The 288,358-nt window shown below is 38.5% G+C and overlaps 3 protein-coding genes and 1 long non-coding RNA gene across 16 annotated transcripts; 2 read left to right on the top strand and 2 right to left on the bottom strand.

The window, feature by feature from the left end:
• Positions 1-52,446: 52,446 nt before the first annotated feature.
• LOC131686774 (uncharacterized) lies at positions 52,447-76,904 on the top strand. Of its 10 annotated transcripts, none has more exons than XM_058970766.1 (6): positions 52,602-52,829; positions 53,527-53,629; positions 53,846-54,016; positions 75,317-75,392; positions 75,458-75,936; positions 76,691-76,904. In XM_058970766.1, the coding sequence occupies exons 3-6, from the start codon at positions 53,849-53,851 to the stop codon at positions 76,799-76,801; spliced, it is 834 nt and encodes a 277-aa protein (XP_058826749.1). In that variant the 5' UTR covers positions 52,602-52,829; positions 53,527-53,629; positions 53,846-53,848; the 3' UTR covers positions 76,802-76,904. The 10 variants fall into 10 exon arrangements, with proteins under 10 accessions (XP_058826743.1, XP_058826752.1, XP_058826742.1 ...); XM_058970765.1 differs by having other exon boundaries at positions 52,603-52,829; positions 53,527-53,746; XM_058970760.1 differs by lacking the exons at positions 52,602-52,829; positions 53,527-53,629 and adding an exon at positions 52,447-52,584.
• A 14,449-nt stretch (positions 76,905-91,353) lies between these two features.
• LOC131692849 (uncharacterized) lies at positions 91,354-92,051 on the bottom strand. Its single transcript, XR_009306079.1, has 2 exons — positions 91,968-92,051; positions 91,354-91,900 (listed from the first exon to the last, which is right to left on the bottom strand). It is a non-coding gene; the product is annotated as an uncharacterized LOC131692849 (long non-coding RNA).
• An 11,880-nt stretch (positions 92,052-103,931) lies between these two features.
• On the top strand, positions 103,932-115,016 carry LOC131689315 (uncharacterized). The gene is made up of 6 exons (XM_058974316.1): positions 103,932-104,410; positions 104,479-104,650; positions 104,723-105,035; positions 105,099-105,337; positions 105,403-105,804; positions 114,597-115,016. The coding sequence occupies exons 1-6, from the start codon at positions 104,225-104,227 to the stop codon at positions 114,800-114,802; spliced, it is 1,518 nt and encodes a 505-aa protein (XP_058830299.1). The 5' UTR covers positions 103,932-104,224; the 3' UTR covers positions 114,803-115,016.
• A 20-nt stretch (positions 115,017-115,036) lies between these two features.
• On the bottom strand, positions 115,037-288,131 carry LOC131689314 (loricrin). Of its 4 annotated transcripts, none has more exons than XM_058974312.1 (7): positions 288,042-288,131; positions 287,312-287,600; positions 199,252-199,682; positions 198,946-199,187; positions 198,770-198,878; positions 178,647-179,321; positions 115,037-115,352 (listed from the first exon to the last, which is right to left on the bottom strand). In XM_058974312.1, the coding sequence occupies exons 2-7, from the start codon at positions 287,336-287,338 to the stop codon at positions 115,145-115,147; spliced, it is 1,692 nt and encodes a 563-aa protein (XP_058830295.1). In that variant the 5' UTR covers positions 287,339-287,600; positions 288,042-288,131; the 3' UTR covers positions 115,037-115,144. The 4 variants fall into 4 exon arrangements, with proteins under 4 accessions (XP_058830295.1, XP_058830296.1, XP_058830294.1 ...); XM_058974313.1 differs by having other exon boundaries at positions 287,861-288,119; XM_058974311.1 differs by lacking the exon at positions 288,042-288,131 and adding an exon at positions 287,678-287,853.
• Between the last annotated feature and the right edge of the window lie 227 nt (positions 288,132-288,358).

The following is a 288,358-nucleotide window of genomic DNA, read 5'->3' as shown; positions in this document are numbered from 1 at the left end:
CGTTGATCAAGTATGATGAATTACCAAAGAATAGTAAAGCAATGTAACTTTGACAGTTCGATGCCAGTTACCAAAACATTCTTATCTAACTATATCATGAAAGCGGAATTCTATTTTAAGACTTTGTGCAATATTGCACGGGCATGAATGGTGAATGAAGACCATTGAATCAAGAACTGGTTTTATCCAACAATAATAGTTTTAGTTTGGTGATACAGTTAATTTACCAATATCATTATTTTGGGAAGTAATTGACAACTACCAAAACAAAACTAGATGATGATCATGTCGCCTAATCGAATCGCTACCAATTTCATAAATTTATGAATAAAACCACGAATAAAAATTTTATTAACGAATAATATTAGTAGCAAGTTAACAAGTAGCTTTCAAAGTTTGAGCACAGTAAAATTTTCAAAAACTTACGGCCAGTTTCCCAGTTGAAAGGGTGTCTCTGAAATGTCCGTTTTCAAAGATTTACTTTTAACAGTTGAACGGGAAATGCTGTCAAACAAACTAAAAACTCAAACTGTGTTCAGTTATTTTATTCAAAATTACATTGAAAAAGTGTCCATTCTAACCTGAGCCAAAACATTTCATAAAGGGTATTTAAATTCTAAAATTATTGATTTATGTTTTATGTCCTAAGAACCAGAACCGCGATTCAGTGCTACAGTTATTAAAAAAATCAACCAAAGCTCGATGCGCATCGCAAGCATTGTCAATCTTACCCCCTTAAACCGGTACCCAACCAACAGATACGCCTATCCGTCATCGGATTTATTCCGTTCCACACGGACAGTTTTTTCCCATGAAACTGGTCTTCCAAGATCCAGATTCTTAACCGTAATCACCCAACCCCACCCGGTCCCTTACTGTCAGCTGCATAATTTAATTGGAACGATTCGATTCAAAGGCTCTGGCACAACAATAGCCCAACGAGAAAAACGTCCCCCTCGGAACCGGTACCACCGATCCGGTAACGAACTGTATGTGTAATGCAATTCGTCCTTCGAAAAGAGCGCGCGCGCGACCCTACTTCGACTCAACGTCTTCCGAGATTCCTTTAGAATCATCATCCTTATTCTTTACCCTTCTCGGGGCTATGCGTAATCTGGTACGGGGCCGATAACAAAAGAACCAACTACACGGTAATGTTTAGAAGCAGAGGGAGAAAACGGATCGAACAAAAGAAAGTCACCAACACTGCTATGCAGGCTGATTCCCCCTAAGCATATCCTTGCCGGTGCCCGGTGGTGATCATTTTCCCACCATGCCTAGGCCAGTATAAAAGCGTCGCGCGCAGCTCACAAACCATTCATAGTTCAGTGAGTGCTGCCAGAGTGAAGAACGATCGCAGGTAGGCTCCCTCTCAGGGAGCCATCGAAAGTGATAACTAAGCAAATAAGTGTTGGCATGCGACACAGTGGCTCTTTAATAGAAAAGACTTCTTCGTTTCGGTTTAAAAAAGTGATTGTTTGTGATTTGAGTGAGTTTACTCAGCCCAATCGGGATCGTGGCAGGAATAGTAGTAGGCCTTTAACAAGGTGCTTGTTGTAACCGCCATAAGCGAGGTCTTATATCGGCTAGCTGAGTTGATGGTGGAAGAGGGGACGCTTCGGAAGGAGAACCTTTTCAATGTGAGGGATCATCCGTTGCAGGAACTATCGAAGGTAGGTTATTTTCAAAATTTTTCGCTGAAATTCAAATGATTTTAATCAGTACATGTTGCCTAACTATAAAAGTGCCTTAATTTTGATTTGGGAAACACTGATGAAATGTTTGTGGAATGTGTTCCCGAGTGGGAATGCCTCGTCATACGGACCGGTTTGCTTAAATGGAACGCGCAGCAAATTCGCTGATGGAGAGGGGGGGATCCTTTGTGAGGGGTGCGTTTCGTTTTTCTCGGGGTGAAGGGGCGCAAAAGTTAAGATAGTTTTATGTGTTTGTTATTACTAGGTTATTTTTTTTTTGTCTATTTGAGTCACATTTAAGTTTGTAAAAATTAGAATTTCCCATTTTTTGGTGTTTTGGCACACAATCAAAGTTTTTTTTGCGTTATAGTAATTTTTACTAAATTTATTTTTCATTAGGCTTATGTTAATATAAATTATCAATTAGTTTGTTTAAAAAAGTTTTTAGTTGGGGGTGGGCGTAGCGTATTGGTAAATCGATTGCCTTGTACGCAGCGCACCTGGGTTCGAGTCCCGACCCCGCACATAGGGTTAGAAATTTTTCTAACCCGAAGAGGCGAATGACCTTAAGGTTAAAACCTCTATAATTGAAATAAAAAAAAAGTTTTTAGTTCTGAACTTTTGCGCCACCCGGTAGACGTTAAAAATTTGTTCCCGAAATATTTTCTTTTTTTAGAAACAAAAAGTACCTTTCTACGGTTTTAAATCAGACTTAAACTATCTTTATAGATCGTAATAATATTACATTACTATTATTCAATAATAATAATTGATGATAATATTTATGGGAGCAAGTTTTCAACCATATCCTTTTTGCTACAGTAGATATTCAGAATCGGTGTAATAAATTGATCAGGAAGCTGCAATTGTTTGTGAATCCAAATAACATCCATCTTCAATTAATTTAGAAGCGGGTAAAGATGCGCGATTGATAATCATGTGTGTTCAGAAAACCTTACGTGTCAGAGCTTCTCCAGCTAATTAGAGCTCTTTAATAGTAGCCGAATGAACGGGCAGTGCTCCGGAGCACTGTACGAGTATGTTTTCCCTAGATTTCTTTCACTTTTGCTGTTCAAAAATAATTGTTTCAAGCAATTTTATTCCAAATTGGGGAGAGCTTTCAGTAGATAACAGGAGCTATTTTTTGGTCCGAGAAGTAAAAGGTAAACGCTGAAACGAACTACATGTTTGTCAAAGTTAGATAGAATAAATGGATCATTAGCCATATCTGAATTTTTTTTTTCAAAATTAGCATTTTAATATACCTGAATTAGACTAAGAAATATTAATTTTTTAAATGAAATCTTTTTGTATTCCATAGATAGAAGCTCGGTTTTCTGAATTTTCAAATCGAAAGACCAAAATCTTAGTTTCATTTTTTCGAGCAGACGAGTACAGTTTCCCTATGTTGTATTTTTACGTTTCTTTAGGAAAATGTAGTTCCGATTCAGATATAAGAAAGCATAGCTCATTCTGACGTATAAGAAATTCAAATGTAATCGCTTATCAGACACATTACTATTCAACAGCAAAAAAACTATCTAGACCTTGAAAAACACCCTCACACGAACAGAAACATGAGTCAAAGACAAAATTACAGTTCAGACACCAAAAAAAAACAAAGCCATAAAAGAAGCTAGCAGAAATAAAAAAATCTCAATTGAAACTGCGCTTGAACTGAATAAATCCTGGAAATCGACAAACCAAAAACTGGCAGTTTATCAAAAGTACAAAATTTTCGTGCTTCGAACAATTATTCAAGAATTGCCTGATGTATGGACTTTCAATTAAAAAATCAAAACAATTACGAACAAAACTCCGTACAGCTCTCAAGTAACAAATAAAGTTATATTTCAGACATTAGCTAGAGCAATCCTTCCCTGTGTAAACATTTACATGAAAATACGTTCAAAATCACCATCGCCTACAGGTTCGCATGCATGAATCACCGTTGTATCCAAGTTTGCACGCAATGCCCGTATAGCGTTTGTTGGTCGATCGTAGCGCCGGCTAGTGACAAGTCGCTACTTGCTAGTAGCATTTCAAAACGGCAATTTTATTTCTTACACTCATTGAAAACCTTACCTGTATGTCAATTCTCAGTGCTAGAGCTATAACGTACTATTTAAAAGAGTGAATTTAACTTGTTTCAAAAACTGCAAAATTGTTATCGGCTTTTTACGTGCAGATTGGAGATTAGAAAAATGGAAAAATTATAAACCTTTTATTTTGGTTTATTAACAAAAAAACCATTATCACTGGAAATACATAAATCATAAAATAACCTCGAAAACGAAGTGCAAAATTATAGAAGAAATCACCCACATATTGTTTATAAATAAAATCGTTCAGAAACATATTCTTTGGCTTATGTGAGCTTTGATCAATATTGCCAGTGCAGCGACTTCAGTTAACGAAATAATTAAACTTAGATATAACAATAGTGTATCGAGAGATTTATAAAGACTGATAACTTTTAGCTTCGGAAGAAAAATTGGCAGGTTTTAGCATTGATACACCGGTTCTAACCATGACCACAGAAAATCGGCTTCAACGTTCGAAAAATTAAGCTCAGCTTGAGTTCTACAAGATGATGATACGAATGAACCGATAACGGATGAAGTTCATGTTTGATTCTCGGTGGTTTGTTTACTTCGTCAGTTGCGTGAGTTGGAGTGCAACGGATGTTCATCTGTTGCATTCGAACTCACATAGCTCCCATGTAAACCAAGCCACCGAGAATTGTTAAACGAAGTTCATTCGGTTTGTTTTATGAGGTTATGTCAGTTGGTGTAAAACCGAATATTTGTACGACTACCCGTTAAACAGTGTTGGGAAACGAATGCGAAGTACATTAAGGACATTATACATGCGAGCCACAATATAGCTCCTACGCATTCACACACCCCTCTCCCCTGCCTAACCATGTATCTGACATGAGCAAATGTAAACCTTGCTGGTGTGCCACGAAACTGCTACTTAAGGAAGCTAGAATATTTTCCTATGCAATCAATCCGAGTTTTCGACGGAATGCCATCTGTAGCTCCTATTTTGCGCGAAAATATCACCCCTCTTCATTTGGGGTTTCTTTTCGAAACACTCTTCTCGTTTTCATTGCACTTTTTCAAATGCACTTTTTTCACAAACCACTGAAAAAACACTCGCGAAACTTTAATCGTTTACTAACAAAACTTCTAATTTAAATAAAATCGTTCAGAAACATACCAAAGGAAAATGTTCGGAAACTCTCATTTGTGCGTTTGAATTTTCACTTCAGATTTCAGTTTTTACTAATGTAAACAAGCGAGTCGGTGCCTAGCAACGTGGCTTCCACATATCTTCACCTTAAGCCCCATTCGTTCCCCGTCGTGTAGGAATAGCATACCTAGCGTTCTTCCTCGTTCGCGCTCGGATTAAACAAAATCTCGAGCGGGAATGCTCGCGAGAAATCCAAATTGTCATCTAGTATGCAGAGCAATTCGAGGAAACTTTTCCCACAAACGCTCGTGTGCTATGTTACCTCGCAAGCGAGAAATACCTTGAAGAGCACAGACGAAGAGCGTGGGCTACTAAGAGTATCTTCACTAGTGCACGTGAAGTAGAGAAGCTTTCGACGCGTCAACGGACGAGAAAAGCATCACTGCCGTTGAAACACTAGGGCCTCCGTATTTGTGTCACTATGTCGGCTATTTTCAAATCTCTGTGTATCCAGTGGTGAAAACTCAGTAGCGCAACTGGCGACCTTTGATTAGTCAGTTACTTACTATGAAACTTAAACACTCGGGATAGCCATCTGTTCTCTATGCTAGTAATGACCACAGAACGCGTCATCAAATTCAAGTCCATTTTGTTTATAAACAACGTTTAGAAACAGTTACGCACACTTAATCTCTCGCGTGTTTTTTTTTAGAAAAGGGCCACTAAGCACACTATTAAAACTCACTTTGAGAGAGGGTTCCGTAATTCAACGCCAACGATTGTTAACATTTCATGAAAGAGATTTTCTTCTCTTTCGTTTACTGCTTTTATTTTGACATTAATTTTTGACATTAATTTTTTATAAATTCTATATGAAAAATGTATTAATTGAAACATAAAAACACGAACCCTTTAATAATCGATTGTATTGTCTAATTGTGATACACACTCAATTCGGCTCGGCAATTTCCTAATAGCCGTGTAATCAGCAAATTTAGGAACTGATATCTCAGTGAAGTTAGATTTGTTAACTGATTTTCGGTGAAATATTTTCCGAGTATCAGTTATGAAACACTTTTACTGAGATCTCAACCAAAAAATTGTTTACCGAGATTTCAGCTGTTGAGATTTCGGCGAGACGAAAAAAGCTAAAATTCGGCAGAAAAAATTAAGTGTGTACGTATAAGTTTTTATAAAAATCCAAATCTTTAATCAATTTCTGAAAATCTTTGCCATTACTCAGTACTATACTTGCCATTTGGACAGCGCTGCAGTCACAGTCACAGTTGTTTGGAAAGGTCACTCTTCTCATGAAACCGTGCTGCTGGATCAATTCTGGATACTACTTGAATAAAAATAGTAAAGGTTTTTTTTAACCTAGGAAGGCATACTTTTGCCCGCAACATACAATATCAAAATTGTTTCCTAAAAAATGTACTCTATGACGTTTACGTCACTTTTTCTTAAAATTGTATTTTCTCACAGAACCTGTTCAGTATTCGAAAATAAATTCTAAACCGGTTGAGCTCAGCGCACACCAGCAAGTACAATTTTTTCAATTAAATCTCAATTTGTTTTTTCGACACTAAATCATTCATCTTTTCTGAAACTAATAGGACTGTTTTGGCTCGTCTCATGTAAAAATAGTACCACGAGCTTGCTGAACAGTTATACAGAACATCTGCTGATTTATAGGACATTGCATGACCATGTTTCATCTTATCTTTTTTGAAAGTTCGGAAATAAAAATAAATAAAAACTTCAGTTGCATATCATAGTACAGGAGACTGGGTTCAAGTTAAGGGGTGAGACGCTTAGCTCTTTAATTTTGACTTATAGATACGCTCGCTCAACTGTCATTTTTTAAGTGATGGCCTCATCATGTAAATGCAGTATTCTCTTACAATGTTGACAGCAGCTAACGGATTTGAAATGCTATCATAATTCTAGTTTTCTTTAAAAAACAGATTAAAAACAATCCCATAATATATTAGTTCGGCTGTTTTGATAAAAATATTCGATAGTTTATGAAATTGGACGGATGATCTATTGAAATTAAGATCTAGTTTATTTGCACTTTTTTGTTAAATTATTGGCAGAATTCAGGCCCGGTCAATTAAATGTTGAGAGATTCCGTTTTTAATTTGTCCCTCGTTTAAATTTTGTTTAAATATTTATTATTTCGTTATCCAAGTTCACTGTTGTTTTGAAGTTACACAATCTGATATCTTCCAGGCTAACAAGAAACTCTATGCCAAATTCCACCACAAATTCACTGAAAAATCAACGATATCTATAATAATCAAAAATGATTCGGGTCGTTTAAACTTGATTAGGGGTTTCAGTTTTGCCGAATTTTCATTTTATTTTTTGACTTACTTCAGGCTCTTTGGAATAACATAATTTGCTTCACTTCGGATCAAACTAAAAATAAGAAGCTATATTTTGTTTTTTTTATTATTATTTTTGTTAGAACGCGGTATAAAACATCTGTCTCGGATAGAATTATTATTTTCAAAGCAATCTTGTTTAAATCGTGGGTCGAAATTTAATTTAAAGCTTTTATAGATTTTTTCGCTTTTATCAATTGGTTTTGTTTCAACGAAAAATGCCTGTATCTTTCAGATTCCTAAACATTGCGATAAAATTCGGTCCACTTGCTTCTTGACAAAATGTCAAGGAAATCTCTCGATTATATTCAGATTAGCATCCATCAACCATACCAACCTAGTGAAGAAACTTAACAGTCTATGATTATGTTTTTTTTAGTCCGTTTAGGATTAATATAATTATAATAGATGCATTCCAACCGATTTAACGAGTATTTTAGTAGAATCACAATAGTTCAATAGTATGTATGTATGTATGTCAAGTTCTGCTTTTGCTTTCAATCTGAATATTCCCCACTCGTTATTTCCTGAATACGCCATATTTGCTAACGATTAGCGATTGTAACATTTGGTCTCAGCCTTCGCGCATCTCTATACAAGCAGCATCTCTGAGCGCACTCTGCCAAAATACTAGTTTCCTCTATGCTCATCACTGGCTCTTTTTTCTGCTAGTTTATATTAAGTAGTTTGGCTACTGTGATCAGAAGTGTAGTCGCAAGTAAATCCAGGTCGAATCTATAATTCATGTGCGACGGTTAGAATAGGTGAAGCGTGGATATTCAAGGTTGTATAACAGCCATATCCAATTTTTTACAGGAGGACAGAAAATTACTTATATTTTTTCATTTTTAATATTAAAAAAATCTCACGATTGTTTGTTCATTATAAAGTCATACAACACTTATTAAATTTCGAAAGGATTTCGATTTAAATTGAGGAAAATACGACGACGTGAAATTTGAATACGTATAAGTCGAGGGAGCCTGATAGTTCAAAGTCGTATATCAATCATTAGCGTTACGAAGTGAAAGTCAGATCTGGGTTAGCTAGTAAACCACATTTCAATGCGCGGAAGGTCTACGCTGAATTCTGACACACACACTTTTTTTGGACCATACTACTCGAAAAGCCCCGTTTGGACCTGTGAGAACACGAAATTAACATAAGGCTCTTTCTATTGGTTATTATACAACTTTGAATTTTCAATATGTCACCACTTATCAAAATACAATTTTTAAAAAATTCTCACAATAAAACTGTTACTCTTCTCGCTAAAATGAAGACGTCGGCTACAAGTTTCATAAATACAAAAAGTGAATTTTGAAAAATTAACGGTTATAAGACTTTGAATATCCACCTTTCATGTATACAGGATACTACCGATTATTAAAAAGATTTAGAAAAAATTGAAGATTTGCCTAAATTTGTATAAGTCTTAGGCTTTCAAAAATCTGTGACTTGCAGATAAAATCTGTGGCTAAAAATTGGTTAAAAAATATATGTGAATGGACACCCACATTAGCTTTCTTGATTCAAAATTTAATAGCAACACACAAATGCGATTTTAGGATCCTATACAGATGCATCTTAACGAAACCGTTTCCCAACCTTCAATCAAACTGCTTGTGTTCTACGTCGTACAGTCGAACGGATATGGTTTGTCCATAAATTACAATCGTTATGGTGTTCGCGAACTAATAAAACAAGACGAGATAACTGTTAGACTTGATGGCTATTAATCAGTGTTGCTGGTTTTTATGCATGTGCATGGATTTCAAAATTATTGTTTTTTTAGCATTTATATTATCTATGTCGAGAGCATTTCTGGTGTCATTACAATGGTTTGTGGCGAATTTCCTTAAGTCAAATGCAGTAATAATGTAAAGACAGCCATTTGTTTGCAATAAGATCCTCAAACTTAGTTTGTAAAATTAAAATTTAATTTTAACCATTCTAACAAACCAAACATTTGGTATTTTTTACATTGGCATCTTTAACATTTTCGAGCCTAAGTGGATTGCGTAATCTATATCTTGTGCACTTTTGCTCAATAATCTCTCCCACTCCTTCTGAAACCGAACATATGCGAACGTAAATGCGAACTACGAGGGAATCGAAGCAAACATTTCATTCATCGCGGCGGACATGAGCTTGAAAGAGAAATGACAGTTTCAAGCTCACGCGGGGATGTCAAATTTTCTAAGCTATGGTCCAAGCGGTGAAAATACTACGAAAAGCGCATATGTCGTTTTCATGGCTGCCATATAGTTCTGCTATACCTCACAACTCGCTTTTTTAGTTTTGTGTTCATTTGCTAGGGGTACATGTTGCTCCGAGTGCTTTCTAGTAAAATTTGTATGTCAATTAGCTGGATTTTTAGTGGAAAAATATTAGCATAAAAACAAATATTGACTTCGTATGCACTTGCTTCGCAAAAAATCGAAAAGAAATGGATGGTCCGAATTAAATCAGGGTTAAAGTGATTTGGATGTTTTGATACACAATATGGTGAGAGATCAGAAAAAGAGCGTCAGAAAAAAATGCGCGTAATTGATCAGACTTTCTAAAAAGCTGTTTTCAAGCTACTTAACAGTAACATGTATCAGATCTATGGCTCATAAATACACACTTGGCCTGAAGTGGTCCAGGTTCCCTTATAGATGAGAATTCGTGAAGGCGCCTTAGAGTACCCTAAATAAATGAATGTCACAATGTACAAACGGGGAACGAGCAAATCGAGCCATTTTATTTTGATTTCTCCTAATAACGAAACTGTAATTCAAATGCTTCCAAAAACACAAAAACACGATTTCGGAAAGAACGACTCAATAAAATGTACTCCCATCTTCGTACAAAAAATATTTTCGCGTCTAATTCGAAAATAGTAACCTACCATTTCTAACAGAATATTTTTCTAGATGTGACGCACAACACTGAACCGAATATAAAACTTTGGCAATGTGCTAACTGAAGTAAAGTCCCGAACCAAAATTTCGAATAAAAAACACGATTTTGACCTCCAAACACAAACCACGAAAAGGCTCCGTTTCGAATAACGAAATTCCGACAGAAACTGTCGAAACAAATCATTAAAAATAAACTCCAAAAAAATGGCAACACTGCCTGTGTCAAACGCCGATGAAATAACAAATCTATTAACCGTCACTTAAAAATTATGGAATTAGCCTGCTGCTGTTAGGGAGACATCTATGTGGTCACCATCATCTGTGTTGTATACATTAGTAGCTCGAACAAACAAAATCGCCCTTCACTTCTTACTTTGATATCCAACTAAAGATAGTTAAAATCATACGTCATCGAAAAAGGTTCAAACCGTGAGACACAGTGAGTATAAAATGAATCACCACATTTTTCTTGGAAAACTGGTGGCATGACATTAAAAAACTGTCATTTTCTAAACACAACCACACAAATCTGATTCCGTCCAATCGATAACAAGTTTCCGCCGCTTCCAAAAGCCACATTTAAATTTGTGTTTCAAGCAAAAAATCTTTTTACCGTCTGTAATGTCTAGAATTGAGAAAAATATCAGTAAAATACTGCGCGAAAAAAAAAAATTAAAAAAAAAGAGAAGAATTCAAATATTTATAAAAATTTATAGAAATTTGCGAAGCTTTCAACAAAATGCCAAATATCAGTCATCTGTGCAAAGAAACTCTATCACGAAAAGCTTAAATGCATCTGTGACCAGTTCAACACATACCCGCCGCCCTGAAGGAAATATTTCAGTTGTTTACTTCGTCCTTCATTCATTCGGTGCAGCGTATTCATTCAGTTATTTTCAGTTTAAATTCAGCTTCGGTTGCCAACTAAATTTTGTTGGGTATCCTGAAACTTCAGTAGCTTGGGAAATTAATTAACGGGGGAGGAGTTGTAACTGAATGCTGGTTTTAGTAAATGCACACAGAAATGGGCAACTGAAATTGAGATTTTGTACCACTGTCGGTGACATGAGAGAAAAATCTGTAGATGTGGCACCCCTGTCCATAAGGGAGCAGCGTTGACATATCTCACGAACTAAAATTTTCGCACCCGCTCTGCCAATCGATGCAAAATTGGCAACACCAGCTGAGACGATGGTAAAATTGAAAAGAAACACACAGAGAGAATATCTGGTTGCACAGTTAACTAAGTTGTTTTGTGTGCAAAGTTTGGTAGCCAAGAACATTAGGTAAACTACGTGTGACTTTGAGTATTTGGCTTACAACTGTTGGACGCAGTATTTCGTGTTATTTCAAAACCTTAAATTTTCATGTCTGTCAAGTGAGTTTCTCAGTGAATATTGCCTAGATCGTCAATAATTAGTGTCACCTGCTGATGGAAAATCTTCTCGTACATAATTTGATTGAAGAAAGCGACAAGCGTTTCTAATTGATATTTTACTGAAACGACCTTTTCCAACTTACCAACAAATCACAAGCAATCGTGCCAACTTGCCCAACGTCTTGAACGAGCAGTAACGTCGGATGACGAGAAAAAAGCTAACAAATTCAGTAACATTACAAAATATAATAACTCTTTGAAATCGAAAATCAGAAAAATCAGAAACACGACAATTGGCAACACTTCGACAAAAACTGGCATCTACCGTCTCGAATCTAAGAAGCAATCGAATTGCCAGCAAAACTTTCAGAGCAGATTCAGCACACTGTTCAAGTAAATAAAATTGTTTTATACTTCAAAATCCCAAAAATTCTTATCAGATAAAGATAGTCTGTATGAAACTGATAGTCCAAAAAATACCAAAACTATCCTTTGGTTGTTTATTTACTAGATCTGCTTGACAAAATCAACTTCTGCTTCAAATTTCCATACTCAGTTACGGTTCAGCAAAATTACACATCATAAGATATAGAAAAAAAAACAGTTTAACAAATTTAAAATTAATCATAAAACATTACTCGAAAAGTCGATCATTTATGACTACTACAAACGACTGCTAAACAAATTCCAAATACTGTAAAGATGTGGGTATGCGGTGTCATTCCAATCCTAATGGAATCAGCGTCAGCATTTTTCTTGGATCATAAATTTTACGCGCGCTGCAAACCGAAATAAAACTGGCAACACCAGCGACGAGTGCGGTTCTCAACACAGTTTACAAAGAACGGTTAGACAAACAGTAATGTCCAAGACAAGACGAGACAACTGTCTTCTTATGTTTTCTGTTTTGAAATATTTTTGACATTTCGAAAGCTAGATTAGCAGTGTAGCTGTTTTTGTGTATTGTAAATAATGCATTTTGATTTTAAGTAATTGCGATCAAGCGCATACATTTCATAATTATTGTTTTCGACATTCATATTATTTATTTCAAGAACATTTTTTGTTTTGTTTATTTGCGTTGTTGTAAAATCCTTCAAAATCTATGCAATGAAAATGTAAAAGCAACAATTTGTTACCTGGCTTGAACTACTTGAAGCTAACTAAGTTTATTAAAAATTAAGTCAAAACTTTAATTTTATCGTTCTAACAGACAAAATGATTCTAAAATACTTTTATTTTATATAAAATATCGCTGCTCATAGTGCCTACACTGCGAAATAGCCTTGTGGTAAATAACCCAGTAGCGCACCAGTTAGATTCGAAGACATCTATTTGGCTCTGAGGTGGCTCCCAAAATCGTATTATTAGTTGTCATAATCATAGAGAAGAAACATCCATCTCAGGCTACAAATTTTGTAAAAATCAACTGTCTTTTTAAAGGTTATTGAAATATCTTTGAGTTTGATTGAATTGACAGTTGATCATATACTAAAATCCAAAATGGTCGGCGTGGTTATAACTTTAGTTGGGATATGCTGGTGTGATGGATCAAACGATTTATTGGTTATTCGGTAAAATATATGTGGTCTTTTAAACTTGCTTGTTCAAACATGGATATCTGCTCCCTATACTTTTATGTTGGCGACATTTTTAGATGAGTTTTCTACTAAATTTCGAAACTATTTGTTCCACCGGTTAGTTATAAAAAAAATAGTTTTCCGTAAAACAATTTATGAAATTTCGTTAAAAAAATCTATCAAACAAATTTGACAAATCTGCAGTGCTGCCAAAGAGCATGTTGTGAGCAAACGATAAATAGTTTCACTCTATAAAACAGTTTAAAAATTGGATACGTACCGGTCAAGCCAGTTGGAATTTCTTTCGAAATTCTGGCAACTCAGTTTACAGTTTCGTAAATCTGGCAAAGATTTACGAACCAAATTGCGGCTCGGTTTGACTAAGATAGTATCTAATGGTACAGCAAAAGTTGGCAACACTGACAGTGGTGCGGTTGCTCACAATATAGCCTGTGTTTTGCCAAAGAGAATCAAGCGTCCTTTTGAGATACGTGCCCAATGCAGCGTTATCAGATGGTTTCATATAATATCGGCATAATTTTAAATTAAAAATCGGTATGAACTTTATTCTTGCAAACCATTGATTATAGTTATTTTTGAAAATGTGCATTAGAAATTTTTAGGTTCAATCGTAATCGCTTGTTAAACTAGTATTTTGACTGAAACCAGACAGAATTCAAATCAAATGATGAAACATAATGGCACTTTTCAAAAAAGAAACACTCTACCAGCTTGTTAACCATATCTCATATTAGGAAGTTTAATTATATACAAAATCGGTGCGTATCGGCACAACAACGAAAAAAACAGTATTTTTAGAGACGTTATCGGTATATCGGGATTAAGTGTAAAAATCAGTTGATCTGGCAACGCTGATCCAATGTAGCACTAGAGACATTCACATCAATGTATGGTTGAGGACCAAAATAATAATCGAAAGCAGATATCAGAAAAACTATGGCACTCAAGTCGTTTTGGTTTAGACATGAAACTAGCAGTAATGGCTTCAATTGTAGTTAATCACTTCCCGCCGTTCACTTGCAGTAAACGGAGCATAAAAACAGACTTATAAAAGTACAATTAGATTAGTTTCGTGAAAGAATAACGCCAAACTAGCTGCTGTGGAAAAATCTTCTTGTACAAAATGTGAAAAAAACTGCACAAAAATCCTTTCGGATTGAAATTTTTTAACTTAAAGGAACTAAAAAGCTGACGCTAGAAAAATAACTGATTATCGATTACGCTACGACAATAAACCGACCAACAAAACATAATCTATCTTGCCAACTTACACCAGGCCTCAAGTAAACCGAAACGTCGAATAAAAAAAAACATAAGTTTGGTCCTTTCAATACAAAATTAATGCAAGTCTCCGATTGAAATCATAAAATTCCAACTGGCAACAATCTAACGTTTACGACAATGACAACTAGTGGAATTAGAAAATTGGAAAATGAAAACTAGCAACACTTCGCTAAAAATTGACGCCTCCTGTCTCGAACACACGGTAGAAGAAATGGTATCGATCGTCAGTGAAAATATATGAAACCATCGAATAGTCACAAAACTCAGATTCAGCCGACAGTCTAAGTGAAGAAAATTATTGTTTTATCTCAAAACACTTTTCCAAATCCTAGAAATGTACAAACTATCCTTAGACAGTTTATTTTCATGTTGCCAAAATCAACTTTCGATTCTACCTTCGCTATTCAGCTTTGAACTACGCATGATTGGATAAAGTAGGAAAAACCGCTCAACGAATATAGAACTAATCATAAAATATCACTCGAAAAATTGACAAAATTATGACCACTACAAAAGTCTGCTAAACAAGTGTAAATCAGAACTGGCGTCATCAGTATCCGCAGGAAGCTAGCGACCCAACGGTCTATATCTTTGAACACGCTGCAAAACGTAGAAAAACTGGCAACACTAGCACTGAATGCGACTCTCAACAAGCTTCAAATTTACCCACCGAATAACGCACCTCAAAATGGCTGCGTTCAACCAAATCCATCACATCGCGCTTTCAAATTTGTATTGCAACTCGAAAAAAAAAACGGACTGCTTTGATGATTGCTTTCCCTGAACTTCTTTGAATCTACACAAGGCAAAAGATTCCCTGTGACATGTGCCGTTTTTGGTCGTTTCCGATGCGTTTGATGGTAAAGATGTGTACATTTTGCTGTTCCTAAAATGTTAATGGAGATTTTTTGAAATTGAATTTAAGGAGAAACATCTTTCATTGAACCATTTCGACCTGGCCCTTTTTACGGTGTCAAATATCGATTATGTCAGAGCCAAAACTAGTGTCAAGTACGGCCAATAGTGTCAAACAATAATTTGTTTACTTTTCCGCAGAAAATCAAAATCAATCAATCTCTGTAACTTAGGTTAGCTTCCACAAATGTATATCTCGAACCAAATTGTTAGGCAAAACTCTTCAAATTCCTTTGAAATCCAATCAAAATCAAATCGCGCAACTTATCGCCGCAATCTGTCAAAGTTTCAGCGACAAAATCCAGATGATATCAAGCAATTGCGGCAACAACCAGAACATCCGTTGTCATCCCGAGGGTTAGAAGAGGGATAACCGGATATAACTATCGGGGAAAAAATTGTCCAAATTTGTACCAAAAACATAGAAAACAACATTCCACAAACATTTCTCAACCCCAGAAAATCGCAACACAGTCAGCAACACAAAAAACCATTTGAATCAGATATTGTTTAAATTTGATTTTATCCTATTTTCTGCATGAACTCATAAAGTCATTTTTACACAATGTACCCTCAATGAAACATAACCTTAAAACAAAAGTGAGAAAGATTAAAAAGCACAATTTCCACGCTAGGTCTTTTGACGAGAAAAAAAAAATAGTAAACGGAACGAAATGCTCAAAATTCGCTCGCCTACTAAACCAACAATGCACCGCCAACACATCTCCCTATGCATACACATTCACACAAAAAGATAAAGAAAAACAAAGCGCCCCAGCAGCGCCCTTTCTCCCCCTTTCGGTGCCAAAGACCTACTTGAACTAACGCGTCCATTTCGGCTTTTCCATTTCGTTCCAGGATGATTGACTTGAGTGACATCTTCTGTCGCTTCACAGAAACCTCGGTTCTCCGTGGGAGCAACTCCATCCGTCGTCTTTCGCCAGTCTGGAGGCCCCCAACAGCACTTCTCTAGACCACGTGTAGCCAAGCCAAGGGAAGGCCTACCGTACGTCCACAGCTGCTGCTGCTGCAGAATATCAGGCAGCTCCCGCCCCGTGTGCCATTGGACAGTCTTGGAACGCTCTGTCCTCACCGCCGCCGCCGCCGGGGAGCTGTGGCAACGACGATGACGATCCCGAAAAGGGCTCGGGCTACTAATCTCACTGTCACGGCGTCAGCAATTGTACTACTACACAGTCAGCCGCCAACCACGCCCGGAGCACGGGCACGACGATAGATCAAACATTGTCTCGGACAAAAAGCTTAATCTGCTCGGACGTTTTGCGCCGTTTTGGGGGTAGCTTTGTCGAACAATTTCTTCCGTGGAAGAAGTACACGCAGCGACAGGAAAAAAAACCTGCTTCGTAATCGTTTTCGATTTTGTCTGTTCGATTGCGCTTGCACTCGCTGCAGGCAACAATGGACAAAAGATACCCCCATCACCAGAAAAAAAAAACCAGGAAGAATACGTGAGATGTCAGCAACAGTTCAATTTACTGCCGTTGGAGGATCCTGCCTGTGCCAAAAACTGCAGCACGCTGCAGAAAATTCTAACTTTTAAAAAAACCAGGAAAATCGAACAACGAAATCTCATATTTCATTGCGATTTTTTTTATCGGAGGAGGAGCATGCAGGAGCAACCTGGACGGCGGAGCCGGTAGGAAGGAACAAACGCTCGTACGTGTTTTGCTGAACCTGAATGGAGGATCTTCTATGCTATGAACTAGCCTCGGATTCAGTGGCAGAGCGATTTTCAATTTCCAACCATTAATATGTCACTTTTTTCCGATTCATTACGGCAAGTCGCTTTTCGGTATGGATCTGCGTTTTCACGCTGTCGGTTTGTTTGTTTTGGTGTGTTCGTTTTTTTAATTGATTTTGGCTTTTCACTTCTACGGTAGGATTAAATTTTAATTAACTTCTATTGCTATGCTAAGGTTTGCTTACCATTTTCACTAGGTTAAGATTTTCTATCAAGAGTGCCTTTTACGTTTACTTTTGTTGGTTTGTTTCGTTTTGTTTTTTCTCGCCTGCTGCGAGTTCGCGACACTTCTCACCACTGACAGCTGCAGCGTTCACTTCGATTCTGTTCTCGTTATGGCTGTTACCCGTTACTTTGTTATTGTTGTTGGCTTGTTTTGTTTTCGTTTGCTGTTGTTGTTGCTATGCTACATACACACACGTTCAATTGTTTTGTTTGTTATTGTTTCTGTTGGCTAACCTTAAAATTGCTTCGGCATTCGTTGAAATAGTCTCTCGATTGTTCTCTGTTATTTGTTACTGCTATTTCAACGAATGACAAACCGATTTTAAACTGTTAAAACGAATACGTTTGTAGCCTACGTTGTTGTGTTTTTCGTTTATGTGTTACTCAATTTGTTTTTGTTGGAGTCACGTCGTTACTAGTTTCGAGCATTTTGCGGTGACTTTTTCTCCCGAAAAAGATAGCTGCTAATTGTTCGAAGTTGAATTGTTTCCGTTATTTTTGTTACTTGTTACTTGTTTGAATCATGTTAAAGTCGATTGTTTACTGTTCGGACTTTTTTGGCATGTTTAAGTTGTTTTTTGTTAATCTGTTAATCGATTTGGCTTGTTTGTTTTTCAAAATTACCACAGGGTAGCTTGTTTTGTTTCACTATTATGTTTGCGTTTAAGTTTTCCGTTAAGTTTTGACTGTTTTCGTTTGTTAAACGAGGTAAACCTGACAACTGTCAGGAGAAGTTGTCTGTATCGTACCGCATGCTAGGCGACCCCATTGCTGTTTTGAGTGTCTAGGCTAGTATTTTAATGTATATGTAATGTAACCTTTTATACGTAAAATTTCGCTTCGGTGACGTTGACAATAATTTCGCTCTAGTTTGTAGGTTAGATACTTTAATCTGTCAAAATTTATATCCACCAGCAGCGTTAGGAAAAATGCAACCATACTGAAAATGCCACTGTTTGCTATGACGGCCTGCAAAAAAAAACATCTTCACGTAGAACTTTCCCCATTTAACTTTCGAATCCGAACACGGTTCGAAGTAGTGATCCCAAAAAGAAAAAAGACTCTGACATTGCAAAACCAAAACTAAGATTAAACTTAGATTAAGCTACCGTGCTCGAACCGCAACTGGTGTTAGCGCAATTTGCTGAACGAACGCGATTATCGCGAAACCTAACCACAAAAAAACACACACACATGCTGAGCAAGAGGAAACTTTTACACTGAATGTCAAGCCAGCACCTACCATATATCGTTTCGATTCGAAACGAGATACAATGCAACTCAATCACGAGAAAATTGTTATTTGTTGTTACTGTTACTGTTCACGTTGTTACACTGTTACTGCCTGTTTTGTTATCTAGTTTGTACAGAGAGAGAGACACGCGAAAAGTTGTTAACTAGTTTGTCTAAGTGTTACAGATTATTTTATCCCACCCTTAGAATGGTTTCGTAGTTTCCCCTCGAAATAGGGTACGGAAAGACACCGAATGAGTGGAGGCGCGTGTTTTGTTGTTTGTTGTTATATTTGTTACCATTTGACGACAAATGAAATAAAAGTGTTAAGGTTATGTTTATATTATGAAAAGTTGTTGAAGCCCCGTTCGTTACCCGTACAAGTTTACTGTTCTGTTTTTGTTTTGCATCCTATTTGTTAGCAAATCAGTTCATTGGTGTTTGTTAATCAGTTTCACTCATTTTGTTAAGTTTAATTTGGATTTGTCATGCAACACGGACGAATTTCACAATCATCCATTCATCGATCGAGAAAAATAGCAACCATCTTCTTTACATAAGTTTTTTTTTCATAAGATCGTAATATGATCGTAATAAATCGTAATCATTTATCAAAAAATCATTAACCATTCCAATAGTGTTAGGTTCAACAATTACATTTTCTAATAATTATAATCTCGTTTGGATTTTAGTCTAGCCAGGTTAAAAATTTTAATATTGTGTTAGTTAAGCCAGAACAATTTTATAAGAACTAAATTTATTTTCAATTAGAATATGTAAGCTTTTCATTGTATAAGGTAATCTTAAAACACAAAAAAATATATTGTAACATTATAGCAACTAAGTTTGGGTGTGTAATCGAGTGATCGAGTTAAATTGAATAAAACTTCACAAAAACCCTTAACTGCATGAAGTTTGAAGATCTAATCCGAAATACATCCTTTTACGGATTGCAAAGAAATTCAAAAAATATCACAGATTTGGTTCACGGTTGTTTCGTTCAAAGACCATTTTGGAAACGATTTTTGTTTCGAAAAGAAAACGTAGAGTAGAAAACGTAGAATTACGGAGTTTTACACTGGACGCTTCTTCCCAGGTGGTTTGTATTCAGAACTTTAATTGTGGTGGTCATTTAAATGAGTCCTTTCGACGATACTAGAAAAATGGGATTTTTTGAAAGCATTCATCATCTGCATCATTATTGCTCCATAATATTCGACCGGCGTGTGTTCATCTTATTGCATTGATAGTTCCGCCCATTTGAACGACTATGAACGGTGGCTCTCATAAAGCAGATTGAAAATTTCTTATTTCATGTTTTGTTGTTTTTTTTAGACCATTACCAGTCTAGCAGTTCGAAATAATGTCTTCTGACTATCAAACCACTTACAAATACGTGAGTTGCTCCGTATGCTTCCATAATAGGTATGGGTATACAAACTTTTAAAATATTCCATTTATGATTAGTTACCTGTGTAGATGTTGTCCATCAATTTTGAGGCACCACGATCGCGCTTCTTGAGTTTCTTTCTAACACCAATTGAACCGAGGTCGTGAGCGAGTAAAGGCACTATAACCTAGGCACATTAGCCAGGACAGGGTTAAATACCTCTGCCCTATCCCCGGAAAGGACCATAGGACATAACCCTCTTAACCAAGTCACTCCCAACGATTTTTAAACCCCTATCAAATTGAAACGGTCGGTACGGTTGACCGGGTTTCTTCCTTATTCAAGGTTCAAAATAATTCGTTGATTAAATTCTACATTGAATAAATAATTTGATTGCCGTATAATTTTGAATCATATTTATTTTGTATAAGCTGCATAGCCGTTTTAATGATTGTGTCACATACCGTATGTGCCACTAACATTAATATTGACAAGAAAAATTGTAGACGAACGTCTGCAGTTGTCCAGGATTCCTGCATGTATTGGCTGTGTATATGTGGACTAGACTAGACACCAATTGACCCGAGGTCGCGAGTATATTATCTCATTAATGTTTTCTAATTAGATATGTGCACCGATGGAAAATACGATCCAATGTTGCAGTCCTTTGAAATTTCTTTTATTCGGTGTAGTTTTTGTGAAATGGTATATTTTCTAAAGGCGAAGATGGAGCTTAGACTTACGGAAGTTGCCTATCTTCAGTACCATAATTTGAACAATGCAGTATTGTATCATTCAAGACGTTAAGCCAGGTAGAAAGATTCGTTTTGCAGAACAATTTAAAACAGGTTGTTGAAAGTGGCAGCGTAGGAATTAAGGTTCTCGTGTACATGAGAAATGACAATACGGAGGCTACACCGCGTAACCCTTCTAAGCTAATTGCAAAATGCATGGTGTAATGCAAAAAATCTATTACACTTGATACTTGGAGAAGACCTATTCTATCCTCCTTGTTTATGTATACAATTCAAAACTAACGGACCTATTATTAAACAAACCACGTTATGCACCCATGAGGAGCAAACTTCAACGTGCAAGTACTGTAATCATTGATCACACCATGCAGAACCTTGCGCGGAAAATACATAAGAAAAATAATTTCAGCTAACAACAAACCAGTTCAAAGCAGAGTTTTCCATACCAATACCTGAACTACAAACGGTTCTCACAAGCTTTTACGTGAAAGACACGAGAGAAGTAAATGAGCCGCAAGGTGAAGTAGGCGAGCTGACAAATGCTTACCTTAGAAAGTTACGTGCACGAGATGCAACGGATAATCAGTGAAAAATTAATTTATATGTTTTACATATCATAAATATTTTTTATATTATAATGCCGTTTCGCAAGCTAACGCGAATGATGTAATGGACCAGCTGGACATAACAAACATTGAGGAAACCCCCGAGCCTCCCGATCCAGAAGAGCCCTCGGCTAGTATCCGTATCTAATACCAAAACGTACGCGGCCTAAGAACCAAAATAGACGCATTTTTCTTTGCTGTTTCGGAAGCTGAGTACGACATAATCGTCCTAACGGAAATCTAGCTAAATGACCAAATATTTTCCGCACAACTGTTTGGACATCAATACACCGTTTTTAGGAATGAGCGGTCCCCCTTGAACAGCCGCAAGACTCGCGGCGGGGGTGTTTTAATAGCTGTATCGACTGAACTAAACGCTTACATGGATCCCGCAACCATTTCCAATCGAAGGTCTGCCTCAATGGGAAGAAGAGTGTATTCGCATAAGAATAAGAAGAGTCGCAGATTTGACAGACGCAAAACAGATTCAAGATAATCTGCATAAGGTGTATGCATGTGTGTACAATAATATTATTGGTGGCAAAAACCTTGAGAACCTCAAAAAGGCTGAAAGCACTAGTTTCTATATTCAAAACTTTGTTTGAATTAATTTCGTTTTTAATAATTGCTTTTTTGGAAAATGGAGTAGTATTTACGCAATGTCGATCTTGCCAATCGTAAAACCAAAACTCTCGCTTTTCACGTTTGACGTTTTCACGTCATTTGCAGTTTGACAACACTAAAATTGACAAGACCATAATTTGATGTTGGAACGGTCCAGAATGATTATAGGAAGGGCAATCCCTCGTTTCCAATGCGCTCGAACAGTTGTGGGTCGTTGTTGACATATCGCAAAACGCACTGAGTTTTGGCGTTACATACTATAATGAGTTGTACTGATAATTGTCATTACGTACTTCAAAATTTACAGTGTGCTACTAATCTTTTGTGGCCAGTTTTTTTACGCGGTTTTTTGCGCGGTTTTTTACGAGGTTTTTTTACGCGGATTTTCCAATTAACGCGCTTTTTTGCGCGGATTTCGCAATTAACACGATTTTTGCAAAAAATATTCTAAGTCCTTTTGAATGCAAAAGACTTAAAAGATTTTCGGAACGATGGAAGAGACGGGTCTGGAAGACTCCTTATGGCCCGCACCCCAACTCCTTATGGCCCGCACCCCAACAACAAGTAGGTGCCAGAAATTGATTTTTGACCCCATTTTGAAATCAAAGATGGCAACTTCCGGTTGAGTGAAATCGCTATAACCCAATCAATAGGGGAAGATGGGGTAAAACGCACCCCCTAAGGAAATATGATCATAACTCAGCTATAGAACATTAATTGGGAGAATTGAATTAATGATATCGTTTAGCCAACATTTTTCTCTGTAATCACAATCATAACACTTGGCAAAATTAAAAAAAAATATGAAGCATATTCAATTTTGTAAAATCATTCAAAATTACCTTTTGAAAATTAAGCGGGGCAAAATGCACCTGTGCGGGGGTAAAATGCACCACAAAAACGGGACAGAATGCTCGGTGAACAAGCAAATAGTTTTGTTTTCTGACGGGCTTTCACAAAAGTGTGCCATTAAATAGCTTTAGGTTATGCAAGTAGAAGGTTTTCAGAATGATTTTTCTATTTTCGATTAAAAAGTCAGCAAAATAAAAGAGTAGGGCATTTTGCCCCCGATGGAGCAGAGATATAAATTTAGCATAAAAAGAATTATTCAGTAGATTTTTTTATATATAGTGTAACAGAATAATGAGCTGCGGTATAAATAGAACTGAATTGCACTGATAAAATAGTAAAACAGCAATTATATGAGCTCCCAAGTAATAATTTTGGTTATATTGAAGTTTTATAGCGTTTAATAAAACTAATATTTAAAACCTCCCATGCTAACTTTATGGTCTTATGTACTTCCTGGAGGCTGCTATAAACCCATGTTATGACAAATTGGCCCAGTTTTATTGTAATCAGTAGAACTTGTTATGCAAACTATCATAGGAGTAATAGTTTTATTAAAGTTCTATTCTACTCTTTAGATGTGATATTAAACCAACAGCATAAAACCTTCTCCTGACCTAGCAGCGTGGAAAACCACTATATGAGCGCTATTTAACCATCATAAAACTGTAAAGTCTTCCTGAAGAAGTCCATAAAACTTCGTATGCTATCCATGTTAGAACATTCAGTTTTAAACTGAATTTTTACACTGATTAGATGTATTCAATAAAATTTAATCGTGGTTTTATCCCTTAACATCGCATGATGCCAATCATCGAACAAAATGCCATATTGTAAGGTATACATTTTTTTTTTTTTCAGAATAGTGATTAAAAGAATTTTATTATTGTTCATAACACACCCATGCGTGTTTGAAGGCATGCCGTTGGTGAAACATCATGAAAGAGCAACGCAAAATAAATGCGCCCCATGAATTCTACTAAAAAGAGCATTCGGTAATATTTTTCTGCAAATATTGAAACAACACTTAACCAAGTTTTAGTAAAAAATGTTAAATGTTTTGTTAAAAAGTGCAGATTCTTTCAAAAAAATGTCTCAAAACGTTTGATTCCACCCTTCATATCCCAAGCAACACGGTATGTTGATAAGCTGTTTTTACAACACCAATGTCAAACATTAATTTGTGAAAATATTACTGCAGCAAGCGTTATTCAACTGTTATGCAATTAAAAAAGCGCAAGAGGCGGAGCTTATAGGCAACATGTTCATTCGTTCCGAATGATGTACCAAGAATCATAATAACAACAAAGATTATTGCAATAATGCTAGCGATTGCTTTGAAACAACTTTGTCGAAATGAAACTTAATGTTTTTCATGAAATTGTTATGCAAACAAAGTATAATTATTATGTTCACATTCAAATATGACAATATCATTAATGTGGGTGAAAATGTTTAACCAACAAAATTGAATCGAGTAATTTTTGAAAATACTTTGATATTTTTAAAGGGCCTTAAAACAACGTTGATATAAACTCAAAAAATTTTGTACTTATTTTGTGAATTATTTATCGTACGCAAAGAACTGTGCTCAAATATGCTTTTTTCGAGAGTAATCAAAAATTTGAAGCAAATGATGAAAATTTTGGGTTCCGATCAAAAAATCTATGCATATTAACTGATCGTCAGCAACTTTTATCGAGAAAGAATTCATTCCATCAATAAATATGGCGGTTGTTTTTATTTCTACTATGTTACAAACTGAAGTTGAGTAAAAGTTTTATAAGTGTATCCGGAATCAAATTTGCTGACAAGTTGAATAATAATGTCATCTCCAGTTTACGCGATGATGCTTGCAACAAAATTGTTTTAGCTGTGCAGTAGAGTCACAAATACGTTGCAAAAAACATCAATAATATGTGTCAAAGTTGATTGTTTCAGAAAACATAAGCACCACAGATAAATAACTAAGATGTAACGGGCAGCAGCTGTGTTTCACACATGCAACAGTCATTTTGCAATTCTGTTGTCATTGTAATGCAACATATAACTGTTGTTGTTTTGCCTTTCTCAATAGAAAGGTATTGCAATTGCTCTGAAAACCGACTTTTTAACGGAGGCCCGGAGGGCCGAGTGACATATACCATTCGATTCAGTTCGTCGAGTTCGGCAAATGTCTGTGTGTGTATGTATGTGTGTATGTATGTGTGTGTATGTGCGTCTGTGTGTGTACGCGAACACAATCTCACTCACTTTTCTCAGAGATGGATGAACCGATTTTTACAAACTTAGTGAAAGGTGCAACGTTCCCATAGGCTGCTATTGAATTTCTAATGGATCCGACTTCCGGTTCCGGAATTACAGGGTGATGAGTACGATCACGCAGAAAATGTCGATTTTAAGAAATTCTGCAATGAATGTATAATGGTGAAAATTTCTCCAAAATGTGACCACAACTGCTTCGATTTGTATTACTAGGTCATTAACAGCCATTCAAAGTCTCTTTGGTCACATTGGCCACCATCATCGGTTCCGGAAGCCCCGGCGGAAGTATCCAAATTCAGACTAACAGTCACATCGGTTTCTCGGAGGTGGCTAGACCGAATCAACCAAACTTAGTCTCAAATGAAAGATGTTGCGTCCCCGTAAATGGCTATTAAATTTTATCCCCAACCGACCTCCGGTTCCTGAGTTACGGGTTGTGGCGTGCGATCACATAGCAAATTGTGATTCAAACCGATACTCCGATGGAAGCAAAAAAGGTAAAAATTTCGCTAAAATGTCTCTCAAATAACTTTACTTTACAGTTCTAGGTCACCGACGGCCAAACAAACTTTCGTTGACTACATTGACCACCATAGACGGTTCCGGAAGTGCCCGGCAAAAGCGGCCATCTTTCAAAATTTACGAACTCACATCAGTTTCCCGGAAATGGTTGGGCCGATTTTTACAAACTTAGTCCCAAATGATAGCTATAATATCCCCATAGATGTCTATAAAATTTTGTACGGATCGCTTATATGGGTCCGGAAATATAGACTACATCGTCCGGTAACATATGAAATTCTCATATTAGTCGGAACTCTAATTTTTTTTCACCCCATGAAATTTCAGAAATCGAATTCGTATTTTTGATGCCAAACATCATTAAAATGCATGAAACGTCGAGATTTTATGTTATCTAGAAATTTTTTTTTATAAAAATCGACTTTTTTGGGACTTTGCCGATTTCGCACCTTTTTTTTCAGTTCAATATTACCGTGGCTGTTTTTTCTTTTTCAAAATTTTAGAACTCGAATAATGATTTATTTTCCTGTACATAGTTGTCATGTGATGTATAATAATAAAATGTAATATATGCATTTAAAAGTTTTTAATGAATATAAACAACGCACACATTCTCGTGATTCATGATTGAGAAAGGCACAAATGCACTGCTAGGTGGATTAAAATAGGTTTTTCTAGAACATGTTGCAAGTGCTGCTTGGGTACGAACAAGAAGGCGTATATTTGAGAAATTTTACTTCGCAATTTGCTATTTTTGCTTCAAGGCGACATTTTTTTTAATAAAACTTGGTATACTTGAATAATTCTTTCATAAGACAATTCCTCCTAAAACGGCCATAACTGAGCAATTCATATAGCAAGCGTGTTTATCATGGCACTTCTGCATCTATGTTGAGAGTGACAAGTTTTATGCTGGACTAAACCACAGCTTGCTGGTTTTGATTATTTTGACAGTGACTTTGTCCAAGATGGTAAATGGAAGGTGGGGGTTTTTACTATGTAACGGTGCGGTTGTCAAGTTTGAGTAGCACAATAGATTAAAATACACACACTGAATACTCGCCATCTCTATAGTGTGTTCACCATTTACTGTCAGTGTCATTCCAATCGAGCACGAGATTTGTCAATAGTCCTCGTTCGATAAAGATTCGCAGATATTTTCTTTAAATTATGTTCCGAAATCTAGGGAAAGATCTTGAGATGCATTTTTAAAAATCAACGAAATTAAACATTTACTTTCCATCGAAATAGGAATTTGAAGAGCATTTTGCGTTGCGTGTAAGACGTCAAAGCACTGCCACCAACTAATTCTACTCCAACAAAGTTTCGAACGAAGTAGATCAGCGTAAGACGCTTGTTGAACAAATGTTTCGGCAAAAGAGTGAAAGTTGATGCAATAATGGAAATGAAATGCGTTTTTTCAAATTGGATTCAAATTTGTTATGCATTTCTAGACCGAAATGCATTTGTATGAGCTTATTGTTTATAGTACTAAACGCAGTCGGGCTTCCTTTTTTGTAATATAATGTGAGAAGTGGTTCTTAAAATTGTTGCAACGGCTGTTTTTGTCGGCAAAGTCAATTTTTGTAAACAGCCAAAAAACAAATCATTGCAACCCTCTCGTGATTGACAACTGCAACAGCACGCACAAAAAAGCTCTCACCTTTATTTACCATCTTGATAATCATCCTGAAAAAACGAGAAAAACAAACCAATCCTCCTGTCAGCGGTTGTTCAGAAATTCTTATTAACCTGCAAAGACTAAATAATCCTGACTTGGTTCGTCTTCTGCTTTGGGTCAAAAGAAATTGAGGAAGAATTCCATTTCCAAATGGACTTTTCGAACTAACTTAGTTGCACTAGATTCAAAATTAACATTCATTGACCATTACAACACAATCATCAATAGAGCAAATAACATGCTTGGATTTATAAAGCGTTTTAGTTACAATTTTAATGATCCATATACAATTAAAACATTATACATCTCGTATGTAAGGTCAATACTGGAATATTGTAGCATAGTTTGGTCACCTTTCTCAATCACACATGAAGAAAGAATAGAATCAGTACAAAGGCAATTTTTATTGTTTGCACTTCGCAAAATAGGTTGGACACGATTTCCTCTCCCATCTTATAAAGCTCGCTGTATGCTCATTAACATCCAAACACTAAAAGAGCGCCGAGAATATGCAATGGTTTCATTTCTAAACGATATAATTTCGTGTCGTATTGATTCAGTCGAACTTCTATCTAAACTTAATTTTTATATACCTTCCCGGCAGTTACGAATCCGAAATACATTTATAACAAACAATTATCGTACAAATTATGCCAAGTTTGGACCATTAAATCAGATGATGGCAACTTACAACAAGCACTGCGAAGCTATTGACTTAACAATGACAAAAAGCAAATTAAAAAAATATTTCAATTCTATTCGCTTATAAAGAACATCCTAAAGTAGTGCTATGTAAACCAGATAGTGTTTAGTTTAGTTATTAGTATTATATGTTTTAAGTGTATACTATATTTTACCGTTGTAACAAAACGGTCTACTCTTGTTTGGCGACAATAAATAAATAAATAAACTACAGTTACTATATTACATGCAAGTAAACAATAAGATTCGAGCTTCTGATGACAATTTTATAACTCCTTAGTATAGCTCATGTCTTTCATAAGAGTAATTATTTTAAAGAGGTTTTAATATAGACATTCCAAAACCTGAATACGTGCAATAATCTCCGATAAAACTTTCTTATAACTTAATTTCTTGTTGTGTGTTAGTGTTATTCCAATTTTAACAAAGTATATAGAACCGTTTCACAACCACTATATAAACTTGTAACCTAAAGCTTTATCGTGGAAGTCATAACATAGTTTTATAGTGAAATTTAGGAACAAATGAAATGACAGCTGCATAAAACCATAATAAAATCACCGGTTTCAAGGATTCCTTCATAAAACCAGGATAAAACAATGATAAATCCCCGAGGCATTTTAATTGTTACTTGGGCTGAAAATCCATACTGCTCAAGCCACAACAATTACATGAGAAGAGCACGTTATTGTTTATTGTTTATTTCTTGAGCTGATAATGATGTACGGTTATCAAATTTTGGCAGTGTATGTTTACTATGGCGGACTTCCGACTGGTGTTACCATTTTCTAGAAATTTTCAGCAGTTTTCGATATAAACAAGGGGTGCATTTTGCCCCGGGGGTACGTTTTACCCTATCTTCCCCTATGGGTATTTTCGGAATGGTCTTGAAGAATATCTGCCAGAAATTGATTTTTTGCGCCTGGTGTACTTCACTTTTACTTTGTCTTCTCTACAGTTATTACCCATCTTTAAAGTGGATTTTTACCTTTCTCATAAGGAAAGGTTATGTGCCTTTAACGCAGCTCACCTGGGTTCGATTCCCATCCCTGCACATAGGGTTAGAGATTTTTCCAAAAGAAATTTCTCCAACACGAAAAGAGGCAAATGACCCTAAGGTTAAAACTTCTATTATAAAACAAAGTTATGCGATCACTTCAAACATCGACTTATATACTATTCGGCTCAGTTCGACAAAATCGGAAAATGTTTGTGCGTTGTAACAAAATATTTGGCTTCACCCAAAACGGACAGAGAATGTCTAATAATCCCAAAACATATATATTTAATGGCAAGGGCTAATAAGGGGAGGTGAGAATTAATAGTGTGCAGGCTTACCCGATAATGCTGAGGTCATCAGAGACCGCGGTCGATCTCCACTGAGGCTGTCGTGGTTGTGTGTAGCTGCCGAACTGGATCATCGCCAAGGCCCGGTTGTCGACGGTACGTTTTGAGCGTCTTTAGTGGTTCCGAGTTTGTGCTGGGTATTCCAGTTTCCGGATCCACGTTGATGAAGATGCACCTCGTACACGGCTTCAGATTCCGATAGATCGTTTCGCCTATCTTAATCCACTTCCAATTGTCCTCCTCGTATGCGGCCGGTCCTTTCACAACAAAGTTTGGCCGGTATTGCAAAGCCGTCACCGGTTTTTCCAACCTTGAATTCACGTCCGCCACAGACGCCTCCGACAGAAGCATGAAACTAGTCGAATCGTGAAGAGCACCCGAATCGGTCGAGGTCAAATTAACGAAAAAACGATTTTTCTCCCGCACCTCCCGGCTAGAGCAATTAAACGGATCGAAAACCAGACGCAATCCAAAGTCCTCACTTAGAATATCGGGAAACCACCGACCGTACTCGGTCAACCTCTTTTTTATTTTTAACTCTACAGCGGGGAGAAACACCACCGCTCTCGACCGTGCTCGGTCAACTATTTTCTCCGACTAAACTTTTTTTCTGCGGGAGTCGCCGACCGCCACCGACCGTGCTCGGTCAACCTCTTTTATCAGACTATCCATTTTTATTTTGGCACCCGTTCTTCCGGGGATTTGTTTTCAAGCAAATTGTGCAGCGATCTTTTGTTTTCAAGCGGGCTGTCAAATGCCCACCTCTTGCAGTACACACTAATCTCTTATTCCTCCCTTTTGACATTTAAATTACACATTTTACTGTAACACAACATTGCCGTCACAGAAAAATTTCTCATGAATCGGCAATGGCTCGATTCATGAGAAATTTATGAGCCATACTCCTTTAAGGAGTCTCCCGGAGACTAATTAAATCGCTAATTGAATGCGATGCTCGATGTATCGACATTCTTCTACATGCTCCAGCTAGCTACGGAACAACTAATCTCAAAAAACAAATCACAAAACTACATAATACCGCCAGCGAATCCTGGCTAAACATTGCGAATCCGCCAACTAAAGTATGGCTATAAGTCTCCGGGTAAGTCCTTGTCTCAAACTCAAAACCATCGTTTGCAACGGCAAAACATTCAATAAACTCTTAACCTATTATTAGGGCTAAATAGGTTAGAATTAACACTTAAGACTAATACTGAAACTAAGGACTTATAATGTGGTAGATTATTTGGTTTGTTAAGACTGACAGCTGCGTAGGAAAGGAGGTATTTAGTCTCCCAAATCGATATGAGTCCAGTGCTAGGGTTTTACCGCGCCCAGAATCGCGTTTCTTTTGGTTGATTTCACATCGACCCCCACTACAACTGTCTGATGGATCCGATTTACGGATCGCGACTGTGCTGGATCTAACAGGCTGTCGACACCAATCCAGGATTACTTATCTTTCGTTTCACGTCTTTGTTCTGTGCTTGTAGCTGGTGTTGCTCATAGCTTACTTACTTATCCGAATCTATGTTCCGTCCGCGTCTGGATTCTTACTGTATCAGTTTCTCTCGCTCTGACAAACGGCTGGCCTTCTGAGGCTTGCGTGTCGTGGACTCTCGTGCTTCGATTTCTCCCGTATCGAGAACGGCAAACGCTGGAACGTTGTGTAAGCAGCTGGAGTTGGCAGGTTGTGAGGAGGGTTGGGTGCTTGGCTTCGTCCTACTTGAATCCCCCGCTCTGAGCGGTGTATGTCCGTTGGTGATTCCGCTTCGCCACGGTCTGCTGTGCTCAATTGTTGTCCTGGTATGCTCTGCTCCATCCACTGCATGGTTTTGCTTGCTCCGAATACGGCTCGTGCGCTTGCGCCAGTGACTGAGGTCTATCTAGGTTTGATGTGTCACCATGAAGCAGCTTACCTATGAGATTGACTTTTGCTATGTCTGCGGAGTCCAGAGGGGTCCGCCTTCGTCGACCTGCACCCCTGTGCAACGGCTCAAGGTTTTCCCGAGACTCGCTCCGAAAGTTCCGTCTCTAGTTTGCGGTTGCCTGCTTTCCTTCCTGTTGCGCTCGTGTGCTCGCTGGTCGATTTCTCTCGTTCCGAAAAGGCGCGCCTGTTTTAGGCTTCTGCTTTCTTGACATGCGTTTTCTCTCGAATCGCTAACGGCTTGCCTGCTGAAGGCTTTTGCTTCTCGACGTGCGTTTTCTCCCGATTCGCTAACGGCTTGCCTGCTGAAGGCTTCTGCTTCTCGAAACACGTTTTCTCCCGAATCGCTAACGGCTTGCCTGCTGAAGGCTTTTGCTTCTCGACGTGCGTTTTCTCCCGATTCGCTAACGGCTTGCCTGCTGAAGGCTTCTGTCCTCGTTGATGGAAGTCCTGTCCCGTCCCTCGCGTCACGACAGCTCCTTGCTGCGACTGCGAGTTGTCATGGGCCTTCCTAGACCGCTCTTTGAATCCAAATGACGCTGGCTGGTGTGCCATGATGGGGAGGTAGTTTGAAAAGTTATTGCTCGCCACACTATGACAGGGCACGATTTGTCCCGATCGGCTAACGGTATTTTTGGAGCATGATGCTCGTGGTTAGCAGGTTGGAGCCTACCGACATAGCTGAGTAAATTTTCTCTAATCCGCCTTAATGTCCTTTGCGTGAAACCTGCCTCTCTTTCCCGTGGCTACGTCTTCTAGAGTGTACAGGTTGACGCCCAGGACGTCTTTGACTATCGCTGGAACGAACTTGGGATCAAGTTTGCAGTTCACGTGGTTTGCTTTCGACGACTGACCGAAGGTTCTACGCCATACCAAATCTCCCGGTTTGAATGCTACTGTTCGTGTTCGAAGATTGTATCTCTGCTTCGCCTTTTCGTGATTGTTCCTGATGCGTCGCAGTACGAATTCCTGTACCCGCCGAACCGTTGACAGTCGCATATCCTGTGCTACCTTGGCGTCGTCTGGGGTGTTGAGACTTTGTTGCACGTAGAGATCTGTGTGAAGTATTAGGTCCCTTCCAAAGTTGGCGAAATGCGGACTTACTCCGGTCGCATCATGTTTCGCACCGTTGATGGCCGCCGTGATTGCTGGAAGCTGTGAATCCCACTCTCGATGATCTCCTTCTAGCAATGCTCGAATGCAGGTGATTAGTACTCTGTTGACCCGCTCTGCATTGTTTACCATTGGGCAGTAGTAAGCCGTCTTCATATGCACGATGTTGTGCCGAGCTAGCAATGACTTGAACACCGTCGACTCGAACTGTTTTCCATTGTCCGATAAAACTATTCTGGGACGTGAAAACTTCAAGAAGACTTCCTGCTCCAGAAACTGAACCATCTTTGAAGCGTCCGCGTTTTTCATTGGATGTGCGACGACGTATTTCGTGATCCAATCTACGACTACTAGCATGACTGTGTTTCCCTGCTTCGAGCGTGTGAACGGACCAACGAAGTCCATTGATATTAACTCCCAGGGCATTTTGGCTGGCTTCAAGTTTCCCATCTGTGGCATCATCCTTGTGTTTGGTGCTTTACTTGCCTTGCAGGTTTGACAGCTCTTGACGTAGTTGCTTACCTCCTCCCGCATCTTCGGCCAGTGAAAATGGGCTTGAAGTTTCTGAAGAGTTCTGTGGAAACCCAAGTGTGCTGCTGTAGGTGAGTCATGGAACTTGCCTATTAACCCGCGTCGCTCTTCGAATGGTACCACCTTTTTCCACAAGTGGATCGGATTTCCATCTTCGTCCTTGCTTAAACAGTTCTTGTACAGCTCGTCGTTCGCTAACCTGAAGTCCGGGAAACGATCGCCTTCCTTCTGTACTTTATCCTTTAGCTGCATGTACCACGAATCAGTGGAGTTCGCACCGTCGAAGGACACCGATGCCACTATCCGTGATAGTGCGTCCGGCACTATGTTGATGCTTCCCTTCCGGTACTTGATCTCAAAGTCGAATGCGTTTAAACGTAACAACCACCGGCTCATGAGGGCTGTCGGATTCTTCATCGATCGCAGGTAGCTGAGTGCGGCATGGTCGCAAAAAACTGTAAACTTCACTCCTTCTATGTACCCTCGGAACTTCTCGATGGCGCGGATGACCGCCAGACATTCCCGTTCCGTTACCGAATACTTCCGTTCCGAAGATGATAGCTTCTGTGAAAAGTAGCAAATCGGGTGTTCTTCTCCGTCGGTCTCCTGCGTCAGTACGGCTCCAATCGCGACATCGCTGGCATCGCAGGCAATAGCGAATGGCATTGTATAGTCCGGCATTGCCAACACCGGGGCTGATACCAACGCTGCTTTGAGCTTTAGGAATGCTTCGTCTGCTTGCGTATTCCATCGAAACTTATTCCTTGTCTTCGTCAGTTCCGTTATTGGTACTGCCACTCGAGAGAAATCTGCTATAAAACGTCGGTACCAATTGCACATGCCGAGAAACCGTTGCACCTCCTTCCGATTCGTTGGAGCTGGGAATTTCACGATGCTCTCGATCTTTTCTTCATCGACTTTCCATCCGCTCTCATTCAAAATGTACCCCAGATATCTGATTTCTCGACGACAGAACTTGGATTTCTCTGGCGATATCGTCAAGTTTGCTCTTCGTAGACGCCTCGCTACTTCTTCCAACAGCTTGATGTGTTCGTCGAACGTTTTAGAGCAGATTACGATGTCGTCCAGGTAGTGAAATACGTATGGTTCCATGTCTGCGAACAAGTGTGTCATTAGTCGCGCGAGGGCTTGACTCGCTGTACAAAGTCCGAAGGGAACTACCTTGAACTGGAAGTGTCCTCGTGATGGAACCGTAAATGCTGTCAACGGTCTAGATGCCTCCTGCAACGGTAACTGCCAAAACGCATCCTTGAGATCGATTGACGAAATGTACTCGCAGCCGCCGAGATTGTTGATGATCGACGAGATTTGCGGAAAAGGGTACCCTTCGTTCACCATCACCGAGTTTAAGTGGCGGGCGTCCAGACAGACCCGGTACTTCCCAGTTTTCTTCTTAACCGCTACCAGTGGGTTGTTCCACGGAGAAAATAGCGCTTCTTCTATCACATCCAGAGCGAGCATCCTGTCGATCTCGCGGTTCACTTCTTCTAGCACATACGGAGACATTGGATAGTGTCGCTGCTTGCGTGGTGGTGCGTCTCCGATGTCTATTCGGTGCTCATATAATGTTGTCCTGCCCAGCCTTCCTTCCGCTGTTGGGAACTTCGCCAGCGTTTCCTTAAGCTGTCTGTGTTGTGTTGCGTTCAGGACTTTCATTGGCTCATCCTCGTTCAGCTCCGTCTCCTCCAGCTCTGTTTCCACACTGCAGCATGTTGCTTTGACTCCGAACTTGTCCCAAAAGTTCATGCCCAGGATCAGGCAATCCGGAATTGTCGGAGCCAACAGCAATGGGATGGTCTCGTTCCGGTTGTTAAAAACTATCGGCACTCGAACGAAGTGTGAAATTTTATGTTGCGTGCCGTCCGCTGTTTTGATGCCTCCAATCACGTTTCCTTTGCGCAGACTTAGCTGTTCGACGATCTTTACATTGTTGCCACCTAGCAGTGAGAAGTTCGCCCCGCTATCCAGCAGCGCTGTCATTTCTTTGCCCAGTATACTAATGATTGCATGTGGGCGATTGTCTAGTCCGGGATTAATGATAATTGTATTTAGTAATCCTAGTTCGGTGGTATCGGAGGGGTTTTCTATTGATTGCGGAGATTCCTTACCCTCTATTGCAGATTCCCCGCGGTGGCGTTTCCCGCATCTGTCCGACACGTGATGCAGCTGCGTAGAGAGTATCCCTTTCGTCCACAACGATAGCAGAAAAGAATTGCCTGTGGCTTTGCACAATCCATAAAACGATGTCCTTCCTCATCGCAGTTCCAGCAGACCATACCCGTACGTCTCTGGTCTATCGGATCTGTTCTGTGTTCCCCAGCTCTGTCTTGCTCTCCTCGTACTGAGTTCTGCGGAGCTTGCAACTCCCGAGAGTGGTGCTGCGCAGGCGGAGGTTGCTGTCTCTGTACCTGGTTGTTGTACTGACGCTGTGTCTGCTGCGTGAGTGGTTGTGACGCGTATTGTCTGTGCTGCTGTGCGACGTTCGCCTTCTCCAAATTATGTGCTGATGTAAACGTTGGTCTAACGTTCCTCGTCGTCAACTGCATCTTCAGCGCGCTGACTTGCTCCGTGAGCTGGTCTATCTTCAGCTGCCAGTATCCGTCATCATGTTGCGAGTATGCTCCTTCTTCATCGAGCGAGGAATTTTGCCCGTCGACCAATCCGCCTGCCGAGTTTTCCTCCAGCCGAAAAGTGTCCTTACTGTGCGGAGAGTCTGCATGATATCTCGGCATGTCCCGCGTACAAACTACGCGGGGATAAACTGAAACGTTCCCTTGCGGGACGATCCAAACATTCTTTCGCAGAAATGTTAAAGAATGCTACGCCACCATCCTCAGCAAACATCTATACTCACTTGCCTCCTGACGAGGGCGAGGCTGGTAACCCACAAGAGGGAACATCTACTAGGGTGCCTAGAATTTATAGGAAGAGGAGGAACACTTCCTCTCGTAAAGTTCCTTGTAAAGGCCAGAAGGTGTCCCTTGAGGGGGCTCCGAAAGTCACATCTATTGGAAGTGTTGCAACCAAACCGAAGCAATTAGCTCCTGGTCTCGGAGGATTAAGCTCAGAGAAGGAGTTCCCAGCACTTCCAGGAACATCAAAAATCCCAAGTGTTCCTTTGTTTCAGTTCGAGAGTAATCACAGCACTGGAATTATAAAACTCTCGGACATAGTGGAGTGGATAATAAAAACTTTCAATATTACTGATCCTATTAAAAGTCTTATGTTAGCTTTTCTCCCTACAGTGAGAACATTTTTGAAGCAGTTGACTGCTAAATGGCCCCTCCTCTCAGCGATTGTATCCTTCGATGGCTAACTCATCGAACGAGGTCACGGATTTGATCACTGTTCTACAGTGGAATTGCAGAAGTATCATCCCGAAAATCGATTCCTTCAAAATTTTAATAAATAATTTGAGTTGCGATGCATTTGCATTATGTGAAACTTGGTTAACTTCCGACATAGATCTCAACTTCCACGACTTTAATATTATTCGCCTGGATCGAGACACCCCCTATGGAGGAGTGCTTTTGGGGATCAAAAAGTGCTATTCCTTCTACAGAATTAACCTTCCCTCGATAACAGGTATTGAAGTTGTCGCTTGTCAAGTAACAACCTAAGGCAAAAGCCTTTGCATAGCTTCCATATATATTCCCGCCAACACCGCGGTTGGGCACCGACGGCTACAAGACATCTTAGAATCCCTGCCAGCACCGCGACTAGTTTTAGGAGACTTTAACTCTCACGGTACAGCATGGGGTTGCCTCTATGATGATAACCGGTCTTCCTTAATTCAGGATCTTTGCGATAACTTCAATTTGACAATTTTAAACACGGGTGAAATGACACGGATTCCTGCTCCTCCAGCGCGCCCGAGCGCCTTAGACTTGTCCCTTTGCTCAACATCGCTGCGGTTAAATTGCACGTGGAAGGTAATTCCTGATCCCCACGGCAGCGACCATCTGCCGATTGTAGTCTCAATCAATAACGGTTCAAGGCCATTGAAATCAATCAATATTTCGTATGACCTCACACGAAATATTGATTGGAAGAGCTATGCTGCCGCGATATCCGACAACATCGAATCTACCCAAGAACTTCCTCCGGAGGAAGAGTACAGCTTTTTGGCTGGCTTGATTCTCGACAGCGCGAATCAAGCTCAGACTAGGCCAGTACCCGGCGCGAACATACAAAAACGTTCTCCCAATCCCTGGTGGGATAGAGTGCTCAGACGTGTACGCAGAGAAGGCCGCCGCGTTTAAGACCTTCCGGAACGACGGGTTACCCGCCAGTTTTCGACAGTACGCGACGTTAGACAAGCGAATGAAGAGTTTGATGAAAGCCAAAAAACGCGATTATTGGCGCCGGTTCGTCGACGGATTAACGAGAGAAACATCGATGAGCACTCTTTGGGGAACAGCCCGACGTATGCGAAATCGAAACAGTATTAATGAGAGCGTGGAATATTCAAACCGTTGGATATTCGATTTCGCCAAGAAGGTTTGTCCGGATTCCGCCCCGGCACAGAAGATTTACCGCGCCGCGTCTCCTCACGATAGCGCGAACGAAACACCTTTTTCGATGGTGGAGTTCTCACTTGCTCTCTTGTCGTGTAACAATAAAGCTCCAGGGCCAGACAGAATCAAATTCAACTTGTTGAAGAATCTGCCTGACTCTGCCAAGAGACGCTTGTTGAACTTATTTAATAAGTTTCTCGAGGCTAACATTGTCCCACTCGATTGGAGACAAGTGAAGGTCATCGCCATCCAAAAACCAGGAAAACCAGCCTCCGACCACAATTCGTACCGTCCGATCGCAATGCTATCCTGTATCCGGAAGTTGTTCGAGAAAATGATCCTATCCCGCCTCGACAATTGGGTCGAAGCAAATGGCTTACATTCAGATACACAATTTGGCTTTCGCAAAGGCAAAGGGACGAACGATTGTCTTGCGTTGCTCTCAACTGAAATTCAAATGGCCTATGCTAGCAAAGAGCAGATGGCATCAGTGTTCCTAGATATTAAGGGGGCTTTTGATTCAGTTTCGATCAACATTCTTTCAGAGAAGCTGCACCAGCATGGTCTTTCAGCGACTTTAAACAACTTTTTACTAAACTTGTTGTCGGAAAAGCACATGCATTTTTCGCATGGTGACTTATCGACATCACGATTTAGCTACATGGGCCTTCCCCAGGGCTCATGTCTAAGCCCCCTGTTATACAATTTCTACGTCAACGACATTGATGAATGTCTTGACAATTCCTGCACGTTAAGACAACTTGCAGACGATGGCGTGGTGTCTGTTACGGGACCCAAAGCTGTTGATCTACAAGGACCATTACAGAATACCCTGGACAATTTGTCTGCTTGGGCTATTAAGCTGGGTATCGAATTCTCCACGGAGAAAACTGAGCTAGTTGTATTAGCGTGAACCAGCACAACTACAGCTTCTATTAATGGGTCAAACTATCGCTCAGGTCTTCACAGTAAAATATCTAGGGGTCTGGTTCGACTCGAAAGGTACTTGGGGATGCCATATTCGGTATCTGAAACAGAAATGCCAACAAAGGATCAACTTTCTTCGTACAATAACCGGAACATGGTAGGGTGCCCACCCAGGAGACCTAATTAGGTTGTATCAAACAACGATACTGTCGGTAATGGAATACGGATGCTTCTGCTTTCGCTCCGCCGCGAACATACATTTCATCAAACTCGAAAGAATTCAGTATCGTTGTTTGCGTATCGCCTTAGGGTGCATGCAGTCGACCCATACGATGAGTCTCGAAGTGCTGTCGGGCGTTCTCCCGTTGAAAAATCGATTTTGGGAACTCTCATATCGATTGCTCATTCGATGCGATATCTTGAACCCGGTCGTGATTGAAAATTTCGAAAGGCTTGTTGAGCTCAATTCTCAGACCCGTTTCATGTCCCTGTACTTTGACTACATGGCGCAGAATATTAATCCTTCTTCTTACAATCCCAACCGTGTGCATTTCATAAATACTTCTGAATCTACTGTTTTCTTCGACACATCCATGAAAGACGAGATTAGTGGAATTCCGGACCACATACGCCCACAAGTGGTTCCAAACATTTTTTATAATAAATTCCGAGAAGTCGACTGTTCTAAGATGTTTTATACTGACGGATCAAACCTCGAAGGATCCACTGGCTTCGGTATTTTCAATCAAAAGTTCACCGCCTCCTACAAACTCAGTGACCCTGCTTCAGTTTACGCCGCAGAACTAGCTGCCATTCAGTATACCCTTGGAGTCATTGAAACATTACCCGCAGACCATTACTTCATCATTTCGGATAGCCTCAGTTCCATTGACGCTATTCGCTCGATGAAACAAGGCAAGCACTCCTCGTATTTTTTGGGGAAAATACGGGAGCTACTGAGTGCTTTATCTGACAACTCTTTCCAGATTACCTTGGTATGGGTCCCTTCTCATTGCTCCATTCCGGGCAATGAGAAGGCAGACTCCTTAGCTAAGGTGGGTGCCTTAGAAGGAGACGTTTACGAAAGACCAATTTGCTTCAGCGAATTTTTCAGTATTACTCATCAGAGAACCCTCGAAAGTTGGCAAACTTCGTGGAGCAGTGGAGTGCTGGGAAGGTGGCTACATTCGATAATCCCTAAGGTATCGACGAAACCTTGGTTCAAGGGGATGGATGTGGGTCGTGACTTCATTCGTGTGATGTCCCGACTCATGGCAAACCATTACACGCTGGATGCACATCTCCGGCGTATTGGGCTCGTGGATAGTGGTATCTGCGCTTGTGGCGACGGCTATCACGACATCGAGCACATTGTCTGGGCGTGCACCGAGTACAGTTCCGCTAGGTCTCGGCTAATGGATACCCTGCGGGCCCGAGGAAGACCAACCAACGTCCCGGTTCGAGATGTGCTGGCAAGCCGCGATGTCCTCTATATGTCCCTTATATACACCTTTGTGAAAACCATCAATATACAAGTCTAACTGCCCCTTGTTATCTCCTTATCATTCTCAGAACGCTCTTCCACCTGTATCAAACCATCTGTATCGAATGAGCCAACAAACACGGGACCTACGGCACGAACATAACACGCTTAACTCGAAATGTAGCCGATCCACATCTGAGCCGTACTACGAAATCGTCTGGAAAAACCCCTGCCATCTTGAGGAGGACCACCCGGCGTCCCAGTACATGATTCCCCTGATGAAGGCCACCCGAGTTTGTAATCCATCCGTTGATCTCACGATGCCTGAAACTGAAATAATTTTCTCTCCCTGCCATCTTTGTCTACCCTCCCTCCCCTGACTCTTATACCCAGAAGTAACACCCCAACCCCCCCCCCCCCCAATATCATCACGAAGCATTTAGCTCTTCTTTACTTTTTAACTATTATATTATATAATCTCGTTGAAATTGCCCAACTCTACTACCCACAAAAATAACTATAATTACGAATCTTTACAAAATTCAATCATGCCCTCTAGTTATGCCTAGTTTTAAGTTAGTCGTAAAAAATTGTCCCCCTTAATTAAACATTATTTGCTCCAATAATCTCACTGATAAAAATGTCAAACCATATTGCCACAAAAACTAAATGACCCCCCTAATCTTACGAAAACAATATTATCCCCTTGTGTAGATATATAAGATAGCTATAAAATCGCATTAGTTTCATTTAAAAAAAAATCAATATGTAATCCCCTAGTTTTAAGCAATTTAAAATGTAAAACAAAACAAAATTGGCACCTTTAAGCTAACGCAACGTGCCTTATCAAATAAACGATTTGAATAAAAAAAAATAAAATGCTGCGATATCCCTATAATATTTCGAAAATGCCTCGTTGGGTCCTTGGAATCGGAAGCAAGCCTCAATGCGCAAAATCTGTGCATATCCACTGGGTAGGAATTCCTTCCGTATCTCCCGTTTGAATGCCTCCCAGGAAAGTAATGTGTGCTGCGCCATGGCTCGTGCGTACCAATCCAAAGCATCTTCCTGTAACAGATGTTTGATCGATGCCAATAAGGTGTCGTCGTTCATCCCTTCCGATCTAGCGAATGTTTCAACTCGGTCCAAGAATATGTTTAGCGACGTTGTGTCCTTCTCTCCCCGAAACTTGAATGGCCAGTTGTGTACTGCTTTCGTTGTGCGCCTGTCGTCGCCCCGATCGCTCGCCGTTCTGGTGTCTCGCCGCAGTAGGTGATGCAGTAAATCATCGCGCAGCTGGTCGTACTCTTCCCATACGTTCCTGTTTCCTCTCGTGCCGCTGGCTGTTCCTGCTCGGTCGTTTCGTTCCGACCTGCGTTGGTTATCGATCGAATTCCAGCCGGCTCTCTCCTCTTCTTGCTGATCCGCTAAGCGCGAATTGTCCCACCGCTCGTGATTGTGAACACTCCTGGGAGTCGGTGGAATGTCCAGTGGTGGCGGCGTGTAATGTGACTCTGTGGTAATCCGTCCGTGATCGCTATAGAAACGTCTGCCGGAGAAGTCCAATTCGAGAGCACCTTGCCCTCGGCTCGCGGATAGTAACGAGCTGGATGCCGGAAGCGTTGTATGTTGACTGCTTCTTCTGCTATGCTCTGTCGACGCGTCCGGTCCAGTCGCCCTGGCGCCGTTATCGTCTTGCGTTGGATTGTTCTCGTCCGCTAGCAGCTGCCGATTGGTTTTTGGCACTGCCCCTCCTGCACTTCCATAACCTGCCACACTCACTGGATTGGTTAGAGCACTGTTCACGTCACTGATTAACACTCTGACAAGCGCGTCGAGCGATCTGTGCGCGTCTGCTAGGAAACCCGGCGGCTTGAGACATGCCAACCTGTTCCTATAATGTAGGAGTCGCGACCGTAATTGACTTAAATTTTGCTTGTCGGTGCTCTGAAGAGCAGGTCCGACAGCTTTCTGTAGCTCATAAATGGCTACCTGACAGGATTCTATATTAACAGTTGGACTCATAACGTGATCCGAACTGTTGTGAAAAATGTTTCGGGTCCGGTCATCTTGGACAGCGGCCCTCAACTTTTGAACTTTGACTCTATGAGTCATAGAACCTAGATTAACCATGTGACGTAAGGCCAACTCGTAGTTGATCTCTTCGTCATTTAGATGGGTGAAGTCCATCCTAAAAGTTTCTTAATGGATCGCAAACCAAATAAACTTAATTACTACCACAAATCTTTAATGTTACACTAATCTACTAATTGGCTCAAATAAACATGTGGGATTTTATGTTGGGCGCCATTGTAACAAAATATTTGGCTTCACCCAAAACGGACAGAGAATGTCTAATAATCCCAAAACATATATATTTAATGGCAAGGGCTAATAAGGGGAGGTGAGAATTAATAGTGTGCAGGCTTACCCGATAATGCTGAGGTCATCAGAGACCGCGGTCGATCTCCACTGAGGCTGTCGTGGTTGTGTGTAGCTGCCGAACTGGATCATCGCCAAGGCCCGGTTGTCGACGGTACGTTTTGAGCGTCTTTAGTGGTTCCGAGTTTGTGCCGGGTATTCCAGTTTCCGGATCCACGTTGATGAAGATGCACCTCGTACACGGCTTCAGATTCCGATAGATCGTTTCGCCTATCTTAATCCACTTCCAATTGTCCTCCTCGTATGCGGCCGGTCCTTTCACAACAAAGTTTGGCCGGTATTGCAAAGCCGTCACCGGTTTTTCCAACCTTGAATTCACGTCCGCCACAGACGCCTCCGACAGAAGCATGAAACTAGTCGAATCGTGAAGAGCACCCGAATCGGTCGAGGTCAAATTAACGAAAAAACGATTTTTCTCCCGCACCTCCCGGCTAGAGCAATTAAACGGATCGAAAACCAGACGCAATCCAAAGTCCTCACTTAGAATATCGGGAAACCACCGACCGTACTCGGTCAACCTCTTTTTTATTTTTAACTCTACAGCGGGGAGAAACACCACCGCTCTCGACCGTGCTCGGTCAACTATTTTCTCCGACTAAACTTTTTTTCTGCGGGAGTCGCCGACCGCCACCGACCGTGCTCGGTCAACCTCTTTTATCAGACTATCCATTTTTATTTTGGCACCCGTTCTTCCGGGGATTTGTTTTCAAGCAAATTGTGCAGCGATCTTTTGTTTTCAAGCGGGCTGTCAAATGCCCACCTCTTGCAGTACACACTAATCTCTTATTCCTCCCTTTTGACATTTAAATTACACATTTTACTGTAACAGCGTATGTATGTATGTGGCAAATAATGTCACCTCTGTTTCTCAGAGATGACCAGGGCCGGCGGAACGCGTGGGTAGTATGGGTAGTACTACCCACTCGACAATTACCGAGAGGGGAATTACCCACTCGAAAATTTGGAACAAACCAAAACCTGAGATTAGAATTCTCGATTTGCAACAATTTCATATTTTTATTCAGATACAATTTCTTTGCTTTACAATTTAATTTTCTTGAAAATATGGGATAATAATTAGGATATGCTTGGAATTTAAAGTTACTTTTTATATTTATGTTAAGGGGAATACATTTTGACAAATCTACATTTTAAAACAATCGATATACAAAAAATAATTATGCAATTTTATTCAAACTAAAGTTAGAAATATTAATTGATTAACCATGAAAATATTTATTGATTAACCATATAAATAAAGAGAAATACTAGTAGGTTTTTATAAGGAAGATAAAAGACGTACACAAGAAGGATTGATTCCAACAGCAGTAGCAGAGACCGTATCCGGGAAAGTGAAAAGATGGCGGACAACAATGACAAGGAAACAAAATTAAACTTGCCCGACGTTTCGGCCACTGGTTATGGTCTTTTTCAAGGGAAACTGTAATTTATTCACCGTTACAAATAACATGTTTAAAAACAGAAATACAATTTGTTAGTCACTACGTTATCGTTCTTCGTTTGAGCATCGTTTGCCGACGATTGGAGTTTTTTTTAAATAAACTTCAAATATGCCGTTACTAAGCAGGTGCATGAAAGTTTGTGGGTTGAAATTGAAATAAATGAATATTATTTTGCTAAACTTACTGCCCAGCAAACCAGTAATCGTATATAAAAGTTTACAATAAATTACAAATAATGACAGACTAAATCAAAATTACAAATAGTGCAAGCAAAAATTATGTTTTGTTGTAAAAAGTTCACATAAAATGCAAATCTGTGATCGAAATACAATGTTGACTTGAAGTTATTTATTAGTCCACTACAACTTAAAATAAAATTGTACAGGCGGAATAATAAAGACAATTTTAAAATATTGTATAGAAATTAATTTGCAATTGGATTAGGTTGCAAAATCGTTTAAAAAAATAGTCACCTCCTTATAGCACTTCGCAAATTCTCCACCAGACTAGTTCAATATTTGAACAAAAAACAATAGGTTGTGATTTGACAGGTGTAGAAGGTATCATTGGAGTGCCATATTTAGGTTGGATTATGGTATTTTTAGATCGTAATCACAAAGTGATAAAAATGATCAAATATAATCGTTGTTTGACAGTGTATAAATAGATGAGTACATATCGGCTATGCTGGGAATACGAAGATCTCAGGTTCGAAACTGGAAGTAAATCGTAGCAGGTAATTTTAATAATTGATGTTCCAGTAACTCCAACCTCACCCATGAAAAACCTATCTACCAGTGTGGGCAGAACTGTGTCTTATAACAGAATTATGGAAATTTCATGTTTTTTATTTTTATAATATTAGTTTTAAAAAAATATTTCTTGTTACCACATTGGGGACCTTAAGCTGCATAAACCTTCATGTGTGATTGTAAAGTTGATCATATATAAACTCAAAATGATACGCTAGATGATTGTATAATGCTTCTGATGAGATCAAAATTCATCGTAAATCACATAGTTCTACTATACCGATTTGTTGTACGTATATGGCCTCCACTTTTATTCACATAGAAGAGATCTGTGCATTTTATACAATCAATTGATATCGTTGAAGAGTACAGTTAATCAAATTGCAACTTATTAAAGTGAATCAAAATGTTGGCTGGGTGGTGTGTAGAATTGTTCAGTTTTCCTATCAGTCTTTTTTAACCACTGTGCACGACTCAAAGACACTTTAGAAGATGGTTGGGGCAATATGAGATGGTAATGAGTGTGAGATCAATTTTGGCTGAGCACGTTTAGGAGTAAGCTTTGAGATGACGGCTTCTAATTAATCAGACCGCAAAAGCCGAAAGTCCTATAAATATTCATCCTGTCGTCTCCCCAAGTAAAAATTAAACTTGCAACTGTTTTGGCAAAAAGAATATCACTAAGGACATCATGAACTGGATCGCCGACTGGTCTCCTTGGATCCGCTGGAAACTCATGGGATCAGATTTCCAGGTAGCTGTTAACATACCAACCAAAAGAGAAGAGATAACTCAATTTGGGCATCAATCATGTTTAAAAATGTGTGTATGAGAGACTTAGAGGAGAGATCGAGGATAGTTAGCACATCTCGGACTGGAACGAGGCCGAAGGGAATCGTTTAACGGAGACAACATGTTTAATGTTGCGATAACCGTCACCACAAGCGCTGAAACCGTTCTCCACAACCCCAATACGCCGAAAATGCACATTCAAAGTATTTTTATTTGATACAATTATTGGCCATGACCCCCAGTCATGAAGTCACGACCTTTAACCAATGTTTGTTGATACCTTTGGGATTCCTAAACTTCCATTGTCCCACCAAATTTGCCAATTTTCGAGCGTCATCTGACAAGAAATACTGAAACATTTGTTGAAGCTACGTGCTCTTTGATAAATATCCTTTCAAACGTCTAAGTGTCTATCTTCTCACTACCATTCTAATCTAAGTGTTCCTTTTCTCATTACCCTGGACATATTTGTATCTGCTTATATGGTACGATTTTTCAAATAATGCAATCATATTTTTCTCAGGTAAAAAACAAGGAGTGCTTTCCATGCTCGATCAAACGAAGAGCCTCACTAGAGCTGTAACGATGTGGGAATGGCCGTTGATAGGAAAATATAAAACCATAAGTTTTTTGGGGAGAATGTTTGCAGCACAGCCTCTTTTATGATCGCCCTCATCACTACTGTCGTAATAACTAGCATAGACGCTATGCAAAGCTCTCATCATCTTACGAACATTACGGTGGCGCCCACCACGTTGTGGGAAACCGTCCATGGTTGTTCGCACCGGGCACTCTTTTCGTCTGACCTTCTATCGCAGTGTAGAGAATCAAACCAGTTAAAACGTTGTACGCTTTCACCGGAGGAATTTCTTGTTTTGATCGATTGTTTCGGATATAGCCCTCTATGGCACTTCTTCTCGGAGCGGTCCTCAAAAGAATGCTTCAGTTTTTCTCCGTATAATTTATATGCTGAATATGTCGACAGTTCATGTGGAGTCTCTCCACAAAAGGAAAACTTTTCATGATTCTCTCCGGGTTTGCCACACCGTGCCTTGTTTCTAGATGGATAACGCGGCACAAAAAGGCGAACATCTAGACGAGCCCCATTCAAATATCCCAAAAAGTCGATGGCTACATCTGTCCAAGGTGTATCTGGCAATTTCCTTCTCTCCATGGGCTCTGGGCGATCTGGCTGGCTTACCAGACGGCAACCTGTACATGAATCTACGGTGCGAGCTACATCCTCATCCATTCCTGGCCACCTACATGTGTATCTCAATCGTTGCTGCATTTTAGTACGACCAGGATGTCCCTCATGTCCCAACTGCAACATCCGTTGTCTAAGACCCCCGGTATTAACAGTCTCGAACCTCTGACTACTATATCTCCCACTTTACCAAGTTCATTTCGAAATGCCTGATATGGCTTGATTACATCAGATGTATAGTTCCACACTCCTCGATTCAGCCACTCCCGCAGTTCAACAAGCTCGTGGTCACCGGTTGAAACCGTTTCTAGTTCATTCATTCCGAATGTAAACGTCTGAGTCCGGATCAAATGCTTCTGATTCTGATGACTGCGAAAGCCGTGACAAAGGATCCGCTATGTTGGTTTTACCCTTACGATAGACTACGTCGTAACTGAATGATTGGAGTCTTAACACCCAGCGTTCAATACGCAGGCATGGTGATGAATCTGGAGAGAATATTGCTGCTAGCGGCTTATGATCCGTTTCGAGTTCAAAACGTATACCAATTAGGTATATTCGAAACCTTTCGACTGCCCAAACTAAAGCCAAAGCCTCTTTCTCGGTTTGAGCATAACGTCTTTCGGTGTCAGTTAGACTTTTGCTGGCGTAAGAAACAACTCTCGGTTCTCCTTCGTGAAAACTGGAGAAGAACTGCTCCCAACCCAACCGGGGAAGCATCAGTAACAACTCGCGTTTTCAGTTTGGGATCAAAATGAGACAAACTGTCGACTTGTCCAATTCTTTTTATAAGATGATCAAATGCTGCCTGTTCTTTAACATCCCATTTAAATACTGTATTGTTCTTGGTAAGCTCATGCAACGGGAAGCAACTTGTGGCTAGATCTGGAATAAAAGCTCCAACGTAGTTGACCAAGCCCAAAAAGGTGCGTACTGCTTCGGAAGTTACTGGCGTTCTGAAAGTTCTTATCGCTTGAACTTTGTCCTGCGAAGGAAACATTCAGTTTTTGTCGAAATGGTGACAAGAAAATCAATTTCGGACAGTTTGAAACCACATTTCGACTGGTTCAAGAGAACGCCGTATGAACGAAGTTTATCTAAAACGCTCTGAAGGGCAGCGTCGTGCTCACATTCGGTCTTTCCTACTACACCGATATCATCAATGAAATTAATAGAATTCCCACAATCTGATAGAATTTGCTCAACGACCTTTTGAAACATCTCGGGAGCGCATGAGATTCCAAATACGAGCCTTTTGTATATATGAAAAATAAATTAAAGTTTATATTTTACAACCAATCGTTTGGATGGATAATATAATGATCACTTGATTTGTATTTACATCCTTATAAAGTACGTAAAGCACATAACATTGTTATCATACAATCAAATTGGTCGAAACTTACCTTTGTGTGTAATAAAAGTCGTCAGTGGTTTGCTCTCATCGTCCAACTCAAGCTGGTAGAAAGCATCCTTGATATCTAATCGCGAAAAGAATAACGCGCCATTTAACTTCCAACGGATGTCTTCAATCGTGGGAAGAGGATGAGTCTCGCGAAGGATGGCCTTGTTGACTTGTCTCATATCGATGCAGAATCGAATATCACCACTGTCTTTGACAACGACCACCATCGGCGAAACCCATCTACTAGGCTCGGAAACCCTTTCAATGATGTCCTTTGCAAGCAATTCTTTTAGTTTTTCGTCAACGCGTTCTAGTGTAGCAAAGGGCAACCGTCGAAATCGTTGAGCAACAGGCTCCACTGATTTGTCAATTAAAATATGAATCTTGACGCCACGAATACTAGGAAATGGCCTTAAAATTTCTATAAGTCGAATTGGCTCTTGCTGGCTAGGAAGCCCAACAATTAGTACACCCAGATGTTTCGCCGTGATCTTTCCTAAAAGAGGTTGAGGACCGTCTTTCACCACATAGAAACGCGCAACAGTTTTCAGTTGCTTTGGTCCATCTCGTATAGAGATTTCCGCATCAAACATGGTGCATACTACCAGGCAATCTTTCTGCGCGTATGCTTTGAACTTTCGATCTGACTGTTGATTGCCCCCTATAGTCTGCACACCGTTGCTAATCATCGCAATCCATGTTTTATCGTCAATAATATTTGATTGCACTCCTGAATCTATTTGCATCTCTATTAGTACTCCTCCAACATTCGCCCATATCAACTCCTCCGAATCATACACTGATGATACCATTTCAACTAGCTCTACGGTGTCGACTTCAGATTCAGCGTCAATTGCATGTAACCGTCGTGTGAAGTTGACTCTCTTATGTACTGACTTACTGCTTGAGTTTCCAAGCGGAGCAAAAGCTTGAATACGGGTTCTCTTTGATGGTAATTGGGCGTTCGATGGCAGTGCAGCCCCTCTTGAGCTGTTATCAGTGCGACTAAAGCAAACTACGCGAAAGTGTCGCTTCCCACAATATGAGCATGTCTTGTTCCAAGCTGGACATTGCTGATCTAAACCGTGAGATTGGCCACAATATTTGCAACTGGCTCGAATGCTTTGCATAGTTTCACTCACTTTGGGCATCTGCTGCAAAATGCTCTGATCACTGATTTTATCGCTGGCCGAACGTGATGTTTCATAAGCATTCACTTGCTTGATCATTTCATCAATCTCCAAATTCGAATCCTGGAGAAGTTTTTCTCGCAATGACACTGGAACAAATTGCAGCATTTTGTCGATAACCGCAATTCCTAGGCTTTCCGTTGCCGTCTTGCCAAAGTTACATTTGCTAGCGTGAACCTGGGCTCTCATCAAAAAAATTTCAAGGCCTTCTCCCGGGTCGGGTTTCATACCCCAGAAGAGATATCGCTCATGTGCTTCATGGCGTTGGGGAGCAAAGTAACTATCCAATTTATCAATGGCTACTTTGTACGAATCAATGCCGTTTTCTTTGTTCTCTTCGACATCCGCTCCGGGAATGTTGAAGAATATTTCTTGTAGTCCAAATCCGCCTTGCGTAAGCAGCAAGTCTTTCTTCTCACTAGCATCTGTGACCTTGCAAGCGCGAAGGCAAATTTCAAATCCTCTCTTCCAAACATACCACTTACTGCGGCGTTCTGTTAAAGGAACATCTGCGTACGAAAACGGCGGAAGGTTCGAAAATCCTTTGATTTTATCCATCCTGTGTGTACGAATTGAAACGTTAGCTTATCACGTTTATTTCCTTACTGTAAAACTAAACTCACCCGCTGTCTTGCCGCAAATCTCAACGTTCACTTGTCACGGCAGCCTTGCTGTCAAGTCGCAAATCATCCCAGGCAACATGCGCCCATCTCCCTTACTCGTGGTAGGGGTTGTTTTTTCCGGTGCTCTCGCATTGAGCAGTAACTGTTCTCTTTTACTCGCTTGCAAATCGCGATATCAATCTATCGCCCTCCCTCTTCAATGCACCGTTCTCGTGGCGGACGCTATGAAAAAGACATTTATTCACTACCAAAACTTCTAACATTTTCTACGATGTTTTACTTACCAACGCCGGTACAGAATTCGCACAAATAAGCGATAAAACACTCAATCTTCATCCCATCCTCGTCGCCAATTTGTGATATATTCAAGAACTCAATTGCCGGTCCGCTTGACTTGACAATTCTTTATTTGTGTGCTGCCTCACCTTGACAACCTTTTTCATCTCACAGACATAACAGATATAACACTCCGTCTTTCAGATGTCACAGACATAATGGATATATCACCACACAGGTATTATTTATTGACCGTTGCTAGTGTCGTCGCTGCATGCATTTGTTGTTTACATGCAAAAATGTTTCCGTTTTTCATCTACGCAACGACACTTTCTAGCCTTTCAACCACAGACCAGTTTATTATTGTTCGGGGATTTCATGACTAATCGCAGTTTGTATGCAATCAAATTGCTGAAACTATAAGTGCGGTTGTGCCCAAGAAGTTTTTAACAACACAAAGTTCGAAAAAGAATATGTACCATAGCGTCCGAGGCGTTTCGGTGCACGAAAGATGTACCATAAATGCCCAGACAGATTAGCGTCGTAAGATTTCCCACAACTTCGTTTTTGGATCTTATTTCTTGTAATGTTTCAGCCACTGTGTTGTTTTCTCTCCCGGGTGTAATGTCAAGCCACTGTTGTTTGAAAACTATGAAACCTTTGCGTGTTTTGCATATTGTTTTAAAATATTTTGGAAAACAAAAATTGTTCAGAATGCATCAACCTATACTTAGGGATGGTTCTGGAAAAGTTAACTGAAAATCGTTTGTGGGGTGAGTTAATTTTTTCACTGTTTCGTAAACAACAGATAGCCTAGCAGGAAAAATAAAAACACATAGCAAAGAAAAGCAAAGCATCCTCGATGATCAACGCATTTTCTGTTTGACATTTCGAGGGACCGTCTAGTACTACCTGAGTTAGTACCTCTTGAGCCACGGAAAACTCGTGAGTCCGCCGTCTCAATTAGTCTCTGGTATCAGTAATCAACAAACACATTTTCGCTGAGCCGTCGGTCACACAGCTGGTTAACAAAAGGTGTTTCCAAATAGCCACCACCTATTATCAGGGAATTTTATTTTCACTTACACACGCCATGTCTAAACTTTCGTCAGTACGGGTGGAAATCACTCCGAATATTACTACCCACTCGGGAAAAAAGTGTTCCGCTGGCCATGGAGATGACTGGACCGATTTGCATAAACTTGATCTCAAACGAAAGGTACAACCATCGGCTACTATTGAATTTTGTGTCGATCGGAATTCCGGTTGCGGAGTTACGGGTTAAAGAGCCACGCAGCTATTTTCCATATCAACTGGTACCACTATGATATCAAAATGATGCGAAACTTGGGAAAAGGGGTGCAAAATTACTTGGATTTGCCAGTCTAGATCACTAGTGACACATTGGCCTCCTTTGACGGTTCTTGATTGAATATAATCGAATTTATAATTTGAGCCCACATGTCTATAAAATGTATGAAACTTCGAAATTTGGTGCAACCTCGACACAAAAAATGACGAATAATGACTATTTTGGACTCGATTGATTTGGCACATATTTGCCTCTCGTATAGAAAGGTTTTCCCATTATCCTGAAAATCGTCAAACTAATCCTGGTAATTTTTTTTTATTTAAATAGATATTCTGGATTTTAACAAGGGTGTGTGGCGGGGGTTACTTATCCCACACATCGCACAATCAACCTCTCATCCCCATAATTGAACTAATGCTGATTAAACTATTTAAGTATGATATATTTTTTGTGTCAAGTGTTTCAGCATTGACACGTAGCTCATCAAGTTCGTGGACGGCGAGCCATTGTATATAGGTGCAAGAAGTACTAAGAATGTAATAGACATTTCCACAATTAAATCGAACATAACCAGACATGGAATCATAGTTTGGAGAAATGAGAATGGTACAGCTGCTCCACTAGATGGATTAAAAGAGGTTTTTGATTTATGATATTTTTTGAATAATCAAAATAAACGTTTCAAACCAATACTTTCCCAATCCTGAGATACAGGGCTTTCCTCTACTGTGTTCGATTTTGTTAGAATGCAGCATTGGAATCGTGATGTCATCTGAGCTCTACCGAATTTTTTTCCATAGAAATGCAATAAATAAACTTCATTTTCACTATAGAAACATTTTTTGCAACCTATCAATCCCGAGTCGCCTGACGACCTGTGGCTGTTTTTCCCACTATTGACTTTTCTCGGTGAACTCACTACCACCCCCACCACTTTGTTACCTACTACTATGTGCGCTATATATATTTAATATATTTTGTTTATTTTTCCAGCTAAATAACTAGTGTGGAAATGTCAGAGCATTTGCGGGACTTCAGTCAGGGATTACATCACAAAAACTAGGTTACCCCCACAGACAAGTAGATGCAGTACTCAAACCAGAGCCAGTGCCGGTTCCGTGTGTTTTAGTTTTTTCTCCAGTAACAGCCACATTTTATTTACGTTGTACACGAAACAAATAAAAAACAACAAATCAATCGACACCCGGATGGGAAACACATCTAAAAGTCAAATAAGTATTTCCGTACCATACCTACATTCATCGTCTCATCGACAGGTTGTTCCATGTTTATTTTTCGTATATCGATGCGTTCTGTTTCGCTTCTTTTTTTTTATTCATTTCCCGTCAACTCGTCAGTTATTCAGTCAGTCACTCGTCAGGAACGCGATTTCCCAGTTCGTATATAGTGCAATTTTGATTACATTTTTTGTCGCGTAAGGCTACTAGATTTAATTGGTGCGTGTAGGGGTGATTTTATCACATTTTTTCGGTTGGCAATACCCCCAGGGCTTGCGAAAAAGGTGATTGTGTTGACAGTGCAGATTGTTTTGAAACAACTGGCGGCGACCTGTCGACACGGGTACGCCCCGTTGCATACGTTTTCCACGCGAATCTGTTTTGATATTGAAATCTAGAATGATTCCGGATAAGAACTCATGCATTAACAAAGCTAAATGATATAGTGCACGAATGGTATTTCTTTTACCGGTTTTTTTTTTCAGAAATGAAGCGAAATGTTTTGAACTGCGTAAAGAAAGTATGCTTAGCAAAAAGGCTTCATTTGTTGCATTATTTCCTCGGAAAACCGTGCCAAATTGTGGTCGTAATTCTGCTCGAGACAACGGAACTCGGTACCACTGAAAGTTTAAATCAGTACTTTAGATCTTTCACGAAAGATATGGACTCATGATTGGGTACTACTTTCGTTTTATTACAGTTACGGAACAGCGTTTTATGAGTTAGCGAAATTGCAGACACATTTTATGTGCGTAATATATTTTATACATGATAAGCGTCTCTCCTAATGACATGAGATCCACGCTTGGATGAGCAATGCTGATAATATGCCTATTTTCTGGTAACAATATTTTCACTCTTTGGAAACTCGACATACCTGTTATGTCTGGTTTTACTGCATCCGATACCCAAAATATTTATCAAACGTGTCAATTGACAAGTATAAAAATGCCATAATCATAGCGACTTTTATTAGTACAGCCTACTTTGGACTACCCTCTGCACAGTGAGGTGCATGTTCGGTTGAATGTAGGTAGCAGTGTTTTTCCGGGCAACGAATGACTCGTAAAACGGGAACCGAAAGGTGATCAAACATCCGGACGAAAAGAAAAGTCGCAAATCATGCAATCCTATAAAATACCCAAAACAGAACCCAACCGATCAAATCACGCCGGCTTACAGCGATAGCGCCCTGACTCTGGTACTTAAATCCATCCAAATTCCTCCTGCTTGCATGGTGTTAACCCGCCGGAACAAATAAATTTCACGCCATTTTAAAACATTGTTTGCATTGTTTCAGAAAATGACCTTAAAACTACCGTTCCTGATTACTTCCACGCTGCTGTGGCTCTACTGGATGAAGGTACCGGACGTGGCCACTTCGTACTGCTCGGTCACGTGTCACCGGTTTCAGCGAACCGAGAGGACCGCTTTGTACGAGTTCGTGACCTACAGTGAAACGGTGGACAAGGTTGGTGGTGGCTGTACAGTAGGGTGTCCCAAAATGACATCATGTTAAAAAAGTCATCGGGCTCATTTCTTAAATGAAAGGTTAGGGTATTGGGACAACTTTCTTCTTCGGAATGAGTTTGCTAAAACGCTTCGTACTGGTGGCGACTTTTGATTTTTTGAAAAATTGGCCGATTTTGGATAAAATTTCAAATTTATGCCTGTTGAAGTGGTCCTGAACTGTCTTAGATTTTTTTCAGCATTTTTAATTTTTCTGGAGATCCAAACGGAGAAGTTTGGTTAGTTAGTTTGTACAAATTTGGAATTATAAGAGCGGCAGGGCCATTAGAACTTAGTAAAAAGTGAAATTTTTGGTGTTTTTCAGTATTTTTTCTTCAAAACTGGGTATCTACAAAATTTTAAAAGTACAGAAAACACTTTATATAGTTGAGCCGAATTCATGGGCGTAATTTTGCTGAAGAAAGTGTATAGCTATGGCTAATGGGGTATGAGTTATTTAAGTTTTTGTTAGATAACCTTTTACATTTTTAGCAATTTATCAAAAATAATGCTGTTCCAAAAAGTAAATCAGTTCAAATGTGCTTTGACCACACATTGTTTTTCGAAAAATAGAAGAAAAATCATGAAAAATGACGTTTTCTGTACGTCTTTAGTATGTCAGGACGAGGTTTAATGAGCATCTGATGATTTTTTTTGTAACTTAAATTATAAAAATAATAACTTTGCTAATGACGCCAAGTCTCTAGTTATTTTTTGAAGAGTTAATTCTCCATAATTACTTCTAGGAGGCATCTTCAACAAAACGATTGTGTCAGAAGATGCGCTGTATTCTGTTGTAAAACTTTTTCGAGGATAATTGCCCCAAATTTGACTATTTCGGAATTATGTGATCTAAACAGTAAATATCAGTTTTTCAACACTCACCTCACTCTTCTGCATTTTTCTCCACTTCAAAGTTCCTAACATGAAAATAATACTTTATGTACAAAATGTAAGTACGTTAATCAATTCAACCTTCAAATATACGCCATAACTTATCACTAACTCGACATATTTGTTTAATTTTTAGTGATTTTCAAACCCGCTAGGTGGCTATTAGTATAGAAAATATTTTTTTAAAAAATCGTCAAATGCTCATAAAAATCGATTCTGATGTACTAGAGACTAGCGAAAAACGCCATTTTTCATCATTTTCCTTCTATTTTCCGAAAAATAATATGCGGACTAAGCCCACTTAAGTTGTTTTATTTTGCAGAACAGTGTTATTTTTTATGAATATCATAAAATGTCAAAAGGTTATTTAACAAAAACGTAAATAACTTATACCCCATTGGCCGTAGCTATACACTTTCTTCAGCAAAATTACGCCCCTGAATTTGGCTCAACTATATAAAGTGGTTTCTGTACTTTTAAAATTTTGTAGATACCCAGTTTTGAAGAAAAAATACTGAAAAACACCAAAAATTTCACTTTTTACTAAGTTTTAACGGCCCTGCCGCTCTTATAATTCCAAATTTGTACAAACTAACTAACCAAGCTTCTCCGTTTGGATCTCCAGAAAAATTAAAAATGCTGAAAAAAATCTAAGACAGTTCAGGACCACTTCAACAGGCATAAATTTGAAATTTCATCCAAAATCGGCCCATTTTTCAAAAAATCAAAAGTCGTCACCAGTAGGAAGCGTTTTAGCAAACTCACTCCGAAGAAGAAAGTGGTCCCAATACCCTACCCTTTCATTTAAGAAGTGAGCCCGATGACTTTTTTAACATGATGTCATTTTGGGACACCCTACTGTACAGTGTAGGTGTCTAGCGTACGTGTCATATCCTGAGGTGGGGACCATTTTTATTACGTTACGTTACACACGGCTCCGGCCTGGTTTTTATAGCATTCACAAACCGGTGATTCACGGGGTGAAAGGTGGGGTGTGCAAATTGGATAGGACTGTTACCGTAAACATGGTGAATTGGAATAGTAAAACTAAAGTTTACTGCTGGGAAAATTTGTTATTTTATAGTTATGCTTGTTTGTACATTCATTAATTTCTCATTCTTTGCTCTTCTAATTAAAAATTTTATTCGTTGCACTTTCTTTCACTTTGAGCTATTTACACTCTACTTCTCACTCTTTGGTTCTTGGAATGAAATCGAATGAACTTATTATTTCGTATTTTGAGTGCAAGATTGGAATTAGAATTGTTTTGGAATGAATTTGCATTTCCATCAAACATTGAGAATGGTTGAGGGAATGGTGTGGAATGCATGTGATAAAAAATAGAATTTCTCGAACGTTATACAGTGACCGCTCAGTTAACTCACTTCATTTGCTAGCATCTTGTAGAGATCATCGGCTTTCATTGGTTCGGTGTAGCGCATTCATTCAGTTATTTTTGGTTCAAATCCAATTTTAGTCGCAAATTCTCCCCCCTAGACTGAATTGACGGTATTACAAACATCCTCAAGCAATATTACTTGGATCATGTATATTATGCGTAAATCTCCATTTTAAATATCAACTAGAAAAATAGCCTTTCATATTCTATTGAACATAATTGTAGCTGTTCATGTTGATCTCTAACAGAAAGCTGGTTTAAGGTGTTGGTTTCAATACTGCATCGAGGAGGTCTGGAGGACCTTTTTTGTGTTTTGCTTGATTTTTCCAACTATAACCTGCCCGAACTCATTTTCAGCCATTAGTTAGTGTTTGTAATATTTGTATTTTTCATTTTTGTCTTCCTCAACTTTCATCTTAATTATTTTTGACCATTCTGTGCATGACAGTCACAATATCTAATGTGTTTCTTTAATGTATATTAGTGTGCTTCATCTTATCTTTACTAAATGTGTTGTTTCTTCTTTTGCTGATTCTGTCTCGGCGACACTCAAGAATAGACGAGAATATGCAAACATCCATACGGTTATGGAAACGCATTAGTAATGCGAAATTAGAAATGTGCTAGCATACACAACATGCAAATTCCCACACAATATAAAGAATGAGCACAATAGCATACAAACGCTCGAGCCTTTCGCGATAATACGAATCCGGTCACAAATACGATCATACACGCATACCCAGGGATGTAATGCACCTCAGAGTAAACAAAAGAGAAGAATAAAAAACACTCTGCACTTTTCATGCGAACTACCGCTCTTCTCTTTTACAATAAACCTCTTCACTCCGATGTGTGTCGCTCCCATACGTGCATTCTACTCCATGGCAGCACACCTCAAAGCGTAGAAATAAAGAGGCTCTTTAGTATTAATTTTGGTCCCACGTGCACAGGAGCAGAGAAGGCAACCAAAAAACATTTTAAAAACGTTCTTCCGATCAAACTTTGTCTGAATTGTAGTTTGATTCGCCTTCCTCACCTGCATGCCAGTGAGGGGAGGCATAAATTGTGCAGCTCTTGGTGCACAGATCTTTCTCTTTTTCGTTTTCAAGTTTCTCTTTGTACGGTCGTTCTGCACAGCGTAGTGTCTTTGTGCTGCTCTATTTTTCATCGGTGTATTACGCTCTTTGTGGCAAATAACAAGCCTGCGCATACCTACGCCCACCATCTCGCAAACTTATAAACTTTCAGGTTATTAAGTCAAAGTGGTTGACTTTTTGAAAATTTTAGACGTAGAGAAATGAACGATGAAATTGAAAGACGGATAGGTATTCTAGAGCGAATCAATTATATACTTAGAACGGAAAACAGGGGCTTAAAACTTATTGTATAAATGGTGACTTGAGCCAAAGGAAACTGAAAGTACGTTTGAAAAGTTTTTATTGAAAACAGTTCCAAAACTAAGGCAATACACAATTTATCTGATATAGGAAAGGCTATAGTGCATTGACAAATTATTGTTATGGAAATTGAATTTTATTATAAATTTACAAGTTACAATTTTCACCGTTGGAATTTTCAAACGGCGTCTGGTGGGTGCTCCTATCATGAAACTTGGAGCCGGATAATTGAAGCTACCCAAAGCAGATTCATACGATATGCGTTACGCCTATGCCTTAGAACGATCAGTGGAACCTGCTACCATACGAAGACCGTTGTCGATTATTAGGACTGCACTTTAGAAGAACGTATAGACACGCGTCGCAAGCCACCTTCGTATCTAAGCTTCTTCTGGCTGCTTCAGCGATTATAGCGACATCTTCGACTACGTCATAGTTTCGTAACCGTTTGTTGACACTTTGGGTCATTTCTTTTTAGTTTAGTTCATTAAAACTAAGTGACAGTTGGCCTTCAATTATTTAAATACAAATACCAGAGAATGTCGAAATTCGGTAAAAATCTCCGGATCATGCAGGCGATTTGTAGATGTGGAGAAACGGTTGAACTCCTATTTAACTCGAGTTTATAATATTTTCAATTTAAATGATAGTAGGGTAAGGTGGGGCAAATCCCACCTAGTAAATGGTTTTGGTTGTAAAATTTCTCATTTTACATCGGATCAAGTCGTTTTATATACCAAATTAAAGGTTAGACTCCTGGGCAACTTTCTGTATATAGCATTTTATTTAGATCTTCGGAGTATCTTGAGATATGAGCGTTTTACGAAAATGTTCATTTTTGCTGTTTTCAAAAATGGTGGGGTAAGCCCGACCCCCTATGTTTTTGGTTGATTTAGTGCAGATATTACTCAAATTTTATGGTTTTTCAATGATAAATAAATGAATGTTGTGTTATTGAATTGTAACATGAAGAAAATGGAGTTCAATATTAATCTTGGAATGCTAAAATCACGAACAGTAGCACGTAATGATATTCCCATTTGCATCGGAGCAATTGCTCGACGAATACTATAATCATCACGGTTTTGTGTCTTTCGTTTGCAATTATGAACCATTTCATAAAAATAATAAATAATAACAATAAAAATTCTTAGCAAAAAAGCGGTCGGATTTACCCCAACATTTTGAGGTCGGATTTGCCCCACCGCGTCATTTTTCATTACGATGCAATTAAAAAATATATGAAAAAGGTTAAACTAAATTCATCTATGCACATTGTAGGACTTAAATCAAAGAATTTAAATCCACTTACATTTATTATGCAATCACTTTAACAATCAGAAATATCCTGTAGTCAATGATGCACAAAAGTCAAATCAAAAATTGTTAAAACACACTTTTTGTCGTATGAGCATCTTAATGTAGACTAATAAAATGCTGTCATACCACCATTATGATTATTTTCGATGCTCTACACGACAACATTGATATTAGTTCGCGTAATGCTTCTGATTTTCGGTAACAGAGGGGGGTCGGGTTTACCCAACGGTCGGATTTGCCCCACCTTACCCTACATTAAACATTATTTTCAGAAATATTACCAGACAAGTGAGAACAACTAATTATTTATCTTTTTAGGTATTCACATATTTTCACAGATCCTATTTTTTATGAAATCGATGCTTTTTAAATCATTAGACAGGCTGATTTTTCTAGTTAATTCTTCTACTAGATCTTTGAACCTGTGGCAAAAACCAAACTAGTAATTTCGCTTGTTAACATGTAAAGTGTCTGCTAAAAAAATCTCTACGAACCATAAATATTAACTTGCAATCTTGCAAAACCGTTGGGACTCGATAGGATTACCAAGATTAAGCAAATATTAAATTTGAGCACACGCAGCTTATAGGTTTAGTTTCCGAATTCATGGATTTTTGAACAATATAAAAAATATGTTTCTATGAATTAATCTACCAAACTCACCCGAATTTTATCTATTAAAGGACTGTACTCTTAGCACTGATAACTGTTATCTCCTAATTTACGTAAATTTTGTTAAATGTAACATTGATGACCCCACCAAAATAACTAGAAACTATAAATATGGGTGCGCTCATTAATTTTAGCATCACAATGGCTTCCGATAAATCAAAGAGAACACATCACACCTGCTTCTCCTGTGCCGAAGAAACTTTGTTTTAGGTTTCTCTTTTTTTAAAGTACGATTCATTTGTAAGCGGATGTGACACTAATCTGTTCAGTTATTGGTTCGTTTTCATTATCAATATTGGAAGAGATACATGACTTCTTGAAGAAATCTGTAATGCTTTTCGATTACAGGTTTGTTTTACTAAACTTTGGGGAAAATTTCAGTTAATACTACGTTCACACTAGTGTATACAAAAGATAGAAGAGATGCTCTTTATGTGTCTTAGATTAGCTGATTCTTTTTTCCCTTCACCGTGATTTCTGATCATCTATCTCATTTTATTCCAAAACGAACCAAAAACGTACAAAGAGTCTGTCATATACTGAGGACACGAAATCGAAATGATTGGACTTATAGATTCAACCAGTCACAACATTTTAGTCGCAACAATGTTTTAATACGGAACGAATTTCTCGCATGAAAATGAAATTAAGTGCCAATGAAAATGATATTGCGTTAAAATGACGCGAAAACAAAAACTGTCGTCTCGGCTATATCGTCCTCAGTAATTTCTTTTTTTCCCAAATTTTTTTTGTTAACGGTCTTTGAGTCAAGTTGTCAACTTTATTAGCACTTAATTAGCATATATATTTTTCAATATTAAGAGCCATAGTACTCAAGGGAGAGCAAGGAGTTGAAGAAAGAAAGTTTAGAACAGCGTGGAAAGGGTCATATGAGCAATCTTAGAGTTTCCCGGCGACATAACCCTTTGTCTGATACCGCAGGAGTCAGGATCTTTTGGCATTAGAAATGCGAATCATCTGAGTCTGCGGCATATCCGTGCGAGCGTAAATAATAGCTCTGTACTTCATGCTGTCGGTACCGACAAAAAGTTAAGTCACGGAAAACTTCCACACTAACCCTTCATTTGAGTACTAACAGTTACAAGGATCAGCTCTAGAACTGAAGTTATTGCATATTTATTATGCGAGTTTCGGCAAAGCAGTCAATAAAACAGCAAAAACGATTTGTTGTTTCAATGTCCGACAGTTTCGGTGAATGTATTTCACCTTTTTCAAGGATTAGAAAAAAAAATTGAAATACATTCACCGAAACTGTCGGACATTGAAACAACAAATCGTTTTTGCTGTTTTATTGACTGCTTTGCCGAAACTCGCATAATAAGTATATACCCACAGTCGTTAAACATACACCTAGAAGTTATTGCAGTTAGTCTGATTAGATTCCAATGGAGCAGTGCTGCCAGGGACAGTTTAAGTTGACGACGTAAAATATTTTTTTCACGTATCTTCGTTATGTTACAATATTATTGAAAACTCATAAAACTTATCAATTTAGAGTGCCTTTGGCTACGTTTTGCATGCAAATTGGCTATTGTTAATATTGTAGGAGAATTGCATTGAGCGCTGGAAGGTAAAAATTGAGCAGCTTCTAGCACTGCGATGGAAGCACCTATCTTTATGAAAAATGGCTTTTCCTGTTTCTTGACACAACGGTTTTCGTAACCCTAAATCTACAAACTGGGACCTCTTTTTGGAAAACTTGGTGACTAAATTTCATGGATATTTTCCAACAATTAGTCAACTAGACGACTTAGACGACGTCGTGGATACGACAAACTCATTCATATTAGCATCCTACGAAGAAGCTTGTCCACTTCGTACTGTTAAATCGACTAGGGGAACCCCTTGGTGGAGGGCTGAGCTTGAAAGAATGAAGAAAGTTATGAGAAGAGCTTGGAACCGGCGTCAGCGTGATGACTCCAGGGCTTTCAGGTCAGCTCGTAGTGCATATAAGAAATGTCTTAGATCTGCAGAACGGGCTGGCTGGCAAAGCCTATGAACTAATGTCTCCAGTCTGAACGAGGCTAGCAAATTAAATAAAATTCTCTCCAAATCGAATGATTTTCAGATGAACTCCTTAAAAACCAGAGATGGTGTTTATGTGACGGACGTAAAAGATGTTCTTAATTGTCTCTTCGACACACACTTTCCAGATTGTATCGATCCGGAGTTGAACAATGTTCACAGATCTCATTCTGGTGATTCGGACTCGTGGGCGTTAGCATGCACATTGGTTTCCACTGAATCGGTCAAGTGGGCAGTTGACAGCTTTGCAAATCACCCGGAAAAGATGGAATACTTCCCGTGCTACTGCAAAAGGGATTTGATATTCTTAAACATGTCTTGAAAAAGATTTTGCTTTCCAGTCTTGCTACCGGATATATCCCGAAAGCATGACGAGAAATGACTGTTAGATTTATTCACAAAGGGGGGGGGGGGCGCTCAAGCTATGAAGAAGCCAAGAGTTTTAGGCCTATCAGCTTAAGTTTTTTTCTTCTGAAAGCTTTGGAACGGATAATCGATCATCACATCAGGAACGCTAGTTTAGTTGAATATCCACTGCACAAAATGCAACATGCATATCAGTGTGGGAAATCCACGATCACTCTGCTTCATGATGTTGTTTACAACATTGAGAAAGCTTTCTCGCTCAAGCAATCTGGCTTGGGTGTATTCCTAGATATTGAGGGTGCTTTTGACAATGTGTCCTTCCAGTCTATTCTGGAAGCGGCGCGTGGTCATGGGATACCTGCATGTATCTCGGATTGGATAAACGCAATGCTTAGTAACCGCATGCTTTGCTCGTCACTGCGACAGGCTGAGATACGGAAGTTGAGTATTTGCGGTTGTCCTCAGGGCGGCGTTCTGTCACCTTTGTTATGGAACTTGGTAGCCGACGGCTTGTTGAAGAAACTCAATGAGCTTGGATTTCCAACCTACGGGTTTGATGACGATTACCAAATACTAATTACTGGATTTTGCATAGGAACAATCTTTGACTTAATGCAACAGGCATTAAGAGCTGTCGAACAGTGGTGTCGACAAGTTGAACTATCAGTTAACAGTTAACAGTTCTTTTCACGAAGAAGCGAATAACAACCGGGATTCGTCCCTAGCAGTTCTTTGATTCTGAGCTACTGTGTGCAGATCAAGTCAAATACGTTGGAGTCATATTGGATTCCAAACAGAATTGGTCTGCTCACGTTGAGTTCAGAGTGAAGAAAGCGTGCATGGCCTTCGGGCAGTGCAGACGAACTTTTGGAAAGACCTGGGGTCTCAAACCTAAATACATCTATTGTATTTACACGACAATTGTACGTCCAATACTGTCATACGGATGCCTTGTGTGGTGGCACAGGGGAGAGGTGATGACAGTCCAGTCAAAGCTAAACCATCTGCAAAGAATGGCGCTCATGGCGTTGACTGGTGCTTTCACCACGACTCCGACTGCTGCTCTTGAGGCACTTCTAAATATCAAACCATTACACATACACCTCAAACAAGAAGCACTATCATGTGCATACAGATTGCAGGTTACTGGGCTTTGGAACAGTAATCATGTTGATCTTGCTACCAATCATACACGATTGTGGTCACAAATGGTTACATGGGGTGATGATATTCTTGCTCCCAGCGCTATTACACTCACATGTAGTTTTCCTTACAGGACATTCCATGTGAAGATTCCCTCTCGAGAGGAATGGTTGTCTGGCTTTATGGAAAGACAACAACAAACGCAAGTGGTCTGTTACACTGACGGTTCTCTGATGGAAGGACGGGCTGGTACTGGTGCCTACTGTCGTAAAATGAGATTGGAACAAGCTCACTCACTAGGTAAATACTGTACTGTATTCCAAGCAGAAATCTTTGCGATTATGTGCGGGGTACAAACGGCCCTTCAACTGAGTTTGTCCGGCATAGTTATAAACGTCTGCTCCGATAGTCGATAGAGAAATGACGGCAGTGATTGCGTGCCGAACCCAAATCGAAGAACTAAGCATTGACGACACTATCTACCTTGTCTGGGTGCCCGGACATTGCGGTATTACTGGAAATGAATGGGCTGACGAATTGGCCAGGGCAGGTTCAGCGATTGACTTCGTTGGTCCTGAGCCCGCGCTGCCAATTTCGACAAGTTGGATAAAGGAAAAAATACGGTCCTGGGCTTCGTCCGAGCACCGCAATTATTGAAGAAATCTACAAACGTGTCACCAAACAAAGGCGTTTCTAGAACAATCATGCCCAGTGGTTTCGAAAAATCTCTTACATTTTTCGAAGCTCCACTGCGGTATGCTGACCAGGGCTTTAACCGGCCACTGCAAACTCAATTATCACATGGTAACTGTTCAGCGCGCTGAGTCTTTTTCATGTGATCTTTGTGAATCCGACTACTGAACCTCATATCATCTGATATGCAACTATCCAGCGGTAGCGCAATTGCGATTTCGAGTTTTCAGCCGTCCTTATATAGACGAAACCATGTTTGGACGACTGAAACTCAGAGACATACTAAAGTTTCTTATCCAATGTGGTAAAGAGCTTTAGGCATATTCGCAGGCAAGTTGAACTACTTGTGAGTTTAACTTACCTGTTGTTTATTTTTGTTTTGTGCTGTTATTTTTCCCACCCTTCCAATTCTACTTCTCCACACCTCCTTGTCCTTTCCTTCCGCTCAGGAAATGATGAAAACACACGGTAAGGCACAAATCCCCGACTATATAAGCGAAACGTGCTATTCAAGCTAATATATTTTGATTCCTGATTGTAACTTCCGTAGTCTGGGCGGTGGTCAGCTACTTTCGTCCGTGTCCCTTATCACCTATTTTTATTAAGAGATTAATCATCAATGCAAAAGACACGAAGTGTATTTCTTCCAAAAAATAATTCTCCATGATAACTTCTAGAAGAATTCATTACTCAAATTATTATTTCAGAAGATGTGCGGCTTATGTTGGAAAACCTCTTCAAAGTTGTAAAACTTCAAAGATGACAGTTTCGGAATTATGTCTGTTTGAGACTAACTTCGACTTTGACCAAACCAACTTTCTGGCTACGCCACTGATTTCGAGTAAGTGGAAATAAAGCCTTTCTACATTTGTTCACAAGAAACTTCTTCGAATACTGCCTATCTATTATAATGCTTATTATTCACCTTGTCATTAATAGGTATATTTCATTATTGGTACATTTAAGGGTTCATCAATGTTGGGAATCGAAAAAGTTCAGGAATTTTGATCATGGTCTCTTTTCAATATTACGTGCACCCAGTGCACTAACGCGAATGACGGAAGATTAGCGAAGAGTTTCACGAAAAAAAAACTGTTCTTGCTATGATAATTTTTCCTAACGAGTTTTGAAAGTTTTTTAATTTGTTTTTTTTTTTAGAATTGGGATTAGCAATAATGGTTTAAATCAAAGATAGTACCTGGAAGTTTCAGATCGATTGGTTCAACGGTATTCGAAATATGTTGCTCATTGTCAGGTCGCTTTTCGAAAAAGTCGATATCGAAATAAAGTTTGGAGTATTCACGCATGTACTGCAGAGGTAGCGTGTTATCAAGAGCTGCAATTTCAGTTCGAAGTTCTCAAATGCTTTGAAAATTTTAGTAAACGCTATTGGGAGTATGTTCTTCAAGTAAACGCAATAATTTTATTTCTCGGCCCTGAAATAACATATATAGCCCCTTTAGGAAAATTTAGTTTCTTCTCATTTCACTATTAGGTTTATTAAAATCCTTTTTTAATAAAAAATCGATTGATTTGGTTTTTGATTTTGCTGCGATTCCCCGTTTTTTTCTCAGTGAGCAGGGGTTAACGGTTCCATAACCACTGCACACACTTTGCAATGGCTGTGCCTAGTACCCCCAAATTAACAGCGAGAATCATGAGCGAAAAAGCAAACGACTAAAAAATGAATACACAATCATAACTCGTAAGCATTGGAAGCAAAAAAGAACATCAGAGAGCGATGATGACATAGGCGAAAGAGGTTTTAATTACCAACGCAGCAAGTAATTGTCTGTCGATAAAATGGATCAAATTGAAAACTTTTCAATTTGGCCATTAATTAATTTATTGACGTTGAAGGAAATTTCGCAATTTGGCTAAATCTCATATCGACATTGATTAATTCTTCCTAATTAGAGATACCGCTTTCAGGTCCAGTTTCAGGTCGAAAATACCGGGTTTTCTGCATCTGTTTCAAAGAGTAGTGTACCATAAGTGCGTAACACGCCAATGTATGTGAATTGCTTATTTTCAATACAATTTTTCTACGGACAAAACTGGTGATGATATACATACATATCTTGTGAAATTTACAATTTCTGTCAAAAATATGCAATAATACCCCTTGAACGCGATAACTTGTTGCATTAAAGTGGATAGGGGAAGTTGCGGTAAAACGCACCCGGGGGCAAAATGAACCCCTTGCTTATATCGAAAACTGCTGAAAATTTCTAGAAAAGAGTAACACCAGTCGGAAGTCCACCATAGTAAACATACACTGGCAAAGTTTGATAACCGTACATCAATAGCAGCTCGAGAAATAAACAATAAACAATAACGTGCTCTTCTCATGTAATTGTTGTGGCTCGTGCAACAAGGATTTCCAGCGCTTATAAATACTGTTTTACTATTATATCTGTACATTCCAGTTCTTTTTTACCGTTCTTCATTATTCTGTCGCACTATATACGAAAAATCTACTAAATAGTTACTTTTGGCTAATTTTAGATCTTTGCTCCATCGGGGGCAAAATACCCTATGCTTGTATTATACTGATTTTTTAATCAAAAACAGAAAAATCGTTCTGAAAACCTACTAATTGCATACCCTAAGGCTATTTAATGGCACACTTTGGTGAAATCCCGTCAGAAAACAAAACTACTTGCTTGTTCACCGAGCATTCTGCCCCGTTGTTGCGGTTCATTCTGCCCCGTTGTTCTGGTGCATTTTACCCCCGCACAGGTGCATTTTTCAAAGAGTAATTTTAAATGATTTTGAAAAATTGAATATTTTTCATGTTTTTGAATATTTTGCAAATCGTTATGGAAAATGTTGGCTAAACGATATCATTAATTAAATTCTCCCAATTGATGTTCTATAGCTAAGTTATCATCATATTTCCTTAGAGGGTGCGTTTTACCCCATTTTCCCCTATATAGGATACGTACGAAAATGCGTATGCGTCGCAACCTCACATGATGTACCATAACTTGTTTACGATTTCGGAACACGATATACGATTACATATATAGATCATCGATAAAGAAGGTCAAAATATAAGCCCAGCACATAAGCACATCAAACACATATAACTGTGCAAAAAAACGGAGGACGGATATGAAGAGTCCATTTCATCGTCGTGCCACAGAGTGCGTTTGAAACCGCTTGTGCAGAGAGCCTGCCAAACCAGATCTTTCTTAGCTAACTTTGACAGTTTCACATGCTTGAAAATGTCTTCCCTTTCGGTTGTCGTACAAAACTCTACCCAGGAAGCTGTTGGAAATCTGTCTTGATATAGTTTTCGTCGTTCATAAAGCATAGTAATGGCTCGATTATACGACGAGTGGGCTTATGAAACTAGCGCCTTACCAGATGAAACGACTTACAAGAGGCGGCTACGCTGCCTTTGTATGCAAAAGTGACGTAAGCGCCATTTTGGTCAAATTTCATTTTTTTAATATTTCTGAGTTCTCCACAAAAATCCACGGCTTTCAGTGTAATTGTCTTTAAAAAAATTATGCAAAATGGCCTTTTAAAACGAGAAAAACAAAGTGACGTAGACGCCATTTTTTTTACCAAAGTGACGTACCGGTGCAATATAGTATTGAAGGTACAGTAGGATTCCGTTTTTGGCAACAATTTTATTTTTTTCAGTTGCCAAAACCGGAACCGTGCCAAAAATGGAACCTTATTTTTAAAGTTTGGATTTTCAATTTACGACTTCAAAAATGTTTCAAGAATTTTTAATCATATGTGAAGTGTAATGAGATGAAAGAAAAAATAATTAAATTCAATTTTATTCATGATTTTATCAAATTCAGACGTCGTACAGTGGCCCGAATAGAAATGTACAGTAACAAAACCATGATTTTCACTGTGACAGTACAGTAATTTTACAATAATTTACAGTAAGTTTTAGTGTTATGCTACAATACAAAAACATTAAACTTTAACGTTTTTACTGTAAATTTCAATGTAAAATAGACTTTTACAGTGAAAAAGGGGGGTGGTTATGTATCTTAACATTAAAAAAATCAATTTTTCTCCATACATTTTTTTCTCGAAAACAGTAAAATTTAATGTGAATGCACTGTATCAGTTTTTTGCTGAACAGTGAAATTTATTGTTAAATGAAATTTTATTGTAAATCTACTGTGAGAACTTGGCATCGAACAATGTTGAAACTGTAATAACTATAATCTTTATTGTTTTATGATTGTTTGTAGGGTAAATGCTATTGTAAAATTCTATCCGGGGGGGCAAGCTTTCGACGCTCAAAACCACTACCGCCCTGGGTATATATCCTGGAGGATTAGTGTCTTTAGCAAAGTATCTTAGATGGAAATGATCATTATTTTGACAACTTTGGTTTTGATCTAGACAAGTAGAAACTGATCTAGATCAGTTCTATCTTTTGATAGAGGTGTTCTATCAAAAAAAATTCTTTGGCAAAGTTATTTGTTTTGATATTTCTAACACATGTACTGAAGACATTTATACTTTATAACCTATGTAGATGGCGCTACATAACATTTAAAAAATACTCTAGAAATTGAATTTTAACATTTGCTTATGAAAAATATATCTAGAAATAAATATTTTATTCCTAAATTTTCAAAAATATACAATAATAAAAATGCTTCAAAGTGTGATAAATGTTATCATGACATTTTAAGGTTGTTTTCATCAAAATCGTTGAAAAAATATGTTCCAAAAAATAACCCATGAAGCGGCAGACGGCGGCAGCTGAAATTTTGTTTGTGACTAGTAGAAACCTTTAACTTCATAACCACGAAGAGAAAAAAGTGGGGCAAGGTGGGCCTTTTGCAGACAAACGAAATGAAGAAAAAAATATAATTCAAGTGAAATACTTCGCTAGAGAATTTTTGAGTAAACTAATATATATGCAAATATTTACTTCAAGTATAATATTTCGAACTAAGAAAAAATTTATCGAGTAATTTATAAGGGATCATCCATAAATGACGTAGCATTATATGGGGGAGGGGGGAGTTTTGTATTTTGTGATGATGTGTGACGACAGGGGGGGTAGGGGGTCATGTCATGCTACGTAGCTTTTTTAAAGGAGAATAGAAAAGAATTTTTAAAAAAATTTACGGTGACAAGGGGGGGCAGGGCCACCGTCAAGCTACGTAATTACCAGGGGGGGGGGGGGGGGGTATTTAGAGGTTTGTGACGAAATGCTACGATGGGGGAGGGGGGTGTTAAAAATCACTCAAAAAATGCTACGTCATTTATGGATGATCCCTAAAGTAATCTGATTCAAATGACTGCTGTGTTTAGCCTCTCTGCAGTTTTCTAAATTGTAGTTAACTCATAAGGCTGTGCTTATTCTTTGCAAGAAATGTTTATCAGTCAGTTGTCAAAATAATGCTCATTTTCATCCAATATATTTTTCCGAAGACACAAATCTTTCAGGATACATACCCAGGGCACTAGAGGATTTGAGCGTCGAAAGTAGCATTCTGCTCACTGTGCCGTCCTGTAGAATTCTCATAATCTTCGCACACTTTTCGAGTGCAATTCCCCTCATTACGAATATGTAAAATAGCATTTAATTCGAATCGCTTTTCTTCGGCCACTGACCTTAAAACTTGAACAATTCACTGAATGGTAGTGTTGATTTCGCTCCTGGGGCTGTTATGTCTTCTTTCTGAAAATTATTGAACAATTTGTTTAAAAAACACAGCTCTTTTAAAAAAATAAATAAATTTATTGCCTCTCCATAACTAATCAATCATTGATCTTTCAAATGGAATTGATAGATTGAAAATCGAACTGCAATGCTTGAAGATATTTAGGTTTGAACAAAACCATTCTTGCCTTTCTCATATAAAGAAAGGCTATGCAATCACTGTAAAAATCGACTTTTTAACCGAGGCCCGGAGGGCCGAGTATCATACACCATTCGATTCAGTTCGTCGAGATCGGCAAATGTCTGTGTGTGTGTATGTGTGTGTGTGTGTATGTGTGTGTGTATCATTTAAACTCACACAATTTTCTCAGAGATGGCTGAACCGATTTTCGCAAACTTAGTTTCATCTGAAAGGTATAACGTTCCCATAAGCTGCTATTGAATTTTTAGTTGATCCGACTTCCGGTTCCGGAGTTACGGGTTGAAGAGTGCGGTCACACAGCAAATTCCCATATAAACTGGTACCACCATGATGTTCAAATGATGTAAAACATATTAAAATTGATGTAACATTACTCTAGTTTGCGGGTCTGGATCACTAATGATCAATCAAAGCAGCTTTGACCACATTGGCCACCTATGACGGTTCATGACGCCCTCGGGGAACCCGCCAAGTTCCTAAGCTAATATCACACCCATTCCACAACGAATTATCTACCGATTTTTACGAACTTAATTTCAAATGAAAGATACAGTAATGCCATTGACTGCTGCTGAATTTCATTCGGTTCTGACTCTTGCTTCCGGAGTTACAGGGGTGTTAGTAAGGATACACTGGAATTTCCCATATAAATCGGTACAATCGTAATACCTCAGAGGCTAAAAACTATTGAAATGGTCACCAAATTACTTCTAATCGTAGATCTAGATCACTGATTGCCAATCAAACATTCTTTGAATATATTGTCCACTATCGACGATTCCGGAAGTCCGGAATTCCGGGCATATTCCACAATTAAAGTCACATCGGTTCATCGGTGATGACTGAACCGATTTTCTCAAACCAAGTCTCAAATGGAAGGCAAAATATGCAGTTGAGTATTGCGTAGCCGCCCCTTCCCCCCCTCCCCACCTTGCCCTTACACCTCCCTTCTTCATCACTCCCCTCTTCTTGGATCACCCTCACGCCCAGATTTGCTTCATCCACCCCGTATACCGAAATAAGATGAAGGATTTCTGACGCATCCTCCACACCCACTCTACTAAACCCCCATTCCCTACACGTTCAAACGCATTCCACCAACCTTTGCAAATAATAATCACATGAATATAACATTGAACTCATGCTTATTAAGCTAATTAAATATTATTCTTTTGCCTTTTTTATATAGAAAGGTTATGCAATTGCTCCAAAAACCGACTTTCTAACCGAGGCCCGGAGGGCCGAGTCCCATATAACATTCGACTCAGTTCGCCGAGATCGCAAAATATCTGTGTGTATGTATGTGTGTATGTGTGTATGTGTATGTGTGTATGTATGTGTGTGTATGTGCGGATTTGTTAACAAAATGTCCCCATCGGTTACTCGGAGATGGCTGAACCGATTTTTACAAACTAAGATTCAAATGAAAGGTATAATATTCCCATAGGTTGCTATTGAATTTCATTTTCAACCGACATCTTGTTCCGAATTACGAGTTGAAGAGTATGTTTACAAAACAAAATTTGTTGATTTGTCCACATCGGTTTCTCGGAATTTTCTGAACCGATTTTGACAAACTTGATTTTAAATGAAAGGTCCATCAGCTGCTGTTGAATTTTGTGTGGATCCGAGTTCTGGTTCCTGAATTACAGGGTGATACGTACGATCACGCAGCAAATTCCGATTGTAACGAATTTTGCGATGAATGTAAAAAGGTGATTTTTTTCCAAAATGTGCACAACTGTTGAATTTGTAGATCTAGGTCCCCAACAGTCATTCAAAGTCTCTTTGGCCACACTGGCCACCATCGACGGATCCGGAAGCATCCAAAGTCAGAATAACGGTTATATTGGTTTCTCGAAAATGGCTAGATTTGCTCAACTTAGTCTCAAATGAAAGGTGTTGCGTCCCCAGAAACTGATATTAAATTCCATCTCCATCCGACTTCCAGCACCGGAGTTACGGGTTGTGGAGGTCGATCACATAGAAAACTCCGATTCAAACCGATACCGTGATGAATGCAAAAAGGTGCTCTTATATATACTTACCAAGTGTAATAAGAATGAAAGACATTTCCATAAAGTTATATTGTACGAACCAGCTATTAAATCATAATTTGGAGAAATGAGAAAGGCACAATTGCACCTCTAGGTGGATTAAAACAGGTTTTGTTATAAAAATCACTTGCAACTTGTCCATGTTATACATAAATAATGCATCTCTACACTTATTGTAATGATAAAAAACAACACGTATAGTGTAGAATATAGGTAACCCTTAAATGCATAACACTATTTTAACACAACATTGCGAAAAACATCTCAAAATTATCACAGTAATGTATTGAAGCTGAGTCAATTTTCACAATTTTTTAAAAAATGATTAGCGTCTTTGAGGGTTAATATGACTCCCATGTTTGGAAATGAAGTCAAATGTGATATCAATTGATACAAAAAAATATCTATTGCACATTTCTAAAAGACTTATTATGACAAACTAAAATGTTGCCAAAATCGGAGTGTGCCAAAAAGGGAGCATGCCAAAAACGGAATCTTACTGTATATTTAACAAAGTAAAACAATTTATTCTTAAGCTGTTGTATCATAAGTAATGTCGGAAGCGAGACAAGCACCATTTTGTGATGTAAATGGATAGGGTGGTGTTATAATTAGGCTAGGGTGGTATTCAAATTAGATTTTTAGCACGATAAATTTTTTTAACCATTTATATTTTATAAAGAAGTCTCCTGTGCAAGCTCGAATGCTTATTTAAAGCAACAAGCTTAGTCTTTTTCAACATGGATTTTTCATACCACAAGAATGTACGAATGTATCTTGGTGAAAACTTTTGTTCAAAACCTTGACCGCTGTTGTTTTATATTTCATCATTTTTTCGCCATTGGTACCCAACCAATTAATTTCAAAACCAATTCCAACCAAAACACCGTCAAATGAAATGGAATTTATTCAAGTCTCATAAACCGTGAGTTGAACTGTTCACATATCCGGCTCCAAATTTATACGAAAATTTCATGGGGTCAGTCCGAGGCAATGTTGAGCCAGTTTCATTAATTTTTCAAAGTATAGCATGAAAACTTGTATTAATATAACATGAACATTAATAAATTGTATATATAAAGGCTCTAAATTAATTATGAAACCATCTGAGAGACTTTGTGGATTTAAAATGAATAACCCATACTTGTGAAACGTTTGTACCTGAATGCACCTGTTATTCGACACGCTTGATCTACTAAAAATGCAATCAGATTAAGACCAACTCCAGAATAACCGTGTACTAGGAAGACTTCAAATGTGCTTGAATAGTTTATAGACAACCTATATGATGTATTTTGATGTGCCGTGTAACAGGAATATTCACTAAAATAATTACCAAAGAAGCCGGAAACCGGAATTACCAGGACCAGTCGTTAAGTGGAACACTGTATCCAAATGTCTTCAAATATGATTGTATCACAGATCACAGAATTTGATGTGCCGCATGACAGAAATAATTGTTTGGTCCGAACTTCCATATTCCAGAAATGTTAATAAAGTGTCCCTATTTGACATTGAATTTGTATTGTCCATAAATTATAGGGTTGATATTATTTGATATGTCGCATGACAGAAATGTTTAACAGAAACGTTTCATCCCGGATGACTTTACATGTGATAGCATTGTTCGTAGAAAACCGAGCTGGTGCACCTTGATGTGCCGCGTGACAGGAATATTCACTTAAAAATTCGTCCTTTGAAAAGAAATCTGGAATCACCGAATGTGTTGTAAAGTTTCTCCGTGTTTCCGGATGTCTTTACATGCCATCGTTAATGTGCCGCATGGCAGGTATCTTCAAGTATAAATGTTTCACAAACATGGGTAGCGCATTCCGAATTCACTAGGACTTCCAACCCAGAACCGCTTCCACGTTGCCTGACAAAGGCCTACATGATACCAAAATGAAGTCATAGTGTTCAAATGTAGGATAAAATATACAACACATTTTATAATAAAGCCTGACTTGCACGGAACATCCAAAACTGACCATCTGACCAGACAACCACATATAGTCGGAAACTTGAATGAATTCATAATCATTTGCAGATAATTCAGTTGAAACGGTTGATAATATACAACACGTTTTACCCGGTACTATTGGTTTGCATACGTACGTCAAATTGCATAAAAAGAGTTAAACGAAATCGCTATTTTTTGCAAAAGTGACGTTAGCTAAATTTACAAGGTTTTTGCAAAAAAGTGAAAATTTAAGCAATTGGCTATTATCTACGATGGATTGTACACATTTTGTACAGAACAGATAGTTGAAACATTATTCGTGCTTTTGAAAACATCACGAAACACAAAAATTGGTTTCCTGAAAAATATTTCTATTGGCGCTAACGTCAGAATTGCATAAAAGGGCAGTAACGGTGGACTGGCCATATTGTCAGAATTCCGAACGATAACACGATATAATGTATCTCGAATTAAGTGAGTGTTTCGAACTTATCTCAAAATATTTTTCTTACAAGTTGTTTCAACAAAAAATACTACTTTGGCACCTTCAGAATCTGTCCTGTTTAGGTCACGGACCTACCATATCCGTAGAAAGTCAAGGAAGTGCATTTCGAATTTGTCTCTTTAGTAACTAGCAGATCGACTTTGCACAAAAAAAAACACGCTAAAGCCAAAACTAAAGATCACATTTGTTCACAACCAAAAAGTTGCTCGCGGGTGAAGAAATTCTAATTGCTAATGAGAGACACGTGTCGATACTACTATGATCCAAGTCGGCCTACCAAGCACTGATGAGACGTCAAACGCAAATGCTTAACTTAGTAAAGTTTCATGTATTGTGTTCATTATTCACATATGCGTTTAAATCATTTTTTTAGGAATTTATTTTGAAAAATACAATAACTGAGTCCAGAATCTTCAACGCCAGATTCATCAAAAATTTACTATATACTATTTAACTCTTCACTCTAAAGTTTTTCGTTCATCTACATTCTACTATACTTTGCTCTCGATTATTTACTATACTACTCAAATCTCCTATTTCTGCTGTACAACAGGTATTTAATGTTAGTTTAAAAATGGAGTCACGCAACATATGATGGAATTCCAAAATTGTACCAGTAAAGTTATTCATTAGTAATAACTCTTAATTCTCACGAGAAGGCACAATACAATTACAACTCTTCACACCTTATCTCTTCCTTATAATGTATCAAATTAACATGAGCTTCTCTTCCGATGAAGAATATTTTCAACTATTCATGTCGACATTCGATAACCGTTTGACTTTGATAATTTCAACATGGCCTGCTTTCCAATCGCACAAACGGACGCTCGTATCGAATTCCAACCACACAACCCAATTGACCTAATTGTGGTGGATTGGCTCGCTCCTATGCTGTGGTCTATATGTGTGTCCGACCGTCACCAAAACGGCAATGCGACATCCAAAGTGGCTAAGTTTGGCATCATTTGTGGCCACCGACCAGCGACCGATAGGGATCGGAAAAACGTACAAAGTTATTATGGGTAAGTGGCTTGTTATCGTACTGTCGATTGACGCTATAGAATATTGGTTTTTATTACCATTACAGACCAAACAATTCTTCACTTCAATATAACGGACCACATCGCAGGCGAACATATCGCACTGGAAGCACCAAAGAATGTCCTCCACCCGCGGTTAGAATTATGGTTCTTCACCAATTCGCCAACCATTTGTGACCGAACCTCAGCCACCGATGACGGTAGTGGAAGTTTAAGGGTTACAGCACCACGACAATCACCGCTGTCGTCTTCATCATCATCATCATCATCGTCATGCGGTGTGGTTGAATTACAACCGCAAACCAATCATGATTACGGTACCCGGCAGGATCCGGTCGGATGGTGTGGAACAGCGACTGCAGACCGGACCGCAAATGTCATTAGTGGTGGTGTGAAACACCATCGACATCGTCGTCATCAGCATCATCATCATCATCATCATCATCGTGAACTCCGACAGCGGTCCCGGCATCGCAGCAGTCTGGAATTGAGGTTTTATTTCAAACATAATTCATTTTTATTTCAGGTGATTATGAAACCTTTCAGCAGGCGACGCTTCTTTCAGCCTTATTTCCGTAGAAGATAGTGTATATAGGTACTAAGCAGTAGGCTACGGAGTGTCTGTTAGCTTATTCGAAAAGGGTTTTGCTGGTCGGTAAATGGAGTGTTCCTCCGGTATAGGACTGTACTAATAATTATGAAGCATACTTACACAAAAATGTGGAACTTTTCAACTAAATGCTTACCGCGGTAAATCCAATTTAATACTATTTCGCATAGACCTAATCAGTTTTATCAGCTACGATGTTGAATTTGTCGCATCGATTGTCGAGTCACTTTGTCAGAAAGCGCCAGCTCCTGTGATCGAAGCAATGTTCAGCGTGCTGCTAATACTGTCCGTGGCTGAGACGATGGTGACTTCAACTAACCTAGGAGACCGTCCTCTGAGCGAGATCTGTTCCCCGCAGTGTTTGCCAAGTTGCTTCGAAGAAATCGCTCATTGCTACTTCTGGGCCTGTCCGGATGTTTGCTGTACTCGAGCAGTTCAATGTAACAGGCGTAAATTCTGGGGAGCCATAGTTTGATGTTTCTTGAAAGATTTCCTCTAATTTTGGGAGATCTTACAGACAAGTTGTTGAAAGTTACATCTTGGTGGAAATGTTTGAAATAAATTGTGATACATAGATGTAGTGCTAGCGTTTATAAAAACCTTTCCTCAATGTGCCTAGTAGTAGATATTATGACAGACCCTCTCGTTTAAAATCATTAAACAATTTCAGCGCACTCTTGGATCGCTGATGCGTCATGTTCTGCAGCGACAGTTTCGAAGGTCACTTCGACATTTGGAGCTCATTTTGAACAACATGAATGGATACCGAATTGGCGAATAGAATAGTTTTTTTTTGCAGGAACAACTACAGTATGTATCTATATTTTTGTTATTTAATACTATCAGAAACCAATAAAAAATTGACACATTTTTGAAAGTTTCAACCATGTAGTTTGAGTTTATTTTCAATAAAAAATGTTGAACATTTTTGACAACAGTTCTCAAGAATGAGTTGAACAAATTTAAGACTGGCTTGGCATTGGGGCGTAAAGAAAACTATGAAAATTCACTTTGAACAGAAATTCTAGACGAACTGTTGCTCTTCAAGAACAGATGTTGATAGTAAACAATGGATACAAATTTTATTTTTCGTTTACAACTGAGAACTGTTTGTCCGGATTTTCCTCTGAAAATGAAATTTGACTTCCCTCCAAAGTCAATTTTGACGCCAAAATCCTAAGTTATTTAAGAATTATTACACTCAAATGTCACACACCAGCTAAATTTAAAGATTTAGGAACTGATGCACGATTACCCAGAATTCAATGAGAGATGCATCAAAATCACCCTGCACCTTCCTCAAAGTACGATTACACGTACTTGTGAAAACCTTGTAATGCAAATCGAATAAAAACTATGAGGAACGTTCACCACAACACAGTCATACTCGTATCTAATGCTGTAGAAAATCCACATTTACTTTATTTGCCACAGGAATGTTCGGCTTTAAATCACTGATAAATAAGCCCGTTAGAAGCAACACCTCTAAGTATCGGGATCAACAGTCTAACTACCGTTTCGGAAGGATGAACTTTACAAACCGAATACTGCTTCTAGTGCGAGTATTCGTACTAAGAATTATTATTCTCACGACGCCACCCAGCTGCGCTTTGTCTTCTAAGGAACTGCGACGACTTTGTGACCCTGAGTGCCGACCACCCTGTTTCTTAAATCTAACCCAATGCTTTGGTAGTACCTGTCCTATACTGTGCTGTGAACACTCGAAGGAGTGCAGAGATTATCATCCGTGATGAGTGCGAGTTAATGTATGCAATTTTGCTGGAAATAAAAATTTATAATTGGCACGTGGGAATTTGAGTTTCATAGTTATGTACTGTTGTTTGAGAATGAATGATTCTTTGGATAAGAGGTATGTTAGCAGGCATTGCACACATATTCAGCGTTCCATCTCCATTATCCAGACCAAGGAAGTATATTTGTTATTCGAGATTTCTCAAATACTTACTATTTTAAGCCACCTAATTACAAACTTCGTTGATGGATGGACAAACATTACTACTCTAGAAGACAATTGTCGAAGTAAGAATTGCTTCTCTCGATCGCCACAAGATGTTCGAATTATTTTTTTGACTGTTTTTCGTTGTTCTTTCGTTTGTTTTATTTTGGCGAAGCTAATCGGAATAGAAATTATTTGCGACGAAAAAAATTTACTGAAGGTAGAAACGGAGCTTAGGCTTCCAGAAGTCGCATTAATGCAGTTTCATCATATAAGGCACTCAGTACTGGTAATATTTTTACAGACTAGCCCTGCAAAAACAATAAGACGAGGAAGCAAAAACATTCATGTCGCAATAAACGATCTCTGAGTTCTATAGGGTACGCTTTATACAAGAGACAATTGCGCGTATAAAGGCAATGTATGTTTGCATAAATTACTGTAGTTTTTCAATCATCGGAAATTAAAAAAAAATGCTTATATTCTTTAACGATCCCCTAGTTAAATTATTACTGTTTTTGTCCTATATTCTGTTTAAAATAGCCAATATCAGCTCTGAAGCAACACCGTGGCACTTAATTTCAAGTTTTGTCATATCAATTCATCAGGTCAAGAGGCGCAACAAGTATTGAAGGTGAAATTGGAGCCTATGCTGGCTTTATTCCGTTATATCACACTTTTATCGTTGAAGTGTTTGACTAAGACAGAATTATCACCCTGAACAGGTTTGAGATCGCTTGATACTAGAAAAAGCATCTTCCCAGATGTTCTCAACAGTGCTAGCGTGATAACAAAGTGACAGGCTCGACTAATTCTTTCCTATTGGATTCCAGGAACTCATCACTAGCATTACTCAGACCACGCTGTGTGTACCAAATTTTTGTGCAATTTACTTGTCAACTTCATTCCTTCGTGATTGTATATAGAAAATTCGCTCAATCTGAAATCGCCATTTTGAAATTTTAAATGGCTTCAGGTACTGATTTCCGTCATCTACTCGTCAGTTTCATTCCAAAAATATCTACGATGCTGAAGCCATCGAAAATTTTGACCAACCGGAAGATACCATCTTAACTTTTAGAATGGCGACAAACATCGGTTTTCATCATCTACTCTTCAACCCAATTTCTAAAAATATATTATGTTAGGGTTATAGAGCATTTCACTCAACCGGAAGTCGCCATATTGGATTTTGAAATGGCGTCAGACTTAGATTTTTGTCATCTCGTCAACCAGGTTTAAAAAATACCCATATTATTTGGGTTGTAACGAATGTTTCCCAATCGGAAGTCGCCATTTTTTGTTTAAATGTTATCACTGACATCGAATCTTCTTTAACCTTATTTTATTATATTGTTCAAGTAATAGAGCATTTTGCTCAATAGATAACCACCATCTTTAAATTTTAAAGCTCGTCCTGACAATGATTTCCTTCATTTGCTCTGTCAACCCCGTGAGGATCTATGTCCAAACACGTTCTTCGGTTACCTAAGACACCAATTGAACCCCATACTATGTTGAACTAATTGCTATGAACCTCGTGGAGTATGCAGAGAAGAAAAACCTCAAACATATGATCTTTAACGCTTGTAGACCACAAGGGTTGTACTTAGACTTAGACATTACTTATACCCAATACCTTCTGAATGGATGTATCCCATTAGGCATAGGCAGGCATAAACTATCATGTTGAAGGAGCTCATTTTCGGCGGTGATGGCCTCGGGCAATGGATGTCCCACAACAAATTGCATCACGGAAAAACACTGTAGAAAATTACCTAGAGGTCCATTCCTTTTCAAAATTTCTGACAATAGAATATAAGCCATTAGTATGCTTTTGGCATCGATTTATTTCATTCAACTTCAATACCATAACCTTACGCTTAACTCCGCTCATTAGGTTCTGTACAACATCTGGCTGCAACTTCTTCTGTAAGCAAACCCACTTTTTCTCAGATTTGATCACCTTGGGATGCTTCCGTAGTGCTTGCTTCATAATTGCCCAGTATTTTTCGATGGGCCTTAGTTCTGGTGCGTTGAGACGGTTTATGTCCTAGGGTACGAAAGTGACCCTGTTAGCTCCAGGACAACATTTGAATAGTGGCACGAAGCTAGATCCGGCCAGAAGATCGTAGGGCCCTTGTGTTGCAACAGAACAACAGAAGAAGCAGACGCTTCTGTAGACACTTCCCGACACTGTTTACAGTCCCGGTAGTTACGAATGGCGCACTCTATTTGCCACATGAGCAGTTCGCTTGCCAAATCATGTACTTATAGGCAAACTTTGAAAGTTTCTGCTTCCTTACTTCCTCCGGAATATCAAACTTGTGCTGGGCGGGCCGGAAGTCCGCCTTGACGTAAGTCTCAGCATCCATGATGAGACAATGAGGCTTCGTCAGCATATGAGGGCACAGTTTCCGGGCCCGTGATTTTCCTACAGTATTTTGCCGTTCGTCACGATTTGAAGCCTTCTGCACTTTGTAGGTATCTAATCCATCCCGGTCCTTGGCTCTCTGAAGTAAAGACTTGGAAAGATTCAATTTTTTGGCCACATCCCAGACCGAAGCATTGGGATTCCGCTTAAACGCTTTCACTACACGCTTATGATCCTGATCACTAATGGAACATCCATTCTGACTGCATTTCTCCTTCCGTTCGTTAGAGTTTGATAGTAACGTTTAATCACACGACTCACCGTTGACTGGACGCTTCCGAGTTGTTTTCCGATGTCCCGATGAGAGAGTTGATGATTTTCCAGGTGCTTGCGCAGAATCAATTCGCAATGTTGCGTTCCGGGTGACGCTATTTTTTTCAATTTTCGAAAAACTGAAAACAATAAAAATACAGTGCAAACAATACACTCTAAACTACTCCTACCCAATTTTTTTAGGAAAAAATACTCAATGGGTTATTTTCTACAGCGTTTTTTCTGTGATGCAATTTGATGATGTATTTTTGTAATGGTATAAACTTCTATGACAAATTATGCACCAAGGTCCAAAAATATCCATAAATGAATCACAATTAGTAGAGTAGCAGTAAATACTTCTGTGCACTTTCACTTGAGTGCTCCGTATCCTACAAATAAATTGGCGAAGATTACAATCAGAGTTTATGCATCGCACAGATAGTTGTCCTGATTACATTTTTGCCATGAACATTATCGTGTAGCTACAAATTACACTGATTTATACTGAAAATCCCAAGGTACCATCTGTAGTGTCGCTCTAAGATTAAGCACACCTTTTTATACCAACCTTGAATGTACCACCCCTGAAATCAATACACCTTGGCTAGTTGTACCTATCGCATGAGAAACGTTGACAAATAAAAATATATGATTTGTATTTCCATTCACCAACTCATGCATTATCTAGTTTTGCATCAAATGATGCTACGAGAAGAATCAATCTAGCAAGTGAAAAAAAAAGGTTGATTAGCAGGGATTGTAATTCTCTCTCACTCACGCGAGAAGTAGCTTATCCGATGTCCAACTTTTCCGGGATAAGATGAGTCGCAAAATTCTCCGTCTCCACAAATAGCGTGAGAATGATTTTCCGGATAAAATTTATTTGACTTTTTCCTTCTCACCGGATAAGGTGATAAAATTTTAATTTCGTGGAAATCAATAAAAACTTCAAAAAATACACTTAATTACAAAGAAAAGCGGCAAAGAAGTATGATAGACTTGTTTTATCGTGTTTTGGAATAACGACAGCAAAGCAGGGAACGCAAAAAGGATACCGCGATAAACTCATTCACTCATTCTCCGGCTGTTTTATTTATCCGGAGAAATAACACGTTGTATTTATCCGGAGAAGTTGTGTGAGTGCCAATAACTTTTCGTGTGAAAATGTGAGTTTTTATTGTCGCAGTAGCAAACTATCCGGGCGCATTTACTCATATGAGCGATAAATGCAATGCCTGTTGATTAGTTGTCGTAAATAGTGAAAGCGCTAAAAGATTTGGTATTCTGAAAAGTCGAACGAAAAAGAAATATCAAAATGGCGTTGTTCTGACGAAAACCAAGCGTGAAATTGCACCGGAAGTTGAACTTATTGAAAGAAGAGAAAATCAAAATGGCTGATGCATTTATGTCGAGGAACAGCGGAACAGATTTAGGTTGTGGATGTAGGATCATGACGGGTTGCATACTGTCGCTGATTAGTGAAGTTACATTGGAAGAATATTGAATGTGAATTGGGACAAAATTGATATGGAAAGAATTTAACGTTTAAAGAGTATATGTGCAAAAAGAATAGAATAGAACGGAAGTTATAGCAGTTGAATTATTTGGATGCGTACTTATTCTGCAAGTATTAGTGACATGTGTTGATTCTAAAGGTAAAATTGATTTTGTATTGATGTCATATTGTTGCATACACGAAAAAACCATCTTTAGAATGAGTGCTATCCGACAACAGACGAACAGGTTGGAATTAATTTGTAACTGATTGAACAGTGGTGCATTAATAAAATGCACTAAATGCATAGATGCATAACCGTAAGTAGGAAAACGAATGCAAGGTCACATTGAGAGGTATGGTAAGTCTATAAAATCAATCCTTACTCATTAAATTCTATCGCATCTTGTTATGTTGAGAAAAAGAACAATAATCTTCAGATTCGCATACATTAGAAAGAACTGATTCTCTGTGTTCGCATTTTTGTGATAATGCTTGTAGAGGTGAAATGGGACGAGCTCCGGATTTGCCTGTTATGACAGTATGAATTAACTGAGTTTAAAGTAAATTTTCTGAGTCAAGGACCGAGAGTCGGATTCTCAGTTGATATCTATCCATGAAAGATGTTGAAGGTGAAGAGGCCGCGTTCCGGATTCACCGGGGATGGACATTTGTTATTTGTTTTATTATTTTATAACAGGAACAAGTTGGAATAATTTTGATAAAGCAAAACAAAAAAATGGGTTGCTAACAAGTAAAAATAAGATTGGACTGTAAACAAAGGATAGCATATGGGTGACGATTTCTTTTGGCATAGCAACGATTGCATCATGGGTTGGTTAGATTCGCACTTTTGCATTACTTGGATACTGGATGACATGAGTGATGTGATCATTAATTGAAAAATATGGATTAGAAACATACTGAATTGGTCACAAAGAGAAAGTCGTTGAATTAAAAAAAAAAACAAAATAGTAACGGATAATGGTTTAGTTTGCGGGTATGAGTTTCAGCGTAAGCGTAGAGTGATATGCGTTATTAAGGAAAAAGTTCAAATTTATTTATAATGAAAATTAAATAGGTTGAAATCAAGGGTAGTATGATTTTTTTTTGGTTTTCAACGTTTTGATGTAAAAATATTATATTGGTTGCCGCAATGCGTACAGCGTGAAATATTGGTAAATAAATAAAATGGTTGACATCGTAAATTAATAAATAATTATTCAAAGTATCAACGGACATTATTATCGGTTAGGGGCCATGCACAAATGACGTAGCTTTTTTTTGGCAATTTTCAAACCCCCCCTCCCCCCTCGTAGCATTTGGTCACAAAATTCGAATCCCCCCTTGTAAATAACGTAGCTTTTCTATACACCCCCCCCCCCTCCACACGCAAAAATGTTTTTTATATATTTTTTTCAAGTTTTTATCGTATAATACGGATAAGCATTTATTAATGTACATCTTCTTCCCATACATTCTCTAAGTGCTCTGTTATTGTGATTACACCTATCATCCTGTCATCTCTGTGTGTTCACGTGGGTGCATAGAAATATCAATATCTGAAACTGCATTCACATCCATCCACATGGCTTCGTCGTCAGAAACAACGAGAACTTCTTCTTCTCTTTTAGCAGCAATGCGCTTCGGTCGAACCTTAATATCAATCGTAGTAGACTTGTGAATTTTTGAATGTTGCTTCAGCATGACGTTTGATGCAAAATATATTTTGCAAGTTTTACACGTTCGTTCTTTGAGACGCCTTTGAACCGAAGGACAGTAAGTATCAAAAGCCAGCTCTGTATTCCATGGAATTGATTTCGGCAATATTTCAGACATTTTCATTGAACTGATCACAAACAATGAAGCAAAATGGTTACCATCCGCATTACTTTGGTTAGGTGCCATAAGTCCAAACTCCGTTTGATGTAGTGGAACCGGTGGAGGCAGGAATCTATTTCGCAGTAAAGTAAACAAGCTGCTCCGAGGCCTAGTGCAACAGCTTTCATCAAAGCACTTCACAATTTGAAGGCAATACTGGCTGCTCCTGACATGGTGGGAGAACCAGAGAGTGTCCTTTCCTTCTAGTTCGCCCTCCTTAAGATCTGCTTCATCAGGATCAATGTATTCAGAGTACACAGGATAACCATCAAATTTAACAGAGTTCCACACAGAAGCAAGAGTGCTGCCAGCAAAACTAAAGTTTTTTTTCTCGAGCTGCTCGTCTGTCGTTCTTAGCTGACTGTCGAGGTGAGATCCATAGTGATCATGCTGCAGTATTAACCCAGCCAGTTCTTTGCTGAGTGGTGCCATACGACGTTCGACCCGATTATAGGCACTCCGACCGGGGGCGTTAGTAGCTATGAAAATTGCATCTAGGTCATGTGCAACGAAATGATGAATTGCTACTTTGATTACGTTTTGGTATCGAGGATTCTCATCCGGCCCACCGTCAGAAATAATTACGTGCACTGGTTTGATTATTCCTTCAATTTTAGTCAAGTCTTCAAATTCAGGAAGCTGGAGCAGCCGTGTGTAGTCCTGGCCGTGTGAAAACGCTGTCGAGCTGCTATGTTTTCCTGAGCGGATAGCTATATACGTTGGACCAGTATATCCTACAGCTTCTTTGGCACCCATGCCATCTGGTTTGATAACTATTCCGGCGTACACCGATGGAATTAGTTTATGCCTATTTGCAACGACCCAATCGTGATCGGGCAGCGATATTTTGTATTCCATGTGCATGATCATAGGAGCCTGTTTGTTTGCAGCCGTTAAACCAATTGCAATGCGTGCTTTGTCGTCTTGGCTTACAAAGAAAACTTCTCGGGGACCAAGCAACGAAGACATTTGTTCCAACATATTAATCGTAGCTGTACAGAAATAACCATCAACGTGCTGCGAGTGTTTATCATTTTGAGCTTTCGTGAGTTTCACAGGTACAGTTTTAACATGTCTCAAACCTTCAATCGAGTTTACCCGACGAGGTAGTAGCCGCAGATATGTAGCAGTTCTGCTGATCTGAAGACCTTGACGATTTAAAGCATCAACCAACTCATCAAGCGTTTTCACACTACGGAAGCTTTCATCTTGCCGCCGATCGTGGGCTGCTGAGCCATGAATAGCGATATCGATTATTGCTTTGAGAAGCTCTGGTTGATTGTCTTCAACGCGAGGTCTTCCTGCTACTGGGCGAAGTTTTAGTATGGCATTTGCTTCCGGTACCTTCTCTTTAAGCTCATTCAATGAGATTTTAATATCATCACGGCGCTTTTTGGAACGTTCTTGGTCACTAATCTTCTTTTTCATTTCTTTTTCCAGTTTGCTTTTTTCCACTTTAAGGTGATTCAAGCGTTTTTGATCCTCGTCAGTCAGGAGTCCACGATCGTTTCTGCCTGCTAGCATTAATATTTCCTGAGCAACATCAGCAAGGTTATTACGAATTTTTTCCTGCGATGGTGCAGGCCGTTTTGATAATTTGAATGGTGCTCCAGACGGACCCGGCGAAGGATTTGAAAAAATATCATCTGACATTCCCTGTTTTTTCGAAATCTTGTTATTTTCATCCGCATTTTCTACTTTTGATGGTTCTGCAGTTTTTGGAGCTTTCCCTTTTTGTGCAGTAGTTACCCAAAACTGCATAAGGTTTGCCTTGCTCCTGTTTATTTTGTTGTTAGCAGTTTCAATTGCTTCAACGACAATTTTGTCGAAAACATCTGGTGTGGTCTTTGCATTCTTCCAGATCTCATTGACCTCGCGCTGAATTTGATATTTTTGCTTGCAAGGATTTGCCTTTGTATATGCTGAGTACAGCTGTTTGTAAAGCTCACCTCGGTCCATCGAACTGAAAAAGGAATATTAATATTATATGCATAACTTAAGATCATTTAATACATACGATTGATTCCAAACTTTCCGATTCTTTTGAATGCAATGAATACTGATTTTTTTCTGTTTATGGTAGAAACATGAATGATATATATGTGAACGCGTTCACTGCTGTCATTGACACTTTGGTACTACACGTTAATCTAAAAAAACCATTTTGTTCCTCTTTTCGATCCTGAACGGTATCGTTCATATAGCTACCAAAATGGGTTGGTTTTTATGTTATTTTAAATTCATAAAAAAAATTAATGGCCTTGATTTCGAAGCTACGTCGCATCACTTTTGGACCTCCCTCCCCCCTCGTCACACTTCGTCACAAACACAGTATACCCCCCCTACCCCCCAAAATGCTACGTCATTTGTGCATGGCCCCTAAAACAATTTGATACAAAAGTTGATCAGTCGCAATTGGCTACGGAATGGAGAAAGTGGAAGCGCAGTTTAGAGTATTATTTGGCTGCCAGCGGCGTTACAGGCCAAAGTGAGAAGCGGAATCAACTTCTGCATCTGGGAGGACCTGATCTTCAGGATATTTTTGATAATTTGCCAGGAGTTCATGATGTGCCTAATGTTGCTCCTGATCCACCTTTTTATGATGTTGCTATTCAACAACTGGACTCACATTTTCAACCATGTCGTAGACGCACGTACGAAAGACATGTTTTCCGTCAAATTTCACAACAAGTAGGGGAACGTTTCAGCGATTTTGTTATGAAGCTACGCGTTCAAGCAAGTCGCTGTGATTTTGACCATGATGGAAGTTCAGTTATGAAGAGCATGATCATTGATCAAATAGCAGAGAAATGTCTTTCGTCTGCCCTTCGCAAGAAAATTCTAGAGAAGGATAGGCCGCTTGATGAGGTTGTAGCTATAGGCAAGACAATAGAAGATGTAGAGCAACAATGTAAGGAATTAGTCCAAAAGGGAGGTGATGATAAATTCTTAGCAGCAGTGAATAGGTTGAACCAACAAACACCGCCGCCTTGGAAAGCAACCTTTCCATATGCAGGAAATCGATCGTTTCAACCGCAAAGAAATTTCAGACGTCAGAATTCGCATGATCAATCGCGAATCAGAACGGATCCCAAAAGGAATTGGACTATGCCAGTAAACCAACAAATGTTCGAACAATCTGGAAGTCGTCAACCAAACAATGATAGCAGAGTTTGTTTTGGTTGTGGGCGTCGTGGACATCTCAGAGGTAGTTCGTATTGCATTGCTCGGGAAGCACAGTGTCTTAAGTGTAGAACTATGGGACACTTTGCTAAATGGTGTACAAAAAGGGCAATGGAAGATGCCGGTCAATTCACAACCCCATCGAAACAGGTCAAGGCAGTGGTTGAATCTGATGATAAGCAATTAAGATGTGAGAAGCAGGATCTTTCCGGAAAAGCTCAAGAGATTTGTTTCGTTATGGGCGACAACGTATTTCGTTTCAAAGTGGGAGGTATCGAAATCGTTATGACAATCGATTCCGGAGCCGCAGCAAACATCATCGACTTTCGTACATGGCAAACGCTTCAACGACTCGGAGCAAAACTTGAATTTAGTCGCAAAGTTGATCGCTCGTTCAAAGCTTATGGCTCGTCAGTTCCCCTAGAGATTACCGGGATGTTCAAAGCAGAAATAGAAGCAGCCAACATAAAGTCAGAAGCTATATTCTACATCGCCAGAAACGGAATGCAAAGCCTTCTAGGAGACGAGACGGCCAAGAAACTCAATGTACTAAAGATTGGATACAACATTGGATCGGTTCAGGAAATGCCTGTTTCAGCTCCGCCAACATTTCCGAAGATAAAAGGCGTTCTGGTGGAAATTCCCGTGGATCCTGATGTAAAGCCCATACAACAACCGTACCGACGTGCACCGTTCGCATTGGAAGATAAGATTTCAGAGAAACTTCAATATCTTCTGAATCAAGACATTATTGAGCGTGTTCATCAACCGTCGACTTGGGTGTCGCCTATTGTCCCTATAATAAAAGACAACGGAGAGATTCGCATATGTGTTGATATGCGCAGAGCTAATCAAGCTGTCATCAGGGAAACGCACCCACTGCCAATAATTGAGGAGATTTTCGGTGGTATTAACGGGGCCGTCCGATTCTCAAAGCTGGATATACGAGAGGCGTATCACCAAGTTGAAATTTCTGAGCGATCAAGAGAAATCACAACTTTCATCACAAAACAAGGACTTTATAGGTAAATGCGTTCACAAACCCAATAACTCAAATGTTAATAAAATACTGCTGTTTATGAAATACTTGAAGATTTGTTTTTTTACTTAAGAATATGTTTTTTTTGATAGATTTAAAAGGTTAATGTTTGGAATTAGCTGCGCCCCAGAGTTGTTCCAAAAGGTGATGGAGTCAATCGTTGCTGGATTGGATGGAGTGGTCGTTTATTTAGACGACATATTGGTCATGGGAAGATCTCAAACAGAACATGACAACAGATTAAAAGCTCTTCTGTCTCGTCTGCAAAACTATGGAATTCTGCTGAATGAATCCAAATGTGTTCTTGATGTTACTCAAATAGAATTCTTGAGTCACGAATTATCCAGTGCAGGTATTCGACCGACAGAGAATCGAATTGCAGCTGTAAAATCATTTAGAGCCCCAGGAAATGTTTCAGAGCTGCGTAGTTTTCTGGGTTTAATAACGTATGTTGGACGATTTATACCATCTTTGGCAGACAAAACGGAACCGCTTAGAAGCTTACTTCGCCCCGGCGAAAAATTTGATTGGCAAGCAAAACATTCACGTGTGTTTGAAGAAATTAAGGATTCGATAAATGAAACTAACGTTCTTGGCTATTATGACCCAAAAGATCTGTGCATCGTAATAGCCGATGCGAGTCCAACTGGACTAGGCGCAGTATTACTTCAGCAAGATGTTCGCGGAAACAGTAGGGTTATATCTTTCGCTAGCAAAGCTCTAACAGATGTCGAGAGAAAGTATTTTCAAACTGAGAAAGAGGCATTGGCACTCGTTTGGGCCGTCGATAGATTCCAACTATATCTGCTAGGAAAACGATTCAAGCTGGTAACCGACTGCAAACCACTGCATTTCTTGTTCAAAGAACGCTCGAAACCCTGTGCCAGAATAGAACGTTGGGTTTTGCGTTTACAGACGTATAGTTTTGATGTGGTTTACGAAGCAGGGGCAAATAATTTGGCTGATGTGCTATCCAGATTGTCGGTGTCCAAACCAGTAGCTTTTGACACATCTGATGAAGGCTGCATCTTACAATTGGCACTAGTGGGATTTCCTAGTGCTGTATCGGTTCAGGAAGTCTGAGAAATGTCCTTAAAAGACAATGTTCTACAAAACGTTCTAAAAAGTTTGGAAACAGGAATATGGAATGAAATTACTAAGGAATTTAAACCGTTTAGTTCAGAATTGTGTAGTGTTCAGAACTTTTTGATGAGAGGTGACAGACTCGTCATTCCGGAACAATTGAGACCACGAATATTGAAAATTGCTCACGAATCGCATCCGGGAATGGTAGCCATGAAACAGAGACTTCGTCAAAAGGTATGGTGGCCACAGATGAATAAGCAAGTTGAAGCATACGTGAAAAAGTGTAAAAATTGCACTCTTGTTTCTACGCCGCACCCACCCGAACCGTTGTGTCGAACCGAACTACCGGAAAAAGCATGGGCGGACCTTGCAATCGACTTCGTTGGGCCACTACCAACTGGACATAACTTACTGGTGATTGTCGACTACTTCAGCCGTTTCACGGAAGTGATCATCATGAGGCAAATTACTGCAAATATGACTGTAAAGGCACTTCACGAAACGTTTTGCCGTTTCGGAATGCCGGAATCTATTAAAACCGATAATGGTTCCCAATTTATTAGTAGCGAACTACATAATTTTTGCAAAGAATTTAACATTGAACACAGGAAAACAACTACGTATTGGCCTCGAGCCAATGGGGAAGTTGAGCGAATCAACCGATGCATCGGAAAAAGATTGAAAATCAGGCATGAGACAACTGGAGCAGATTGGCAATGGGATCTCAGATCGTTCGTGCTCATGCATAACTCAACACCACATTCTACGACAGGCGTCGCTCCATCAATCCTGATGTTCGGTAGGAAACTTAAGGACAAACTACCAGGACTGTTGATGAAAAATTCTAGTATTCTGGAAGAAATTCAAGACCGCGATCACGTACAGAAAATGAAAGGGGCGGAATATGCCGATAAGAGGCGCATGGCAAAATTGAACGATACATCTCAAGGGGATACGGTAGTAACGAAACGGATTCAAAGGGAGAATAAACTTTCAACTACGTTTGACCCGGAAGAATACATTGTTATCACCCGTAGAGGTTCAGACGTAACTCTGAAATCCATGGAAACCGGTAAGATTATTCATCGAAATGTGGCTCAACTAAAGAAACTTGCCACAGGAAACAATAGCGAGACTAAACACAATACAGAGAGCCACACAACATCCGTTCAATCCAATACGCAACAATCATTTCCAAACGAAGTTGACACAAACCAATCAGTCATGGAAAAGGCTAACCGCAATGAACAGGTACCATCTGACGTTTCCAGCACCAGTAATGGATCGAAGCTTCGCGCTAGGCGAGAAAGTAAACATCCATCATATTTAAAAGATTATAAAGTTAATAGTTTAATCAATTAGAAAAAGGGAGGAATGTAGTGTCGCTCTAAGATTAAGCACACCTTTTTATACCAACCTTGAATGTACCACCCCTGAAATCAATACACCTTGGCTAGTTGTACCTATCGCATGAGAAACGTTGACAAATAAAAATATATGATTTGTATTTCCATTCACCAACGAGGCGAGTCGTGCGTTCTTATTATTTCCGAAACGACCAGACTCTACACCATTCATGACCAATTTCACTGAAAATATATTTATTTACAAAAAATTAAAACTTGCAATTTCGAGAATGTTTATGTCTCAAAAGTAATGACATTTTCAATGGCCACTTATTTTTCCAAGAATTTAAATGCTTATTCTGTTATAGTTATAGTTGTAGTTGTGGTTGTAGTTGTAGTTGTAGTTGTAGTTGTAGTTGTAGTTGTAGTTGTAGTTGTAGTTGTAGTTGTAGTTGTAGTTGTAGTTGTAGTTGTAGTTGTAGTTGTAGTTATATAGTTTGAACCATTTTGCATTGATTTGTACGGAACTCGTTAATCCATATCTCCGGTACGAAGATTCCAAACGAGACCATTCGCAAGCTACAAGGATAAGAGACTGCATTGTAATCGACTGAATGCACGGCTTTTGTTCTATCAACAATAAAATAACAGTCAACATAGCTTAAACACTCCACACTGCCTTCTGTTTATTTCTTTGCAAATTTGAGATAACTACCTGCTTCACTCGCGAATTGCATTCTCTCTCTATGTCGCTCTCTGTTTAAGGGGCTTGAAAGCACATGTGACCTTACCTCAGTCCACTATTTCCAATTTCGTGTTAAAATATCCAAAATGTTGGGAATTGTGGCTAAATGTACAAAATAAAGTTTTTGATCTTATCTTTTGCGCACCTTTTGTTTGTTTTTTAAGTTTGATGGATAACTTCTACAGCATGTTCTACCAGAAAACCTTCCAACAATCAATAAATGGAAATTAATAGATGGAGTAGTTAGATGGCTTACCGTCATATATACAATACTCGAAACAATTTCCGAGCAACATAGGTTATGGTCGAATTGGCATCCGGGTTAATTTTTTTATGAAATGCCTTTTACTGAACTTAAAAGATCCATTCCGCCAGTGGGTTCTCGGTTGGTTTTTGGAACTTTTGCAGAATCGGAGCCGCCGTCACGTTGAACAACTGCTGCAGTAGGTCGGTTCCGGACTAAAAATAAATTATTGTTTGTATTGTTTTTCGCCTATTTTTTTGCTTTTTCGAGAGTTGATCAAACCTTGACAATATTCTTGAACGTTTCAACAATTGAATCCATTCTGAACTATTGAAAACTAGAAACGTTATAGTTGTTAAACTGCAGTACGCTTACTAACGAGTAGGCTGTGGAATACCAACTCAAAGGCTGATTGCGATAGTCATTAGTTCCACTCGGTCGGTATTCAAACAAACATTTATTTTTTTATTTAATTTGCGCTTAAATTACACAATAGATCTAGCAGCAGAATAATGACTCTGATATTTAAACGGTGGTTAAAATATTTGTCGAAAAAACTCAAGCAAACTTGAGTTTGGCCAAAATTTGCAATTGTGCACTAGAAATTGTCTCTGGAGATACATATTTTAAATACAAAAATTGATACTAATTCTAACTTTCTCGAATGATTTTTGTGTAACACTATTCCAAAGGAAACCTCTAAAATTGTGCGAACAAATCATCTTGTGACGATCGAGTTGAGTTATTTAGCGCCAATGAAGCGCACACTGATGTTCCTTTTCCAACGCCGTTGCTGTTACCGTGGAATAGGCACCGTAAACCAGGGTAACTTTGCAACTTTTGAATGTAATCATTACTTATTTTTGGACACGACACATTTTTTTCCAAATTTAATATTTTAAACCATGTACCGATAAGCGAAGAACAAGATTGGATGGTTTTACCTGAAATTGCCTGCTTACTAATATTAATTGCCAAAAACGATTTCAATTCAAAGTACGTTTTCGTATTCCTTCAATAGAATAAATAAATCTGAAAACATTTTAACTACTAAATTAGTTTTATTTCAGTAGTTTATCAATTAATTAAGAGTCTAATCCATGTTAACACGTTTAAGTATTGAACATTAAAAGATTATTAAATTAAAAATAAATTTGGCGCATCCGACCCTAAAGGAAAATAAATAATCGCTTGAAATTTCTTTGTTTTACTGAAATTTAAACCCATTCGACGAGAATTTCAAAACATGATCACACAAAGATTACATTGAAGTCATGCTGATTAAGCTAATTAAATATTAAACTTGTTACCGGTTATCTGGTACGGCTCTCTTAGCCCTCGAGGTTTGTTCTCCGAGACCCGGAAGGGGAATCAGTCTAAACCCCAAGCTACTGGTCAGACCAACGGTAGCCGGCGGGGCGGGCGCGAAGCGCCTCTTTTGGGTCCTCGAGTCCCAGGGTCGTTAAAGAGGTGGTGGGGAGGCGTTCGGACTTTGTTAATAACGAGATTCGGGGGTTAGTTTTAAACGTTCTATTACTCACTCTCAAACACACGATAACGACGGTTTTATGGTTGCTGGATGAGCACGGCGGTGGCTGTGACAGTAGTGAGACGGGTCGATGGGAACGGAGCAGGATGCGTAGCGGAACAGTCACAGACGGTTGGCGGTTGAGTGACTTTAGTCCCTGCAGCGATGGCAACTTGCTGCAGACGGCGGTCTACCTTCACTGTAGCACGCGGCGGTGTAATGCACGAACCTACGTTGGGCAGTGGATGGTTCCCTCACGGTCTTGAAAATCCCGACCACGAGGCGTTTGGGTTTCTCCAGAGGTACAATCACTTGGTAAGTTGACTCGCTGGACACAATCTAGCGCGGTCCGCAGACCGCCTCGTCCTTGGTGATTAGCAGATGGAAGTCATGGCGGAATTTACACCGGGATCTGCGACGATTTCCTTTACTTATTAGCCGTTCCGACAAAGGGCACGATAACGGCGAGTCTCTTTGTCCGGTCTTGGCTAAACTCCACGTTTCCAGTGAAGTGACCGGGGCATTCAGCCTACCTAGCCGTCCTTATTAAACACTTAGCGCTAAACTTTGAATTTTTGGTAAAACGATGCGTTCACTTCCACGGTCTAGGTATAAGAGAGGTATAAGAGCTTTCGATCCTCTCCTTTCAGTCCTGTTCCCCAACCAGCATCCGGTCCACTCGTCTAATTTTCCTCTCATATCATCTCACTCCCCGAAAGCCACCTGTTGGGGTTTTTAATTTTGCTTCCCACTGGTTTGCATCGCCGCGAGCAAATAGGGTTCTAAAACCTCATCCCTACTCCCGCGCATACCAAAGCGTTGAAAATTGCTATTTTGTTTTCTTGCAATAATTTTGGTAAATTGTAACACTTCATGGTTACAAACTTTTTTATTTAAAGTGAGTCAGCATCGAGTTTCGTGGTAGTCATGGTATACGTGCTAAGCGTAATAAGAATGTAATAGACATTTCCACAAATATATTGAACATAATCAGCTAATGAATCATAGTTTGAAGAAATCAGAAAGGCACAAACAATCGCACCACTAGGAGGAATAAAACAAGTTTTTCTTTTTAATTCACTAATCCCGAAAAATGAAAAAAAAATCTCGGAATTCTCGAAAACTCGTTTCCCCGCTTGGGAGTTTCAAATCCAACTCTTCAATAGTCGGAAGAGACAAAAACAAGTTCTCATTTGCATTTAAGTTCTTTTCAAAAATTGTTTATTGATATTACTTAGGGTGACCATTAGAGTGGCTCGAAAATGACATTTTTCAGCACAGCACTTTTTGAGTTCCTTTTGTAGTCCCAAATGCCTGTGCAAAGTTTGTGAGCGGTCGGTTGCTTCCCGGGTTTGCGCATTGCGTTCAAAGTTTGTATGGGATTTTATATGGGGAAATGAATTATTTTGCATTTACGTTAATAAAGATCGCTATTTCACTCAATATGAAAAACCAGCTTTATAAAACGATAATTCAAACCTTGGTTAACAACTTTGTCGAAGACAGTAACTAGCTACGAGTCTTCAAAAAATAGTTATAACGATTTTAAAACTTATGGTTCAATCCAAATGCAGCAATTCATTATTTCTTCCAACACTGTCAGTACACCACGACACCGATACTTTAAGGACATTATACATGCGAGCCACAACATAGCTCCTATGCCACACACACCCCTCTCCCCTGCCTAACCATGTATCTGACATAAGCAAATATAAAAATACGTTTTTCAACACACTAACCTTGCTGGTGTGCCACGAAACTGCTACTTAAGGAAGCTAGAACATTTTCCTATACAATCAATCCGAGTTTATGACGGAATGCCATCTGTAGCTCCTATTTTGTGCGAAAATATCACCCCTCTTCACTTGGGGTTTCTCTTCAAAACACTCTTATTTTTCTTCTTCTCGTTTTCATTGCGCTTTTTCAAATGCACTTTATTCACACACCACTGCAAAAACACTCGCGAAACTTTAATCGTTTACTAACAAAACTTCAAATTTTCAGCCAATGTGCAGATGACCAAAGGAAAATGTTTGGAAACTCTCATTTGTGCGTTTGAATTTTCACTTCAGATTTCAGTTTTTCTCAATGTAAACAAGCGAGCCGGTGCCTAGCAACGTGGCTTCCACATATCTTCACCTTAAGCTTAAATTAATGAGAATATAGTCATCGCAGAGACTTGGTACCTTTGGATGAAATGTTGAGAATGAATTGCTGAATAACATAGACGTAGTCAGAAAATGAAAAGAAGAGGGGGTGTGGTTTGTGTACTCCCCAGTTCCCTGTTTAGATAGTTTAATATAACATAAGGAGCACATCTTCAACGCAGTTATATACCGCCGAATTAAAAATTAATCTTACGTGTTTGAGTGCTACTATTTAAGGGATCTCTTGTTATCTCATTTAAAATGGTACAGCGGTTTATAAGTTTTACATATTTTATAACCCTATTTCTTGGCCGTTCAGAGTCAAAATTTAAAAAAATGCATATTTTTAGATTTCTTGAAGTCTCGGAACTGTTTCTATTGACGTTTTCGTTTGAGAATCTAAGAACGATACCAGGATAGTTATTTCAAACAAGCGTTATTTGATGAAATTGAGTTAAGTTGTTCACGCAAAACAGAGGTGATGATGGCGAACCAGAAATATACTTCAGGTTAGAACCCAACGCGATTTCCAGACCTGAGTTAGTTTTTGCCCCAAGCAAAAACAATACATAAATTTGTAGGTGTAAATTCTAAATATTGTAAATTGTTATTTCCCACAACCAAGATTGTAGTATAATTCATATTTGGGTCTATCAAAATATTAAGAAATTTCAGTCGTTGACATTTTCAAGGAAGTAATGATTCTTTGTCTTATACAAAACAATCAAAAAAGGGACTGGGGAGTACACATGCCCCCCCCTCTTCTTTTCATTTTCTGACTACGTCTATGATATTAAGAAATTCATTCTGAACATTTCATTCGAAGGTACCAAGTCTCTGCGATGAATATCTTCTCATTTATTTAAGTTTTTAATATCGATGTCGGTGGTGCACCGGCAGTGTTGGAAAAAGTAATCAGTTTCTGCATTTGAATTTTACCATAAGTTTTAAAATCGTATAACTATTTTTTGAAAACTCGTAGCTAGTTACGGTTTTTCGACAAAGTTGTTAACCAAGGTTTGAACTATCGTTTTATAGAGCTGGTTTTTCATATTCAGTTAAATAGCGATCTTTATTAACGTAAATGCAAAATAATTGATTTCCCCATATAAAATCCCATGCAAACTTTGAACGCAATGCGCAAACCCGCGAAGCAACCAATCGCTACCAAATTTTGCACAGGCATTTGGGACCACAAAAGGAACTCAAAAAGTGCTGTGCCCGCTAGTTTAAATCATTTTGAAGTTTTCCCATACAACCGCGAGCCACTCTAGTGACCATGCGTACTGGTTTCTCTGGACATGTCCTGGTTTTGAACTGACTGTCCTGGTGTTCTGGGATGTCGAGGAAAATGTTGGAATTGTTCTGGTTTTTATCCTCCAAGTCTAACATTTTCATATGTAACCCGTCAGGGAATAACTTAACTGAGCGCTGTATAGAGCGAGAGATTATGGGACCACTTCAGACACAAACCTGCCATTCAAATATCCTACATAACAAGTATTATGGAACGTTACGCTCAAACTGATATTACTTACATCCACCCATCTGTCGTTTTTGATAGAGTGAATCACGATATGACAATTACTAAAATGGATAAATTTGGCAATTGGAGAGGGAATGGTGGAGATTTCCAGACTTTACTCTTACATCAGGAATAGCTCAGGGAGACTACTTGGATCGGTTGATGTTTCTGCTTTACTTCAATGACGAGTATTTAGTGCTAAAGATGGCCCTTCGCAGACAATTTAAAATATTTCATCTCATCCGCTCGCTCAATTGAGAATTGCAGATGTCTCCAATAATAGCTTGAAATCTTCACTTCTTGTGGTATTACAAGAATCGTTTGTGTGTATAAATTCGAAGAAGTTCCCGGTTATATTCATTATTACATTCAATTCTTGCAAAAGACATTCTGGCAGAGTATCACCAAACACGTTCGAGCGAGACGTAACGGAGAGGGCGGCTCACTTTTAGATTGTCCCGGGGTTTCACTCGCCTGATATGGTCACCCTGAATTACTCAACGTCTTTACATCGGAGAGACTACTGTTTTTTTTTATCTTACAGCCAGAAGCAGTCTTCCCAAATGAACATCTTACACAATGTTCGCTCTGGTTCTGTGCTCATATTGAACCCACATTTTGTGTACGAACTCGAACACGCTATTTCGTACGTAAACACGTGCACATGTTCCCCTGCTCAATCGAATCCTCTGTCCAAGTAACAATTGAAGTTTTATAGCACGCTACAAATGCAATATAAGTTTTATGAGTGGCTATAAAACTACCATTAATCCTCCATTGTTACTAAGGAGGTGCGTGGTTCTCACTCTTATCATCACAAGCGTTAACTCTTTGTGCCTTGTGCGAATCGTTCTCGTATACGCACCCGGTGTACGTACACGGGTGTTTGAACTAGACTTTGTACATCGTTTGCTTGAGTTTGATGTTCGAGGTGAACCTGTGCATCGCAATGAAGCAAGTTTGAGGTTGAACGCGTGCACGAAAGTTTGTACAGGTACAAACTTGATGGTGTACATGGGAAGTCTGGCTAGCACCATCTTTGTCATTATCGGTACCAGCTGAACGAGATAGTCTTTTAGTACCATGGTCCAAATCCTTCGCTTGAACATCCCTTTACTTTGTTCTTCTGTACTAGTACGACTGTATTTAGCAATACTGGAACCGATTGAACGCACTGCTCTACTCGTTGTAGCAATCCATTTCGATTATGGTTCACACAGTTGTTGCTTATTTATCCGAGGCTTGGCAAGTTTTTCCCTTTTTTCGGCTGGTTCATCTTTGAAGGGATTGTCCTTGTTTGGTTTCGCTGCATATTTGAAAGCGTACCATGGTTTAAATATCAATAACAGGTCTATTCAATATCACGGTGTGTCTAAAACCATTATTAACTAAAAAAAATACCATAAATTTGGCATACGGCATTCGAAAGATATGGTATCCAAGCATCTTCTCAGTGAATTTCAAAATGATCCATCCAGAGATTCGAGAGAAATGGTGATTTGAAGTTTTATGACACGTTTCATAAAGCTACCAGTAAACACTCACGGGTTTGGTCCTAACTTTATAAACAAAAAGATATTTGTCTACTTATTTGGTACTTGGCATTCGAAAGATATAGTAATCAAGTATATCCGCTGCAAGTTTGAAAATATTTCATTGACGGAATCGAGAGTTATAACGATTTGAATGCGGTATGCGGTCATAGATGGGTTTTCTACCAGATTTCAAGCATGAAGCCATGTTTGTCCATTGACTATTTAAATCGTTTATACGTGTCGCTGTTTTTTTTAAAAAAAAACCCTTACCATTTGATTATACAAAAATAATTCCCAAAAGGTGTTATTTATATGCTGCGATGAAAAAATATGAAAATAGGGTTGTCTATCTAATGTTAACTATAAAGTTTAAATTGAAAAAAAAAAAATGAATAAAAGTTGGAACGTTTACTTACAAAGGCCATATTTCAGTAGTTTGTCGACTGACTCTATTTGTTTTTTCATTACTTAACTGGCAGACGTTTTATCAACTATTTTCCATCAGAAGAATATAAAATAGAGTTGTCTACCTCAAATAATAGACAATATAAATGATCTCAACTATACGTATTATCATTATTTAGTCAATATTTTTTTATTAAAAACGATGACATATCGATTTCTATACATTGGTTCAATGCAGCGAACACAAACTAAAAACCATGGAAAATAAAATCATAAATTCAATAGATAGATATAAAAAAAATGAAGGTATTTGCTGATTCTGATCAATTTATGTTATGGTACGGTTTTTGTTGAAAATTTTGTACATTCGTGATTTGCTTGTTGGGTTGACCGATGTTAAAAACTGGTCAAAGGGGATGTTATTAATACAAATGCATCTGTTCACATCTCTAACTATTGTCAGTTTTATTGTCTAAATGAATTTAACAAGAGAATTTGACATTCAGATGCTTTTTAGTTCGACAATGGACAAACTAGCGGAGGTCCAACTAAAAAGCGTTAAAAATTATCCAACTAGCGAATCACGACTGTGTGAGTTTCAACATTTCATATATCCACAATTTGTAGTATACAGCAATTGCAATCAACTAGTGAATAAAAATGGACATGCCGTCATTTTTAATACAAAAATATTCACTGAATAATGATAATATACATAGTTCAATTATATTGTCTATTATTTGAGGTAGACAACTCTATTTTATATTCTTCTGAAGGAAAATTGTTGATAAAACGTCTACTAGTTATGTAATTAAAAAACAATTAGAGTCAGTCAACAAACTACTGAAATATGGCCTTTGTAAGTGAACGTTCCAACTTTTATTCATTTTTACATTTCTTATAAAAGAAATGTATAGAATTCGCTCAAACTTTCAAGATTTTTTCCGAGGCCCGGAGGGCCGAGTCTTATATACCAATCGGCTCAGCTCGACGATTTGGGACAATGTCTGTGTGTGTGTGTGTGTGTGTGTGTGGCTCTGTGTGTGTGTGTGTATGTAACGGACAAATTCTCATTCGTGTTTCTCAGCAATGGCTGAACCGATCTTATCCAAACCAATTTTAAATGAAAGAACTAAAAAACAGTATGAACGCTATTAATTTGTTTTTGATTCTGATGTTTAGTTTTTAAGATATGAATATTTGAATGCGTAAAAATGGCACTTTTGGCAGTTTTTTTAAATTATCTGCCGAAATTGACAATATAGATTAACAATTTATATGTTTTTAGACAGCTTAAAGGAATACCTTTCGAACAAGCTATAGATTGTTGAAATCGGACTATTATCAAAAGAGATATTTAATATTAAATGCGGACGAAAGATTTCTATCATTTCCCATTGCCAGAAATATGACCAAAAACATGTAATCTATTATTAACGCCAAAACGGCCTATTTTAGGTCAATAGTATCTTCGGAGAATTTAATAGAGGTAATATGCTCTTTCTTTTGGTATTGTGCTTTTGCTGATTAATCCCTCTATGAGTGAGATATTTTTACAAATTTTCTTGGAAGTGATTATAACGAAATGATGCCTTCAGCAAATTTGTAGCTCTTACTTTTGCGAATAACTTTACTGAAGACTTCAAATATCTATTTTGAATACTTTAAAAGTTATGGCTTGTTGTTTGTGGATTACTCTTCGTCGCCTATTTATTGTTCAATATAGTAATAATCCATTGAAATAAGCCAAACATTATTTCGATAAATCGAATTTTGTATTTCATTTTTCTATCTACAACCGCTAGAAATAATCACCGAACACTTCCAAGTTGTCTGGAAGGAACTTGATAACTTATCAGTGCAAAAATGTTCATTTGTGCGAACCTTCTGACTGCAATTTTTCTAACTTATGACCATCAGATTGATCTGAAACTTTTTGGAAAATGAAAAGCGAAATAAATAACTCCAAGCAACGGCGTAGCCAAGAGAAGGTTTTAACACCATACAGCCCCCCCCCCCACCACACAAAAAAAAAATTGGATTGGAGTTGAAAATTTATTGATGCAAACTGATTTAATTCAATATTACTATAACATTATCTGATCCGTAGATTGATAACCTGTTGTTGTAAACATCATGAGGACTTTTGATAAATTGTCGGAATGGGTTCCTGATATGTAACTGATCTATTGGTCTTGATTTCACAGTTGTCTAAATTAGACAACTGTGAAATCAAGACTATTATTAAATAGCATCAATATCAAATTCATGCCTGAAAACATTCCAATAGAAAATTCCAGAGTTCTGTAATCAATCATAATCCTCAGATTTCTTTTCAAATTTTCAGCTTTTTTCCTACACAATATTAGGAAAGCTTATTACACAATTTTTCCTAATAGGTTTGTGAAAATTATAAACTATTTGAAATTTTTTATAGTTTTATTTTTTATTTAACCGTGATTTTTTAATAAATAGTGATCATCGCTTCACAACGTAGTCTATTTTTCATGGTTTGCGGTGAGCACGAACTCTCGAATTGCTGAACTGAAAATTATGGAATAGAAATTAATTTTTAGTATTCTTTACAGACCCGCTGGTGCCCTAAGACGATTTCGCTAGAGTTTTAGAGCACTGTGCACCCAGTGCATTAACGCAAGTGACGGAAGGTTATCGAAAAGTTTCGTGAAAATGAAAGTTCCAGTAATGATGATGATTTTCCCAAACGATTCGTTTTCGTGAGGTTTTTATTTATTCTTTGGCATTAGGATTAGCGATAATAATTCAAATCAAGAATACTACTGGGAAGTCACCTTTAGAAAAAGTCGATGTAGAAGTAAAATTTGAAACTATGCACGCATGTACTTCAGAGATAGCGTGATATCAGGAGCTGCGATTTCATTTCAACGCTTTTTTTGTGAAAAGGGCGATACTTACAAATGTAAACATAGGGCTTTTTTCTTACATGCGAATGAGGGCTTTGAAACGCAACAAATTAACCTAAAAATTTTGATTCTACGATATTGCTTTCTTAAACTACAGCAAAAAATACAACGGGCGAAACTGTATTTTTGTTTGTTTATTTAAAGTTTCGCCCTCCACGCTCCATGCAAGCAAACAGGGCGATACTTTTTTTGCTAGCAGTTTAGAGGCGAAACTGTTATTTTCGTATTTTTTTAGGATTATCAGACTGATACCAGCTGTAAATAGTAACAATGATCTCTATTGAAAAAAAACCCGGACGAAATCGGTGGTGTAAAACGGTAGTTATTGTAAAAAAACGTAAGGGCGATACTTCAATGCTGATAGATGGGACCGAAAAAGTAAACAATCGCCAAAGGGGCGATACTATCATTTTGTCAATTTCAATAGCGTAAACAAATTTTAATTTAATAATTTCAAATACTTTATGAAGTTTTGTGTTTCGATCACTGAATCATGCAAGCTAGGATGTCAAAAAACACAATAGTTCTTAAATAGGAAATAAAACCAAGTCTGGAAATATTCACTGTTGATTTTCTTTGAATGGTATCACTGCTAGTATCGCCCTTTTCAAGAAAAAGCGTTGATTTCTTAGTTCTCAGTCGCGATGGAAATTTGAGTAAAATATAAACTTCAATTCGATTAAAAAAAATCGTTTTTTTTTTGTTTCAGTACAATATATAACCCCTTTAGGAAAATTCAGTTTTCCCACCACAATATAGATATTTTATTAACAGAGCATTAACAATAATTCGTTGGTATGTCTATATGTCTATTTTATGGGCCATTTTTTCGCTTTTCCATTGATTTTGTTTGAGATTTCTAGCACTGATGTTGTCCTATGCTGATTTGAGCGATTCTCTGGGTCCTGCCACTATCCCATGTAGTATGTGTTATCAAAAACATCGCGAAGCATCAAGTTCTAAATGCTCTCAAACGATATATTATCCGAAGAGAGTGATAAGAGTTATAAGAAATGTCTCATCACACTGTTAGGTGGATTAAACACGTTTTTTAAATTTAAACTTTATAGTTAACATTAGGTAGACAACCCTATTTTCATATTTTTTCATCGCAGCATATAAATAACACCTTTTGGGCATTTTATTAGTATAATCAAATGGTAAGGGTTTTTTTTTTTAAAAAAAAACAGCGACACGTACACAGCTAGAAAGAATCGTGTAAATTTACGTGTCCTGACCATGACATATTCAAGCATCAAAAATGACTTAGTTTTACGTTTGATTTTAGTTTTAAATGTTGTTGAATTTTGCAAGTCATGTAATTTTACTCTACATATTGCGTTTGTTTAAAATGTTGAAGCGTGTAATTTTATGGCACTGTGCATGAAAAGTACATCTTTCATGTAAAATTAGACAGAACACGGTTATATTTCGTCATTTCGTCAATTACGGTTTGTTAGATTGTGGCAAGTTTGGAATTACGTCGACGATAAAATTCAGATTTTTTTGGTGTATATAAACGATTTAAATAGTCAATGGACAAACATGGCTTCATGCTTGAAATCTGGTAGAAAACCCATCTATGACCGCATACCGCATTCAAATCGTTATAACTCTCGATTCCGTCAATGAAATATTTTCAAACTTGCAGCGGATATACTTGATTACTATATCTTTCGAATGCCAAGTACCAAATAGGTAGACCAATATTTTTTTTGTTTATAAAGTTAGGACCAAACCCGTGAGTGTTTACTGGTAGCCTTATGAAACGTGTCATAAAACTTCAAATCACCATTTCTCTCGAATCTCTGGATGGATCATTTTGAAATTCACTGAGAAGATGCTTGGATACTATATCTTTCGAATGCCGTATGCCAAATTTATGGTCATTTTTTTTAGTTAATAATGGTTTTCGACACACCGTGTATATATTTAATACATTTACTTCGATAAGCTTTATCGGTTCTTAGGGGCGATAAAGTTAACCGTTGGCAAATTTTTAAAATTAATTCTGGTCCACCTAATGATTAACTATAACATTATTAAATGATTAATAAAATAAATCACTATTTCTTCTACAATTCAAACAGAAGGCGACTGTGCCAAAAACATGTTAGGCATTATATTCATGCCCTTGCGTGATCCATTTTATTTATCAAAGAGAAATTCCATATAAACAGTTATCGTTCACATTCGACGTTTTATCGACATCCCTATTCGTTTGTTTATAACCCTCAAGCTATTGAAAACGTTGGCAAATCACTCTACTCCAAACCAAGCCCCAAATGACACACAGCTCCCTATCTTATCAGATGCAATCGTTATCTGACCGACCGACGACGACGCTTTCGAATCCCAAAACGCGTTCGATATTGTTTGAATGAATCAATATACACTTTAGTGGCCTACTCAGTCTGTAGGCTGAATGGCTTACCAACCCTATCTGCTGGTGAAATGAGCGTTAACGAACGGGCCGAAGAGATGCGCGACCACATCCGATACACCTCCCTCAAATCAAGGTCAAAAGTTACCATTTTGGCTCATTCGCTGTATTCCACAACGTTCATCAGAAAATATGGTATCTTGTGCGTAATTTTGCTACTGGGATTGGGTTATCTATTCTATCAAAGGGTGCTGTACGTAAGTATCGATTCGATGAGCAAGCCAACTGTTGTCAATAGAAGATAATCGTTCGTGTTTGTTTTCAGCAAAAATACATTTATCACACACTTCCGGCCTATCAGCGTAGCGTCAATTTTAAACTAAACTCCAAGGTATCGCGGGATCACTATCAACCGGACCGATGGCAACCGATCGGGGACCCGGCCAAGCGGTTTCAAATCTATTCGGCCTACTTTGATTCAAGGCTGGAAATTGTCGGTGAGTTTTGACAGTTAACGAAATTAGATGCCTTTTCCTGTTACTATAGGCCTACTATTTATTTTTCCGTAGAGAGCATACCTGTGCCCCGAGGCGTTCTCCCCTTCGGAAGTGTTCGGATAATCGCGATCTTACCGTTGAATATTCGTCGAGCGGATGTCTTCTGCAACTTTCGGTATGAAAATTATCCCGATGTTAGGCGATTCCGGGCGGATCAGGTGGAGCCGATACACGAAAACTTCGACTTACCGTTTTCGGCATTATTTATCGTGTGTAAACTGGTTGGAAGTGAGGATTCCACGGAGATCACCCTTCCGAATGAGGTCGGCTTAAGTTACGACGCGGAGGCTAGCATGATTAATGCTACCACTTTCGTGGGGATTCAGTGAGTAATTTTTAATTTGAGTTCGGAAATGAGACAAAGATTGTTTATTCTGACCTATGGTAGCTATCACAAATGGAACCTATTGCCACAGGGTCAGCTCAACAACCAATTAGCTGTCTGCGTCGGTCCACTCCACAACTACACCAACGCCGCAAGGATCGTTGAATTCGTGGAATACTGGAAGCTGCTGGGTGCCGAACGGATTTACCTTTACAATAAATCCAGCAGCACAGATGTGGGTAAGGTGTTACGCTACTATAGTGAACGAGGGGAAGCCGAAGTGCACGACTGGAATCTGGAAGGTATGGATCCTTATTCGGTTCCCTGTCAAACTTATTGATTTATCTGTTTTCCTGTCTCATAACAGGTTACGAATTCGAGCAGGATCTTCGCTATGAGGGCATTTTCGCGGCACTGAACGATTGTCTATACCGGGCTACGGTGCTGGGTGAGTACACGTACACGGCATTGGTCGATCTGGATGAGTTCCTGCTACCGGCGGGATCCCCGGGCGGATTAATCCACTTCCTAACCGAGCGGGATCGGTACGATGTGCATTCGTTCAACTTCCGGGCGGTTTTCTTCTACAGTTTCTATGAGGAGGATTTTTCGAGGAAACCGCCGTGGACCAACAACAGTTATCTGTACACCCAAGTGCGGAACCTGAGAACCAGTAGTCCGCTGATGCACCACAATCGGAGCAAGTACATTGCGAAGGGGCGGAGCGTCATCGAGGCTGGGAATCATTTTGTGTGGAGCGCTTTGAGGGGTGAGTAGAAAGAAAGTAGGCGATGATTCTTCGTTTTGTTTCGTTCGATGGTAGATATTTATTTGACAGGAGCCAACGTTACTGCGACCCGTAGTCTGTGGGAATACAAAATATGAAAAACATTGACAGTTCAAAGCTTTTAGCCATATCGCCGTTTTTTCATTTTGTTTATTTGCCATTTACACATTTCATTACCTTCTTACATTTTAATCTTTATTGTTTTCTTTTTATCTTTTCCCTTTTGCATTTGTCCCTTTGGCCTTCTTTTGGTCTTTTGGCTCTTTTTGGCCCTTTGGTTCTTTTTGGTCCTTTGGCCCTTTTTGGATCCTTTTGGCATTTTTTGGCCCTTTGGCTCCTTTTGACCCTTCTGCCCTTTTTGACCCTTCATCCCTTTTTGGCCCTTGTTGGCCTTTTTGGCCCTTTGGCTCCTTTTGGGCCTTTTGGCCATTTTAGGCCTTTTTTGGCTCTTTTTGGCCCTTTTTGGTCTTTTTTGGCCCTTTGGCTCTTCGGCCCTTTTGGGGCATTTTGGCCCTTCGGCCCTTTTTGGCCCTTGTTGTTTGTTTGCCTTTTGGAGCTTTTTGGCCCTTTGGCTCCCTTTGGCCCATTTTGGGCCCATTTGCAATTTTTGGCACATTTTTACTCTTTTTGGCATTTTGTCCTGTTTTGACCTTTTCGCTCTTTTTGGCCCTATGGCCTTTTTTTACGCTTTGTCCCTTTTCCCCTTTTTCCCTCCTTTTACCTTTTCCATTTGGCCCTTTGGTCCTTTTTGGCACTTTTTTGGCCCTTTGGCTCCTTTTAGCCCTTCGGCCCCTCTTGACTCTTCTTGGCCATTTGGCGCTTTCTGGCCCTCTTTGGCGCTTTGGCCCTTTTTTGGCCCTTTCGCCCTTTTTGGCCCTATGGTCCTTTTGTACCCTTTGTCCTTTTTTTCTTTTTTCTCTTTTCTCCTTTTTTGCCTTTTTTCATTTTTTCCTTTTTCGATTTTTTCTGTTTTCGCATTTTGTCCCTTTTTAATTTTTTTCCCTTTTTCCATTTTTTTCACTCTCCTTTTACCTTTTTCTTTTGGCATTTTAACCCTTTTTGGCTTTTTTTAGTCCTTTGACCCTTTATTCCTTTTTTAAGCTTTTCTTTTTTTCCCTTTATCCTCTTTTTCTCTTTTGTTTTTTGGTTTCCTTTTTTCTTTTTTCCATTTTTTCCCTTTTCTCGTTTTTCATTTTTTCCTTTTCAATTTTTTTGCTTTACCCTCCTTTCTTTTTTCCGCTTTCTCCTTTTTTCCTTTTTCCTCTTTTTTTTCATTTTTTCCCTTTTACCTTTTTTCTCTTTTTTCCCTTTTGTCCCTCCTTTTACCGTTTTCCCTTTTGTCCCTTTTTTCCCTCTTTCCATTTTTCCCTTTTTTCCCATTTTCCCTTCTCTCTCTTTTTTCCCTTTTCCTTTTTGCCTTTCTCATATAGAAAGGTTATGCAATCACTCTGAAAAACGTCAACCTAATCCCGGCCCGGAGGGCCGAGTGTCATATCCCATTCGACTCAGTTCGTCGAGATCGGAAAAAGTCTGTATGTGTGTGTGTATGTGTGTATGTATGTGTGTGTGTGTATGTATGTGTGTGTGTATGTATGTGCGTATGTGTCAAATAATGTCACTCATTTTTCTCAGAGATGGCTGGACCGATTTGCCCAAACTTAAATGAATGGTGCAACCTTCCCATCGGCTGCTATTGAATTTTGGATCGATCGGAATTCTGGTTCCGGAATTACGGGTTTCAGAGTGCGGCCACACAGAAATTTCGCATAAAAACTATAGGAAAAATTAAAAATAGAATTTTTATTTTTGATGCTAAATGTATTCAAGGTGCATAAAACGTCGAGATTTGATGCAAACACGAAAAAAATTTGACGAAGATTCACTTTTTTGGATTTTGCACATTTTTGCCTTTCTCATATAGAAAGGTTATGCAATCACTCTGAAAAACGTCAACCTAAATCCTAATAAATTTTTTTTTCGACTCGCGTAAGGTTTCTGGATTTTAACAGGGGCGTAGTTGATGGTTTACGGAGAGGGGTTACACCCCCCCCCCCCTCTACTGTTCACTCCCCTCCTTTAAAAATCTCCTTAAATCACCCCTCAGACCACCACCTCATACCCCTCCCTTTCAACCCCATCATCTTTAAACTACCACTATATTACAAAGCATACCAACTTAAGCTGGGGAGTCGTTCGTTCATGGGACTTTCGCCCTCCTCACATACCCATCCCCGCATGACAAAATGAGTTAGCAAGCAGATAACATTGATCTAATGCTGATTAGGCTAATGGAGTATGATATTTTTTTGTTTCAAGTGTTTCACCGTCGACACGTAGCTCATCAAGTTCGTGGCTGGCATGCCATTGTGTATAAGTTCAAAGTGTACTAAGAATGTAAAGGACATTTCCACAATTATGCTGAACATAAAAAGCCTCCGTGCCATAGTTTAGAGAAATGAGAAAGGCACAATTGCACCGCTAGGTGGATTAAAACAGGTTTTTCAGTTTTTTTTCGCGCTTTTCCCTTTTTGTTCATTTTTTTCCTATTTTGTTCCTTTTTTTTTTTCTTTTTTCCCTTATGTCCTTTTTTTCTTTTTTTTTTGTCTATTTTGTCCCTTTTGTCACATTCGCTCATTTTCTTCTGTTTCTTCCTTTTTCTCTTTGTTCCATTTTTGCCTTTTTTTCTCATTTTGCATTTTTTTTACTTTTATCTTTTTCCTTTTCCCCTTTTTTCTCTTGTTTCTCTTTTCCCTTTTTTTCATTTTTTTTCCCTGTTTTCCATTTTTTTCCCTTTTCTTTTTCCCCTTTTTCCACCTTTCTAGTTCTTTCCCTTTCTCCTTTTTGTCTGTTTTTTCCATTATTTCCCTTTTTTTCTTTTTTTGCCTTTTTTTCTGTTCTTTCTAATTTTTCCCTTTCCTTTTTTCTCGCTTTTTTGCATTGTTTCTCTTTTCTCTGTTTCTCTTATTTCCCTTTGCCCATTTTTCCCCTTTGTTTTTTTTCTCCCGTTTTTCCTTTTTTTCTGATTTTCTTTTTTCTTCTTTTTTTGCTCTTCGCCAATTTTTTTCCTTTTTTCCCTTTTTTCCCTTTTATCCCTTTTGTCTATTTTGTACCTTTTCTAAATTTTTCCCTTTTCCTCTTTTTACTTTCTTTTCCCTATTCTCTTTTCTCTTTTCCCTTTTCTCGTTTGGCTATTTTTTCCCTTTTTCCATTTGTTCCCTATTTTCTTTTTTTTAGTTTTTTCCCTCTACCTCTTCTTTTTCCTTTTTCCCTTTTCCCCTTTTTTCATCATTTTCTGTTGTTTCACTTTTTACCTTTTTTCTTTTTTCCCTTTGCCCATTTTTTCACTTTTGTCTGGTTTTTCCTTTTTTCCTCTTTACTTTTTTCCCCATTTTTTCCTTTTTTCCCTTTTGTCCCTTTTGTACCCTTTCTATTTTTTCCCCCTTTTTGCTCCTTTTACCTTCTTTTCCCTTTTCTCTTTTCCCTGTTCTTTTTTCCCATTTCTCGTTTTCCTTTCTCGTTTCCCGTTTCTCGTCTCCCGTTTCCCGTTTCCCTTTTCCTTTTTCCTTTTTCTCTTTTCCTTTTTTCTTCTTTCTTATTTCTTTTATTCCTTTTTTTCTTGTTCCATTTTCTCGTTTTTTCTTTTTTATTCATATTCCTTTTTTCTTCTTTCCTTTTTCTATTTTATTCCTTTATCCCTTTGTTCCTTTGAGCTTTCTTCCCTTTTTACTTTTTGGTCTGCCATTTTTTCCTTTGTTCAGTTTTTATTTGTTATTTTTCCCTTCTTTTTGCTTTTCTTCCCTTATTTTCTTTCTTTCTTTTTTTTTCTTTTTTTTGTTATCTTTTCCTTTTTTTTTGTTTTTTTTTTCCTTTTTCTATTTTTTTCAAATTTTAATTTTTTCCTTTTTCCATTATATACGTTTTTCCTTTTTTTATTTTGGTGAGAGTGGTTTTATCCTTAAGGTCATTCGCATCTAACCCTATTAGAGAAATATCTTTTGGAAAAATCTCCAACTTTATGTGCGGGGTTGGGAACTACGCTATATCCGTCCTCTTTTTTCCGTTTTTTCCTTCTTTTTTTTTTTCTTTTTGCCTTTATTTTTTTATTCTTTTTTCCTCGTTTCCGTATCCGTTTCTTTTTTTCTTTTTTTTCTCCCGTTTTCTATTTTTTATCTTTTTTTCCTTTTTTCCTGTATTCCTATATTCATTTTCCCTCTTTTCTTTTTCCCCTTTTTTCTTTTTTCCCTTTTTTCTTTATTTCCTTTTTTTCCTTTTTACTTTTTCTCCTTTTTCCCTTTTCTCTTTTTTTTTTTCCTTTTTCCATTTTCTCCAATTTTTCTATTTTCATTTTTTCTTTTTTTATTTTATTCTTTTATTTCTTTGTTCTTTTATGGTTTTTTCCCTTTTTCGTATTTTTCTTTATTCCTTTATTCTACTTATCGTTGCTTACTTTGCTTTTTTTTTCTTTTTCCTTTTTTCTATTTTGCTTTTTAGCTTCTTTTTTTCTCCTATTTCTTCCATCATTCCTTTATTCCTTTTTACTTTTTTTTCCTTTTCTTCTTTTTTCTTTTATTCTATTTTTCCTTGTTTTTTTCCTTTCTTTCTTTTTCCTTCTTTCTTTTTTTTCTTTTTTCTTCATTCCTTTTTAATTTTTTCTTTTATCTTTTTCCTTCTTGTTATTTTTCATTTTTTCATTTTTCCATTTTTCTGTATTTTGTTCTTTTCCTTTGTTCCTTGTTGTCTTTTTATCTCTTTTTCTTTTTTCCTTTCTTCTTTTCGTCCTTTTTTCCTTTTTTACCTTTTTACCTGTTTACCTTTTTACCTCTTTTACCTTTTTACCTTTTTACCTTTTTACCTTTTTACCTTTTTACCTTTTTACCTTTTTACCTTTTTACCTTTTTACCTTTTTACCTTTTTACCTTTTTACCTTTTTACCTTTTTACCTTTTTACCTTTTTACCTTTTTACCTTTTTACCTTTTTACCTTTTTACCTTTTTACCTTTTTACCTTTTTACCTTTTTACCTTTTTACCTTTTTACCTTTTTACCTTTTTACCTTTTTACCTTTTTACCTTTTTACCTTTTTACCTTTTTACCTTTTTACCTTTTTACCTTTTTACCTTTTTACCTTTTTACCTTTTTACCTTTTTACCTTTTTACCTTTTTACCTTTTTACCTTTTTACCTTTTTACCTTTTTACCTTTTTACCTTTTTACCTTTTTACCTTTTTACCTTTTTACCTTTTTACCTTTTTACCTTTTTACCTTTTTACCTTTTTACCTTTTTACCTTTTTACCTTTTTACCTTTTTACCTTTTTACCTTTTTACCTTTTTACCTTTTTACCTTTTTACCTTTTTACCTTTTTACCTTTTTACCTTTTTACCTTTTTACCTTTTTACCTTTTTACCTTTTTACCTTTTTACCTTTTTACCTTTTTACCTTTTTACCTTTTTACCTTTTTACCTTTTTACCTTTTTACCTTTTTACCTTTTTACCTTTTTACCTTTTTACCTTTTTACCTTTTTACCTTTTTACCTTTTTACCTTTTTACCTTTTTACCTTTTTACCTTTTTACCTTTTTACCTTTTTACCTTTTTACCTTTTTACCTTTTTACCTTTTTACCTTTTTACCTTTTTACCTTTTTACCTTTTTACCTTTTTACCTTTTTACCTTTTTACCTTTTTACCTTTTTACCTTTTTACCTTTTTACCTTTTTACCTTTTTACCTTTTTACCTTTTTACCTTTTTACCTTTTTACCTTTTTACCTTTTTACCTTTTTACCTTTTTACCTTTTTACCTTTTTACCTTTTTACCTTTTTACCTTTTACCTTTTTACCTTTTTACCTTTTTACCTTTTAACCTTTTAACCTTTTTACCTTTTTACCTTTTTACCTTTTTACCTTTTTACCTTTTTACCTTTTTACCTTTTTACCTTTTTACCTTTTTACCTTTTTACCTTTTTACCTTTTTACCTTTTTACCTTTTTACCTTTTTACCTTTTTACCTTTTTACCTTTTTACCTTTTTACCTTTTTACCTTTTTACCTTTTTACCTTTTTACCTTTTTATCTTTTTACCTTTTTACCTTTTTACCTTTTTACCTTTTTACCTTTTTACCTTTTTACCTTTTTAACTTTTTTACCTTTTTACCTTTTTACCTTTTTACCTTTTTACCTTTTTACCTTTTTACCTTTTTACCTTTTTACCTTTTACCTTTTTACCTTTTTACCTTTTTACCTTTTTACCTTTTTACCTTTTTACCTTTTTACCTTTTTACCTTTTTACCTTTTTACCTTTTTACCTTTTTACCTTTTTACCTTTTTACCTTTTTACCTTTTTACCTTTTTACCTTTTTACCTTTTTACCTTTTTACCTTTTACCTTTTTACCTTTTTACCTTTTTACCTTTTTACCTTTTTACCTTTTTACCTTTTTACCTTTTTACCTTTTTACCTTTTTACCTTTTTACCTTTTTACCTTTTTACCTTTTTACCTTTTTACCTTTTTACCTTTTTACCTTTTTACCTTTTTACCTTTTTACCTTTTTACCTTTTTACCTTTTTACCTTTTTACCTTTTTACCTTTTTACCTTTTTACCTTTTTACCTTTTTACCTTTTTACCTTTTTACCTTTTTACCTTTTTACCTTTTTACCTTTTTACCTTTTTACCTTTTTACCTTTTTACCTTTTTACCTTTTTACCTTTTTACCTTTTTACCTTTTTACCTTTTTACCTTTTTACCTTTTTACCTTTTTACCTTTTTACCTTTTTACCTTTTTACCTTTTTACCTTTTTACCTTTTTACCTTTTTACCTTTTTACCTTTTTACCTTTTTACCTTTTTACCTTTTTACCTTTTTACCTTTTTACCTTTTTACCTTTTTACCTTTTTACCTTTTTACCTTTTTACCTTTTTACCTTTTTACCTTTTTACCTTTTTACCTTTTTACCTTTTTACCTTTTTACCTTTTTACCTTTTTACCTTTTTACCTTTTTACCTTTTTACCTTTTTACCTTTTTACCTTTTTACCTTTTTACCTTTTTACCTTTTTACCTTTTTACCTTTTTACCTTTTTACCTTTTTACCTTTTTACCTTTTTACCTTTTTACCTTTTTACCTTTTTACCTTTTTACCTTTTTACCTTTTTACCTTTTTACCTTTTTACCTTTTTACCTTTTTACCTTTTTACCTTTTTACCTTTTTACCTTTTTACCTTTTTACCTTTTTACCTTTTTACCTTTTTACCTTTTTACCTTTTTACCTTTTTACCTTTTTACCTTTTTACCTTTTTACCTTTTTACCTTTTTACCTTTTTACCTTTTTACCTTTTTACCTTTTTACCTTTTTACCTTTTTACCTTTTTACCTTTTTACCTTTTTACCTTTTTACCTTTTTACCTTTTTACCTTTTTACCTTTTTACCTGTTTACCTTTTTACCTCTTTTACCTTTTTACCTTTTTACCTTTTTACCTTTTTACCTTTTTACCTTTTTACCTTTTTAACTTTTTAACCTTTTTACCTTTTTACCTTTTTACCTTTTTACCTTTTTACCTTTTTACCTTTTTACCTTTTTACCTTTTTACCTTTTTACCTTTTTACCTTTTTACCTTTTTACCTTTTTACCTTTTTACCTTTTTACCTTTTTACCTTTTTACCTTTTTACCTTTTTACCTTTTTACCTTTTTACCTTTTTACCTTTTTACCTTTTTACCGTTTTACCTTTTTACCTTTTTACCTTTTTACCGTTTTACCGTTTTACCTTTTTACCTTTTTACCTTTTTACCTTTTTACCTTTTTACCTTTTTACCTTTTTACCTTTTTACCTTTTTACCTTTTTACCTTTTTACCTTTTTACCTTTTTACCTTTTTACCTTTTTACCTTTTTACCTTTTTACCTTTTTACCTTTTTACCTTTTTACCTTTTTACCTTTTTACCTTTTTACCTTTTTACCTTTTTACCTTTTTACCTTTTTACCTTTTTACCTTTTTACCTTTTTACCTTTTTACCTTTTTACCTTTTTACCTTTTTACCTTTTTACCTTTTTACCTTTTTACCTTTTTACCTTTTTACCTTTTTACCTTTTTACCTTTTTACCTTTTTACCTTTTTACCTTTTTACCTTTTTACCTTTTTACCTTTTTACCTTTTTACCTTTTTACCTTTTTACCTTTTTACCTTTTTACCTTTTTACCTTTTTACCTTTTTACCTTTTTACCTTTTTACCTTTTTACCTTTTTACCTTTTTACCTTTTTACCTTTTTACCTTTTTACCTTTTTACCTTTTTACCTTTTTACCTTTTTACCTTTTTACCTTTTTACCTTTTTACCTTTTTACCTTTTTACCTTTTTACCTTTTTACCTTTTTACCTTTTTACCTTTTTACCTTTTTACCTTTTTACCTTTTTACCTTTTTACCTTTTTACCTTTTTACCTTTTTACCTTTTTACCTTTTTACCTTTTTACCTTTTTACCTTTTTACCTTTTTACCTTTTTACCTTTTTACCTTTTTACCTTTTTACCTTTTTACCTTTTTACCTTTTTACCTTTTTACCTTTTTACCTTTTTACCTTTTTACCTTTTTACCTTTTTACCTTTTTACCTTTTTACCTTTTTACCTTTTTACCTTTTTACCTTTTTACCTTTTTACCTTTTTACCTTTTTACCTTTTTACCTTTTTACCTTTTTACCTTTTTACCTTTTTACCTTTTTCATAGCACACAGGTTACCAGATTTCAAATAATTATCTTACCCACCGATCAACCTCTCTTCCATTGCAGACACCAAGGAGTACCGCGTCCCGGAAGACGAAGGCCTACTGTTCCACTACCGGGACAACTGTGTCGGATATGGTTGCGAAGCCTACATCGAAGATAACCGTGCCCGTCGCTATGAAAACCGAATTTGGCCAGCCGTCGATACCGTGTGCCGTACCATCTTTCCCGCGTACGGAGGTGTTTGTCCACTGGGGGATGGCGGTGATTAACTATCGAATAATGAATCCCAGCCCATCGTTTCTTCTCTGTTAGGTTTATTATTGCTATCATCACTTAGGTTAATGTTGGCTTATGTACTAATCTTTGAAATAATTTTCAAGAGACACAAACACAATGGTATACATTTTAGAAGATGAAAAACACTTTTCATGGTCCTGTCTTCTGTTTCGGTGCCCTATGCAAAAAATGTCATCTCTTCTTAAATTTATTCGAGTTTTATTTTATTTTTCGTCCACTAGCCTAATCATGTTCCTTTTTCTCACCAAGTCCATTGTTCGTTCCGCTGGGATTTAAATTCCATTAGTCAACTGTGTCCGTCTGAGAAGAAATCATTATCTTTCCGAAGGTTTTTCATCGCCTGCTTTTCCTGCGCTGTTGCTATTGTTGTTCTGGTCATTGGATGAATTTGAATCACTGTCATTAAGTTGATCGTTTGTCGCTGCGGCCTGAAGTTCACTGGCGATGGCACCACTGTCTCGATCCAGGAGGTAGCTGGTGGATCCTAGGCTGGACGGGCGGGGACGTGGACTATAGGCAGTGCTAGAAGGGGCGAGAGAAGTAAGGTTCTGATTTTAATGGTTAGGAATATTTTCGATCCGTGGCAGAAAACGGGGGGGTTAGAGTAAGCGAAAAAAGCAAAAGTTAATTTATCGTTTAAACGTGTGAGAATCCGTCATCGGCAACTGAAAGGAAAATAAATGGCAGTTTATGGGGAAATTTGTCCATTTCACAGAGCCCTTGAAGGAAACAATTGTGCGGAAAAGTTTCACGAGATTACAAATTAGCCGGAAAGTTTATCGCCAGTGGCGGACACTGAGGAACGATAAAATGATATAAAATTGTGTAGCTGTGCTAACACAACTGCTGCGGAATGGGAAGCCGAATCCAGTTGATTCTAGGAGTCATTCCATGCGGTACCACAGTCGGAATAATTCCAATAACAAGCAGTTAGCACTAATTTATAACTTGGTGCTAGAAGGGAAAACTTTTGCTCTTGTACTACTGTTTCGGAACTTTGCTCCGTTCCTTCGGCATCCAGAAATATTTTCTTTGACATGGTTTTCAGCAAATAAATACAGTCTGCGAAGAAAATGTTCTACTATTTGTTTGAAAATAGTTATTCTCGTCATCTGTTGGGATGTTTTTAGGTGACTGAACACAATGGTTTAATAGAAATTACTTTACTCCTTGTTGGTAATATCGTGATAAGGCTCTAATCTAACGAACTATTCGTCTTGAGATCGAGCCCCAATCTAGAAAAAAAATTAGTTAAAGTAAGATTGTTTTGCCAGTCCTGTAATTGTTCCGAATAGTGTAACTTTACTGTGACGTTGATCATAATATAAGACCATGTTCCGTTACGGCATGTAGTACCAAGATTTTACTTAGCCGAATTTTGAATCTCGCAAGAGTGAAGCACAAAGCCGACACTAAATTTATTACGAATAACAAAAAAAAACAATTTCGCGCTCACAAATAAAACAGGCAAATTAATTAAACGCAGATTGGAGCTTTCTGGCTTCTCGGTTGGATTGGAAAGCCCGCATCGGTTTTCACTTTGTTCGAACGGGATGGAAACTTTTCGAACAGATGTTATTCCATTTCTCAAACGGAGTCTACGTGGATGATGCTGCTCGTAGGGTGGCTCATTCAATATTAAATCTGTACATTCTGTTCAGTGTGAATCAATTCTCGACTAACCTAGAATGAAAGCGTAAATGTCAACTATTTGGTGATCTTTGGACAAACCATATTTGAGCAAGCACAAATAATTCTCATTTTTTTTTATTGTTAATAGATGTCCTTGATGGGTCGTCCACATTTTTCCCTCAAAATAAAGTTCGATGGTTGGTTAAAGTGCCCTTATCCTGTGTTAGTCGAGAATTCTATTTTGAAAGTCATCAAACAGGCACATTTTGTGGAACACAATTCCAGTTATAATTCTTAAAATTAAATTGTTATCGTGCAAAACTTCCCAAATGGTAAAATTTTGTTGGGCAAGACCAAATTTTTTTCTTGTGCATTGGGACATAATACACAACATAAAAGTGTGTTTTTAGTGATTCGGATTCTCCTCGTCAGTAACTTACACCCACGAGTTACTGGTGCCAATTTGGTACTGGTTTAGACTTATCTAACTAGCATTAAGTTGGTGTTAGTTACTGATGAAGAGAATTCCAAAATTAAAATTATGAATCCTGGTAAGGATCCGCCTCTGGGTAAGGTAAGGGTACCTTTCTTTTGATCCATCACCCTAATACTACTATTACATATGACCGTCCGGAGGAACGAAAAAAAAACAACTACACAGTGGAGGTAGTAAAACAATTAAAAGTTCCTCTGGGCAGAATTGGATTCGAATTTGCTAGCTGTCCTGGGTCGTGATTCGGAACGTAGTGACATAACTTCCATATCCAATAACCGTATGTTTAGTAGTAGTATTCGATTTGGAATGGGATCTGAATCGAAGTTATCTGCTTTAGAGGTAAGGATTGCTATCGATCGGGAAAGAGGGGGGCACGGACCCAGCGTGGCTTGAGTGGGATGCTTGCAGATATTTTTTTGTGATGGGAAATAAACGCGGAAATCAATCAGCGAACTCCGCAGACTATCGAATTACCAGTGGTAGGAAGTGATTTGTTTGTATTCGAGCGGAATAAGACGTTACAAAGTTACAAGTTACGTTACGGTCTGGGCATAGAGAATCGATTTGAAGTACTTAAACGATATATGTGATATAGTTTTTGCGCAATCATTCGATTCGAATTCAGAAAGGCGGTGTTCAGTTATTTTCGTCCGCGTCCCTTATCACCTATTTTTATAAAGTGATTCATCAGCAGTGCTATCTTTGAAAATGAACCACCTTAATTATGCAACTAATTTTTCCGATCTTTTTTTAATGCAAATAATTAAGCAGTATTCGTTTCGTTATATTCTGAATTGCACATATTTTGTCGGACGTAATTTTAAATGTTCTTTGATTTGATGACATTGTAAGGGAACACGTATCCGCTGGTTAATGCCAATCGAGCTGACTAATTTATTTGTTTGTTTAGAGTTTACTTGACCAACTATGTAGGAAACAAATCCATTGGTTCTTTAACGCGCGTGGGAAATACGCATGGTCTTATCTGAGTGAATGATGACTTTTGAATTAAGTATGAGGGTTGAGATTTGACTATTCAAAACCAATTACCAATTTGCGGCAATCATTTCAGCACGAAAAGCAAATGTTTTATTGTCATATTTAATGGTTTACTTTTAGTTCATTAAATGATCAGTTAATTATACTGAGCTAAGAATAAGAACGTACTATTTGGAAACGGGGTGTGTTTGATTCGTGCATGATATTAATATCGTTTAGGACCGCAGCATCGATATTTTTTTCTGTTTCGCGTCTTCATTGTAATATCGCAACGTTTACTCGTGCGAGGTGTAAAATTTCAAATTACGGGATCCCATTTATAAATTTTGCCGCGCTGTTAGCTTTGACAAATAGTGACATAAATGAGATGGGTAGCACGTTATGTGATTTGACACAATCGTCCATTGGCGGAGTTCAAGTTGTTTTCGATGAAACAAACTCTCGATAAATGGTTACCAAGAGTTTAAACTTCTTAAGATCTACAACATTTACGTATGCTACAGTCAATAATCTATTTAAAATTTTTAATGTAGAATACATTTTTGCTTTCAATATAGGGGTTCCGTTTCAAAATATCGGCTGTAGCTGCCGCGTCAGATTTTGAACGTTAATAACTTCCATTATACTTAACAGAATGATTTAATGTTTAGGCCATTTTGTCGAAAATATGTTCAGCAATGCTGTATTAAAATTTGGAGTAGGTATAACATACATTAATAACGAAAAAATGTGCTTTGAAAAATCTGTCGAAAAGCACTCGGAAATGGTGAAAATTTTCAACGCATCTCGATCAGAGCCGTCAATATGGTGCACCTACCGAACACTTAAATAATGAAAAGTTTTAGATATAGTTTTGTTACAGATTTATTTCTTTTAAGGAATAATTTGTGAACTGTACGTGGTTGGTGGATGTACCAGTTTGGGTCGTTACGTGGAAGATTGCGATTTTAAATCATCTCGTTCGTAATTGGTTCATGCACCGAACCGAAAGCCTTCAGGAAGAATTGATTGGAATGGTCGGTTTCTATTAGTTAGACCGGCTCTGTGAACTGACTGTAAATTTGTGCTAGTAACGAGGACCAATTGGAACAAAAATATCCCACCCAGAGAAGCTTTTCTTTGGCAAACTTTGCCCTTATCAGCGCTATAAAACCATCAACCAAGAATTAAATTTGAACATCATTTCCTTCACCAACTAATATTTTTATTTCCGACGGGTCGAAATTCTTGATTGGTTCCCGCAAATTTTGAACAGTTTTTGTTCGTTGCTCCTCCTCTTTCTCGATGCAAGTGAACTGATTTCATTCGATGGCCTGCCCATTTAGCTTCGAACGCAGACTGAACCGAATCACAAACACACTGTTTGTAAGGGCGAGGAACGCGAGCGTTGATTTTCTTTCCTTTCGATGGCCAGCCCCTTTGGCTTCGAACGCAAGTACAAAACCGGGGGTCGTGTGCGAGTGCGGCATCATTCGTGTGTTATACTCGGACTGGCAACATATACTCGTCTGGTCGTGATATAGGAGGAAAGGTAAGGGGAAAAGTAAAAATTCCGTTTGGATCGTACCGGTCTCGTTTGCTGAGAAAGGGTCACTACACCGAGCGTGTCGGTGACGGAGTACTCGTCTACCGGGCAGCAGTGAATATCTTGCCATCGTATTGGTATTAGAGCTGGCAGGAAATGCTGCCCGTGATAACAAAAAGATCAAAAGAAAGCCTGTGCAACTTGAAAAGCAATCTTTCGGGTCCATGGTGCGCATAATTCTTCGCTACTGCTGCTGATGCTGGCAGGTAATAGGTTTGTTCCAGTACACGAAAGTTGCTCCGGAGCAAACAGGAGCGAAATCTACTTGCTCGTTTTCATTCCGGTTAGCTACCAGAAGAAAAAAAGAAGCGAATACAGGAACGGGTTTTCTATCTGTTTGCTCCGGAATACTTCGAGTTTCTCCTCGTACTGGAGCAAACCAAGTGCGACAGGCAAACGAATAATGAGAGAATTTAACGCTCATTTTCTTTTCCATTTCTTTCTACTGCTAATGCTAGCATAACCACCAACCAAAACGAATATGCGTCTTTCTCCCACCATCCATCCAGTGACCAGGGTTGCCGCACGTATTTTAAACTTTTCATCAATAACATTGAAACAAGGGGGTGGGCGTAGCGTAGTTGCTAAATCGATTGCCTTATACGCAGCGCACCTGGGTTCGATTCCCGACCCCCGCACATAGGGTTAGAAATTTTTCTTAAGAGATTTTTCTAACCCGAAGAGGCGAATGACCTTAAGGTTAAAACCTCTACAATCAAAATATAAAAAAACATTATTTTGCACTATCTGATTGAAAAACAATGTTGTTAAACTAATTCTGTAGAATGTACAGTTTATGAGAATAACGGAAATAATGGATTTTAAGAACGCAGTTATTATCTGCAAGCCAGACTTTTCGTTCTAGGCCTCTTTGCCGATGGAAGTAAAGAGTTTTTCGATCGCCGGTATATTTTGCGTTGAACGTAAGCTGAATCCAGCACAGAACATACAAGCGGGCAAGGAGTAGTGTTCGAGGGACGCTAATCGTCTGATCCATCAAAAGCAACTACACTTGGAGGCACATGTATTGATCAAGTGTTTGTCAAAAACGTCAATGTAGAGGCCCAAAGATATATTTTGTGCTTTTCATAACACTGACCAATACTTTCTGTAATTGATTCAGTGATTTAATTTGTAATGTAAAATATACAACGCTTAGTAAAATTATATCCGGTTGATAACCTATACCCACACCAATCATGTTAGAATCGTATCCAGGACAACAGCTATGCCACCACCATCAGTTTTATTGTCTTTTGAAATATTTCTCGCCCAAGTCACTTTTTATCCGAAAATTCCGATGAGTATCAGCATATTTGATGTACGTGCTCCTTATGTATTCTACATCTCTCCGGTTATGTCGCAGACATGACCCACCCATCTTTTATGCACGAAAATATATTCTCAGTCGCATCACTTGCTTGTGGCGAATCCTGACTAACAACCAACCCACTACTCAATCCGTGGTACTTATGACAGTGTCACGGAGTCGGGGCCTTCCGTTAAGTAAGTACCACATCAACTATTCCTTTCTCATGTCCCAAGTTACGGTAAAGATGGCCATGGCCCGCAGTTGTGGTTCTTAGGGAAAATTCTCTTTTAGACTGGATCAATTGTTATTCCCAAACAACGCTCCTCAAGTAGGCTGGCTGGAAATGAGAGTCATCAGTCTGCAATCTACGAAATATATCGTGCTTACGCAACGCAACGCAACTATCGGTTTTTTACTCGGAGTATCGTGACAAGGTGAACTGGACCATAAAAGTGTTCGCGGGATCTTATTCTGTAAACTATATTACGAACACGATTTGAGGCGCTCAGCACAGTTTTCGTTTTCTATCCAGACATCACACTGAACCGCATCGAATGAATAACGATAAAGGTCCCAATATTTTTTTTATATTTACAGCTCGTATCGATTCTTGGTCGCTGTCAGCTGGATATTTTATGAAAAAGTGCACGGAACAAGAATGATTCCACGACTACTACTCCACATTTTGAGAAATTAGCTCACATGAAAATTTCATTACCATGTTCCATGAAATTGTATATGATTAGGGCTATCTTCACGCAAAATAGATCGTGACTAATATATTAGGAATCATGAGCCTGTTTACGTTTACATGAATAATGTTTGATGGCTTCGTGAACTATTTCACAAGCACGAATGGTAACTTGTGATTACTATACTAGTTAAAATGAACCAGTTCACGATATGAATAACATTTTATAATTTTGTGATTTATTTCGCGGGTCCGCATGGTCAGTCGTGACTATTATACTAGAAATCATGAATGAGTTCACGAGTACATTAATAATATTTCATGATTTTGGGAGCTATTTCAGGAACACGAATGGAAAGTTGTGTTTAATATATAATCATGAATTAGTTCACGAAGATCGAAAGGATTCATGAATAAAATTCCGAGTATCGTGAAATAGAGCACGAGAGAATATCCACAATGTTTTGATTTTGCGAACTATCCATGAATAACATCAGGAGTCAACTGAGAGTAATGACCATAAAGTTGTGAACTAGTTCACGTACAAAAAATCGTTTTGGTAATGACAAGAAAATCGTGATTGAATTTCACAACACAAAAATTAATATTTCCACTAATAAAAGCGTTATGAGGGCGTTACTGAAGCGAAATTGAAGATAATTATAAAACACATGATTTTTGTTCATAGTCCTGTTTTCGTAATGACAAAATGTGAATATTCTATAATTCATGATACTCTATGCAAGATTTTAGGAACAATGTTTTTCAGTGTAACAATGGCCCCGGATGGATGAGGATGGCAAGATACAAGAGGTTTAAGTATAGTCAGTAAGATTAATTACTTCAAACCAATCCGACACTACCACCAACCAATTCCATTCCTTCTTGATAATAGACATTTACCCAATTTGTGGAGCTGAGTCGATTGGTACACAATACTCGGCCCTCCAGGTCTCATAATAGGTCTGGGCATAGAGAAGAGATGTGTAGAACATAAACAATATATATGATATAGTTTTTGTGCAATAATTAGATTCGAATTCAGAAATTCATGGAATTATTTCAACGCTTACAACTTAGTGGTACTTTTTTATTGAACAGAAATTAACCAAATTATGCATAGTTTCTCTTCGAAGTAAGTCATTTACATCTTCTGAATTTCAAAGTTGTGTGTTTTGTTCATACGAATATGGCAAGTGCGTCAATTGAACACGCGAGATATCTCCAGGAGAGTTTGAAAAAGCAACGCAATGTTTTGGTTGGTTGCCTCGTCTTTCATTCGTCGGGAGCAGCACATTCATTCAGTTATTGTTGGTTCAAAATTGAGTGGCATTATCGAGCAAAAATGCACCAAACATACATTACGCAGTTCATTTACGTTCTAAAATCCAAATTCGATTCTCATAATGAAACCGAGGTTTCTGTTTGCCTGTGCTATGATGTACGAATAGTAATCTCTAAAAGACAATTGAAAATACAGTTGAACACCAGGGTCTCTGACAACCAACGCTTTCTCGAGCGATTCTCCATTTATCCCATAAAATTGTTTTTTTTCCTACGTGTGAAAGAAATTACAGAGTATTTGGAAACACAGAAGCCATCTAGTTGTTTCTGCAGCTCTATACAGTCGGCCATGGATCGTATAATGGAAAACAGCTTCAGGCCGTCAGCATAGACAAGTTTACAACTCTCCGGGAAACAAAGCAGGCGTCATTAAAACATGGAATGAACAACAAGGTTGGTCCCTTGTGGCACTCCAGAATGATTGGTAAAGCTATATGACTCACTGTTCCCTAATTTCACGGAAAGGGACGGATTTCTAAGATATGATTTGAGCAGAGTTTACAATTTTCGCATTCGTGAACAGAATAAGGCGATATTTCACCTACTTCGACCAGCAATAAAAAATCAAACATTCGATGTAACACTGTTTGCTCTCCAACTTTTCTCGACAAGACAGCATTGGATCTCATCTTTTCGCGGTATAATATGATATGATATTTTCGCGCCTAATGTAAAACTGCCGCATAACTAATGGATTCGCAAAAATTCACAAAAATGAGTAGATACAGATCCTTAGAATAACAATACTGCAATAATGTGGGGAAATAAATCCTATAATGTAATATATTAATGGTTTTTCTTGAAGTTAATTTATCACGAGGTTCGAAGCTGCGAAATTATGACGCTTCATTACTGCATTGTCAGCAAATTCTCGCAATTTCTTAAAAAGTGAAAAGTAGGGTCCGTGCCTACTAAGGATGAAAAAGCTGTGCGATAAACTGCTTGTCGTGAGAATGAGCGAATATTTTAACCTCCAGATTTGAGCCATTCAATGAAATTTGGTGACGCTCCTAGTCGCTCAATCTTTGCTAGCAGCAGTGAATGATCGACATAATCGAATGCAGATTTCAGGTCGATATACACGGTGTCTACTTGTGGACTAGAGATGGTCGGGTTCGGGTTCTGTAAACTTAAGCTTCTCGGGTTCGGGTCGGGTTTTCAAATTTGAAATTCTCGGGTTCGGGTCGGGTCCGGGCCGGGTCCGGGTTAATGAAATTTTGGACTTTCCAGCTCGGGTCGGGTTCGAGTTTTTCAAATTACAAATTATCGGGGTCGAGTCGGGTTCGGATTTTGAACAAAACAACCCATCTATTTCATGACACTATTTGCGTCTATACACAAAACGCAGTCTTTTTTGTGGTAGTGAATTATACTTCGTAATACGAATGGATGACACATATAACCGTACCAAATGGTAGCACCTTTGAATCGCTAGGATTCGTCGTATTTTCTGGTGCTCAAATATTGTAGTTTTTCATTCTTGCATAAAATTCCGTCTCCTCAGATTCGCAAACGGCCTGAATCATTTAATTTTTTAAACGAACATTCATGGAAGACCATTCAACAATACGTGTTTCACATCTAAAATCTCCTTGCGATTTATTTTTCATGATAATTAGTAATAAACCAAGTCAACAGGAATTTATCGGAAAATATCGGTTCAACTTTCTATAATGGAATATAAATTTCGACAGGTACTTTAAAACCGAGACCTAGGTCGCGGCAACTTTTTCTCTAAGTAAACGGTTTTGTGGGGTACATTCGAACCCCAGAACTAAAATCGCTCTAATATGTCTAATTTTTATTAAATTTATAATTAAATTGGATAGTTTTATTCTAAAATCATTCGTAAAGTAACCTGTTTAAAAATATTCGTGTTTTGATTTTGAAAAATTCATTTTCCGTCGTCAACATAAACTGTTCCTGGCAGCACTGCTCCATCGAAATCCCATCAGACTAATTACAATAACTTCAGTTCTAGAGCTGATCCTTGTAACTTTTAATACTCAAATGAAAGGCAATAGTAACATTTATTAGCCTTACTCGTTTTTGTGAACAAATCTTGCTTCAATCGAAAGTTATAGCTGTTCAAAAACGTTGTTGTCCACAAACAACATGGGCATGAATGGGTTAACTGTGTGCGGCCTAAAGCTACCACTGGCGAAAATCTATAGCGTCTACCGATCATTGTACCATCTAGACGTTTCAGTCATGACGTTGCTCGCTTGACTTGGAAACGGACACGCGGCACCTCTATTTATAACCTCACCGCATTTGATTGAGTCACTTAGGTGCTCTGAAATAGCTACCTCGTTAATGGAATTTTTTTTCCCTTTTTCGAGAACTTTTTAATTTTATCGTGTTTCAATAGGCTACTTTTATCGCACTGATATTAAATTGTTACTAATACAGTGAAGACTCGTTTTTATCAGGGCTTGGTGAATTTTAGGACGATAAAACGGGGACATTGACAAAATCGGGACTATATTTTTCTTTCTTTTTAATAATCGAATCCACTTTAGTCCCTAGATATAGCGCCATAACCCTTTCTGATTATTTAGTTTAATTTTGCCTATTTCGGATCTTTAAGATTCATTCACCTGGTTCGTCAGCTAAAACCCATCAAACTTCCAACTATCAATTTTCATCTGAGGCTGACAAAATCGGGGGCTGATAAAATCGGGACTTCACTGTATTCAAGTTAGGCGTTTCTGAATCGGCTGGTGCATATATGGTTGAAATCTAAAATTTGTTGGTTAAAATTTTATTGCATAGTAGATTTTAAAATGGCACCTAGCCCCAGCTAGTAGAGTAAGACATTTTTAATGTCAAAAAACAAACGCATATTTCATCGAAAGATTCTATAAAACTTTTCTAAAATTCTGAAAATGTATGTCGATATACGCATTTTATGGCATTTTCGTGTTTTGTAATAATGGACAGTGAATTCCAGCGTAGATCGTAAAAATATAAAATGACGTCTCCGAGCGCCTTGAAGGACCTGTTTTCAGAAGTAGCAAACGAAAAAAAATGTTCCAAAAATCGTGAGAAAAATGCCATGAATTCTGGAAATCATGCTTTTACGCTACGAAAATAGAACCATCAACAAAAATCATGTTTTTATAGAAGGTGACCTATACGAAAGACCAATTAGCTTCAACAATTTTTTCAGTATCTGTCGTCAGAGGACACTCAACAGTTGGCAAATCTCGTGGAGCAATGGGGAACTTGGACGATGGTTACATTCCATTATCCCAAAGGTATCAACGAAGCCTTGGTTCAGGAGGATGGATGTGGGTCGGGATTGTAACGTCCCGGCTCATGTCTAACCGCCAACCGCATTGGATACGCATTTACGGCGTATTGGGCTTACGGAGAGTAGTCTGTGCGCTTGTGATGAGGGCTATCACGACATCGAGCACGTTGTCTGGGCGTGCGCCAGATATTATGAGGCCAGGTCTCAGTTAAAGAATTCCCTTCGGGCCCAATGTGAACCACCCAATGTTTAAGTTCGGGATATGCTGGCAAATCGCGATCTCCCCTTTATGTCCCTCAATTACATCTTTATAAAAACGATAAACATCTCAAATTAGGCACTCTCTTTTATTTCTAGTTTCTATAAGCTCCCTGTCCTACCTTGGGGACTCGACCAAGGCCAGAGTGCTACCATGCGGCCGCCATCGCCCTGCATAGAAGGAAACTGAAGCGAAAGAGGTCTGATTACTTCTGAAGGATTCCCCGCGGGTCCGAAGATTACCATCCGCCAACGCGGTACTCGACGACCTACTAGACTGAAGCACTGTGTCGCTGATCTCCCGTTTGCCCGAAAATTGCAAGTTCTGCTCTTCCTTCCATGTTATTATATACGCCTTCTCTCCCCTGTCCTTGATATAACTGCTGCTACAAAGATGTTCGAAATAAGCCCACCTCTGAATATCTTAACCAAGCATAAGTCTCCATTAAAAATCTTTTTGCCTTTCTCAATAGAAAGGTATTGCAATTGCTCTGAAAACCGACTTTTTAACTGAGGCCCGGAGGGCCGAGTGACATATACCATTCGATTCAGTTCGTCGAGTTCGGCAAATGTCTGTGTGTGTATGTATGTGTGTGTATGTATGTGTGTGTGTATGTGCGTCTGTGTGTGTGTACGCGAACACAATCTCACTCACTTTTCTCAGAGATGGATGAACCGATTTTTACAAACTTAGTCCCAAATGAAAGGTGCAACGTTCCCATAGCTTGCTATTGAATTTCTAATGGATCCGACTTCCGGTTCCGGAATTACAGGGTGATGAGTACGATCACGCAGAAAACGTCGATTTTAAGAAATTCTGCAATGAATGTATAATGGTGAAAATTTTTCCAAAATGTGACCACAACTGCTTCGATTTGTAGTACTAGGTCATTAACAGCCATTCAAAGTCTCTTTGATCACATTGGCCACCATCATCGGTTCCGGAAGCCCCGGCGGAAGTATCCAAATTCAGAGTAACAGTCACATCGGTTTCTCGGAGATGGCTAGACCGATTCGACTAAACTTGATCTCAAATGAAAGGTATTGCGTCCCCGTAAATGGCTATTAAATTTTATCCCCAACCGACTTCCGGTTCCGGAGTTACGGGTTGTGGCGTGCGATCACATAGCAAATTGTGATTCAAACCGATACCCCGATGGAAGCAAAAAAGGTAAAAATTTCGCTAAAATGTCTCTCAAATAACTTAACTTTGCAGTTCTAGGTCACCGACGGCCAAACAAACTTTCGTTGACTACATTGACCACCACAGACGGTTCCGGAAGTGCCCGGGAAAAGCGGCCATCTTTCATAACTAGCAAACTCATATCAGTTTCTCGGAAATGGTTGGGCCGATTTTCACAAACTTAGTCCCAAATGATAGCTATATTATCCCCACAGATGTCTGTAACATTTCACACGGACCGCTTGTATGGTTCCGGAAATATAGACTGAACGGTCCGGTCACACATGAAATTCCCATATAAGCCAGAACTCAAAATTTTTTTCAAAGGGGGGACCCCATGAAATTTCAGAAATCGAATTCGTATTTTTGATGCCAAACATCTTTAAAATGCATGAAACGTCGAGATTTTATGTTATCACGAATTTTTGCCTTTCTCATATAAAGAAAGGCTATGCAATCACTGTAAAAATCGACTTTTTAACCGAGGCCCGGAGGGCCGAGTGTCATACACCATTCGATTCAGTTCGTCGAGATCGGCAAATGTCTGTGTGTGTATGTATGTGTGTGTGTGTGTGTGTATGTGTGTGTGTGTCATTTAAACTGACACAATTTTCTCAGAGATGGCTGAACCGATTTTCGCAAACTTAGTTTCATCTGAAAGGTATAACGCTCCCATAAGCTGCTATTGAATTTTTAGTTGATCCGACTTCCGGTTCCGGAGTTACGGGTTGAAGAGTGCGGTCACACAGCAAATTCCCATATAAACTGGTACCACCATGATGTTCAAATGATGTAAAACATATTAAAATTGATGTAACATTACTCTAGTTTGCGGGTCTGGATCACTAATGATCAATCAAAGCAGCTTTGACCAAATTGGCCACCTATGACAGGTCATGACGCCCCCGGGGAACTCGCCAAGTTCCTAAGCTAATATCACACCCATTCCCCAACGAATTCTCTACCGATTTTTACAAACTTGATTTCAAATGAAAGATACAGTAATGCCATTGACTGCTGCTGAATTTCATTCGGTTCTGACTCTTGCTTCCGGAGTTACAGGGGTGTTAGTAAGGATACACTGGAATTTCCCATATAAATCGGTACAATCGTAATACCTCAGAGGCTAAAAACTATTGAAATGGTCACCAAATAACTTCTAATCGCAGATCTAGATCACTGATTGCCAATCAAACATTCTTTGAATATATTGCCTACTATCGACGATTCCGGAAGTCCGGGCATATTCCACAATTAAAGTCAAATCGGTTCTTCGGTGATGACTGAACCGATTTTCTCAAACCAAGTCTCAAATGGAAGACAAAATATGCAGTTGAGTATTGCGTCGCCGCCCCCCTCCGTCTTGCCCTTACACCTCCATCCTTCATCACTCCCCTCCCCTTGGACCACCCTCACGCCCGCATTTCCTGCATCCATCCCGTATACCGAAATAAGATGAAGGATTTCTGACGCATCCTCCACTCCCACTCTACTAACCCCCCATTCCCTCCACTTTCAAACCCATTCCACCATCATTTCAAAATATAATCACATGAAAATACTATTGAACTCATGCTGATTAAGCTAAATATTATTCTTTTGCCTTTCTCATATAGAAAGGTTATGCAATTGCTCCAAAAACCGACTTTCTAACCGACTCATAACATTCGACTCAGTTCGCCGAGATCGCAAAATATCTGTGTATGTATGTGTGTATGTGTGTATGTATGTATGTATGTATGTATGTATTATGTATGTATGCATGTATGTATGTATGTGTGTATGTGCGGATTTAACAAAATGTCCACATCGGTTTCTCGGAGATGACTGAACCGATTTTTACAAACTAAGATTCAAATGAAAGGTATAATATTCCCATAGGTTGCTATTGAATTTCATTTTCAACCGACATCTTGTTCCGGATTACGAGTTGAAGAGTATGGTTACAAAACAAAATTTGTTGATTTGTCCACATCGGTTTCTCGGAATTTTCTGAACCGATTTTGACAAACTTGATTTTAAATGAAAGGTCCATCAGCTGCTGTTGAATTTTGTGTGGATACGAGTTCTGGTTCCTGAATTACAGGGTGATACGTACGATCACGCAGCAAATCCCGATTCTAACGAATTCTGCGATGAATGTAAAAAGGTGAATTTTTTTCCAAAATGTAAACACATTTGTTGAATTTGTAGATCTAGGTCACCAACAGTCATTCAAAGTCTTATTGGCCACACTGGCCACCATCGACGGATCCGGAAGCATCCAAATTCAGAATAACGGTTATATTGGTTTCTCAAAAATGGCTAGAACGATTTGATCAACTTAGTCTCAAATGAAAGGTGTTGCGTCCCCGGAAACCGATATTAAATTCCATCTCCATCCGACTTCCGGTTCCGGAGTTACGGGTTGTGGAGTGCGATCACATAGAAAACTCCGATTCAAACCGATACCGCGATGAATGCAAAAAGGTGCTCTTATATATACTTACCAAGTGTAATAAGAATGAAAAACATTACCATAATGTTATATTGTACGAACCAGCTACTAAATCATAGTTTGGAGAAATGAGAAAGGCACAATTGCACCTCTAGGTGGATTAAAACAGGTTTTTCAGTTCAATATTACCGTGGCTGTTTTTTCTTTTTCAAAATTTTAGAACTCGAATAATGATTTATTTTCCTGTATATAGTTGTCATGTGAGGTAAAATGTAATATATGCATTTAAAAGTTTTTAATGAATATAAACAACGCACACATTCTCGTGATTCATGATTGAGAAAGGCACAATTGCACCGCTAGGTGGATTAAAATAGGTTTTTTTTCTAGTTTTAAGATAGCTGTAATTTTATTCTTTATTAAAACTATTGTCTTTCATCTTGTAAATAGAATTGTATCCCTAGTTTTAAGATAGCTGTGAAATTTCTCTTAAAAACTTGTTCCCTCTTTTGTATACCAAACTATATTTTTAGTTTTAAGATAACTGTAAAATTTTTCATAAAAAAAATCTTTTGTCTCCACTATTGTATATCGAATTGTATTTCTAGTCTAAAGATAGCGGTGGAATTCTTCCTCTCAATATAAAACAATATCTGAACATTGTAGCCTCCTAGTTTTAAGTATTTAAAATGTAAAAATCACAAGAATTTGGTACTGACAAGCTAACGGATTTGTGCCTATCAAATAAACGAACTGAATAAAAAAATAAAAAAAAATCATATGTTTTGTAACTATGCTCAATTTCCTTTCATTAACGCCCGCATAACGCTTTAAGTAGGGGAAATATTTTTGTTTTGTTTTGTGAAGTTCCGTCACAAATTCCACAATGTTATTACCAAATCGATTTTCTGTACGTGAACTAGTTCATAACTTTATGAATATTATTCATAAAAACAACTTGATTCGATTGACTCATGATATTACTTGTAAATTTAGGAACATTAGTTTACGAAATCAATGGATATTTCCTGGTGGACTACTTCACGAAACTCGGAATTTTATTCATGAATCGATTCAATCCTCGTGATATTATTTTAGTCACGGTCGAATATCCGTGCTCATGAAACATTTCACATAATCATGAAATATTATTCATGTATTCGTGAGCTGGCTCATGATTTGTAGTATACTAGCTACGACTGATCATGCGTACCGCTGAAATAAATCACAAAATCTAATCATTTTCAATTTCATCCAGCATGATAATAAAATTTTCACGCGACCTATATCTCAAAATTTGGTGTATTATTCGTGGAATTATTTGTGTGCCATATTCTTTTTTTTTAAATGTCCAGCTGCTAGCGACCAGTAATATGTACGAGTAGTAGATTTAAGAAAACTTTTGGGATATAGTTCATAGAAAAAGGGATATAGTTCGAGTAAAAAAACCGATAGTAGCCAAAAAATAATAGAACGCGATAAAGCCAAGAGAAATTACAAATTTGCATTTATGCAAAGTACAAATTGCTTATACCATCAACATGTCACATTACTCCACGTGTCAAATTTTATCATTCTGCCTCTCTCACTCTCTGTTTCTGAAAACTGATGACAAATTAAATATTGCTTAATTTTGCTGTAGTCAGATATAAAATAAATTAATAGAAACACCAATTCATGTTAAAAAGAAGGAAAATATCCACAGAGTGTTTAGACAACTACATACAAGAATAAATAAACAGTCTTCAATTAAAGATTGGTTACTAATCAGGTTGTATTTCTCAGATACGATTAATCAGCCAATGGATATTTTTAAGTATTGTTTTCGGCCAAATGACTCTTTAATCAAAACCAATCCGGCAAATTAGACAAAATGGTCTTCGGTCAAAAAACATTCGGCTAAATGGCATTCGGTCAAATGACATTCGGCCAAACGGCATTCGGCAAACTGTGTATTCGACCAATAGGTATTAGGCCAAATGACCGGTTCGGCTAATTGGCCCATTCTGCCAAGTAGCAGTCGGCCGAGTAGCGTTCGGCCAAATAACCTAACACTGAAGTTTAAGATTTAAGATTATCTCAAACATGAGATTTTTTATTCAGTTCGTTTATTTAATAGGCACAAATGATCAAACATGAGATAAAATGAATAGAAAGTGCAATACATGTCTAAGTTAACTTTAACGAAATTACCTTTAAAAGAAACGATATAAATCGATGCACATCATCGTGCCAACTAGAGCTTCATCTCGTCGTAAACTAATTAAGTTTCCTCCACTCGATAATTACGCAGCTCAGCAAGTGTAACTTTCTCCGATGATGCCAAAAGCCACCATCAAACATGCAAACATCTTCTTTCAAAACATCGAACAGAACTAGCCGACAACCCATGTTTCCGATCCGATGTAATTAAGCAAAAGCTTCACCATGTTTTACCATCAAACCGAAAGGAAATATTCACGAGCTCCACGGTGACGAAATTTGAAAACTACCGCAATCTACGTAGAACCCGTACCAACTAATTCCTGGTTCGTCCGTCCTCCTCCATCGCACTCCGAGCGCATCAGACTATCAGCATTTCCGGATCTCTTAACTTGTACATCACCGAAATCTGATTAAGCCATTCCACCGGCGGCGGTGGTGGTGGTGGTGGTGCATCTTCCGATACTCGTTCGTAGATGCACATCTTACGGCTCTCTTCCCTGCAGCGGATGACGATGCTGTGCGACAACTTTCGCCGGAATCAACTTGATTCATGAATAATTCAGTGCTAACAACACGGCGAAAATCCACGCCTACCGCAACGAGACGGTGAAAGCTGTTTGACATTGTCTCCATCAAATCAAAGTACCGGGCTACTCCATCAAAGTGATTTGGCGTCCAACATGGAAAAGATTGTTTATGATTGAAAAATGGAGCGTATTTTATTGCAGTTCCTCTGCCGCTTCAGTGCATGGTTTTGTTGAGTGACTTCCCCGGAGCGAACTTGACTTGAAAGGGTCGTTGACAGGGGAAACACGAAGGCGTTGACTTTTGCAACTCAATCACGATCCACACGACTGCTTGTCGAACGGTAACGGCAACTTCAAAGAAGGTACAAACACTGAAGGATTGCATCGTCTTCATTGGCATGGGTGGAGTCAAGTTCTAGACGTATCATAGCTTCTAACATAGTTTGATGAGATTAGGAAGTCACTGGTTTTGAACTAATTCCTGAAAACAGTGACCTTTTTCTTAATTCTAGGATATATTCAGATTATGGTTATTTAAAATGGTAATGGTGTACAATTATACAAGTTGTATGACAAATCCGGTGGCAATCTAGCCCGGATTCAACTTCTAACAATTACAGTCCATACAATCTAATATAAAGAAGCGGGTAAATAAATGCAAATGTTAAACAACCGCTAGCAAATTGTCCCATTCCACAATCACCGTTCCATTGTAACATTCGGACGGTCGTCCCCGTAGTCAGACAAGAAAAACTAACCCCGGACTAACGTACGAAGTAAATTTTTGTCTGCTTGCAATTTCAGATCTTCACCGAAAATAGCCGTTGTTGGTTTTCATTTCACCTCTGTCAGGGAGCCACCATCCCGGGAAGGTACATGTACACACTAGGAACATTCAGCAAAATAAATTCAAACCGAAACCTGGCACCGTACGACATGCATACAAATGGGTACTCGATTTCCTCTGCACTCGTTCATTTTTTTTTTCTTTGCTTCCTTTGGAGCGAGTTGAAAGGAAAAGCAAACTCCACCACTGGCTCTGATGTTGACTGCGTTCGGCAATCCTTTTCACAGTCACCGCAATGTAGGTTCTGGTTTTACACACATATATTTGGCCATGAGCAGAACACACGTAGGTTCCCTTTTCCGGTGCACTATGCTCTACAGCTGCTGACTGCGGTAGATTTCTCTGCTGCACGCCCACACGTTGCTTCAAATTTATTTCCCCCTCGAAGATGGAATCAACCGACCAACTCAAACGAAGATGAAGCTTCCTGGTCGTTTCGAATGTCGGTAGGTCGGTACAGTATCTTGCTGTTGAATGCTGCGTAGGTAGGTCGGACGGTATGTTACGACAAACGGAAAGCTCTACAAACATTTACAATTTACATGTACATTTTACCACTCAGGCAGAATCTTCAGCTCTTGGTGATCGTCCTTCGGCGGTTAGTTTTCATTTTTTTTTGCCTGCCTGCCTCTGCACTGGAAGGCAACATCGAGTTCCGGAAACTCACTTTGTCGCAAATCCTCATCCGGTGATGAGGTTGGGTCGTTGGGAAGGGTGTATGAAAAATCTGATTGCCCAGTTGGTTGCATTTGGGAATATGGGAGTGAATTGTTTAAAAGGTGGGCAAAACTTTGTGACCGTAATCTTCGCCGATTTTGCAAGAACGGCATACAATAGTACGTTAAAAAATCCAAATTTTATCCGTTAGTAAAGGTTTCACGGTTGTCGCGGCTAACGTTTTAGATTGTACTCGTTTTTGTTCAGTTTACCATTACCAACTGAAATTTTTGTTTTCGGATTTGTGTGTAGTTTTATACAGAGCCGCCAAAGGCGCCAACCTTAGAGGGCCCCTATAATCTTGATCTGCTTTATAAAACAAGTGGCGTTATGTCATCAAATAAGTCAGGATAGGAGTATCATTCCCGGGTACGCATAAAATTATTATTTGAAAGTCGAACTGAAAAAGAAAGCCAAAGTAAACAACCAAGAGGCGCATAACTGAGACTCTACCAAAGGTGCCAGAAGCCTACGCTACGATCCTGTTAGTCCAGAATAAACAGCAAACAAGACAAAGATTTCAAATTTCAACAAAAAATATTGTGGCAAAGACCCCTTTACTTGTAATTAGTGCAATACAGCATGTATGATGCGCGGCACAAATAACCGATCATGCAGACGATCCTTGTCGAACAAGACGCAAAGCAGTCTTGCCAAACCGACACTAGTTTGATGGGGCACACCATTTTGTCCCGTCCGATGCGATTTTCATTCAAAATCTTTGCTCACTGGAGCAAGGCGTTCTTGAAACATCCAATCCCGTTCATCAGTACATTCACGCATGCCAAGTTCGAATCGATAACTACACCATCGATCTCAACTTTGTGAGCGGGAATGTAAACGTGTTATTTCTTCTTAAAATTATTGTCGCCAGTAACGTCATTGAACTTTCGAGATATCTGGCACAGCTGAATATTTGTGCGTCATACGGAATATTACAATACTTGGCGGACTACCTTTGATCCGAACGAAGGTAATATATGGTCGAACCCAGTTCAATGTGTTTGATTTTAAATGGAAGCTTTGACGACGAATTTTGTTCGACATCCATTTTAGGATCATTTCGGTCATTTCAGGAGAGGTTACTTATGACCGGGCCCAGAGCCAGACGCAAAGTGAAAACTGAAAAAAATAAAGGAAGAGACAGAAATCATGGGAGATGTAATTTGAAAGACAAGTCTGAATTTTATAGTAAAGAAATAATGTGGTCATCTATCTTCACAAGATATAGGGCTGGAAGCAACCTATAGCAATGGATCATAAAAGCATCTTGCTTGTGCAAAAAGATAGGTGGCTACTGTTTGGAATATAACAGAAATGCCGTTGCGACCTTTGGACTGGTAATTCAAATCTACTGATATGCACCGTAATAAACAATACAACCAATCAGTTAAAAGTTCCTAAAATTGTCTCCTTTGTGTATTTGATATACGGTAGAGTGCTAATAATTATAGTCATCCTCAATTTTATTGGCACCTCGAAAAAATGTCCCCATGTAATATTTGAGCGCAATCAAAAACAATATCACGAAGCGTCGAGATCTGGTGTAATGTTGAAAAAATGCCTTTGTGACACTAGAAAAATTCGAACTGAAAAACAAAGCCAAAGTAAACATCAGAGGGGCGCAAAATTGAAACTCCGCCAAGGGCGCCAGAAGACCACGCTACGGCTCTGGTTTTATACTATGTCATAATTATTGACATCAAGCTAAGTCAGTGGCCTAGCCAGGGGGGATTGGGGATTAAACCTTGTAGATTGTAGAATAATTTCAACAAGTGTATTTTCCCAAGTCGGGCAGACTCCTCACTAAATTGAATTTGATTCTGTCTAACTCCGTGTCATTATTCATACATTATAAGAGATCAAGTGAGAACTCCACCATTGGAAAAAGTGGTTCATACGCAATATAGTGGGGGGATGTGACGCGATTGGTCTTCTGTGCTGGCACAGAGTTCGAGCTAATTTTCTTGGTCTAATTGTAATTTCCAGCGGTTTGACTATACTACACTTTCGTTAGTACTGTATTAACGTATTTTTCGAAGTTCCCACTTTCAGGATTTCTTTGTATATGACGCCCTTTTTGGGTACATGTGTCAACACTAGACTGCCCAGAAAAAAACAATATATTTTTGAAAACTCAATCGGTCCACCCCTGAGCCGGTTCCTAGTCGCACTGGCAGTACTTGCTCAAAATTTGAAGCTAATCGAATCAGTATAGCTACCGGACCAACGTGTCTGTAATTTGTATGGGATTTTTCGACAATTTTTATGGAGAAAACTCACTAGCTCGCATTTTCGCTGCTAGGTGGCACTGTATGCATCGTATTATCACTGTAAGTGAAAATAAGAAAGATAATTTAATAGTCTACAACTTTTTCGAAGACTGCTAGTCAATCCGGCTTTGTTAAAAGAAGTTATTAAAATTTTAACGAAGTGATGTCTGAGTCAGTTTTCCATGGGGCCTAGCAGTGCATGGTTGTGTATCAGTACTCGATTTGCACGAACTAAACATTTTTGTGAAGTAATCGATAGGCTTAGCTCAATGGTATGTTCAGAAGAATTATAGTAAATAATACGAGTCATGTTTTGATTAGAAAATTTTAGTTCCACATGTTACCGCATAGAGGGCGCCAACATTAACTATTCAATGGAAAGAGATAGAAATTAGGTATCTTCTACAAACTTATAGAACAAGCATTTTTCAGTATTTCTTCATCGTGATACTCTATCTCTCTTCTATAAAAAGTTTGTGTTGGCGCCCTCTATGCGGTCACAGATGGAACTAAAATTTTCTAACCAGAACATAACTCGTAGTATTTACTACAATTCTTGTAAACATACTATTCAGCTAAATCTAAATACAGAATAGTAAACCATTATTACCATTATTCACAAATATGTATAGTTCGCGGGACTCGAGTAAGGGAGAGTGGGTACGCTTGATCCCACTTTTGTTTTTTTCTCATAACGTTTCAATGAAATAAAAATTTCAATTGCAAAATTCGCTATCTTGTAGTCAATTCGAATTGTAAGAGCTATGAATTACGTGTAAATCCGAATACTATGTCCTGTCAGTAATATGAACAGTTTTGAAAATCATGCCAAAACGAGATTTTTGCAAAAACGTGTGATAATTTGATCCCCACCTACTATGGCTAAAGAAACAAAGCACACTATGACCTATAGATTCGAAAGTTCAGCTAACCACCTATCCTGACAAATTAACCAATAAGACCACCTTTTTAGATGCACGCAGGGTGGCCAACCCTACGGATTTTCCCGTAGATCTACGGATTTATGTCCTTTCTACGGATCTACGGTTTAACGTGAGGAATCTACGGAATTTTCATAACTTCTTCAGAAGTTTACGGAAGTTTAGTAGAAATAATACGTATTCGATTTTTTAATTCGAACACGTTTAATAATATTTTTTTTAATTCGAACACGTTTACTTGCTTCAATCGAAGTGGAATCATTGGATGTATTTCAGCTAGAATACGCAAGAGCTCTGAATAATATTCGACTGGATTTTTTACTTCACATTTAAATTGAACAGTTCGAAGATACTTGTTAATTTGGAGTAGAAATCAACGCTAATCCCTAGAATATACGATGTTCAGTTTCACGAAGCAGAAGGGGGAATGCCGTTGCGACCTGTTTTGTGCCAATATTATCTTTTGGTTACAAATGTGGATAAAACATTCACCAAATATTATTGAATCCTAAAACATAACTTTATTGAATTTCTGAGCAACATATTACCTATTATCGATCGACTCAATAGATTATGCTAATCGGATAAGTCCAAAATATTGTTGACAAAGAATGTGAAACAAATTTTGGGATATTTCCAAAAAATCTTCAAATTGATCTAGAATGTTCAGTTCCAATAAATGTAAAGAACTGAAAATTCAACAGTGTTGGATTTTCAATAAAGCACTTTTTACAAGGTTACGAACCAATACGATGAAGTAATGGCTTTCGATTTCATAAATTACTCCGTTGATATGCAGGGTATTACGCACAACGTGTCGCCGGGAAGCTACCTAAACTAAACTTCATTGAATTTCTGAGCAACGTATTACCTAATTGACTTGCATTTATTGATGAATTCCTAGGTGCACTTCTTGCAAAATAATGTTCTTATCCATAACCCGGGTTAACCAGCTTTCGACCACAATTCGTATCGGCCGATTGAAATGCTATTCTATTACGCCTAGACAATTTGGATAAGGCAAACGACTTGTTATTGTAAACTCAGTTTTCATTTTGCCATGGTAAAGGGACGAACGATTGTCTTGCCATGTTTTGAATATAAATTCAACTGACATACGCTCTAAGAGCAAATGGCAAATTTATTTTTAACCAATATGTAGCAAGTATTGTTTTATCGGAACATCTTCATTGTTATGGACTTATACCAATTCTAAACAACTATTCGTAGAATAGTAGCGTGGCAATAAGGCGACTTCTCAGATCATCTACACGGGTTTTCCATCAGACTCTAGTTTAAACCCCCTCTCTTTACCATTCCTTCGTGTAAAGCATCGATTAATACCTTGCCAGCTCATTCACGTCATAATAAATTGAAGATTATGGTTGCTGTCACAGAACTACAGATTTGCAAAAAACGTTGCATCTAGAACAATCTTTACAATTGAACTGTAAATCCGGGCATCGAGTTCACGAAGAAGAGAATCGAAAGAAGTTTTCAAGGAAGTGTGATCCAGCTCAACTTCAGCTTATACCAGTGAATAGAAAGATTGCTGAAATTTTCGCATTCATGTACTTGAAGGCTGGTTCGACTTTAAAAATTGAAGGGAATACATTTGCTATCGAAAGACTAAATGTCAACAAAGGATTAATTTTCTTCGCACATGAATTTGATCTTGGTATGTAAACTTACAAAAGGTTGTATTGAATAACAATACTCTCAGTAATTAAGCATGGGAACTACTGTTTCCGTTATACCGCGAACACTCCCATTATCAACTTGGAACAAATACAGTTCGCGTATTGCCCAAGGTTTCCTTTCCATTTGTGGGATATCTCTTCTCATCTAATCAGCCGATGCGAGGTAATGAAGCTTTGATGACTTGTCGAGTTTCAATAACAAACCAGACAGTAAACTTTGCGTTTGTGTCAAGGATTTCCGAGACATCGAGCATATTGTTTGGACGTGGACAAAATGTCATAGTCCCAAGTGCCGCTCAGAAAATTCGTTACGTTTTAGAGGGACTCATATTTTCGATTTCTCGCATATACCAGTCATCGAGTTTATGCAACACAGCTCAGTACTTTTCGTAAAGCTTTAACGCTACACGAGAAAGTGAAATTAATTCCAAGGTATCGAATCGGTACAGCAATGAGGATCAAATATAAAAACTCAAAATCCAAATCTACGGATCTGACACCATGCAAAAGTGGCCATACTGGATGCACGACAAACTTTAACCACAGTAGAAAGTCAAGATAAGTATTTGCGATAAATCAGTGCTGTTTAACTGGTTTTTCCAATATTCAATAACTTATAACATCATTTGTTCACGGAAAAAACATTTTAGCTCAATTAATAGTGCCCGGTACAATATGAAAATGATGTTTTTCTATTTCTATATATTTCGAAATTGTTTGAGAGAACTAATGATAGGGATCAAGAATACCCAGCACTACAGGGATCAAAGATGCCTGTTGTGTGAGGTGAACAAAATTAAGTTTTTTTGTATGTGTTGTGAAACTTTGTATTCGAAAAACGTTTTTTATAGGCAAAAGTCCTTAGAAAGAAATGGTACTAGAAAGTATTCATCAATAATTAGTTCGACGATCTCATACAACCTTTCAAAAAATTTGTAAAAAGATGTTCGAGTTGGATTTAAACACATATTTTCTAAAATAATATACAACTTTTCCAAACCAAATGTAATACATCATATTTGTTTTTTAAACATCATAAACGACCAAACACTTCATTTTCTTTTTATATTGTGATAACCTTAAGTATTTAGATTAGGAGATATGGCCAGGGAATCAAATATCCCCAAGGATCAAGTGTCCTCACTCTCCCCTACTGATACACAACCATGCACTGCTAGGCCCCATGCAAAACTGACTCACACATCACTTCGTTAAATGTTTAATAACTTCTTTTAACAAAGCCGGATTGACTAGCAGTCTTCGGCCAAGTTGTAGACAATGAAATTATGTTTATTATTTTCACTTACAGTGATAATACGATTCATACAGTGCCACCTAGCGGCGAAAATACGAACTAGTAGGTTTTCTCCATGTAAAATGTTGAAAAATCCCATACAAACTTCAGGCACGTTGGTCCGGTAGTTACACTTGTCTGATTTGCTTCAAATTTGGTGCATGTACTCCTGGTGGGACTAGGAAACAACTCAGGGGTGGGTCGATTGAGTTTTCAAAAATTCATCATTTTTCTGGGCAGTGTAGTGTACACACCTAGAAAGAATCGTGTAAATTTACGTTTCCTGACCATGACATATACGAGCATCATAAATGACATAGTTTTATCATAAATGACATAGTTTTACGTTTGATTTTACATGTTGAATTTTGCAAGTCACGTAATTCTACTCCACATATGGCGCTTGTTTAAAATGTTGAAGAGTGTAATGTTATGGCACTAAGCACGGAAAGTACATTTTTCATGTAAAATTAAACAGAACACGGTTATATTTCGCCATTTCGTCAATTACGGTTTGTTAGATGGTGTCATGTTTGGAATAACGTCGACGATAAAATTCACCAAAATTTTTTGGTGCGTATATATTCCTCCGAAGTAGGGCATCCCGATGCTGCCGTCAATGAAAATCAACCACCCTTGCTGGTCGATGCTAATACAGTAGGGCATTGCAAAAAAAATTTTTTTTTTGAATTCTCGCAGCCTCCTCCCTCTGCCCCTCTCATATTGTGACAAATGTCAAAGACAGCTCACATGCCAAATTTCACATCATTTGAACAATTCTAGACCCCCGCCCACTTCGCTTGAAATTTTTGAAATTGCTATGAATTTTAACGCAAACGAAACTATTTTTGTTGTATTTCTAAGAATTTTCCACGTTGAACAAGGTACAATTAATGAAAATTGAATGAAGAATAATAGAGATATATGCACGAGAAAATGATAAAAGGTTCCGCTCGATTTCTGAGATTTTTTCACATTAGAAAAACTGCAAAATATGTATGGTTTGCACAACGGAGCAGAAAAATAAAAAAAAAAATAGATAATCTTGGGGTCAAAATGCCCCAGTACCCCACTTTTCCGTATTTTTATAGAAACAGGAATACCTCCATTCCAATACTAAGGTTACTTTCTTTAAAAAGAGGTATAAATTGCAATTTTCTGATTGCTACTTCAACAGTTATAGCATTTAATATATTTTTTCTCCACATTTTCCCATAGCACCAATTTCAAAAAATTCAAGCGAAGTGGGCGGGGGTCTAGAATTGTCCGAATGTTGTGAAATTTGGCATCTGAGCTTACTTTGACGTTTGTCACAATATGAGAGGTGGGGCCTTTGAGAATTCAAAAAAAAATTTTTTTTGCATGCCCTACTAATACAGCTATCATCCGTTTCCTTGATATTGAGTCATCAAATGGTCGCCCACATCATCAGCTTCAAATATTTTGTCAGAATGTTAGAGGACTGCGCACAAAAATCGATGAGTTATTCATCGGGATTTCGAATGTTGTTCTGACAGAGACCTGGCTGTATGATGAAATCAAGTTGCTTCAGCTGTTCGGCCCAAGGTATACGGTTGGTCGCAACGACCGTAACCTAACCAGTGCAGGGAAAAACGTGAGGGGGGTGTACTTATCGCTGTTTATAGTCATCTATCGTCTCAACGGAAGTTAGGCAGGAGCTGCGATCTAGAACAACTTTGGGTGAACATAAGTATTCATGATACTAGAATCTGCGTGGGTGTTGTCTATCTTCTTCCCACGGTGTGTCTAAAGCCATTATTAACTAAAAAACCTATTTTAATCCACCTAGCGGTGCAATTGTGCCTTTCTCAATCATGAATCACGAGAATGTGTACGTTGTTTATATTCATTAAAAGAGTTCGAGTTCTAAAATTTTGAAAAAAAAAACAGCCACGGTAATATTGAACTGAAAAAAGGTGCGAAATCGGCAAAGTCCCAAAAAGTCGATTTATACAAAAAAAAAAAATTTCGAGATAACATAAAATCTCGACGTTTCATGCATTTTAAAGATGTTTGGCATCAAAAATACGAATTCGATTTCTGAAATTTCATGGGGTCCCCCCTTTGAAAAAAACAATTGAGTTCTGGCTTATATGGGAATTTCATATGTGACCGGACGATTTAGTCTATATTTCCGGACCCATATAAGCGATCCGTACGAAATTTTATAGACATCTGTGGGGATATTATAGCTATCATTTGGAACTAAGTTTGTGAAAATCGGCCCAACCATTTCAGGGAAACTGATGTGAGTTCGTAAATTTTGAAAGATGGCCGCTTTTCCCGGGCACTTCCGGAACCGTCTATGGTGGTCAATGTAGTCAACGAAAGTTTGGTTGGCCGTCGGTGACCTAGAACAGCAAATTTAAGTTGTTTGAGAGACATTTTAGCGAAATTTTTACCTTTTTTGCTTTCATCGGAGTATCGGTTTGAATCACAATTTGCTATATGATCGCACGCCACAACCTGTAACTCCGGAACCGGAAGTCGGATCAGGATGAAAATTAATAGCCGTTTACGGGGACGCAATACCTTTCATTTGAGGCCAAGTTTAGTCGAATCGGTCTAGCCATTTCCGAGAAACCGATGTGACTGTTATTCTGAATTTAGATACTTCCGCCGGGGCTTCCGGAACCGAGGATGGTGGCCAATGTGGCCAAATAGACTTTGAATGGATGTTAGTGACCTAATACTACAAATCGAAGCAGTTGTGGTCATATTTTGGAAAATTTTTCACCTTTATACATTCATTGCAGAATTTATTAAAATCGACATTTTCTGCGTGTTCGTACTTATCACCCTGTAATTCCGGAACCGGAAGTCGGATCCATTAGAAATTCAATAGCAGGGATGGGAACGTTGCACCTTTCATTTGAGACTAAGTTTGTCAAAATCGGTTCAGCCATCTCTGAGAAAAATGAGTGACATTTTTGGTCACATACACACACACATACACACATATACATACATACACACATACATACACACACAGACATTTGCCGAACTCGACGAACTGAATCGAATGGTATATGTCACTCGGCCCTCCGGGCCTCCGTTAAAAAGTCGGTTTTCAGAGCAATTGCAATACCTTTCTATTGAGAAAGGCAAAAATGACCATAAATTTGGCATACGACATTCGAAAGATACAGTATCCAAGCATCTTCTCAGTGAATTTCAAAATGATCCATCGAGAGATTCGAGAGAAATGGCGATTTAACGTTTTATGACACGTTTCATATAATACATATAGTTCAATTATATTGTCTATTATTTGAGATAGACAACTCTATTTTATATTCTTCTGAAGGAAAATTGTTGATAAAACGTCTACCAGTTAAGTAATGAAAAAACAATTAGAGTCAGTCAACAAACTACTGAGATATGGCCTTTTTAAGTATACATTCCAACTTTTAGTCAATTTTTTTAATTTACACGTTATAGTTAACGTTAGGTAGAAAACCCTATTTTCATATTTTTTCAGCGCAGCATATAAATAACACCTTTTGGGAATTATATTTTTATAATTAAATGGGAAGGGTTTTCTTTAAAACAGACACGTATAAATGATTTAAGTAGTCAATGGACAAACATGGCTTCATGCTTGAAATCTGGTAGAAAACCCATCTATGACCGCATACCGCATCCAAACCGTCATAAATTTTGATTCCGTCAATGAACTATTTTCAAACTTGCAGGGGATATACTTAATTACTATATCTTTCGAATGCCAAGTACCAAATAAGTAGACAAATATTTTTTTGTTTATAAAGATATGACCAAACCCGTAGGTGTTTGCTGGTAGCCTTATGAAACATATCATAAAACTTCAAATCGCAAAAACTCTCGAATCTCTGGATGGATCATTTTGAAATTTACTGAGAAGATGCTTGGATACTGTATCTTTCGAATGCCGTATGACAAATTTATGGTCATTTTTTGTTAATAACGGTTTTAGGAACACCGTGTAAGACTATAGTATGATCAATAACGTAGATGGCCACGCCCATGCAGGTCGATTTTGGGATGGGAAGGAATGTTAGTTCAACACTTGTGACTATTATGACCGAGGAATTCTCTGCATCATCCACAAGTGTCACAGGATAGGATTGGTGCTAGTAGGTAGAGAGATGAATCTTGGTAGATATTGTGATTTAGCTAAGTACCCACGCGCTTTGTCTTTTCATTTTAGATCAAAGTTTTCAGGTGTGTGACCTCCACTAGAAATATAAATCCATGCAAATAGGCATTTTAAAAATTATTCTTCCGTGGTGCGTAACGAAAGGATAAAGCCGAGTGGAATATGATAGAGATCTATTCATCTATAGACAATATGATCTTAGCAATATGTACGAAGTCGCTCGCGATCAAAGTACAAAGAAAGTGTACAAATGTATAAAAGATATCCCAAATGAATGTGAAAAAATTCACTGCGTAATGTTAATGACAAGTTGGTATCTTCACTCTCCCTATCAGATACGTTCCCATAATTGGGTTAAATGCCAATTGCAAACGACATGTTTATTATGCGTAACAAATATAATAAACACTACGGCAGGGGATTCCTCGATGATCCAGAAGAAGAATGGATGGGAGAACAGCAATACTAGCAAATACCGACTACCATATGAGCGGTGCAACTCCGAACGAGTGACGTAGAGTACTGCACTGGATGATTTTGAAGAAAGGACCAGGAGTGCGATTTTATGAAATTTTAGCTTCCGATGGCCCTACACTTTCTGACAAAGTGAAGTTCTGGAATGTTGAGATTTTTATCACTGTCTAGGAAAGCATAAGTATCATAAAGCTAATGTCAGGCCTTCATGAGACCTCAGAAGTCACTTTTAGAGGTATTCGTAAATGTAGATTTGTCGGTAGACGGTTCCAGATTTAATAAAAAAGAATACCTAATTTAACACATATACAGATCGCTTGCAACATAAAAAACTTTTTATGCAATTCGATAGCTCCATCTTAGGCCAATTCAATAAATTTTCTGCATGAAAGTTTCCTTTTTTAAAAAACGGTTTTTAAACCAAAGCTTTGGAAGTTAAACCTTGGCTTGGAAGTGCCGGTATATTAATATATTCGGTTACTTAGTGTAGAATTGGGTTTCGTCCTTTACGGCTAATATACAACCGCCAGAAGAAACTTAAAATGTTGGTACACAATCGAGAATAGCGAATCAGAAAAGGTGACTAAATACAGAATGGATAAAGGTTATGATGTAAAATCTTAAGGTCCGTCTAGGTTATGTCTTCGGTACGGAGCAATATCTCGACCTAGGAACTCCTAACATGTTGTTAGTCGCCTTACGACATAGGAGCAGTTCCCAGAGGTTCTATTCTTGGCTGAAATAGTGCAAAAAGATTTCAACCCGCCGGACACCACACGGCTTAATGAAATATTTTCAAACTTGCAGCGGATATACTTAATTACTATATCTTTCGAATGCCAAGTACCAAATAAGTAGACAAATATTGTTTTGTTTATAAAGATATGACCAAACCAGTGGGTGTTTGCTGGTAGCCTTATGAAACGTGTCATAAAACTTCAAATCGCCATTTCTCTCGAATCTCTCGATGGATCATTTTGAAATTCACTGAGAAGATGCTTGGATACTTTATCTTTCGAATGTCGTATGCTAAATTTATGGTCATTTTTTTAGTTAATAATGGTTTTAGACACACCGTGGCCTCCCGATTCCGCTGATAAGATCTAGCGCTGTCTTACTTGACGGGATGTCTTTGCTGAATATTCTGCAAATGTCTGCCATAACAAACCATCGAAATCGTACGCTAGATCTTGTGTGAAATTGATTCCCATCACCCTCCTCTTCTAGTTACTTATTCCTGCCCACAATGAATAGTATTTTACGAGTACACCGAAGACAGAGAGTTCGATTTTTCGAAAGCCGACTTTACAGGACTTTTCACAGCACTACAAACAATAGATTGTGTGTCTCTTCTGAATCATGCATCTGATGTAGACGTTGTAGTAGAAAGATTTTCTTCTGTTTTAAAACAGCTTTTTGGTGTGTACGTTCCTCCGCCTCGATCGCGACCGAATCCACTATGGTCTAATCGATGATTACGTGAGCTAAAGCGTTTAAGAGCTGCTTCACTCCTACATTATACCAATCGACGGGACCCCATGATAAAGCGGTAGTTCAAAATCACTAGCAAAGAATACAAATCGTATAACTGATACCTCTACTCCAGGCATGTGCAACGGACACCAATTGATCTTAAGCGGAACCCAAAACGTTTATGGTGTTTCGTGAATGGGAAGCGTAGGGAAAATGGGATTCCTTCCACGAATGAATCATCAAGCACTCCAAGCGGCATCTGTAACTTATTCGCGAATCACTTCTCAAGTGTATTTAAAACTGTTTCGGCCAACTCCAATCAAATACAGTCTTCGCAATGTTCTCTGCGATGTCACGAATCTATGAAATTTCAGTTTTTCTGACGACAACGTTCTTGCTGGTATACGAAAGTTGAAGTCCACGGCCTCAGCGGGTCCAGAAGGAATTCCTGCTATTATAAAAAGCTGTGCAAGTGCACTTAGCTCCCCTCTTCAAATTATTTTCAATCTGTCGCTATCACAAGTAAAGTTTCCAGAGTGTTGGAAAACATCCGTTATGTTCCCAGTTTTTAAGAAAGGCGATTAGTAAATTGTAGCAAACTACAGAGGTATAACGTCGGTCTGCGCGGGTTCTAATTTGTTCGAGGTCCTAATAGGACATGTCCTCCTTAGCGAAGTCAAGCCATATATCTGAACCGAGCAGCACGGATTTTTTTTCTGGTAGATCTACAATTACAAATTTGACTCAGTTCACCTCACATTGCATTAAAAACATCGAAAAGGGAGCCCGAGTAGACACCGTCTATACCGACCTGAAAGCGGCATTCGATTATGTCGATCATTCACTGCTGCTAGCAAAGATTCAGCGACTAGGAGCGTCACCAAATTCCATTGAATGGCACAAATCATATCATAGAAATCGGTCCCTCTCCGTAAAATTAGGAAACAGTGAGTCATATATCTTTACCAATAATTGAGAAGTGCCACAAGGGAGCAATCTTGGGCCTTTGTTGTTCATTCTATTTTTAATGATGTCTGCTTTGTTATCCCGGCCGGTTGAAAACTTGTCTACGCTGACGACCTGAAGCTGTTTCTCATTATATGATCCATGGCCGACTGTAGATAGCTGCAGAAACAACTAGATGCCTTCTGTAATTGGTGCAATCGTAACTTGTTAACACGATAAATGGATAATCGCTGGAGAGAGTTTTGCTTGCCACAGACCTTGGTGTTCAACTGGATTTTCAATTGTTTTTTAGAGATCACTATGCGCACATCAAAGCACAGGCAAACAGAAACCTCGGTTTCATAATAAGAATCGCTAAGCCGTTTACTGATCCGTACTGCTTGCGAGCATCGTATTTTTCGCTTGTCCGTTCCGTGTTGGGAACCAATTCCATCATATTGTGCCCATACACTGACGTCTGGATTAACAGGATAGAAGCTGCTCAAGCCAGGTTCGTCCGATTTGCTTTAGGACTTTTACCGTAGCATGATCTTGTGGAACTTTCACCTTATATTGATCGTTGTCGTCTGTTAGACATGGAACCACTAGTTAAAGAACGAAGTGTATCCAGAGCCGTTTTCGTTGGAAAGCTTGTGTCGGCCAAATTGATGCTCCATGCATTCCGTCGCAAATCAACATTAATGTTCCCCCTAGAAGCTTAAGATCGTGATACTTTTTGAGATCAGATCTTCAGCGTACTGAGTATGGACAGAACGAACCCATAAGGGCAATGTGTATAGTATTTAATAGATTTTATGATTTTTTTGATTTTGTATCCGTTGATGTATTTAGGATTAGATTTATACGAAAAACGTAGTACATAAGTAATGATTGACAGTGATATTTTATAGTAATTGTGTGTAATTTAAGTGGATTGTATTTTAGTGAGTTTTGCATCGACATTGCTCATTCCTAGTGTTTAACATTTATCTATCGGTTTCATTCCAATCGAGTACGAGACCTGGCAGTATCGGACTAACATGTCTTCGTTTCCCAGAAGATGTGCACTCGGACGTGTCCGGTGTTAGTATTGATCAGCATGCAGGAATCAATTTAGATTGCACGACATTCCGGGAGAACTCGGCCGTTGTAGTCCCGGCCGGTCGGATGAAACCGTCGCCTTCCTGCCAGCGCCAGCAGTAGCGAATCAGTTGCGACAACGAACAGCCACAAGGGAGAGTTGGTGAAAATAAAGTCGGTTAATTTATATTTATTTGTTTTGTTTTCCCTTTTGTTTGTTTACATATACGAAAATCCAAAATTCTTGTACAGGCACCTAGGCCGCCCTGATAAGAAGGGTCCGCCGGGCAATCAGAACCCGAGTAGTGGGCAACCCCTACTTACAAGTTCCTTTGCTCCATTGAGTGAAGATTTGTGAATGGGAAACGCACTGGGCGGGACAAATATCCTTCAAACTCCTATTGGGTGACCTTGATTACTTTTGCTTCATCAAGGATCTGCCTGTTCGGTTGTTTGTTTGTTTTTTTTATTGTTGCGCAGAGTACCATCATGAAGATGACTTCTGCATTTGGAATTCTGAAAAATGTGCTTATGGGGAGAATCCAGCTCAAGTAGGCTCATACTTTAGAAATTTGAAATCAAAGAAGGAGTTTTCTGCCCTTCCAGGAACACAAAAAAACTCGGTAGACATTTCAACCAGCGATTAAACTTAGTGCAAAACTGATTGAACCTATGCTGGGCTCCGGAAACTTTGTGATATTACGGAACACCTTCCTGCATCAAGGAAACTTCAATTCTCACAGTACGACGTGGGGTTTCTTCTCGATGATAATTGATCTAGCTTACTCAACAATCATTGCTACAGCTCTAAGAATGTAAACTTCTTAACTGCTCATGACTACTTGTTTATTCCCCTTGTGTTTCAATGAAACTAAGAAAACGACCGATATTGTATGCAATAATGTTCGCTGCAGTTGAAATTTTCGTTTCATGCAACTCAACCATGTTTGTCATTTATTTTCTTATGTCGTATTACCTTGACCTTGAAACTGAGTCAGGTTCTAACCCCAACAGCTGGCATTTCATACACTTTGATACTATTTGCAATCTATTTGTGGTTACTTCGTTGAGAGTGCTTCAAATCGAATGTTGAATCACTAGGAATAAATTTGCACAAATGCGGTGGAATGCGCATTGTCATGTATACGTGGATTGGTACATCCTCTGTACGAAAGATTAAAAAACTGGCATATTTCTAACATGAAGTCTAAGTTGAATTTTCAATAAACAAAGACACTTTTAAATAGTATCGTTAATTATATATTGATATCCTGGTTAAAATTTTCATCACATGTTCGAACACACCGTGCCAAATGGAAGCCACCCTGACAAAGCTACATACAACGTTGCAATTCCCTTCATCCACATGTAGTCAATGCAATGCCAAAGCAAAGAAAGCATCGGGTGTAACAAAACAAATTTACATTTTATCTCAAGTGATAGGAAGCTCTTTCTTACCGTTTCTCGAATACCCGGTTATTGCTGTTTCTGCTGTGTCGGTGTACACCGAGAAGGTAACCGGCGACTAGTCAGCAGCAGTCAGAGCTCACAGAAGCATTCCGAATTCGGATTTTGTGGCTTCCGTCTACCATTCCTTCGATGACTCTGTGGTTCCAACAGTTGAAACATCCCAAACCCAACACTATAGTTTTTCACTATCTTGGGAATGTGGGGCATGGTTTGGGGGGTTCGAAAAAGGTAGGTATAGATAGACCAGGTGACGGTCGGTCACGAACAACTGAATCAGCTAATGCTGACGTCGGCCGAAATAGAGAGATGCATTTTTCAATGTCTCCAGGGATGCTGATGTGGCTGCTGGTGTTGAGTGTGGAGGATTGCTACCTGCTTGCTGAAGGATCTAGACTATATGGGTTTGCCAGCTCATTCTTCTTCTTGTTTGCTTTATACGACTGCAGGTGGCGGGAAGGAAATCATCCAAGGTAAACTACATCCAGAGGAACACGTGTTCCGTTTGCTTTTGCCGTGTCACTTGGCTGGAATTGAATTTATTAGTGAGTTCGTACCGGAAGGGGTTCCTTGATGATGGAGAATGGTTGTTCTTTTTGATGCTTGAAAATTTTTAAGAATTTTGCTCGGTTAAATTCGACTATGGAAATCAAAATACTATTACGCTTACTTGGTCTGCTTATGAGTAATGTTTCGGAGGAATTAATTACGTACAAATATATTTATTCAATAGACCCTTTAGAAAATTTTTCAAAGCAGCTAAATCGGACGACTTTTGCTGAAACTAAAACTGAACGTTATAAATAAGCACTCCATAAAACCCTAACAGATTGCTTCGCAACTAACGCAGCATCAAGTCCGGCTCCAAGTAATAATTTCAGAAAGACATCCCAGCAACCCTTGAATAGACAGATATTCCAAATCGGGCAATGACGTACCGCTAACGACGCAGCATCCTGTTTAGACCTTTACTAGGCCCACCGGTTCGTTTCCTTGCATTCCTCTGTGTATGCCCGAGAACATTCTCATGCTGCGAACCACATTCTTCGCACGTGGGCCCTATGTGTGAAGAAACCCCCACCGATGGTAGGTACAGTAATCCGGTTACTGATCCCACATTCCACACGCTACTGAGCTACGACTGGTAGCACGTGCAAGTAATGATGGCATGTAGCTTCCTACGCAAAAGCTGCAGCAGTGTGTAGTGCACAACATTCCGCTCCATCCTGCGAGAGGGATGCAGCGCAGAGTCATAGTAGGCACTGGCATGACTGGCAGGGAAGAAAGCAATGAATGACATTCTCGAGGAGTACCGTGGAATGTTAGCACACACTGTATCGGAGTGTTGTGGGTGTGGTTGGAGGTGCATTGACTCTGCCAGTCACTCTAAAGAAGATGGTAGGTACCGACGGAGCCAGGACAGGTGGCAGGCTCGGGTTTGTGGTAGGTACTTTTATACACATTCTCATTTCTTTGCACGTTGGAAGGATCAACAACCGGAAGTGAATCGTACGGAAGTATTACAATGCTGCTGGTGGTTGGTGCAAAATAACGAATGTCCCCAACATGATGAATACACAGATAACAGATGTCCATCTCGAACGTTTGAGTTGGGCAGAAATTTACGGTATATTCAAGGTTATGTTAGATACTCGCGCCACGGGAACTAATGAGTTTCAATGAATTGACAGCTGATCTTATGGATATTTCAAAATGGCCGACAATGATATACTTTTATTTTGATAAAATTTGAAATTGAATGCCGGTGCTGACTTTTTAACGGCTATTCGTTCAAATATTTACACGACTGATTATAAAACAATATTTACACACGGATGTGATACTAATTTATGTGAAAAGGGATGTCTGTTATTTGTGATGATCAGGGGTAGTTCAATGTAGATGTCGGACTTTAAGTTATTTGAGGAAGGAATAAGAACCAGGCTCAATTTCAAATTCGTGTGAAAATTGAATAATTCTCGAGAGAAGAGGAAATACTAAGCGAATCGCTATTTGTCGAGCACATCTGTTCACAGACAATAAAAAAAATGTTCTCTCTTTCATTTACTGCTATAATCTGTACTTAGCGATTAACGGTTCTAGTATCACCAAAGCCGTAGCAGTTGTCACAGTGATATATGATCCAAGAAGCTCAACTGCTTATTAAAGACCATTGCCAAGTGCCTATCGTTGATGAATAATACAAAAATAAGCGGGCCAAGATGTATGCTTTGCGAGACCTCGTTGGTTTTTCGAAAATACTTCATTTAAATGTATTTGTCATTTTTATTACTGTTAATGCAAACCTGCTACTTGATGAAACTATTGTACAGGTAGAGGAGTTTCTTCGATAAAAAATTGGAAAATCAGAACAAAAACTGTCCTACAAGTACAGTCTACAAACCTAAAGAATGAACATAGAAGAGCTTTCAAACCTCCGTAGCAAACTTTTTCTCTGATATGTAGAAGTTGAAAATATTGCTCTCTGCTAATGAGTCCCAGCAACAATCGTGAACACGGTTTTAAAAATTTTAAGAGCAATATTTCAATGATCACTCAACAACTAACATAAAAACAAAAACATGTATAGTTCGCTGAAAAGAACATTCATTTCTAAAATATTACAGAAGTTTTAGATCCTCCGCGGATGCTTTAGGGTTTCGAAACGAATTTTCAGCCCAAGACTTTTCACATTTCAAAACAGAATTTTGGGTTTTTTGCGCAGTGAAATAAAATAAATAAAATTAAATATTAATTATTGTCTACCAGATCTCGCGCATGCAACATGCTATTGCGCGTGGAGACATTCCTTCCCAGCAGGGAACCATTTGTTTGCTAGCCTAGCCTAGCCTAGCCCCCTTTATCATTTACATCAGTATCATCCCCATTGAAATTATTGTTCTTCACTACTCTTGCACTTTTGGGTCACGAGTGAAATCCCGCCATCATTAGCATTAGCTATCTCGCTGATGGGGCTGTTTATTTGGGGGTGCTGGATGCAGTTTTTGCAATTGTCATTATAACTTAACAACCATTTGTATATCAGACGATGACATTCAAGGCAGGATGGGTGAACAACCGGTTGTTATGCATTGTCCTCAGCATCTTCCGCGCAGGTTATGCCGCCTGAATACAAACTAATCTGGTCTTGATAGGTGCCTAGCTTGGTATGTGTAATTTTTGTTCCGAGTTATTTGAATGGTATTGTCAAATAGGAAGGAAAACGTTTTTCAACCCGCAACCTCACTACATAGACGCCGTTAGGACTTCTCGCGAAGAAGTTTCTCCATACCGGATTTGAGTCAATATACCCAAAATAGGCAAAATTACAATTTCTATTTTTCGGTAGTACTTACCATTCCAAAATCAAATGCAAATGGATACCGCGAAAAAATTATTATTTTGCGCAAATATTACTTTTTACGGTTTATAGCCCATTTGGTTTCAAAAATTTATAAAAAGGATTGTTTGCATATTCACTTCTATTGCAAAAACCAACTTAATCCACCTAGCAGTGAGATGAAACATTTTTTACACATATCACTGTTGGATCATTTATTAATTCGCAGAACTCGTTCATTAGATTGCAGTTTCTAGTCCTGCACGAATAAACTGAATAAATTATAGCAAATCAATGAAACGATGAAATGAAATGAAACAAAAATTAAACAAAAACAGGTTTTCAAATTCATAAAATGAATACACATTAATAAAATACATAAATCAAATTAGATTAGATCATTGAATGAAAAACTAGACAATATTTAAAAATAGTTATCAAATTATTAGAATAAATTAAATTGACTCAAATTAACAAATTGAATGAAATAAATATGTGGAATGACTGATCATGAAATAAATAAAATTAAAGAAGCTTGCTTGAATTAAATGAATCAAATACATCAAATGCATCAAATGAATCAAATGAATCAAATGAATCAAATGAATAAAATGAATCAAATGAATCAAATGAATCAAATGAATCAAATGAATCAAATGAATCAAATGAATCAAATGAATCAAATGAATCAAATGAATCAAATGAATCAAATGAATCAAATGAATCAAATGAATCAAATGAATCAAACGAATCAAATGAATCAAATGAATAAAATTAGTCAAATGAATAAAATTAATCAAATTAACCAAATGGATAAAGTGAATCAAATGGATCGAATAAATTTAATGAATCTTGTGAATACAATGAATCAAATGGATAAAATGAATAAAATGGTTGGAAAGATGAAAATAATAAAATTAATAAAATAAAAAATAAAATAATTGAATACAATGAATAAGCAAAACAAATTGATTCGAATAGAAGTGATAAAAAAAGAATAAGAAAATGAGCAGAACAAAATAAATTGATTAATAAAAAATTAAGCGATGAATAAAATAAAAAAATTAAGCAATTAATAAAACTGAAAAAATTGTTGGAATATCAAAGTAAAGTAACTGAATAACGTGTATGAACTGGAAGAAACGAATAGAACGCATAGAATGAAAACAGTGAATAAAATTAGCTAAAAGAGAGATATGAATCAAATGCACAAAAACAATGAAATATAAAAAAAATGAAAAAAATAATGAACAAGACGAACAAAATTCATGAAATGAAGAAACTGAAAAATGGAGCATTTGGAATGAAATGAAAAACCATTTTTGAATAAAGTAAATGCGAATTCGTAATTAAGACAGGTAGATATTTCAAAGTGTTCATTTGCATTGGAGTAAATAGTGTGAAGCTATGCTATGTCGATAGCACAAAAGCCGTTCAGTTGCTTATAATGCAGTCTCTTTACGGATATCCTTATAGCTTGTATATTGTTTCGTTCGGAATTCTCGTTCAGGAAATATGGATACATGATTCTTTTACAATCCAATACTATGAAAAAGAAATGGTTCAAATTCAAGTAATTATTTTTTTGGAAACGGATGGTCATTGAAAGTGGCACTGGACATACAAACTGCTTTTGATGGATGGATATTACAAGTCTTGACTTTCTGCGAATAAATATGTTTCTAGTTACATTGGTCATGAAAAGGGTACCTGCGGGTTCATTTGGTGCTACACAGCAATGTGTATGGCAAAAATGTAGTCAAATCAAACGTGTACTGAATGATCCAATGCCTCTCTACTAATTGTGAATGCCATTGAAACATCAATTGAATTGTACTCAGTATAGAGCAAAAACGGATAAGTTAGAAGAAACATTGTACTTGCATCCCCCATCAAGAGTGGGGTCTTTGGGAGACTTCTTTGCCCGGATCAAATTCGTGGATATTTTTGGGCCTTGATCCATTATTCTTCTTCATAACAAAAAAGTGTTCTTATTTTCCACATGACATATTTGAGCATGTTTCATTCGAAATTCAATAGAGATTCTAAGAGTTTAAATAACGCACGTGGAATGTCTCTTTTCAAAATTTTAATCTTCAAACATCCATATTACCCAGTTAAGTTAAATATTTTTTCTAGATAGCCACGAATTTCCTTAATTGTAGTGTATATAAAAGCTGTTCTAAATTGGAGTTGATGTAGTTTTCAATTTTTGGTCACCTGCCTACCCATAGTGCAACGTTTCGATATCGTTGTCCTTTCATTTTGAGGGTGTGAATAAGGATGCAAAATGCCTACCTTTTCTACGGCTGTAATATTTTTGCCTGCATTCTCCTTTCGCATAGGACGCTGCTGTCGTTCCAGGACGCCCAGCGCTGAACGGCAGCCTGTGTGCAAAGCAGTAACATGACAAAAAGATACTGACCCTAGTGCCACCAGGCGCAAGCAGTACAGCTTTTCTTTCCTTATTTTACACTTTTCAATATTTTTATTATATTTAAAATGTTTAATCTTGTTGGTGTTGAACAACAATGCAATGCGGTTCATTTACGCCACGATCGACATCAAAACTTTCGCGTGCGGTCCTCTCTCTCTTTGAATGTGCAGAGAAGAGAATACAAAGCGAGAGGGCAAACTTTACTGCACCACATTTTCACCGAGCAATCGGAATACAGCAGCAAAACAAAAATGTATTTTACTGCTGTACGGAAAAGTGTACTCTGTTTGGCTACCGTTCTGGCAGGAGCAGTAGTGATGCGTCGCTGTAGCTGGTTGTACAGCTTGTGCAAATATAAATGTACCGGAAAATATGTAGTTTACCGGTACCGTTCGCATCCCTGGGTGTGAACATTTGAAAATAGTTATAGTTTTCTCATAGTACAAACTTTTTGCAACTTGGTTTCTACACAGAACTAGTAATAAAAGAACTAGTAATTTTCGCGCCATGATCAGTATAACCATAATCTTGCAAAATAAATTGGGATTCAAAAGTACAGTTGGCCTCAGTGATGCTAGGAGTATTATTATATGAAAAATCTTTTATCTCAATTACTTGATTACTTGATGATCCATGATTTATTGTACCCTCCAACATCTATCTCACTGTTGAGCGTAACGCCTAATCGAAGGGATAAATAAACTAACTCTAGAAAAAAATTCACTAGGAAGTAACATCAAGTAACTCACACATTATTTTGGCTTTGAAGAAAACTTACATTATTAATTTTTGAGGAATTAGTTCATTTATAATTGAGGTAATTCAAAAAATATTTTCATGATCGAGTCCCTTGAATACCACGATATTCAAAATCGGTTTAGTTTAGCCCAATAAAGCAACACTCTGTATGTACTGGTTTCATTTTTAGTTAGTGGAAATTGGTAAGCGAGGAATAAAAATTCAAAATGTTTCATACCTCCGCCGCTCGTGCACTGATTTTGACAATCTATAGCTTGTTAGAAAGAGTTCTCAAAACCAGAGTTAAAAATATTCGAAGCTCTTTTTTGACTGCTGAAAATGAATCTGATGCGACTCTCGATGAATAGAAAAAATATTCATTTAAATATCTATGTTATTCATTCAGTTGAATATCGTACAATATATTAATTTCAATAATTACTTAGGAAAATGATTTGGAAAGCATATCAAAAAACAATCATGTGCAAGGGCCTACTTTGATGCGTTTGATTCGTTGCTGCACGAGCGCTTCGTATAATAATCGGAGACGAATGAAAATCTGCATGGATGAATGGGTGGTTTGTTCATTTGACGTTTTCAGCTGCGTCACTGAATATTGAAAATGAATGCGGTTGAATAATATCAATTTTCATTCAATGAATTCGAATATTTTTAACTCTGCTCAAAACTTTAAACGCGTTTAAAACATGATTTTTCAAAACTGCGTGCAATCGTATTTGAAAACGGTTCATCTTTTGACCTCTCGAAAGAAAGCCTTTTTCATTGGAGGAAAGACCTATCCACCAATTCTTTGTATTCACTACTTTAGTGAAGCCTCAAAGTGGAAAAAGGACTAAAAAATCGATCCCAAAGTTTGAGATCGCTCCATTATGTAAAATTTGAAGTTTTTTACCAATTTTTACCAATTCTTAGATCATTCTTCGAATAAATTTAGTGTACTTTAGAGCTTTATTACTAGCTTTGTGTTTCAGATCGATCCTGAGACAGCAGGCTGTACATAGTTTTGGAATTCCACGCGCACCTAACCTTAGACAGAACGTCACCACGGGCGCCATTTTGTTGTTTTCGTTTTGAAAAAATGTGTAAATGAAGATGAAAGGATACGCTTTTTGAATCCTAAAATTGTTTCTTTCTATGGTTTTCATTTTCTCCTATTAAAATTCCTAATTTTGCTTACTTTTTGGTCATTTGAATGAGAACCTCCCCTTCATGCCCATGTTGTTTGTGGGCAACAACGTTTTTAAACAGCTATAACTTTTGAATGAGGCAATATTTGCTAACAAAAACAAGTAAGGCCAATAAATGTGACTATTGCCTTTCATTTGAGTATAAACAGTTACAAGGATCAGCTCGAGAACTAAAGTTATTGCAATTAGTCTGATTAGCCCATTATAACCCAGGGGTTTCAAAAAGTGAACCAAATGCAGTGATATCTTCAATTCCACCAAAAAATGTATCAAAGGTTATGGGAAAAATAAAATCACCGCTTAAAATGGTTTTGAGAATGAAAATATCTCGTGCAAAAAATTATGTACGCTTAAATAAAAACAACAAATTTTAAGTTGTTTGGCATATTTCTTCGGATTTTCTGATAGACAACACTTCTTTTACACCTGTAGGAACGTTTTGTCACATAATGAAATTATCAGCACGAATTCCAACAATAAAATTCAATTAAATGTATTGCTTACTTTTCAGCCGCCATTTGCCCCAACTATACACGGTTCAAAAATGTAAACAAAATTATAAAAAATGGCAGTTGTATTGTTTCACAATGAAATATTAGGTGCAATGATCCCATTAGTACAATAATAAAGCAGTTAGATGCCAAAATTCTGCAGTAAATACGCGTTAAATGATGGATAGTTCTGCGTATGAAATTTCATACGCTAGGATATAATGGGTTAGATTCCGATGGAGCAGTGCTGGCAGGGATAGTTTACGTTGACTACGGAAAATGAATTTTTCATATATCTTCGTTATGTTGCAATATTATTGAAAACTGGTACAACTGATCAATGTAGACTGTCTTTGGCTACGTTTTCCACGCAATTGGACTATTGTAAATATTCCAGGAGAATTTCATTAAGCATTGTTCTTCATGAAAAAAGAAGGCTTTTCGTGTTTCTTGGCCCCACCATTTTCAAGGAAACATAGTTTTAAAACCATACATGCACTAGAAAAAAGGTGGGCATGAAAGAGTTAAACAGCAATAATTTTCGTTGCAACAAAGATTTGCTCTCAAAAACGAGTAAGTCTAAGCGCTGGGACCCATACTTTTCATTTGAGCACTAACTGTTGAAACTAGTATAAGTAGAACTTAAGTTATTGTCATTAGTCTGCTTGCATTCCGCTGGAGCAGTGCTGACGGAAACTGTTTACAGTTTGTGGAATTGTGTACTGATACACAACCATGCACTGCTAGGCCCCATGCAAAACTGACTCAGACATCACTACGTTAAAAGTTTAATAACTCCTTTTATCAAAGACGGATTGACTAACAGTCTTCGACAAAGTTGTAGACAGCTAAATTCTCTTTCTTATTTTCACTTACAGTGACAATTCAATGCATACGGTGCCACCTAGCGGCGATAATACGAGTTAGTGGGTTTTATCCATATAAATTGCCGAAACATCCCATACAAACTTCAGGCACTTTGTTCCAGTAGTTAGACTTGTACGATTTGCCTCAAATTTGGTGCAAGGAGTACCTGGTGGAACCAGGATTCAAGTCAGGGGTGGGCCAATTGAGTTTTAAAAAATTCATTATTGTTCTGGGCAGTCTAGTGTGCATGTGAAGTTAACTATTTTAGCTGGGTGTACCCCGTTAGGCATAAATACGTTAGGCATACGAAAGTTTGACATACGTACGTTAGGCATAATGCAAGTTAGGCATAATGGACGTTAGGCATAAATGCGGTAGGCATAATGGACATAATGGACTCATAATATACGTTGGGCATAATGGACGATTGGCATAAAGGACGTTAGGCATAAATTACGATATTGAAGTATAATTGTAAAGAAATAACTTTTGGCGTTGACGGCCTCGGGTCGTAATAACACAAATGTTTGAAATTTTTGTTGTTGTAGAATTACTCTGGAAGCTGAACAAATTTGATCAACATTTTTACTCATACAAAAGATGCGGAAACTCAGCTTGTGCTAATGTCTTGGCGAACAACCAATAAATTGCTCATGACTAAAATAAGTTAAACACTCTTGTTTAAAATAGTTTCATTCGTATTAGGGTATAAATTACGCAGATTAACCCTTTTTCAACCCATGTTGTTTATAAACAACGTTTTTAAACAGCTATAACTTTTGTTTTTTTTTGTTGCTGTGTCAATTTTGACAGGGCTGGGACCTATGGAAATCTATCTCGCCTTAACTTTTGATTTAGGCAGAATTTACTCCCAAAAGCAAGTAAGACTAGTAACTGGGACAATTACCTTTCATTTCAGCGCTAAAAGTCCCTAGAACTGAAGTTATTGCTATTAGCCTGATAGAACTCCGCTAGAGCAGTGCTACCAGAGATATTTTCAGTTAGCGTTGATAAATGGAATTTTGATATATCTTCGTTATTTCTCATTGTTATTGAAAACTGCTAAAACGCATCAATTTGGACCGTCTTCGACTATCTTTTCGTAGCATATTTCGTTTCGGTAACTCGTCACGGTACACAAATAAACTCTCCCTATTGAAAATTTTCTAGGAGAATTGTATTGAGCATCGGAAGGTAAATATTGAGCAGCCTCCAGCACGGGTTTTCAAAACGGGTTTTTCCTAAACCTCATGAACGCTAGAGACAATTTGAGAAAGAAAGGGTTTACTTAGATTAGATCCTACATGCATGCATTGTGTAATTGCCCAAAAAGACAATATATAACCGTGAAGAACAGCTCATGAAAGAAAGAATGGTGCATTTTATTATTCATTCAACGGATATATGAATATTGCTGCTTCTATAATGAGTATTTCTCATATTATTAAGGTAAATGATTTTACTCTCAAGGCCATCAAATATAGAACTACGGATACTTAAGATGCTTTCGAAAATGCCATTTTATTCAAACCGAATCGAGAAGATCCGAACACAATGCCAAAAGGACTCGTTCTGAGTTCATAGAAAAAATAGAAGAGATGCTCTTGATGTGACTTAGATTGTCTGATTCTTTTTTCTCCTCCGTGATTTCCAATTGTTTCTCTCATTTTATTCCAGATCGAACAACAGACCAAGAGACTGCCATATACTGAAGACATGAAATCGAGATTATTGGGCTTATAGATTCAACCAGTCCCAACATTTTAGTCGCAACAGTGTTTTAATGCGGAACGATTTCCTCGCATGAAAATGAAATTAAGTGCCTATGAAAACGACATTGCGTTAAAATGACGCGAAAACAAAAACTGGCGTCTCGGCTACATCGTTCTCAGTAAATTGAAATATTTGTTTGCCTAGTACGCTTGAATGTGATGCCTAGTATTGACACTAAGAGTACAGAGTGTACAGATCTTATACAGATATTCAAATTGGGCATAATCAAAAAAACTTGGCATGTAAATTTAAAAGAGAGTTGCCAATATCGAGTATTGCATCTGAGTTTTGATAAACGTGACAATCACTTATGACGAAGCGTTCACTTTTGGAGAGTTTTAGTGCTCAGTCGCCCATAAAACTTCTACTTTTTTTTAAATAATTCGTTTAGTGGACTCGGATCAATGTTTTGTTAATCGAAGCAGTAGTTCTTTTATCTATTTCTAATTTTTTCCAACAAGAAAAATAAAAAAAAAGTTTTAGTGGTTGTCCAGCAGATCTCGCGCAAGTTCTTAGCCATTGCACGTGAATACCTGTTTACGAGACCGGGAAATATTTTTTCCTCGCCAATTGCGTATAGGGAATCGTTCATATCTACCTCGCTAATAAATACTTCCGTGTCATCATCGTGGTTTCTACTTATATGTTTGCGAACATTTGATTTCTTCCTTGCTTGTTGCCTTTACGAGTATGAATTTCCACAATGAATGTGCAGGCTGTAGATTTTGAGATACTTGACGCAGCTTTTGCCGTTGTCAATATTACCTGAACAGGTGCCACAAATGTTGTGTTCAGCGGTTTCTGATCAGGGTAAACCGTAATGTGCCATATTTTTACACAACTGTAACGTACTAGTTTGTCTTGTAATTGTACTATCGCATCATTTTTAGTACTGCATTTCTCCCAAGTGTGACATGTATCTGCAAGTAAGCAGTATCCGATCTTGTAACCGAACATTAATTTTCTCACAGTCCATATATATGCAGCTCTTAATTATAGGATTGTCACACACAACTGTGTGTTTCCAATTATTCAAAATGAATGATTTCGCCTGGGCAAAGTTGTTGAACGCTATGATCGCTGAATACCTGACATGGTAGAACTCGCTAAAGGTGACTATCGTAAGTCTAACCTCCATTTTCACCTTCCGAAAATATTCCTTATCACGAATACTCGGTCTTATGCGAGTGATCAATAATCACAGTATTTTGCCAGAACATCACTTCTTGCTTTTGCGACTCACTCGTCTCGACAGATTACTAGAGCAAGAAGTGTAGTAGCAGTTTTCTTTGTTCGTCAAACAAGGCACACAATACAAGAGTAACTATATTTGTTGTTTGCTTCGCACTGACTCGGACAGAAGCATAAACCGCACTGATTTTCATGACCATTGTTTTTGCTTATTGGAAACAGCAATCATCTTTAACATTTTCTCAATTTGTTCACAAAGAAGCTACAAACAATTGTTTAAAGTCGCTGTGGGACAGCGAATGAATAGTGTCTTCTATCTGTGGTATTACGCTGTTTCCTATCCCTTGAACTTTACGCTCACTTTGACAGGTACCAATCGATGCACGAGCTATGACTGAGCGCAAACCCGAAAGGCAAGCGCTGATGAGTACACCTTGGCCGCAATCGTATTCTAGCTGTGACAGTGGAACGACGGGTATTTGTTCCCGTTGATATGGCAGCAAGCAAGTCGCTGATAATCATGTTTATAAAATTTATTTTAAAACATTTCGAGAGGGGGTTTAGCCCCTAGCCCCCCCCCCCACCAGCTAGCTACGTCCCTTGCCAAAGACATGAGTTTAATTAGATAATTTGAGTTCTGAAATGCAGTATTTCACATATACACTTGCGCCACGAAATGATACAGCTTAAAATCAAAATTATTGTCATGTACCTGACGAACGACTTTGTTGAAGACACGACCTTTGTAGACTGTTAGACAGCCGAAATTAAACAAGTTTAACATGCACAATCTGATAACCATACTAGTGCTACGTAATGACAAAGTTTCGAACCACACACCACCATCATCGCCATAGTATTCGTCTTCTAAACCAGTGGTTTTCAACCGGGGGTGAAATCACCTCCAGGGGTAAATTGGACGATAGTTGGGGGTGAATTATGCGGGACAAATTTTAGCTTGTTATCCAAACATTCCCGTCGGGTATTTGTTTTTGTATATTGTTTCAGTATGTCAAGAATTGAGATGGTTACTGAGAGTGCCCTGGAACAGGTTTCTTATTGTAAAATTGTGGCATTCATCCAATTGAAAATCTTTTTTACAGGGTAATAGGGTTACCACCTTTAGTAAGGTTTTTACCCGGAAATTTTTTGCTGACCCAGGATAGGTTTTTTATAGAATCACTTTGAACCTATCCTGCTGAGTTTAAATTAGACAAGTATAAACTCTTTCTTATTTTTTGTAATTCGTTGAAGTATCAATCACCAAAATTGACTCACATTGACCGTTTGTTGTTTTGTTTTGGCAAAGCATGATGCACACCACTACTTTGAGCTTTTCTTATTATTCTTATTAATTTATCGCGTTTGTAAACAGTATTGTCCTCTTAGATAGGTGTGAAATTTCACTTCCCTGGCTCACGACAAAAATCCAAAAGCACCGGCCACTCATGCTGTGGAGCAGTAGCCGAACAACCATTGCTCGCTAAGAAAGTTCCAACAAAGTAGCAAATCTTTTCTACCTGGTTAAGGTCCGCTTCTGGAGCAGTCAACATTAACACCGGAGGAACTCATTTGAACATATTGAGTTAAAATTATTCATCTTATCACTATACTCGGAGAAATAGATGCAAAACCCGGAGGCAATGAGATCCTCTCCGAAAACTAGAGTCTCCGAGTCAAACCCGGAGGCGTAGCAACCCTACAAGGTAATGATGGTAAACAATTTTCAGAAAGCGGTACATCATGGTGATCCTTATTCGGAAAGGGGTACATGGAACGAAAAAGGTTGAAAACCACTGTTCTAAACAACTTCGCTGAAGACGCAAACATTCAAGGTGGTTAAGCGGACAAAGTCAAGTTAAATTCATGAATTCTGATGTATACACCGTGGTAGAATTCCATATCAAACAGGTTGCTAGACACACGAATAATTATAATTGACTTCGCTGAAGATGCCGATTGTCTAGGCTGTCAGGATCAATCGATAATGTCACTGTTAAGATTGATAATTGGATTAATGCTTACCTTTCTTAAACCCAGAAAGCATTCCATTTGTTGCATGACAGAATAATGACAAATTCTCCATGACGCAGTAGGCGAGCTGCGAAAGAAGGTTTCCGTTCACTATAAAAAGTTGCGCGCACGAGATTCAACAGATAATCGATAATATTTGTTTTTATTTTTTTATACATTTTGTAAACACATGAAAGATCCACGGCTCTGTTAAGCTACCGCTATGAGCAGTGTCAAATAAACGAATTAAAAAAATTCAACCGTCAACATAGTTTTGATGGATAAAACAAATTTCTGGATTTCTTAATATTTTTCTATTCCCGAGAACTTCTTTGAGGTTTTCTGATGGTTCAAAAAATAAAATTTAATTCAAAAGTTTAAGCTAAAATCACTATACATTAAACGTTAAGAAATATCGTCAATAAACATTGCTTCATTATGGAATGAAACGTCTTAATGGAAAAACGTTCCGAAACACTTTTTTTCTACTCATTTCTTTCCTCTCATTTCAAAATGGTTCCCAGAAATGGAACTCCATTAACCGCTACGAATCGTCCATGCTTACTTCGTGAAAACAGCTGAAAGCTAATTTTATTTCCGATCTAGGTTTTCAAACCATTTGAGCCTTTACGATCTCCACCAACCAAGTCAGTAAAAACGATAATCCCACCATTTCACAGCAAATGGTACCAGTCATAGTGAAACACCCAAATGCAGAGCTAGGAGTCAAGGAATGTGCACCGGTAAAAATACTCAGGGATGTTCCTATATTTTTTTCACTGTAAAGGCTATAAAAACCGAATCGCATAACCAGCGCATTCTTTTAATCCTTTAATTCGTAATCCTAGAAATTAGTTGTTCCTTTTTACTGTGCCCCAGTTCCGACAAAGCCCGTAGGTGTTGGCCGGGTGCATTTTTCAGAACGGAAATAAAAAGCCAAAGTGTGCTTTGGCTGCATCTGCAGCCGTTGTGCAATTGAATATGATGTTATTTCTTCTTCTAGTTTCTGTTCGGTTTTTCATTCCACCGGCGATGCCGATGATGGTCCACATCGTCCCGGTACTCTAGGTACTAAACGTGCAATTTTCGAACCAACGAACGAGCAGTCGGAACTCGGGAACGCTTAGAGAATACAGTGGGGTGCCGGTAGAATCCGGAAGAGTGGAATGTTCTTTATCTCATAAAGCGATTGAAGTAAAGGAAGTTATAAATATAAACAAATATTCCTAATGAAAATCGGTGTTTGGATGGCAGGTGAAGCTAAATTTTTGAAAATCTGCCTTTTATTTAGTGTGCAGATCACACAAAACCATCCTATTGTACTAAACCGTAAATAATATCTTTTTGTTTTACTTTCAATTGTTTGTTCTCTATACTTTGTTGCTTCCTCTTTTCCTTCCTCTATCGCTGTCTTCACAATTGATCTCGAAATTGATATACACATTTTCGTCTCAGCTGTCCTGAAATTAATTGCCTCACTTTGATTTATGTCGTAATTCTCAATTTCAACTTCGTACCCTTCGTACATTTCCAGTGTTTATCTCCACGTATCTAATCACAAATTAATTGTTTTATTTCATTTTACAAACTTACATACACTAAATCTTCATCGCAGCTCAATTTTGATATCTGAATTCTTACTTTTCTACTGCAAACTAATCGAAGTATCTACTTCACTTTTAAAATGGGTTTTTATTCTGCTTTTCTTCTTATGCTCTTTGTTTGCTTATGCTTCAGTCCTCTGACAGTTCTATCGTCGTTTCTTCCTTCATTCGCGATGCACTTATTAGTCTATCACTACGACAGCTATTTTGCTGTTTCTGTGAAATTTGACACGGCTTCAAAAGTGCATCGGTCAGTGAACATCCCGACCGTAACCCTGTCCCGGAGTTCGCATCTTACTGAGAAATACTAAATTCCATCACGGCCCGTTTCGTTGCTGCTCACCTATATCGTTCACTGTTGGTGCGTACCCAGGTCTGGCAAATTCGTCAATCGCCAGACGCGATAACCTCCTGTATCACTGCGCGGATCCTGCAGGATTACTCCCTTCGACTAGGTAGACCAAGTCTCCTACCCTTAACGGTCTCGGCTCACCGCACCATTTTGTCCTCTGGTTCAGCGGAGGAAAATATTTGCTTGACCTAACGTTTCCACATAACGCTGCCCAACAGCTGGGAACGCTGGAACGTATCTCGAATCGCAACTGCTGGATGAGGTTGGGGACGATTCATGGTAATCTGATATGGCGATAGCCCCTCCAGAAAGTGTTTTGGAGTAAGTGTCTGCACTTCGTCGTAATGTTGAGACACAGCGGACGCGAGTTTATCATGTCTTCAGCCTCAGTCGTTTGCAGAATTTTGTCCGTCAACCGTCTCGCATCATCAAGCGCCATGAATACCCTTCCGACCAAACGAGATGCTCCCGAATTCCTTTAATGTGAGAAGTCCAAAAAATCTTGAGCGTCCATTTCGTTTTGGCACTAGTCAGCTGATCCGCACAATCTTCTCCTATTTCTCGGACAATTCTCACCAGTTCCTTACAGGCCTCTTCGAAGTTCGTCCCATAGTCGGACAGAACCTTCGTCGGCCAGCCTCGGTGACCAATATACCAGTGACTCGCCATCAAGTACGACTGTGTAGTCATGCAGGTGAACATCGCTTCTCCGTTCGGCGTCCTATAATCACATCTAATGGGAGCCATTTTTGAAACTCACGGACGACTTCGATGAACCTTACACCACACTTAAAACGACGACACCTTTTGGACTACTGCTCCAAACTGCGGTATGTAAAACAACTGCATCCGCTCGATTATCACCACCTGTCGAAATCCGTGGCTCCTCTTCTCGTGGTAATGCAGAACAATCAGCTGGGTGATTCTATGTTGATGTTGTAAGATCGTCGGAATACGTAGATCGAATGACATCCGCTTTTTCAGCTCTAGCTTCCATTCGAGTTAGTTCGTGTTGATAAACCCGCGGAGTCAGCTTGTAGAACAGACTGGACTTCTCGATCGCCAGCCATTGGCTCACAGGCTGATCCTTGCCCTGACCAATACTTTCAACTCATCAACAAAACACTTCATTTGTAATTAAGTTTTGTTTTTTTTGTGTTTCGAATTCATCTCGTCAGTAACTAGCACCATCTGGGTGTCTAGTTAGACGATGTATCTAAACTAGTACCCAGATTAGCACTAGTTAGACACAAAAAATTCCAAACAGTTCACACGACATATGTGAACGCCTAAAGCCACATGTTCCAAGTGATGTCTCGGGAAGCAAATATAGCTCTGGTTTGCTGACGAGAAAGCGAAGACGAACTCTTGTCTTTTGGTTCAAGAAACCAAACGCCTGGTATTATGCAATAAAAATTGGACTAAACCGTTTTGCGCGTTTTTTCATTTGTGCCTTCTTCATCACTCAATCGACAGCCTTTTTCTCTTTCATCTATAGTTCGACACGAATGGGATTACGGACGCCATCATCTTCACCAGAACTGTCTACTTAGAGAGGCGATTGGTGTCCACGATATCCTGTACTACCTTCACATCCTGAAGCATCAAATGAACCCGAGGTTTCTCATTGTGATAGCTAGTATATTCGATCACTTGCTGCCGCAAACCCACGCTCTGCTGGGATGTATCTCCAGATCTTTACTCTACTTGGTTACCAGATCCGCCCCTTTCAATCTCGTCGAAATGCAAGACAGCACCACTTCTGCGTCGATCTTGAACTGCATATCGTGAAGTTGTGATTCTCTTTGATCGTTCGTGACAGCCTTGTCACAAGTACCGCTGTACGGAAGCCACGCAGTCGTACGCCGTCTCGCTAGCATCTGCGAAGATGTGAAGTTTCTTCGATCTCGTCCGATCTTACTTTCCCGCAATAGCTTCGAGGTGCCTCATCCCAATCGCAGCCCGTTAGCCAAAGATCCTGAACCAGCATTTCTCCGCAATTGTATCCGAAGCGAGAATTAAAGCTGGATCGAATTGTACGGAGCTGGTCTACAACTGGGTCCTAAACGACGCCTAGCAGATGCTTGTATTCGGTGTTTTTGTCCGGGTTGAAATGCACTGCGGGATCGACATTCCTTTCTTCCATCTGTTCGAGAAATCAGGCGGAGTTCGGCACCCAGTTTCTGATCCGAAGATCTATTCGTATGGAAGACTTCACCTAGCTGCCTAGCTAGATGACTTCTTCGATAACATCCACGCTATCGTTGTAGTCGTCCACGTAATGTCGCTTCTCTTCCTGCTTATCCTCAGGTTTAATCCGGATCTGATGGTACATTTCTTGAATGCCACCATCAAAGACTACTGGACCTTCCCGGAACTTGCTGCGACATCACCACGACATTCAGCGGTAGATACCACGCAGTGGATCGTGGCGTACCCTTCAGTTCGGCATCACTTGTGCGTGTCGCGTCTGACTTGATAGTCCTTGATCCGCTGGCACACGTTTATCTTCAATACTGAATTCCAGCTCAGTTTACAATCCAGATCCCTCATCAGGCGTAAAACCATCCGATAGCTGTCAGGAAATCGTCGTTCATCTTCCTACCACAGCAATGCCGCTAGGAAGCGATCACCCAATCGCTTCGTCGTCGTCTCAATTATCTCTCAAGATCTTTTCTCCTCCACAGACTCCGGTACAGCGAACGTCGCAATCACTGTGTCATCCAACATGTATCGTTGTCGTATCATGTCATGAAGATCTTGATTACTTACCGGAACACTCGACTTCAGATTCAGATACAGATACAGATCATACACTGTCCAGCCTACCTTCAGCCGCTTGGCCACCAGATCATCTGCCAACGTAGCCAACGAACCTTCCTCTAAAAACGCAGGTGCATCGAACTGCCGTTTGGTCACTCAAAGTGACTACGGCATGATTTGGTAAACCACCACACTAGCTACCTTTTCGATTGCATTGCACTCTACCTTCTGCAGCTGCATCGATTTCTCTACTCGATGCAAAAGAATATTATGGCCTTCATTATGGTTTTTATTCTACTTTCCTTCTTAAGCTGTTTGTTTACTTATGATGCAGTCCTCTGACAGTTCAATTGTTGTTTCTTTCTCCATGACAGCTACTTTGCTGCATCTGTCGAATTCGACACGGGAACAGCTAGGTTTTACACCAAACGACATAACCCCACAAAATGAGCCGGATGGACTTGGTTTGACAATTTTCGGTGGTTTGTTTACATGGGAGTTACGTGAGTTCGAAAGTAACAGATGAACACCCGTTGCACTCGAACTCATGCAACTGATTAAGTAAATAAACCGGTCTACTTTCTACTTCTGCCCAAGTCAGACGTCCAATCGAACCAAGTGAACAAAAACTAGCAACCTCTCGATCTAGTGTGCATTGTCTCGAATTCAATTTATTCTTGCCATCATGAGTAACGTTGACGAAAAAACTCTGCTCCGACCCAACACAGCGATCGTTGACTTTAAATTCTGTTCAATACGATTGAGTTTTCGTGAAGGGGAATACCTGCTGAAGGTGAAGATGCAGCTTAGGCTCAAGGAGGTTATGTATCCACAGTATCATCATCTTCGTAATGTAGTACTCATGTCATTCAACAAAACTAGCTCAAGCCGAACGTTTTGTTTTGCTGAACAACTTGAAGCACGCGGTCAACCTTGCGCGGAAGATACAGACGATAATTCATGTCTACCGATTGCCAACGCATCCACGGCAAACCAACCCAAAAAAGAATTTTCAATACCAATACCTGAGCCACAAACGGTTGCCAAATTTGTGGCTGCTATTCAGTCCATATTGACAACAGCAAAAGCAGCAGCACCCCAAAAAGCATTGTAAGCAACATAGGCGAAGAAGATAATGACGACGGATTTACATTGGTTACTCGTAAGTGTAAGAAGCAGGAAAGAACATCTGATCGCAAGCACCAAGCCACTTTTAACGAAAATCGCCTTGATGTGAAGGACAGGAGAGAATTAAATGATCCCCACGACACAGTAGGCGAGCCGCGAAAGAAGATTTCCGCTCGCAACAAAAAGTTACGTGCACGAGATGCAAAGGATTATCAATATTTTTTTTATTTTTCATATATTGTAAGCACATGAAAGATCCACGGCTTCGTTAAGCTACCGCTATGAGCCTTGTCAAATAAATGAAATATAAAAAAAGTAAACAAACCACCGAGAATTCTTGTAGAACTCAACAGTGTATCGACCAGTGATGCCAGAACAATGTAGGTTAGTCCCTATTGATTATTAGCTACTCAGTTGTCAATGTTTGTTTTATGCAGTATGCACCTTGATCAGAAAAATCAACAGAATAACTTGATATTTTTCTCAATTATGAACAAATTATTCTGCTAATTTTTCACCAAAGTGCCCCAAAAACTGCACACAACAAACATTGACAACTGAATAGCTGATGTCCAAAAGAAACTAACTACTTGCGGCACCCGGGAGAGGGGCCCACCCTATTCCGTCGGAAGGTATTTTGGTAAAAAGGTGTTTGCATTTTTCTCCTTCAATATGCTAATACCTACATTTCAGAAGTTATTAACACAATAATGATAGTGATCATACTAGTTGATTCTTAGTAGTACAACTTTCTGTGACATCCCGGTTGTTTACAGTATTGACTCACGAATACCTACGCATGTAGCTTGTTCCGAGCACTAATAAAAACTGATAATTTGATACTCTTATTTCAGCAATAATAAAGACATAATTTTGTGCGGTCAGGAAGTAAACTGTTGATCGAGCTTGTCGCTTTCGCGTCATGCGAACATCATTGAGAACATCTGGGTAGAAGTTCTTTTTAAATCTTAAATGAAATTGATCCCACCAAGGGGTTTCCAACAGGCTAAAACAGTGACACTTAATCAAGAATTACTTCGATTTTTCGAAATAATTCGGTAATCCGTCGATTACATTGGTTATCAATAATAAGTAGGGTAATTGTCTGTACTCTTAAAATAATTCGCGTAATCAACCATAAATACAATGTAATCAATTAATCATAAAGTAATCGTAAAGTAATTCATTACTACAAGACCAATTCTATTTGGATATTCACATTTTTGCTCTTATTTTCAAATATTTTTTGATTATTCCATTTATGAATTTCACAATACATTTTATTTGCGGCTTAGGGAAACTGTGCCTAAGACGGACACCTTATGAGCGTTATGACTATTAAGGAAAAACGATCCTCAATGCTGCCTACATGGTACTCTTTCGTATTCTGTTTAGCAGACTACGCCCCTTGGCTATATAAATATCGTCGACAGAAAGGGTTTAGTTCTTTATTTAACTGGCACGTTCACGTTAACTTGAAGGTTCCCACAATTTTATTGTTTTATAATTTAATATTTTTAAATCTAGGGCGTTTCAGCTCTCTCAGTTTATTTTTTTTTATATTAATGCAATAGCCATTCTAAAATTATGAATATTGGTAATATACAAAAGTTGTTATTTGAATTTCTTAGGCCCTAAGATATTGACTGAAGGTAATTAAAAATTAGGGAGGCATTCAAAAACATTTCAATACAAAAATACAAGAAAGTTTTTTGATTTAACAATTAAAATTAGAAGACACATTTTTCGACATTTGGGAGGCGTGCAAAATATTCTTTGGAATGACATTCACAATGGGGTCATTCACAAGAGCGACATTCAGGGGATTTAGTAGAAAAGGGCATATTAGGGACACCAAAGAGATGGCGGACAACGAAGCTTACACCATTATAGTACACAAAAGACCACTCGGCTGGTCTTTGCAGCAGCAATAGATTTTTTGCTGGTTCTTGTAGTAGACATCAGAAAACGATAGACAAAAATGAAGAAGTAACTTATGTTTGGATGCTCATCGCAAGTACGTTCCGAACCGAAAAGAAATTGTTTATCTGAGATCTGGCACCACAATACTCGTCTCATGCCCAGACAACATGTTCGATGTCGTGATAATCCCTCGCCACAAGTTCAAAGACCGTTCTCCACAAGCCCAATATGCAAGGAATGCGCATCCAACGTATTATGATTTGACATCGGCATCACCCGAATTAAATTACAACCCATATCTATCACCTTAAAAAAGGGTTTCGTGAACACTTTTGGAATTATAGAATGTTGCCACTTTCCTAAGTCTCTACTGCTCCACGATATTTGCCTTCGTTGAAGTGAATTGATCTTTCATAAAAATCACCTTAGCTAGAGTTTGCGCCTTCTCATTACCCGGAATGGAGCAATTGGAACAATAAAACTCAGGAGTAGCCGTGTTTTCCCCAGAAAATACGGGGAGTGCTTTCCACGCTCTATCGAACTGAGCGACTCTTTACAGCTTATACTACCCATAACCGTTGTGTGTCCGACGCGGTACCCGGATACCTTTTTAAGTTTCAATTCATGAAATTCCTATGTTTTATCCATAGCTGGAAATTGAAACTTTGTGACATCTTAGAACTTCACTAAGTCAAGCTTTTGGGTTAATAATATTGTTGATATAGTAAGGGTGGGAGTGAGGAGGGGCTCCTGATTTTTTTACTACGTAACAGGCCGATGTGGGTACCCAGGTACCCACAAAACTAAAATGCCCATAACTAAGGTAATATCCAACCGATTTCGATACTTTTGGCCGTTTTGGGTTCAGGAACTCATCAATTTTTGGACTTGCTAAAATTGAATCGGGTTACTTCATTCGGTTCCCGGGAATCCGGGTCTCCGGAAGCAGGTTCCTGTGCAGGGGGACTATTTGCGAACTTCAATGGAATACTAGCAATATGGGTATCAAAATTCTTGGAATAGCATCTGTAGGCTGTATCTCGTGGTTTTGGAACCTTTTGGTGATTTGACCCCGGAACGGACATTCCGGAGCAGGTTCCCGTAACAATAAAAACAGACTTCCGAGACAATTTGAAGAGTTTTGATACTCATATTGCTAGTACATTATCAAAATTTACAAATCATATCCTAGTACTGGAACATTACTCCGGAAAATCCGGATTACCAAAAACCAGATCCATTATTCCGGTTGTATTGTACAGAATCAATTTGTAGGTACCCTCGTTGGCCTGTTGAAGGTGTGTTTTTTTGTTGAACACATCACTGATAACGATGAAATAATGGCCTACAGGCAGGATGTCAACGATCCCAAGGATATCCTAAATTACGGCTAATTCTGAGACATAAACTGAAGCAGTTTGTGGAAGTGGTGAAATTTTGATTGAATGTGCCGAAGCCAAGAGACTCGTCGAGTTTTGATGAATCAGAGTGCCCCACCATATTCTGGTTATTAAATTTAAAAAAAATTAGAAAATTGATTGTTGCCACTTCTATTTCAGATTTCTAATGTAGTTTCCAAGTCGAACCAGATGACAAGATATTTTACTGTGGAGACTTGAACGATAGTTTGACCCATTAAAAGAAGCTGTAGTTGTACTGAATCACGCTTGCTTTAAAATACGACTAGTTTTGATTTGTGGAAAATGGAAAACCTTATACCCGGTCCAAGTAGATAGTCCAAGCAGACGACTATCCAAAGTACCTTGCAGATCGATGGCTTTGGATCCTATTACGGTGACCCCTCCATCATCTGAAAGATGCCTTAGCGTGTTAAAATTTGCAAGATATTCATAGATGTCGTTTGTAAGCAAATTGTACAAAAGGGGGCTGAGAGATGAACCCTGAGGAAGACGCATGCCGCTTTCTTTTATTAATTTCTATTCTATTCTATTCTGTGTAAGGGACACAGCCAGTGTTGAAAAGCATCCTGAAAAACACTACAGTTATTCTGTAGTATTTTTCTTGTCAATATTAATATTTGAAGCATATTTTCTAGTGTCGCAAATATTAAAAAGGCCAGGCCTAATGTGCAGAGTGGGTTTGAAGATGTTTCAAAAATAGACGGTAATTAAATTATTCATTTAGGGCCAATTTCTTCACCCTCGCTTAACTTTTAAACCAGGTTCACCAGTACGTTTAACCCTGGCTTAAGCGCTAAGCGAAGGTGAAGAAATCGGTCCTTAATGAATAATTTAATTAACGAATTGTTTTGAATCTTAAAGTAGGAAGAAATGAGGACAACCGTACCGACTGTTTCAGTTTGAAGGGGATATAATAAATCGTTGGGAGTGGCTTTGCTAAGAAGGTTAATGTCACTCCTTTGGTCCTTTGGGATGGGGCAGAGGTATTTACACCTGACTAATAAGCCTAGGTTATAACGCCTGTACTCGCTCTGCATCCCGCTTGCTTTTTTTAATTTTATAAAAATTGTTAAAGATTGTGTGAAATGATAACAAGCAAGCATACAGCAGCTTACTATTCATCCGAATCTTCGTTTTGAATTTTTTGTATCAGTATATCGCACTTTCCCAATAGAATTTAATGCTGATTTCGGTTTTAGATCAGAGTCACTCTAGGTTCGCTCTAATATTTACAAAATCCATACAAAAGTGACAGCTCAGAGCGAACCTAGAGTGGATCGGCTCTAAAAACGAAATCAGCATAAGGTACAATGCTTTTTGAGCATATTTTATATTTCAGTTTCGTCGCCTACTATGATTACTTGCAAGCATTTTCTTAAACCTATATCCATTTTTTGAGTTTGTGTTGAACCAGCGAATAATACTATGTTTTGCTTTTGTCAAAATATAATGTTAAATTTGGCGTTAATTAGCCCCCATGGCGTAAAGTAACCCCCGATGACGATATCCAATAAAATAGCGATAAATTTATTAAGCATGAACAGTTTCCGCTTAAAATAATTGAATAATCTGAAATAATTCCAACAGGAACTCGTTTTGCTTCGACGTAATCCAGAGTAATCGAGGAATTTTACAGTAATCGAGTAATTAATTATTATTCAGTTTTTCGAAGGAGTAATCTTTATAACCATGAAGTAATCTAGGTAATCTTTTTCGGGAGTGACATGTAATCAATGCTGTTGGAAACCCCTTGGATCCCACCTCTCTTAATTGCGGCAACTTTGTCACCGTTCTTGTACACAAGGTTCTTGATCGTCACGATTAGACGAATGGGTACGGCAGTACTTAACATCAACTGTCACGGTCACTATGGGGTAACAAGTCTAAACGCTGGACAAACCTGTTCTATGTATTATTTATAATTAATGTAAAGCTTAAATAATTGACGCTGAGAAAATTTTCCATAAAAATCACCTAACAGTGTGAAATTTGTTTTCTACTGATATTTCTTTTAAAACTTAACCTAATTCAAACCATTGTGATTAGTGGCTATAGTTACATTTGTAGATCATTTTCTAATTGCTTTTATTTTGTTTGTCTTGGTATTGAGGATAGTACCTACCTACCTATCTTGTTTTAATGTTAATCATTCTAAACTTTGTTGTATTATTTCTTTATTTCGACTAGCATGTAGTAGCTTTTTTCTCTTTTATTTTTTAACGACTTTCAATTAGCTAGAGATTACTAAGTAGGAAAAGTTATGAAAATTTGAAACCATAGTACTAATCTTTTGTCTTCTGCTGGTAGGGGTTTTAGCTTAGGCAGAGTTACTACGAATCGCTCAAGTCCACCAACATATCTCACGGCGAAGACAGACTTGTCCCTCTCTACTGTGAGAACCGACCAGAATAACGGTGCCATGTCTATGCGAAAATTATTGTAAACTTTATCACTCGTCTCCACGGTGTAGAGTGGAGTTCCGCAATATCACAAAGTTACCAGCTCAGCAATAAGTTAAATCTCTGGTTATAACGGTGAGCCATTTAAGATTTGCTTTTCCTAGAAGCCGTGGAAACTTCTCGTTTGAACTGAAATTTCTAAGACCATTAACTGTTTGCTTCGGCTTTGTGTCACTGCTTCCTCGAGTTGTTAGTCCCTATCCCTATCCCCCTCAAAAGAAAATTGTTAGCTTTTACAATGAATCTCATTTGCCTCACAAGAGTATCGTCAGAGCCATAGTCTTCTTGTACCAAGAGATGATAATGATTTGTCTTGGTGAACGGAGTAACGTCTTTCAAAAGAAACATTTGAACGGGGCATGGTGAGAGATCATGTGAACTCTTTCCGCAATAGGTAAACTTTTCAGTATTTCCAACGCAGAAGTCAATCTAATAACCCTCTTGGAGCACTGGGCGAACATTGTCTAACAAGACGTACCCACCGATATTAGCTTGCTGAAACATGAACAATATTCCCGTCCAATGCGATTGTTATTCAAAATCTTCGCTCATTGGAGCAAAGGGTGCTTGAAACAGCCAATGTCGTGTTTCAGTAGATCGCGCATGACGAATGCGAATCGCTGATTACACCGTCAATCTTAACTTTGTTGACAGGAATGTAGATGCGGTAATCCTTCATAAAATACTTGTCGCCAGTAATGTCATTAGTTGGATATCTGTTACGGTTAAAACTTTCTGCGTCAGTTTTTTCGAAATCTTTAGAATTCTTAGCAATATCTATGATCCGAAAGAATATCAGGAATGGTTCAACTTAGTTCAATGTGTGTGATTTTCTTTATATACAGACTCCTGAATAGATGATCTGTACGCCATTTATAAACTGATTTTTATTACCGAAATGTCGTTAGACGCGAAATTAAATATTTAAATTCTTTTTTTCTTTATCACAGAACTGTTAAAAATTTCAAAATCAGAAAAATAACAGCTCAGCTAATTTTTTTGTGCCGGAAGTCTAAAAAAATTGATTTTTTGCCATAAATCAAAAGGGTATACAACATTTTTCAAACAAATTTTGGATTGCATTTGATGAGTCCTTCAACCTATATTAGGTCTCTTGAAAAGTTCACTATAGCACTATAATTTAATTATGCACAGACTGAACTAAAAATGTATTCAAAAAATATCGTTTGACCCATTTTACGCACTTACTGCTGGAAAAAGGCCAAAAAAATCCCATATTTCTCGCGTGTTTTTTTGAGAAGGGCCAATAAGCATACTGTCAAAAATTCACATTGAGATAAAATTCCGGCCAAACCATTGATCGCCGATTATAAATCACAGCAACAGACGAAAGCGAAAACTTTTCTCTTTCCTAAAGGGTTAACATATATTCTCGGCGAGTTACGGTTTGTCCGGAATTTTCTCTCAAAGTGAATTTTGACAGCATGCTTATTGGCCCTTCTCAAAAAAACACGTGAGATTTTATAAGAAAAATTACTAAAATATTTATAATTTCAAGTTTCAATCACTACAATTGTCTATACCGTGCAGAAAAGCTTCTCGAATAAGGAATTGCTTAAATTTTTAGTTTCAGGTGAAAAATTACTGGCTAAATCTTGCATGGAGTTTGAATTGTCCACAGTGAACTGCTGCGCAAGATTGTTTATATCACCGCCATTTTTTATTTATTTTGCATTAAAAAAGCTTTTTAGTTGAATAAATAAATGTTTGAAAATACACAAAAGATCATTTGTTTTTCTTGTTGTTTTCATGTTCAGAAAAAAAAACCTGGAAAAATTTTCCTTGTTATGAGCCACTGATGACGAGATCCCCTTAAGCGGTAGAAGGTAGGATCATCTCCACCTAAACCCATGGAATTTTTATGGCAAAGTATCAGAATAAATCATTCAAATATATAAGTTACAATTTTAGAGATATTCTAAATTTTCGAACTAGAACGAAAATTTTCGAACTAGAACGATCTCGGGGGTAGTACACCAAACCTAGGTGAGCTACGTACAAGCGAATTGGTGTGGTAACTACACTATTTCCCCCATCTTTTAATAACGATATTCCAAAATACAGAAAACGTCGAGTCAAAGAATGAATTAATCCAAAATCTAAATAAGAAATAGTTGTCTTCAGAAGTCAATGAGATCGAAAATTTAGAAATTTGAGTTGCAATGTTTATATTCAGAACAATGTTTTTCAAAATTTTTAACGAAACATTTCCTAGTACTAAAACTGCTAATGCAAAATAGCTGTTCGTCCGGATTCTAACCAGCCCATGCTTTATTCACTGCTGATGCTGCATAGTGCAACGAAAATTTTCTCACGCTTGCAACCATCCATTCCCTTCGGCCAGGGGGGAACGCGATGATGTATTGTTATGGAACACCGCCGATGCTATTAGCAAAACGGGAGAAAAAGCACTTTTCCTGCTGGTGGAGGCAAATTTTCTTCCATTTGCCGACTGGGTACCGACTCTCACTTCCTAAACCATGTACGTACAGTTACTTCGTTTCTACATCGATTTGGCATAGATCTGTCTGTTGAAGGAAATTGATAATCTCTTTCCCGACCTGCAGTGAATTGGTTTGAAGCGTCGATTCTCAGATTGATGGGATTTGAATAAATTCTGTTTTTATGGGATTTGGGTGAAAATATGCATTTCGAAGCAATCTTAAAAATAGAAAAATCGTTCTCAACTCAATCCAACACACCGCAACCTCAACCTAACTCAACACGCAACGTAAAACACAACCGCACTCAACCAACACACCAGCTTTAAGAAATGTACAAAATCTACTTACTTTTGCTGCCGATCATCCCCTCCCGGCCGATGGTATCCGCCTCGATTGCCGTAGTCCTGGTTGGATTGTTGTGCATATGACGAACCTCCGGCCGCCGAGGAAGCCTGATGGTAGTCTTGACCACCACCTCCTCCTCCTCCTCCACCACCACCGCTGGCACTGGCACCACTACCACCGCTCAGATAGTTCCAAGCTCCTGGTCGGCCATGATGGTCGGGTCGTTCGCCGCCACCGTACTGCGAAGACGCTGGTTGTTGTGGGGGTGGTTGTGGCGGTGGTTGTTGCTGCTGGTAGTGGTGATGAGGTTGATTATAACCGGCACCAGTGCCGGTGGGTCCTGCCGGTCCCGGAGGATACCTACTGGAGCCCGGCGAACAGCACTCGGCACAGCACGGCCGGTTGCCTCCACTGGCTGGGGCCGAGTCCGGTCGATCCGGTCCACTGCTGTGGTGAAATCCGATAGGTTGACTTGCGTATGTTCCGGCTGGTCCCGTTGGGTACCCGGACTGGTGGTGGTAGTGCGAGGAGGATGATGATGATGATGGTGGTGAAGAGGGTGGTGACGGATATTGCTGATGGTGGTGGTGTGCGTCAGGTGCAGATGATGGTGCTGAACTTGGTGGGCGACTTGCAAAATAATAACCACGTCCAGAATTATCAAAACCGGAAGTTCCTCTGATAGTTTGGTTTTTTTTGTGTTTGTGTTGGGGTATTTGGAAGAGGAAGTTTTTGATGTGGCAGGACCGAACGAAAGAAGCAGTTTTTAATGGTAGTTTGATAACAGTTGGGTTTTTTGTTTCTTTGTGGAGGAAGGTTTTTGCGTGCATGCAATGCGATAGTGCAACGGGAAACTGCAGAGAAGGACATTATGCAGGGATAAAAAAGTGCAAAATTAAATACAATTGCTGTTCTAGGGATCGTGTTACAACCAGATGTTAGAGTGTCGAGATCAAGCGGAAAGTTTTTTATTATTTTTTATCTAATTAGTTTTAACGCATAAAAGTTTTATTTCGATGCAGGACTATTCTCTTTTCCATTACATTTAGGGTGAGGCAATTTAATTGCAACTTGAAAAAGTTTATTTTTCTGGAACGCGATAAGTGTTGGATGTCCTGTTTTCTCAAAATGCTGCAAATTTAATATAGTTTTAAGAAATCTTCTCATTTTTTCGATTCCTCAGCATCGATAGCTGAAGTCAAGCGGTAAACGAATTACTCATTGACCGCAGATTCTTTTGCTAATTATTGCAATTGTTGACTGAAAATACTTTTAGATACTAATGGTAAAAAGTTGTATTTGAACTGATTTTGATTGATGATTGCTGCATACGCCGATACCGAAATCTTCTGTATTTTCCCTGGTGTCTTATTGCGGTCAAAACTATAACGCAAGGCAAGTTTTTGCTTCGAAATGCTGGTCCGTGAGCAGAATCCAGAGAAAATGTGTAAATTTAGGAATTTGCTTTACGAATTCGTCTCATCAGTTGTTGCCAGAAAAGCACAAAATCATGCTAAGACGCTAATGTTCACATCTAGCAAGTGCTCACTAGCGACTTTTCACTAGTATAGAAAGTCAGTTTGTTGATGAGAAGCATATCGATATTGAAGCTGATTAGATTAGGTTTTGAGACCTTCAAACACAAAATGGTTAATCCAATTTTGTGCTTAGTAAATTTTACAAGTTTGGTGTAAGTATTTCGGATTCTCCTCATCAGCCAGTTGTTTGAGTGTTTACGCAACATTTTTTGGATTAGGTGTTGAGCTGATGCCAATTTTATTGACTTATCATCTAACTGGTCACTGGTGGTGGCTACTGACGAGGAGAATCCGATACACAAAAAATATGACTTAATTTGACTTCTTGATTCAAAATAGGACATCCCGGCCCCGGACTGATTGGCAAGGCAAGGTAAATTAGTTATGGGATTTGTGTTTTGACTTCATCTCATCAGAATCCGACACTGACTTAGTGATAGGACACCGGATTGACGCTAGCTCCCAAAAACAAAAACGCTATTTGTGTTTCTAAACAAACCCTAAGTCATACGGCTTATATACATAAACAGTGTTTTCGTGGCCGAAAGGATTCGGTTAACTAGAACACTAAGCGCACGACCAGATAACATGATTAATGTTACGATAACCGCAGAGACAGCTCTCCATGACCCTAATACGCCGGAGATGCGCATTCAACGTACAATGATTGGACATGACCCGAGATATCACCCGAAGGAAGTCACGACCTTCACCGTCGACGAACCGGTGCCAACAACTGCATTTTTCAGCTTCATCCATTTTTTAATTTGCGTTTCTAACATCGCATATATTCAGATAAATTCGGGCGATCCGATGTTCAGAATGTCCTTATAGGGCTTTTACGCGTACAATTCTGTGCACTCTCTGCCTACCACGGAGTGGGAAATCGCCGCGCCAGGTACTCATTTCGTCTGATCTTTAATCGCAGCGTAGAGAATCAAACCAGTCAAAACATTGTACGCTTCCACTGGGAGAAATATCTTGTTTTGATTCGATTGTTTCGGATATAGTGGACGCGTTCCTCTTTCAATCAATTGATTGAGTTCAATGATGATTCTAACGTGCTTGGCCGCGCTGGTGGAGTAGGCATCCGTGTCATTTCCACCGTATGGTGGTAATGGTATGATGGTAAGTAAGATAGATCGGTTATCATCGTGAAGAGAACCCCATGGCATACCGTGGGAGTTGAAATCTTCTAGAACCAGCTGAGGTGCGATGCATAAGGAATCAATATCAATAGTTTTTTGTCTTTGATTCGGATTTGACAAGCTACAACTTCAATACCTTGTACCGAGCAAAGGTTAATCCGTTTGAAATAATAGCACGTTTTGATCCCTAAAACGCTCCTACATAGAGTTTTCTCGGACCTTGCGGATAATGTTAAAATTGTGGAAGATCTACGTCGGAAGTTTACCAGGTTTTACATAATGCAAATGCGTTGGGTAAAACCTAGGAAATAATAGGACTGGCAAACTTACGTCGGTTTTGTAACAGCACCCATCAAGGGACACTCTTAGATCTTTACGAGGAAGCTTAGGAGAGGAAATGATTCTTCTCTTTCGAAAATTTATAGGCACATTAGAAGGTGTTCCCTCAATGGAATTGTCAGAATTTTGCTCTTTAGTGAACAAGGTACCGTAGAAATTATTCGTGGCCGGAGGCGTAGTTTTTCCCCGTTTAATTTGTATGCGGGATATGTCGACAGTTCATACGGAGTCTCTCCACAGAAGCAAAACCTTTCATGATTCTCTTCGCATTTTGCACACCGTGCCTTGTTTCTACATTGCGTAACTCTATGGCTTCATTGTTTACAGCGAAGGCAGTTCACGCCCCGCGACACAAAAAAGCGAACAGGTTGACCAGCTTCGTTAAAAAACAATGTTTGAATGGAAGAACACATCCAGCGAATGGCTCGAAATTATGCTGATGGAAAATAAGTTGATTTCTTATACTCCTTGAGTTTTGCTGAACGTAAATGCTTTCATACCAGAATTTTTGCTGACTGAAGCGAATGGTTCACATTTCGCAATGAAGGCCCCTCTCGGAGACTACACCATCAATCTTTACTTTCCGGGTGGGTACGTAGACAAAATACTTCTTCGTACACGTCCGAGTGTTGTTTAGTTAGATCATGCGAAATATCAGTGATGCTAAATGGCTTATCTTTGGTCCAGAAGTAGACCATCTAGGGGTCGGATGTATTAAATAGATATGGTTTGCATTCAAAAGGAGACTTATTGGCGTTATTTTTGGCTTCGATATGCAAATCGATCTCCATTAAACGTGAAAAGATGTCGGTCGTCAGAGATACCTTCCCATTAGTCAACACTATCATGCGGGCTTCAGTACCCACCAAATAAAGTTCTATCGCAGAGAGAGGAAAATTAATATGACGAAATTTAAAAGGAAACAGTAATTAGGACTTAGCTGTGCAAACGCTCCATCTAGTATCAGTATTCAACAACAACATTTTCGCTGAGCCGTCGGACAGCCCGTTAACAGAAGGTGAGCTATTATTGGGAAATTTTCATTTTTACTTACACACGTAATGTCTGCATTTTAGTCAGTACGGGTAGAAATCATTCCGAATCTTACTACCCAGTCGGGACCCTGTCGACGGTAATACATCATCGACGATTCCTTTTGTACTGGAAATCCGGTACAATTGGGTTTACGATACCAAGCGTCAATACAGAAGGCGGGACCCCCCCCCCCCCCAAGAGCGGAAGTAAAGTCATTTGACAACGATCTCTTTGTGGAAGCACTTCAAGCAGAGATCCTCTGATATGATATAATGTAGTGTTTTGTGCCGCCTAGGCAGCTTCGAAACGCGAGATAAAGCGAAGAAATCCAATTTACTTTAAAGAGTTGTGCCTGGGTGCTGACGCCAACCCCTGGGGCGACGCATACCGTGTGACGATAGTGAAGATCAGAGGGCACATGACGATAAACTAAACGTTCTCGTAGAAGGGATCTTTCCGGAGCACGGTCCATTATACCGTATGGCGAGGTAGAGCGGGACAATGCCGAAATGATACAAGTCTCCAACGACGAACTCATCATATTGACAAACGGTTTAAAAGGTGAAGAAAGGGCCCGGACCAGATAGAATCCCCAACATCGCACTGAGAGCGGCAGTCCAGACACACTCCCGGATATGTTCAGGAAAATGTTTCAAAAGCTTCTAGATGAAGGCCACTTCCCTGACAAATGGAAGATACAAAAGTTAGGGTTACTGCCTAAGCCAGGTAAGCCCCCCAAGGGTCTATCATCGTATAGATTAATCTGCCTGCTGGATACGCTCGGGAGGATTGTCTTTAACAGGCTGACAATATTCACGGAAAGCGATAACGGGTAAGCCTTCGGTGGACGCCATTCGGACCGTGATCGAGAGAGCCGATATGGTGCGCAAACAGAAATGAAGAGGGAATCGATACTGTGCCGTGATAACTATAGACGTCGAAATGGTCAATGGCGCAAGCTGGGAAGGCATTGCGGAATCACTGCACAAAATGAGGGTCCCTAGTATATAATTCTAAGCAGTTATTTCCAGAACAGGGTCCTGATCTTTGAGACAAACAAGATACAAAAATCGGTTAAAACTACAGCAGGAGTCCCGCGAGGCTGTATCCTGGGCCTAACGCTTTGGAATGGGATGTATAACGGCATGCTAACTGGTGCCGGATTGGCAATAGCTCCAAAAACGAAACCACTGTTTGTGTTTCCGAGCAAACCCTAGTCCGGCTTGATGTCTCACAAGAAAATGAATTCTGATTAATGAAGAGCGGCAAACTATAGACAATCTGAATGTAATGTGATGGCAGATCCATAAGTTCAATAGACTCATCAGTGCTTACTAACACATGATGACTGTTTTGACATTGTGTGCCAAAGAGCAATAGATAAGAAATCGTAGGAGCCAACTGCTTGCAGTGGCTACACGTCAGCCCAGAAAAGAAAACAGTGAACTGAGAGTAGAACTTCACTACCCGAGCAAACGAAAAGCCCATAACACCCCCATGGCCATGGTCCAATGTGACCCCAACTGCATGTGGTGTTTTGATGCTGTTTTAGATGGGGTCAACCCATGAATATATATATATATATATATATATATATATATATATATATATATATATATATATATATATATATATATATATATATATATATATATATATATATATATATATATATATATATATATATATATATATATATATATATATATATATATATATATATATATATATATATATATATATATATATATATATATATATATATATATATATATATATATATATATATATATATATATATATATATATATATATATATATATATATATATATATATATATATATATATATATATATATATATATATATATATATATATATATATATATATATATATATGAAAATACGTTGAAAATCGCCCTCGCATACAGGTTCGCATGCGTGAATCACCATTGCACAGTGGTCCAGAATGCAAATTTAGCAGGAATTTTGAGATTTTACTAAAACTGAACAACTTAGCCTTATTGAGTCTTTGGAGAAGTTTTCGTAGTTTATGAGCCCCCTCTTTTTGTTAAAACAACAGTTAGGGTGCTTCTAATTTTACCAAGATCAAACAATTAACTTTTTAATCATTCTAGCTAAAGCCAAACGACCTTCAGCGAAGTTGTAGAACGACACATTTTGGAAAAGTTTGCTGAAGGCAGGTAAGCTCTATCTGTCATACTTTTTATTTTACAACAAATTTAAAGTCGGAGCTTAGGGTGTTTCTTCGCAATTCAGTTTTATTCCAATAACTTTTGCTGTATTCATTTAAAACTAAAGTAGTCTTCAGACAACTTTAAGATTGTTTCAAGGCGAATCATTTGTTTCATGGCACCATATATCTAGCTATTTCCGTTTAAAAGTTATGAGCACTTCATCGCTAAAAATGGGGTTGTTTGGAATAACAATATCACTCATTTGGGGCAAATAAAAGATGACTCTTTTTGAACTATAAATAAGACCATGATTAGAGTTATAACTGAGCAAAAAATGGCGAACACGATATTTTTTAAAATTTCATAAAATTGATTTAAAAAATCTATTTTTGAAGTATTAAGTGCTTATATCTTCTGAACTATAAAAGCTAGAGTTTTGATATATTAGAAGAAAATTTTCGTCTTTAAAAACTCTGAAAAACATCTGAAGGATAGGTTGAAAAAAAGAAGAAAACTGAAAAAGTTATATTAAAAATTTGGTTTTTCATGAATTGACTCTTTGTAATATGTTCAAATTACTTTCACGGTGAACAATATAAAAAATGTAGTTTCGTTTTCATGATATAATATTGCACTTTACAATACTTTTTATTATTTTAAATAGTGGGTAGGGTGGTTCTAATTTTTTTAAAATCAGAAAACTAACTTTTTAATGGTTCCAGATAGAGTTTCGCTGTCTTCCAGAAAATTGAAGAAAATTAAATTTTAAAAAACTTTGTCGACGACACTGAAACTCTATGTCGTGTACTTTTTATTTTACAAGATATTCACTCGGAATTTTCTGAACCGATTTTGACAAACTTGATTTTAAATGAAAGGTCCATCAGCTGCTGTTGAATTTTGTGTGGATCCGAGTTCTGGTTCCTGAATTACAGGGTGATACGTACGATCACGTAGCAAATCCCGATTCTAACCTATTCTGTGATGAATGTAAAAAGGTGAATTTTTTTCCAAAATGTAAACACAACTGTTGAATTTGTACATCAAGGTCATTAACAATCATTCAAAGTCTCTTTGGCCACACTGGCCACCATCAACGGATCCGGAAGCATCCAAATTCAGAATAACGGTTATATTGGTTTCTCGAAAATGGCTAGACCGATTTGATCAACTTAGTCTCAAATGAAATTTGTTGCGTCCCCGGAAACTGATATTAAATTCCATCTCCATCCGACTTCCAGCTCCGGAGTTACGGGTTGTGGAGTGCGATCACATAGAAAACTCCGATTCAAACCGATACCGCGATGAATGCAAAAAGGTGCTCTTATATATACTTACCAAGTGTAATAAGAATGAAAGACATTTCCATAATGTTATATTGCACGAACCAGCTATTAAATCATAGTTTGGAGAAATGAGAAAGGCACAATTGCACCTCTAGGTGGATTAAAACAGGTTTTTTTGTATAACTTTTGCAGTTTTGATTTTTCATTAAGATCACTTTAGAAATACTTTCAGGTATTTTGAAGGAGAACAATTTGTCTCAATATATTGAACCTCTAGCTTCGCTCGTTAGAAAGTTATATATACTTTTTCCTAAAATAAACTATTTTTTGAGTAAATATTTTTTTCATATGAAAGCAACAATATTTAATGTTCAGTGCCCGAATCGAAGATAATTCTAATTGAAAAAGTTATATTTTTTATATAAAAATTCTTATAACTTTAAAACGGAAAAAGTTAAGTAGTTTAAAGCAAATTATGCGCCCTAAAATAATCTTCAAGTTGTTCAAAGAGTACTTTAGCGTAAAATAAAAACTTCAAAATTTATAGAAATAAAACCGTTTTTTAAGGAACACCATAAAGCTTACATTTGAATTTCTCGTGCAATGGAAAATATAAAAGCTAGAACTTGCATGTTTTCAGCAAATTTGTCTAAAATGTACAAGGACAGTAAAGCTCTATCTCAAACTGTTAAAAAGTTTTATTTTAAATATTGCTAAATTTAGAACCACCCTAGCATCGGTTTTAACCAAAAGAAGGGCCTTGCAAAGTTCAACAACTTTGCCAAACATGTTATAAGGCTAAGTCATTTAATTTTAGCAAAAAGTTAAAATTCCTGCTAAAATCGCATTCTGGACCACTGTGCATTGTATCCAAGTTTGCACACAAGTTCCGTATATCGATTGCTGGCCGATCTAAGCGCCGACCAGTGGCAAGTTGCTACTCGCTGTTGTCATTTCAAAGCGACAGTTTTATTTCTTACACAAGCTGAAAACCGTTCTCAGCGATAAACGTCAATGTTTGAATATATACAGCTTAACCGATCGCCGTAAAAATTTATACATAGTAGGCATTTGTGATGGAGCGTGTTTGTGTGCTATTGGTTGGAGATTATCTGTTCGCCAGATGGCGCTTCGGAACAAATTGTGCTTTCCTCCTATTTTGTTGAATGTCGCAGCAACGCACGATGGGTATTAGCTAGTCCCATATAAAAACCATATTTTGGTGAATTTATGGATTGTTGAGAACATTTGATGGTGTTTTGATGGTTGTGAAACTTGGCACGGACAATATGCATGCTCTTTTCAAGTAGTTGTATGGTGTCTGAACCCATGAGAATTTGCTCGGGTAGTGCAGAGAACATGGGTACAACAAAAAGCTAGTGGGGGAGGCAGAACTTTGTCAAGACGAACAACAACCTGAGAAAGAAAAGCGCCCAGGCATCGATCATGCCTCCAATCTTAGCTGTTAGGTGAAAAAAGCTGTTTGTTTTCGAACAAAGCATACGGGGAGACACACAGAAAATAAAGGTTGATGATGCTGGGCAAGCAGTAGATCAACTCCCACTAAACAAAGTGAGCAAGAGTTGAAAATAGCAGGCCCATTGGAAAAGATACAGGGTGCGCTATCTGGATGTATCCTATTTCAACGTTGAACAACTCCACCATTTTCCAGCCGATTTTGATAGATAAACACAATTCTAAAACGTCATTTAGTGCCATTTTAGCTATGAGTCGATTTACACCAAGAGAACGCTTTACATTGAAAACGATCGTTCAATAGTGAAAACTGTGCTATGACTATTAATGACGGACGAAGCTCACTTCACCCTTTCCGGGGGAATAAATAAACAAAACTGTCAAATTTGGGGGACACGACCAGAAAGTAACGGTTTGGGCCGGAGTGGCTCAAAAACAATCATCGGTCCTTAATATTTCAAAGAGGGAGAGACCATCGACGGCGCACGTTGGATTTTGGCGCACTTTGTCTGTCAATAAATGCAGAAAAAAGGTCTGAAAAACTTGTATTTTCAACAAGACGGGGCACCTTGCCACATCGCAGCCGCTACAATCAAATTCTTAACTTCGCTAGCGAATGACGGATCTCAATAGTAGCATGTCTGTAATAATATACGTACATGGAACTATTGAGAACCAGAGCTACAGGTCCCAAGCCCTGGTAAAGGAGGATGGTTGTGATGATCTGGGCCGAGGTCACCACGTAAAGCAAGATAGGTCATAACCCCAATTCCAAGGCGTGAAGCGACTCGTGCCGAAGGATGAGTGATCGAGGAGGTGAAGAAGATGCTCGATCGTTAACGGAGCCTGTGGGGTACCTGGGCAACCCCCACAGTAAGCGTCCCTTACCACGTTACTGCGGAGGTCTGGCGTGGCGGACATTTATTCTCGCGCAACTCGTGGGTACTAAAATGGAGATGAACAAAAATAAAAACAGCAATAAACAAACGGAGGTGCTAAACCCCTTTGCTAGAGGTGGTTTGGCGAGGTCTCCCCCCCCCCCCGTGGGGAGAGTAGTGGAGCGACGTGTGCTGCATCTGATAGCACCAGTTACCCCCCAGTAGTGGTAGGAAATAGCCCTACCAACGCACTGGACGGGCCACTATCCGCGATGCGCAAAGTGGTGGAGCAGCTCGATTCAATAATCGAGTTCACTAGCGCAAAGCAAAACATAAGCAAGGAGTTAAAGCGGAGTCTCCTGGAGCTCCGGAAAACTGTTCGTGTCGCAAGACAGAAACAGCAGGCTTATGCCAAGAAGGTGGAATGTCGGGAGAATTCCGACAGAGAAACCCAGACAGTGGCCTTCAAGAGGGAGGGAAGAGAGAAGGTCGATACAGGCACTCAGACAGTGGCCTTCACCTTCTATGGAGCAGCCACGTCGCTCGGAGCGGCGGCCGAGTTCCCCTCGAAGGGAAAAGGCAAGGGCAAGGGCAATCGTAAGACGGCACCGAACGCGAAGCGCCCTAGGAAGTCGCCAGGCGAGAGTGAAAAAACCGACACCACACGGCGTGCAACCGTTAAGGCCAGACGCCGTTTGGTCGAGGTAAGCGATGGCGAGAGTGACCTCGCTGAGCAGAGCGTTGGCACCAGCAACCCGGCGCGACCGGGGCAGGGGGGCGTTAACCCCTGGACGCTGGTCACCAGGAAGAAGCCGGCACCGACACCGAAGGTACCGCGGCCCGCGAAGAAGGCCAAGGACAGAGGCCTTGTGGTTAAAAACCGACAAGGACAAATACGCCGACGTCCTAAAGTCGATGAAGGCGGCCGAAAGCCTTTCGGCCCTTGGGCAAGATGTGCGTAGCGTGAGACGCACCAACACGGAAGAAATGCTTCTGGTGCTGAAGCGAGGCGCACAATCTAGTGCGGTGTACAAGGCCTTAGCTTAAGAGGTCCTTGGTGAAGGCGCCCAAGTCAGGTCGCTAGGGGCGGAAATGACTCTCCAGTGCAAGCATCTGGACGAGTTCACGACCGCAGACGATGTCGTCGCAGCCGTCAAGGAGCAATGCGACGTGACAATCGAGCGGGCCTCAGTGCGTTTTAGAGGGTGACCCTCCGGCACCCAAGTAGCCTACCTCAGGCTACTGAAGGCGGATGCCAAAAAGGTTACCGTGGAAGGTAAACTGAAGATCGGCTGGTCAGTATGCCCAATTAGCATACCCCAGCCGCCCTCAGTGGATAGGTACTATCGGTGCCTTGAGTCCGGCCATAAATCTTACAAATGTAAGGGCACAGACAGGAGCAAACTATGTCGTCGCTGCGGTGAGGAGGGGCATAAAAAGCGGGGCTGCACTAAGGCGCATAAATGCCTTATCTGCACCGCTAAGAAGCAAGCCCGTAATCATGCAATGGGCGGACCTTAGTGTCCCTTCGGTGAGGCAAATAAGAAGAAGCCGTGAACGTTACACAGCTAAATCTTAACCATTGTGCAGCAGCGCAACAGCTGCTGTGGCAGTCGGTCTCGGAGTCGAGGACAGATGTCGCCCTCCTATCAGACCCGTAGAACATCCCTGCCGGCAACGGAAATTGGTAGTCGGACGAGCCTGGGATGGTGGCAATCTGTACAACGGGACGGTTCCCGGTTCAAGAGGTAATACACTCCTTCGCCGAGAGTGTTGCGATTGCCAAGATCAATGGTGTGTTCTATTGCAGCTGCTACGCTCCACCAAGGTGGCCAATAGAACAGTTCAACCAGATGATCGACAGGCTCTCGTCAGACCTAGTGGGCCGGAAACCGGTAGTCATAGTGGGAGACTTTAACGCTTGGGCAGTAGAGTGGAGCAGCCGCTTTACAAATAGCAGGGGCCAAGCACTACTGGAGGCGCTTGCGAAACTCGACGCTGTGTTAGCCAATAATGGCTCCGCTAGCACATTCCGTAGAAACGGAGTGGAGGCATGGATTGACGCAACATTTGCCAGCCCGAGTCTGGTTCCAGGCATGGAATGGAGGGTAGACGAAGGCTACACCCATAGCGATCATTTAGTAATCCGATTTAGGATCAACTATGGTGTGCAGCATCCGAGGGCGCGAGATTCCTGTCAGGTACGCGGGTGGAAGTCCAATCACTTCGACAGCGAAGCTTTCACCGCGGCCCTGGGACTGGAGGCCAACACCGACAGTCTAAGCAGGGATGCGCTGGTAGCTGTTCTATCACGCGCGTGCGACGCCACTATGCCGAGAAAAACACTACCAAGAAACGGTAGATGCCCGGTATACTGGTGGAGTGCCGAGATTGCAGCTCTACGGTCAGCCTGCCTCAGAGCTAGACGTAGGATGCAAAGAGTTCGCACCGAGGATGCAAGAGAGAACCGCCGCGAAGTGTTTCGAGCTGCGAAATTGGCCCTTAACAAGGCCATTAAAAGCAGCAAGAGAGCGTGTTTCGACAACCTGTGTGAGAGTGCCAACGCGAATCCGTGGGGTGACGCCTACAGAATCGTGATGGCCAAGACCAAAGGGGGCTCTTCACCCCCAGAACGGTCTCCGGATCGGTTAGCGACGATTATCGAAGTACTCTTCCCGTCTCGAGCCACAAGCCCCTGGCCACCTGCACTACGAGACAGTGCGGGCACGGCCGAAATGGTGGCTCCAGTGACGAATGAAGAACTACTCGCAGTGGCTAAATCCCTAGCAATGAACAAAGCTCCAGGACCGGATGGAGTTCCAAACAGCGCTCTCAAGGCAGCGATCATAGCGAACCCGAACATGTTCAGGCTAGCTATGCAGAGGTGCCTTGACGAGTACCGTTTCCCCGATAGATGGAAAAGGCAGAAATTGGTGCTGTTGCCGAAGCCCGGGAAGCCGCCAGGCGACCCATCGGCGTACAGACCAACCTGTCTGATCGATACGATTGACAAACTGCTTGAGAGGATTATCCTCAACAGGCTAACCCCGTACGCGGAAGGTACGAACGGCCTGTCAAGTAACCAGTTTGGCTTTCGAAAGGGTAAGTCCACAGTGGATGCTGTCAACTCAGTGATAAATACTGCCGAGATAGCGATCCAACGAAAAAGGCGAGGTACTCGATACTGTGCGTTAGTGACACTTGACGTGAAGAACGCATTCAACAGAGCAAGCTGGGATGCCATTGCGCTCTCGTTACACCGGCTTAGCCTACCGGTGGGTCTGTACCGGATCCTGGAAAGTTACTTCCAAAACCGCGTACTGCTATACGAGACCGATGCCGGTCAGAAAAGGGTTCCAATTACCGCCGGAGTCCCGCAGGGCTCGATCCTAGGCCCGGTGCTATGGAACCTCATGTATGACGGGGTTCTGAGACTGAAGTTCCCTCCTGGGGTCAAGATCGTCGGCTTTGCCGACGACGTAACCTTGGAGGTCTACGGGGAGTCAATTCCTGAGGTAGAACTAACCGCAGAACACGCGATTAGCACGGTGGAGGAATAGATGAGCGTGAGAGGCCTGGAGCTCGCTCATCATAAGACGGAGGTAGTTATCGTCAACAACCGCAAGTCGGCACAACATGCAGTTATCCATGTGGGAGAAGTCGCGATCACTTCACAGCGAAGTCTGAAGTCTCTCGGAGTCATTATAGACGACAAGCTGACCTTCGGCAGCCACGTCGACTATACATGCAAGAGAGCGTCGACTGCTGTTGCGGCTCTATCGAGGATGATGTCCAACAGCTCAAAGGTGTGCGCCAGTAGACGTAGGTTACTGGCAGGCGTTGCAGTATCTATCCTCAGGTACGGCGGCCCGTCATGGTCAAGAGCACTGAGGGTAACCAGTTACCTACAGAAACTGGAGAGCACCTACCGCGTGATGTGCCTCAGAGTGATATCTGCCTACCGCACGGTATCACACGATGCATCCTGCGTGATAGCGAGCATGATGCCAGTCGGGCTGGTCATTCGGGAAGATGAGGAGTGTTTCGAGCTACGTGGAAATAGAGGAGCCCGCGAGCGCACCAGGGTGACCTCGGTCGCCAGATGGCAGCGTGAGGCAGATACCTAGCATATCGAGCTGGGTGGGAAGACCCCATGGGGAAGTTCACTTCCACCTGACACAATTCCTGTCAGGCCATGGCTGTTTCCGACAGTACCTCCATAGGTTCGGGCACGCGGAGGTCCCAGTCTGCCCGGACTGCCCAGGTGTAGACGAAACTGCCGAACACATACTGTTCGTATGTCATCGGTTCGACGTCGAAAGAAGAGCAATGCTTGACGTCTGTGGCTGGGACACAACCCCTGATACCCTTATTCAGCGGATGTGTCAATCGGTGGAGAAGTGGAATGCAGTCTCGGTTGCTACCATCCATATTGCCAGTAGGCTACAGGTAATCTGACGAACCGAGCAACAGACGACAGGCACGGCTTACTAGTGATTGGTTAGCTGGAGCGGAAAAGGCCAAGCGCAAAAAAGGGAGTGAACGGTCTGATCATGCCGAGGCAGGTTTGGCGCAGCGACTGGCAACCGCGTAAGGGGTAAACCCAGCCACCCCGAAGCAAGACAGAAGAGCGAGTGTATAGGCGTATAAGTGGACTGCCTCAAGCCAAGATGGGAGGGTCGTAGCGTAGTATGTTGGGACTTAGCTATCGATGCCTCGTGGCGTGGCAGAGGAGTGAAAGGGTGAGCATCCAAGTCAGTCTCACACGGTATGGTGGAGGCTGGTGAGCACAAAAGTCAGCCTCACATGGTATGGTAGAGGCTAGCACAAAAGTAAGCCTAGCAAGGAATGAAAAAGGTAAGCACAAAAGTCAGCCTCATGTGGAGTGTTTGAGAGTGAATCAAGGTGCGATAGAGAGAGCACCCAAGTAAGCCTCATACAGGACGTATGAACGCGTGAGTGAGAGTGAATGAGTACATTAAGTACAGCCATCCCCCCAGAAGTAATACCGAGAGGTAGTTCCTGGGAGGAACGATGGCGGAGCCCAATGGAGTTTAGGCGGTATTAATGGCAGCGTCACCATTAGAGCCCGGCACGTCTCCAGTGCACCCCGTGCGGTAGCTTGGACCCTACCAATAGCACGTGTACTGGGCTAGGACGTAAAGGTCTTCTCCATCGAAAAAAAAAAATCAAGTTCTTGCAGAGTAAATTTCCAGGACTCGTTGTCGCAAAAATGATGATTTGGAATGGCTTCCTAGTTCTCCGGATTTAACGGTAGCAGACTTTTCTCTGTGGGGTTACTTGAAAAGGAAAGTTTTTTCTAGCAAACCTAAGAACCTTGACGAACTCAAAGCTGATATACGAGCTGAAATGTGATTAAGCCCGAAATGCAGTCCAATGTCATGCAAAATTCCCGCAAAATAGTTGCTTTTTAATGGGGGTGGTCATTTAATCGACTTTGTTATCTAAACCTGGTTTATAATAAATGGCAGAAAATATTCTAAAAAAAAACTTGTTTACTTGTAAAAATCGGCTGAAAAATGGCGGAGTTGCTCAATGTTGAAAAACGATACATGCAGCTGGAGCACCCTGTAGAATCCCCGAAAAACATAAGGAAAAAGTTGGGAGTGACTCAAAACGCATTTTGATGAAACTGAGGATTTCAAAAATATATTTCAGGTTGGAACCCAACTCGATTTTCAGCGCAATGCACAGTGGCTCAAAACAGCGTTTTGAGGTACTTAAATCATTGGAGTCAAAACTGTTCATATTAGCGATTTTACATATTCTACAATGTTTGAGTGTGTGTGAAAAGCAATATAATTTCTTTAAAAAATTGATCATAGTAGGCTATAGAAAATTTAACTTTCGAACCGATAGCGTTTGGTCGTCTTCGACAAAGTTGTAGAGGAGAGTATTTTTATAAATTGTGCAGAAAACATGTTGTCTCTGTCACTCACAGTAATTGAGTTGTAAGATGTTTTCTATGATAAAGTCAACAATGCTCGTGGTCATTTTATATCATGATGAAACACACAACTTTTTCGAAGAGACCAAATAGCTGCGAATACTGTTTAAAGACTTATGGCTGATTTTGATTTTATTTTAGCCTGTTTTCGCACCCGTGTAACTTTCCTATCGGCAAAAATTGTAATTATGCTATCAATTATTCGAATAGGACTAGGTTTCACGTACAAAACGAAGGCAAACCCGTCTGTCCATAATCACCCGTTCAGAAGTTATATCCTGTTGAAAGCTGTATGTCTGGCCCTCTCGAAGTCGCGTATGGCTCACTGAACGAGTAGGCGCCGGTGTTCACAGACGCTTTCGCTTGTGGAAAAATAATTTCTCAAATAATACTATATCTCAAAGATTATTGAAGATAGGAAATTCCTCTCTTGGACAAAGTTTTTTGTAAAAGATTTTACTACAACTTTGCAGAATACACTAACTCGCTATCTCTAATTATACGAGAAATAAATTTTGCATCTCACTTATAGGAGGTTTAATCTACAAAATTTTTACTTTGTCCCATTGTCATACATTCTCCTCAAGGTACTACATTGTCGTGACTAAAACGACTTACCTTTACCTTTCAATATGGGGGCCCCTTTTAAAAATTTCGGAAGAAAAATCTTGTAATATGCATTATCAACGGAAAAATTGTGTTTTGAAAAATCTTTCGAAACCGACTCGGAAAAAGTGAAAATTTTCAGCCCATCTCAGACAGAGCCGTCAATATGGTGCACCAACCGAACAATAAAATGATGAAAAAAATTAAATATAGGTCCGCACAGATTTATTTCTATTATCATTCATATTTGGCTGCTTGCGGCGAACGGAGGGCTGTATTAGAAAGACTCCATTTTGGATCCATTGGATTTGGGTTAAGCTGTCAAAAAATGAATCCAATCGAACACTGCCTATCTTTCCCATTGAGACGTCCAAAAAATTGTTGCAAAATCGTTCAACACGGGTCCATCGATGACCTTTCGTTGAACGGTTATTTGGACGTTGTCCAAATTGGTCCAACGAACGTCCTTCATTGGCCGATTTTGAAACCAACCGTTCTTTGAGGGTTATAACATTGGACGTGTTGCCGTGCAATGCCGGGCCATACGTTGCCAAAAAAGCGGGGTTTCTCTCCGCAGCTCTCTTTTTAGAATTTTTATAGGCTGTACAATACCGAGAAAGAAATATTTGTGAGTTGTATACGCTTGGTTTGTGTCGTTGCGTGCTACTATCAGGGGCATCTTTTTCATTTCCTAAGGGTGGAAGGAAGAAACACCTAATTTAAATCATTTGACCGAAGCTCGTTCTTGATTGGTTCCCGTTAATGCACCGAGTCGCAAATCTTGATCAGAAAGAATAGTAATTTTAGTCGGTTTCCGCCAGTCCACTTGTCAGATGTCCGCAGACTGTTTGTAAACCCTGGAAGAGAAGTGATTAATAGGATTCATCTTCATGGATTAAGCTCCGCAGCTCCGTGCTAGTAACTAGGACCAAAAATAGCTCCCACCGGGAGAATATTTTCTTTGGCCAACAAATTAGCCCTTATCAGCGCTCTCAAACAACTCAATAGAATTAAAATTGAATATCTTTTTTGTCGTCAATTATTATTTATATTTCCAATGGATAGAAAAATGCATACATATGGAAAAAATCGGTTTTAAAATATCCAACCGAAGCTCGTTCCTGATTGGTTCCCGCTAAATACATCTTCCACCCAGAGAATATATTCTTTGGAAAACTATTTAGCTGTTATCAGCGCCACCAAACCGTCAGTCAAGAATTAATTTAAAAACTAGTATTTTTGTTTCCGCCGTGTCAAAATTACGGAGAAACCGATTTTAAATCATTTGACTGAAGCTCACTCCTAAGTAGTTCCCGCTAATAACATGCACCAAGACGCAAATCTTGAACAAGTTTTGTTCGAAGCACCTCCTCTTCGATGATGAAAGTAAACTGATTTCATTCGACAGCCAGCCCATGTGGCTTCGAACGCAAACTGAACCAAGTACAAAACCGGGGGTCATATGCGAGTGCGGCACCATTCGTGTGTTGCACTCGTACTGGCTTGGTTCGTGCTGGTCTCCAGTTGCTTGTCCATCGTTTGCTGAGAAAGGGTCACTTCGATCACCCGTCTACCTGTCAGTAGTGAATATCTTGCCATCGAAGTATTGGAGCTGGCAGGAAATGGTGCCCATGATGAAATAGGTACGAAGCATTAATCGTCGAGATGAATCAAGGAAGGACGTACGCTGAGCTCCTTCGGAAAGTGAGAGATGATCCGGAGTTGAAGCGGTTGGGGGAGAATGTGGTGGAAACCCGTCGCTGAGAGTGACTCATAATGCTTTAGATGAAATTGAGTTGGATTTCAGAAATATATTTCAGGTTGGAACCCAATCCGATTTTCAGCTCGGTGGTTCGGAACCTAGGTTCGAAACTGACATCAAACGGTTTGATAGCAGTTAGCTTAGAAAATGAGTAAGTTTTAGCCTAAAGTGACCAAATGTTTTCAGGACGAATGCGAGACGAATTGAAAAAACCTATTAACGATGATCGTTTCCCAAATATTTGCACAACTTGTGTAAGACTTAGACACACAACTTGTGTAAAATTTAGAAACTTTCGTAAGGATTCGTGGCCTGGCTCATATTAGAAGTCAAAAAGGGCACCGTGACAATCAGAATAAATTGGCTCAATTCGCACATTCTTCCACGCAATTGGGCAGCGCAACTAAAATTTTTTGGGAGTATTCGAACAATATGAATGTACAATATGGGTGCTTGGGAATAAAAATCAGCATTTTGGCAAATGCGGGATACTTTCCGGGATGTTTTATTATGCGGGAGAAAACCGGGGCTGTCTCTCCTAACCCAAGATGCTTTATTTTAGCCTTAAGCAAAAACGACATTCGATTTCTAATTCAACAAAAGTATTTTGTTGTCACGTTCCCTTTCGCCTACAATATTTTTTCCACGTGAGCTGCAATCAACCAAGCTGAAATGACCAGGCATCTATCTGAGGTCAGGTAGGAAGGCGAAATGGTTTTAATAAAAAGTACTAAATTGAGCTTAATGACTGTTTGATTATCCTTCGATAAAAACCGCCGCATACGACCGAAATACTTCCACACAACCCACCAGTCCTCGGAAATACCACGTTGAAGGTTGCGCAATTAATCGCTCATGGCGCATCAGCAGCAAGCCAAAAGGCTGCAGGCCAATCGAACCCTTGCACCACAGCCACAATTTTCCGTACATACATTTAGGTAAACGAGGAATGAGACGCGTTAAAACGTGAAACGACTCCATTCTCGCCGTTCCCGAACGAACCCCATAAAAGCTACCAATTACTCATTTAAGACCGAAACATCGCCATCGGCTGAAATCCATTGACCGAGGAAGGTGGCTTCACCAGCTCCGGCCCTAGGTCCGGAAGCTGAATGAAAAGCTGAAAAATGACCTACCGACATACTGGCTTTTCGTTCGTTTCCGATACAGCGTTCCGCGCCCATTGTTGCAGGGAACTACTGCCCGGCACTGTAACGATATAATTCATGAAGAACGTAGCCCGGCCAGTTGTTCGATTGTGGCCACAATGAAGCGATACTAAGCCGCGTACGGTCATTAGCGGAGAACTCGGCACGGATGGGACGGATCGGGGAACACGGGGAACCATTTGGGGGGAATTAACTGTTTTGATGAAATTATTGGGCGGGACGCGGCCGGTCGTTAAAAGTTATAATCGAAACCCGAATATTTATGGTGAGTTATGGCGGGGAATTAATATCGTAAAGTATCGATATGGTGCTTTCATTAGTGAGGCTGAAATATTGATTTTCTTAGTTCAGTGAAAAAATGTGAATTGAATTCGAATACTCCCCATACTTCGAAGACAATGAGAAAGCATATCTTCAAATTTCATTTCAACACACCAACTTCTTATATATTTGAACTACATAACTTAGGAAGGCAAGCATAAAAGCACACTTTTTCTAATAAAATAAAATTGTTGAATAAGCAGAGACAGGTTAGAAGCTTAAAGCAGCGCGCCGTTTCGCTCCTGTTGTTGTTGTTGTATTAGGCTACATACGGATTATTTCTGGTCAGGCTGGATTAGATTTGTCACAGCGTCAAGCGAAGCTCTCGGAGGGATTTTGTTGGGTAGTCAAATTCTACATAGCAGTAGGGCACTTTCTGCCTAATAGTAGTAGTGATAGTACCTGTACGTTTCATCCCATGGCCGGAAGTTCTTGTTGTCATACCCGTAGCCGCCGCGGTTGCGATCATCATAACCACCACCGTATCCACCGGATGTTCCGTAATAGCGATCTACAATCGATAACGCAGAAAAGTCAAAAATCATCGCTCGGAAATTCACCACAACGATCAATCTTACCCCGATTATAATTGGCTCCTGCAGCTGGTTGGCCACCTCCGCGGGCAACCATCATGTAATGATCATACAGCGGATCTAGATTATCGTACCCATTACCCCTGTAACCGTAACCTCCCGGTCGCATTCCCATCTCCGCCGGTGGATAATAACCAGCCGTGCCACCTCCGCGATTGTCATAATAACCGCGTGTCGACATCGGATAGTATCGGTCATCGTTACGGTTCATGTAGCGATCGTCATAGCTGCGAAAGTAAAAACCATCATTATTCTAAATAAAAAACAACCTCCCCGCCCTTCCCAACTTACCCCATCATCATGCCCATGTAGCCGGGCCTCATCGAGTAATACCCATCGCCGCCCCGATAACCAGCCCGATCTTCGAACGCGTCCGGTCTGTAGTACCAATTCCGGTCGTCATAAATCGATCCCCGGCCACTGTAGAACCCGTAGACTCCACCCGGTCTACCACCGAACGACCTCATGTCCCGATCGGAATAGCCACCACCACCACCGCAACCTCCACACCGCTGATCACGGCCATACCGGCCGTACTCATCCCGGGTGCTTCGATACAAACTACCCAGCGTCGGAGACCCCTGGGCCAGCTGTGATGACGACAGCGACGACGACGACGATCCACCACCACCACCACCACCAACGGTACTTTCGCCAGATAAACTGGCACACGAGCTCGGCTGATTGAATGCCAGCGAGGCCACCAGGGCACAGGTGACCAGCTGTGAATGGAGACGAAAATAATGGAAAAATTGCATTATTAAATAAAGCTAATCGAGAGTTAGTGAATGCGCTGCAAATGAATAGATTGATAAGCTTGTTTCCCCGCCCCTCTCTCTTGGGCAATGCATCGGACACAGTTGCAATGCATACACGGCGAAAGGTACAACTCGATTTCGTTTAACAGTTAAATGGTTTATTCAATTCAATGTTGCAGTAAGCCGCTCGGGTGGTTCCAAAATAATTTTTTTTGTTTTGGATTCCATTTGGAACATTTTTTTAGACTTTACTTATTTCAACAATAGATTGTTCTTTCGGTTCGCTATCATGTGGGTCTTGAATTACTTTCCAGGTACAATCGAGTAACAATGAATTCGAACACAGAGGCAGATTCAATCTGCTTTCTAAAGCTCCAGGTGCTGAGACTGTTGTGGCTTCCTCAGTACTCAGGATAGCCATACTGAATTCATCGTGCAAGTCGGAGTTAAGAGGGCCCGAAATATTATCGTAAGACTTCCCCTTCCCCCCCCCCCTCCCCAAAGGACCTTGTGAGTTGAAGTCCCTACACACTCAGTTCAGTTCGGAAATTTCCGCACAGCTGAACAATCGGTAAAATTTTTGAACTGATAGCTCAGCAAAGTGTTGTTAATTTACTTATTTTCAGCGATTTATTTATCGAGTTTATTCAAAACAAATGTCACTTCTACTGAGATCTCGGTAAAAACTTTGTTAGCGGAGTGCTCGGCTGTGCAAAACTCGGTAAAAGTAGCGAAAAAAGCTGGAATTCGGTAGAACAAGATTAAGTGTGTAAGATCAGATGGGGCCAGTGATGTACCAAAACGGGTTTTTTTTATAATTTTGGGGAAAACCCAAGGTTTGTTCCCGGTTAAAACGGTTTTTTCATGGGAAGTTTGGGTTTTCTTGAAGTTTTTGATGTTTTAATATTTAAACATTAATGTATTGTTATCTGAACATTTTTTTTTTGATTTATAAGCATTATTGTCAGTAAGATTGACTTGAATCTAAAAATTCTGATTAGTCTTTCTCGATTTAATCATTTTATTTTTTATTCAATTCGTTTATTTGATAAGGCAGGTTTGCGTTAGCTTAAAGGTGCCAATCTTGGTTTGTTTTACATTTCAAATTACTTAAAACTAGGGGATTACACATCGATTTTTTTTAAATTAAACTAAGGAGACTTTATAGCTATACATATACACAAGGGGGTAATATAATTTTCGTAAGATAGAGGGGTCTTTTAGTTTTTATGGGTTTGACATTTTTAGCAGGGAGATTATTGAAGCAAATAATTTTTAACCCATTCATGCCCATGTTGTTTGTGGACAACAACGTTTTTAAACAGCTATAACATTAGATTGAGCCAAGATTTGCTAACAAAGACAAGTAAGACTAAGAAATTTGATTATTGCCTTTTATTTGAGCATTAACAGTTACAAGGATCAGCTCTACAACTGAAGTTATTGCAGTTAGTCTGATTGGATTCCGATGGAGCAGTGCTGCCAGGGACAGTTTACGTTGACGACGGAAAATGAATTTTTCATATATCTTCGTTATCGTGCAATATTTTTGAAAACTGATGACACTTATCAATTTTGACTGTCTTTGGCTACATTTTCCATGCAATTGGTCTATTGTAAATATTCTAGGAGAACTGTATTGAGCATTGGAAGGTAAACATTGTGCTTCTAGCACTGCAAGGGAAGCACCTATCTTTATGAAAAAGGCTTTTCGTGTTTTTGATCTCACCTTTCTCAGGGCAAAATAGTTTTGATACCTTACATGCACTAGGAAAAAGTTGGGCATGGACGGGTTAACTAAGGGGGACAATTTTTATAACTATCTTAAGACTAGAAATAACTAGAAGGCGTGATTTAATTTTGCAAAGATTCAGGGAGATTAATTAGAGTCATGCCCGTGCGCAGAAAATTTTAAGGGGGGGGGGTTGATTTTTTAACGTTTATTTTAAAAGAAACGCACAGAAACCCTCAAACTTTGAAGATTTTTTCAGAGGCCTGGACCTAGTCTTGTGAACCAGACAACTCTGCTCAACAAATTGGGTAAATGTTAACTGGCCGGAAACCCCAAAAAGGTGAATTTAATTCACTAGAGGCCAAACCATCGAATATATTCACAAGGTATCTTTGGACGAATTGGTCGTAAGAATATTCCCCACAACCTGATAAAAATTTAAATTAGGCATGGCTTACTACGATCAAATTAAAAAAAAATAACTTTTTATGCTGACGAGGTAGAAAGTTGGTGTCTTCGACATAGTTTTAGAAATGCTCGTAATAAAATTTTTTGTTGAGCTAGTTGAACTTGTAGGATTCAATGTTATCGTGCTCCAGAAGAATGTGGCGGCATTAAAACCACATAATATTGTTGAAGGCTGTAAGTAAAAATATCCAAGTAAAAAATCTGTTTTAATCCACCTAGCGGTGCAATTGTGCCTTTCTCATTTCTCTAAACTATGGCACGGAGGCTTTTTATGTTCAACATAATTGTGGAAATGTCCATTACATTCTTAGTACACTTTGCACTTATACACAATGGCATGCCAGCCACGAACTTGATGAGCTACGTGTCGACGGTGAAACACTTGAAACAAAAAAATATCATACTTAATTAGCCTAATCAGCATTAGATCAATGTTATCTGCTTGCTAACTCATTTTGTCATGCGGGGGTGCGTATGTGAGGAGGGCGAAAGTCCCATGAACGAACGACTCCCCAGCTTAAATTGGTATGCTTTGTGATATAGTGGTGGTTTAAAGATGATGGGGTTGAAGAGGAGGGGTATGAAGGCTGGATGGGGTGGTGCTCTGAGGGGTGATTTAAGGAGATTTTTAAGGGAGGGGAGTGAACAGTAGAGGGGGGGGGGGTGTAACCCCTCTCCTTAAACCATCAACTACACCCCTGTTAAAATCCAGAAACCGCAAGTCAAAAAAAAAAATTTAGGCCGGGATTAGGTTGACGTTTTTCAGAGTGATTGCATAACCTTTCTATATGAGAAAGGCAAAAATATTACAACATGAGCTTAAAACCTTCTTACCTTTATTATGCGTAGTCCGGACATTGAATAGTGCCTGCTCGTCCATTTTGGTTTGCACCTTTCTCTCTTATACGCAGTTTAAATTGGTGTAAAAAAAATTTAAAATTCTTCAATAACTCTAAAACGAATGAGTATTTTTACAAGAGGTGTGCGCCGCGCCGCCGATTTCAGGTAAAATTTTTATATGCAGTGTTCAACAATATTTTTACATGCAGTCATCAACAATATTATGTGGTTTTAATACCTCAACATTTGTCTGGAACATCGTTTGCACGAAAAGTCACAGCGAAAAAAGCTATATCAAAAAGCTAAATTTAAGGGGTTTGCCTTAGAAAACGCTTTATAAATCGATAACATTAAGTCCTACAAGCTCAAGTTGTTCAACAAATTTCTTCATTATGAGCATTCCTAAAACTTTGTCGAAGACACCAACTTTCTACCTCGTCAGTATAAAAAGTTAATTTTTCTAGTTCAATCATAGTAAGCCATGCCTCAATTTAATTTCTATCAGATTGTGGGGAATATTCATACGAACAATTCCTCCAAAGACACCCTGTTAATATATTCAATGGTTTGGTCTCTAGTGACGTTTTTGGCATTTCCGACCACTGTGCGTTGCCTGCTGGCTCGTGGTGGATTCGGATTGGTTTGTAGTAGTTGTTAAGCCATCCGACTAAACTTAAACCTCTTGTATCTCGTAATCCTCATCCATCCGGGGCAACCGTTAAGTACTGCTTTAGTAAGGATTGTGTTCTTGCTTATTTTGTTTTGTGTTAATCGTCATGTTTTTATCCATAGCTACTTTTCCTTACTCGCTGTCAAACCTTCGTGATATATCTCACCTGCTCAGGTCTGCTGCAAATATTGTACCCTGTTGAGACATGAGCCGATCCGAGGGTGTCGACCATAAGGATTTACCCCTGTTTACAACCAGCTTCGCTGGGTTTCTTATCCTTCTTGATATTAGTTGTTCCTATTAATCTGCTAGCTGGCGCTGAGAACTTCTTGGCGGCAGTATTTCACCCTATACCGATGCCCATTTGCGCGATCCATTTCGCTGCCACTCTAACGGAATAATCATGGGCGGTAAAATTTCTCTAGGCAACGTTATCTTGATTTTCTCCAACTTCGTGTTTTTCCTCCATAACTGCCGTTGCTAGTCCGCTGACCGACATCTCCTGTTTACTCCCTACTGTTGCTAATATCGAAGTTTTTCGAAACGTGAACCGATCCTTCAGAGAAGCCGTCCAACTCGACATACATCCCTGTCCAGCCACCCTCGCAATGTTTCGTCCTTAGTTTCTTCATTGACTTGTTTCTAGAGTGACCGAACTCAAATGACATTTTATGTGGCCAAACGGTTTGCAGTATATTTTTTTCTTGGACAGGAAGATAATAAATTTTGAAAAGTAATTCAAAACGCTCCAGGGGGGGGGGGGGTTTGAACCCCCAAACCCCCCTCCTCCCGTGCGCACGGGCCTGTTTTGTACATCCTTTTCCAATCCCAACACTAGAATTCTTACCAGAATCCGTCCCAGAACTCAGAAGAATCAAGTAAAGACACCAAAAGAAGAATTCTTATCAAATTTTGAATTCTCGGTATTACACCGGATGGATTATTCAAATAAGCGTAATCTATGGCGACCTCTTTAGACATTGAAAGGGGAAAGGAAAAAAACTTGACTTTTCTGCCGACCCGAAAAGTCAGCATCATAACCACCATCCTCTCCTCCCCAAAAGCGTGCGTGAAAAACCACCACATATAAACTATCCCAAAGGGGAAAACACGGTTAGGGTAAACAGGTCTAATACGCCCCCTTAAGCAAAAATAGTTATATTTCACCATTCGACGCCATGATCTTCTCACTAACTACTCTAATTTATTGTTATATTAGTTATAAATTAGTACCCGTTTCATTTTTTCTTAAAAACATCCTTATACAATTAAACATTTTTCAAAGATGCCTAAATTCTAGTTTTTTCTTTCACTCAGGGCAAAATGCCCCCGGTGAAAGTGTAATATGCCCCGAACAAGAGGACGGTATGCCCCACAGCAATCGGTGAGTATGCCCCACAACAATGTGTGGGACGTTTTGGCCGGTGATGAGCTGTTGTGAATACATGAATAATTCTACACACACATAATTTTAAGCCAAGCTATAATATTCTAGTAAGCTACTTGAAATAGTTCTATCGAATCCGACTATTTCTAATTGGTAGTAATGCTATTGGGAAAAGTGGAAGCTTACATAAAAGTAGCTCTTTTGATACTTTTGTGTATATTGTTGTTTTGCAACATAACATAAATACCAAACTAACTTAGTACGTTGATTTCATGAAACGATACTGTTATCAGTCATTTTTACTTTTTAGATAATTCAGGAATCCTGGGAATCGAAGAGGGGCATTTAGCCCCGGTGGGGCGTATTATACCCTTTTACCCTACCGAGCACCGAACAAACGGAGACAGCAGTAACACGTCCGTCGGGTTCGAGGACAGTCGAAGGAGTGAGCTCATTACCCAGTATGACGCAATGAACACACAAAAATAAATTAAATAGATTTTTTTGTTAAAATGCTAAGGTATTCTCTTATCTTGCCCAGAAAGAATAAAGCGTAATTATCAAAATTCATTGGGTGTACAATTAAGTGCCTTAATTGAGCTGAGATCATCCTTAGGGATGCTCAGTGGCGGATTTCCCTGAAAATCTGGTCAAAAGTCGAAAATGCTTTTGATTGACCTGCAAAGATACATACCACAGTATTTTTGGGCGGAGATTACGATTTTGATGTCAGATTTAAAAATTCAAAATGGCGGATGCAAAATGGTCGACAATTTAATCTAAATATAAATAAATTTTCACGAATGAAGATTTAATGGTTCCAGTGTATGCCACTAACATTTATAATGTTTCGAATTTTGAATGGTGTACATTTAAATGAGAGAATTTGTTGGTTGGCACACAATAAGATATTTAGGTGTCTAGATGTTATTAGTCGTTTCAAACTCTGTGTATTAGAAATATTATACAGCATAGTTATAAAACTTTTCAACTCTCTATACGATTATTATTCAATTGCTGTCTGATGCACATAATTCTCAAAGAACGAAAAATAGTATTTTTCTGAATTATAGAAAATAAACCGAATCTGCGACAAAATGCACGGAGTGAAAATTGATAATGCAAATTGCAGCAACTAAAAAATAAATATGACAAAAATACGAAAACAAAAGAGATTTACTAAGATTCATAGTGTTATTTAAATTTTTAGACCGAGGATTTGTCCAAAGTCCATTATCACGATGAAGCATCCATTTAAATTCATACGTTATACTTGGTCAGAACATGCTGTTACTACGTCTTGGTATAGTTTTGAGCAACCACGTTTTGTTGTCAGGCTTGCTGACGTACTATGACTGTACGTCATAGTACGTCAGCAAATTCGGCAAGCTGGAGTGTACGCTAATGTGAGCTTTTTGGCCAAATCACGGCCGGAGATCCCAGTATTATTTTGCACTATTCTACTGATTTTCGATTGTAGTATCCAGTTTTATATTCCACCTCTAGATTTGTTTTGCTTTGCATGATCAAAGGTCATAGTTCCCCGGTAACGTTTAAGCATGGTATCGTAAACGAAAAAGCAGTTTTTTTCCACACCATGTGTTAGATCTTCAAAAAAATCAATCAGCAGTACTAAACAGTAAGCTGATTGATTTTCATGAAAATCCAACACACGGTGTGAAAAAACTGCTTTTTTCGTTCTCGACTTTTGCCCCTTCTCTGTTCAACCTTAACCTTTACAGTACATACCAGGTTAAAATTTTTCTGAAAATTTTGTTTAAATTTTTCTCTCATTTCGTCAATTTTTGACCGAATTGGATGGAACCAGCTTTAAAAGATCTGGAATTCAGTCCAGTTTCAATGTACCGAGTAGCGTTCAAATCTGTAGACCGGTTCCGGAATTAATCCGAATTCCCGTGGGGTATATCCGGCATCCCAGTGGGGTGACGGACGAGTTTTGAAGAAACATCCCATAAATTTAAGTAATTGTGTTTTGAAATGTGCTACATATGACTATTTCCCATTGATCCTTCACAATAGACTTGAATTGGACCAATCTTGGCCACCGGAGAACTGTTCCGGGAGAACCTAAGAAAATGTATATACATTTCTTTCATTCCAGCGATTTGGGTTCATGGCTTTATACGAAATGCGAAGTTCTTCCGGTTCTACAGCTCCCTCAAGCTATGGCCATTTCGGCACCGGTTCCTGACGGATGGACATTTGACGCCATTTTGAAAACAAAGATGGCGGTTTCCGGTTACCACAAAACAGTGAAAAGCATCATCAATATGGGTGTCATTCGAAAGGGAGTGGTCAATAGAAGACAGAAATTGATTTTTGACGCCATTGACCAGCAAAAGTCCGAAATTTATAATTGACGCCGTTTTCAAAACCAAGATGGGTGTCATCCGCCATTTTCAAAGCAAATATAGCGGCTTTCGGTTACCACAAAGCGGTGAAAACACCGTCAATAATGGTTGTCATTTTGAAAACCAAGATGGTGGCGTCCTGTTCCAAGGAAACAATGAAAACCATTGTCAGTATGGGTGGCATTTGAAATGGGGTGATCAGTAGAAGACGGAAATTGATGATTAACGCCATTTTGAAAACCAAGATGGCTGCTTCCGGTTTCCACAATACAGTGAAGACTATCATCAATATGGAAGTCATTTGCGAGTGGATGGTCGGCCGATACGGATATGTATTGACGCCTTTTTGGAAAGCAAGATGGCGGTACTACAATATAGTCAAAATCATCATCGGTATGGATTTTATTTAGAAATGAACGGTCACCCAAGTAGCAATTTTTATTTCAACAACTATTTCACACCAACAATAAATATGTGCTGTTGTGACAGACAACTAAGTTTCTTCGTGACTCACAAGATGCAGATTTAGACTGATTTTCAATATAGTTATGATTCAGCGAAACTTGTAAAACTTGCTCCCGTTCCGTAGTCATTACGATGCTAGAATAACCGAATTAAATCATATTGTTGTCAACATGTTGAACGCAGATCTTAACAAGATTAGTTCGAGCCCATGTTCACATGGGCTGTCAATCGCAATTTAAAAGTAACGGCAATATTATAATAATAATAATTTGCGATTTGGACATTAGTATTTTTCCTCGTTCAATACTGCAGGTCGTGATCGTGCGTTGCATTGGAGATGTATTAGTTGATTCACGCGTTCGTGGTTGGTGTCGGTGTCGGCTTCATAGTGTGGTATATGTGCAGGTGTGTGGGGCTTCTTCGATGACTCCATCGTTTAGTTTTGACTCGTGAGCCGCTGCCGAATAATGTGTTGGTGGAACGACGGCGACTGGGATGCCGCGGTTGCCTGCTTTTTTTTCTTTTTTCTTTACTTCTCTTCACTAAATAGGAGAAATGGTTAGGCAAGTTTACTGAATCCCTTTCGTGAGTAGGGGTTAAGAAAATAGAAAACTGAAAAATTGGTAAGTTCACTATGAGCATATTCTAACTTATGTACATATATCAAATCAATACACTAGGTAAGCAACATTTATTTTGCACTGTATTTCCTACGAAATGTTGTTGAATGAGCTTCTCGTAATTAATCTGGCCTACTAACACAAACTCCTATTCCTGAAACAGCTATGAAAGTAGTATGGACTCCCTGCACTTTCACTAGTAGATGTTGAACTAACATTCCTTCCCTTCCTCGACGATTGTAAGGACGTGACCCCTATCCTTTATATGGATTTATATAGAGAAAACCCACTAGCTCGCATTTTCACCGCTAGGTGGCACTGTATGCATCGAATTATCACTGTAAGTGAAAATAAAAAAGATAATTTAATTGTCTACAGCTTTGTCGAAGATTGCTAGTCAATTCGGCTTTGTTAAAAGAAGTTATTAAACTTTTAGCGAAGTGGTGTCTGAGTCAGTTTTGCATGGGGCCTAGCAGTGCATGGTAGTGTATCAGTACTAGGTTCTAACAAACTAAACATTTTTGTGGAATAATGGTTAGATTTGGCTAAATAGTATGTTCGGAAGAATTGCAATACATAATAGGAGTTATATTTTGGTTTAAAAATATTAGTTCCACCTGTGACCGCATAGATGGCGTCAACACTAAGTTTTCCACAGAGAGATATATAAATTAGGTGTCTTTTACAAAGTTGTAGAACAGGAATTTCGCAGGAATTCTTCCAAACATCTCAATACTCTAGTACTGATACACTACCATGCACTGCTAGGCCCCATGCAAAACTGACTCAGACATCACTTCGCTAAAAGTTTAATAACTTCTTTTAACAAAGCCGGATGGACTAGCAATCTTCGACAAAGTTGTAGAGAATCAAATTATCTGTTTTATTTTCACTTACAGTGATAATTCGATGCATACAGTGCCACCTAGCGGTAAAAATGCGAGCTAGTAAGTTTTCTCCATATAAATTATCAAAAAATCCCATACAAACTTCAGGCACATTGGTCCGGTGGCTAGACTTGTCCGATTTGCTTCAAATTTGGAGCAAGTACTCCTGGTGGAACTAGGAATTGACTCAGGGGTGGGCCGATTGAGTTTTCAAAAATTCATTTTTTTTCTGGGCAGTAGACTGTACACGTGTTAATCCCAAATGTTCCTTGCGACATGGTATAGTGGATATCTTGTTAAATATTAGCTGATCATTGTACAGCCACCTACGGTTTGTGCAATCGTATATGCTATGTTATGCTATCATTATAATAATAATTTTCGATTTGTTCATAATATTGATTTCATTCATTTTTTCCATTATGTTCATCATTATACCTGACACTTTTCATTGATTGATTTCAACACTGCATGATATTTTGATTATATTAGTAACGAGCAGCATGAGCATTATATTAATTATTTCTTCATTGTTCATGTTATTGCTCTATTTTCAGGACATATATTGATTATGTCCACTAAATGTTTTGTTTATTATACACATAACAATACATTTTATGTATTTTTATATATCATATGGGTCATTCCACGCGAAGTGATCAAAAAAGATACAAACTTGAATTCGACCTTCACGGATTTTAAATAAATTTGGAGTAATTGTTCATCTAGGGCCAATACATAAAAACCCAAATTTGTGTGTCAATCGAACCACCTCTCAGGCCATGGGAGCACCCCCCGTTTTGACAAATTGCCAATTGATTTTCTTTTGATTATATCTCCGGTTCTATTTACTATAGAATTCATCCCAAAAATGGCTTTTGCAGAAAATTGTTCAAGGGGTCTAGAAAAAATATTAACTTTTCACGGCAGTGATGCCAACTATGCGATTTTTTAGTTAAATATTAAAAGTTATTTTTCTCTGATTGCATATATTTTAATTTTGGAAATTCTAATGCCATCGTGTTCCTCAGATATTTTTACATAAAAAACACTTATAATCTCAATATAATTGGAGCGCATTCTAGAGATGCACTGTTTTGAAGGGAAGAACTCGCATTTTTTCATATAAAAATCCATTTGTATTGGCCAAAATTGAGAAAATCTTCAAACGGTCATAAAAATTGACCCTGATCTGCTAAAAGGAAAACAAAAACGTAGTTTTTCATCATTTCTCGTGTACTTCACGATAAATTATGTGTGAATTCAGAATACTCAAGTAGGTTTTTTATTGCTGTGCGCTTGCTTTATATGGGAAATATCATTTTTTTGCTTCAAAATATCGCTGATTTGCTGTTTTGCTGAAAAAATCGGATAGTTGGCAGCACTGCCGCCAAAAACTAATATTTTTTCTAAGCTCCCAGAATAATTTTCTTCAAAACCCATCTTACGGTTTGGTTCTAGAGTAAATAGAACCGGAGATATGTTCAAAAGGAAATCAAGGGTTTTGACAATTTGTCAAAAGGGGGGTTGGGTGCTCATATGGCCCGAAGACTGATTCAATTGACACAAACATTTGGGTTTTTATATATTGGCCCTAGATGAACAATTCCTCCAAATTTGGTTCAAATCCGTGAAGGTTGATTACACTTGCCTTGATCACTGCGCGTGGAATGACCCATACATAGAATACATGGGAATTGAGAGGGACCATCAAGCCATCTTTTTGAAACGATTTGGACAGGAAGAGTGGAGTAGCCAGATTCTTGTTGCTAACATTTCGTGAACATTGCACAGGATTTTCTCTCCACCTATTGAGGCTAGTTTTTATAACAATGGCTTGCATTGTGATTGGCTTATATGGTCTTTTTATTGGAAGCAAAATCTTCCGTAGTACATGTAAGCGAAGTCAATTTCTAACCACGTAATTCCTTTTTGGCCCTTCATACAGTAGCATGTTGAGTATGGTCAGAGAGTAATGCTTGAACACGTCATGCTTGTCGTGTAAAGATTGCTCAGTGCCATGGAGAGTGTTCCAGTTACAAAGGTGGTAGTACCACCGCCACCACTACATCTACTGACCACCCCCTTTCAAATAACACTCATACTTAGTATGGTTTTCACTGTTTTGTAGTAACCGGAAGCCACCATATTGGTTTTCGAAAATGGCGTCAAAAATTACTTTATGACCCATATTGATAATAGTTTTCGCTGATTGCTGCAAAAACAATCAATTTTGGACTTCTTCTCACCAATCCCTTCCAAATGACACCTATATTGATGTTAGTTTTCACTGTTTCTTTCGGAAACCGGAAGCCGCCATCTTGGTTTTTACAATGGCGTCAATAATCAATTTCCGTTTCCTGGTGATCATCCCCTTTCAAATGACACCCATATTGATGACGGTTTTCACTGTTTCTTTGGAACAGGAACCCGCCATTTTGGTTTTCGAATTGGCGTCAAAAAACCAATTTTCGGCTTTTGCTGACCGCTAGCGCTTTCCAATGACGCCATTATTGGTGGTGGTTTGCACTGCACTGTGATAACCGGAAGCCGCCATCTTGGTTTTGAAAATGGCGTTAAAAATCAATTTCTGTCTTCTATTGACCACTCCCTTTCGAATGACGCCTATATTGATGCTACTTTCCACTGTTTTGTGGTAACCGGAAACCGCCATATTTGTTTTCAAAATGGCGTCTATTATCAATTTCCGGCTTTTGCTGACCATCCTCTTTCAAATAAAACTCATATTGATGGTGCTTTTCACTGTTTTATGGTAACCGGAAGCCGCCATCTTGGTTTTAAAATGGCGTCAAATGTCCATCCGTCAGGAACCGGTGCCGAAATGGCCATAGCTTGAGGGAGCTGTAGAACCGGAAGAACTTCGCATTTCGTATAAAGCCATGAACCCAAATCGCTGGAATGATAGAAATGTATATACATTTTCTTAGGTTCTCCCGGAACAGTTCTCCGGTGGCCAAGATTGGTCCAATTCAAATCTATTGTGAAGGATCAATGGGAAATAGTCATATGTAGCACATTTCAAAACACAATTACTTAAATTTATGGGATGTTTCTTCAAAACTCGTCCGTCACCCCACTGGGATGCCGGATACACCCCACGGGAATTCGGATTAATTCCGGAACCGGTCTACGGATTTGAACGTTACTCGGTACATAGGAACTGGACTAAATTCCAGATCTTTTAAAGCCGGTTCCATCCAATTCGGTCAAAAATTGACGAAATGAGAGAAAAATTTAAACAAAATTTTCAGAAAAATTTTAACCTGATACTGTAAAGATTAATCAAAGATTTCTCATAAACGTGCAAGTTCGGGCAAGAATTCTATAACGTTCCAAATGGAGAATCGTTCAAGAAACATGAATTGCCTTGAAACATAAAGGACATACGTGGATAAAAAAGTATTTCAATAATTTAGCAAAAATGTCTATTGAAACCGTCTGCTACAAAAGCGTTAAAGTTATTGACATTTTCTATAAAGAAACAAAATAATATCTTCTGACTTCAAAACATATAAATAAAGAACATAACTTTCCATTATTCCATATTCGAAACCGTCACTTTTATCAAAATTCAGCTACGCTTGAATAATACTGATATTTCGGGCGCTCGAAAAAGAATATGAGCAAAACGCGATGGTTTAGACTGTTTGGATGTGCCAACACCTCAAATATGGACATCTTGGTGCGGTTCACTTAAAATACCATGCGGCAGCACCATCTGAAGGACAATATATGTACTGGAACCAAAAGTACTACCATGCAATTTTCGACTTTTGGCCAAGTTTTTTGGTAAATCAGCCACTGTGGCATGGACTATTGTCCCGCAAGTAATGCACAATAAGTACAACATGTTGGCGTTTTTTTTCCGAAATTCTACTAAACGTGATTGGCTTTTAACGGGCTAAAGGAAAACGCCAATGCGATTAAGATTCTATCACAACCCTCTGGAGAAAGGTCAAATCCAAGATGAGTACAGTAATGTTTCGATTATATCTCGGTCGGTCTGTATTTTAGCGTGATATATTGAAAACAAAACAAAAATTACATTCTAGCATTAAGCCATGCATTTCTATAAACATAAAGTAATAAAAAGTTAAAGTAAGGGGTGGGCGTAGCGTAGTTGGTAAATCGATCGCCTTGTACTCAGCGCACCTAGGTTCGATTCCCGACTAATGAAAAATTTCTAACATAGGGTTAGAAATTTTTCATGAGATTTTTCTAACCCGAAGAGGCGAATGACCTTAAGGTTAAAACCTCTATAATCGAAATAAAAAAATAAAAAAGTTAAAGTAAGTCAAAAACAATAAATCATAGTAGGGTAATGAGCCTATTTTTGTCAGGTTCCTATTATCACACTACCCGTTTGAAGCCGCTGCATAATGATTTTTTCGCCAAAGACGTGCGAAAAATTATTCACACGAAAACGGTAAAGCGTACAGCAATGATGTCTTCTGGGACGTTTTATGATGATCCAAGACTTTTATTTTGAAGATATAGTTATAATGATTTATCCTCCTTTAATTGAGATATTTGCTAACATTTTTTTCACAGTATGAAAAACGCGATAAGGCATTTAGATTAGGGTGTCCCAAAATGACATCATGTTAAAAAAGTCATCGGGCTCACTTCTTATATCAAAGGTTAGGGTATTAGGGCCACTTTCTTTTTCGGAGTGAGTTTGCTAAAACGCTTCCTACTGGTGGCGAATTTTGATTTTTTGAAAAATGGGCCGATTTTGGATGAAATTTCAAATTTATGCCTGTTTAAGTGGTCCTGAACTGTCTTAGATTTTTTTTTCAGCATTTTTTATTTTTCTGGTGATCCAAACGGAGAAGTTTGGTTAGTTAGTTTGTACATATTTTGAATTATAAGAGCGGCAGAGCCATTAAAACTTAGTAAAAAGTGAAATTTTTGGTATTTTTCAGTATTTTTTCTTCAAAATTGGGTATCTACAAAATTTTAAAAGTACAGAAAACACTATATAGTTGAGCCGAATACAGGGGCGTAATTTTGCTGCAGAAAGTGTATAGCTACGGCTTATGGGGTATGAGTTATTTAAGTTTTTGTTAGATAACCTTTGACATTTTTAGCAATTTATCAAAAATAATGCTGTTCCAAAAAGTAAATCAGTTCAAATGTGCTTTGACCACACATTGTTTTTCGAAAAATAAAAGGAAAATGATGAAAAATGACGTTTTCTGTACGTCTTTAGTACGTCAGGACGAGGTTTAATGAGCATCTGATGATTTTTTTGTAAATTAAATTATAAAAATAATAATAACTTTGCTAATGACGCCAAGCCTCTAATTATTTTTTGAAGAGTTAATTCTCCATAATTACTTCTAGGAGGCATCTTCAACAAAATAATTGTGTCAGAAGATGCGCTGTATTCTGTTGTAAAACTTTTTCGAGGATATTTGCCCCAAATTTGACTATTTTGGAATTATATGATCTAAACAGTAAATATCAGTTTTTCAACACTCACCTCACTCTTCTGAATTCTCCACTTTAAAGTTCCTAACATGAAAATAAGACTTTATATACAAAATGTAAATACGTTAATCAATTCAGCCTTCACATATACGCCATAACTTGCCATTAGATCGACATATTTGTTTATTTGTAGTGATTTTCAAACCTGCTAGGTGGCTATTAGTATACAAAATAATTTTTAAAAAAATCGTCGAATGCTTACAAAAACCGATTCTGATGTACTAGAGACAAGCTAAAAACGCCATTTTTCATCATTTTCCTTCTATTTTCCGAAAAATAATATGCGAACTAAGACTACTTAAGTTGTTTTATTTTGTAGAACAGTGTTATTTTTGATGAATATCATAAAATGTCAAAAGGTTATTTAACAAAAACTTAAATAAGTTATACCCCATTGGCCGTAGGTATACACTTTCTTCAGCAAAATTACGCCCCTGTATTCGGCTCAACTATATAAAGTGTTTTCTGTACCTTTAAAATTTTGTAGATACCCTGTTTTGAAGAAAAAGTACTGAAAAACACCAAAAATTTCAGTTTTTACTAAGTTTTAATGGCTCTGCCGCTCTTATAATTCAAATTTTTGTACAAACCAACTATCCAAACTTCTCCATTAGAACTTTCAGAAAATAAAAAAAAATGCTGAAAAAAAATCTAAGGTCGTTCAGGAGCACTTCAAGGGGCATGCATTTGAATTTTTACCCAAAATCAGCCCATTTTTCAAAAAATCAAAATTCGCCACCAGTAGGGAGCATTTTAGCAAATTCACTCCGAAGAAGAAAGTGGTCCTAATACCCTAACCTTTCATTTAAGAAGTGAGCCCGATGACTTTTTTAACATGATGTCATTTTGGGACACCCTAATTTAGATGTGTCAAAGAACTTGTTTTTGCGAACATCTTTACTGAAGACCAAAAATCTCTATTTATAGTACACTCGAAGTTATTGACCGTTGTTTGCGAACGACCCCTTAAAAGCTTTTATTCTACATAACTTCTTAAATATCGTAGATAAAGTTTCAGCATGTTCAAGAAAATTGTTCATCTTAACAAGATACATATCTATCCAGAAGAGATAATCGGTCAATCTCAAGCGACTTAGAAGTTATAAAATATTTTTTTGATAAAATTAGCAAAAATTTTAAAAGCAATAATTTTTGAACGGGCAAAACGGGTAGTCAGCTCTGATTGCAATTAGAAATGCTACATCACACTATGAATTTCAATAGAGTTCACTTGTCTCTCGTTGTCTCCAGTAGAGTTAAAGATGATTTGAAAAAACTATTGTTTTTCAATAAATGTCAACTATCTTCAAAAATACTCGAGATAAGAAAAATTATACGTAATGAAAATTGTGTATTTTTACGATTGAAATAACTTATATGAACCGTGTAGGAATGATAATAGAAAAAATATTTTAAAAAAATATTTGTGGGGGCTATCCAGATATATCGAGTTATAACTTCATTAGCATTTAAAGAAGAGACTTCTTATGTTCAGCAAAGATATTCGTAAAAGCAATCTATACAACTTTTCAAAGACGTTACATCATTTCTTTTCAAAAAAAAATAGTTGAAAAATCTCACTTATAGAAGGATTAATCACGAAAATAATAGCAGCAAACGATAAACCTTGCTATTTTTGATGAGTAGTCCGAAAACTCTATTTACGTAATCTCAGCCGTTTTCCCGTTAACAACCAATCACCATTTGAAACAAATTATTTTAAAAAAAATGCCAAATTACTTTGAAAATACACAAGATAACCCATTGTTGTAATATAAAAACTTTTCATTTTGATAATTTAAAGCTTTTTACTGAACATCTCGAACTTGTCAGAATGATATTTCAAAAGTTATATTATTGAATTGGCTTTAAAGGGATCATTCACAAACAACCAGCAATAATGTCGAAGATATTAAAGTTTAAGATTTAGTGTCTTCAGCAAAGTTGTTTTTAAAGGCTTGCTCTACAACTTTACCGAAGACATAATTTTGATATATACGCTTGCAAGAAACTGCACTTTTAGAGAAATGAATCATTAAAATAACAGCACTATATGAAAGGGCTCATAGTATCGACAAATTCCTACGAAGACGTCATTGATGCAAGTTCAACGATTTAGGCGTAATTAAAAGATCACACGTTTTTGGCGAAAAACCCACTGTGCGGTGGTTAGAGCAGCGTCTGCCATCTGAGGAATTCCATGAGAAACCGGCCGACCACAAAATATGTGCACTAATAATGTAATAGACATTTCCATGATTATATTGAACATAACGAGCCATAGAGTCCTAGTTTGGACAAATGAGAAAGGCACAATTGCACCACTAGGTGGATTAAAACAGGTTTTTATTTTCGTAAATAACGATTTATATTAGAGTATGTCGTGCTTGGTTTTTCTTCGTATCGTGTTGGTTTATAATTAGTCGTAGTTTGATGAACTTTCGATGCTGGTTGGTTAGAAGGTTTAGCTGAATATGCTGAAGGCTGTGCGTTGATTTGATTTGCAATCGATACCTTTCTCTTATTGGATTCCGCTCAGGGTTTCCAAAGTGTGCATTTCGTTTTCAGAAACGTCACGTAGCTGCCTGATTCTACTATGCGCACAGCATAAAGCATAAAGAGTGCCATGAGTTAGTATCATGAAAGTTTGAACTGCACTAATTCTTATACTACCTTTGTCACCAACCAATTCTTCAAAGGCGAATTGTAACGAACTTCATGTCCCCGGGATACATATTGTAATTACATCCACAGCAGTCACAGCATGTGACTCCGCAAGAATACATTATCGTACTTCTTGGCTTCGCGGACAACATAGTTGTCAGTCACGTTGATCGCAGAGTAGTAGGAGAGGCATTTGTGCCTTTTAAATGGTAGATAACGGCTATAGGTCTAACTATAAACCCCGACGAGACATAGTACACGGTAGTTGGTAGAGAGCGAGAGCGAATCGATGAGGTAAGAAAATTTTTAATTTTTATTGGCGATTTTCCATATATTTTTCTATAGAAACTTGTCCTGCGAATGACCTAAAGTTATCGGAAAAAGCTCATATTTAGTATATGGGTTGTGCAGCCAACTGCCACTGGAATTAACAGTGCTGCGAATAATTGTTGCCGGCCTAGCGAGCAATACTTATCTGCTTCACCGGAATATCAAATTAAATATTCAATATGGCCTAAAACTCAGTTCGTAGAACTTACAAATAATAAAATTAATAGATGATGGATATTTTGAAGCAGCTCGTTATCAATCTATATTCTGAGAATTTTTAGTCGTAACAATCGAACGGAATATAACATCAGTTATTACATAATCAATTCAAACAATTAATAACCATTTCTTCGAAAACGATAATTCCATTTACGACCAATTGAGCGCCGTAATAGCTGCGAAACATTCCAACCAGCAGCCACCCTAGCCGTCTCGCAAATTTCCCAAATGCAATTACACTTCCTGTTGTACATCGGTCGGTAGGTAGGTATGCGACGAGTAAAATTCCTCGCTCAATGCAGGTCAAAATTGTAACATGACTGATTGTGAACGCAAAGCCCACCACCTACCTACCCAGCCACCCACTGACAGTAAAAATCGAAACTGGTATGTAAAACGAAGCAGGCGCTGGGTGCCGGGGCAGAGAGGTTGAAGCTCGAGTGCGCGACAAAAGTAGGCGTCCATTTCGAGATGAAATTACAGTGCATTTAGTGAAAATAGCATGCTAGCTGATGATGTTTACATTTCGCTGTGCAATGGATGGGCAGATTGGAGATGGGGCGCGGGGGCGAACGCTAGCTGGCGCTGCTATGACAGGTGTAGTTGGTTGGTAGGTCGGTTGGCGGCGTGGGGAAAATTGGGACAGTTGCGTTCAATCGACAGGGCAAAATGGCGATAATGTGTAAAATGTTCATGAATATTAAGCACATTGAAGAGTAGGAACGGGGGGAAATTTGCCCTGGATGGTCGCTAATTGCTTTTAGATAATGGACAAAAAATTACAGCTCGAACGATGTCATCAGTACGGGATTCCAGAGGGAAAGTTGGTCGATGTGATGTAATATAGTGATATGTTTTATACTCACAAATAAGTAATTTAATTAGTTGTTTACTGAGTTTTGTAAATACTTAGCTTATAAATAAGCGCTGGAAAAGTATTAGCGAATGAGCTGATTGCAAAAATAATGATAACTCGGAGCTAATTCTTTAAAATCGTAGAAATCTACAAAAAATGCAATTTTTGTATTTTTACATTGAATTCATATTTTATTGTCAGTTCTGTATATTGTAGATGGTACAGTTTCATCACTATTTGGTAGATCGACCTCTAGATAGACGTTAAATCGTACAAACAAAATACATCTATCTGATCACTACTGAAGTTCTGCTAGTACGGCAGTTCTGAAAGCTGATGACACCGTAATTTAATCATCCACAACGAATTCTACTCATGATACGCTAACAAAGCAATGCGTTGCATTTTTTTGTATTACTGTTCAAAAGCAAAATTGGATTCAAACCTATTTTGGAGCTGAAAGACACAGGACTTATAACTTTTATAAGATCCTATTTCATCAGGATCTTGCAGACCAATTTCATCACCAATTTATTTATTTATTTCTCTTTTTTCATCTGACCATCATGATCTACACACGTCATTGAATAACAAGGAGAACACCATGGGTCAGAGATTGCTTCCTTGGGGTACACCCGTTAGATTTATGAAGTTACGTGATTCGCTATTTCCCAGACAAGATATGACTTACGCCACTTAGTGAAGTTAGGTGAAGCTCGCCCAGTTTCTCTATCTTAGCCAGTAGGAGCGACTGATCGACACGATCAAACGTCGCTTTAAGGTCAATGTAGACAGTATCTGCTTGTGCTCCGTCCGTGTGAAGTGAACTGTGTAAAATTTGTGGATGTTGATCTACGTGGCAAAGAATCATGTTGATCTGTTGTTTTAGCTTTTCGAAACAACACGTTGCTTACTAGAATTTAAGAACAGCTTGGAATAGGCACAGAGGAAGGTTATACCTCGATAAATTATCGACGATTTATTAATGTCTAAACTAATTTCATGTGCGCGATATAATTGTGGAGGTTTGAGAAGACAATACTATTTATTGTCTGCTGTCACCCTATAAATAGTTTTTTCACATTTTAGTGTAGGGCAGCGCCTCTTGTAAAAAAAGTTTTATGTTACATCCTACAAATAAAACATTTGTAGTCCTGAGCAAATTTGTAAAATGTTTGCATTAACTATAAAAGAAAACTATAACTATTTTCAATTGTTCATACCCTTAAGATGACAGAAGTATCCCTTCGAAACGTTGCACTATGGGTAGACAAGTGACCAAAAATCGAAAACAACATCACCTCGAATTTAATTCAGCTCCATTCAGAGCTTTTATATACACTATAGTTAAGGAAGTTCTAGGCTATCTCAGAAAAATATTTAACCTAACTGGGTAATGTGGATGTTTGAAGATGAAAATTTTGAATAGAGACATTATACTTACGTTATTTAAACTTTTCGTATCTCTATTGAATTTTGAATGAAACATGCTCAAATATTTCATGTGAAAAGTAAGAATGCCATTTTTGTGATGCTATTGTTGAAAATACATATTCATTGTATTGGTATGAACTATCATCGGATCAAAGTCCAAAAATATCCACGAATTAGATCCGGGAAAAGAAGTCTCCCAGAGACAATGCAAGTACAATGTGTCTTCTAACTTATCTTCGTCCATTTTTTCTCTATACTGAGTACACTTCAATTGATATTTTAATGGCAGTCGCAATTAGTAGAGAGGCGTTGGATAATTATGTACACGTTTCGTTTGAGTTCTCCGTATGGTACAAGTAAATTAACGAGGATTACAATCAAAGTTTATGCATTGCACAGATAGTTGATCTGACTACATCTTTACCATGCTGATCGTTTGAACTATTTCTTTTTCATAGTATTGGTTTGTATAGGACTCATTTATCCGTATTTCCTGAACGATAATTCCCAACGAAACTATATACAAGCTATAAGGATGACTGAAAAGAGACATGTATTGCAAATCAACTGAATGCACGACTTTTATGCTATCGACAAAAACATAAGTACTAACAGAGTCTCGGCACTTCACACTAACTTTGCACCAGTACGAGGAAGCTGCTCCGGAGCAAACGGGTGCAAAAAGTTCTTGCTCTTTTTTATTCCGGTTTGATACCAGAAGAAGAAAAAAGAGGAGAAAAGAATACAGGAACGGTTTTCTACCTGTTTGCCCCAGAGCACTTCCAGTTTCTCCTGGGACTGGAATAAACCTACTATTTACTCCAATTCAAATGAAAATTTGGAATATCTACCTGTCTCATTCACGAATCGCATTCTTCCCCTCTCTGTTTAAGGGGCTTGAAAGCACATGTGACCTTGTCTCACTTTACTATTTCGAATTGCGCGTATTCACGTATTCTGTTTAAAAATCTCGTTTTCGGGAATATGTGACCCAAAAGACAATTTTGAATTCCAAAATAAATTGGACGTTCTAGGTTGCTGATAACTAATTAAGGTTCATCAATAAAGTAGAGATACCAGATAATCTTAAACGACGCCGTCTAGAAAAGATGAACGAAATCGAAAAGGTGAAAACGAAGAAGAATAGACGCCCTAGAAAGTTTATTGTATATATTTCCCATTTTTCCGATAATGGGATTTTCAAAAAACAGTTCATAACTTTCTGACACAATTGTTCTCAAATTCGTACAATCCGGTTCAATAATTTACTTGGTTTTTAATTTCATTCTACAAAGTCATTTTTTCATTTTTTTTCATTTCATGGATTTCATTCGTCTTGTTTATTTTATTAATTTTTCAATATTTGACTAATTTTAAGTACATGATCATTATTAATTATTTATTTCATTCAGCATTTTTTTTTATTCATTTTGTTTACTTGGGATCATTTTATCTATTTTATTCGTTTCATCTTTGAATTCACTCTGATCAGTTTATTTTTACGTGCATTTTATTCATACCATTCATTTAATTTAATTTGTTCCTTTTTGGGAATTTTATTCATTTAATGTTCAGTTATTCCTTTTATTTATTTCATTCAATTTATTATTTTTTGTTTCAATTTATTTTATTCTATCAATCTTATAACTGTTATTAAATATTTTTTAATTTTTCATTTAATGAGCTATGATTTATGTATTTTATAATTTTGAATTATATATTACATACATTTTATGACTTTGAAAACAATTTATGTCATTTTTGCTTTATTTTTTATTCGTTCTTTTTATTGGTTTTCTATAATTTATTCAGTTTATTCGTGCAGGACTAGAGACTGTTTTCATCCCAGCTCTAGATGGGTGCTAACTTCGCATGAGTTCTGCAAACTAATTCATGATCCAACAGTGATATGTGTAAGAAATGTCTCATCTCACTGCTAGGTGGATTAAATCGGTTTTTTGTATTCTTTTTACTTAAAGCATTAGTTTCTAAGAATGTTTTCTAATTTTTTTATAAATACCTAAGCAGATGAAGTTAAATTATAATTTTACAACAACGTGTTTGCGATTGTCGAAAAAGTTTTCAACCGATTTCATTTTTTTTCAAATTTTTTTTGAGAGTTTTCCTACTAGAGCTAAGGTCCCCGTAAGAATCACTCACTACAATTGCAGACGAGACGGGAAATGTCACCCACTTGAACACTGCTTAAAGCCAGTAGCAACGGGTCGTGATTCTGAATGTGATATTAATTATACGGTTCAGATAGGTGCGGGCGTAGGGACTTCACGATCATGTGTATCATCGCAAAAGGCTCGAACGTTTGTACGTTAACCGGTTTGACCGCGTGGGCGTTTGAGGGTCGCGTGTGCTAGCATAAATACTACTTCGCGTGCATAAATTCGATTCGCATATTCGTGAGTGTTCTTGGGTGATCACGCGGACCGTGAATCTGATGTTTAATTTTCAGTGTACGGTTCAGATGCTAGAAAAGAGTTCTCTCGTATCACTAGATTTCCCGGTCATGTCGTCATGTTGTCTAGTGAACATAAGCGTCATTTTTTGATTGATTGGTCCAACTGAAGGCATGAGGCTATGCTTCTGGGAGCGATGATAGCGACTTCCAGACGTTATCGATTCATGATCGCGCGAGTGGTGGGCCAATGCTTGAGACCGCGTTTTTAAATTTGTAGGTGCTAGAATGATCACTGAATTACAGCAGTGTTTTAATGTTAGAGAGATCGTGGGCGTAAGTATATGTGGATGGTTGCATTTCCATGTTCGCGTTTGTGATCAAGTTTGTATTATTGTTAAGGACGCGAGCGTTTGTACCTTTGGAATAAGAGAAATTATGAGTGTGTACAAGAGAGTATATGATCGTTTGTTGGTGAGTGTTAGTATTTATGAATCTAATTTTAGATACAGTAATAAAAGAAAGATAAATATGCCGGAAAAAGTAAAAAAGGTGCAAAGAGATTAATTGGTGTATAAATTGACCGATATTATTTTTGGTATATATAAGTAGAAGTAAAGCAAACTATTAGAAGTACAAAAATCACAGATTAACAGTTATGTGTCCAACAAAAAAAACACCTTTAACAGGCCAACGAGGGTACCCGGGTACCCACAAATTGAAATGCTCATAACTATGGATTCCTTTAACCGATTTGAACACTTTTAGATATTTTGGATTCAGGAACTCATCCACTTTTTGATTCGGTACAATAGAACCGGAATAATGGATCTGGTTTTGATAATTCGGATTTTCCGGAGTAATGTTCCAGTACTAGGATATGATTTGTAAATTTTAATAATGTACTAGCAATATGAGTATCAAAACTCTTCAAATTGTCTCGGAAGTCTGTTTTTTATTGTTACGGGACCTTATGGCAATTTGAAAAATGGAATTGGAATGTAATGGCCACTCACGGCCCCACGGGAACCTGCTCCGAAATGTCCGTTCCGGGGTCAAACCACCAAATGGTTCCAAAACCACGAGATACAGCCTACTGATGCAATTCCAAGAATTTTGATACCCATATTGCTAGTATTCCATTGAAGTTCGCTAATAGTACCCCAGCACTGGAACCTGCTACCGGAAACCCGGATTCCCGGGAACCGAATGAAGTAACCCGATTCATTTTTATCAAGTCGAAAAGTGGATAAGTTCCTGAATCCAAAACGGCCAAAAGTATCGAAATCGGTCGGAAATTACCTTAGTTACGGGCATTTTAGTTTTGTGGGTACCCGGGTACCCACGTCGGCCTGTTACGTAGTAAAAAAATTCAGGAGCCCCTCCTCACTCCCACCCTTACTATATCAACAATATTATTAACCCAAAAGCTTGACTTAGTGAAGTTCTAAGATGTCACAAAGTTTCAATTTCCAGCTATCGATAAAACATAGGAATTTAATTAATTGAAACTTAAAAAGGTACCCGGGTACCGCGTCGGACACACAACGGTTAATGAAGTAGAAGAAAAGAACAATGAAACATGCAATCAAACCACTTGAACTCGTCTAAATTCCAGAAAATGATATTTATTTATCATTAACGATCATTGCAATCTATTAGGATTTGATCATGCTACGCTGACCGGCAATGGATGATTCACGTGCAGCGGAAAAAAGTGACCAACGAGTCCTAGGAAGGATTACCCACTATTCTATCATATACGCCATCCCTGACCCAGCTGTCACAAATACTCAGACGAACACATACACAGATAGACTTGCGACTAGCACATATCAATCATCCCCAGTTTCAGTTAGTTAGGCTAGGTATGGTATTGTATGGTTCATGCTGTACCTGGCTGAAATAGAAATTGAGGGTTATAAGTGAGAAGACAGGAGATCTCCGTTATATTGTCGAACCATATAGCCTTCACCAAAATAAGATATTCCTTTACATTCCGTGAAATCCCAAGAAATGTTTGAAGAGTACTGATGTTTTGATGAGGCTAGAGTTTTATAATCCAGGTTCGTGAGCAGTTTGCTGGGAAGTTCTGAGAACCAAGTCGCTTACAAAGAAAATATAGCAGTATTTTTGCAGTACCAACGAACGTCATCTGAAATTTCTAGCAAAAAAGGGTTAAAAACTGAACTATGACTTCCAAATGTCACGACTCTAGATTGTAAACCTAAATCGGTTTAAGCCGAATTTGAACGACAATATCTCTTCGTGGGTGTTGTCGTTCTGATATCTCAATATCCCCTCGGGGGGTGTTGATATATCCGCTCATCGGGAAGTGTTATTCCCTTGGGAGTTGAGAATACTTCCGTATTGTCTATGTTCTCAGTGTTATTTTTTTCCTAGTCCCTAACATTTGCACTTCCCAATCCTGCCCATCAGGGAAATAACGAAAAGACAAATCATGGCAAGCCACAAATCTCCGATCAACGTGGGAAACGTACCATTTGAGCCAGTCGCTACTGATTCTTGATACCTGATCTTCGCTAGATGGCCGCTACCGGCCTTCCGCTCCACGCTCAGGGATGCCAGGACGCGGTAAACTGTACTCACGGGCACGTTTTCGTCTGAAAAGTGGTCTACCGTAAACTTATTTCCACGATGACCTTGCGTTTCGTAAAACCATACAACACGCTCGCGGAGTGCTTGCCGTTTCGGCGCCATCTTCGATTGAACTGACAGCACACGAGCGAAACGAAATATGCCACCTGTTTCTAGGGAGTCTAGAGAGAAAAAAAATCAGGCTGATGCCAGAATCGGCATGTTGGGGTCTGCTCGGGATATGTAATCGGCGTTATTTTCGTATAGGTTACGCCATGCTTCCGTGATTCGCTTTCGATTGTCATGTAAGAAGGTATTGATTTAGTCACTCGCATCCCCACAATACGAACGCCGTTGGGGATATCGGTGAAAACATTTCTCCAAGTGTCATTCGTAATAGATTCCAATTCTCCGTATTGCGACATATTTCATTTGATGTAATCTTGCCAAGCGCGCGGTGCCAAATCATGGGTACAACATCCACCATGTCGTTTTTCATATACACGGGTTTGTTTGTTTGTTTGTTTGTTTATGACACTTTACACCTTTGGGTGGTGCATCCGTGTCAAGGAAGTAGTATATGGTTTACATATCATTCGTTTCGATCAATTCAGTGTTCATATTTGTGCATCAAGTTTGATCTGTCGTATAAAGTATAGTATCTTCACTTCGCTGCCCTCCTCGCCATTCAGTGCATCTCTCAAACTAGTTGTACTGATACCATGCTGTTGTCTATCGTTGGTGTATTTCCTGCAATGCACGTGCCGTACATCTACTACTACTCCACAGCATTCACAATTCGGTGGTGCTTCTCTCTTTAGAAGGAATGTATGGGTCAGTCTTGTGTGACCGATTCTTAACCGAGTCAGTATACGTTGGTCGGCAGCACTATTTTGCTCCGTCCATCGCTGTGTATCGCATTTGATTTCTCGCAGCTTTGCCTCTCGGGAACCAAACCATTGCATGTCCCAATGTCGCCGTATCGTGGCCGGCTGTGCTCTTGCCTCGTTCGCAAGTCAATCTGCCTCGTAGTTACCTGTTATGCCACTATGTCCTGGGATCCAGACGAATCGAACAGGTTTGCTCTGTGCTAATGCTTCAGCCTCTTGGATCCACGGATGCTTCGATTTGCCGCCTTCTAAGGCCAACAGGCAGCTCGCAGAGTCTGTAAGAATGACCAGTACGTTCTAGATGTTTGGTATTGACAAAGCCATCTTAATTGCATACGCTTCCGCAGACAATACGCTACAGTGTTGCGGAAGGCTGTGTGTTCCCGCAATACCAACACCATAGAGTCCGGCTCCGACTGTATCATCACATTTGGAGCCGTCGGTGTATACAGTCGATTGTTGGAATCGGTTTTTCAACAGTTCTTCGAATATTGGTCGAACTTTACCGGGTGGGTCTCCGGCCCGTACAACTTTTTTCACATCCCAAACAATCGTCGGTTTCGCTGTGTGCCACTCTCGATCCCTTCTTCGGGAAAGCGTGCCTATTATGGGCAACGTTGCTCCGGTGAATTGCTGCGTAAGCTCCGACGCTCGTCGGATCAGTGGGAGGTCACTGTTGTTACGGTCTAAAGTAATCCGCGCAATTGACTGTACCGTTAGTAGTTCGAAGGGAAGTGTACCTGCTTCGGCCATAATCGAAGGGTAACAAATGCACCCGAAGCAAAACGAACCATTTTGTTGTAAGCAGGTGCGAGTGTCTGCAGCGATGTTTGGCTTCCTCTGCTCACTAGGCCAATCCCATAAATTAGCTTCGAAGTGATCATCGCCGATCCCACTTGAAGTAATGTCGATCGTTTACCACGCGGAAGTTTGGCACCTATAATTTTAAGAACCCGATGTCTGGATTCGCAGGACTTCTTCACCATCATGCAATGCGCTTTAAAATTCAAAGTCCGGTCCAACGTTACACCGAGGATCCTCAATTGGTTTGTTTTCGGGACAACTACACGGTCGATGGTGATGTTACGCACTGGGTCTCGACGTGCGTTGGGACTGCAGTAAAAGATGTTCGACTTTGCAGCAGAAATCGCGAAGCTAACATTCTTCGTCCATTTTTCGACAGCCCTAACCGCGGCCTGCAGTTTTCGATGTAGACCTTCTGTTTTGCGACCTCGCACCACAAGCAGTATGTCGTCCGCATACAAAAGTATTACTGGGATTACTTTGAAGATCGGTTGCATCGTGACGAGGAACAGTGTCACTGATAAAACGGAGCCTTGTGGTACTCCATTTTCCAGTTCATATATTTCTGACAGTTGATTTCCTATGCGAACCTGGAACTTCCTTTCGGAGAGAAAGCTTTGCAGCATGTTGATCATTCGACCTCGTATTCTCCAAGACTTTAGTGTGCGAAGTATACCATGCCGCCATGTTGTATCGTATACCTTGCAGAGCTCCAATGACGCTATGAGACTGTGCTCGTCGGTTGTTGGGAGCGATCTCTCTAGCTCTGCAAAGTATGTATCGACGCCTCGTCCTGAACGAAAAGCATGTTGCCGTTTATCGAGTCGCCCACTTGACTCCAGTGCGGTGATGAGTCTGCGATTTACGATACGCTCGAACAGCTTTGCCATACAGCTAGTGAGCGATATCGGGCGAAAAGCAGCAGATCCAGAGTCGTTGCAATTTGGTTTTTTGATAGGGATAACTATAGCGTTTCGCCAGCTAGCGGGAAAAACACCGCTGCGCCAAACAACGTTGAAGATCTCGAGAAGTGTTACCTTCACGGATAACGGGAGTCGTCGAAGAAGCGGATAGCCTATCATGTCAGGTCCTGTCGAGACACTTCGCCCCTTTGTCCAAAGCCCACATCAGTTCATTCAGGGTAAGGTCAGTGTTGTACACATCATTGCTATCGGGCGAGTAATTTACGCGCCGTTGCTCGGCTCGCGCCTTCGTCGCTTGAAATGATGCAGAGTAGCTCGATGTCGCCGATCTTTCACTGTAGTGTTTTGCTAGCTCTTCCGCTACTTCTTCGGAGTTGTTCGTAAAGTCGTCCGATCGCTTGAAAGCTACAGTGCTTCGCTGCCGGTTACCACGCAAAGTATTCACTGTACGCCACAGCTCAGTTGTTGTGCTACTCGGCGAAATCTTAGCCACGAAATCCTTCCATGACTGTTGTTTCGCTAGCTTAACCGCTTTTCGTGCTGCAGCTCGTGATTCCTGGAATCGTCTGAGCACTGTTGGCATGTCTGGATCCAATATATCCAGACGTCGAAGGGCACGGAGATGTTTGCTATGCTGCTTAACAACTTCCTTCACTTCAGGGCACCACCATGGTACAGCTTTTGGTCCAGTTCGGCCACTACTTCGTGGTATGCATTTGATTGCGGCCGCCACGATTGTATCCGCGAACTTATCAATGTCCCACTCATCTGTAGCGTTGATGGACTCAGCCGTGATGCGCTTATACAAAGGCCAATCTGCTCGATCATAGAGACATTTTTGTCGAGTTTTTTGTACATTCGACCAACTAGGGATGTGATCGTTGTTATGTGTGTCCGGAAGGGTTCGCCAGGTGATCTTTCGAGCCAGGTTTTCCGAGCAGAAGGAAATATCAATAGCTGAAGTATTGCCTGTTGCGGGGTCGATGCGAGTTAGAAAATAGTCGTTCAGAATCACGAGCTTTCTACTCAAAGTAGTTTCTGCGATGAAGCGACCAAGCGCGTTCGATGACTTAGATCCCCAAGCGATGTGATGTGCGTTAAAGTCTCCAAGGAACACTACTGGACCTTCCAGTTCATCGAGCAGGTCGCTCAATGCTGTCTGGCATTGCTGAGTGGAAGGTGGGATGTAGATAGACACAACTGTTACCTGTACTGGCAGGAAGATACGTGCGAGGACGACCTGCAAACTAGTGTTCAGTTGCTCGCGTTCAAAAGGTATGCCCTCTCGGATCCCAAGTCCTACACCATGTTGCAAATAGTGTTGGGACTTGGATTTCAGTAGCAGCGTATAGTTCCTGCCGACAAAACAAACAGACAAACAAAGAGTAATTCACTATCAACGGGTTGGGGTATGACGGCCCGGATAGTTCCTTCATCCTGCTGTGCTTGCATAGGAAGGAGTACTACACTTTCCTCTCTTCCAAACCGATCTATCTCGTGGCCAGTATTCGTGCGTGGGTTGTCGTTGGTATCCAAACGTTGTTGAAAATGAGAATTATCGAAGAGACTGGCTAGGAGGCTTCTCGGTAATCTCAATTTCATCGTCTGAATAATCCATAGTTTCGTTGGTGGTGGTGGTAGCGGTTATTTTTGGTGGTGGGCTCAAGTTATCCGGTGGGGTTGTCGTGGGTTTGCTGAACGGGGTGTGTTGTTTCTGTGATCTTCCTCGCTTCGAGTCCGTGTTAGTCGCTGGTGAGTTCCGCTATCATTTGTTCGATTTTTTCGTCCTTTTTTTCCTTCCGCCAGAAGTTTTGCGATCTGCTTATCCTTCTTCTTCATTGTCAGCTCTTTTAGTTTATTAAGAAATTCGCTCGGTTGTGCTGCGGCCTGGGCGTAGCTTCCTTGACTTTGCTGTTCAGCTCGTTTGCGCGCTTCCGGGAATGTAAGATTATCGCGAATTTTAATTTTGATGACTTCCACTTCTTTTTTGTAGATCGGACAATCACGACTTGTTGAACTGTGATCGCCTTCACAATTCCGACAGTACGCAGCTTCTTTACATTTTTCTTCGCCGTGTTGTTCTTTCGAGCAGTTAAGGCATCGTTGAGGACCAGGACATCGAATGCGTGTATGGCCGTAGCTGAAGCACCCGTAACAGAGCATCGGGTTTGGGAAATATGGGCGAGTAGGAACGCGAAGCAAACCGATCTTCATGTGTTCCGGGTATGTGGTCTTGCAGCAGGTCAATATTAGCGCTGGCGTATTCATTCTCTTTTCGGCTTCTTTACGTGTAATTCGCTGCACACGAATCACTCCCTGGCTTAGAATTTCTTGAAAGACTTCCTTCTCTTCCAAGTGAATCCGATCGTAGCAGGAAATTACGCATATGCTTACGTTCAGATTCGGATGTGATACAACCACAACATTAGTTTGACAACTAGGACTGGGTTCCGAACTCGAAGGATATACCGTATCCCTTGAGCTTCTGTATTCGCACCTTCAATTGGACCTCCAGCGACAACTTCCACCGATTTACCGATGACGAACGGGTTTTTAGGCAATGGCACGCCGTCTTTACCTGTCAGCTGCAGGAATGTCAGTTCACCAAATTTGTTCGTCGGGTCCATGTACTCTGGTAGTCTTCTCGTTCTCGACCCTTCCGAATCAACGCTACTAGCGGCTGCCATCTTGGATTACACCACCAGACGTTGGAAACTACTCTTTGGCACTGTCACCCGATACCACCCCCAAATAGACAAAAAGGAAAAAAAGAAGGATCCTACCTTAATTGCCCCTTCAACGTCGACGGGTTACAAGTGTTCCCACAATTTTGGGACACACTGTAGGTGCGCAGTGATGAATCTGCTCGCTTACTAGCTTCTACGCAGCCACTAGATAGTAATACGAGCAAGAAAAACGCACTTTGACGATTTTGACTTTTGTGCAGTTCCAACACTTTTGACACGCACTGTACCGTACTAATATTGATACACACTGTATTGGTATCTCAAATACCACCAAATCCAACGTCAAAAAAAATCAATATTTTTTAAAAACTTTTCACTTCTTTACGGCTTCAAAAATATCCCCCGTTCAGCACACCGTCACACTCGCGACCGGCATCCAGGGCAGGAAAATTTCGAAAAATGAATTGATTGCTGTTCGAAGCTTCACGAAGCACCTTCTCAAGCACACCACATGCAATCGATGAGTTTGACACAATCGCTGCGAACATTTAGGGGTAAAACTTATCTCTGCTCGGACGAAGCGAGCTTCGCATCTAGTTCGCTCTTTACAATGTTCGAAAAAGTTCACATTAACCTTAGAAGCACACATCGTCGAACACGAGGTAAGCTCTTGGCTCGTGGTTTTTGCGTTTTTGGAACATTTCCACAGAGTTTCGAAGCGATATTCGGTGAACACATATAAAGCGAATGCCTCGTTTATTTGAGAATCGCGAACATCGAAGTTTTATATCGCTTCAAGCATCAGCATCATGAGGCCACCGCGAACATGTTCGCTACGTGACTATCTGTCTTAAAATCATAAACTGTAAATCTTATTTTGAGTATAAATAAAATGGATTATTTTAAGATTATAATTTAGGATTTAGGGATTAGGTGCGTCGCATACCTTACCAATTTATGAGCCACGAGTTTGAATGAGCGTAGTGGTAGTGAAATTCAAATTCTTTTTTCGGAATACAATTATGTTTACTAGCTACTTTGATTGCAAACTCGTCTTTTCTTCTTCAATCGGAATATATTTTCCCTGCCAAGGAGTTTAGGTGAAGATGTATAAAGTATGTTTAATGGGGTAAGGGTTTCAGCGTGAAAAAATGTTTTTTGGTGAAATGACTCTTTTGGATGAAATGATACATTATAATGTACAAAAGTTTTGATCAATTCGCTTCGCCCAAATTTCTAAAAAAAATCGCAAATAGTGTTTTTTAACGCTAAAACCATTACCCCTCTCTTAATAATCTCCCTATCTAAAACAAATTCTTCCTAAAAAGAACAATTTTCGGATGGAATCTCACTGCTGACGTCTGAGTTCAGTTAGACGGCGAACTTCAGTTATTTGCATCCACTGAGGGGTAGTTAGGCGTAGTCCGTTGGCCTTTGTTTTCAACTTGTTGCGGTTTCTAACGTTCTTGCGCAACATTCCTAAATCGGCTAGTCATATTCACTCAATAATATGCGATGATTTGTGTGTTAAACGTTATTTTATTTTAACAAATGAATTTATTAACAAATACCTACATACTTGAATCCATTATTATTGTCATTAATTGAATTATAATTTCTTGGCATCTGTATCAAACCAAGAGGAAAGCTTCCAAATGATTTTTATAATATTGTGTTATAAGTTTATTGGTTGATTACCTAATCACAAGAGACAAAATATTTATTTTCAAACATTTTCGACAGAATCTGTTCACTTAATAAATGAAGTGTCAAACTTATTACATGTTCCACTTTTATGAAATTTATTTCCTGACTCCTGTACATGTGTTTTGTGATAAATAATGAGAAGGATATTCCAACTTGTTTGTATTGTATTTGTTAACTAATTACTGATGGAGAAACGCAAAAAACTTACAAACAATGTTCTAGTGATTTTTTTGTTGGAAATCCAAAAACAATTCTGAAAAGGACAAAATTTGGTTTATCTTCTCCATGATGTAATCTTCCCTTATTTGACTTTTACTAATAAAAAATAAAAGAAAGAAATTTTTAGGGCCCCCTGTATTTTTTTTTGAATCAGTTATAGCCGAAATGCTTTATGTAAGGGAAATCTCGGAAAATGAGAAGCGAAATAAATAACTCCAAGTAGAATGAAAGTCGTTCTAAACTCGAACTTTTTCGAATACTGTCTTTCCATTATTATTCGCTTTTTGTCGCATTCCATATTTTGATATATTATTTTGAAGACCCATATTTAAGATCAATACAATAGTAATTCTTCAAAAGGGCTAATGAGACTTTTGTAAACAAACTTATTTCGCTCATTTTTCCGCTACAGAGTTGAATTTTATGAAAAATACACATGAATCAACATCTTTGCCCTTGGTAGAATCGATTTCAAATGTTTTCTGTGTTGAAATGAGAACAAATTAAGAGAAATCAGCAAAACAAAAGTTTGTTCACATATCTTATTAGCCCTATTCAAATGTTGATATGGAATAATAAAATCAATCAAGATCAATTTCGATTTTTTTTTTAATTTTGCGGTGGTGTAATCCCTTAAGTGGTTGATTTAACGGCTTCTTTCAAAATTTATCGAACCTACTCCCATTCGTTCATTCGTTAGAGTAGTTTATGTTAAAGAGAGTGTACTAAATTAATAGGAACACTTAAATTTAGGAAGTTATGACCCTCGCTCCACAATGCAGTTTGCGACAGAATTGCTCAACTGAAAATTATTAAATGAAATGAATGAAAACAAACATTAGACTATAGCATTTTGTACGCATGCACCTCAGAGGTCCAAGGGTTACAATTTCTGTTCTAGTTCTCGGATCGCCAACACATTTTTTTTCGATTTTTTGGCCCAGTTCTCAAGGGAAATCCAGTTTTTAACTTTTTGCATACATATTGCATTGAATGGATTTTTGGCACAGTTCACTGTCTCCCGGTTGTCAAAAGTGTTAATAACGGTGCAATTTGACAATTATACAGAGTGAAGCGGTTTATAAAAGCATTTTTCGGCATATTTTCGACAGGCGCGAGTGGTGACAGTTTGTGAAAGTTGAATTCCGGCAAATGAAAGAATATCTTTTCCTCGCATTGCGGGCCGTCGATTCCCGATGCAAGGACAATGAAAGTGTACGGAAGGCATCTAGAAACACGGTGTACATTGTGGGAGTGGTGAAAAATGGTTTTTCAGAGAAAAGGATTTGATACGAAAAGTGAAGGAATATGGCAATAAGAAGGATTGACATTCAAATAATTTGCGTTTCACCAGCGACTAGCGACTAACAGGTGTCGCCCAAAATTCTTCGCCCGAAAAATAGGTGGCAAACTAGCCGGTCGGTGCTCAGCTAATTTCGTCCGCGTCCCTTGTCAGCTTTTTTTATTGAGTGTTTCATCGGCGGTGCTATCTTTAAAAATGAGCCGCCTTGGATATTCAACTGTGTTTTTTTACTGTATTATTTTATTGCAAATGAGTAGAGGTTTTGAGTCTTTTATATTCGGGATTGCAGATATTTTGTCGCGTGTAAATTTTGGATTTTCGTTGATGTGATGGCGCTGTAAGGGAACATGTATCTGCCGGTCGGCAAACTTTTCTTTGGACTGAGCAAACTAATCTTTATATTTCTTTAGGGTTTGTTTTACCAACGGGGGAACTGAGTCACAGAGCATTCAATGTGCTTTGGGAAAACACATGGCCTTATTTGAGTGGAATGATCACTTCAATCATGTATAAGGTTTGAGCATTGACAATTCGCGAGAGGGATCGGGGACCGGTTGGCAATTAGCTTCAGTAATGTCAGCACGAAGAATAAGTGTTTTGCTGTCATTTTCATTGCTTAATTTTCTATTCTATCGCATGCCTCCACGCGAGTCTAAGTCTATTGATGACATTTGGTCCTTAGACCGGCGACAACTGGGAGCAATCAGCCTTCTGCCGATAGTAGCAGAATGAGAGTATGCAATATAGCCGAGAAAACAATACCGTAAAATTTGTTCAGAAATCAGAGCCAATAAGACTTTAATTTGACTAGTATCGATGATCGCGGGTCAATACGTACTGAAAATTCGCCGCGTCTGTTTTAATGAATCTAATTTCAAGTTCCGTTATTGGTAACAAGGCCGTGCATCAGGTTAACGATCCTCTGTATTTCCCTTCAATGTTCGATATAATCGTTCGTATACGTGTATTTCACAAACAATCCGATATTAGAAATAGGAAATACTTTCGTTGATTTATAACATCTAGAGCTATCATAACTCTCTGTCTGTATAACGTTTTATCACTCGGTAGTTTGCAACCCAAAAAATATATCGTAGAGAAGGAATAGCGAAATTAGTCAAAATAATGTCGCAATAAATAGTGATCCGGCCCATTACACAGATAAGATTAGCTTTTCTAGGCAATACTCCCACGATCGGCTGTGTGGATGTGAAATTGCTTTTGTTTAGAAAACATAGGATACTCTCGGTAGACCTTATTTTTCGAGCGATCGTGTTCTCGAAAACTAACTGAACTACTACCTAATAAACTATGCTATACAGGTCGCATCGCTTGCATGGAGCGAATCTTAGACCCTATTTCCTTCCAAACCACCAACTCCGCGATACCTGTGGAAGTTTCTGATGAACCTTCTGTATAAGATTCCTCATTTTATTCAAACGATCGCCGGGTAAAATCAGCACCGACACGATAGAAACCACGAAAAAATTCGTTGTGTGATTGAATATTATTAAAAAATATAAGCAGTGCTCCTCATAGCCGGCTATCCCGAGTTCAAGGTGCTTATTTTGCTAATCGTATTAATACAACAAATGATAAATTTCCCAAATTCTCGGCAGCCGGCTGCCCAGAGCAATTATTACATGATAACGCTATTGGCACACTTACTAACAACTCTCCCCATCCCGTGATACATGTGGAGATGCAGAGGATTCCTCGGTCTCTAGTAGCAACATGTATCGGACTAACATTCCTTCCTTTCCCAGAAGATCTGCATTCGGACGTGGCCGGCGTCGGTATTGATCAGCATGCAGGGATCAGAATAGATTGTACAATGTGGCTCATCATGTTATTCCCAAGCATGTTGTTCCAATGAACATTTTGCAACCTAATTTGGTTCTGGTCAATAACGGAGTAGCAACTACGGGCGATCTCTTATGCTTATGCTTATGCTTATGCTTATGCTTTTGCATACATATTGCATTGAATGAAGAACTTAGTTAATGTATTCATAAAGTATAAGTAATAATTCGATTGTCCGTTCATTTTAAAAGGCTATTTTCTATAACTTTACAACTGATTTAATTTCACTTTCAAAATTTCTCGAAATATCATGTTCTAAAAGTTCTCAACCGATATAATATTCGAAAACAGTTATAAAAATGTCTCATCACACTGGTAGATGGATTTAAAGCGTTTTTTTAAATAAGTGCACGAAAAAACATGCGCCCTTCTAAAACATACTTCTGAATCAAAATGGTTTTACTGTTAGTCGAAAACAAGATTTACAAAACGACCAGAACTACCAAATATGAATCGGGAATGGTCGAGTTTATTGACATTCCCTATTTATTTCTAGGATTCATCATACACATCATGACGTTATTTATTTAACTGATAATCGATTTTTTCCTTTGAATGGATATCGATATCTTTATCCTCAAGAAACTGACATAACTGGATCCTCAAGAAACTGACATAGGAACATGACTAAGATAAGCGAGCCACTCAATACGTTGTATACATTGTGTTTAACTTCATTTTCTAGCCCTAATTTATTTCATTTGAAAATTTATCCCCGCCCTGTCACGAAATCTTGATTTATCCCTACTGGTAATATATCAGTAGGGTATCTTAAATAAACTTGTTACGTCACTTTTCAGTTAATCCCAGCATCCATAAGCTACACATTGTCACAATTATTTTTCACCTATTCCACCCTTAATACAAGGCCTCTGTCTAGAATATACTTTTTTTTGCATAACTAGTAGGTAGGTATTTGAATAAAGAAAACTAATATCGTCCGGCGAACATGTTAGCGATGGGCCTCGCGATGCTAAATTGATATAATCCTTCGGTGTTCGCGATTCTGAAATACTTCGAGGTAATCTTTTTTCTGTGTTCACGAACATCGCTTCGAAGCTCCGTGTAACTGTTTCAAAAATATCGATCACACGAACCAAGAGCTTAGCTCGTGTTCGTCGAAAACTACGCAAAAGCTTTTACATATCTTTCCGAACATCAATGAAATGAACAAGAAGCTTCATTTGTCCTCGCCGAAGAGCATGCAAAAGTATCGCCCAAATGTCCGCAATTACGATGGTAAGCGATTGTGATGCGAAGCTTGTGAATACGAACCAGTAACGCAAAGCTTCGCGCTTTGGAAGTATTCGAACATAGGTTCGGTTCGAATATTTCCTGCCCTGCCGGCATCCACAGCGAGTGAATGACACGGACCGGTCGGCCCAGTAGGTAGCACTGCGATGGCTGTTTATTTATGCCTTAGTACCGCGTGGGTAAAAACTAAAAACCACTTAATTTAGCCGTTTCTTCACCGATTTTCACAATTCTTTCAACGTTAATCACTGGAGAATTACGTCACTCAGCTATTTGTCAGCAATTAGACCGCGGATAGCGCGAAAAACACTGAAAAAAACACTGTGTTTAATTCCCGTATGCGCGTTGTTGATACCGTACGGCACGGTGTTTCCAACTCAGATGCATATACACGGGGGATATTGATACTGGTGTTATTAAATTCGGCCTTGTGAGTCGTGTTGCATGTCGTTCTATGTAATGAAGTTTTCTGCCTGCGCTATACTACTAAACGTAATCCAAACACAGTTTTTGACGAGGTGTAACTGAATGTACGCAGCTTCCGCTAGATTAAGTTTAATTGTAACTTTAACTAGTTGTTCCACCTCCTGAACTGTGGGTCTAACACGAGTTTTCTTAAAGTCGATCGAAATTGTGTTATCACTTTTTTCCTTTGCCAGACTCATTTCACTGCGCAGCAGCCAGGGGCAACGATACCATCCTGTTTGTGTACTGGATATAGAACAAAGCGCTGACTTGTTTCACTGGTGCCTATAGCGTAGCATTTTTTTGCTTCTGATTTGTGCTAGGTCATGAGATTCAGAAGGGAGTATTATGTGCCATAGCTTATCTCGATAGAGTATAATCCTGTTCTCAACATTTTGACGTCTTAGATTTTTTACTAATTATTGATTGGATGGTTTGAGCCTGCCTTTTTCGAAAATACATTCTGTTTCAATAATTTTTGCATCTTTCTCCAATGGTAAACGGCGAACACGAAATAATTGCGACACCGAAAATGTCATGCCAATTTTCTTATAATGTTTAAAATCAAACCAAAATTTTAGGGCAGTTTTATACATATATTTACTTCAAAAATCAAAAGAAAAGTTAATCGATGGAGCCTTGAGTGTAAAATTGAACGCATTTTCGCTTGATGCCATCCATCGAAGTCTTTACAGTGTCATCCGGTACTAGTTTCTCAGTTTTTTTTCCATTTTCTTAACATGTCCTTCTCGTCTTTGACTGTCTTCTTGCTTCTTGCTGTCGAAGTTCCCGCTTCATCATTGCCCAGTATTGCTCCACCGGGCGCAGCTCCGGACAGTTTGGCGGATTCATGTTCTTTGGAACAAAACGGACAGAATTGGCCTCATACCACTCCACGACACTTTTATAATAGTGGCATGATGCCAAATCTGGCCAAAACAGCGGAGCTTCGTCGTGCTTCTGCAAGATCAGCAAAAGGCGCTTCTCGAGGCACTCAGATTTGTAGATCTCGCCATTTACTGTGCCCTTTGTCACGAAAGGCTCACTCCTCAGTCCGCAAGAGCAGATGGCCTGCCAAATGAGATATTTGGAGGCGAACTTCGACATTTTCTTCTTCTTAAATTTGTCGTCCACATAGAACTTGCTCTTTCCGGTGAAAAACTCCAACCCTGGAATTTGCTTAAAATCGGCTTTTATATACGTTTCGTCGTCTATCACACAGCAGCCATATTTTGTCAGCATCTTCTCGTAGAGCTTCCGTGCCCGAGTTTTAGCCGTCGATTGTTGCCGCTCATCGCGGTTTGGGAAGTTCTATACCTTGTATGTATGTAGTCCAGCTGGACGTAGCTCTGTGACATGCCGATCTTTTTAGCCAAATCACGGCTTGAGACGTTAGGATTTGCTTTAATCATCCGCTTCACCTTTCCCTCCGTTTTCTTGTTCTCCGGTCCCGCTTTTCTTCCAGCTCCTTTGCCGTGGCCCAACGTCAACCGCTCCTGGAACCGATTCAACACTCTGGAGACGGTTGAATGGTGAATGTTCAACATTTTTTCCAACTACCGGTGCGACATGTCAGGAAATTCCAGGTGTTTGGAAAGAATTTGTTCTCTAGACTCGCGTTGGTACACCTCCATTTTCTTTGAATCGAAATATTCGACTTAGAGTTTGACAGCATGTAAACAATACACATCAATGAGAAAGTGTGCAAAATTTGGTTGATTTTTACCCAATGGTAAAAAGTTATGCCCTGTTGAATGTGTCGCAATAATTTCGAGTTCGCCCTTCAAACTAAGCATTCAATGGACCATGTGATGAAAATCGATCATTTCATGCTGATAAGAATGGTTTGTAATATTTGGTATAGTTCCTACAGTATTTGTAGGTTTGCTAGGTATTTCGAAAATCGAGGACCCACCCTCATTACAAAGACATCCAAAAAGGGCAATTTGTTATCTTTCTCTTCCTCATGTGTAAACTAGATTTTGGATAAATTTCCAAATTTCCAATTCCTAGAAATTGGATGTAGCTGAGAACTTAGAAATTTTCCAACAATCCCCTTCGTCTTTACTCATGCATGCAAAAAAAAGTCCTAAAGAAGTAAAATCGGAAGCATAAATATGTAGAAACACACAAAAACATGTTTGCCCAAACGTTGTATAAGATCTTATAAGCAGTGTTATGAAGAAGGTACGTGCATTTGGATATGGGCATGAAATTGAATGAAACGAACAAGAAAAAAGTTTAATAATATTCCCATCCCAGGGATAGCATAAGGGTTAGCGAATTGGGTCGGAGTCTCGAAGGTTGCGGGTTCAAATCTCGCCTCTGGGGGAATTTTTTGCACATAATTGCTTTCGCTTCACACACCATTTCGATCAGTTTCCCCCTTTGGATACCGTTAAAAAACTTAATAAATGAATTATTATTTAAACAATATGTTTTATTTGATTTTCTAAAAGTTTGAACATGTTCGATTTAATGGGTGAATTTTGACGAACCTTTTCTTGTGCTGCAATTTGATTCCGTACACCCTTGATACACAAATAGCAAAAGTCAAAATTCTTGCCAACCATGAAAACACTCCCCTACTATTTCACTTTCCGGAAAAAAGAAAAATGTCGACTATAAAAATAACCAAGCAAGAACGGATCCGACTACTCACACGTTAAACTATTTCCGCAAATGAATATTTACGTTGACGTTTATGGTTTTACCTGATGTTGCTATTTTTATCCCTCTACCGGGTAGTCCCTTAAGGCATTGGCCACCATCCCTCCCATCGTGTAGAACCAGTGTAAGTTGGAGATCAACAACATCAAGCTGTCCCGATGTCCCATCCCGTTCCTGGTCCTGCACGAAACCTAAATCTATTCCCGACAGCCTGTGACCTACCGACCTTGAGCTGTAGAGAATGGTTTTTTTCTCGTGCATCGCCATCGCTTTCAACTTGTGGTAAAATTATTCGTGTTGTTCTTTTCCAAGTTCATCTCCGCCTGGATTCAACTTTTCGCATGCGTTTCATCAGAATCGAGAAGATAATTGAATTTTCTCAGCCCTCGATTTTTTTTTCTCTCTCGTTGCCATTTTTCCCCCCGAGGACATGTAGAATAAAGTCACCCTGAACCTCTGCTGGACACATTTGCTGCAGCGGTGTGCGGTCTGTTTGCTGAGGTTTCACCTCCCAAAATGCCCCAAACCGAACGTGGGTCAGTGGTTTCAGTCAGCAGCATACGAAGCGCCGCCGTGGGGAGGTGGTGTATAGGGAAGATATGTATGGAAAGGTAAATGGAATTGAACGTTTTATTGGTTCGAAGCAGACTCGCAGGAACGAACAAACGAAAATGGGAAAGCTACAAGATCAACACACAAACTGAAACTCGGTCCAGGGGGAAAACCTCAAAATGCTCCCATTAGCGTTCACCATCTGGTGTGTCGGCGGGATGGAGAACTTTGGACGGGGAAACACAATATCGGAAATGTACTAGATAGAAGTTTCGAGCCATTGGACCTTATACATGTATTCCAAGTTGCTTCGTAACAAAGACCAACCAAACAAAGTTGCAGTTCCGTATTCGATGGAACACCCAAAGGGCTCCGCCACAGGATCATCATTGGAGACAGGTTAATTAATTTTCCATAACTGCATCAATTTCCACAGCTTTAGTGTGTCAAAAGCAGGAAGCTCATTTGTGAACAACAAGTTTCGTTGCACTTGTTTGTTGTTTGATGCTGTCTCTCTCTCTCTGTCTCTATCCCTCTCTATTGTTCATTTTGTCCTGCCATCAGTAGACAAACGAGGCTTCGGGAAAACTTTGTTGTGGTTTCATCCGCTCGTCCCCTGCCACTAATCATCATTCGTCCCGAAACAACCTGTCGGGGGCCGTTATGAACTGTTCCTGCTTCTGCCTGACCAGATTATAGAGGTTGACTGTTTCTTGTGTTTGTTTTTCCTGCTACTAAACATACATTAGCTCGAATAGTTTAAAGCGATGAGCTTCAGTAACAATCTGGTAGTTGAGTTTAAATTTTTGAAGTTCATGTCCTTAATTTTTTTTCCTGTATATTACAATTATTTTGGATTTAAAAAACCCGTTTAATCCACGTAGTGGTGAAATTGTGCCTTTCTCACCACTTCAATGAAAACTGTGGTTATGTGACGTCGCTGCAAAACAAATTGTTTCTCTGTATATATCGCTCCAATTTCGTTGAAATCTTCTTACTTCCTAAAATGAAGTTGAAACAATATTTAGGAATTTACTGAAAAGCCAAATATGCATTCATTACAAAGATTTCCTGTCCAGAAAATTGTTGGTCCTGTCTAAATCCAATTAACATGGCTCATTTCCGTAGCTTAATTTTCTAGTCAGGTTATCTCCGTAAATAAATAAAAGATAATACTGAACTTACCTTGAACCCTTTCTGACATTCCAAGGAAACCTTTTTAATTCACTGCTTCCACAAAAAGTGCTCAAAAATCGGAATTTCCTGTCCGAAAGATTTGGGTGAAGGGATGTTTATTTACATCCATATCGGCAACACTATGGTATTTGGAATAGTTTGCATGCACAGCGTAAATGTGGATAATATATGGTCAAAAGAAAATGTCGAATATTGTAAAATGTGCTCATAAGCATATAATCACATATCTCAATAAAATAAGCATTGTATCTAGCTTATTCCATTTTGATCATCAATATTTAATTTTGTGGACTTTCGACTGGATTATTGTTGTCTAGAAATTTGAACGGCTTTTTTACAGTCCTTAGTGCATTAAAACGACTTGTTTGCTTTTAAATCCTATGGGATTTAAAAATTTCATTTGTTTCAACGGCGCGTTATATTTTTTCGACCTATCCAATTGATGTTCACCATAAATATTATTCCGCATGTTAACAGGAGCATTGAATCCATCATTTTTCATTTTCGTGTTAGTTTTCCACTCGATAAATATTTATAACATTGGTACGTATTGAGTTTTGTCAAGTTATTTTATAAAGCGAACCAGCAATTTTGCAGAGGAAAAAGAATAAAGATATAACTTAATTTACATACTAGATATTCACATAAAACTGTTTTATGGCGGGTACAACACATTTAAGATTGCTCCAGGGTTTTAAAAATGGTTTTATCCAGATCTCTAGGACATCGTACGGTACTGTGCATTAAAACCAATAGGCATTTATAAAAATAGACTGAAACGCGATTATAGAATGGGCCCACTTGCACTAGTAATGGTTTTAACAGACTCCTGAAGAGGTATTCTGAACATTCTAGTCTTGTTAATGGCTTTATTGTTAAAGCTTTAATAACTGCGTTAAGTTTATAATAAAACTAAAATTATTACTTGGGCAAAATGTTCAACCAATTTCAACCAAACTTTCAGCAAATCATCGTACAATTATTCATGTTGCAAAAACTCTATTTGTTGTGGTCAGCTGAGACACAGAATTGATGGATAAGCTAGAACATATTTTTCGGGAAATCCCGTGTAAGCATTCGTTACATATCACCATGGCACTACATGTACGCGAATAACCATCGTATCCATGTTTGCATGCAAGGTCCGTCTGTCTATTGCCGGAAGTCTGCTAGCCGATCGTAGCACTGGTAAGTTGATTTTACTGATTGGCATTAAAAAACGACAGATATATTCCTTATACACATTGAAAGCTTGATGTTCAGTTATCAGTACCTCAGGTATCTAGTCTCGGATTTACACTGAAATTTTGTAGGATCATGTTTTCCAACGTCTCGCAGGCATTTGGTAATATTGTAACATGATAATCGTTAATTGTATATGTATATATATATATATATATATATATATATATATATATATATATATATATATATATATATATATATATATATATATATATATATATATATATATATATATATATATATATATATATATATATATATATATATATATATATATATATATATATATATATATATATATATATATAAACGTTCTGATTTAATTTGGAACCACATTGATCAGATTTTTTTTATTTGGATGCTCCAAGACGCATTGTAAATTCTTTACACACAATCACTAACTAAATATCAGTGGGCTTCCACTTTTTCCATTATCTAAGAAAACATCGATTTTGTAATATAAATTTTATTTTTATAACAAGGTTGAAATCCAAACTTAGTGGATGAGTTCCAACGTAGCAACCTTCGATGACGAAAGTAAAAAAAAATCACTGCCGTCATGGTTGTTTTGAAAAAAAATATATGTTTGAGATTGAAAATATGAACCCGCAAACGTACATCTACATCGACTATTTATAATTTGTAATAAGAGCGTTCGGTATTCAAATTTTGATGGAAAGGCAGGCATGTGTGTCGAATGTTTTAAATCGGTAACTTTCGAACTTTCTGATTCCGTAACATACGATTTACTGAAAATTGGAGACTGAAACTGAATAGCTCAAAACAGATCCGAGATTAGGTATAAAACCGGGAATACAGGAACAATAGACACGTGGCAAACGAGCGTATTCCTTAGCTGCAAGTTGGAATATTGGGAGACCCGAGTCTACCAGCATTTTACCGGAAGTTATGAAGGCACCAGGAAGTTACCAGTGAGATTTTGCCATTTTATTTTAACCATATTGTTTTCAAGGATGGCTGCATATGCATTAGAAATTCTTATTAGTATTAATATACATTCGTTTCGCCTTTCGTTATCTCCGCCGTCTATGAAAACTGTTTCGGTTTCGAGCGTTTTCATTAAGTAGCTGATCGGCCTATTGTGAAAATAAAAATGCTTGTAAGGACGACCAATTTGTATCGTAAATATTGGAAAAAAATGTTTCCCAATTCGGGAATAAAGTGCCATGAATTCTGGAACAATCATGTTTTACGTTCGGAAACAGGACCGTTAACAGAAATTCATGTGTTTCATAAACTTGTTCAATTTTCCGTAACGCCTGCTTTATTTTTGGAGACATTTGTTTTTTATGAACATTGATCACGGGTTCCGCTTCGTCATTAACAAATCCTTTTTACTGTCCGTGAGCTAGTTGATGCACATTTTTCATAAACCAAATGTTGATTAGTGAATTTATTCATAAATTTAAGAACATTGTTCACGGTTCGACGTGAACTGATTAATGATTTATTAGATCTTGATCATGATCAGGTTTTGTTGTTGTGAATGAGGTAATAAAACTACTGTTTTAGTTTCACGAAATAATATTCAAGCCTCGTAAACCGGTTCCTGATTCCGAGTATGTAAGTCACGATCAACTCTTCTTATTCGTAAAATAATTCACAAAATCAAAATACGTTTCCAATTTTATGATATAGTTCATGAAATGTGCAATTTTGTGCATGGTATGCTTCATGCTTGTGATATTTAGAAGATATCTTTAATCATTGCACTTTCATGCAGCTCTGCACCAGGTATTGAAGTTTTCACGTGAACGACTTCACAAAATTTTGGAATATTATAATTATAGATACATAATAATTATAAATTGTGCATATAATATATAACACAAAACGAAATTATTTGTGACTAAGCTCCTCAAATTATAAACGTGAACGATATTATTATGTCCGAAAAATCAGATAAGAAACTCATCAACTAATATGACGACAATGTACATAGTAATTGCGAAAATCGTGACTAACCTCTTGACATCATGAACATCGTTCAATATTCAGCTCTTTTGGTCGAAGCATTGTTTCTTCAAATTATGAACTAGATTTGTAAGCTAAAACTAATCATATTTTTGGCACACCACCACAGTGATCTTACCAAACATTCGAGTGAAACACCATATGATATTTGGCGTGAACTAGTTTCAGGGCCGGTGTTGAGCTAAAAGCGTGGTGGGACTAGATAAATACCGCATTTTTGCAATACTCATACTAGCATAACAATCTGATAAAATTACCCGCGGTGCGTTTGTGGCACATGACATCGTGGTATATCGAGGATTTCAGACGCGAGTATTGTGCGTGCGAGACACCTGCTCGTCTGATTTCTGATTTGTTCCAAAAATTTCAAATGGATAATTACCGTCTCGGATACATTCGAGTGGGTACTACTACTCATACTATCTAGGTCATCCGCCGGCTCTGCCTAGTTTTGTGAAAAAATTCTATGCAGTAGCAAAATGCAGAATTAGAATCATGCGTCACCGTAGTTATCAAATAGAGATTACTTACAAGGCGCCATTTATCTATGCATTATCTGGTTGAACAATCTAGCTCGCTGTGGTATATCTGGTTTCTTTGTATCCTCAAAAATTACTGTCAAACTAATTAGATCAGGTGATGTTTCGACCAGTGTTAGCAACGCAATGTAAGCAACATTCTCTCTAGAAGTTGTAATCTCTTTTTTGGAAACCATTACAGTAAAGTTCAGCTGGAAAATACGCCGGCATTATAGTAAGTATCCCGGCTCCAGTTATAAAACGAATACTAATTAGAATCGGTTATGTCCCTGGAGATTGAATACTAACCGGTCACCAACCAGAATTCCGGTTCATTTTCCGGCTGGACTTACTGGGATGTTCGTTGCTATACATAATATACTGAAACTTTATTTAGTCATCGATAGCATATATTTCTATCTGCCTCTTCTGCCGTAAATAGCTCTTCCCGTCATTGAATGCTTCCTAGAAGCACATGCTAAAAACGCATAAAAATCACAGCAGGATAAAAGAAACGGAAACAGAAAATATGCAAACTCTGTACATTATTTTTCTCAGAGTATACAAATTTGTAAAAAGTGACTTTTTCAAATAAAACGCTATATTTTTGCTTGGTCTGTCTTGTCAGAACCATCAAAGTAATCAACAGTGTTCCTAAAATATTTTCCGTGGCCAAGCATTTTTTCCATTGAAGTGGTCCCTTAATGCCGCCAGACATTGGATATATCCGTTAAGTTATAGTAGGCGAGCTCTCATCTGTGACAGGTCGCTTTTTCTTGTCGCTCTCGATTTTCCCCCGTACGTTTTAAAAGAAAATAGTGCATTTTCACATGCAATAATATAGCTTTGTCAGCTAATCGTGGACTGATCGACGATGATCCGTTATACCTGGACAGTGCCCTAAGCAGGGCCGGCGGAATGCGTGGGTAGTATGGGTAGTACTACCCACTCGAAAATAACCGAGATGGGAATTACCCACTCGAAAGTTTGTAACAAACCAAAACCTGAGATTAACCACCTATGAGTCTCTCACACAAAATGCATACGCCTGAAATTCTCGATGTACAACTTCATTATTTGTTCAGATACAAATTTCTTGAAAATATGGGATAATAATTAAGATTTGTTTGAAATTTAAAACTATTTTTTTATATTAATACTAAAAGGAATACGTTTTGACACATCTACATCTTAAAACAAGGAATTCAGGTCGTTGTACAAAAAACATATTAATGAAAATGAGGATGTAGTTAAAAATATTTTTAAAGACTATGTATAATTTATTTATTTGACAAGAACTATTATTTATTAACATTTGAAACAAAGAGAAACACTATTAGGCTTTTTATGACGCAGGCAAAAGACATACAAGAGTGATTGGTTACAACATCAGGGTAGCAGAGACCTATCAGAGAAAGTGAAGCGAGGGGGAACAACAATGACAGGGAAAAGAAGAAATTAAAGTTGCAGCTTTTTGGCAACCGGAAATTCACTGTCAGTACATTATGTACCGGATCGCCGAATGGCCTTCTTGGATCCGCTGGGAATGCGTATGGGACCAAGTTTCCAGGTAGCTGTTAGCATATCAACCAAAAGAGAAGAGATAACTAAAATAAAATATCTATCGTGTTTAAAAATATGCATTTAAAAGACATACAGGATATTCGAGGATAGCCAGCACGTGACGGACTGGAACGAAGCTGGAGGGATTCGTTTAACGAAGATTTGGCACAAGGGCACCAGGTGCACGACAAGACAGCATATTTAATGTCACGTTAACCGTCACCGCCTTCCACGACCTCAATACATCGGAGATGCTTATCCAACGTATAATGACTGGACTAGACCAGATGTATCCACTGAATGTAGTCACGACGCTTATCCATCCCCTTGAACCAAGGTTTGTTGACCCTTTTGCAGGCATTGTAATTCTCTCTCACTCACGCGAGAAGAAGCTTATCCGATGTCCAACTTTTCCGAGTTAAGATGAGTCGCAAAATTCTCCGTCTCCATAAATAGCGTGAGAATGATTTTCCGGATAAAATTTATTTGACTTTTTCCTTCTCACCGGAGAAGGTGATAAAATTTTAATTTCGTGGAAATCAATAAAAACTTCAAAAAATGCACTTAATTACAAAGAAAAGCGGCAAAGAAATATGATAGACTTGTTTTTTCGTGTTTTGGAATAACGGCAGGAAAGCAGCGAGCGAAAAAAGGATACCGCGATAAACTCATTCACTCATTCTCCGGTTGTTTTATTTATCCGGAGAAATAACACGTTGTATTTATCCGGAGAAGTTGTGTGAGTGCCAATAACTTTTCGTGTGAAAATGTGAGTTTTTATTATCGCAGTAGCAAACTATCCGGGCGCATTTACTCATATGAGCGATAAATGCAATGCCTGCCCTTTTGAGATTCCTAAACTTCCATTATTCAACGAAATTTGCCAATTTTCAAGCGTCCTCCGACAAAAAATACAGGAAAACAAGTTGAAATTACGCGATTATTCATAAATATCAACTTCTAATGCCAAAGTGTACGCCTTCTCATTACCTGGAATGAAGCAATGCACAGAACTCAAAATAAGGTAATCTGGGGTGATATTTCATGAAATACAAGGAATGCTTTCCATGCTCCACCAAACGGAGAGCCTCCTTGAAACTGTGACCATGTGCTCTGGGCATGGTCGCTGATAGGTAAATATAAAATCATCAGTTTTGTGGGGAGCATGTTTGCAGCACAGCGTCTTTTGTGATCGCCCTCACCACTACAATCATAATAATTAGCATAGAAGCGATGCATCATCTGATTAACGTTACGGTTATATGTGCACTACAATCTAGGTAACCAATAGGCATGCTAAATGCATCTTAACGGCTACTTGATAAGCACTTAAGTCATATTAAATGCTATTTAAAGGTCGCTTTTGGCAAAATATACGGCTAAATTACTGCTGTGCCATGAAAATGCTTTTCTACTGCTGTTGTGCATTCAGAATGCTGCTTAGTGGCAAGAAGTTTTTAAACAGTTTTTCGAATGCTGATTAACAACAGTTATGCATAACGAATGCTAGCATACGGCAAGAAGCATCCGAAATGCAAATTTTACGCTACTTAACAGCATACATTAATGCTTGTTGGTTACCTGGGTAGTATCTTTGCTGTCAGATAAAGTTCAGATCAGATATTGTTTGAATGTTAATCGACATGGAATGCTGTTGTCGCTGAAAAAAGATGCTTGATTCCGTTCATTGTTTCTCTCGTTAATCCGTCGACGAATCGGTGCCAATAACCGCGTTTTTCAGCTTTCATTAAATTTTTCATTTGCCTTTCTAACGACCTTTTCGCCTACAATTCTGAGCACTCTCTACCCACCACATAGTGGGAGACTGTTCACTGTTGTTTGCGCCGGGTACTCGTTTCATCTGACCCTTAATCGCAGTGTCGTGAATCGAGCCAGTCAAAACCTTGTTCGCTTCCACCGGAGAAATTTCTTGTTTTGCTTGGATTGTTGTGGATGTAGTGGACGCGTAGCTCGTTCTATCAGTGGGTACACTAATCGAGGTAGAATATTTTAATAAATTTAACTCGTTTGGCTGCGATGGTGGAGTAGGAATTCTTATCATTTCCACCGTATTTAAGACGATCATATTGAAAATGTCGCGAAGATCATGCAATAAGATAGATCGGTTAGCATCATGAAGACAGCCCCATGGCACACCGTGGGAGTATGAAGTCTTCTAGAACCAGCTGAGCTGCGATGTACGAGAGAACAATGTCAATAAATCTGTCTGCAATTCGTTCTTGAAGAGCGATAACTTCAGTACCTGGTACCGAGTAAAGGTAGATCTCGACCCTGGCGAGTAATGTCAAAAATTGTGGAAGATCTACATCGGAAGTTAACCAAATGCATTGTTTAAATGCTGGGAAATTGATAGAACTGAAATATAGGAACACTTGGGGTTTACGATGTCCCATGTGGAAATTTCTGCTAATTTCTAAGATTTCCGAGACCAGAAACCACTAATTTTGGTTTTGTAACAGCACCCATCAAGGGATCCTATCAGGCCTTTACGAAGAAACTTGGAAGAGGGAATGATTTTTTCTTTTTCGAAACTTTATAGGCACATTAGAAACTCTCGCTGCTTAGTGATCAAGGGAGCGTAGAAATTAGTCGTGCCCGGTGGCGTAGCCCTGTTAAGCATTTCTTCCCGGAGAGTTTTTTAAAGCTTCAGTTTTTCCCCGCATAATTTAGAGTTTATGCGGACTCTCTTCACAGTAGGAAAAATGTTTAAGATTCTCTTCGCATTTTCCACAGCCTATTTTATTTCTACAATGGGTAGCTGTATGGCCCAATTGTTTGCAATAACGGCATGCTCCGCGGCACAAAAAGGCCAACAGGTAGACGAGTCCCGTTCAAGAGAACAAAGTTTGGAAGAACAGATCCGACGAAAGGCTCGAAATAAGGCTGGTTGGGAATAAGTTGTTTTCTTATGCTCCTCGATTGCCCGATTGCTGAACGCAATTACTTGCAAGCCAAAATTTTCACTGACTGCAGCTAAAGTTTCTGGAAGCAGCTAACCTTATACTTCCCAATTATGGCTTCTATCGAAGACTACACCATCAATCTCTACTTCTCAGGCTGGTACGTACACAAGATACGCTCCGGAACCATCCAGGGGCCAGATGTATTAGATGAAGATAATTTCTTTCGAAACGGTGACTTATTGGAGAAATAGTTAGAGCCAGAGGGGATGTCGGTCGTCGGATGCCTTCCCATTAGTAAACACTATCATGCGGGCTTCAGCTTACAGATACTACAGCTTCGAAAAGCTGTAGTATCAGTAATCAAGAAATATATTTTCGCTGAACCTTCGGTTGTCCAGCCCATTAACAAATGGTGTTTCCGGAAATTTTCATGGCAGTGCTTTCGTCACTCCGAATTTTACTGCACACTCAAGAAAAAAAAAGTTCCGCCGGCCCTGCTGCATAGCGATACAAGAAACGCATACCGGAGACAGCCATGACAGCAGCCAATAGGCGGGAACTAACTACACATGACGGTAAAAATCAGGAGGAAATATATACCAAACCATAGCGGCAGTGATGGCATTTCACCCTAGCGATGCACTGGCGCGTCAGTGTGATGCCTAAACGGAGGATACAATGATCACACACCACAGAAAAAAGCAGAACACTCCTTCTTTCGGAGCTGTATAGACCGATTTCAAGTGTGCGCTGGTATTGGGGTAGTTGGGTGCGAGATAACCGTGCTCTCTTGCTCTTTAAATTCTCTGTGGTGCGCTCAGATAAATTCACCACCCTGTCATGGAAATGACAATACAAAGGGAAAAAAATTCACCACCGCACGCGCCACAGAGTCGCTGCGGTGTATTCACTGGCGTGTGATCTTTGTTTTATATTCGTCTTACAAGCGGCAGTGTGGGTGCTATTGATTTGATAGCTATGATAGCGCTAGCCATTTGGAAAGATACTCCTTTTACTGTTAATATTGACAGCCGGTTACTACAAATTGTGGCTCGATTAGAAGGACCATCACCAATCACAGTAGGTTGCGCATATATCCCATCAGGAAGAATACCCGATCTTGGAGGACTACTCAAAAATTTCTCCAAAATGGAGAAACGAACGAGATTTATTCCTTCAAAAAATCAAAGAAAATCGCACTAGATGAGACGAGCGCACCTCGAGAAGAGAACAGCAAATTTTCTCCCGACTCAGGACTGGTCATGGGTTTAATATGCTTTCTTAAAGATGCACAACTTTACAACCAAATTTTAACGATGCAAGAATACGAAATGTAATTAATTAGTCAGGAGTGACGAATGAACTCAAAGTTTAAAATTTCTCCAAAATAAACAAAACAATCAATCAACTATATTCAGAGTAGTTTTGCTTGAAAAATCTAGTCAGTACCCCAATAGAAAAGGTAGCAGCTCGGCTATTTGAATGAATGATGCAACGAACAACAGCGAATTGAGCATAGTAGAGCATGATTTGAAATTTGTTCCTTCTTCAAGTTCAAAGAAATCGGATCTAAATTAGAAGCTTTATCCCAGGTACCTACAAACCGCCAAAGCACGACTCGAACCATACCATAGCGTTTCTGTACTCGCTCGTTTCAAATTGCGCACACGGTAAGCTTTGCACAGAGCAAAGAAACGAGCGCAAAATTCGAAGACGGTTAACAGTGTTAAACCGCTTATTTTACCGTCCGGACGTCATAGTCATGATGTTGCTTGTTTGACAGGCGAGCCACGAATGATTCAAACGGACACGCGGCACCTCTATTTGCCATAGTGTCCACTCTGGCCGACCAACGAGCGATCTGCGTGTGACGGACAACTGCAATCAATAATTATATATATTTAAATTTTTCTATGACATGAAAATATATCTTTAACTTTTTACATTTGGCAAACAAGCGATCAATGCATGTACTTTCAAGTGTTGCTTGTGCAGGATCTGATATAATAAGCTTATCATTTCATTTCTACTTCGAAATGCCTATGCAAAAATCTCCCGAAACAAAAATCAAAAATAAACTACGTTTAACGAAAACCTGCTTTTTAATAATAGTTGTAAGTAGAAAATTTATTTCGTACTTTTCATATCATTGGTCAACACTTTATTGAATTGAATCACTGGGTTAATTTGAAATCTGACCCCCCCCTGCCCTTCTTTTCTGCCCTTGAATTACATTCATTCTTAATACTGTGTGGCACTGGTTTGCTAGAACATATGTAATATCACGTTGAAAATGTCTATGCAGTAGTATGCGCGTTTTCCTCACAAGTTTCTTAAATGTGTGTGTGTGTGTGTGTGTGTGCGTGAATAGCAAATCAAAACTCTTCATGTCAACATAATGACCGCTCCGAAAAGGGCAGGATCGGGTATTTTTTCTCGGCGTCGTTTCACCTGCCAACAAAGAAAAACTTATTTCTTTTCGGTCTTCTTTGGCAGCAGATTGGCATGGATGTTAGACAACACACCATCCTGAGCAATGGTTACGCCGGAGAGCAATTTGTTCAGCTCGTTGTCATTTTGTATGGCCAAAACAGCTGACGGGGGATAATCCTGGTCTTTGCTTCCACAAGTTGCGTTTCCTGCCAGCTCCAATATTTCGGCGGCGATATATTCCATTACTAGACTAGCCAACTAGACGAACGCTCCGGCACTGACACGCTCGGCGCAGAAGCCCTTTCTCAGCAGACGGTGGATTCGGTTGACAGGAAACTGGAGACCGGCACAAAACGAGCGGGATTTTGTTTTTCCCTTCAACTTTTTCTCCTTTACCGCATCCAGACAAAGCGAGCGTATGTGTAGTGCAGCCAGCATGAATGTAACCAACGAATGGTAGCGCACTCGCATACGACTCCCGGTTTTGCACTCGGTTCAGTTTACGTTCGAAGCTAAATGGTCTGGTCATTGAATAAAATCAGTTTACTTTCATCGTCTAAGAGGTGGAGCTTCGAACAAAAACTGTTTAAGATTTGCGGATCGGTGCATGTAATTAGCGGGAACCAATCAGGAATGAGCTTCAGTCAGACGATTTTAAACCGGTTTTCCCATGTGTGTATGCTAATTTCGACCAGTCGGAAATAAAAATAATAGTTTTTGAAGGAATAGATTTCCAAATTCAATTCTTGGTTGCTGGTTTGACAGCGCTGACAAGGGATAATTTGTTTTCCAAAGAAAATGCTCTCTGGGTGGAAGATTTTTGTTTTAGGTCCTTGTTACTAGTACGGAGCTGTTTAAACTAATAATAACAGTCAGTCCATGGAGCCAGCTGAATCTTAACAATCACCTACTTCCGATATTGTAACGTAGACTTCTGTCATCCAACAAGGTTGACTAGTAGAAACCCACTAAAATCACAATGCCTTCTGTTCAAGATTTGCGGCTCGATGCATGTAATTGGCGGTAACCAATCACGAATTGACTTCGGTCGGGTGTTTTGAAATTTGATTTTTTTTGTGTATGCTTTTTTCTAATAATCGAAAATGAAAATAATTGCCTCTGTTAGTAGTACGGTACGACACAAACTGCTCCATCCACCAGCCGTGTAAAGCTCAGAAATATTTCCTTCTCGGTATTGTACAGCCCTTTGAAGTGATACTCCATTTGCTCTAAGCAGCTCAATACGAATTAAAATGAGACAAATCTGTAGCGGACCTATATTTAAAACCTTTTATTATTTAGGTTAGTGCACCATATTGACCGAGGAGAGCTGAAAATTTTCACAATTTTCCAGTAGTTTTCGAAAGATTTTTCAATGTCATACATACTTAAAATTTTAATATTACATTGCTGAACATATCTTCGACAAAACGGCGAAGAAATTGATTAAATCCATGAACTCAGGCACGTAGCCAGAGGGGGGGGGCTAGGGGGCTACAGCCCCTCCCGAAATTTTTCAGAGATAAATTTATGTAAAAAACATGTTTTTCGGTGACTCGTCACAAATTTGTATCTTGTTTGGTTTGAACAAATTAATGAGAGATATGTTGAGGAAGATTGAAGTTCGAACCACTAAAGAAACCGGTCCCAATACCTATTCAGTATGCTCAGTGTAACAACGAGATGAGTGAGTCGCAGAAGCAAGAGGGTGTGCTCCAGCCAAAATCGGAGGCAATTGACTTCCGACCTTTTCGCATAAGATGCATAAGGAATTCGTGATGTGAAACATTTGCTGAAGGTCAACATGGAGGTCATGCTTACGGAAGTCGCCTTTATCGAGTTCTACTATGTCAGGCAATCAGTGCTGACACTGTTCAACAAATTAACCCAGGCGAAACCAGTTATTTTGAATAATAACTTGTAACATCTGATTGATCCTCATATATATATGGACGATGAGAAAATCAAAGTTCGGCTACAAGATCTGATACCGCTTACTTGCACCGTGGCCATTAAAAGATTCATGTCTTATTTGGAAGAAATGGAATTCATTATAACGGACACATCTAGAAACTAATTTTCTATATATTAAATAGAGTTTTTTGAAGTGGGAATCTAGGTGGTCCGACTCATTTCTTCTTAATTGAATGACCACCAAGACATTGTTGGTTAGGCCAAATATTACCCAGTCTTGAAAGCAGGTGTCTATGCACAATCGCTAGTCGCTCGCACGAGGTCTAATAGACAACCATTAACGTTTTATTATTTTTATTGTTTACACCATGTAAATATATAAGACCTACGGTTCCCTTCAGCTAACGCATTGAACGGAAACAAATCAAATAATTATATAATAAAAACTAAGAGTTTTATTGAAAACTTAGCACAAAAACTTTCCAAAAATGAGACTTTATCACTGGTGGTTGCAATGTTAAACAAAACTGAGATATGCTAGAAATTGGTTAGAATAAAGTAACTAAACCGGGGGTTCGTAAATTAAATTAATTCGTAAAAAAGTATTCGTTATTTGGAATTTAGTTCTTAAAAAAAGTTTACTCCACATTCTGATTAAAATTCGTTGGTTGAACAATATTCACGATAACCTTAACAATATGGGTATTTTTGGAATGGGCTTGACAAGGAGAAGATGAAAATGAACAATTGGAACCTTTTTGAAATCCAAGATGGCGATTTCCGGTTGAGCAATATTCACGGTAACACTAACAATATGGGAATTTAGATCGGAATTAGCCATCTTAAGTTTAAAAATGGCTTCAGATATCGGTTTTCGTCATGTACTGGTTCATGCCGAAAATACTCATATTGTTGAGGTTTTAAAAAATCTATCTAAACCGGTAGTCGCTATCTTGGACTACAAAATGGCTCAAGACATCGATTTTCGTCATGAACTCGTGAACTCCATTCCAAAAAAAAAAACCAATATTGTTGAGGTTATAGGGAATTTATCGAAACTGGAAGTCGCCAACTTGGATTACAAAATGGCTCAAGACATCAATTTCCGTCAAGCACTCGTCAATCCCATTCCAAAAACATTCATTTCTTGAGGTTATAGTGTTTTTTCTAAACCGGCCATCTTGGATCACAAAATGGCTGAAAACATCGATTCCCATCATGCACTCGTACACCGCATTCCGAAAATATCCATATCGTTGAGGTAATAGAGAATTTATCGAAACCGTAAGTCGCTATCTTGGATTACAATATGGCTCAAGGAATCGATTTCCATCATTAACTCGTTAACCCTATTCCGAAAATACCCAACTTTTATTAGTAATGGTTAGCTAAGAATATGTAAAATTGTATACAACTTCTTATTCAAACTTTTTTTACGAACTCGATTCGCAAAAAAAGGTTCGTTATTTCGACTTTAGTTCGTAAAAAAAGTTACGTGAATCGAAAATTACAAAAAAAAAAGAGTTCGTAAATGGAGGTTTCAGTGTATCAATATAGCCGAGAAGACAGTTTTTTTTCGTGCCATTTTAATTCAATAGTATTTCGATTGAACTCAATTTCATGTTTATGCAGAGAATGCGTTCCGTACTCCTATTTTATCAACTTTGCTGATACGCAGAAACGTACACAGTACCGATAGGACTAGCTGTCTTGATTTTATCCTTACTTTCCATCGGATGTCAATTGATGCTAAATCACATATTCGTCAATGATTGCATAATGAACTTATTGTTGCAACCAGCAGCAACATTTTAGTTGCTTTCAATGGTTTCCAGTTAATGTCTATGTAAGTTTGAAAACGACGTGATGATACAGCGAACATACATCAGTAGACAATCATGGAGAGCGACTAAAATGTTGTAACTGGTTGAATCTATAAGTCAATAAGTTGAGATTATTGTTTCGATTTCATGTTTTCAGTTTGTGACAGTCTTTCGTTTCATTTTCGTTTGCTATGGAATAAAATGAGAGATGATTAACAATCACGGAGAAAAAGAGAGAAAAATGAATCAATGAATTGAAATCGACTCAAGAGCAGTTCTTGTATATTTCTACACATTCAACTCTAGTTCTTTCGGAACTGCGCTCTGCTCTTCTCATTTTCGAAAAACCCTCACGTCTTCGTTATCCGTAGGGCAACAATTTCTATTGAAACTGTTTCTAAAGTTGTGGTAAAATTAATCTGTAATAAAATAGACAATAGCATTTTTCGCATCTTTGTTCAAGTAGTCTAATATCTTCCAAAACACTTTATTTTTTTTTCTGATGAATCACAGCTTTTTTGCATCTTTTGCCGAAATCTCAACAGTTGATATCTTAGTAAACGTTTCATAGCTAATACTCGGAAGATATTTCACCTAACAAATATCGCTTTATTGAAGTCTAAATCTGCTGATCGCACGGCTTTTGGGAAATTACCGAGCCGAATTGAGTGTGAATATTTATGGTAATTGTGGAAAAAATAAGAGCAAATTATTTTTATGTGAAAAAAAACAATTATTGAACAGATAGTGTCAATATATTTGTTTAACGAAGTGACGAATTGTCTTAGAAAGTGTAATAGAAATCATCATAGAAAGTTGACCTTGCACCTTACCTTCGGTCTTTGTCATATTCGATTAGCTCGTAAATACTTTGAACTCTAGAATTTCCATTGTTGTAATGAGAGTAAATTGAAACTTGTAAATAAATAATAAAAATTAAATTCAACATCAATAATTCGACGATGTACTATAGCCGTTCTTGTAACAAATAACATGTTTTTAGGATTTTTAGTATCTAGTCTTAGATTAGGAATTTCATTAGGAACTTTTCAAAATTTCATTCAGTTTGTAATGACTATCTCTAGTCATCAAAACTGAAAGCTTTATGCAATATTTTTTAAAGCCCCTCCCGAAACAAAATCCTGTCTACGGGCCTGCATGAACTACAGCTAAAGATATAAGCGTTACAAACCTTACACGACTTTTCTTCCGTAATTTTGAAAAGGGGCCTCTATATTGAAAGGCAAGTCGTTAGTAAGTTAGTTAGTTAGTTAGTTAGAATTCGGACCATCGAACTTTGAATAGCTATAACTTTTTTAGAGGCATTCAATCACATTAATCACTTCGCCAAAGTTGACCAATCTAAGGCAAAACTTTCTGAGCTATACTTGTATGTAATAATTAATATACTTCAGGCTAAACTGTGGTCTCTGGCTATGAAAACATAAAAGTATATCTTTAAACAACGATTTTATTTTTTTTTTATCTTATATTTTTATTTTTATACAAATTTCAAATGCAATATGGGACGCTAGGCCACAACTAACCCAAATTTTGCATATCTGTTCGGTTCCCGATAGGAACCAATAGAGTTCTTAAAAATGACCATGTTGCCCCTTACTTGCATACATAGTCCTAGTTGTGTTAACTCAGTCCCATTCAATGGCCAAAATGATGCTCCAAAATAATCAGGCAAACGAGCACGAAAGCGATAAAATTTCCAGTATAATAATCAATATAACGATAACGATTCCAACCATGATACGCGGCGACGTCATTCGTGCGCACGCAACCAAGCAAAACATCGCCCGCCAAGAACCTGGCTCGAGCCACTGTCAAGCGTGGATCCATCGTTCGGTCGTTCGTTCGCTCATTAATTAATTCCGTAAGAAGCCGTAAGAAATGAACTTCAACACTCTCTTTACAGTAAGAGTTTTTTTTCCAGTCTTCAGATCCAGTCACGTCACCAGCAACACCACACCATCAAGATGGATTATGGCTGGGTGGTGGGGATTTGCTGGGGAGTGGCAGATTGCATGTGTGTTATCTGATCCAACCGAAAACAGGCAACAAACAACGTGCGCACAACCCACGCTTGGGAAGATCTCATATTCCGGGTTAATTACTGCTATTATAACAACTTTTAACGGGGAAAATTCGCATGACCGGCTCCAGTAAGGAACAGTACGGGGGTCGTCGTCGTCGTCTTCATACTTTCAGCACTAATGGGATCCTTTGGATGGAGGGGACTGAACAGCTTGAAGTATGTGTAGTACTAGTAGATGGCGAACTTTATATCGGTCAAGTTTTACTGCAGGATGCGAGCTATTTGCACGGTTTGAGTTTTATAATTGAATTTCGGCTTGTCAAGAACAAGCACTTGCGTTATTTGGTCGTGTCTGCGTTTTATTGGCTACAGCCTGCATTTTATTACAGTTAAGGATTTTTTTTTAATTATTATCGGTTATTTCAAGAGCAAATCGTTGACCTCTGCACTCACTAACTAAAAAAACCGAAAACAGCTATTGCATTAGAATAAATATACTGTGATATGGTGATTTGAGTACTAAATCAATTGAGCTTACTTGATACAATCGCCACACGGAGCATGAACCAAGAAAATCAATTTTATGCCTATTTTGAATCCCTCACACACCTAAATATAAAGACTTTTTTCAATACGGTGACCCCACGTCAACACCTCTCACGCAGCAGGCTGTTCCGCAGTAATGCTGTACTCTCATGACATGGCACGGCTGGGCTACGACGACGCTACGCTCGTTCAACACACCATAACCATAACGACATCAACTACCTGACCTAGCCAGTGCCTACTACTGGCTGACGCTGCGACTACGACGACGACACGCTTTATTAACCATGCACAGATCCACGTTACTGTTGCGTGAATGGGTGCTTGAGGCCGAGCAGAGTGTTCTAGCTCTAGGTTACTACGGCAGTCAGTGTCACTTCTCTAGCTGCTAATGGTGGGCTGTTTTTTTTCTTGCCTCGGGATGCGGTGAAAATGAGACACGTGTGATGTTTTCCTTCGGCGTGTATCTACCACCAGTTCGGAGTTTTAGCAAGTTCAATTCGTTACGACCCACGATATTGGTTCTAGTTTTCGGTTATTTGCAAACCACAATTGATCGAAGGCTAACAGCATGTAGCCGGATTAGCAAGTTTAGCATACCTAATACTGTGCTGCATCAGACCGACAGGTGTCGGCAAGAAAACAAACTTTACCCATTCGCTTCATCCTTCATCAGAATGTTCCCAATCCACTTGAGCCCTCCGTTCCGATAATTTGTATTCATATCAAACCGCCGTACGCTTGCCACTCGGAGAGTGAAGAGTTCATACCAACCTAAGGCAAATCTAATCCCACCCGGAAACTGCTGCTGATAGCATGTCTGATCTATCGGATGCTAACCATCATCCATGGTTATCCACCAAGTGTACCATCCTGGCAGGCAGGCAGTACGCCCTAGCAATCAATATAAGCAGGGAAGAGATTGCTTCCTTCGGGAATGCTTGTGTGGAAAGTTTGGTTCTACGAAAAGGGCGAAATACGTGTGTTGTGGACTTTTTCGTGTATGTTCATTCAACTCTTTAAAGTCGCACTACTGTTCCACAAAAGTGAATGAATATTTATTTAGAGCACCATGTTATTCTCTACCAAATAAGCAACGAAATTGATGCAATGTAGCCCACTAAGGCAAGGGATCAACTCTCTTGAGGTTTTCACGTACTAGTCACGTAAACAAATAAGTTCCAGTATTGAACATATCGACACTTTCCCAAAGTATTCTGACACATGCCACGAGATATAATCCAAGGAAGCAAAACAAGAAACAAATTTCTCCACACTTTCACACAATTTGTGCTTCTCCAGGCTTGCTCAGATTCACGTCAAAGCTACCTTGTCAATGTTCACAACATAGCTTTCGTGGGAAGGGTGTTGGCACGAGCCAGATTCATCCATTACGGGCGTAACAATTTTCACACACACCCCCTTATCGTCAATATATAATTGTAATGTGACTCGTATTACTTAGAGAAACCTTAAACTGGCAACAATTTATTCCTATACTCAGTCTAACCGAAAAATGTATCTTCCCTCTACGATGCCATATTATGCGTTCGCAACGATGGCAGTTCAAATGGCTTTTGTGTCGTGAAGTAAGCGCACGAAACAGCGCTTTTCATTCTTCTCGTTCTGCAAACGGAGGCTTTTCGAATGTTTAATTTTCCAAGCAAAGAGTTTTCACGGTATTTCGTGTGTACTAGGGTGTTGCAAAATTACATTGTTCCAGCAAGCTTAGGAACTAAATGAAACATTTGTGTGACAGTTTTTTTTATAAATTTATGAAAGTTATGAAACGTATTGAAAAGCATCCTGAAAAACACTACAGTTATTCTATAGTGTTTTTCTTGTCAACATTAATATTTGAAACATATTTTCACATGCTGCAAATATTAAAATGGCCAGGCCTACTGTGCAGAGTTGGGTTTAAAGATGTTTCAAAATTAAACGGCAATCAAATTATTCAATTAATGAATAATTTGATTAACGAATCATTTCGAACCTTAAAGGAGGAAGAAACGAGGACAACCGTACCAACCGTTTCCGTTTAAAGGGAATATGATAAATCGTTGGGAGTGACTTTGCTAAGAAGGTTAACGTCACTCCTTTGGTTCTTTGGGATGGGGCAGAGGTATTTACACCTTACCATGGCTAAAAAGCCTAGGATAAAGCGCCTTTGCTCGCTCATTACACTTTTATTTTAAAATTCTCGACAAACATGATTAGGTTTATGATTAGGGCTCAACTGTCAAAACTCACTTTGGGGGACAACTCCGGACGAACCGCCAATCGCTCAACACAGAGAGCAAACGAAAGAAAAAAAGTTTTCTCTTTCGTTGACTGCTATGCACCGTGCTGGCGGTTCCTTCAGAACTTTCCCTGAAAGTGAATTCCGACATCCGGACCCTAAGCCCCAATCAGATATTTGTCGAGAATTGAATTAAATTGTTATTTTTATATTATTAATAAAACAAGAAAAAAAACTAATAAAACGAAGAGAACACTAGACAAATGAAAATAAACCCTACTTAAGTCGCATTACTGAGAAGCTCTAGCAAAGCCTCCCCTAGAGCTTCATGCGGCCCAAACGCAGACAATGACGCGACTACCGGAGGACCAAAAGTACCATTCAACGATTTAATTAAAATTTAAACGATCTCGCCGTCAAGTCGTGCCAAAATACTCTGTTGCTGAACACATCAATCTGCAGACTTCGGGCCACTTCCTAACCATCCGTGGCAGCTCACTCAGCTTATATTGTATCAGTGGCGTTGCTTGACTTAACCCGCTCTTCACTTCTGGAGGTACTTCAATGGCAGGGCATGTATAACTTTCGGCTGAATCCAGTTTCTGCTGCCGCCTACACCACTCCCGGCGAATTCAGTGCACCCAGTCTATCAACTCGATTGGTTTCTTTCTTCACCACTCACTCCAACCGATCCATTTTCCAGAAATCACGACAAATGCTTGCACACTGAGACTTGTATAACATTAAATATCCGACCTCTTAACGTATTTATTCCTGTTCGCAGAGCAAAAATGTGACGCGAGAAAATATCTATGTCACCCTTCGGTCGATGCCTACTTCGATCTCCACTTTGTAAGGTTCTTAAGGAACCTCAGAAACTAATTCCAGCTTTGAAGGAAGGTGACCCCATACTTCTTACAAACGAAGAAAAAGCTCAAAAAATTGTTCAGCAGTTTGAGAGCGTCCATAATTTTAATCTCAACGTTGTGAGTCCTATTGAAAATGTTTCAAATTAAGTATTGTCTCTAGACGATATTGTTGAAACAAACTATTATGAGATCAAATCCATCATGAAAAATTCTATTCTATTCTAACCCTTACATAGCCAGTATTGAAAAGCATCCTGGCCAATACTGCAGTTTTTTTAGTGTTTTGTCAACATTAATATTTGAAATAAATTATAATATGTCGCAAATATTAAAACGGCCAAGCCTACTGTGCAGAGGGTTTGACGATGTACGGCAATTAATTTACTCATTCAATGAATAATTTAACTAACAAATCGTTTTGAATCTTGAATGAGAAAAAAGTTTATAGGGGTTAGGATATATCGTTGGGAGTGACTTGGCTAAGAAGGTTAAGGTCACTCCTTTGGTCATTGGGGATAGGGCAGAGGTATTTACACCTTGTCTTGGCTAATGAGCCTAGGTTATAGCGCCTTGAGATCAAATCCATCATGAAAAAATTAAAAAAAATATGTAAGCTCTAGGTTATGATGGAATATTCAACATTCTTCTTAAAAACCTTCCCGAGATCACCATGATACACTTGGTCGAAATATTAAACAAATGTTTTGAATTAGCATACTTTCCTGAAAGATGGAAAAAATCCAGTTATTCCTATTCTGAAACCAGATAAAAATCCAGCAGAAACATCTAGCTATCAACCAATTAGTTTTCTCCCTTTTATTAGTAAATAATTTGAAAAAATCATCCTAACTAGAGTGATGTCACATATCAATGACAATACATATTTTCTTCCCGAGCAGTTTGGATTTCGTATTGGACATTCAACTACTCATCAACTTGTGAGCGTAACTAACATGATAAAGGCAAATGTCTCAGAGAGCTATTCCACTGGAGTTGCTCTTCTCGACATCGAAAAAGCTTTCGACAGTATTTGGTACAAAGGATTAATTTCTAAAAATATGAGATTTAAATTTTACAATTTACATAAAAAAGATAATTACAAATTATCTTTTACTAACCGTACCCTATTAGATTAACAATACTTATCAGAATTGTAAATCTAATAAGCTACCCGGTAAAGCAGGCGTCCCTCAAGGGTCAAGCGTCGCACCAATCCTATATAATATATTTACCTTTGATCTTCCAAATCTACCCGTAGGCTGTAAAAAGTCACTTTTCTGTGATGATACTAGCATATCTGCCACAGGTAGGAGTCTTCGAATTATCTGCAGTCGATTGCAACGAAGCTTGAATATTTTCAATGATTACCCGAAAAAATGGAAAATGTCCACTAATGTAGCAAAAACACAATTGATTGTGTTTTCGCATAAACCAATAGCTTCTTCGCTTAAACCAAATCAGAACCATATTATTAGAATTAAACGTGGTCGAATCAAGTTAAATACTTTGTTTGTTTTACGATAAAAAATTCACTTTTAAGGATCACATTGAAGGAAGAAACGCAACAAGATTTCAGAAAGTCGGTTCCTTCGTTGACCATATTACACAGCTCGAATGAAGCCAGCAAATTTACATTTACTTGAATGTAAGAAATGTGCTACATAACCTGTAACTTAACTTTGCATGTGCTTTGAAATTTACACGATTTTCATTTAAAAAAACATGATAAAATTATGCACTATTAAATGGCATGTAATCGAAAAAGTCGCTGAGTGGTAGAAATTTCTATGTCGCTTGGATAAGACTTAATATAGAACAGCAATTGGGTCATTAAATGATGAATAAAATTCGTCTTTTATTTATTAAACCGATAAAGACATCTTTCTAAATATAACAGTATATATTAGGGTCGATTCCCAGTCCCACCAGGAGTTCTTGTACCAAATTTGAAGCAAATCGAACAAGTCTAGCTACCGGACCAACATGCCTGAAGTTTGTATGGAATTTTTCGACAATTTACAATTTAATTAAACTTTTAGCGAAGTGATGTCTGAGTCAGTTTTGCATGGGGCCTAGCAGTGTGTGGTTGTGCATCAGTACTCGATCCGCATGAACTAAACGTTTTTGTGAAATAATGGTTAGATTTAGCTCAATAGTACGTTCAGAAGAATTATAGTACATAATATGAGTTATGTTAGAAAATTTTAGTTCCACCTGTGGTCGCATAGAGGGCGCCAACAATTTGTATGAAATGTCTCATCTCACTGATAGGTGGATTAAATCGGGTTTTAAATGCAAATAACTTTCGTTCTACTGGACGAAATCGCCATATTTGAACACACTCGGAACAGAAATATGTGCACGTGTTTTGTATTTCATTTCGCAAAATGTGCGATTGCTATAAATAAAGCAAAAACGGAATTTTTTGAGAAACGACGAGGAAAACGCGAAATTTTCAAAGCCTATTTCACGCAGAGCCGTCAAAAAGCGTTTCATCACATACGGGAAAGTTATTTATACAGGTTACACTCGCACCTAAGTGACTCAATCAAATAACGGTAGTTTACAAAAAGAGGTGCCGCGTGTTCATTTTAATCATTCGTCGCTCGAATATTAAACGAGCAACAGCATGTCTATCCGCATGGTACAATTGCATGTACAGCGTGTCAGTCAAAAACACAATTTTATTTTTGAATATTCTAAATGCCATTTTAAATCAAATTGCTAATAACAAAAAAAGATGGGTGGGTAATGTCTGCGACATAACCGGAGAGATGTAGAATACATAAGGAACACGTTCTTCAAATATGTTGATACTCATTAGGATTTTCGGACAAAAGCTGATTTGGGCGAGGAATATTTCAAATTATTCTTTACAAAAATGATGGTGGTCCTGAAAAGGACCGGTTTTGTTGGCGTTGTTGGCCTTGGTGAGGGAGATGGCTAACGATGAAATTAATTGTTAGCATGAGGAAGTCGCGTAGTACTGGCCAATGGAAGAACAGATAATAATTGATTCCTGAAAATCAATTTTTCTTTATTCATGTAAATTATACATACTTACAAATCTAACAGAAGATTCCTGATCATATTTCTGAATCATTAGTGCGAACATTGTGTAATTTGGTTAAGTACAATGAAAGTTACAAACTTTCCAAACTCGACCTTCTGTTCATTCAGAAATATTGAAATGGGGTGTCGTGGTCACAATAAAAAAGATGGGTGGGTAATGTCTGTCACATAACCGGAGCGCCGTGATTTCAATTCGAGACGTTAATTTAAATCTAATAATATTCAACAGAATCACGTTTGAATGGGAAATTTTCAAATAATTCTCTATGGTAATAATGGTGGTTCTGAAAAGAACCTTTGGTATCGGCGTTGGTGTTGATGGTGATGCGCTGGATCGTTGGATATTTTTGGCATGATAGTTACGTGCCTGGCGAACTGTTTTGTAGCCTCGAACAAAACGACAAGACTGGCTTCTTCGGGTACCATTACGGCTGAACTTTATAAGCTTAGCTCGACTTTGAAATCCTGCACAATCTCACGAATCAGACACTGGTAGGGCCATTTTGTTTGCTACTAGCACGGAGCTGCACAAAAAATCATTTAATGCAGTTAGTTCACGGGGGCTGCCAAAAAGCTTGAATAGAAGCATGCGACTTCAACGTTTCTCTTAAACACATGCAACAACACATTCGTTTTGGTAATACTGATAATAACAGTAGAAAGGAATGGAAAAGCAGTGCACGAAACGAGCGAGAGGATAATTTAAATTTTTGTTCCGTGTGCAAGCTACTTCTTTCCACCCAACGTATTATGTTGCTTGTTGAAAATTTGCTACACACCTTAAAATGAAAGTTTCAGTTTAACTCTCACTAGAACACAATTGATTGGTCCTGAAAAGAACCGTTGCTTTTATTGTAATTTACGCCCACTCCCACAAACCGACCAAGTAGGCATCAGTGGCTTCATTACGGCTGAGTTTTGTAAGCGTAGCTCGACTTTGAAGTAATACACAACCTTACGAACCAGACGCTGGAATGTTAGCCAGCGGATTAGTTGCTCCGTTGCCCTTTAGTTGGGGCGAAATACTAGCATGGCGACAGTTCCTGATCGGTAGTTGGTTGCGATGGGCCACCAGTAGCTGGGGCACTTTTGCGGACCGTCATCATCGCCAACTGCTTTCCTCCGGTGGACTGGCTGCTTGCTAGTGCTTGAACGAATACGAATGATGAGAAAAACCGACCGACCAATATTCATATATGAAAACACGAGAAAGCACTACTATCGCTCTCCCGCTCGTTTTCGTGCCATTCCTGTGCCTTTCCTTTCCGTTCGGCTACCAATACTAGCATAACCAAAACGAATATTCTGTCTTTCCATCGCCTTCAATCTAGTGGCCAGTGCTAGCAAACTTGCATGTTCAGTTTTTCAATAACAACATTCCAACAATATTTTCAAAGAATGTTGCAGATTTGAAAAGAAGGAAGGAGAAGATTTTCACAAATTTAAATTCTTTTGTTTTATTTGTTAGCGCTGATAAAGGCTATTTAGTTTGCTACTAGCAAGGAGCTGCACAAACAAATCGATTTATGCAGTTAATCAACGGAGGCTGCCAAAAAGTTCGAATAAAAGCATGCGACTAGTGTACTTTGCATGTTCTATATTTTATCAATACTAGAGAGGATCAATAAAATAATTCAAATTGTTATAGCGACATGCAATTGTGGCAACACTGGCCATGAGATGGTGGGGGAACACGCACATTCGTTTTAGTTATGATGGTAGTAGCAGCAGAAAGGAATGGAAAAGCAGTGCACGAAAACGAGCGAGAGAAGATAATTTAAATTCTCTTTCTTTCTTTCCACACATCGTATTTCATATATTGCTTTCTGAAAATTATTTGTTATACACCATAAAATGTAAATTTCAGTTTAACTCTTATTAGAACACAATTAATTGGTCCTGTAAAGAACCGTTTATTGTTTTATTGCGGGAGCATAATTCAGACGCACTCCCCGCGGACACGGTGAGCTAGAAAGCACTATTTTGCATTCTCGAACAAACCGACCAAGTAGGCATCGTTGGCTTCTCGGGGCATCATTACGACTGAGCTTTGTAAGCGTAGCTCGACTTTGCAGTCCTGCACAATCTCACGACCCAGACGCTGGAACGATAGCCTACTCTGTTGCCCTTTAGTTGGGGCGAAATTCTTGCAGGGCGACAGTTCCTGATCGGGTTGCGATGAGTCACCAGTAGCTGGGGCACTTTTTCCGCCGTCGTCATCGCCGACTGCTTTTCTTCGGTGGACTGGCTGCTTGCTAGTGCTTGAACGAATACGAATGATGAGAAAAACCGACCGACAGATATTTATATAATCGCGCTAATATGCACTACTATCGCTTTCTCCCTCGTTCTCGTGCCGTGCATGAGCCTTTCCTTTCCGTCTGGCTTCTAATGGCCTAACCAAAGGAATATGCCGTCTTTCCCCCACCAAGTGCTCTCGTCAAGCAACCCAATGCGAATAACCATACGAACAAACATGTAGTGGACCTATATATAAACTTTTCATTATTTTATTGTTCGGTTGGTCTACCATAACGACGGCTCTGTGTGGGATGGGCTGAAAATTTTCACTTTTCCGAGTCGTTTTCGAAAGATTTTTCAAAACTCATTTTTTTGTTATTAGTACATGTTATACATACTTCAAATTTTAATACAGCATAGAGGAACAAATTTTCAACAAATTGGCCTAAAAATCAAATCATTCTGTTAAGTATGATAAAAGTTATTAACGTTCAAAATCTGACGCGGCGCCGCAGCCGATATTTTGAAACGGGACCCCTATATTGAAACCTTAAATGTATTCTACATTAAAAAAATTTTCTGAAATGTGGTAGTTGTCGAGATATTTTAAATTTTATTTTAACAACACAGCCCATACCATTTCCTATAACTTTCTCCTTAACATCAAGGTGATATTTTAAACCATTTGAAAGCTCACGCATTTTGAAACAATCAAAATACTATTCAATCATAGCATCTGATGATTGAACTAAATAGTTCGATCATATTTTGGTTGTTTTCATGATGTTTTCAAATGGGTTACATAACTTTTTAAAAACTTATTGTTGTTGATGAAGAATCGCGAATAACTTATGAAAAGGTCATATTAAAACTTAATAATTGTGTTGTTAAAATAAAATTTACAATATCTCGACAACTACAACATTTCAGAATTTTTTTGTTATTAGCAATTTGATTTAAAATGGCATTTAGAATCATATTCAAAAATAAAATTGTATTTTTGACCGCAAATAGTATGAATTATAAAAATATGTCAAAAGTTGTTGTTAGGAAAACTTTTTTATTAAAAGCTTCTCCATGATCCAAATACACTGAAAAAGTTTCTTTTTTTGACATTTTATTATGGGGTAACACGAATAACCTTTGAAAAGGGCATAATCACACGAATCAACTGTTTATGTTGGAACAAAATTCCAAATATCTCGAAAACTATCGCATTTTGAAAGATTTTTGTTAAATGCATTTTGATTTTAAACGATTCTTAGAATTATATTCTGTAATAAAACTACAGTGTTGTATGTCAATCAGTATGGAATTTAAAAACATGTATAAAGTTATTATTAGAAAAACTTTTTTACCGATATGTTCTCCATCATACAATCACATTCAAAATGTTCCTTTTCTCTTTAGGTTTTTGAGAACAAAACATAAAAAAATAAAAAAATGGGTTTTCTGCAATTTAAATTTTTAACGCAAAATTTTGTTTTCACAATATTTTTTTTAGTGTATATTTTTTTTTTGCACAGAAATATTCATTCCCTGTAACTCATTCTCAGAAAGTCCTACTGTATAAAATACAGTAATCGGACAAAAAATTTGAAATTAATGCACGTAGAAATGTCTACACCCTTTTAAAAAATTGCTCTTGAGTCAAAATAATCTTACTAATAGTGGATCTGGTTTAGTCTTGCATGTTGGTGAAATGTGTAAAGTTTCATTGGAATCTAAGATGGTCGGTCACGATTTTAAAGATTTTCGGACGGATCTTCGCGGAATTCCGCTTCGCATGAGTTCTGCAAAGTAATGAATGATCCAACAGTGATATGTGCAAGCAATATTTCATCTCACTGCTAGGTGCATTAAATCGGTTTTTTTTTAAACAGAATCAATAACTTTTTTCGACAAAAGCTAGCTTTTGGTTACACTTTTAAAATGTTCTATATAACATAGCATTCTAATGATAGAAATGTATTTTATGAGCAGCAAAAGACAACCTGGCCCACGCTTGTGGATATTCCCATATTATTTAATTTTTGGAATGGGAACATATAGGTAATATAAAAAGGAATGATACTGAGACAGATCATATGCTCTGTTCAGTACCGTAATCATGGACTAGGGTCAGGAAGCCAAGGATTTCATGGGCTGCGCATTAGAGTGGGACATGGTTATACGAAAAAAAAATAAAATTTTGCTTCGAGTAACTCTTTGGGACCAATTTAGCTCCCAGAACAACTCTGCAATTTTTTACCTCGATCAGTGAAACTATATTTTTGCGCCCACGGTTTAAAGCTTACATGGGATTTCGCATGGCGAAATTTTCTTTTGCAAAATAATTCTTCCAAGAGTCGCCCGTTTCCTCCTAAAAATCAATGGATATCTGATTTTTATAGAAAATTTATCAAGGAAACAATGTCTAGAAGATCGCGAAACGATCTGATACTTGTGGAAAAAGTTGTTAGGCAAAAATCGGTTGAAGCCCTGAAGATTGATGAAAATGTCACTTTTCATAGCATCACGGCTTCTGACGGTTGGACTTATTTTTGACTTATGTACAAAAGAAGTCTCAATTTATCCCTCAAAACTCTTGCGAATTGACCAAACAGTATAGATAAATGATTTGGACACATTAGGAGAAGATTAAAACAAAATTGCGTATAATTGGACAACCAACAGCAGTGGTGCCAGAAAATTTTATCAGAGCATCAATCGGTTTCCGCTTAATAACTTTTTTCTCAAGCGTCAGATCGTTTCGTGGTTTTCGAGACTTTGCTTTTTTGTTAAATTTCCTATAAAAGTCACATACCGATTTATTTTTAGGAAGCAATGGGCGACTCCTGGAGGAATTATTTTGTGAAAGTTAATTTTCCCATACAAAAAATAGTTTCAAGGATCGAGCTAAGAATTTGCAGTTGTTCTAGGACACAAATGGCACCTAAAAAGTTGCTCGGAGCTGGGTTCTAATATTTGTCCCACCCTACTGCGCATTTGTCGTCGATTGACCAAATTCGTTGGCGATTGCAGCACCCTCTCCCCATTCAGTCATAAGAGTACCTAGTAAATAGCGTTTGTATTTCGCGACTGCAATGTTCTCACAATGTCCGGATTGTATTGATTGTCAGGAAGTGATCCAAATATTACAAGCAAAGAATTGTTTTATTTGTGTGAAAGTTAAAAACTATTGGTTTCTCTTACAAAACAGATCAGTAAAGCAAGAAAATTCGTAACTATATAAACCAGCGGTTCTCAACCTTTTTCGTGCCAAAGACCCCTTAGAAATTACCCTGGATTGTTGCGGACCCCCACGGTTAAACATTGACCATTGGCAACGACCTCACGGCCCCCTAGTGCTCCGCGGACTCCAGGTTGAGAATCACTGATATAAACTATTCAAAAATGGTTTGCTATTTTTAAAATACATCGTAAGCTATGAACGTGCTGTTATTTCTGAATAATGGAGCAAACATTAGAATTACAAACTATCTTCGAGTGTGTATGTTTTCCTGAGAGTCTAATAACACGACACACGTTTTTCCCACAGGCGATTTGTGGCGATTTTCTACCATGTGATGAAAATACGCTCTCAAGCAAAAAATCACCCAAAGGCCCGTATTACCCCAACTCAACAGTACCGTAACGTCCCAAAAACCCACAGGGCACCCTCGATGACTTACTGTCCGGGCGTCGTCCGTCCACACTCGGCGACAGGAACAACAGGCCAGGTAAAGCTGCTGCATAATAATTCCGTTGCTGACTGACACCGGTGGAATGACAATCAACCGAGGAGGAAAAAATTCCAAACCTGCCGATGTGACTTGCGTCACATTTCCCGGGCCACAGAAGTAACCGAGCAGCTAATAAATAGCAAACGAAACTGCACAATGGAGAGTCACAACAGCAGGAAACCACCGCATTTCAATTTCAATTTTATTGGGCGGTTTATTTTTTTTTTTGCATTCCTGATGTTGGGACGAAACAAATGGCGACGGAAAGAGATAGAGAATGGAAAAGAAGAAAAAAAAACCCAACACCATAGCATCAATTTTCCGCTCCATTTCACTTGATCAACAGCTCTGGAATGGATATGTGGAAACAGCAACAACAACAACAACCAGCAGAATTGTGACCTCCTTCGCATGTGGTCCTCCACAGTTTAGCATCGTTCTATATCGGAAGCTAGTGCCATCGCTTTCACATTCAATGATAATTTAATCAATAAATCAACACGGATACGGATGTTATTTTCTCGCTGCTGGGTCGGAAGTCCTGCCGCATCGTTTGTGGTTTCTTGTCCATCCATTGATACTGATACTGGTGTGAGAGGATTTCATTCATCGTGTTTCATATTGATTTATGCATGCATGCGACGCCGGGAATGTGAATTAGGAAAACAATTATCCGAATATCTGCAGGGATCAATAAAACTAGCTGATATGTTAGTTGCCTAATAAGATTGAATTGGTAGATCTTCTGGGCTAGAAACTTACGTCAGTTTGATCTATTTTTGAAATATAAGAATCGATTTAAAAAAGGACACACTAAAATCTAAATGATTGCACAAATAATCCGTTCTAATTTTGATTCAGTTTTTGCGATATTGCACAAATTGTTTGTATCTTTATTGCGCCTCTGTGCTGAATGTGTACGGTTAGAGTAACACAAATTAATATTCAGTATAAATTTATAGGACTATGAATCTATCCCGTCTTGTGCAAGAAGGAACAGCTTCCATAGCTTTAGTTCAAGGACCATATTTTCATAAAGGAAAGCTACCCAGTCCTCGTAGCTTTCTACAAAAATTTCATGACAAATCCACGTGAAATGCCTCGTGCAAGGGTACATGCGACTTGTACTATTGACGCGTGTCTTATATCCGGCTTTCTCACTCGCGATATTTTTAGTATCACAATCAATATGACTGTTGATAGCGTAAACAGAAAATACGTGCATCGTTCGGCATATTTACCGCTTGATGAATCATTACCTTCTAACGATTTCAGAACGGTAGTATCATACTGTGGCAGAAATGGGCATCCACAGTAATGCAAATGGCCATCACATAATTTGGAGCAGCTCAGATACGAATTTGAGAGGCACTGTATTGATGGAATACTTAAGCAGTACGCATCTTCATATACTCGACAGAGTAAATCGCCCAACATTTGCTCGATCTGGCAGAGAAAAGGTGTTAGATGCAACGCTTTGCTCTGACAGTATTGCGCATGATTTGGCAAGCTAGCTCATCTGAACGAGTTCGAACTGTCGTTGTTTGATCTTAAATACTACATCTTTGATTATTTAACGCTTCTCTAAACTTTCGGCAATCACATCACATGGTATTAGAATTGGTATTCTTAGTTTTGTATAACAAACATAAACGTGTGACAAAAGGTACTATAAGCGCTGTGACATCCTGTAAATCCTAATTTTCATTAGATTGTTTGCTTTAAATGTACCACCAAGGGAAAAGAGTGTGACGTAACAAGAAATTCCCGAGATAAAAACAAAAAATGAATTTGAGACGTACCAGTGGAACGGGAATAATAAAACCAACAATAATTTGCAATATGCTTGGAGGGGAAGAGTATTTTAGACTATTTTGTTGTTTTCTGCGCGAATGGTTTATGAATGGCCCCCAAACAAACAATATTCCATAACGAATATCACGTAACATCGATGACAGAGCAGTGAAATTAAGGCCAAGTTCCCTTGGGGTTGTGAAAAACTGAGAGGCAACATCAATTTACGCACAGAAAACAAATGTCCATCTCTAGCGTAAAAGTTGAGAAAAAAATGTACGGCACATCCAAAGATAATTTTGATGTTACTATCAGAGATGGTTCTTCTGTCGTTATTCTGTAAGTGCGTGAGTTTTACTTGATTGACAGGGGACCACACAATTGATTTACAACTGACCGTCATAATTATTAGCGGATATTAGTTCAAATGGCAAAACAAGTATTTTAACCTGGACCTGAATGTCTGATCTCTGTGATTTAGTTGTAACATATTAAAATATTAAATTGAACAAGCAGGTAGAATAGCCAAGGGGAGAGGCATTCAACAAGTTTAAGATAAACAGGGAAGAGGAGGAGAGGACGTCAGTTGTGAAGGATCAGATCCAACAATTTCTAATATATTAAACGAGCAAAGTGATGTTACAACATGATAATTCAGTCTGGTGAAACATTCATTAAAACTAGTAGAATAGTTGCAGGGAAAGTAGTATTCGTGGACATTATGGTTACCAGCGTTCTCTGATTTACTTAAGAGTCGATTGATCCGCTTTAGACCCAGAAGAACCCATCAGTGTCCAGGAAGTGATCAGGAAGAAACAGAAGCGGAATCAATGTAGAGTTTAAAAAAAATGATAAACCCCATTCTGAAACGATTAAGGATATCAGACCACCTTACAGTTTTAATGATACTCCCACGGCCAGCTGTTTGAAGTTCAAATTGCTGTAGTTTAGGGAAAAAGTATATCACTCTCGATGGCCAGAGTATGGATATCCAGAGTTTAAACACAAGAAAAACATAACTAAATATCTTTTTACTCTGAGTATTCGTATACTCGAAGACTAACCATCCCATCGCACAAAAACATGTTTATTTCGTGATCGCATTGCCTGCTTGTGGCGAATGCTAGACCTATACCTGTCCGTCAATCAAACTCCGTAATACCTATAAATGCGTCGCTGAGTCGGTGGCCTTCCTTAAGTAGGTATTACATCAACACTTCCTATCTTATCCTAAGTGTCGGTGAGTATGGTCGTGGCTGGCAATGACGATTCTCAGACTATTGGTTTACTGAGCTGAAAAAATTCATTTCCGATCATTTTTCTCACAAGCCTATATAAACTACCTATAGGCAACAGGATAATCGTTAGTATGCAATCTACGAATAGCACTATGCTTCGCAACGCACTGCAAGTATACAGAAGAGTAACTCACGGAAACAAATGTAATATTAAATCCTACTTGGTAAAAAAATAATTGCAGTCTTGAGAAAATTTGCAAAATGTTTGTATTATGAGAAAACTATAACTAATTTATGTTCAAACCCTGCTTTATCCTGAAGATGAAGGGATATCCCTTCGAAACGTTGCACTATGAAGAGGTATGTAACCATAAATCGAAAACTTCTTACCAAAAGCTATGGAATAGTTTTTGATAAGAAGAATATGGATCCAAGTCCAAAAATATCCACCCAAAGACCCCTTAACTCTCGACGGGGGATGCATGCAGTATGATTCTTCTAACTTATAGTGAAGATCGCAGTTGCCGATATTTTCTCTGCGCTTCAATTTAATTTTTAATGGCAGTCACAGTTAATAGAGAGATTCAGTTCAAGTATTTGAGGGCTCCGTATTCTAAAAGTAAATTAGCGAGGATTACAATCAGAGTTACCTGACTACATTTTGGCCAGAAACAATCACACTGAGTTGCATTGAAAACATTGTTTAGTTTTAAAATAATGAAGACTTGTAATTTCAAGAATGATCATGCCTCAAAAACCATTTTTAAGTGTCCTGATATCTTGCTTTTTCAAGAATTTAAATTTTAATTTTTCATGATACTGGTTTTTATAGGACTCATTTATTCATATCTCCGCACCGAAAATTCGAAATGGAACAATTCACAAGCTCTAACGATGACCGGAAAGAGACTGCATTGTAATCGACTGAATCCACGGCTTTTCGTGCTATCGGAAATAACATAATCGCCAACATAGCCCAGACACTCTACACTCTCTTCTATTTACTTCAATGCAAATACTTTGAAATATACAACTGTCTCGTTCACGATTCGCATTCTCTGGACCTGCAAATTCAATTATGTACAATAATCTGTTTTTCAGAAATCTGTCACCAAGAAGATACCTTTGAATCCCAAAACAAATTTAAAGTTTCAGTTTCCTGATAACTAATTAAGGTCCATCAATAAAGTAGAAACAGCAGATAATCTTAAACGACGCCGTGAAGAAAGAAAGAACGAAAATAAAAAGGAACAAACTAAAACGAAGAAAAACACTAGAAAGCACATTGTATAGTAATTAGCCGTTTCAAAATGTTGAAATATTATCAAACATTTGAAAATTTTCTGAAACAATGATTTTCAAATTCGCACAATTCGTTTTATTCATTTACTTTATTTAAATCATTTTTTCGTTTCATTCTATCTTCTCATTTCTTTTTTCAGTTTATTCATTCCATGGATTTTATACGTGTTCTTTATTTTATTCATTTCGAATACTTGACGAATTTTGAATATGATCATTTCATTTTAATAATTTATTTCATTCACCATTCTTTTTATTCATTTCGTTCATTTGGGTTCATTTTCATTATTTTGTTCGTTTTGTTCTTTGAATTCATCCTGATCATGCATTTCATTCATATCTTGCATTTAATTTATTTTGTTCACTGTTTTATTTTAGAATTTTATTTATTTTTTCCAGTTTATACATTTTCTTCACTTGATTCATTTTGTTCGTTTTAGCCATTTTATTCATTTTGTTAGTTTTTTTCATTTTATCCATTTTACTAGTTTTATTTATATTGTTTGCTTTATTTATTTTACTCAACTTAGTCATTTCATAAAATTCGTTAGTTTGAAACAAAGTTTTTTCTTCTAATAATTTTATAACTTTTTTAATAGTTTCTATTTTAACATTTAAAGAGCTGAACTAATTTTTTTTACTTGTTCAATAATTTGATTTATATTGATCATTCTACTCATTTTATGAATTTGAAAGCATTTTTTATTTTTTTTACTTCACATATTTTTAAATTTGGTTTGTTTTAATGAATTTCTATAATTCATATATTCGAGGTGTAATCATCCCTCCTCTAGTTAGGTGTCTACTTTGTATGAGTTTAGCAAACTAAAGAAAGATTCAACGGTGATTTGTGTAAGAAATGTCTCATCTCACTGTTAGGTGGATTAATACGGTTTTTACAAGATCATGTTTACCGTCCGTTACCCGTGCCCAATTCTAAAGCCGAGTGTTACAACTAAGATATTGTTGTCTTCTATTTTTGGGTACTTCATTTTAACACCGTGGTGTTATCCTTTAAGGCCTGGTAAACAATCCGCTCTGTTACGAGAACAACCTTATAACCTCAAGGAAAACGAAGAAATGTTTTTGGTCTGATCAGAGAACGGTAAACTCACCCTACATGCCTGTTCTTGACTAAGACACACTTCATCATTAAGCAACGTTATGCAACTATGAAGGTCAGATTATCAATTCCAAATAGAAACGCTCCAGGGTGAGGAACGGGGGCACGTGTCCTGCCCCCTGTTCAGCAGGTATCCGTTTTAGTGAAAGGGTGTTTGTATTTCATTTTTTTAATATTCTAATATTTTAGAACAACTGAACTAAAACTGATCGTGCTAGATGATTCTTAGAAGCAGACTCATACACACAGAAAAAAATGTTGGTAAAAGTAAGAGTGTTCCGCTCTTAGCAAAAAACAACCAACGCCTACTATTAGGTTGAGGGTAAAATTTTAAAGTCAATCAAGAATAATAATCAAAATAATAGTTTTTCTTTTAAGTTGATGAAGAATAGTAGGGGAAAGTGGTCGGTTGCCGGCACCCCTATGTAACTTTTGGCAGAAAACAGACAAGGACATTCTGATAAATATTATTTGTGTGTTATATTAGCACGTTCTTTTTGTGCCGTTTGCTGAAGCAAACAAACTCGTATGTTCTGTTCTACAATCAAAATATTTTTTGAACAAGTGAAACTCTACCTAAAAGTTTTTTTGATCATTTTCTTAGTGTTATAAAAAGAAGTAAATCGATCGAAAAAGTATGTGCAATGAATATTTACGAGGTGAATTTATCCTATTTTGTGCTTCAACATTGATTGGCACCGAAATGTTGGCCATAATTTTTTTGCTCAGTTTTCAAAAAGGTCACTAAAATCTGTTGTCGGTACCCCATTTTTTGTGGTTCTCTATAACCTAATCAATACGTGTATTTGCGGAACGGGCTTGACCAGTAGATGCTAGAGATCGATTTTTGACACTAGTTTGAACACCAATATGGCGACTTCCGGTTTAGTGTTTTTGACAACTCACATGGTAAAAGCCCACCTGGTCGTGTTTTCACCGCTGGGTAGCATGTATACACCAGATTGTCATGATCAGAGAGAGAACGTTGTCGAAATTGATCTGACTTAAATAGGAAAAGATATTGAATTTTTAACGAAGTGATGTCTGATATCCACGAGCTTATTTGTTTTGCCAAAAAACCGTTTGGTTTAGCTAAATAGTATGTATGTTTCGAAAAATCTTAATACGTAAAAATATTAGTTCCCAATTTCATCAAATCGAGGACACCACTACTAACTTTTCAACGAAGTTAGAAAGGCCATTGACTTCTTCAGACGAATTACTCCAAAAAGTATTTCATACAACTTTGTGGAAGGCACCAACTTTCTATCTCACTCCGTTGAAAGAATAGTGTTGGCGCAAATAATCTTCTTTGTCATGAGAATTTAGTGTATACAATGCCAGCTAGCGGCAAATACACGACCAGATTGGCTTTCACCATGTAATCTATCGAAAAATCCCACGCAAACTTCCAGCACGTTGGTCCGGTACTTGGAATTGGCCGACTTAGCTAAAATTAAGAGCAGACACTCCTGGTGGGACTAGGAATTGACTCAAAACAATCGATCAGGCTGCCAGGAAAACATCTGATTTTGCCAAACGGTTGACACGACTCAGTTCTACAGCTCCCAAACCTTTACTATGTCCGAATTTGACCAGTTTCCGTTGTCGGTCCTAATTCTGGCTAAGATGGAGGCATCATATGCTCTTGTTACTAGTATCGCATACCATCTAACCTGTTTTTTTTAATCTAAAGATTCATTTGAAACGGCTCAAAGCGTTAGCACAACTGAGCTGTGGGTCTTTTAATTTTTTACAATAAGTAAAAATAAAAAAATGCTAAGAATGTCGGTATTCCAGATCTTGTTGACGCAGCTTGCTGCTGCGTGTTAAGATCCTTTTCCTTGGCGGTGAAGCCGCTTGGGGGTCATTCAGTCTGCCTTCTCTCGCGTTCTCGTTCCCGTCCATGTCATCATCGGTACTGCTTTCTTGCTGTTGACGATCAGAGGTTCTTATTTGTTTCTTGTTCTTACGGGTCGCTGTTGTAAATCCGTCTTCATCGGTATTTTCATCTTTATTAGTGATGCTAGTCGTTGGTTTGGGAGCGGTTGTCGTGGTCGTTGTACCTGCATTATTGGTTAATTGGATCGTTGTTTTTGGTTTATCTGAAGATGTCGGTGGCTGCTTGTTAGAGTTGGCTGTAGCAGACGACTTTTGACTAGTTGCTTCGGCATGTTGGTGTCTGCCCGGGATATGTGATTAGCGTTGTTTGCTTATAGGTCACTCCATCCTTCGGAGATTTGCATTCGATAGTCATGTAAGAAGGTATTGGTTTTAGTCACTTGCATCTTCACAATACGAACGCCGTTGGGAATGCCGGTGAAAAAATTTCTCCAGATGTCATTCGTACTAGATTCTACTTCTCCATATTGCGACATGATTTGTTTGATGTAATCTTTCTTAGTGCGCGGGGCCAAATCATGGATACGCACGTCCACCATGTCGTTTTCCATATGCACCGGGATCTTGATTCTGGTGTTATTAAACTCGACCTCGTGTTGCATGTTGTTCTTTTCAACAAAGTTTTCTGCCTGTGCTAAACTTCTGAACGTGATCAAAACGCAGTTTTTAACGTGATGTAGCTGAATGTACGTAACTTCAGCGAGATTAAGCGCCATTTTAACTTTAACTAATTGCTCCACTTCCTGAACTGTGGGTCTAACACGAGTTTTATTAAAGTTGATCGAAATCGTGTTATCCCGTAGCAAGGGCACTTTTGTTTCTTTTGGCAAACTCATTTCGCTCCGCAGCCGGGGGTCACAATACAATATTGTTTGTGCACTGATATGATATGGACTGCTTGTGCGATAGGCACCGATCGGCTTGTAGGTAGAATTGACTGTTTCACTTGTGCGGGACGATTTTTAGCTTCTGCTCAGGGCGAAATGTGAAGACAAACTGGCCATCTAACCTGTGTCGAGCACCTGATTAGGTAGGATCGTTTTATACATTGTTCGTTAACCATGGCACTCACTAGTAAAAGCCCTGTTTTGTGGAGAGTTTTAATGATCAGTCTTTTATTAATTAATTCTATATCATTTTCACATCAATTTGTGTGAACATTTTGTAGGCTATCCACGATACACAAAACTTTCGCCGTGATACACGCTTGTTTGGAAATTATTCGAATTTTTTTGATCCATGATTATTTATAATTTTTTCAGAAAATTTGGTGAGGGGGGAGGATTTACTCCTTAACATCCTTAGGGGGGGGGGGGGGGGTTGTCTAAGGGTTTCACCGTAAAAAAATCAGTTTTTTTGTCAATTTTTTTTTGAAAGATGGGTGAAGCGAATTGATCGAAACTTTTGTACATTATACTAAATCATTTCAATAACATTCTGTAATTTTTTCATGCAAAAATATCAACTAGCGTGTGGAACTTCTCTAGAAAAACACGATTTGCGTTGTTAACTGCCATTCAAAAACTACTTAACCGATTTATTTCAAACTTTGCATACAATTCTGTATATAAAAAATGTTTAACCCATACGTTGATCTTTTGAGATAATTTTTCAATTAAGGGTTTTTTTTACTAATAAAATAGCAGAATCGCTGTTTTTCAAGAAAAATTTCGCCATTTTATGAGTATAAAGCCCCCTTAATTGAAAAATTATCCCAATAACTTTACGTAGGGGTTAGGTATTTTTTATGTAGAATATGTATGCAAAATTTGAAATAAATCGGCCAAGTAGTTTTTGAATAACACCGCAAATCGTGTTTTTCCAAAGACGTTCCACAAAAAGCTTCGTCGCCGAGTCGCTAGTTGATATTTTTGCATGAATGATGTAGTATAATGTACAAAAGTTTCGATCAATTCGCTTCACCCACCTTTCTAAAAAAAAATTGACAAACGAACTGATTTTTTTTTACGCTGGAACCCTTACCCACCCTTAAAGTTAGTAATTTGCCACTTGCTCTGGGTAGAAATTCTCTCAAATTCCGAATTGGGATCAAAATATAAAAATTTCCTTTAGGACCAATCTTAAATTTTGTAGAATTGGCCAAACACACATCTGGTCAATTTCCCCTGTTAGTCCTAGAATCGGTCAAATGTGACTAACACTTAACGGAGTCTTTATCTCTACTATATTCGACATTACATTCAATAATTTAACCTTTGAAATATCATTCTGACAAGCTCGAGATGTTCAGTAAAAAGCTTTAAATTATCAAAATGAAAAACTTTCTTTATTACAATAATGGCTTATCAGATGTATTTTCAAAGTAATTTATTTTGAAAAAAAAGTGTTTCAAATGGTGATTGGTTGTTAACGGGAAAACGGATGAGTTTACGTCAATAGTGTTTTCAGACTACTAATCAAAAATAGCAAGGTTTATCATTTGCTGCTATGATATTCGTGATTAATTCTCCTATAAGTGAGATTTTTCAACTATTTTTTTTTAATATAAGAAATGATCTGACGTCTTTGTGTAGATTGCTTTTACGAATATCTTTGCTGAATACAAGAAGTCTCCTCTTTAAATGCTTATGAAGTTATGATTCGTTATATTTGGATGACCCCCAAAAATATATTTTTGAAATTTTTTATATTATCATTCCTACGGGTTTCATATATTCAACGAAGTTATTTCAATCGTCAAAATACATAATTTTTATTACGCGTATTTTTTCTTATCTCGAGTATTTTCGCAGATATTTGACATTTTTTGAAAAAGAATAGTTTTTTCAAGTCATCTATAACTCTACTGAGAGACGACGAGACAACGAGATACAAGTGAACTCTATCTAATAATAGTGTTGATGTAGCATTTCCAATTGCAATTAGAGCTGGATGCCCGTTTTGCCCATTCAAAGCTTTCAAAACTTTTGACAATTTTACTAAAAATTACCCAATAACTTGTAAGTTGCAAGAAATTGACCGATGATCTCTTCTGGAAAGATAAGTATCTTGATAAGACCAAAAACTTTCTTGGCCATGCAATCACAAGGCCGATACGAATAAAACCTAACTATGGAAAATCAATAAAACAAACAAATTTAATTTTTTTTAATGAAATAAAAGGATAGCAGAATAATAAAATGATTGAAATGAAAATAAAATTAAAAATCAATTTAATAAAATAAATAAACCGTATTGGTTCAGCTTATTAAATATAAAATAGGACAGATTAAAAAAAAAACTATCAAATTAACAGCGTAAATTAAGTTGTTCTAAAATAACTAGTTGCATTAAATGAATAAAATGAATAACTCAATAAAAAAACGAGTAAAATGAATGAAATAAACAAGATAAAAAATAAAAGACTTTAATAATAGTAATAAAACACTATGGATAAAATGCATAAAATTAAAACAGTGAACAAAATAAGTGAAATGGATCGTCAGAATGAATCCGAATAATTAGACAAAAACAGATAAAATTAACCCAAATGAAGAACATTAATAAAAGGATTCCTGAATGAAATAAATGACTAAAATGAAATAGTTCCTTACTTACAATTAGCCACATATTCAAAATGAATGAAACTGAATTAATGAGTATAAATATAGATTAAAATATAAAAAAATTAAATAAAATAATAGAATAAAACGAATTTCACGAATTTGAAAACCTTTGAAAAATGGATAATCAACCTACAATGCACTTCCTATTGTAACCATATTTTTTGTTTTCACCTTTTCGTTTTCGGTCTTCTTTGCTTGCCGGCGTCGTTCAGGATTATCTGGTATTTCTACTTTATTCATGGATCATTATTAGTTACTAGGATTTTTCACAATTCATTCGTACTAATACATTGAATATGCATTTTCAACAATATCGTAGAAAACAGGTATCTTTGCACACTTGATTTTGTTCTACCGAATCTCAGCTTTTTTGCAACTTTTACCGATTTTTACACAGCCGAGCACTCAGCTAACAAAGCTTTTATCGAGTGACGTTTGTTTTGCTGGTTTTACTGACTGTCCAGCTGTGCGGAAATTACCGAACTGAATTGAGTGTGTGGTTTTCAAATGGCGTATCCGAACATATGTCTCATGCAAAATGCAATTGAGATGCGAAGAGTTTCAAACACTCGTGGAATGTCTTTTTTCAAAGTCCATATTCCCAGTTAAGTCGAATATTTATCTGAGATACCCAAGAGTTCCCTTAATCGTAGTGTATATAAATGCTCAGCATAGAATTAAATTAAATTGGAGTTGATGTAGTTTTCGATTTTTGGATACATGCCTCCCCATAGTGCAACGTTTCGAATCAATCACTAAGAGCCGATTTCTTCACCCTCGCTTAGCACTTAAGCCAGGTTTAAACGTACTGGTAAACCTGGTTTAAAAGTTAAGCGAGGGAGAAGAAATTGGCCCTAAGTGTTCCTGAGCAAACCCCTAGTATAAACGTATATTACATATTCAGTACGATTTGCACATACATACGACGAATCGACAGCCACGAGCTTGAGATGCTATGTGTCGACGCTGAAACAGGGGAGGGAGAGGGTTTCGCGATAGGTGGTGTGTAATGTGTGGGGAGGGCAACCCCTCTCCATATCCTACGCTCCAGTTAAAATACAGAACACCTATATAAGTCAAAAAAAAATTAGGTTGACGATTTTCAGAGTGATTACATAATCTTTTTATATGAGAAAGGCAAAAATGTGCCAAAGTCCCCAAAAAGTGAATCTTATGAAGCACGTCGTATCTTTATAAGCATTCAAACGTTGAAAGATCGTCGAGACTATTCTAGGATTTCGTCATGTAGTGGATTGTCTCCTCTTACCTATTATCAAAATTGAATTTGTATGCTCCGGTTCATTAACTACGCAATAGAAATCTGGTCGCGATAGGTCATAATCGAACAATTATGCTAAATTCGGACCACTAAACCAGATAATGGTTGTCTATAACAAGCATTGTAAAAGAATTGAATTTAACAAGCACAGAATAAGTTTAAAACAGTATTTCAACTCTTTGCGATATCGTAGTATATAAGTATACGGCCCATAGAAGCATAAGAGTCTCATATGGTTTTTTTTTTTTCGAAAATGAGTTATCCGTTGGATTGTATTCTGAGTCACTACTGAATCACAAATAAGATTACCAGGTTTGTTTAGAAAATATCGAAAAAAAAAATACCAAAACATGGTTGTCCCATCCACAAGGCTCAATGAGAATGTAAATCTTCAACAGCGACGTGCTGTTTTTCAATATGGGACTCTTATGCTTTTATGGGCAGTTTAGTATTATAAGTATAAAAATTTTGTGTCATGTTGTCTACGATTGATTGACAAATAAATAAATAAATACCGTTATTATTAATATCAAAAAAATCGAAAGCAATTTTTGCTCTATCGAAATACTACCTCTTTGAAATTTTCTCAAATTTTCATAGAGATCCGAGCAATAGATCGAAGGTTACAGTGCTTTGAAGCACGCCTCACCTGCCCAGAGTATGGGTTACTTGAAACGCAAAACTATTCAACAAATTTGCGTCATTTTTTACACATTTGTTAGAAATTAATTTTTCTCGGGCCTTAACGATTCCTTTTTTAACTATAAATTTTTATTTTGTGGATAAGATTTTTTAATACAATTTCTAGAGCTCATTACATCGACTTGTCATTAAAATCGCTCCCTTTTACAGAAAAAATCAAAATATTTATTTATGTAATCGTTAAACTACGAGGGATATGAAATGTACCACTAGCTTTAAAGTAGACGTAAAATTTGTTTAGCTTTATTATAAAAAAATGGGTGGATTAACAATATATGAACAAGAATCAATTTTCAGAACTCATGAAACTTGCAGTGTTTTGGACATCCCAAATGGTCGGTGTTAAGTCAGACCGGACTAAGTGACAAAATATTGATTTCGAGAAAAACGAGTTTAAAGTTTGAATCGCAGCATCCTTTACATTATGATTGGAAATTAATTTTTGCCATAATTCTTGTTTATTGTTACATATTTCAAATATGGCAAGTGTCGAATGTAGCTGACGAAATTCTTTATCCAATGCTATAATTATCTCATTTTTTAATGTTTGCGACTTAGCCCGGTCTGACTTAACACCGACCAAATATTGTGCTAGGAATGTTACATTCGTTATCTCCCTTGCATCAGACAGTTTGCGTAGTTGCATCTTTGTGTACAAAAAGAATATGATCATTGAGCTGGACAATACGGGGGGAAATTATTGTTGAAGCAACAATATTTGTATATTGGATGAATGAATAATAATAAAATTGATCATTCTTCATTTCATGAGCTGCCATGAATCGAAGTATTTGTGTATTTTCCATATAAAAAAAATTAGTTGCTCTATTCCAACTTTTTCTTATCCTCTAGTTGAGCAAAAATTTCTTCAAGTTGATAATAAAATGTGGATAAAATATTAATGAGTTTGATCAGATTTAGCATAATTCTATAACATCAAAAAAGCGCAAGCATTCATGCTCTTCTCACTGGACGCCATCGGTATCGAAAAATGTGTTTCATAAAGGAGGGGGGAGGGTAAAGGTATTTTTGGTGAAAAAAATGTCACAGCCCCAAAATAAAATGAATCGATTCAGAAGTGTTAGTCTATTCAAACAACTTCCATACAATTGTTTAATCTTTTAACAACATTTTCCTGAATTTTCATCACAAAATATTGAAAATTGTGCGAATGACAGATTTTTGTTTAGCGAAGATCGGACTTTAGGCTCAAAACGCTACACAAAATGGGAAAATCGAGACAAAATAAAAGCTCATGTAGCTACCTGGGGAATTATATGAGGAAAAACTGCGCAAAATTTCAAAACGATTGGTCCGGTAGAATTGTAATGTACACCACAAAACAAGTTTACTACAAGGCGCCTCACTGAAAGCCATTCGATGAAGAAAATAACAAAACAAATTTTTGTTTTCCTAATTAGTTGATTTCAACAGAAAAATGAATAACGTAACTAAATTTTCTCTTAATTTTGAGAGATTCTCAAATAATAGTTATTGAAAATTATTATTGATTTTGAATCAAGACGCACATCATACGAAATGACAGCAAGTAGCTAAGATGCACACCTTACTGAAATACATCAAGGTAGCGACAGCAACTATGTTCATACACGCTGGGCATAACGGTTAAGCACGTAGGTAGTTGTCTCAGCTTGGAAAGCTTGTTTTATCCTGGACGCAACTACCTGAACCAGTACACAAAAAAAAAACAGAAATTCAACTGACCTCATTTTGGTTTTACCTAGTTTTTCTTTAAAAACATTTCAATAAAGGGATGATTTTTATTGACATTTTTTCCAATACATGTGCATTGAAAATTGAAAGTATTGTCGAAAATTGTCAAAATCATTCTATTTCGGATTTAGTCGATTATATAGTAACATTTCAATTATTAACCAATGTAATATGCAATATGATAATTATTTTTCATCGTTTGAGATTCCAAACTAGATGTGGAATAAGTATGAAGTTTTTTTGTAGTGCTGGCTAGTGTTTGTGACTAAATAGAAAAAAAATATACCTTTATTCTAAAATTCAAATCAATCAATTTCCAACAATCCTTAAATACCTTTGGCTATTTCGTCTCATTTAAGATTGCAGTTTATAAAAAGATAACATTATGAGAAACATAACTCTGTATTATATTTACGTGTGAATTACTGACATACGGAATTTTTCAACAATTTAATTCCATACCTTTCATCCGTCAGTCGGTGAAAAAAAAAGTTTGAAATATCCTATGTTGTATTTTACGATGAAGCAGTTTAATTCAACAATGAGATTAGTTGAATTCTAGTCGTTTGTGTCTTGGCTGAAAAGGTAGTGTAACGGCATATGCAATTGTGTCTGGACTAAAACAAGCGTTACAAGCTGAGACAAGCGTTTCAAGCTTTAGCTCATGTAGCTTTTCAAGTTTTGTGCTTTAGCTTTTTAAGTTTTGTGCTAGGATGAAACGTTCGTGTCCAGACTGAAACTGACAGCATCAAACCAACAACGTTGGATTATTGTTTTCAACAAAAATTTAGTTCGCCCAAATATTAACTAGACGAAACCAAAAACTCAACCAATTTTTTAGTTGAAATTGTGATGAATCGGTTTTCCGTGCTCCGAAAGTTTACTGTCACTCGTTCAATTTTCAGTGTTTTATAATTATAATGTTTGGAAAAAATATTGTTCAAATTTGACATTATTAATTGGAAATCCATTGAATATTCTAACACTCTCTGAACCGCCAAAACATTTTTTTGAAAAATTGTATCTTTTTTACCGCATTAACCTTACCCTCCCCTTGAGGGATACATCAACATGTTAACTTATGTCTACCGTCCATTATGCCAATATTATTGGCCTGTGATTTTGCAAAAAAGAATGCATTACTTCCAGTAAATGAAACTAATAACAATAGTTATTTCACTGCAGCTACCGCTTTTACTCTACAAGCCTATTATCTTGTTATCGGTCGTCATACCTGGTATATGGGTCAATCGTTAATGATATGGATCAAATCCAAAATTGCATGTCGTGCTTAAGATATTAATCGTACAGTGTGTGAATTTCAAACGGGTTTCTTGTAGGTTTTCAAAATTTAGATCAAGCCCTCGTCTGAGACCACCATAATTGCCTTACGAGCTTCACTTCTATTCTCAGAGCTAAGAGTGCATCTTCGCGCTGTTCCTTAATGACTCGTATTACTGTAAGACGCGATATTCATTTTACTTTATTGTTTGCAAAATTCATCCACAACCGAAACGCAATCCAAGAACAAAACAAGCACAAAACACAATCTCAGCAAAGATAAAATCTCATCTATCATGGCAGCAGCGAGGAATGCCCTGGGAGTGACCGCCTTCCATAAACACTTTAACAGCACCAATTTGCTGGCGAAGGTGTCTGAACTTGAACAAAAACCATTTTTATTTTTCAATTCATCTCACCGTTTACTTTTGACCTCAACCTCGCCTGTCAACCAACCCAACCGTCAGTTCAGCTGAGGACAAATATTCCCACCCACCGCAGGCATGGTCACTCACCTTTCGAAAAACTGCATCAATAGCCATTATGTGGCAGACGGTGTTTCGGTTAGGGTCTGTTCGTCTGCACCTTCCAGCAAAGAGGCCGCCGCTGATCCGCGATGGGAATGAGATCACAAAAATATGCAACACTTTCAATGGGGAAAAATCGCTTCCAGCACGAACGTGACAGCGTGCGCAAAAAAGTTCTTCTCCTCTATTCTACCGCTTCGGGCGGGTACTTGGTACTTGTATAAAACACGCGAACCCCAAAAATAATGATTTCCATAAACTGCCAATTAACTAAGCTCTGAAAGAAAAAAAAACGAAACAAGGGAAACCGAATTTGTACACTAAACCAGTCTCACTACCGCCGACCAACCGGACCTTGTTGAATCTCGTCACATGAGTAATCGGATTACATAAATGACCTCACACTTTTTTTTTCGCGCGGATTGTCCGTGATTATTGATAAATTATTCCCACACCAAAAATCCGATTGTTCATTATGATGGTGATTGTTTTTTTTTTCGAGTGTCCAAGGTGAACTCCTCTTTGTTCGATTCTCACTGGTTTGACCTGGACTCGAGTTTTTTTTCGGTCAACTCCAAAGGCCACCAATCCCACACACCCACACGCACAGTTCACTCGTTCGAATCCACTTTGCGAAAAATTTGAATTTCAATTAGACAGCCACGCTTTGTAACAATAATCCACGGACCCGCAAATCACAAATATCTGAGTTGATTACTTTTTTTTCACCGGTTGTTTTTCCCCTTCGAAGTTAAACGCGGCCTGAAAAATCCTCCACGACCACCCAATCCGACGATCGGAGTACGAGTGAAACCAGAACTTTTCCGCCAACTCTATTTTATATAATAGAGAAGCGCTTTTGTGTTGGAACCGCTTTTCCTAGCACCCTCTGGGCCATGGCGTGGGTGGATCAGCCGCCCGTGTCAGAATGTTTAGCCGACAGCTAAGCGACCGCGCATGATCATCGTCATTAGCAGCAGGGGCATAGTGGGATCATTAAATCCCGAGTTCTGTCAGCAACCAACCAACGCAACG

This window comes from Topomyia yanbarensis, chromosome 3 (assembly GCF_030247195.1).
Source record: "Topomyia yanbarensis strain Yona2022 chromosome 3, ASM3024719v1, whole genome shotgun sequence".
Lineage (NCBI taxonomy): Eukaryota > Metazoa > Arthropoda > Insecta > Diptera > Culicidae > Topomyia > Topomyia yanbarensis.
Note: the sequence above shows the minus strand (reverse complement) of the source record. Positions and strands in the feature narration are given on the sequence as shown.

What these genes read in the sequence shown, in the direction of transcription:
- LOC131686774 (XM_058970759.1), top strand. Translation starts at nt 52,593, where the DNA reads ATGTTTATTTTTCGTATATCGATGCGTTCTGTTTCGCTTCTTTTTTTT. An exon ending in AACGTACAAAGTTATTATGG is followed by an intron (nt 75,393 to 75,457) that starts GTAAGTGGCTTG and finishes TTACCATTACAG; the next exon opens with ACCAAACAATTCTTCACTTC. An exon ending in ATAATTCATTTTTATTTCAG is followed by an intron (nt 75,937 to 76,690) that starts GTGATTATGAAA and finishes AAACAATTTCAG; the next exon opens with CGCACTCTTGGATCGCTGAT.
- LOC131689315 (XM_058974316.1), top strand. Translation starts at nt 104,225, where the DNA reads ATGAGCGTTAACGAACGGGCCGAAGAGATGCGCGACCACATCCGATAC. An exon ending in TCTATCAAAGGGTGCTGTAC is followed by an intron (nt 104,411 to 104,478) that starts GTAAGTATCGAT and finishes GTTTGTTTTCAG; the next exon opens with CAAAAATACATTTATCACAC. An exon ending in ACCACTTTCGTGGGGATTCA is followed by an intron (nt 105,036 to 105,098) that starts GTGAGTAATTTT and finishes GACCTATGGTAG; the next exon opens with CTATCACAAATGGAACCTAT.
- LOC131689314 (XM_058974312.1), bottom strand. Translation starts at nt 287,338, where the DNA reads ATGGCTATTGATGCAGTTTTTCGAAAG. An exon ending in TACATGGGCATGATGATGGG is followed by an intron (nt 199,188 to 199,251) that starts GTAAGTTGGGAA and finishes TTACTTTCGCAG; the next exon opens with CTATGACGATCGCTACATGA. An exon ending in AGGAGCCAATTATAATCGGG is followed by an intron (nt 198,879 to 198,945) that starts GTAAGATTGATC and finishes TATCGATTGTAG; the next exon opens with ATCGCTATTACGGAACATCC.